This window comes from Nuphar pumila, chromosome 13 (assembly GCF_984573655.1).
Source record: "Nuphar pumila chromosome 13, dmNupPumi1.hap1.1, whole genome shotgun sequence".
In the NCBI taxonomy this organism is placed as follows: domain Eukaryota; kingdom Viridiplantae; phylum Streptophyta; class Magnoliopsida; order Nymphaeales; family Nymphaeaceae; genus Nuphar; species Nuphar pumila.
The window spans coordinates 84,708,468-84,991,901 of NC_143261.1; the positions used below are offsets into that span (position 1 = coordinate 84,708,468).

Consider the following 283,434-nt stretch of genomic DNA (forward strand, 5'->3'; position numbering starts at 1 on the left):
CACATCATTTTTGTCGTATAGTATGATCATTTTTCAAAAAAAAAAAGAACTATCTTTTGTAGTAGATAATCCAAGATTAGAAAAAACAATCTTTTCGTCATAAAAAAAGAAAAGGAGTGAGATTAATGACAAGAATTAAAATAAGATAAAAACAGTGGTTGGTTGGAGTTGAGATCAATTTAGATCCATCCCAAGTACACTTTTAGAATTATGGCACATCATCAATAGTCGCTAAGGGTATGCTTGATCAACTGTCCTCCACCCGATTTCAGACGGTGGGAATGCCTGTTGAAACAAGCATTGGACATGGTAAACACATGGAGCGCGTATCTGCCGCATATCTGAAACACACTTTCATCGGTTCATCCCCTATTATGAAAAAAAGTGCATGAGAGAAATAGTGAAGTTAAAAAAAAACATGAGGGGAGGGTCTACCCCGACACTCTCTCTCTCATCCTTTTGCAACGAGGCGACCAACAGAGAGGACACTGGTGGGTAGCAAGACCACCGTCGACAGGCGATGGGCGAAGACGACACAAGTTACGGGAAAGGTCTTCTTTCTTATCCTTTTTCTTCATTATTCTCTCTCTCTCCCCTTCTTTTTCTTCATTCTTCGTTTTTCATTCTTATTTGTTTTACATTCTTCGTTCTTTATTCTTCATATTTGTTCTTTATTCTTCGTTTTTTCATTCTTATTCTTCTTCTTAGGTTTTTGATTATTTTTATTAATTAGTGTTTTTCTTAGATTTTCATTGATTAGGGTTTTTTCTTTGTTTTTCATTGATTAGAGTTTTGAATCAAATTTCTTAAATTAGAACTTTTTATTTGATTTTTTATGATTAGAGTTTTGAATCATTTTTTTAAGTAAGGCTTTTTATAATTAATTTGATTAAAGCTTTTCTTGTATTTGATTATGGCTGTTTTTTTTCTTTGATTACGGTTTTAATTAGGGTTTTTTATTTGATTTTATGGTTTATAATAAACTTTCATATTTGGGTGCAATATGACATTGATTAAATCATTTATATATAAAAAAATATCAATTTTTAATTTTCTCAAATTACTCAAATTTTAAACTTTTTTAATTTTTAGATCCAATCTGAGATCCATATCAGGGTCTAAAATTCATAATGACCATGTTAAAACACTCATATGGTTAGACGGATCGAGTCGATCCAAAACAAAGTTATCCGACCCATTATCTATTTGTGTTCATGCTGTCCTCACACAGTGTAAAACAAATGTTGAACACAATGAGACCAGTAAAAAACGTTGGCTTTAATACAATTGTTATAGAACTGACAAAACATAATTTCTGCCTGTTATGTCGATTCGTTCTGTCCAATCTTGGTTGAGGCATCAAACAAGCTCTAAAGTTACATCCAGAATGGATCTAATATTAATGGTCACCTAAAATTACTGATACCCAAACTGATCTAATTGAAGATAGTCCCCAACTGGTCTCATTGTCAGTTGTCAATGTTCAGCATTATATGCAGAGGGATGCGGATGCATGCCACTCAAAAGTCGTGTCTAAAGTCATTGGATCTAGAACTTTGGTTTAACCAAACAGGATGGATCCAATGACTCGGGTCCTAGCCTACCAACCACATAAGCCTCTTGGATGAACCTTGGCTGGTCCAGTACTCCAGCTCTAGGTCTAATAAATTCAAGTTCGGGTCAGGCTCAATTCACGGTAGGTAGGTAGGTCAGTATTCAAGCCGTCCAAGCCTGAGCTGCTTTGAGCAATGCTGTCATTATCGGACTGAATCAGCTGCATCGTATCATATCCACAAAAAATCAATACGAAATCAAGCTAGAACCCACATACCATAGGGGGTTGGGTCAAGCTGACCCGTGCCTTCCAGGTAGGGATGTAAACGGTTTGGATCCAGAACAGCTAAATACATGCGAATCTTTTTTTAGATAGTCCAAGGTGAAACCTCCTCGTCACCGATCGCACGTTGATTGGACTCTTGTTGGTAAAACCCTTGCCTACCGAAGAGTACACTCAGCTTCCACCTTGCGACGAGGGACGCTACCCATGAGTTTTGAACTTGTGATTCCCGTGAACTTGGTGACATTCACAAGTCTTCTCTACCAGATGAGTGGAGCCCCAAACAGCCAAAAATTCAAAAACTCTCCTCCTAGATCCAACCCATTTGCATCCCTACTTCGAGGCCGCCTAATTGATGATTTACCCCCATTTCCATCCACCTTTCTCAGGTGAAACCTAATGGCATTTTTCTTATATTGAAGAAAGGCCTTTCACACATGACAGGCCTTTCCCATGATCCAAGTGCCTTTTCACATGAAAGGCTTTTCCCTCCCCCACGTGTGAAACAAAAAAGCCTCACTTATCATGAAAAAACGTGGGCTCTCGCTCTCACCCGAAATTAGATTCTCTCATCGCCCCTCTCCGCGTGCCTCGCGCCACTTCGTTTATCCTGTCTTGGAGATCTCGACGATTTCACACCAAGGCAAATCTCTCTCTCTCTCTCTCATAAACTTAGTTATCTGGTGTTTTTTCTTTTTTCAAGCCATGTTTGCCATTGTTTTCACCAGGAAAACCTCAATACAGATGTTTTCCTTCTAATTTTAGGGCTTTACAACGAAAGTTAGTGTTTTTGAGATTTTGCCCACATCTAACCCCTTCAAGGATTTACAGTAATCCTAGAGTTGTAGGATTTTTTTGAGGGAACTGCATAGAGTTCTATTTGTGTTTTAAAGCAATCAGTTCAAAAGACCCGAATTGGAATGCTTGTGTCTCTGTTTACGAGAACAATCAGTTGGTTGCGGATGCGGTTACTGTAAGGAGTTGCATGGGGAGGACGTTTTTTTGCTTAAAACATCATTTGGTTAGTTGTAGAGAATATGTAGATCCGCGATTTCAAAGATCTGATAGAAGCTGTAGAACATAAGGCGAATAATTCTCTTATGAAAATCAGGGGCAAAACCAAGAACACAAAAAAAAGTTATAAAAATAAGAGGTTGAAATATGCATGAACCGTGGGAAGAGGCACACCCTATTGTATTTGAGATGAAGGATTTGGGAGTCATAAAATATTTCTTGGGTCTTGAGGTGGCATAAGGCCGGGAATCTATTTGGCCCAACATAAGTATGCTACTGAATTGGTGTCAAAAGCAAGACTTACAGAGGATACCAAGAAGGTGAATTCCCCTATGGAGGCAAATGCCGAACTAAGAGCATTAGACAGATAAAAATTATGATCCTATTGTATATAAGCAATTGGTTGGTAGTCTGATATACCTAACCATAACCAGGCCAAATATTTCCTATCTTGTTTATGTAGTCTGCCAGTTTATGAGTACACGATGGTCAGTGCACTTTGTTGCTGTATTAAGGATAATCAGGTATGTCAAAGATACTATGAGCTATTGGATGTTATTTGCCTGTTCTGCTACTTGTGAGCTTAGGGTATGTTTGGTTGTATTTTTCAAAAGTGAAAATAGATCTCATGTGATTCCAATTCTCGTGTTTGTTTAGCGTGAGGAATGTAATCTCAAAAAAACATAAAACAAGATAAAAAATAAAAAAACTGAAACATGTGGCATGAGGCCCTCTTTGGGGCACGGAAGATTCATGGTGGCTCGCCGGAGGTGGTACTCCAGTGAGCTCCACTCATGCTGCCATTCGGCCGGTTGGCTGCAAAACAACAAAAAATATAAAAAATAAAACAGAAAAAAAACTAAATCAGGGGCACCCTGGTATGAGCCCCTCTTCCGTCACAGGGAGGGCACAGAGGTGTGGTGGAACTCGTAGGTCGTACTCTGGCGAGCCCCACCCGTGCTACCATTCAACCAAATGGAAAACTCTCAGAGTTGTGGCTGAACCCCCACCCCAAGGGAGGGCTTCCACTCTATGCGGCAAAATCCAACCATCCGCTGCAGGGCTGGAACCTTCAGGTGGACATGATCGGCGGGGGCCCTACTGGTGGGTCTGTAGCTGAAACCCTAGCACAGAACGGTGTTGAGGCATTTCTGATCAAGGGGAAGCTCGATAACCGCAAAGCCTTGTAGGGGAGCTATTCCTCTTTGCAAGATTGGCGAGTTTGACCCACCTCTGGACATCATCAACTGGTGGATAACGAAGAAGATCTCGCCCTCGAATGTCACCATTAATGTAACAGCAAAAAAAAAAATGTTTTGATTCGGGCCGGATCCGGACCCGACCCGGACCACCGCCTCTCGCTGTCTTTTAAGACAACGAGGCAGGCGGGAGGAGGGTTTCGTAACCCTCCTCCCGCCCTTCCACCTCGACTCTCTCATCTCTCTCCCCGACACCCACCGCCTCTCGTCACCCTCGATTCGCCGGAGACCAGCGTCAGCCGATCGCCGCCGGAAACTCTCTCCGACGCCGCCGCCGACCACCAAGTACGCTCTTCCTCCCCCTTCTTCTCCCTCGCTCGTCTGTCTCTCTCTCTTTCCCCCCTTGTTTCTTCGTTGCGCAGGGGGGGGGGGGCTCTCTGCCCCATTGAATCACAGGGGAGGGGCAAAGCCCCCCTCCCTGCGATTCTTTTTAGCGAGGGAGGGGCGGATCCCTCCCTGTGCTGTGGTGGGTAAGGGAGGGGCTGAGCCCTCCTGATACCCTCACGTTGCAGGGGCGGGACCCAGCTCCTCCCTGCACCCTTGTAAGTAGGGGAGGGGCTGAGTCCCCTCCCTGCTACTTATTACGACAGGGGAGGGGGTCGGCCCCCTCCCTGCTACTTATTACGGCAGGGGAGGGGGTCGGCCCCCTCCCTGCTTCTTATTATGGCAGGGCAGGGGAGGGGCCGAGCCCCCTCCCTGTGCCTCTTCACTCTTTAGGCGGGGGCATCGCCCCTGCCTCCGTTAGTTTTCGACGGGAAGGGGCAAACCCCCTTGCCTTGTTCTTCCTTGGCATCAGGCAGGGGCTTCGCCCCCTGCCTGTTCGCATTTCATTAGGCAGGGGCCGAGCCCCTACCTCTGTGCATGTTCGTCAGGCAGGGGTGAAGCCCCCTTCCTCTCTTTTTTTTTTGTCAGGCAGGGGCGCAGCCCTGCCTGTCCTCGCTCTTTGAGGGCAGGGGTACAACCCCCTGTTTCCTCGTACTTTGCCGAAAGCAGGTCAACAGGGGCCCGCTGCCCCTGCTTCTGCTTCCTTCGCGTTAGGTCAGTGGCAATGACTCCGACCTTCTGGTTTGCTGTTAGCGTGCTAAGATTGTCGCATATTTGCAGCTACAACAGATCCCACTCGTGCTCCGCGACCCGAGCCGTCAGTCGTGTACATTCGCAGACGCCAGCAAGCTCGTAACCTTCCAAGGTAGGGGAAGATTGCACGGAAGACTTGAATAATTGAATTAAGTTCAATTAAACTAAAAACGATCATTATATATATATATATATATATATATATATATATTTATACGAGTATGCACTTAACTCAAGGACGCGGTTTCGCGATCCTTGCCCTTTACCTTATGTCAGTCTATACTTGCCATCGTGTATCGCGTCGAGATCTCGTGTTGCATTCCTGCTTATGGTTTTTATCTGCCGTCACGCATCGTGGCGAGGTTCAGCGTTGCACTTCTACTTACCGCCTTTACCTTGCCGTCGCGCTTTGCGCCTAGGCTCTTGTTTTGTATGTATTATTACTGCTTTGCTATTGTAGATGCCACATAGGTTTTTGCTCTTTGCATATGCCTTAAAGGCATCCTCAGGCATTCACCTCTCTCTCTTGCGACGAGAGTTGAGATAGGAGCTAGCGTTACATCCTCGTCTAAGGAGGGGGATACCTTGCAAGGATCCTGACTCCTTGAGTATGCAGTCCTGCAGACGAGTTGGAGGTTCTGTTGAGAAACCTATATCCCGTCTATCGAGGCCGGTGTCGAGTCATGCGAGGCATGTAGATACCCCAATAGCGGATGAGGTTCTAGAAAATCGCATGCATAATGTTGGCACAAGGTACTGCTGTTTCAAAGGATATAGTAAAGTTGATAAACTTTACATCTTTGTGAAACACTCTTGTTGAGGCTTCTATTGAGGAGCTATACCCCCTTCATCCTAGAGTACTTGTAGTCGTGCACGACACGTCTAGTATTGCGATGATCGGATGAGACGGTCGTGCGACCTCGAACAGTGCGAAATGCACAATGCTGTAATCACATAAATGGCCTCACATTCGCCTTCACAGGCAAGATGCTCGAGTGGTTTAAAGACCACAACATAGAATGGGTCGTTAGTTAAGCAACCCCTAACGTACCTATTCGTTTCTAGTGGTCTTTCAAGGGAGAGGATAGAGCGGTACAAACTCCAATGGACAGGTTGTTAACAACCACCCTACGGGCAATGATCCAGCGTCCCCAGTCATTGGAGTTAGGGGAAAGGGGTTACAATAGTTAGCTCAACACTTCTGCAGAAGTTGGATGCATCCGTGGCACTGCCTCCTTTGGGGAATCCTCTCTCGGCTAAAGCCGTCCCTTTGGAGCGGACTCAACTAGCTATTCGGGTTATTCAAAATACATAGAATAACAGACGCCCGAACTAGTCTCAGTTGTTTCTACGTTTTGCCTGCGCGTACCCGCAGGATAGTAATATCGAAACATAAAGTCTGTTCACACTGGTTGTTGAGTAGTGAGACTCCCTTGCACTCGCTTGCACTACTGACTCCCTTGCACTCGCTTGCACCACTGACTCGCTTGCATTCGTTTGCACTATTGATTCACTTGCACTGCTTATGCGTTTGCACTATTTACCTGCTTGCATTGCTTACCTATTTAACTGCATATCTGCTTTAAACTGCGTAACCTACTGAATTAAATGTACATAATTCAGTTTTCGTGTAGTCTCTCTTGTGCACCTACTAGTTTTTCGCGAAACTAACCCATTCTATGGGTACAGGTGATGAATAGGTACTCCACGGGCGATGGCGCGATGGCAAGATGGCTTCAAGACTTTCTTCTTCCTGCTCTTAGCTCGCGTCCTGATGTTTTTGGGTCTTGTAACGGATTTTCCTTGGGACATCCGAATTTTGTACTTTTGGAACCTTCTTTTAATGGAAGTGCCTTTTTCAAGTAGCATGGTTTGTTTGTTTTGGTTCTTCAGCTAACACGCTCAAAGTGGTCAGCTTGCCTTTCTAAAATTAACAAAAGGATGGTCTTCCGCTGATTTCATAAACCAACTCTGTAATAAAGAGATTTCTTTTAGTCTCTTGCCTGTTTTCTGAAAGGTTCGAAAGTTTGAAATTTTGGGGCGTTACAATTAACATCTCCAGCGACCTGGTTGGATTGAAAACTTCAACCCTCTGCAACCTTTTATACCGAAAAAATAAAAGAAGAAAGACATTGAGTCCTTGAGAGAGAGATTGGGGTTCACATTTTAACCCCAACGTTCACAATTTTGCTGTGATGGTGTGATTTGATTCGAAATCACACATTGAATGTGAGATTTTAAATCTCACGATTGGAGAAAAATCCAATCATATTGATTTGGTTTCTCGCACCATCCACATTTTTTTGTTTGGTTGAGCATGAAACTTGGGGTCATGTGAAAATCACTCTCTCATTAAAATGAGAGAGTGATTCTCATGTGATCCAACCAAACATGCCCTTAGAGCTTATTATAATGTTTATTTTTGGGGCTCTACCAAAGACAAACTATCTACATTTGGTTTCTGTGTGTTTCTTGGAAGTTTGTTAATTTCATAGAAGAGTAAGTAACAACAAAGAGTGACTCTGTCTACAATTGAGGCAGAGTATAGAACTGTCTCAAGTTACAACAGAACTTATTTGGATTAGATGGTTATTGAGAGATCTTGGAGTTCTTATTCATGAGAAGACCCCTCTATATTGTCATAATGAGTGCAATTCATATTGCCAAGAATCCTGAGTTTCATGAGAAAACAAAACATATTCATTGGTAGGTGGTGGTTGGATCATACTCCAGTAAAACTGAGCCTGCCACCAACTTTAGCAAGATTCATTTCTCCAATGAAGTTGCTTTTAATATGGATCAAATCCAGTCATATTCATATTTACAATTATGGGTCGCATGGACTTGGTGGGAACCTCAAGTCTGCAGAAATGAACATACCAAAGTTGGCTCACACCAATTTGGCAAAAAACCTGACAAAACAATTGCAAATTTACTGCTGCAACGATCCAAGGAAAATGAAAATAAACATAAAGAATTACTTTACAGTTTACACCTCTTGTTTTATCAACTTGTGTAGCGTTAAATTTATTGTTCAAAGCTTCAAAGAATGCCTTGAAAAGGGGCTCTTCTTAAAAGCAGACCATCCATAAAGGACCCATTTTGTATCCGTTTTCCGCAGCCTATATTTTTTCTTAATATTTGTCATACCAAACCTAATCTTTAATCCAATAATGATTGTAGACTTGTAGCACTCTTCTATATTGTGATAATGAGTACAATTCATATTGCTAAGAATCCTGAGTTTCATGAGAAAACAAAACATATTGGGATTGACTGTCACTTCACAAGGCAGGCTTATAAAGATTAAACTATTTCTCTTATGCATGTGGATCCAAGGAACAAATTGCTGATGTGTTCACAACAAGTCGTTCGCCGAGTCACTTTAGAACACTTCTCTCCAAATTTTGAATGATTCCATTAGCATCATCTCAAGTTTGAAGGGGAGTGTTGAGAAGTAATATGTATTTAGTATATATATTATTATTTATAAGGGTATTTTTGTACTTTTACTGTAATAAGATGCAAAGTCAACAGTTTGTCTTTTAGTGAGATAGGGAGGTTGCCCAATATATTTTTGTAACATCTCATTGTTTGAGCTAATGAAGCTCATTTGCTTTTCTTCTATTGTTTTCTTGTTTTGTGCCCTATTCTTGTCCTAATTCTTGAATCTCAATAGAACATACCGTTTCTGGACAGCATCAAATTGACTTCTGGTTGATTCTAGGTCAGGCTCAAGTTGCTAGATATAATTTAAACCTATGTGGCTCCTCAACATGTTTGAGTTGGGGGTGGCTAACTAGGATGGTTTAAAACTTTAGAGTTAGACAAGCTGGTTGGATCTGAATTAGATTCATATTGAGTAGGTGTGAGTGGGAACAAGTTTGTGTTATATATATATATATATATATATATATATATATATATATATATATATAGAGAGAGAGAGAGAGAGAGAGAGAGAGAGAGAGTAATGTGTAAGTTCCAGACCACTTATCTCCCAGACCGTACTAGACCCTTTTAAAAAATGCACTTGCATGTGTTTAAAAACTTCAATGCTTAATCCAAACCTGTAAATGTGTTTATCATTGCTTATTCACTAAGAACCATGCTTTGAATCAAATCAATTTAACAAAAATTCTTGTTTTTTAGTTAATCAAGTTTTTGGTGTAATATGACCTGTTGATTTTTTTTTTGTTCGGCTAAAAACATATCTGAACATGAAAAATGTTTAAACCAATACATGTTTTCTACTAAATAAAGCATAAAGATCACATCTACATATTTAGATTAAAGAAAAAACACATAAATGAGGAAGGTTTTGCAAAACCCCCTCCCCCCCCTCCACACTTTTCTCTCTCTGAAAGAAGAGGTAAACAAAGAAGGAGACAAAGAAAGTAAAGGAGGCAGGTATGCCCCTCTCTCTCTCTCTTCACACTACCCTTTCTTTTCCTTCATCCTCCTCCTCCTCTTCTTTCTTCTTCTTCCTCCTCCTCCTTGTCCTTCCCCTCTTCCTCCTATTCTCTTCCTCTTTCCTGTTCTTGTTGTTCTTCATGAGTATGCCCTCAATTAGCGAGGGTGAAAAATTTCTTGCTTATGGACTTAGTTGAAATGGCAGTGGTTGGGTGACCATAAAATGAATGCACATTGAGGAATTGATTAATTGGTTTACCTGTAATTCTATTTGTGCATCATTATAGTTAACATGTTTAATGTTTGATGTACTGTAAAATCGGCACTAAGAAAATCTATAGGGAAGACATAGAATCAGTGTTGTGTTATCTAAACTAACAAATTAGTTCTTCCTAGAATTTCCTAGATCTTTATTGCTTTAGTTTTCATCTATTGCTATCCAGCATCCTAATTATGGGAACCTTTTTGTATATTAATTTCTTCTCCTTTATTTTGGTCATGCTCATTGTGTTGGGTTTCTCGATGCTTCAAATAGATAAAGAGATAAATTCTGTGTCCATGACAAATGTAAACCTTAACCATGAGCCCTAATACCACTTTGTAAGTGTTAAATTCTACATATATAGGTGTATAATATGATTGTATATGCATATATAATCCCCATTAGGGGTATTGTTGTCATTTCACTTTGTGTAATAGGTTGTGCCCATTAGGGGCACTTTAGTATTTTTACTTTTTTCCTTTTTATTTTTCTGTTTCTTCCTTTTTATTTCTAGCTAAGGACATAATGGTCCTTAGTCATTAGAGCTGTTGGGACCTCCCCAACAACTATATTTATAGCCCTTTGGGGTGGTTCCCAAGGGCTCTATATGGCCTCTCTTCTTTATATATAGGGGAATAATACCCTTTGTATTGTATGCTTGTTTCAAGCTCTTTTTGGAATACAAATACATATTTTTTATGCTCTTGTGTTGCTCATTAGTGGCATTGTGTTTGTGTTTGTGTTTGTGTTTGTGTTTGTGTTTGTATCTTGACCCATAAGTGGTCCTTGGTGGTGTTCCTACTTGTGTATTTTGCAAGCCCCTAAGAGGCATTTCCTTGTATTTCCTGTATTTCATTACAGTAAACATTGATCAGCTGAATATATTTTATGCTGGAAGGAACCAGAGAACCCAAAGTTTATATTCAAATCACCAGTCATTGAGGATAGAAATAAACCCATTTTTGCCCCCAAATTACACTTTCTTGAGAAAACATGTGCGATCAATTTTATATCATGTCTCCTCAGTCCTCACCGATGATAGTTATTTACTTAGGTGTTTATATGTACCAATCAACACTTTTTTTTCTATTTCTATTTCTTCTAATGTTCATAAGCATAGAGACTATGGTGAGCAGTGAGCTTAAAACATACAATTTTCTGTGGTTATCTTTCTTTCTGAAATTTTTACAAGCACCCAGTTTTCAGCATGTTGTGTAGTATAAAAGATAAAGAGATTCAAGTGTATTTTTGATCATTTCTTGGTGACAACATTTCTAGCATAAGGTTTTGACCAATGGATTTGTCATTCATGTACCCCACATCATCTGCCTTTGATTATAAGGCTTTTACATATGTTGGCTCTTTAACCATTGCTTTGTGTGGTCTCTTGTTGCTATTGCACAATTATATGACTAGTTTTCATGTCATTACTATGCTTTGACTCCTAATTCATTGTTTATCTGTCCATTGCTTGTGAGTTGATTTATCAATAACACACGTGTTTAGAGCTCCTTCATTTTTTCTTCTTTATGGTATGATTCAGAGTTGCCAATCGAAGAAGCGGGAGTGGGAAGTGATTCGGGAAGCGGAAGTGGGAAGCGAGGCACTTCTAAAATTTTAGGAAGCAGAAAGCACGGGACGTCTTGGAAGCGAACCGAGAATCGTCTCAGAAGCGAGAAGGGAAGCGAACTGAAAGCGAATTAGGATTCAAATGGGGGGACAAAGAAGGAAGCGACCTAGGATTCAAGTGGGAAGCAAAAGGAAAGCGAATAGGAATCGAAAGGGAACAAAAAATGTAATTATATTTTTTCTAATTTATCAAAATATAAGATTTATGTTATCATTGACAAAATAAAACATGAGTATCTAAAAACTGAATCATATATACAAAGTGCAACCATTCAACAAATACACCTATTGCAAGCATTTAATAAATAATATATGAAGTAAAATTTAGAATTCATATTCATGTTGCAACCATTTAAAAAAGCATCATGTTGCAAGCATTTAATAAATAATACATCAAAATAAGCCATAACTCATATTCCGGTTGCAACTATTTAACAAATGCATCATGCTGCAACATACAAGCATTTAATAAATAATACATAAAAAAATAAATCATAATTCACATTCCTGTTGCAACTATTTAACAAATGCATACAAGCATTTAATAAATAATGCATTAAGAAAACTAATAAATTTGATTAAGATGTTAAAATATGTATATATAAATATATATATACACATATACATATATATATATATATACATATATATATATAAGTATATATATACATATATACATATATGTATATATATACATATATCTCTTATTTCACCCAAATACCTGATAGGGGTATTTTGGTAAATTGCAATGTAATTTTGTTTTTTAGGATTTTCCTTTTCTTTTTTTGTTTCCCTTTATTTTTCCTTTTTTTTGTTTTATTGTTTTTGGACCATTAAGGGGCCCCACCCATCTAGTTGTTGGGGCCCCAACAGTCACAAATGTGACTATTGGGGCTCCCAACGACTAGAAGGGAGCCCCTTTTTGGTCCCTCTAAATATGCTGGCTCCTTTATAAATAGAGGAGCTCTCTCACTTGTAAAATAGGCTTTTTCAGCCCCCTTTGTCTCTTTATTGAATAACATCTTTTTGCCTTTTAGGCACTTCACCCCTTAGTGGGTTATTTTGTGCATTCTTCGTGCTTGTGCTCTTGGCTGTTGGTTTGACTCTTTCTAAAGAGACCTTTGGATTATTGGCGCTTCCGTTGTTTTCACTATATGGTATCAGAGCCTTCTAGTTGGTGATCTTGTCTCTCTTCTTGTGGGTGCATTGGGAAGCGTGCCTTTCAATCTTTTAAAGATACCAAAGGTTATTCTTGGCATCTATGGAGCGCGAATCAAAAGTGGAGCTCTCTTTTAAGCTCAATGGATCCAATTATCTTATGTGGGCCTCCGCTATGGAAAACCACCTAAGAGGTAAGAAACTTTGGGGTTTTGTTATGGGAACTACTCTCGAACCTTCTCTTGTGCTTACTAAAATTGAAGGAGGGGTTGAAAAAGCTTTATATGGCGATGAGCACATCAAAGCTATCAATGACCACCAATCCAAAGTAGAGGATTGAGAAAATAACCATGGCATGGTTCATGAACAATGTTGACCTCAAGAATTGTGCCAACACTGCTAAGTTTAGAAGAGCCAATGCGACATGGTTCTTTCTTAAGGGTATGTATACCCAAAAAGATCTAGCTAGACAATTTTTTTGTCAAAAAAAAAAGGTCTACTAGACAAGCGAATATGAGTGTCCGCGATTATTTTAGTGCTTTAACCCCTCTTTGGGATGAACTTGCTCTTCTTGAGCCCAAGTGGGTGGCTCAGGAAGATATTGAGCTAAGAAGAGAACAAATTGAAAAAGAGCATTTCTTTTAATTTCTTCATGGGCTTAGGCCCAATTTTGAACAAGTTAGGGCATCTCTTCTTTATAGAAGTAAAGCCTTACCTATTGAAGATGCTCTTGCCGAAGTATGCCAAGAGGAGACTCGTCTTGGCATAAGTTTTAAAAATGATAAGATTTTGGCAGTCACTAGACCGGGAACCAATGTAAAAGCTTATAGACCACCTCATTTTTCCAAAAAACAATGGGTATAGAAAGTGAGTGATTTGTCACTATTGTAATGAGCCGGGACATATTAAGCCGGTTTGTCCTAAGCTTAAAGCAAAGGTGGCCGCCATTGGAGAAAACACTCCAAAGAAGGAAGAAGAAAATATTAATGGAGGGGATATCAAAGAAACTCTTTGCCAAATTTTCGAAGCCCTCCAACATCTCCTCAAGACTTCTTCAACATCAACTTCTGCAGCCGCCATAGCTTATTCATCATCACCTCCAGGTATGTGGATACTAGACTCCGGTGCTTCTTTTCACATGACATCTCACAAAAATTCTCTTTCAAATATTTTTTCCGACCCTATATCTTCGTATGTTTCAATGGCCGATGGGACTTTAAAAATTGAAAGTATTGGAACATTTGACTTGAAATCCTCTCAAAATTTCTTTGTTCCTAAAGTAAGAGTTGTGCCAAAAGTCAACTTAAACCTTTTTTCGGTCTTCCAAATTACCGATCATGGTTGCCAAGTCTCTTTCTCACCTAAAGATTGCACCGTGCAGGATCTCCAGTCAGGAAGCTGATTGGGCAAGGCCATAGGAGGGGCGATCTTTATTTTATGGATTTTTTGACTCTTCCATCCAAGTCATTTTGTAATTTTGTAAATGTCAAAAGTATTGAGGTTTCACACAAGAGACTTGTCATCCTATGTCACATGGGTGCGGGTGCGGGGATGCGGCACTTTCAAAAACCTTGGGTGTCGTGCCGTTGCGGCAAAAAAATAAATAATATATATATATATATATATATATATATATATATATATATATAAAAGGGGGGTCCGAGGGTTCTTCTCATTAAATTTTTTGTGATAAAATAAACATGATTTATGTGATAAGCAAAAATGGGTCTTTTCATGGTTTTTCCTTAACCAACCATTTCTTTTTTATGCCTAAGAGTGTTAAGTTTGTGAAATTTCATATGGCTCGGCCCGAGTTCCAATTAAGTTAGTATTTTTCAATGTAAAAATGATAAAAAATATTATTTTAGCAGGTATGGTTTGGATCTGATTTATCATTTATGTAACCTTATAAGGTTCAGGTATGGTTTCTCTTATGATGAGTTCAATTAGACTCTAGTTCAGGATCCTGGTATGGTTTCTTATGATGGATTCCATTAGACTCAAGTCCATAACCCGGTACCATTATCTCATATAGGGTTTGAGTTTGATTTCACTTAAATCCGAACCAAACCCAACTCAACCCAACCCAACCCAACCCGTTGACACCATGAAATTGAAAGTGGGCCTTGTTAAAATATTATGTCTCTTTTAACTGTAAACTGAAATACCCATCAGGGGTATTTCAGTCCTTTTACTCAATAGGCGTCAGCCACCCTAATGGGCTAACATTTTTACTTTTTCCTTTTTTATTTACTTTTGCCTTTTACACCTTTTTCTTTTTACACTTTTTTTCTTTTTGACTGTTGTGAAAGGGACAACTCCATATAGCTGTTGGAGCTGCCCCAACAGTCACAAATGTGACCGTTGGGTGCAGCTCCAACAGTCATATTGAGCTGCACCCTGTGGCTTCTTTTTGCATTATAAATAGGCTTTAGTGGCCCTTGTAAACACATCCTTTTTTGTGAGTGCATATGCAATAACAATGCTTTTGTAAAGCCCCTCTTGGGAACTTATGAATTGAAGTTCATTTTGTTTCATGCTTTTGTGCATGTGTATCCGTGCCTTCGTGCACTTATGAGTGTTCTCCTTTGTGCCTTTGTGCACTCTTTGTATTTCTTGTATTGTGGTGTTACACAAAATCTCTTTTTATAGAGATTTTCACATGCCTAACCACGAGCGATAATGTGGTGGGGCCAGCGCTTCGCACTCATAAGAGTAGTGATAATAATCTCTCTCTCTCTCTCTGACGCGATGATCGAGCTGGAGAGCTGGAGAGGTGAATGTGAAGTTTGTACAACTCATTTAATTTATGCCTAACAAAGCGCAACATTGAACCAATAGTCATTTAATTCATGCCTGACAGAGCGTAGTATTGAACTAGTCTGGGTCACCTGGGTCACCTTTAATTCATTGCTCTCTCTATGTCGCCATTGTTTTCGTGCTGCTTGTGGTCTTTTTGCCTCCTGAAGAAGAAAGAACAACAATTGGGGTTTTCGAATCCTACAGAATACTTTTGAGTATTTTATAGCTAAAGGAGTCGATCACACAACACTCTTTTGGCTCTCCTTTGTCCGAGAGAGAGAGAGAGAGAGAGAGAGAGAGAGAGAGAGAGAGAGAGAGAGAGAGAGAGAGAGAGAGAGAGAGAGAGAGAGAGCTCCATGTTGTGAAAAGCAAGGGTTGAAAAAGGGTTTGTGGACGGTTGAAGAAGACGAGATCTTGGTCGATTACATCAATAAGAATGGCCATGGCAGCTGGCGCTCCCTTTTTAAACTTGCTGGTACTCTTTAATTTCCTACTTGTTCATTCTTTCTTCTTCTCCATCTTTGTTTTCTCTATTATTTTTTTCTCTTTTGCTTCTCCTTGGTTTTAGTTCGTTTCATGGGTTTCTTTTTTTTTAAAGGATCTCTTGTCAATGAAAATGTTGTACTTTGTTTAGTGTCACCCATGGTATTTCTTGAGTAAAAAGAAGAAATATATGAAGGGGGCTTTAAAACCCCAAACAAGCAGTACACAGTGAATTATGTACGAGTTGTAAAACATCACTTTTACAAACACCGAACACTATAGAGTGGGATTTCTATATCGGTTTTCATTGTAGAGATTTGCAAGCATCCAAAAGGGAGTTTTTTAAATTCCGCAGCCCATTTCATAGGGCAATTTAAAAAAAAATTCCAAAAATGAACCAAAATGACCCTGGGTGCGTTGACCACACCCAGGGTCGGGTTGACCGCACCGGGTGTCGCACCTGCACCAGCACCCGCATCGCGTCTCGTCGACGCGGGTGCGGCACCTGTCTGGCCGAATCCCTGTGACATAGGATCCAAACTTTTTGAAGATGTCTCTTTTTCCTTTTTTGGGCAATACTTGTAAAGACAAACACATGACTTGTAAAGATTGCATTTTTGGGAAATCTAAAGCTATTCCATTTCCTCAAAAAAATTATGTTCCCACACGGCCGTTCAAACTTTTTCATTCCGATGTATGAGATCCCTCTCCTGTTGTATCTGTAAAACTTTTAATTTTTAAGGATTATTAATAAATAAAGAACTCATTTTTTTAATCTCCAAATTAGAAATATGTTTCTATCTTTTGAATTTTATTTATTTATTTATTACATATTCATTTGTTCATTCAAGCCAATTCGGGTATAATTTGTATTTATATAACTATTTTGGGCTATAAATCACTATTTATATATATATTATATTTAAATATATTTTTGATGGAGTTTGTAAATTATTGGAGTGTATTTATGTGTTATTTGGCTCTTGGTAATGATTTATAGGATAATTTGCTATTTTTGGCTAATCTTGTTATAATTGACATTTTTTGAGTTTTTGGCATTTGCGATCGCACACGAAGGGTTCGTTGTATTGCTTGGGTAGCGATCTTTGCGGACTTTGAAACTCCTCGGTCTTTTAAGTTTCGATTCATTGTTCTTTACATTATTAAGGTAAGATACCCTAACTGAACTTGTAGAGAGCATGTTAAGCACTAATTATGTAAGCATGATGTCGTTGAACTGAATATTTAAATGAATTGCAAATATAATTTATGCTCACACACTTCACTTAGCTATGAATATCTAGGACTCTTGTGATTGTAATTTGATTGTAATTCGGAGATCATGCTTGTCATGATTGTAGTTAGCGGAATATGTAGTATGTTTGCATCAGGTACACCTGTGTGTGAGTTTGAATGCCCATGCACTTATGAATGTATAATATATACGCAATGTGTGCCATCATACTTTGGTTTGCGCATACTATCTTGCTTTGTGTGTTTGTATGAATTTGATACATGATGCACATATAATTACTATAGATATGTATAAGTCGTGTTTGATGCATAATGTGAATGTTATATATATTGTCTTGTCATATGATGGACTCATTTATTCTTGTATGGAAGAATGTATGCGAATGTTATAAATTGTTTTGAATTTGTATGTCTTGTTTGCTTGAGAAATATATGCGTATGATGTACGGTATGATGATCAATGAGATTTTAACCAACCCTTACACAATTATATCTAAGGTGATATATCGATTCATGTGGTGAAAAATGCATGACCTTTATCGTGTGTGCAAATCTTGAACTACGTAGGAGTTATGTATGTTGAGGTTTAATTGTTTCGTATTATGAAATGTGCATGTTCACGTATGTATGCATAAAACTCATGTTTTGTTTACGCATCCTTCGAGGTTCAATTTACGAAGTGCAATGTTCTTTGTGGCGATGATATGATGCATGGGATAATATGCTTCTGTATGATATGATTTAAATGCCACGTGAAATGAAATTATGAATACATGCGATAAATGTTTAAGTTCAATAGTGAACTTTGGTTCATGAAGCCTTATTGGTTAAATGTGTGATTTTATAATCTTAATGTCATATAAAGTGATCTATGATGTGATGTTTTGATTGTATACATGCTTATGCTCGTATTGATGGCTATCGACCCTGAGAGTGGTCAATTGTATTGATGTATGTATCACAATAGTTTTTACTGGATAAGGTACCCGTTGATGAACTATTCCCAAAGGATTCTCTGTGAGGGTGTGCATGACCAGATTAGGTAATCCAACTAGAGCGGTAAGTCTTTGTGAGGAAGTGCATTGTCCAAGAGCGGGTAGCTCGCGAAGACGGTATATTCCTGTGAGAAAGTGCATTATCCAAGACCAGACAGACCATCCGTCTAGGGCGGTAACTCCTTGTGAGGTTGTACATTTCCCAGACCAGGTGATCCGGTGTGTATTTTATAAAACTTTATTATGAATAAATGAAATGTTATGATGAATTGTGATGATCTTCTGAGTTGATTGAGATAGGCAGTTATGAATCTATAAATTTGGCTTTTCTATTATAACATGATTATATATTAAACTCAGATATGATAATTAGATCCTTATTGATTTTAGATCTTGATATGAGGTTATGATTGTGACGCTTATATTAGCGTATAGGTGAATGACACATCACGCCTACAAATGACTAGTTTTGACTTATTAGGTGAATGATACATCAAACATAGTTTTATTGCAAATGATTGCATTATGATTGTCTGAGTAAATATATCACCCCTATGTATCATGATTGATGTGTATCATGAATATCTAACTAAATTACTTATAAGGTATGTGCGTGTGTTTTACGTTAGAATGGTCAAATGTGATTTGACTTATTGTTTATAAGAATTATGAATGCATATGAAAATGATGCAATGATCTGAATGTCTTAGATGCATATATATGTATATTTATATTTATGCGATGACTTGTATGACTTGAATGCATATAAATATTGCTTTATTACTTGAGTTAAGGTTGAATAGAATATTAAGTGATGAAATGCTTTTAAATGCTTTATGTTCGAATGTTTGAAATGAATGACTCATAGGACGTTCTCTTGTCTAACACTTGACGATGGATGAATAATATATCTTTACCTTTAAATGCTTGATATGTTTTCTTTAAGTTTGAGTTTAGGTTGCTTTACCAAACTGTAACGAGTCTGACCCCGTTTTATGGGGGACAAATAATGCAGGTAAAGTATGATGAGTAGTTGGAGCGAAGGGTTGGTCGAGCTGCATCCTCGAGGGTCCACTCTTACCTTGCGATCTTGGTATTCATGATCTTTTCGTTTTAAGTACTCGATCATGTAGAGACTGAAGTATTGTTTTCATACTCTGATTTGAAATAAAATTAAAACTCTTCATATTTCATCCTTATATTGTACGTGGTTTGAAATGTGTATATCTCGTACAGTTTGATTTGATTGTTACCTTTATTGTAACCGTGTCCAAAGTCTTAACTGTTTATAAAAATCGTTTCCGCATTATAAGATTTGATTTACTTATACTTATAAAAAAAATGGTCTCGAAATTTCAATATTTGAACTATAATTAAGGTTAAAATTTTTGAGGCGTTACAGTATTTAAAAGAGGTTTCTCATATTATGTGGTCTTTATTGACGATTTTACTCGATTTACTTTCTAAACCGTAAATCTAAGGTTTTCTCATTTTTTAAAGAATTTTATGCCATGGTTAAAAACCATTTTTTAGGAAATCTGTCTATTCTTAGATCCGACTCGGGAGGAGAATACATGTCTAATGATTTTTAAAAATATTTCAGAGAAAATGAAAATTTTCATCAACGTTCTTGTCCTAACAGTCCGCAACAAAATGGTCTTGCGGAAAGAAAGCATAGACACATAATAGAGACAACAAGAACTCTATTAGTTTCAAAAAATATTTCAAAATCCTTTTGGGCCGAAGCTATTCTGACTTCAACATATTTAATTAATAGAACACCCTCGTCCTCTTTGAAAAATCTGTCTCCGTTTGAAAAATTTTAAAATATATCTCCCGACTATAAAATACTAAGAGTTTTTGGATGTAAGTGTTTTGTTTTAACCTACAAAAACGATAAACTTTCTTCAACGGAATTGAATGTATTTTCTTAGGATATGGCGAAAAACAAAAAGGTTACCACTCTTTTGACCTATTAAATAACAAACTTTATATTTCGAAAGACGTCACTTTTATAGAAGAAGAAAATGGATTTTCGCATAGCCTAAATGAAAATGTTGATTATTCTTTTTTGTTTGACTTGTTGCCTCAAGAAAAATGCATGGACAATCGTGTTGAATCTATTGAATCTCCTGAAATTACCATTGAGGATCATATTGAACCTCAAAATGATGAGCAACATGATCTACATGAAAACCTAAATGAAAATATAACAAGTCATACATAAGCTTATACTAGAAGAAATGAAAATAATCTTTCCTGTGCCCTTGAAAAATTCTCTCAAAACGAATCGTTAGAAGAATCCTTTCAAAGGAGATCAAATCGTATTTCTAAAAAACCTAATAGATTTGTATCTTACGATTCTTTTTCTCCAAATTTCGGAGCTTGTTTATTAGCTCTTCATTCCTTTCATGAACCATTCCATTATAATGATGCCAAACAATATGCCCATTGGAATGAAGCAATGGAACTTGAACTTAAGGCACTCAATAAAGCACAAACTTGGGAAATCATTCATCCCCCTAATGGCAAGAAACCCATTTGATGTAGATGGGTTTTCAAAGTAAAAACTAAAAGTGATTATTCTTTAGAAAGATTTAAGGCTCGACTAGCAGTCAAAGGATATACCCAAGAATATGGGGTGGATTATGATGAGACTTTTGCCCCTGTTGCTCGAATGACTAATGTTCGAGCCCTTATTGCAATAGCTTCTATTAAAAAATGACTCATTTTTCAACTTGATGTCAAGAATGCCTTTTAAATGGAGAGTTAGGTGAAGAAGTTTATATGGAACCACCTCCTGACATGAATCTAAATGGTAAAATTTTGAAATTAAAAAAGACATTATATGGTCTTAAGCAAGCTCCCAAAGCTTGGTATGACAAGTTTAGTAATATATTAATTGATTTGAGTTTTATTTCTTGTTATACTGACACTGCTCTTTTTGTTAAGAAAACAGGTAACTCCATTGTTATTCTGCTTCTGTATGCTGATGATATGATCATCACTGAAAGTGACAAAAAAGGAGTAAATGCTGTTAAGTCTATGTTAAAGAAAACTTTTGATATGTCTGACTTGAGTTTTTTGAGATATTTTTTAGGTATTGAAGTGACATATTCTCCTCGAGGATACATTTTATCTCAAATGAAATTAGCCGCAGACATCTGTACCAAATCAGGAGTTTCAGATGAAAAGAAAGTGGAAACTCCTGAAGTCATAAATGCAAAGTTGAGACTTGAAGATTGTGTTCTTCTTGAAGTTCCTACCCCTTATCGGCAATTGATTGGATCTCTTACTTATCTATCACCCGTCCGGATATTGCTCATGCGGTTCATGCTGCAAGTCAATTTCAGCATCCTCCTACTACAGTTTACATGACGGCCGTAATGCGAATTGTGCGCTATATCAAGAACGCCATCTCCAAGGGGCTTTTCTTATCCTCTTCTTCATCTCTTGAATTAACTGCATATACTGATGCTGATTGGAGGAGAAATCCTAATGATCGAATCTCAACTACTGGTTTTTGCATTTTTTTAGGAGATTCCCTCATTTCGTGGAGATATAAGAAGCTGCAAAAAGTTTCTCTTGTAAAAGTATCTTCAACAAGATACTTTAGTCGATAACACAACAACCTTAAGAATAAATGTGTGAACATACACACCCAAGAACACTTGTGCACAACAAACACAACACACCGAATCACAAATGTGCACTTGCACCCATAAGTTTCATAAACACTAAAGAGGTTGGGCTACAATCCCAAATCCCTTAGAGAAATACAAGAGCTGCCCATATAAATAGGGCTTGGAGAAGGCCTTGGGAGGGGCTCCACATAGTCGTTGGAGCCCCTCCAACGGTCACAAATGTGACCGTTGGAGGGGTCCAACGACTAGTGGGTTGGGCCCCTCCCAATGCATGTACAATGCATTAAATGCAAAAAACAAAAATACAAAAAGAAAAAGAAAAAGGAAAATACAAAAAACATATTCTTGAAAAAGAATGTGTAAAATTCCTAAACTACCCTTACTATGACTATATATATTTTATATATATAATTGGTAAATAAATATACATATATTATATATATGTATATGTATTACCTTATATATATATAAAATATATATACGAAATTACAAGTTTGATTACATAATTTAACACCCCCCCTCAAACTTAGGGCAAGATGACCGATAGTTTGCCAAGAAGGAAGTTGAACCGCGGAGCGCACAGGGCTTTAGTAAAGAAATCGGCCAACTGATATTCGGACGTGACATAAGGAAGGTCGATAACTCCTCGGAGATATGCTTCACGAACATAGTGACAGTTCATTTCGATGTGTTTTGTCCGCTCATGAAAGGTGTGGTTCTTTGCAATGTAGATTGCACTTTTGTTGTCGCAGCATAGCTTGGTGGGTCCTTCAATTTTGATCCCCATGTCTTCTAGCAGTTGGTGAATCCAAACAATCTCCATGGTAGTAGTGGCCATGGCACGATATTCAGCTTCAGTTGAGGAGAGCGACACCTTTTGTTGCTTCTTGCATCTCCACGAAATTAGTGAGTCTCCTAAGAACACACAAAAACCAGTGGTGGAGTGACGGTTATTTGGGTCACCTCCCCAATCTAAGTCAGTATAAGCAATCAATTTTAAATCAGAGGAAGAGGACAGAAAAACTCCCTTATTTAGAGTACCCTTTATGTATCTTACAACCCGTAAGATGGCACTCATGTGAACGGATGTAGGCGCATGCTGAAATTGACTTGCAGTATGGACTGCATGGGATATATCTGGTCTGGTAATACTCAGATACATCAGAGACCCTACAAGCTGTCTGTAAGGTGTAGGATCCAATAGGGGAACTCCATCATCAATTTTCATCTTTGCTCCTACTACCGCAGGAGTTTCACACAGCTTCTCATCTGTAATACCTGACTTGTCAATGATCTCAGAAGCAAGCTTAGTTTGAGATAAGAAATATCCTCGAAGAGAGTATGCCACTTCAATTCCCAAAAAATAAGTTAAAAAACCCAAGTCAGACATTTCAAATTTATCTTTTAAGATAGATTTTATACTTTTAACCCCGTTAGAATCACTCCCAGTGATGAGCATGTCATCAACATACAGAAGTAAAATAACAATCCCTGCATTGGATTTTCTAACAAATAGAGCAGTGTCAGTAAAACAAGAGGAAAAACCATTCTCAATCATAACATAGTTAAATCTATCATACCAAGTCTTGGGAGCTTGTTTTAGGCCATAGAGTGCTTTCTGAAGACGAAGCACCTTTCCCTTAGGAGTCTCCATTCCAGGAGGTGCATCCATGTAGACTTCTTCGCTTAAATCGCCATTTAAAAAGGCATTTTTCACATCCATTTGATAGATGTTCCATTTGTTGATAGAGGCAACGGTTATAAGACATCGAACAGTGACCATACGAGCTACAGGAGCAAAAGTTTCTTCATAGTCAATACCATATTCTTGACTATATCCTTTTGCAACTAAGCGAGCTTTATACCTTTCAAGGGATCCATCGCTTTTAGTTTTTACTTTGAAAACCCATCTGCACCCTATTGTTTTCTTGCCTTTAGGAAGATTTTGGAATTCCCAGGTTTTGGCTCTTCTCAGAGCCTCAAGTTCATTGTCCATGGCATTAATCCATTCAGGGCATTTACGTGCTTCTTCAAAATTTCTAGGTTCTATATAAGAGTGGATGGCACTAAGGCAGGCTCTATATCTTGGTGAGAAAGAGTCATAGGAAATGAACCTAGAAGGAGGCCTTCTACTTCTCTCAGTTCTACGAGGGATCACTTCATTCTGAGAGGCACTGGAACTGGCATCATTATATCTGTCAAGAGCACTCCTAAAGTTGTTTTGATCTCTATGAGAGTAGGTGATAGGGTCTCTAGGTAATTCAATAGGTTGATGTGACGAATGAGACAAGGAGATGTTTTCCTCGGTTTCAAGTTCATTTGGGTTACCTTGATCTGACTCATTATCACTAGTATCATCGTCCTTATTCAGTAAATCAAATAAAAAAGAGTAATCCATATTCTCATTATGGGGGTCACAACTTTCAAATCCACTAACATTTTCCAAAAAACTCACGTTCCTGGAAACATACAACTTATCACTTTTGATATCATAACAACGAAACCCCTTTTGGGTTTCAGAATAACCAAGAAAGGCACAAGGAATGGCCTTTGGAGAAAGTTTGTCATTCTTATCAGTAAGAACAAAACACTTACACCCAAAGACCCTTAACTTGCTATAATCAGGTTCCTTATCATACAGTTTTTCAAAGGGAGAAATTTTGTTTAAATTTTTCGATGGAAGTCGGTTTATGAGATAGACAGAGGTAAGAGCTGCCTCAGCCCAAAGATTTTTTGGAATGTTTTGAGAAATGAGCAAAGTCCTAGTTGTTTCAATGATGTGCCTGTGTTTTCGTTCGGCTAACCCATTTTGTTGAGGGGTTTTTGGACATGATTTTTGGTGAAGAATTCCAAAATTTTCAAGATAACCCTTAAATTCATTTGAGAGGTATTCTCCTCCAGAGTCAGACCTAAAAATTTTTAAACATCCATTGAGTTGATTTGAAATCATCATGTGAAAATTTTTAAAGGTTGAAAAAACTTCATGTTTATGTTTAAGGAAATAGATCCAACAAAACCTAGTATAGTCATCCACAAAGATTACATAATATGAAAAACCTCCTTTAGACATTACCGGAGCCGGTCCCCATACATCGGAATGGACAATTTCAAATGGTTTTGTCGTAAACATGGATCTTTGAGGAAAGGGCAAACATTTCATTTTCCCAAGAATGCATTCATTACACAAAAAGTCACTTTTACAAAGATGTTTAACAAAAGGCAAGTACGAGATTTTAACAATATTGGGATGACCCAATCTCTTATGCCATACATGAATGTCTTTGTTTTGGACGATGTTGCAAAATTGACTCTTGGGAACTTGAAGAAAATCTACGTAGTAGAGGTCTCCTCTTCTAGAGCCTTCCCCAATCAATCTCCCGGACTGGCGATCCTGTATCCAACATTTATTAGAAGAAAATTTTATATCGCAACCATGGTCCGAGAGTTGGGAAACGGAAAGAAGATTTAGGTTAAGGTTTGGGATAAAACGAATTTTTGGAACAAAGAAGTCTTGTTTTTCAAAATTACCTATTCCTTTAATCTCAAGAGATGTACCGTCCGCGGTTGATACAAAGGATGGAAAAGCACTTTTAGAAAAATTTGAAAGAGTGCAATAACTAGGGGTCATGTGAAAGGATGCCCCAGAATCTAAAAGCCAAGATGTCTTACCGGGGGAAGAGAATCTAAAAGCCAAAATTTGAAAGAGTGTAATAACTAGGGGTCATGTGAAAGGATGCTCCGGAAGTACCTCCCTTGAGAAGAGGTTGTAGGGCTTCCACGATTTGTTGAAGAGAAAGAGACTCACTTGATAAAGGGGATCGTTCTTCAACTTGAGATGCCATAGCCGTTGCAATCAATTTCTTCCATTTAGGACACAAGGGTTTGATATGTCCGGGTTCTTTACAATGATAGCAAGTTACTTTGCTATAGTCTCTTTTGCCATACCGATCATTTCCTCCTTGACCTTGATTCTTGAAATGAGGAGGTCTATAGGTCCTCATGTTATTTCTCGGTCTTGACACGGCATTAGCCATTTCACCATCTTCTTGAGTAGAAGAAGTAACAAGAATGCTAGGGTTATTTTTGCCAATCCCCATACGGGTTTCTTCACCACTTAGCTTGGTGATAACATCTTCGAGTGAGGGGGATGTGAAGGCGGAGAGAAGAGAGGACCGAACTTGTTCAAATTCTGGTCTAAGGCCATTTAAAAAATTGAAGAACCGGTCTTCTTCAAGTTGTTTGTGCCTTAATTCGATAGCCTCACCACTCCATTTAGGTTCAAGGATTGCGAGCTCGTCCCAAATAGAGGATAATTCGGCAAAGTACTCTCGAATGGTCATGTCATTTTGTTGGAGAGTCAAAGCCCTCTTTTGAAGAAAGTACTTGTGGGATAGATCTCTTGAGGTGTACATTTTCTCAAGATATACCCAAGCTTCGGAAGCCCTTTTAAATTTGATGATGTTGGCATTTATCTTGGTCTCAACGGATGAGAAAATCCAAGATAATATATTGAAGTTCTTCATTTCCCAATCATCATGTTTCTTAGAATACTCTTCAAGAGCCTTTTGTCTTTCATCCCCTTCAAGAATCTTAATATCACCTCCTTCAACAATGGTAATTTTGGGTTCCGGTTCCGGTATGGATCCATAAACGTAACCCCAAAGCCCATTTCCTTTAATATGTGCTTCCATATTACCGGCCCAAACATGATAGTTTGAGCCATTAAGCTTAAACCCAAGAGAGAAATGAGAGTCTTTTTCGCCCATTAGAGAGGAAAGAATTCAAGAGATAGTATGTACCTTAATTACTTTTTGCGTCTTTCTTGACAAAAGAAGCTCCTAAAATATTGCTCGAAGAAGATGATCCTCTTTGATTTCAAAAAACTTGAAGGCACGCTTCCCGAGGAATGCAAAAGAAGGCGAGTCGCAATTCTTCTTCTTCAACGAGGCTCTGATACCATGTAAAAGTATCTTCAACAAGATACTTTAGTCGATAACACAACAACCTTAAGAATAAATGTGTGAACATACACACCCAAGAACACTTGTGCACAACAAACACAACACACCGAATCACAAATGTGCACTTGCACCCATAAGTTTCATAAACACTAAAGAGGTTGGGCTACAATCCCAAATCCCTTAGAGAAATACAAGAGGAGCTGCCCATATAAATAGGGCTTGGAGGAGGCCTTGGGAGGGGCTCCACATAGTCGTTGGAGCCCCTCCAACGGTCACAAATGTGACCGTTGGAGGGGTCCAACGACTAGTGGGTTGGGCCCCTCCCAATGCATGTACAATGCATTAAATGTAAAAAACAAAAATACAAAAAGAAAAAGAAAAAGGAAAATACAAAAAACATATTCTTGAAAAAGAATATGTGTAAAATTCCTAAACTACCCTTACTATGACTATATATATTTTATATATATAATTGGTAAATACATATACATATATTATATATATGTATATGTATTACCTTATATATATAAAATATATATACGAAATTACAAGTTTGATTACATAATTTAACATCTCTATCATCCACTGAAGCTGAATATCGGGTTATGACAATGACAACTATGAAAATTGTGTAGCTTAGAAGTCTCCTCTGTGACATGGGCATTCTCATTTCTTCTTCCACCAAGATGTGTTGTGACAACAAGAGCGCGTTCTACATCGCAAACAATCATACGTTCCACGAGCGTACCAAGCATTTTGAAATAGATTGCCATTATGTTCGAGACAAATTTCTCAGAGGAACCATCACACTAGCATATGTTACATCAGAATTTCAGTTGGCTGACTTCTTCACCAAAGCGCTTCCGACTCCACGTTTTATGTTTCTTCTTGGCAAACCTTCGGTCTTTTTCCCGTAAAGTTTGAGGCGTGTTAAAATATGTATATATAAATATATATATATATACTTATATATATACATACATATATAAGTATATATATATACATATATCTCTTATTTCACCCAAATACCCAATAGGGGTATTTTGATAAATTATAATATAATTTTGTTTTTTAGGATTTTCCTTTTCTTTTTTGTTTTATTGTTTTTAGACCATTAAGGGGCCCCACCCATCACGGTCACAAATGTGACTGTTGGGGCTCCCAACGACTAGAAGGGAGCCCCTTTTTTGTCCCTCTTAATATGTTATAGAGGAGCTCTCTCTCTTGTAAAATAGGCTTTTTCAGCCCCCTTTGTCTCTCTATTGAATAACATCTTTTTGCCTTTTAGGCACTTCACCCCTTAGTGGGTTATTTTGTGCATTCTTCGTGCTTGTGCTCTTGGCTCTTGGTTTGACTCTTTCTGAAGAGACCTTTGGATTATTGGCGCTTCCGTTGTTTTCATTACATAAGAAGCATACATTTTCCAAGAAAAGAATCAAATGACTTGTTATTTGATGTTGTGATCTCTGCAACATAAAAAATGAGAAATCAATAAACTAAAAGATTGCATAGAGATATGGTTAAATTTTTAAGTGCACAAAACAAATTACATATTTAAGCACTAAAAAGTAAAAATATAATTTAATTTTAAACATTTCAAAGTTTATTTAAAGTATAAATTTATAAACTTTAAACTTTAAAATTAACATAATCCACTACTTTACTTCATCAAACTTCAAAATAAAAGTACATATCACCAAAATCAAACAAACAAAATATTACAAGTCCATGACAACAAAAAGCCACTACCAAATGACTAAAGCAACATAAGAGTTTCTAAGTTGGACTACTCCAACTACATAATCAAAAGAATAATCAAGAATTTAAGAGTTCATTGAGTCAACAGTCAATAATCTGTCATCTTTCTTTTCCCCTTCAGGCCCGTTTTGAAATCGTCCACCCTGCACCCAATAGATCAAGAAGAACTTCCTGCATCATCATGTCCTTCACATCCTCCACGACCACACCCTTTGTTCCTTCCTTCATTTCTTATAATGAATATGTTAGAAACTTAAAATGTTTAAAAACCTTAATTGAAAATATAAAAAATACATACATAGAAGAAAGTGAAAATAAAAAACACAAGATGCATAACACATACCTTGCCTAGATCTCCTGCTAAAGAAACGATCAATCCAGCCTTGGGGAACTGATGGTCGCTCTTGTATATCTGGATTAGTTCTACTAGCTCTGTTGTATTGATTTGTATCCTCTTCAACCTTATTTGTACGCATGATTATCGGTGGCAATGGAGCTCTTGGGTATGCATTTTTGGTTTTGGATTTGAAAATAATGCTTGATTGTTGTGCACTATCATCCAAATTTCTCTAACGCATGTCTTCTAATCTCAACGTATTTTCTTCTATAATTGAAAGTTTCATATTGATATCCCATTTTCGACTAGGTCCTTCTTTGTAGCGATTGTTGCACATTTTTATGACAAGAATACAAAATATAAATGCTAAATAGATAAATATTTTACAAGATATCAAAACAAAAGTACAAATCACTTTAATTATACTTGTCAATCAATCGAAGATTCGAATGAATATACACCAAGGTACCAACACGATCTTCATTGAGCCTATTTCTTTTAACATTATGAATGTAGCTATATGTACTTCATGTCAGAAATATCGGAAATACCAACCTCCAAGGGTTAGAGATGAGGTAAAGAAAGAGAAGAGAGAGAAGAGTAGTCGGCGGCAATAGGGTTTTCCCTTTTTACTTATTATTTATAAGTGATACAATACAGGGCATAACTTTACACAGGTAATATAAACTAATTACAATCATGCCACCACTCACGCATCACGAGGTGGATCGGGTCGGATCCATGATCCAAACTAACAACCTCCCTCAAGTTGAGTATGGTCTTTGATCATGCTCAACTTGTCTTTGAGTGCCCAAAACTGATGAGTGGATAATCCCTTGGTAAAAATGTCAGCAACTTGCATATCTGACCTAACATATGCAGGTTCAATTTCTTTTTCTTCCACCTTTTGTCTAACAAAGTGTTGATCGATTTCGATATGCTTCGTGCGACAATGAAGTATGGGATTGAAGGCAATATTAATAGCACTATGATTATCACAAAGAAGCATAGAGGACGAGATCAGTTCTTGTAATTCTTGCAGTAGGTGTCTCACCCACGTAACATCGGCTGTTCCTGCTGCCATTGCACAATACTCGGCTTCAGTACTAGATCGCGCCACTGCCTTTTGCTTTTTGCTACTCCATGTTACAACATTATTGCCGATAAGGATGCAATACCCTGAAACTGATCTGCGCTCATCAGGATCACCAGCCCAGTCCGCGTCTGTGTTGGCGAATAGTCGATGTCCTGACGTATAAGCTGTGTCTTTGTTATACATCAAACCATCTCCAATCGTACCCTTTAAATACCGAAGGATTCTTTTTACTGCTTCCATATGTGCATCTGTAGGAGCATGCATAAACTGAGAGGCCTGATTGACAGAGTATGCTATGTCAGGCCTAGTGAATGTTAAGTATTGTAACATCCCTACAACTCGACGATACAAAGTAGGATCATGATAAGTAGTGCCTTCTTTAGCACTTAACTTATGATTTAGAAGGCAAGGTGTGCTAATTGGTTTACAATTCTCCATCCCTGTAGCGAGTAAAATATCAATAGTGTACTTATGTTGGCTCAATGTAATAGTCTCATGTCGACTGTCAATTTCCACACCCAAAAAATATCGCAAGGGACCCAAGTCTTTCATCTTGAATTTAGCCATCAGCATAGACTTAACCCAAGATATGTGATCCTCATCACTCCCGGTAATAATGATATCATCAACATATATAAGCACCCAAACAATAGTTGAACCACTTTTGAAGATGAACAATGAATGGTCTAGAACACTTTTATTGAACCCATGATGCTGGATCTCTGTGGAAAAACTTTCAAACCAAGATCGAGAAGCTTGTTTCAATCCATAAAGAGAGCATCGAAGTTTACATACCCAATTTGATGAATCATGCATGCTATATCCAGGTGGCTGCTCCATGTAAACTTCTTCCTTTAGTTCACCATGCAGAAAAGCATTTTTAACATCAAGTTGACTGAGTGACCATCCATGTTGTAACGCCAATGCAATGACAATCCTGACTGTGCCCAGTTTTATTACTGGGCTGAACGTTTCATCGTAGTCCTGCCCATATTGCTGTGTGAAGCCTCGTGCAACCAGACGAGCCTTATAACGCTCAACACTGCCATCTGGTTTGTGCTTGATCTTGTACACCCATTTGGATCCTACAACATTCTTGTTATCTGGCCTTGGCACAATTTCCCATGTATTGCATTCATGTAATGCTTCCATTTCCTCATTCATCGCCTCTACCCAGGCACGGGAATGGACAACCTCATGAAAAGAGAAAGGTTCTGTTTCTTTGGAAACTCTGGTTAGAAATGTTTGAAAATCCAAAGAGAAATTGTTATAACTTACCCAGCGATCTATAGGATGTCTAACCCGAGTGGAACGTCGTAGAGGAGTCTCATCATTGACTGGGTGAGTTCTACGAGAATAAACAAGACCAGAAAAACGTGAGGATGTTGTTGTAGGAGGAATGTCTTCCATATGTGGTTCCATATCGAAAGTATAGGGTTCATTGTCTGTCAATGAAGATGAATCCTCATACGGCAACGAGTCATATAAAAGTGAGTCACTGAGCCAAGGATCATAACTGTCATGTGTATCTGTGGAAGATGAACCCAGAGTGTCAAAATTTTCATCATCAAAAACAACATTTCCAGATACCCGAATTTTGCTCGTATGATGATCATAACACCTGTACCCCTTATAGTCATCTGCATACCCAAGAAACTTGCATTGTACAGCTCTGTCTTGAAACTTATTTCTCAATGAATGATCAATATGAACATAACATACACAACCAAAAGGATGTGGTTCTTCATATGATGGATGACAATTATAAAGAACAAAATACGGAGAATTGTCTTCAAGGATGGTCATGGGCAACCTGTTGATAACGTAAACAGCTGTATGGAAAGCCTCGGTCCAAAGGGAAAAAGGAATGCCCACAGTATGCATCATGCTCAAGGCTGTTTCAACAATATGCCTGTGCTTTCTCTCAGCAACTCCATTTTGTTGAGGGGTATGAGGGCAAGAAATGTTACGTGTAATGCCATGCTCCTTCAAATATTCACTAAAATCATGAGATATGTATTCTCCCCCCATCACACTGGAAATATACAACATTGGTATTGAATTGGTTTTGGACTAGTGCATGAAACTGTTTGAACAACTTGAAAACCTCATGTTTGTTTTTCATGAAGTAAATCCAACTAAAACGAGTGTAGGAGTCAAGAAAGAGTACATAGTATCGAGATCCAGAAAGAGAGGCAGTGGGTGCAGGACCCCAAACATCTGAGCATATAATCTCGAAAGGCTTTGTTGCTCTTTTATTGATACTATGAAAAGGAAGTACATGACTTTTGCATAAGTGACAACTTGGACATTTTGACTCTAAACTGACTGCGGGTATTAAACCTTTAGCAGACAACTTATCAAGAAAAACTTGACTACAATGACCCAAACGAAGATGCCATAGGTCTGGCTTATTAAGTTTCAAGACTCTAGATGAATAATTATGATCTGTAGATCGACTCAAAAATGTTGGAAAGGAAGAAACTGAAGAAGCCACGGCTACGGAAGACGACGTCTTCAAAGGCACATGAGATTCTTCAAAGACGTACATGTTCCAGCGCCGTTCACCTTTAGCGAGCGTCTTCTTGGTGTGAAGGTCCTTAAGATAAACAAAAGAAGGAGTAAATTCAACGGAAGAATTTGTTTCATCAACTAATTTTGACACAGATAGGATATTCTTTTGAATAGCAGGTGTGAGTAAGACATTTGACAAGGGTAATTGAGATTCAGGCAAAGAAAGGGAGATATTTCCAGTGTGAGAGATGGGGTGGTGAGATCCATCTCCTATGACTATAGTGCCATTTTCAGTGTAAGGAGTCAAGTGAGAAAATTTACCTGCATCAGAAGTAACGTGTGCTGCTTCCCCTGAATTAATATGCCATATACCTTCCTCATTTTGGCGCAAGTTCATCTGATTGAAAGTAGTCATAAGGATATTTTGTACGCCCTGTGGAAGAACCTGTCCCTGCAGGAGTACGGGCAAACTGATGAGTTGCCTTCTGCCCTAGCCTACTATCTGGCCTCCCTGATTTGTTCCGGTTTTGAGGATTGTACCAGCAGTTTGCTTTAACATGTCCCCGCTTGTTGCATAGAAAACAAGTAGGAACACGTCCTCCTCGTGGTACACTGCTTGAACCAATACCTCCTCCACCTGGTGTAGGCAGTAATCCTCCTTTGTTCATAAGTGTTCCATTGGGACGAGGGGGAGTAAATAAAACTCCTGTTTGAATAGGGGTATGTGTCATCATCACAGGATGAGCATCATCTGACGCGTGTTCCTGATTTAAACTGACCTCATATTGCAAAAGCTTAGATTGAAGATCATCAAAACATGGAAGGACTGAGACAACCTGGAGTGCCGTGCAAGACATGCGATATTCAGGTCCAAGACTACCTAATACCTGTTGTACCATATCCTTATCTGATACAGGACTTCCAATGGCAGCTAACTGATCTGTAATCACTCTGACATCCCCCATGAACTCTGTAATGGATTTGTTTTCTTTTCGCATGGATTGGAATTTCCACTTGAGTTGCAAAGCCCGAGATTCGGAAACCTGAGAAAAAGAATGAGCTAGTCCATTCCAAAACTCAGCAGCAGATTGGTCATCAGAAATAGTTTGTAAAACACGATCAGAAAGTGTGGAGGTTATGTAAGCAACTAATGTCTGATCCCGTTGTACCCATATGTCATAAGCCGGATTGGTGGTTCGGAGTTGACTCACCTTCCCATCTTCACCTGTTATTTCTTGCATGATATGTGTAGGTGGGGCGGGCGATCGCCCATCTAGATGCCCATAAAGACCATGACTGCGAATAAAAGGCACAATTTGACGTTTCCAAAGCAAATAGTTATCATGGGATAACTTGTGGGTCATGAGGTGAGTAAGAAAACTAGGGTTCAATTTGGAATCCATGGATTATATGAAGAATGAGAGGTCAAACTGTACTTAACAGTGTATTAAGGGGAAGAAAAACAATAATACTATGTGCTGAAAATGATATCAGCACACACGTTGCACAGAAAAATAGTGACGTGCAAACCAGAAAATATTAAATGCTGACTGTACTTAACAGTGTATTGAGGAAAAAGAACAATGCTGTGTGCTGAAAAATAATCTCCACACACACGTTACTCAGAAAAAAAATAGCAATGCTGTGTGCACAGAGAAATAGCAATGCTGTGTAACGTGTGAACCAGGAAAATATTGGAAAAGAAAAGGAATCGAAAGAGAAATAAGAATGCGCGAAACTGGAATGCGTGAAATCAGATTAAGAAAAGGAGAGCACGAAACTGGGATGCGTGAAATCAGATTAAGAAAAAGAGAAACTGGAGAAATCTGATTAAGGAAAAGAGACAAAAAAAAACAGAAATAGAGCCTACGTCCTTTCACGTGCTGGTCCTTATAGGCCTTCCAGATGATCGATTTCCGCGCCTGTGCTCTGATACCATGTCAGAAATATCGGAAATACCAACTTGCAAGGGTTAGAGATGAGGTAAAGAAAGAGAAGAGTAGTCGGCGGCAATAAGGTTTTCCCTTTTTACTTATTATTTATAAGTGATACAATACAGGGCATAACTTTACACAGGTAATACAAACTACTTACAATCATGCCACCGCTCACGCATCACGAGGTGGATCGAGTCGGATCCATGATCCAAACTAACACTTCACACTCTTTTTGCAGAAGATGTGCTAATAGGTTGAGATAGAACCTTAATGACTAATGCTCTCAACTCAGGCATGTCACTACCATAAAAATGCCACCAATTAAGGATCGTGATTGTAGGATTCAATGCATCTATTTATGTTGCATTCTGGCTAAATCTTTCACTTCTCGATGCAAAAACTATAAGTTGTGACATATAAAGTGTAGAGAGTTCTTCATTTACAGCAGATATAACTTTAAGTGCGAGCATTGCACCATTTAAGATATCATTATCTTTTTCTGCAGAAAAGAAAAAGATTTTTTAACTATAACAAGAAAATGCAACAACAACAACAACAACTACGCCTTCATCCCAAAACAATTGGGGTCAGCGATATGAACCAAAAAAGAAATTCATTTTGGGTCTTCCACATGAATCCTTTTCCTCCAATCATTTCTATCCAACGCCATGTCCTCGGTGAGGTTCAAAGCATTCATATCCTTTCCTATCATCTCCATCCAAGTCTTCCTAGGCCTACCCCGACCTCTTTTAACTAATATATTTTCCCATTTCTCCAACCTTCTAACTGGAGCATCATTAGGCCTTCGCCGAATATGTCCAAACCACCGTAAACGATTCTCTCGCATCTTATTTTCAATGGGTGCAACACCTACCTTCTTACGTATCTCTTCGTTCCGAATCTTATCTTTTATTGTATTTCCACACATCCATCTAAGCATCCGCATCTCAGCTACACTCATTTTTTGAATATGATGTCTCTTGGCAGCCCAACATTCCGTACCATATAGTAAAGCGGGTCTAATAGTCGTCCTATAAAACTTTCCCTTCAACCGCAATGGCATTCTACGATCGCACAGCACTCCAGTAGCACTTTTCCATTTCATCCACCCAACCTTTATCCTATGATTTACATCTCCATCAATTTCTCCATACTTTTGAATGATGGATCCCAAATATTTGAAATAATCATTCACCGGTATATCTTGCTCACCAAGCTTCACTACACTCCCATCACTACTTCGTTGCTTACTAAACCGACATTCCATATATTCAGTCTTACTCTTACTCAACTTAAAACCTCTAGCTTCCAATGTCTGTCTCCATAATTCTAACTTAGCATTAACCCCAGCTCTAGACTCATCAATCAAAACAATATCATCAGCAAACAACATACACCACGGTACATTTTCTTGAATTGATCTCGTAAGCTCATCCATCACTATCGCAAATAGGAAAGGGCTTAAAGCAGATCCTTGATGTAACCCAACCGTTATCGGAAAATTGGTTGTCACCCCTCCACAAGTGCGGACATTGGTTACTACTCCTTCATACATATCTTTAATTATACTAATGTACTTGAGAGAAACACCTTTCTTCATCATTGTCCACCAGAGAACGTCCCTAGGTACTCTATCGTATGCCTTCTCTAAATCAATAAAAACCATATGCAAATCTTTGTTCCTCTCTCTATATCTTTCAATAAGTTGTCTAAGAAGATGTATAGCTTCCATAGTTGATCTTCCAGGCATAAAACCAAATTGATTCTCCGATATCATGACAACCTTCCTCAACCTAGACTCAATCACCCTCTCCCAAAGTTTCATAGTATGACTCATGAGTTTTATACCACGATAGTTTGTGCAATCTTGTATATCACCCTTATTCTTATATAAAGGCACCAAAGTACTCTTCCTCCACTCATTAGGCATCTTATTTGTTCGCCAAATCAAGTTAAAAAGATTTGTCAACCATTCTAAACCTTTCTCTCCCAAGCATTTCCAAGCCTCGCTAGGTATACCATCTGGGCCAACTGCCCTTCTTGATTTCATTTTCTTCAAAGCCTCTGCAATTTCTTTCTTTTGAATCTTGCGCATGAAGTCACGATTTATCTCATGAAAAGGAATGGAGAAGTCTCCAAGATCTTGAGCATGACTATCATTAAATAGCTTATCAAAATAATCTTTCCATCTCTCCTTAATCTCCTCATCTTTGACTAAAACCCTTTGCGTTTCATCTTTGATACATCTAACCATACCCAAATCCTTCGATTTCCTATCTCTCATCTTTGCAAGCCTATAAATATCCTTCTCGCCTTCTTTGGTATCCAACTTGTCATAAACCTCCTTATATACCTTAGCCCTCGCGTTTCGAACAACTTTTTTAGCTTCCTTCTTTGCTATCATATACTTCTCCAAATTCTCATTATCACGACTCTTACTTAGATTTCTATAACACTCTCTTTTAACCTTAATAGCTAATTTGACATCCTCGTTCCACCATGATGTATCCTTACCTAGTGGTGCACCGCCTTTAGACTCACCCAATACCTCCTTAGCTACTTTTCTCATACCACCCGCTATCTTATTCCACATTGATTCTGAATCCTCCTCGAGACACCAATCAACTTCCTTAACTACCTGCTCTACAAACATTCCTTGTTTAGCTCCTTTCAGTGCCCACCACTTAACTCTAGGATCTATCCTATGTCTATCCCTTTTGCGGCATTGTCTAATTCTAAGATCTAAAATTAAGACTCTATGTTGTGTAGCTACACTTTCTCCTGGTATAACCTTACAATCGATGCAACAACCCCTATCTCTCTTTCTAAGTAGTAAAAAATCTATCTGACTCGTATTAACCCCACTTTTAAATGTTACTAGGTGAGACTCCCTCTTCCTAAACCAAGTGTTTGCTAAGATCATATCATAGGACAAACAAAAATCTAAAATCCTTTCTCCACTTTCATTTCTTTCTCCTATACCATAGCCTCCATGGATATTCTCAAATCCATCCCTACTAATGCCTACATGTCCATTAAGGTCACCGCCGATGAAAAGCTTTTCTCCATAAGATGTCTCTTGTACTACTCCATCTAAATCTTCCCAAAATTGATGCTTAATGGAATCATCTAAACCTACTTGAGGTGCATAAACACTAATAATATTAATAATATCCGTACCTAATACTAATTTAATAAGTAAAATTCTATCACCCTTCCTACGGACCTCAACTACATTATCTATAAACTGACGACTCATAACAATCCCTACTCCATTCCTATTCCTATTTATTCCTGTATACCAAATCTTATATCCCCAAGGTTCTATCACTTTAGCTTTCTCACCTACCCATTTGGTCTCTTGAAGACATAAAATATCAATCTTTCTCCTACACATAACATCTACTAACTCTACCAACTTACCAGTTAAAGACCCTATGTTCCAAGTGGCTAACCTAATTTTATGGTCTTGGACTAACTTCTTTACCCCCACCCGTCCAACAAAGTGAGGGAACCCTTGCCTATTTGACACCACACCCGGGCGCCGGTGTGACGCGTCGCTTCTGGGCGACGACCTAGCAACCCTTGCACATTTATCACTGCCTCCGGGCCTAGAGAGTACAGCGCGTCGCTCAGTAGGGAACGCCCCAACGAAATTCTCATATTGGTTCATTTTCATAGGATATGACAGTTTTTATGCTGGCTGTCACAGGCCTACCGCAACCCTTCTCCTTTATCCGGGCTTGGGACCGGCAGTGTATAACTACACAGGCGGAGTTATAACAAGAAAATGCAAATGAAAGAATAAAATAATTAAATTATTAAAGTTTAAATTTTATTCAATAGATAGAATACAATTTTTACCAGGAGGAACTCGTTTGACCCCTCCTAGTGCTAAGATCTTGAGATACTCTAAATCATAATATTTTAGAGTAAGCATGTGGGCTAGACTATAGAGGGGTGCATTCATTCTATCCTATCTATTTGAGATAATCATATGAATCTTTTCATACATATTTAGTTGTCCTTTTAGATTGTCTTTGATCTTCCTCAACTTGTTGTCCATACCTTCGTACACTTCACCAATTATAGGGCCTTCTTAATCACAAAATTTGATTATCTTGTAGATGGGTTTTGTGATCATTAATGCTAAACAAACAAAATCTCAATATTCTTCATCAAGAACAATTGTTTTTGTCGTAATAGCCCTCATTTTTATAGTCTCATCATTAAATGATTGCTTCTACTCACTCCATCTACCTGTAAGCTTCAAGCTCTCTCTCACATCAAGCAAGCCCTTCAGAGTAGTATAACGTGAAGCAAACATTGTTTTTGCAATACTTATTAGCTTCAATTTTTCACTATTTCTAAAGATTGCTAATGTTTTCGAATGATTAGTGATATATTTCACAAATTTTTTACTTTGCAGATGTCTTTCTCAACCAATGAAACTCATGTGCGAAATCTTTGAAGATTAAATTAAGGGTGTGCACAATACAAGGTGAACAAAAAGTGTACTTATATGTTTGTCTCAATTCTTCACCAACTAATTTGCAATTGTTGTATTGTCTGTAATTACTTGCACTACATTCGAAGGCTTCACAAATTTAAATATAGTCTTAAAAAACTCCGCAATATTTTTAGTCGACTATTGTACATCAGAAAAGTCGCTCGCATATAAGAACATCGACCCAAAACAATTTGATGCAAGTATATTTATCAGGTGTTTGTTTTTTATATTTGTCCAACAATCTGAGACAATGGAAACTCTAAACTCATTTTTTTTTTTCAAAATTCACTGAACTCTCTGTGAACACACTCCTTCTCACTGTCAACCAACGTTGTTCAGGCTTTTTCATATGATGGAGACTTAAATCCAGTCACTTTACTAACTGCTTATATCATCTCATTCTAATATGGTGATCGAAGCACATTGAAAGGTATGATATTTGCATATAAAAACCTAATAATTTTATAATCTACATCGTTTCTTTTTTACCTTTTTAAAGGTATCACGAATATCAATTGTGCTTCAGCTTCTACTGTAGGCAAAAAAAGATGTAGTTATAGTACTAGACTTCGATTTAGTCAATTCTTAATCTTTTCAACTCAAATGTACTTGCTGAAACTTTTACTCATTGAACTTGCATCTTAATTTTTCTTGTCAACTCTTTATTTTTTGCAACTTTAGGACAAAAGGCAATCCCAACACTTTGTCCTTTTGGAGCTCCTATTAGATGTGCAAAAACTCGAGTATATAACCCATGATAAATATTTTTGCAGTGCCTGCACATAAAAACATGAGTTTCATCTTGCTTTCCTTGCCTACTCATCTTTTGTTTCAATACATGGTGCCAAAGCATTGTTGTTTTATGCATGCTAGGTGCTTTTGAGTCATCGTCATCATAGTACTCATCTAAGTCATATTCTTCATCTTTCTCGTCAAAACAATTTTCTTTTCCTTCCTCAAATTGAGATAAACAATCAAACATCTTATCCTTTTTGGCATTGTCATCGCAACACCACTAGAAGATGCATGCTCTAAATTGCAAAAAGAATCATCCTCGTCACCATAATCGTCGAGATCGTGGTTTGTGATAGTCATTAGTGAAGCAAAGAACAAACAAATATGCCTGCATCATAAAAGTACATGCATCAGTCTAAAGACTATATAATAGTTGTACATAGAATCACACTGAAATAAATGTAGGTAAACAAGCCAAGATTTGAAAATTAATATGGTAGCAATGAAAATTACTATGACAAACCAAGATTTGAAAACCCCTTGATAAGAAAATAGTAAAATACCTATGGTAGATATTAACCGATAAAAGAACTGTCAGACAGGACATTGTCTATTCCTACTCAGATTTAACATGCAAACAGGCTAACTGTCATTGAGGAAGACATGCCATTCTTCTCAATAGCACTTAACAGAAATACTTGAGTGAAAGTGAAATAAGTCAAATAATACGACCAATGAGCTGTAATATCACTAAGGTGTCAATGTCATTAGTCTAATTGTTCTTGATATAGACAAACAAGATGGCATATTAGATACGAAAAATAAATATCATTCAAGCCCAAGCAACCAAATAACCCAATGCAATCATAAATAGTGCAAGCCACTAGCAGAACTGAGCAATACAAGTACAAGCCTAGTACATAACCTTTGATAATAACAACAATAGCAAAAGCAACAAGAGGGATTTAAATGGTAGCTCACAAGACCAACATGCTCAACAATCAATAGGGTACCAACAATATTTCAAAATGTGTGGGGGGATGCAAAAGGGGGAGAATTCTAACAAACAGGGACTCAACCAAATTCATGCAATGCATTGCAACTCTTATCCAAGTAAAATTAACTAACTGACAATAGAAACTATCTGTTAACCAAGATCTATTAAGTTCACCACATAATGCATTGAAACTCTTATCCAACAAGTAAATAACACCAGAAATTCTGAATTTTAATAAATGTGTTCATTACATTTAAAAAAATCAATCTAATCAAAACAAGACCATAAAAAATCTCAAATCTGAACAAGAAACTATGAAAGCCCTATCTCAATCAGACCAAAGCTGCTAGATTGTGAAGTGAGAGAGAGAGAGAGAGAGAGAGAGAGAGAGAGAGAGAGAGAGAGAGAGAGAGAGAGAGAGAGAGAGAGAGAGAGAGAGAGAGATGGAAGGATGGAGAGTGTGAGAGTGAGTGAGTGAGTGAGAGAGAGCGAGATAAGAGAGAGAGCATGGGAGAGACAGAGTGACGAGGGTGAGTGAGAGGAGAGACAGAGAGCGAGAGAAGAGAGAGGTAGTTGGTGAGAGTTAGAGAGATAGAAAAAGCGAGAGAAGAGAGACGGAGCAGAGAGAGCGATAGTTAGAGACAGATCGAGCGAGAGAGGAACAAGGAGAGTCAGATATAGAGAAACTGGGAGATGGAACGAGTACGTACCTGAATATACCCATCGCTCAAGGTCGGAGGTTGCCTGAGTTCAGTGGAGGATACCGGAGGTCGGTGGAGGTCGTCGGAGATCGGTGGAGCACTGGCGATCACGGAAAACTTGAGAGGAAGAGGGAGAGAGTTGCGAAAATGTGAAACAAAAACCCTATCGATTTTGGTTTTTGTTTCTTTACGAAATTTTCAAAAATGCCCATTTTGCCCTCATTAACAAAATATTTTCTTTTAGTTTTTTTGGTAAAAACAGTTTAAGAAAAAAGTAAAAGAGTTCAGCAACATTAAAACATTTTTTAACGACGTAACCGAGCTCCTTTAATGGGAAGTGCGTTTCCCAAACAAAATAGGCACTTCCCCGCGCATTTCTGAAGTGCCACGTTTCGCACTTCCGAAGTGCGTTTCGGGGAAGCGCACTTCCCCGATCTTATTGGCGCTTCCGGTAACCCTGGTATGATTACATGTAGGAGGTTTCTTTTCTTAATAATTGAAGTTCCTAATAATCTCAGTTTATTCTTTCTTTACTATGTGAGGGTTTAGGTTGTTAACATTGTGAAACTCTTGATTAATAAATTTGAACCATAGCTTGACTGGGTTAAATTTTATGATCTGTTCAAGCCTATGATTCTACATGTTGAGTATCAGATTTGAATCAGTTTGATTAGTGGAGATGGGCCAGGTCGGGACCCAACCTGGGCCTCCCTGCACCTGCTGCGTACTGCATCCGCACTGGAGAGCCCACATGGGTGTGTTAGCCCATCTGACACACCCGTGTGACATAAATTCCCTATTGAAGACTTTTTTGTTTCTGCATTGATAAGGACAAACCACCAGATTGGGTATATTACATGGAGAGGCCATGATGCCTTCGACTGTATATCAAAATGTGTGTGTTAGTTTGGTTCTTTGGCGCAGATCCCTAATCTATGAGAGATTGTAGGTAGCAATCTAGCAGGGATCTCATCTTAGACTACAGAGGATTTTGCTGGCAAAATCTATTGTTGTTTTGTATATTTTTACTTGGAGTATTTTGGCAAGAACATGTATGTTGAAGGTGGTTATTTTATTCTTTGTCCTCTCATTTTAGTTGTCAATTTAATCTGTTCTCTGTTTCTGGTGGCTAGGTTGAGTTATCGACTAAGATAGTTGGAGAAAATACTGTTTATAATGGCTAATCAGGGAGCAAAAAAGAGGAAGGAAGGAAACCAACGTCATATGAAGAACCTCCTTCATCTAATTGTTGTTTGCAATGTAAGATGCTGGTTATCTTATTTGTTTATGTTTTGTTTTCCATATTCAAATGTGCTTCATGAATTGTATGTTGGTTTTCAATAAGGTGATTTTATTTTTATATACTTATTTTTTAATTTATTTATCCTCTAATATCCATGGTTTGAAAATCTAAACACTCATGACTTCACTTGTTTGATCTTGAGTTGGGTCTAGGTCAAATGTGTGAGATTTTATATATACAATAGTAAAGGTACATTAAATAAAAATTGTATGCAACTGCAGAAATATCTATAGCATCTAGAATGGACTTTTAATGACTATCTAGTGGCATTTAGTTATGTAATAAAAATCTATTATTAAAAGAATACAGATTACTAAATGTAGATTCATCATGTTGATCAATAAATAGACTGCTAATATCTCATATTTGAAATATTTAGCAAAAGTAATTGGAAAAGCTGCAACACTTAATGAAAATTGATTCATACATGAATAAAACAAATGCAGCTCTATCTCTGTTGCAGTAATTCCTATAGATGATGTCAATCGTGTGTAAGCATAATGTAAAAATGCAAATATGGAGGAAGACATGTAGACTGGCAAAACCAACCCGGTTGACGTAGTAGGAGGCGGTTCAGATGACTCTGATGGGTCATTGGGTTAACCCACTGGATTTTTGACTTTTTAAATATGATAGTTTCAAAGCTATGTCATATTAGGTACGAATACGGCTGCTGGTACGGAGAGTACGTCACCACAATTTCAAAAACTGTAGGGGTATGACTATATATATTTTATATTTGTTAAATACATATATGCACTGATATTTATTATTAACATTCAATAAAGATAATTTGCATAAATACATAATTCAAAATCTAATAACAACGAGTATGTCACATCCACAATACACTGGCATCTATCAGTTTCATGGCAGATGTTAGAATGGTGTCAGTGAGTCATCATTACTGAGTGGTTAGAATCTGAGGGAACAACAAAAGGGGAAGTTCAAAAAAGGAAAGACAGCCATAAAGTACAATTGGTCCTTGCAAATCAATATATGGTTATGTGAATGACAGACAAAAACAACCCCCTTCAGATCTGTCACATAGTTAGGGGTTCAGGTATTAATATGGACGGTGCAACATGACGATTTCTAAAAAGGAGGGTGTGGGTCTATGAATTTGCGACCGGGTGGTCTTCTTAATAGAAGAGACATTTGGTGATAAGCTTGTGCCTGTTTATATATATATATATATATTGTAATGAAATATAGCAAATACAAACAAATGCCTCTTATAGGCAAGTACAACACAAATGGAGACCACTTATCGGTCAAGATACAATCACATACACAATGCCACTTATTGGCAAGAGAGACAACATAAAAAATATAAAGAATCTATTGAGAGAGTGCTTGAGAACAAGCATAAAAGAACAAGAGGAGTTTCATCCCTATTTATACACAAGAGGCAGTCTCATTTGAATCTCTTCCCCAATCTTAGTCATAATAAGCAGTTAGCTCAAGAGAAGAAGAGGAAGACAATAAAAGACCTCTAGAGGTCTATGTAGTCAAAAGCCCTCATTAGGTACCAACTAGTCCTCCTAGTCGGTCAGACGTAACTAAAACGCTTAGGCTTTGCAATTCCTAGGTGGGTACCTTAAAAGGTACCAATTTTGCCGACTAGCCACTGACTAAGGCGCCTAGTCAGCGACTAAGCTGCCTCCTCCTAGGCATGAGGGCTTATATATATTGTTATTTTTTGTATATATATCATTATATAAACTTGTGTGTTTGTGTGATTTGTTTTGTGAAATCATGCTTAGTTATTATTATATATATATATATATATATATATATATATATATATATATATATATATATGTGTGTGTGTGTGTGTGTGTGTGTGTGTGTGTGTGTGTGTGCTACTTTTCTTTGGGGATTTTTTCTGTGAAACATTGAAAGCATGCACAGTTAATTTGAACTGATTATGTTTTCTATGTGTGTTTGTTCATGATGATTGTTTCTATAAAATCCTAAAAGCATGTTTAGTATTATGAATTTTGTAATATGTTATTTTTATATGTATGTGTTATTGTGCTTCTTTGCAAGGTTGAAAGCATATTTTGTTGATTATACTGAATATGTTATGAATAATTAAAAAAAATATATATATATATATATATATATATATATTTGTGTGTGTACAATTTTATACATGTATATTCTAGTTATGTATATTAATATATTTTGTGAACCACATGCTTAATATCTGCCCTAGTAATAGTTAAATAAGTCCCCAATCATTTAACGATACATAGTAGGAATATCCAGAGATGTCCCATCATCAATCTTCAATTTTGGCATTAATAACTTCACGGGTATCCACCCTTTTTTCGTTAGTAATTGTTGACATGTCAATAATATCGTTAGCAAACTTGGTTTGAGAAAGTAATTATCTCTTAGGAGCAACCTCAATTCCTAGGAAAAATCTAAGAAATCCAAGATCAGTCATTTCAAAATATTTTTTAAAAATACACTTAATATACTTCACTCCTTGTTTGTCTTCACATGTGATGAGCATGCCATCAACACAAAGAAGGAGAACAACAATCCATGCATCAGATTTCTTAGTAAACATGACAATATCAGTATAAACTTTTATTGAAAAAAATAGACATTCTTTGAAATATAAAGTTTGTTATTTTCTAAATCAAAACATCTAAACCCTTTTTGGGTTTTTTCATATCCAAAGAATGCACATGGTATAGCTTTAGGAGAGAGTTTATCATTTTTGTTAGTGAGAACAAAGCACTTGCATCCAAAAGGTCTTAATCTAAGATAATCGAGAGTGATTTTAAAGAGTTTAATAAGGAGAAATATTTTGAAGTTTAGATTATGAAAGTTTGTTAATAAGATACACAACATGCAAGCAAGCTTCAGCCCAAAAATGTTTTGGAACATTTTTTGAAATTAAAAGGGTTCTATTGGTCTCAATTATGTGCCTGTGTTTTCTTTCAGCTAATCCATTTTGTTGAGGTGTATCAGAACATGATCTTTGGTGTAAAATTTCATTGTTTTCCAAATAAGTTGTGAAATCACTTGACATAAACTCTCCAAAGTCGGAGCGAAAGATAAAAATTTCAGTTTTAAATTATTTTTTGACAAGATTATGATACTTTTAAAATTTTCAAAAACTTCACTCTTATGCTTAAGAAAGTATATCCAAGAAAATATAGTATAATCATCAACAAAAATCACAACGATTAACCGCCTTTAGATAAGATAAGAGAAGGACCCCATACGTCTGATTGCATTAATTCAAACGGTTTAGAAGAAAAGGTCTGTTTGTTACAAAATTTGTTCAAATATGGTACATGGGATAACTTTGATAAAATAAAATATCCTAGTCCTTGATGCTACAAAACTATGCTTACATTTTGAATATTATAACAAAAATTGGCTTTTGGAAGCAAAAAGACAATCCTTGTAGTAGAGGTCTTCTTCTCTATGTCCTTCCCCAATATGCTTCTTGGATTGGAGATCCTATACCAAACATTGCTTAGACGAGATGACACTACATTCATGGTCGGTAATTTGAGAAATAGAGAGAATGTTTAAATTTAATTTTGGGATAAATCTAATTTTTGAAACAAAATTTTGAAATATTTTTGAAATTCCCAATGCCTTTTATATTAATAGAGGACCCCATAGTGCAACATTTGAAAAGCAAAGACATGTGGAGTCATATCCGGAATCTAAAAGCCAAGAAACCATACCGGAAGGTGAAGATATAGAGGTCACAACTCTCGAAAGAGAGGAAGAGGAGTTCTTGATTAGTGGACGAAGGACCTCCGTGATTTAAGATAACATGGTTCTAATTTATTTTGAATCCTCGTTGGTTCCACTTTTTTCTTCATGAGACGTTTCCATGGATGTCACCTTTTTGTCTTCTTTTCCTTTGAAATTGGGACAATAAAGCTTGATGTGCCCCGACTCTTAACAATTATGACATGTTATTATATTTCTTTTCTTGTTGTCATCATATCTAGGTCTCCTATAGTAAGGTTTTGAAAAATGTGATTTATAGACATTTGTATTTTTACCTGGTCTTGATAAGACCAGAACATTATCCTTAATGTTCCTCGAATCAGACATGGATTTTAACCTTGTCTCCTCCATATACACTTGAGCCAAGACCTCATGCAAGAGAAGAAGTTATTTTCTATGAATGATATTGACTCGAACTTGTTCAAATTCGGGTCTAAGACCTATAAAAAATTGGAACAATTGTTCCTCATGCTTGTATTTCTTCCATTCTTGAGCATCATTAGGTGTCTCCCATATATGCTTAAACTTAGCTAATTGATCCCAAAGTCTTTTGAGAGTACTATAAGATTCTCTCACCGTTTTATCACCTTGTTTGCAACTATGTATTTTGTCTTTAAGATCCCACTTGTGAGCAACATCTTTTGGGTATATGTTTGTCTAACATATTTCCAAGCTTCATCTGCTATTTCAAATTCAAGAATATCATAGCATGGCTCCTCATGCATACTACACATAAAGAAAGAAAGAACTTTGGCATGACCCACTTTCCACTCTTTATATGCTTTTTTTATAATCAACCATATCTTTTTCCCTTTCAACTCCCTTAAGGCTCTCTTCCTTAGGTTTACCAACGGCTCCAACAACCATTCTTGTGAAAATTGGTTGTGGTTCCAATGCAAAACCATCAACAAATTGCCATGTATCTTTACCCATGAGGATTCTTTTCACCTCCGCGGCCCACATATTGTAGGTTTTCCCATCAAATTTGATGGAAACAATTGTTATAATTTCTTTATCAGCTATAACGAAGAAAAAAAAGAGATAGAGAGACAAAGAGAGGAAAAAAGAGGAGAAAATTGCAAGAAAGGTGTTGAAGGAATTCAATGGCGTGCTTCTCGAGGCAACAAACCAACAAACCAAATCTCACGATCCTCTTGATCTTCACATACAAGTTACAACATGAGCACCAAAGCTCTGATACCATATAATGAAATATGACAAATACAAACAAATGCCTCTTGTGGGCAAGTACAACATACACAATGGAGACCACTTATGAGTCAAGATACAATCACATAAACAATGCCACTTATGGGCAAGAAAAAGAACATAAAAAAATATAAAGAATCTATTAAGAGAGTGCCTGAGAACAAGTATAAAAGAACAAGAGGGGTTTCATTCTTATTTATACACAAGACACCGTCTCAATAGAGCTGTTGAATTGTTCCAACAACTATAAATATATTTGTTGGACTGTTTCTACATCTCTATTGACTAGTCAACTCTATGTTGATTAGTCAAAAAAAGAACCCAACAACTCTATTTGGTATTTGACCAAATAGTTCCTATAAAAACAAAAAATGAGAAAAAAAGGAATAAAGTAAAAGTATTAATGTTCTCCTAATGGGTGCAGCCTATTACAAGGACTGAAATGACCAAAATATTCCTAATGGGTATATATATATATATATATATATATATATATATATATATATATATATATATATATATAAGGGGACTGTCCAACTAAAGGAAGGTCCAAAATCTACAACCGATGGCGTTCCTTCTCTAATGATTGAGTTTTTCATAGATCAAACTTTACATATTGGATTTTTATCATTCATTTAGTGAGCAACATGTTTTGGATTATGAATTCTCGATGTTTAGATGTATTTTTGAAGGCGCTAAAAATCAATGGCCCACAACACTTTGTATTGTAAAGTTTTAAATGCATTGTTGATTTTTTACATTTAGAAAAACATGTTTATATGTCGTAAAGTCTTCGTGTAAAGCATATTTCTTACTAAATAAATTATAAAGAACAAATATATGAGGTTTGCTTTGATCGATGAGATGTTGGAGAAGGGGAGCCAGCCGATCATCGTTGGTTGTAGATTTTAGACCTTTCTTTGGTTGGACGGTCCCCCTTCCCTATATATATATATATATAAAGTTTAATATTTGGTGCTATTGGAGGCACAAAAAAATTTAGTATAAATCACCTTTTCATATTTTTTGGATTTTTTTTGTAGATCGGACCTTATGGATGTGATCTACAAGGTTTGTTTAGTAGAAAATGAGTTTCAAATCATGTGATTGTGACAGGTAAGCAAGTTTTTTAAGGGCATCAAAAAATGAACTGCCTACAATGCACTTCTCAGAAAATTATATTTCTAGATGGAAATAACATGATCCAAGGTTTGATCCTTAACAACAAAAACGGCGTTGAACACATTTATGTGGTCCGATTGAGTTGATAAAGCTTGAACCTATGATTTCCGGCTCAATAGTTGTGTGCTTTCAGTAGAACCGAATATTAACCCATATATATATATATATATATATATATATATATATATATATATAGAGAGAGAGAGAGAGAGAGAGAGAGAGAGAGAGAGAGAGAGAGAGAGATCTGTGTTTGGTCTTGATCGGTTCAGGATCCAAACCTAATAAATTTAATATAAAAGAAAAATAGGGGGTATAGGGACCATCTCTCTCTTAATAGAAAAGAAAACCGGGGAGAATGGGGGGTACAAACCCCCCCAAACGTCTCACATGCACGCATGTGCATGAAGAGAAGAATAAAGGTTCATCCCTCTCTCTCTCTCTCTTAAAAAACACTAAAAATTGTGTTTGGGCTCTGGCCTGTGTCCATAGCCATACTCGTGTGTAGTTTACATTGTCAATTCCTCCATCTTGTTTTCACATTCAGACAGAATGACATGGGTATGATGGCTTTTGTGACCATGCCTTAGTTCAGGAAAGAGAGCAACGTTAGTAACAAATCTCACTATTTTGCATAGATGGGAAGGCCATAATCTCCATTATGACCAATGTGAGCCTACATGACTAGCTGCCATAGGTAAAATGGTTTTACGGGTGTTGAAGCAAATTGCATAGTTTGTTCTATACATGGCTTTTATGTGATAATAATGTGCTCAATCTGGTCATAATATTGGGGCTAGAATATTCTGGATGATGACTTTTGACCAATGTGGTAAAATGCAATTATATGCACATAATTTTGTATCATTATATGGTATTTTTCTGTGGGGAATTGTTTGTTAGAGGCAGATTGTCAATTCTAATCTTCTATATCAATTTGCATGACTGACTTTGTTTTTCCTAGAAATTTAAGAATTATGTTACTTTTGAAGGATCTTATTTATATGCTGTGGAATGCCCAGATCTCTATGCGTTGGCATTCAGTTAGCTTTTGGCTTGCACTTGCCAGTTTATTATCGTCCACATTGTATGCAGGTGATATATATCCTTGTTCGGCTGCTTATCTTTCATTCCACATTTACATGGAAGCATTGGCTTGGTCTCCTTGTTACTTCATTGGCCTATGGGTTGTCATATCAACAACTTGATGTGATGGCAAGGCCATCCTACAGTGATGATGGGGAGTTGCTGGATGGTGGTTTCGATATGAACACAGGTGGAGTCTGTGGGTATGTCTTTCTGGGCCAAACGGTTCATAACTTGCACAGTTATGTCTGAGACTCTGAATAGGAAAATTCAAAAAGCAGTACTTTTAAAAGTATGTTTTTACAGGCTTTGCTGTGCAGAATTCGTCATCATATTTGACCAAAAATATGCAAATCCCATGTCACTTGAATGCTGTTTTGTTACCTAGTGTTCATATTGGTGGCAGACATGGATATAGTCTTAGACATGTCAAGGCTTAAAAAAAGTTATGCCTGAGAGAGTGAGAAAGACTTGATTCCATAACTCTTTGACGACTCAAATAAAACCATGAAAATATGAGCAATACAAAGTTATCGAGATGCTTGTAATTTCAGACATGATTAGAAAGAGTGACCATAGAAGGTATGTTTAGATCCAAGAAGACTTAGCACTAAACAAACTAAAAACTGGAGTTTCTAGACATGGTGGTGTCACACACACACACATAAAATATATATGGTGGTTCTGTACCATAATACCATATGGTGTTTTACACTCTTGTTTACATAGATCTAGCCACCAAATGGTAAATCTAACCTTATAGATGTATGTAACATGATTTATTTAGCATCTTAGAAGGTTTTAACATGTTTAATACACCATAAGATTCCATTTTCGACACGGTAAAAATCAGCAGCTCACAATTCATGGAAATAAGAGCGGTTTAAAAATGGTATAAACATCATATTTGAGTCAATTTTAACACATGAAAATAATTAATAGAATATGTTGAGCATGATCCAATGGTTAGATTTTGGTTTTGGAGCTTCGATCTGCATAGATTAAGTGTGTACCACCGTAAGTTATGAACATAGAAGCACCCTATATATATATATATATATATATATATATATATATATATATATATATAGAGAGAGAGAGAGAGAGAGAGAGAGAGAGAGAGAGAGAGAGAGAGGGCTTGCAATGCGAAGTCATCGAGATGCTTGCAATTTTGGACAAAATTAATGAAGGTAACCATAAAAACTGTGCAGATCCAAGAGAAGAATGTCTAAATTTTATTAAGACTTTATCTCTAAACAAATTAAAAAGTGGAGTATATAGACATATTGGTGTCAGTATTGTTGCCAATGATAAAGTGTGTTTTGGGTCTGGATATCATACCAGACTCGAGTCCACCTGAATAATTACAGAGTTGTACATAAGAGCTTATTCAGGTGGACTCGGGTCTGGTATGATATCCAGACCCAAAACACACTTTATCAGCCAAGTCCTAAACACAGATGCAGCTGTCTGTAGAAATGCCTGTGTAACCTAGGAAGAATGTATATGTCCCTAATCCTATTAAGCTAAACAGCCTAAACCTTTTTTCTTTTTATAATCTCATGCCGGTGATGAATGGTTTTTTGTAGTCATTTTCCTTCAATACGAGCATATTTCTCTTTACAAATGCCTTTTCAAATATGTCCTCTGCTACACATTAACTTTTTCTCATTTTCGATAGTTTAAATTGTGTATGTTTGCATCTTCAAATCTCTTGCTTGATCATTGATGTAATAACTTTGGTGCATGATTTTTTCTTTTTGAGTGGGTTTGAATCCTAAGTATAAGAACATGTGTTTTGAAAAGATGCCTCCTTTTCGTGAGGCCCCAAATCAAGCAGTCATATGATTGAAACTACTTGTCTTTCTCTTCTGAGGCATCTTCATCTATGGGGGATGACTCCTTGGTGTAAACAGCTCCTTATGCTTCTGTTTCCTTCAGTCTTATTCACTGTAATTTTTGCATCCATCCCCAGTACATTCCCATTCTGAAAGTTGCTATTATGTCATATTTGTTAATGATTATTCAAATTCTACATGGATTGATGGTCTCAAGCATAAATCTAAAGTCTTTACAAAGTTTAAAGAACCCAGAACATGTGTAAAAAATTATTTAAGTATATTTGCATCCTCATATGTGATGCAAGGGGGTGTTCACATCTAATGATTTCAGATCTTAAGGTTGATAGGATTGAGCGGCAGTTTTCTTGTTCGGACACCCGTGAACAAAATGGGCTGCAGAAAGAAAATATAGACATATTGTAGAAGTTGGTTTATCTTGTATGTTTACTAGTGGTGTTCCCAAATGTTTGTAGAGTGAAGTCTTGCACACTGCCACCTATTTAATTTAATAGGCTCCCTCCAAACATATTGGATGATTTCTCTCCTTTTGGGGTGCCGTTTGGAAAATTCCTAAAGTATTCAATTTTAAAAACTTTGGTTGCCTCAGTTATGCGCATATTGATGATCCACAATTAACCAAACTTGATATTAAATCACAATTATGTATTTTTGTTGTATATTGTGACAATTATAAAGGTTATAGGTGTTTCTTGATTGCATAGGAAAATACTGATCTCTAGACATGTGACCTCTGATGAGTTTTATTTTTTGACAAGGGATAATCTTGCAAAGGACATGCCAAAGAAATAAAGGAAGATGCAAACCACTCTTCATTCTTTGGAATAATTAATAAAGCAAGTGGAAGAAATTGGATCCTTAACCTACAGATCCAAGTGGAGAATTTGTTTAACTTTATGTCATGAATTAACAACTGTCTATTGATTAGCAACAATCAAATGTGCTCCCTCTACAAGACAAGCAAGTCACTTGCAGAACCAAAGACATAGATGTCATATTGGAGCATATGACTATGCTAACGACCACTGAAACACCAATTGATTGTGTTTTTAGAGACGAACCAAATTGAGTTCTCATGATGAGGAATGATAAAAGTCAAACCTTAGAAGGTTCAGCTTGTAGAATTAAGGTCCACAAGGACAAGACATCATATAGAAAGGATCCCATCATTATCAAGGATTCACCACCGAATTTCAAGCTGTCTTGAGTGAACAAGGAAAAACCTGCAAATTATTATGAAGCTATTTACTAAAAAAGATGGATAGAGGCAATGGCTGAAAAATTGAGGCATGCATCAAAACAATGCCTAGAAAATTGTACAAGGTGTTAAAATATGTACCTAATCATTTAATGTAATATATATTATATATATATATAAGGTAATACATATACATATATTAATATATATGTATATGTATCTACTTATTATATATATAAAATATATATTTCTATTTGTTTAGCCGTAGGGGTAGTTTAGTCTTTTCCTCTATTTTGCGCACATTCATATTTTGAATGTGATTGTAAATTTATTTTCTTTTATTTTTTCATTTTTATTTTTTTCTTTTTTAAATGTACCAAAAGGTACCTTGGGGGGCCCACTCACATAGACGTTGGGCCCCTCCAACGGTCACGTTTGTGACCGTTGGAGGGGCTCCAACGTCTATGAGTGGAGCCCCTCCAAGGCTCCCTTTGGTGTTGTTATAAATAGGGGTTCTCCCCTTTGTATTCTCTTATGGCTTTGAGTCAAAGCTCAAGTATTCAATAAAGTGATTCCATTATTTTTATGCCTTTGCGCATTTGTGAGTTATTTGTGAGTTGTGCTTTTGTGCACAAGTGTTCTTATTGTGTATCCGTGCCGGGTTCATTATCAAGAATATTAAGGTCTTGATCTTAGTATCTTGTTGGAGATACTTTTACATGGTATCAGAGCCTCGTTGAAGGAGGAGGATCGTGCATCTCGTCACTTGTGAAGTACCTCGAAAAACATGCCCTCAAGTTAGTGAAGTTTTGGAGTAAATCATTTACTTCGGGCAATATTTTAGAAGCAACTTTCGTCAAGAAAAGTTTGAAAATCCTTTAAGGTACGCATTATTTTCTATCTTCTTTCCTCTCTAATGGGTGAAAAAGACTCCCACTTCTCCCTTGGGTTTAAACTTAGTGGTTCGAACTACCATGTTTGGGCCGGCAATATGGAAGCCCATATCAAAGGGAAAGGTCTTTGGGGATACGTTCAAGGTTCCATATCGGAACCCGAACCCAAACTTTCTATCATAGAGAAAGGGGATATTAATATTCTTGAAGGAGAAGATAGACAAAAGGCCCTAGAAGAATATTCCAAAAAGCACGATGAGTGGGAAATGAAGAACTTCAAAATATTGTCTTGGATTTTTTCATCCGTTGAAACCAAGATCAATGCCAACATCATTAAGTTTAAAAGGGCCTCCGAAGCTTGGTTGTACCTTGAAAAAATGTATACTTCAAGGGACTTATCTCACAAATACTATCTCCAAAAGAAAGCTTTGACTCTTCAACAAAACGATTTATCTATTCGGGAATATTTTTTCGAACTATCATCTATTTGGGACGAGCTTGCTATGCTCGAACCGAAATGGAGCGGAGAAGCTATTGAATTAAGACACAAATAACTAGAGGAAGATCGATTCTTCAACTTTCTAAATGGTCTTAGACCCGAATTTGAGCAAATTCGGTCCTCGCTTCTATCCGCTTTCACATCTCCTTCTATTGAAGATGTCATCACCAAACTAAGTGGTGAGGAAACACGTATGGGGATTAGTAAAAATAACCCAAGCATTCTTGCTACGCCTTCTCAAAGTGATTATGAAGTGGTTAATGCTGTGTCAAGACCCGAAAATAATTTCAAGACCTACAAACCGCCCCATTTCAAAAATCAAGGGCAAAACGATCTATATGGCAAGAGAGATTATAGCAAATTAATGTTAAAATGTACCTATTATATATATATATATATATATATATATATAAATTCTGTATATTACATCAATACCCGATAGGGGTATTTTTGTAATTTCACAGTTGTTTTAGAAAACAACTATTTTTTCTTTTTTGAATAAATGTAATTTTTATTTTTTATTTTTTTCATTTCTTTTTTATTCTTTTTGAGGACCTAAAGGGGCTCCAACATAGAAGTCGTTGGAGCCCCCAACGGTCACAAATGTAACCGTTGGGGGCTCCCAACGACTCTATGGAGCCCCCTTTTGGCTCTCCTTTTGAGGCCCTTTGGCCCTCCTTTTTCCTCCTCTTCCTCTTGTATAAATAGGGGTGATCCCCTTGTGTATTCTCATCTTGGAGAGCTTCTCTCTCTTTTCAATAAGAGGCTTTGTATATTGTTGCCTTCTTAAAGGCTTGTGCTTGTATTGTCCCTTCGTGGACTTGTGATATTTTCTCTTTTATTCATTGTTGTATGTGCTTGTATGCACTCTTTATATTTCCGCAATATCTCATTACATGGTATCAGAGCCACTCGATTCTTGAAGAAAATGTGTGGTTCGTGTATCTCTTATTTTAGTGAACATCTTCTCACTTCTTGGCAACATCATGGAGACAAAGATTGATCTTTCTTTCAAGCTCAATGGAAAGAACTATATGATGTGGGCATCGGCAATGGAGAATAATCTCAAAGGAAAGAAGCTTTGGGGTTATGTCATGGGGACCGTTCCGGAACCTAAGCTTATGCTCACGAAGATGGAAGAAGATCAAGAAAAAGCTCTTGAGGGAGATGCTCGTCTCAAGGCCATTGAAAATCATCAAAAGGAAGTGGAAGATTGGGAAAGCAATCACGCAAAAATCCTTGCGTGGTTTATGAACAATGTGGAGCTTAAGGTATGTGCTAATATAGCTAAATTTCGTAGAGCCAATGAGGCTTGGTCCTTTATGAGGGGTATGTATACCCAAAAGGATCTTGCAAGAGCATACTTCTTGCAAGAAAAGGTTAGAACCACCAAGCAAGGTGATTCTAGCATTCAAGACTACTATAGTGCCCTTAACCCACTATGGGATGAATTGGCTCTTTTAGAGCCAAAGTGGGTTTCTATGGAAGATGTTGATTTAAGACAAAAACAAATGGAACAAGAGCGATTGTTTCAATTTCTTTTTGGGCTACGTCCCGAATTTGAGCAAGTGAGATCCTCACTTCTCCATAGATCTATTTTTCCTCCTATTGAGGATGCTATTGCCGAAATCACTCAAGAGGAGACAATGCTTGGCATGAGTAAGCATGTTGATGAAGTCCTTGCCGTGTCCAAACCGGGTAACAATGTTAGAACCTATAAGCCTCCTCATTTTGGGAAACAAAGGAACTACAATGGAGGAAGAAAAATGATTGTTTGTCATTATTGCAATGAGACGGGTCACATTAGACCCGCTTGTCCAAAGCTTATGGGAGTCTTCAAGCCTAAAGTAGCCTCTCTTGAAGAAACCACCTCCAAAGAAGATGAAGGCAAAAACAATGACATTAAAGAAACTCTTGGACAAATATCTATGGCTCTCCAACAAATGCTAAAAGTTTCTTCCTCCACATCGGGTGCGGCCATTGCTTCAACATCATCACCCGGTACGTATTCTTGGATCCTTGATTCCGGAGCTTCTTTTCATATGACCCCTCATGAGAATGCACTTAGTGATGTTTGCATCAATTCAAAGGACTCTTGTGTCTCAACGGCCGATGGAACTTTTTTGAAAATTTCAAGTATTGGCTCTTTTAAAGATTCTCAAAATTTTTGTGTTCCAAAAGTAAGAGTTGTTCCCAAATTAAATTTAAACCTTTTTTCGGTTTCTCAAATTGCCGACCATGGATGTGAAATATCTTTCTTATCTAATGGTTGCTTTGTGCAGGATCTCCGATCCGGGAAGCGGATTGGGCAAGGCCATAGAAAGGGAGACCTCTATTATATGGACCATCTTGATCTCCCTAAATTTTGTTTTTGTTCTTATGTCCAAGAAAAAAATATGGAAACTTGGCATAAAAGACTTGGTCATCCAAGTTATTCCAAAATGTATCTCTTTCCTTTTGGAAACAAATTTTGTAAGGAAAAAGAAATTAATTGCAAAGATTGCATTTTTGGAAAAATGAAGTCTATTCCTTTTCCAATTAGATTTTTTTTCTCATCAAGGCCTTTTGAATTGGTGCATTCGGATGTTTGGGGTCCTTCTCCGGTTATGTCTAAAGGGGGCTATTCATATTATGTTACGTTTATTGATGACTTTACTCGGTATGTTTGGATTTATTTCCTTAGTCATAAGTCGGAAGTATTTACTTTCTTTAAAGATTTTCATAAAAAGGTTCAAAATCAATTTCAAAGTTACATATCTATTTTAAGATCCGATTCCGGTGGTGAATACTTATCTCACGAATTCCAAAACTATTTAAACCAAAATGGCATTTGTCATCAAAAGTCATGTCCTAGGACTTCTCAACAAAATGACCTAGCGGAAAGAAAACATAGGCACATTATAGAAACCGCTAGAACATTACTTGTGTCTAGAAATATTCCAAAAAAATTTTGGGCGGAAGCCGTTCTTACCTCCACCTATCTAATCAATAGAATGCCCTCTTCTAAGTTAAAAAATGCTTCTCCCTATGAGAAACTCTTTAAGTTTTCACCCGATTTTAATCGACTTCGTATTTTTGGTTGCAAATGTTTTGTCCTACTATATAAAAGGGATAAGTTATCTCCAAAAGCAATTGAATGTGTATTTTTTGGATATGGTGAAAATCAAAAAGGGTATAGATGTTATGATTTTAAGAATGATAAACTATATGTTTCAAAAGATGTGACATTTCTCGAAGAAGAAAACGGTTTTGATAAAATAGAAGAGACAAATGAAATCGATTATATATTCTTATATGATCTTATTGATGACATACAAGAAGATTCTCTTGAAAACATAGATGACACTCACGAGGTATCCCCTCTTGACATAACACTCTCAAATGATAGTAATTCAAATACAAATGTTCATGATAGCGATGCCAATATAAATGTTTACTCAAGAAGAAATCAAGAAAAACCTATTAGTGCCCTCGAAAAATACTCTCAAATTTTCGAATCCATTGAGGAACCACAAGTTAGGCATTCTTCTAGAATATCAATACCCCCAAATAGGTTTGTCTCCTATGACTCTTTAACTCCCAACTATCGGGCATGTTTGATAACTCTACACTCTTATTTTGAACCAGCTCACTATAATCAAGCTAAATCTATACCTCATTGGGTTGAAGCAATGCAAGTTGAACTAAATGCTTTAAAAAAGGCCAATACCTGGGAAGTAGTTGATCTACCCTCACACAAAAAACCTATTGGTTGTCGTTGGGTCTTCAAAGTTAAAACTAAAAGCGATGGCTCTTTAGAACGATATAAAGCCAGATTGGTTGCTAATGGATACTCTCAAGAATATGGTATTGATTACGAAGAAACATTCGCCCTCGTAGCTCGTATGACAAGTGGCAGAACCTTAATAGCTGTCGCATCAACCAAAAAATGACCTATTTATCAACTTGACGTAAAAAATGCTTTTTTAAATGGAAGTTTAAGTGAAGAAGTTTATATGGATCCACCACCTGGAATAAATATTAAGCAAGGTCAAACACTTCGGCTTTTAAAGGCATTATATGGTCTTAAACAAGCCCCTAAGGCTTGGTATGATCGTTTTAGTGATATCATGATAAAATTAGGATTTCATTCTTGTTATACTGACACTGCCCTTTTGTTAAAAATGCAGGTTCTAGTATCGTAATTTTGTTGCTTTATGTTGATGATATGATTATCACTGGAAATGATCAAAGTAGTATTATTAATGTTAAAAATATGTTAAAAGATAATTTTGATATGTCTGATTTAGGTTTTCTCAGATATTTTCTTGGAATTGTGGTTGCATATTCTCCTAGAGGATATATTTTGTCACAGATGAAGCTTGCTGCAGATATATGTTCTAAGTCTGGGATTTCTGATGATAAGAAGGTAGAGACTCCCGAGGTTATTAATGCCAAATTGCGGTTAGAGGATGGGGTTCTTCTGGAAGATCCTACACCGTACATACAAGTCATTGGGTCTCTTACATATTTAACCATCACCAGACCAGATATCACTCATGCGGTTCACTCAGTCAGTCAATTTCAGCATGCTCCTACAACCGTGCATATGAGTGCGGTTCTCCGAATCATCCGCTACATTCGGAATACCATCAATAAAGGGCTATTTCTATCCTCCTCTTCCCCTTTGAATCTTCTTGCTTATACTGATGCAGATTGGGGAGGTAATCCCAATGATCGAGTCTCAACTACTGGTTTTTGTGTCTTTTTAGGGGACTCATTGATTGCTTGGCGATACAAGAAGCAGCAGAAAGTTTCACTATCATCCACTGAAGCTGAGTACCGGGCAATGGCAACCACAACAATGGAACTTGTATGGCTTCGCAGTTTGCTTAAAGATATGGGAGTTGATATTACTGAAGCCTCAAAGTTGTGTTGCGACAATAAGAGTGCCATCTATATTGCGAGCAATCATACTTTTCATGAACGTACGAAACATATCGAAATGGATTGCCACTATGTTCGTGACGAATTTTTACGAGGAACTATTGCTCTGCCATATGTCACTTCAGAATATCAGTTGGCAGACTTCTTCACTAAAGCTCTTCCGGCTCCTCGCTTCATGTTTCTTCTCGGCAAACTTTCCGTCATTCCCCCGTAAAGTTTGAGGGGGGGTGTTAAAATGTACCTATTATATATATATATATATATATATAAATTCTGTATATTACATCAATACCCGATAGGGGTATTTTTGTAATTTCACAGTTGTTTTAGAAAACAACTATTTTTTCTTTTTTGAATAAATGTAATTTTTATTTTTTATTTTTTTCATTTCTTTTTTATTCTTTTTGAGGACCTAAAGGGGCTCCAACATAGAAGTCGTTGGAGCCCCCAACGGTCACAAATGTGACCGTTGGGGGCTCCCAACGACTCTATGGGAGCCCCCTTTTGGCTCTCCTTTTGAGGCCCTTTGGCCCTCCTTTTTCCTCCTCTTCCTCTTGTATAAATAGGGGTGATCCCCTTGTGTATTCTCATCTTGGAGAGCTTCTCTCTCTTTTCAATAAGAGGCTTTGTATATTGTTGCCTTCTTAAAGGCTTGTGCTTGTATTGTCCCTTCGTGGACTTGTGATATTTTCTCTTTTATTCATTGTTGTATGTGCTTGTATGCACTCTTTATATTTTCGCAATATCTCATTACAATTAACTTGCCATTTTTGTAAAGAACCGGGGCATATCAAACCCATTTGTCCCAAATGGAAGAAATTTCTTGCCGCGGCTTTAGCATCCCAATCAGAGGAACGACCTTCGTCATCAAATGAGTCTCTTTCGCTTCATCAAATTATGAATGCTCTTCAACCTCTTCTCAAAGGAGGAATTTCTGGAGCCGCTATGTCATCCTCTTCCTCTCTCGGTAAGTCATCTTGGCTCCTTGATTCCGGTGCTTCATTTCATATGACTCCAAGTCCTTGTTTTCTTTCTGATTATTCTAAAAATTCTCTTCCATCTTTTGTCTCAACGGCGGATGGAACACCTCTTGAAATTAAAGGAATGGGCAATTTTGAAAAACAAGACTTCTTTTTCCCAAAAATTCGTCTTATACCAAAACTAAACTTAAATTTACTCTCCGTTTCTCAACTCTCGGACTATGGTTGCAATATAAAATTTTCTTCTGATAAATGTTGGATACAGGATCGCCAGTCCGGGAAGTTGATTGGGGAAGGCTCTAGGAGAGGAGACCTCTACTATGTTGATTTTCTTAAAATTCCCAAGAATCAATTTTGTAATGTTGCTCAAAACAAAGATATTCATGTATGGCATAAGAGATTGGGTCATCCCAACATTGTTAAAATCTCTTATTTGCCTTTTATTAAGCATCTTTGTAATGAAAATTTTGTTTGTAATGAATGCATTCTTGGAAAAATGAGAAGTCTTCCCTTTCCTCACAGATCCATGTTTATAACAAAACCTTTTGAAATCGTTCACTTCGATGTATGGGGTCCGGCTCCAGTGATATCTAAGGGAGGTTTCTCATACTATGTTATCTTTGTAGACGATTTCACTAGGTTTAGTTGGATATATTTTCTTAAACATAAACATGAAGTTTTCTCAACTTTTAAAACATTTCATATGATGGTTTTAAATCAATTCAATGGAAAGTTAAAAATTCTTAGAATCGATTCGGGTGGCGAATATCTTTCCAATGAATTCAAAAGTTATCTTGAAAATTATGGAATTCTCCATCAAAAGTCTTGTCCTAAAACCCCCCAACAAAACGGGTTGGCTGAACGAAAACATAGGTATATTATTGAAACAACATGAACTTTGCTCATTTCTCAAAATATTCCGAAAAAACTTTAGGCTGAGGCAGCCCTTACATCTGTCTATCTCATAAATAGACTCTCATCTAAAAACTTGAACAAGATTTATCCATTTGAAAAATTATACAAAAAAGAACCTGATTACAGCAGGTTAAGGGTTTTTGGATGTAAATGTTTTGTCCTTACTAATAAAAATGACAAACTCTCCCCTAAGGCCATTTCTTGTGCCTTTCTTGGTTATTCTGAAACTCATAAAGGCTTTCGCTGTTATGATATTAAAAGTGATAAACTATATGTTTCCAGAAATGTAAGCTTCTTGGAAAATATTAGTGGTTTCGAAAAACTTGAAGCTAATGACGAGAATATAGACTATTCCTTTCTGTTTGATTTATTGACTGAAGATGGTGATACTAGTGATGATGAATCAAATCAAAATGACTTAAGTAATAATGAAACCCATTCTGAGTCCTCAACACTTCATCAACACATCAATGAAGAACCACATAGAGATCCAATAACCTACTCTCATAGAGATGGGAATACTTTCAGAAGTGCCCTCGAAAGATATGATAGTGAGTCTACTCCTTCGAGTGAAGAAAATCTTCGTAGGACCGAAAGACCAAGAAGACCCCCTTCTAGGTTCATCTCATATGAGTCCTTCTCACCTAAATATAGAGCCTGTCTAAGCGCCATTCACTCTTACATAGAACCTAGGAACTTCGAGGAAGCACGAAAATGTCCGGAATGGATAGTCGCTATGAATAATGAACTTGAAGCCCTAAAGAAAGCAAAGACCTGGGAGTTTCAAGACCTCCCTAAAGATAAGAAAGCAATAGGGTGTAGATAGGTGTTTAAGGTCAAGACTAAGAGTGATGGGTCCCTTGAGAGATATAAAGCCCGTTTAGTTGCAAAAGGATATGGTCAAAAATATGGGATTGATTATGAGGAGACCTTTGCCCCGGTAGCTCGAATGGTCACCGTCCGATGTCTTATAATCGTTGCCTCAATAAATAAATGGAACATCTATCAGATGGATGTTAAGAATGCTTTTTTAAACGGAGATCTAAACGAAGAAGTATATATGGATGCTCCTCCTGGAATGGAGTCTCCTAAAGGAAAAGTGCTTCGCCTTCGGAAAGCACTTTATGGTTTAAAACAAGCTCCCAAGGCTTGGTATGATAGGTTTAACTCCGTAATGTTAGAAAATGATTTTTCATCTTGCTTTACTGATACTGCTTTATTTGTTAGAAAATCTAATGCAGGGATTGTTATTCTGCTACTATATGTGGATGACATGCTTATAACTGGGAGCGATTCTAAAGGGATTAAAAACATAAAATCCATTTTAAAGGATAAGTTTGAAATGTCTGACTTGGGTTTCTTAACTTATTTTTTGGGTATTGAGGTAGCATATTCTCATAGAGGATATTTTTTATCTCAAACTAAGCTTGCATCTGAGATTATTGACAGGTCAGGTATTACAGATGATAAAATTTGTGAAACTCCTGCTATAGTAGGAGCTAAAATGAAGATTGATGATGGTGTTCCTCTCTCCGATCCTACTCCCTACAGGCAACTAGTAGGATCGTTGATGTACCTAAGTATCACCAGACCAGATATCTCACATGCGGTGCATACGGCAAGTCAGTTTCAGCATGCACCAACTTCTGTTCACATGGGTGCTATCTTACGTGTCGTAAGATACCTAAAGCACACTATTAATAAGGGAGTTTTTCTGTCTTCCTCTTCTGAGTTAAAATTGATTGCTTATACTGACTCTGATTCGGGAGGTGACCCAAATAACCGTCACTCCACCACTGGTTTTTGTGTATTCTTAGGAGACTCATTGATCTCATGGAGATGCAAGAAGCAACAAAAGGTGTCTCTATCATCAACTGAAGCCGAATATCGTGCCATGACGACTACTACCATGGAAATTGTTTGGATTCATCAGTTGCTGGAAGACATGGAGATCACTATTGAAGGGCCTACCAAGCTTTGCTGTGACAACAAAAGTGCGATTTATATTGCTAAAAATCACACTTTTCATGAGCGTACCAAACACATAGAAATGGATTGTCACTATGTTCGGGAGGCGTACCTCAAAGGAATCATTGACCTTCCATATGTCACGTCCGAATATCAATTGGCGGATTTCTTCACTAAAGCCTTGTGTGCTCCGCGTTTCAACTTTCTTCTTAGCAAACTCTCAGTCATCCTGCCCTAAGTTTGAGGGGGGGTGTTAAAATATGTACCTAATCATATAATGTAATATATATATTTTATATATATAAGGTAATACATATACATATATTAATATATATGTATATGTATCTACTTATTGTATATATAAAATATATATTTCTATTTGTTTAGCCGTAGGGGTAGTTTAGTCTTTTCCTCTATTTTGTGCACATTCATATTTTGAATGTGATTGTAAATTTATTTTCTTTTATTTTTTCATTTTTATTTTTTTCTTTTTTAAATGTACCAAAAGGTACCTTGGGGGGCCCACTCACATAGACGTTGGGCCCCTCCAATGGTCACATTTGTGACCGTTGGAGGGGCTCCAACGTCTATGAGTGGAGCCCCTCCAAGGCTCCCTTTGGTGTTGTTATAAATAGGGGTTCTCCCCTTTGTATTCTCTTATGACTTTGAGTCAAAGCCCAAGTATTCAATAAAGTGATTCCATTATTTTTATGCCTTTGCGCATTTGTGAGTTATTTGTGAGTTGTGCTTTTGTGCACAAGTGTTCTAAAGTGTTCTTATTGTGCATCCGTGCCGGGTTCATTATCAAGAATATTAAGGTCTTGATCTTAGTATCTTGTTGGAGATAATTTTACACAAAGACCAAGCGATAAATTTTTTTTAGGTAATAAGTGGGTATATGATTCACGTTTCGATGTTGAGGAAGTATGTACCAGACCCCTCACATGTTATCTAATACGAAGCAATCGAAGTACAATCGAACTTGATGACGGAGGAGAGACCAGTGAAGATTATGAATCGCCAGCAGTGAATACTCCGAAGTAGGACGATTCCGTTCGTGAAAGTGCAGTGGTAACATCACGGACTGGACAAGTTTACCTGGGAGCCCGAGACCGATATGCGCGAACATTACCTACACTTTTTTAGTATTAATGGGTTAGGGATTTAATATCTCACAAATTTTTGCCAAGTTATAGATTAATAAACAAAATTTTTATTAAATAAATGTATTTCGTTGCTTAGATTAATGCAAATTATATATAAAATGGGTATATAGTGGTTGATGTGATGTGGATCTTGGACCCATTGCCAAGATCGATGATCCATTTGTGATATTAATCTTGGATCTAATGCCAAAATCCATAATCCAATTATAATATGGATCTTGGACCTGTTGCCAAGATCCATAACCCATTTAGGCTAAGATAAAATTTATCTTTATTTTTTGAAATATATATATATATATATGTATATAAGAAGTCTTAAATTAGAAAGCCTTTCTATTTCTTTTAGGTGGGACGTCCCTTCTAGGGAGTCTCATCTCACTAGCCTTATAGAAAGGCCCACATCAGCCTCTCTCTCAATTTTTATTGAGAGAGGGGAGAGAGCTGAACACACACAAAAAAAAAAAAATAGAGGGAGGGGTTGTACCGTGAAGAGAGCGAGCATCGAGTGAGGGCTGCAACGTGCTCTCCTCTTCAACGTCATCTTCTTTCTCTTCTTTCTTCGGTGTTCGAATCACAAACAAGGTACATGATTCTCTCTCTATTCGGATGACTGGAAAGATTTGCGTGGGCTGAATCAAGTATGAGTTTGAAAAAAGAATCAAATCTGTATGTATATGTACAGAATACCGATTTTATCAAACCTGGAACTGTTTTGGCTGATTTGAATATTGATTCTTGTTTAGTTTTTGATGGGCCTAAAAATCTAAATTTTCTGGTAATGATAATGCAAAAGAAACCTGCTGTGAATTTTGTTTGGATTGGATTTATTGGACTTAAATTTAATCTGCATTTTTTCCTGAATTGGGTTCAGTTTAATTGTTTCAACTGGTCTTTTGTTGGAGATTTAGTTTCTTGCTCATGTGGGTTAAAGTCATAAACAAGAACGGGTTGGGTATTGGGTTCACGTTGGATGTAGTTTGATTTAAAAGTCTGTTTCACCAGTTTTCAAATGATCCCGTGCCACTTGTTAATGCGTTGGTCACATATTGAGTGTTGTATTGGATCTGAATCTTGTTGGAAACACCAAAATAAACATGGATCCAGCAAGGTTTAGATCCTATTGACTGCAGCCAAGATGACAACATAAGCAAACATATTGGACTCAGTTAAGATGTACGCATTATTAAATCCAACATGATTGGATATGCTTTTGTCAGGTTCACTTACAGATGAAAAAGTTACTACCAATTAAATGGGGATCTAATTGGCTGAAATAGTTATTTAGATGCACTTTTACATATATTTGGTTTCTACATTAATTGGATACATATTCAGATGTAGATTCTCAAACTGAATTTCAGCAATATTAGTAAATTAGCCATAAAATCATCATGAAACTGACTAAATATCTGTCAGTTGGTCAGATACCCGAACCAAACCGGATCTTTTGACATTACTATATATAACCACCCAGACCTCTAAAGAGTCCAGATCTGCGTTTCATGTCTTGTAAGACTGATAATGAATTTGGGTCAGGATATGAACCTGGATTTCTGCCAGGGTTGTGTGTATGAGATGCAACCGAAAATTGGTATGTATATAAATCATAAACCTGATTTTGGCTGGTGCCGAGTAGTGCTTCCAGCTGATCAAACCTTAAGATATATATATATATATATATATATATATATATATATATATATATATATATATATATATATAATGACAACGAATTTTGGAAGTTTTGTCCCTGTTTGACTGAAAAAAAATTGAATTTTTTAGTCGTGAAAACTAGTTTTGTTTGATAAAAATCTGTTCTCTTGGAAGTCCTACAATCTGATACTGGTTATCCGATCAGATTTGATTTTTATTACCAATTAAATTTTTTTTTGTTTGTTTTGGATATTTAATTAAATTTGATTCTAGAAGTAAGTTTGACATGTTATAAAATTTGATTTCTGGTAATGTCAAAAATCTGATTTCTGGCTTGTAAAAGAAATCAGTTTGGAAATCAAATTGGAATCTGAATTTTTTTAGTTGCCTAAAACTCTGTTTCCCATTAGAAGGTGTTAAGACTGATCTGTCTTAGATAGTCGGTTAAATCTGATTATAATAGATGTTGAATTAGAATGGTTATAAAGGTTTTGGATTTCCAATTGGTATGGTAAAACTGATATGCTTGGTTCAATGCGCATTCATTTATTTGCTATGAATATGCATTGATGTTGTATCGTGAGCACAAATTTGAATATCTACTTGTGATTTTTGTTCACCAAAATTTGTAATGTCATTTAAATCTTGTTAAATTGTATAGTGGTTATGTCTGAACCACTGATGAGTGTTTGGAGGACAGGAGCTTGTGTTGCTCAAGAGGTAGTAAATTGTAAATGCATTGCAAAACGATTTTGCAATTGTTTTTGAATTAATTACATTGTTGAATTGACAACGCAAGGGCTCAAAATAGTGATTTCATGATGATTTGCATAATTGTTCTTCTATAAAAAAACCCTTAATTGATTAAGAATGATAAAAGAGACCAAACAATGTAATAAATTTCTTCCTTGGTGACCCTTTGAAAAGGTAGGAACCTTAGATAGCGGTCATGGGGTACCGTGAGGATACTAAACACTGGATGTATTTGTTTTCCTCAAGAACTCGATGTAAGACTGAGAATGAATTTGGGTTATGATTTGAACTTGGATTTCCGTCAGGGATGTGTGTATAAGATGCAGCCAAAATCGGTATGTATATAAATCAGAAACCTGATTTTGGCGGGTGCCGAGTAGTGTCTACCAGCTGATCAAACCTTAAGATATATATATATATATATATATATATATATGTGTGTGTGTGTGTGTGTGTGTGTGTGTGTGTGTGTGTGTGTCTAATGACAATGAATTTAGAAAGTTTTGTCCCTGTTCTACAATCTGATATTGGTTATCCGATCAGATTTGATTTTTATTACCAATTAATTTTTTTTTGTTTGTTTTGGATATTTAATTAAATTTGATTCTAGAAGTAAGTTTGACATGTTATAAAATTTGATTTCTGGTAATGTAAAAAATCTGATTTCTGGTAATGTAAAAAATCTGATTTCTGGCATGTAAAAGAAATCAGTTTGGAAATCAAGTTGGAATCTGAATTTTTTTAGTTGCCTAAAACTGTAATTCCCATTAGAAAGTGTTAAGACTAATATGTCTTGGATAGTCGGTTGAATCTGATTATAATAGATGTTGAATTGGAATGTTTATAAAAGTTTTGGATTTCCGATTGGTATGGTAAAATTGATATGCTTGGTTTAATGTGCATTCATTTATTCGCTATGAATATGCATTGATGTTGTATCGTGAACACAAATTTGAATATCTACGTGTGATTTATGTTCACCAAAATTTATAATGTCATTTAAATCTTATTTAATTGTATAGTGGTTATGTGTGAACCACTGATGGGCCTTTGGAGGATAGGAGCTTGTGTTGCTCATGAGGTAGTAAATTGTAAATGCATTGCAAAACGATTTTTGTATTGTTTTTGAATTAATTACATTGTTGAATTGACAAGGTAAGGGCCCAAAATGGTTATTGCAAGATGATTTGTATAATTGTTCTTCTTTAAAAAACCCTTAATTGATTAAGAATGGTAAAAAAGACCAAATAGTGTAATAAATTTCTTCTTTGGTGGCCATCTGAAAGGGTGACAACCTTACACAGCGGTCATGGGGGATCGTGAGGATACTAAACACCGTATGCATTTGTTTTGCTCAAGAACTCGATGTGTGGTTCGTGTTCCTGACCACGGTTGTAGGGAACTTCTGCCACATTGCTAGGGGGTGGTGATATTAAACTTAGGTACAATTATTTGTACACCAAAAAAGTGGCATCAATGAATGTTGATTTTCTTGTCATCCCGACGTTAGATGATGATTCCTAATGTTCTGATTGATGTTGATGATTTCTGACGTCGGTCAAGAAAAATGTGTAGAACTGAGTAAATAAAATACAAATTGCGTGTTAAGCTACCATTGAGAACTACCTTGAACCTCTAGATTTTTGCCCATTTTTTAGTATTCTCAGGATTTAAGTGATAATTAAATTGTGTGCATTAAGTAGGGACATGCATGCAAAAAAAATATTGACAATTGAACTTAAAAAAAAATTATTCATGCATCACTAAATGTTTAATTTGTCATGAAATTGTTGATTGTTTTGTTTGAACTGCTTATATTGCAAGCCTATTGGAAATGTGTGATGGTTTTAAAACCCTCTTAAACTTATATTTGATTTAATCTATGCTAATTTTACTTACTGTTGGATTTCGAGAGGGTCTTGTACGAGAACTTCGGTTCTTACCCTGTTTTTAAAAATCTTTTTCAGGTATTGAGGCACAGTGATAGAGGGACCAACTTGCTGGAGGGAGAGATGGTTATGATGTGGTGGCCCGGGTTCTGACAGTGTTAGGAAGTTTTGTTTTGAGGGAATTTGTGAACCCTAATTGGAGAATTATTTATTAAATTCAATTAAATACAAGTTCATGGTTTGATTTATTATGTCTGGAATGATTGTTGGGTTGTGTATATTAAATTTGTAATGTGCCTCGGGTCCCTGAGATATTTTTCGCAATGTTTTAAAATTATGTTTATAAGAAAAAACTCTGCAAAATTTTGAGAGTTAGTTTAGGGTCGTTGAATTTCTTTTTTATTTTTCTTTGCAGTGAAACTTTAAAAAGCTTTTAGCAGCGGAATCAGACGATAATGAGTCGTCGATTTTAGAAAACCCCAGGAGCCCTTATTGTAAATCTGGAAAAACTGTGGTGAAAGTGTCACTCGATATGCTGACTCACCAACCCGCTCGAGGATCTCAAAAGGGTCCACGTACCGAGGACTAAGCTTCTCCTTTTTTCTGAACCTGAAAACGCTCTTCGTTGGCGATATCTGAACAAACACATGCTCACCCATTGCAAAACTGAGCTCCTTATGCTGTTGATCGGCATAGCTCTTCTGTCGGTTCTGTGCAGCAATCAATCGTTGGTGAATCATCTGCACCTTATCTGAATAATGCTGGATCACCTCTGGAGACTCAATTACTCTAACGCCAACCTCATCCCAACACTGTACAAGGTCTACCATAAAGAGCTTCATATAAAGCCATACCAATACTAGCGTGATAACTATTGCTGTATGAAAACTCTGCAAGCTTCACATGCTTATCCCAATCTCCAGCCCAATCCAACGTCCATGCTCTCAACATGTCCTCAAGTGTCTGGATCGTATGCTCTGTATGTCCATCGGTTTGCAGATGGAAAACTGTATTGAATTTCAATTTGGTTCTCAAAGCTTTCTACAACTGGTGCCAGAAACATGACATAAAACGAGAATCTCAATCCGACATGATTTAAAATGATATCCCGTGTAGTTTGACAATCTCATAATGTACAAGTCTGCCAAGCTCTAACTCACATTGATCGGCAAAAAATGTGCGCTCTTTGTCAGCCGGTCCATTATCACCCATATAGCATCATGCTGATGACGAGTACTCGATAAACCTATTATGAAGTCCATCGATATATCGTTCCACTTTTACTCGGGGATATATCCAACAGATGTAACAATCTACTGGGCCTCTGGTGCCCGATCTTAACTTGCTGGCAAGTAAGACATGGAGACAAACTTTGCAACGTCCTGTTTCATCAATAAGTCCGTTGTAAGCCTTTGAACATCTTGGTTATACCAAGATGAACAGAATACTTTGACCTGTGGGCCTGACTCATCAACTCCTCTCGAAGGGCCTTCGGAACCCACCATCTATCCCCACACATAATGGTCCTATTCTCATCGCGATGGAACTGCGCATTTGACTTGCACTCTCGCACAACTTCTTGAAGTCCAGCTTAATTTACTGTAACGCCTTAATGCGATCTATGATCTCAGGTTGCACTCTCATTCCTGCACAATGGATGCATCCGACTTTATCAGCAAACGACTACCACTTGACAAACTCCTCAAGTAAGTCCCAACTTCGCCCAATCAAGTTGGTGGCTGAAACCGAAGTCTTCCTACTCAGTGCATCAACCACTACATTCGCTTTACCCACATGATAAGCGATGATAAACTCACAATCCTTGAGGAATTCTAGCCACCTGCGTTGTTTCAAGTTCAGATCCTTCTATGAGAAAATATACTTGAGACTCTTGTGGTCAGATAAAGCCTCAAACTGCTCTTCGTACAGGTAGTGGCACCAAATCTTCAATGCAAAGACTGGGTCGGCTAGGGCTTTGCCATATCGGTTCAGTCCATAATCTTTTTATTCCCATCTATACAGCAGAACATGAGATTGAAAAATAGAAAAAATATAAATATACATCCATTCATTTTCAGATATCAGACTACCTCTTCAGAATCTGTCCAGGTCAGTCCACCATTGCAGTGGACAGATCTGTCCAGATTGGACAACATGCATGATGGGACAGATCTGTCCATCGTAGATCTGACCGTACATCTTATGGGACAGATCTGTCCAGGTGTATATATATATATGCATAAATCAGAAATAAAACATGCTTTCATTATGAAATCAGATCCTAAATCTGCAATATACATAAACAACCATGAATAAATCGATTTTCCCTTTTTCTTTTCCAATAAAAGCCTTGCACAAACATGGCCTATGCTATTCTTACCTATTCAAAACAAGAGAGAAAACCCGTACCTTGTTTTAAGTTCGAAAAAGAGACCGAAAAAAGCTTCAAAAGACCGTAGAAGAGGATGAATCATCCTCCTTCTTTTCTCTCTTTTTTTTTTGAAGTTTTTATATTAAATGCCCGAGCGGGTTTCTTTTTCTTTTTTTTGAAGTTTTTATATTAAATGCCCTAGAGGGTGATGCCCCCCCCCCCCCTTCTAGGGCCTTCTAATAAGGGCTGGAGATAGGACTTCCATCTCTAACACCCCTTTCCTTTTTTCTAAAAGTTCTAATTTGACTTTCAAACTCTTTTTTTTTTCATATTTACTTCCTTAATTAATTTATTTTTTTTACTTTCTTTATCTCATGGTCATATTGGACTCTTCTAGAGACCCACCATTAGGTAACTTCTAAAATTTAAAATTAAATAATATTTAATATTAATTTAATTAATTATTGATAATTAAATGTCTCCTGAGGGTGCCTTATCCCTCTGAGAGTCTTTTTAGATTTAAAATTATTTAATTTAAACCTGTATATTGAATTTAAAGTTGTATTTTTGTTGGATCTAGATTTTGATCCAATATCCAAATCCATATCAAAAATTCATTTGGATGTTAAGCTGGATCACATCCTAATTAATATGGATCTTGGACTAAGTCCAGATCCATATTAATTTGGATCATATGGATCGGGTTCGGTCCGATCCAATCCAGACCTGGTTCCATTGAGACGGGCTTTTTTGAAAAAAGCAATTTTTGGGCCAACTGTAGCCCAAATCCAGAAAAGTAAAATACCGTTGAACTTAGAATTCTGAGGCGCATCTAACAATATATAATTCAAATTTCGCCTCCGAAATTTGCTTGAATTTAACCTGAATTTCACTTGATTTTAAAGGTTGAAAATAAAAATTTTTATCACATTTCAGTGGGCTCGTTTAGGTCTTGCCGATAAGACCTGGGCCAAGCCTAGACTCAATTGACGCCACTTAAAATCGAGCATCAATCAGTTTTTCTACAACACTTAGCCAAAATTTTAAAAGTATCTGAAATTAACTAAGTATAAAAATACACGATATTACAGCTTCGACCCAAAAGTTCTTTGGAACATTTTTAGAAACAAGAAGAGTCCCTGTTGTTTCAATGAGATGCCTATGTTTTCTCTCGACAAGACCATTTTGTTGGGGAGTTTTTGGACAAGATCTTTGGTGTATAATGCCATTTAGTTTAAGATAGTTTTGAAATTCTTTTGACATGTATTCTCCTATGTAATTGGATCTAAAAATGGCTATGTTTTGAAATTGATTTTGAACGAGAACATGAAATTCTTTAAAATTGGAAAAGACATCAGATTTATTTTTGATAAAATAAACCCATGTGTATCTAGTAAAATCATCAATAAAGACAACATAATAGGAATAACCTCTTTTGGACATAACGGGTTCCAGTCCTCGTACATCCAAATGCACTAGTTCAAATAGTCTTTTGGAAATAAAATTGCTATGTGGATAGGGAAGCAAATGCATTTTCTCAAGGATACAATCATTGCAAGTAAATGTCTTCTCATTACAAATTTTTTTCAAAAATGAAAAGATACAACTTCAAAATACTATGGTGACCAAGCCTTTTGTGCCAAGTCTCAAGATCTTTAAATTGAACATGATTACAAAAAGATTTGGATGGCAAAGACAACAAATTCATATAATAAAGGTCTCCTCTTCTATGGCCTTACCCAATCCGCTTCTCGGACTGGAGATCCTGCACGTAGCAATTGGTTGGTGAAAAAGAGACACTACATCCAAAATCGGTATTTGAGAGACCGAAAAAAAATTTAAATTAAGTTTTAGAATGATTCTAATTTTTGAAACATAAATTCTTTGTTTTGGCCACAAACTTTTTCAAGGTTTTCATTTCCTTCAACATCTAATGATGTTCCATCGGTCGTGAAAATGAAGGATTTAAAAGAATTGAGACTTGGTTTTGATAAAAGAGATGCATTCAGAGTCATGTGGAAAAAGGCGGCTAAATCAAGAATCCAAGAGGACATACCTGGAGTTGATGAGATCGTGGCATCAAAAGTAGAAGGTGTGGCGAAATTGATCCTCATGAATTGTTGGAGAGTTTCGGTAAAATGCGCAATGGAGTCCTTTATATCTCCATCTCTCTTTGATTCTTCACTTGAATTGCTTGGACATTCTCCAACGGAAGCCACCTTTCTTTAAAGCGTAGGACAATTCGATCGAAGATGACCCGGTTCATTACAATGGTGACAAACAATTTTTCTTCCTCCATCATTGTTATTTTTTAAAAAATGAGGAGGTTTATATGTTCTCATTATCTTGGTTTAGATATTGCATGGACCTTATCGATATCTTTCTTAAAGAGCCAAGCGAGTTTCTTCTTGTCACAAATCGGCTAAAATTTCACTAAGAGGGGTAGAAGCCCTATGAAGAAGGGATCCTCTTAGTTTTTCAAATTCGGGACGAAGCTCATGAATAAATTGAAAAAACCTTTCTTTCTACTTGCTTCATAGCAATAACACTTCCTTCTCATTGTAATTCAAGAAACACAAGTTCATCCCATAACGGGGATAGAGTACTATAATAGTCTCTAATGCTTATGTCTCCTTGGTTTCTCTTATTTTCTCTTGTAAAAAGAAATGCCTAGCAAGGTCTTTTTAAGTGTACATACCTTTTATAAAGAACCAAGCTTCATTTGCTTTATTGAATTTGGCAAAATTGACACATATTTTGAGCTCCACATTATTCATGAATCATGCTAATATTTTGACATACTCACTTTCCCAATTTTCAACTTTAGATTGGTACTCTTGAATAGCTTTAGCCTTCTCTTCTTCATTCAAGGCCTTTTCTTCATTCCCCTTCTTTTTTAGTAAGCTTCAATTGTGGTTCCAAAATGGTTCCACATACATATCCCCAAAGTCTTTTACCTTTGAGATTGTTTTCCATGGCAGCCACCCACGTTCTATAATTTATTCCATTCAATTTGAATAAAAGATCAATCTTTGTGTCTTTGTCAACCATCTTGGAGGAATTTGATAAAGAACAAATGAATGACTCTTAAAAGCTTACTCAAACTTAAGTAAGGGTACTCTAATGATACTTTCACATCCTTGCTCTAATACCATGTAATGAAATACTAATGAGAAAAGATAATGTCACTAAGTTACTAAGAGATGCACAAGCACACAAGCAATAGGCTACTAATGGGCAAGAATACAATAAGCCACAAAGTGGCAATTGACAAACACAAAATGAGAGAAAGAGAGCTAAAAAATATGAGAACCTTTATTGAGAAAAGCTTAAACAAGCTTAAGAATACATGGGGAAAGCCCCTTATTTATACACAAAAGCGAACCAAGGAGGGTCTCCCATAGAGTCGTTAGAACCCCTCCAACGGGCATATTTATGACCGTTGGAGGGGTCCAACGACTCTATGGTGGACCTCTCCTTTCACAATGAAAAGAAATAAAAAAGAAAAAAAGAAATAAAAAATAAAGAAAAAAAGGAAGAAAGCATGTCCCTAATGGATATGCGTGTATACATGTGAAAAGACTATTTTACCCTTAGTGAGTATTACAATATATATATATATATATATATATATATATATATATATATATATATATATATAGAGAGAGAGAGAGAGAGAGAGAGAGAGAGAGAGAGAGAGATATACTCTATATATACTCTCTATATATAGATATATATATCTGTAATAACAATATATTTTAACAGAGTTGAGTAAAAATTTGAGACTCAAGCTCCTTATATATTGGGTTGAGTGATTTTTCTAATTCTAACAAAAATCAGGATTTGTCAAAATTTTGGTTTTGGGCAGATTTGGGTTCGGTAGTTCCTAAACTAGGTTTGGGGGTTAAGAGTTAGGTTGGACGACTTACTGAGGCTTAGCAGACTTAGGTGAGGTTTGCTACAGGGCTGGTTCACCTGGGAGAAGGTCATGGCTTCATGGTTTTGGCTTGGATGGTCGAGACTGCCGGAAGTTGTTGTAGACCGAACCAGATCAAGGTAGGCTTTGGTTAGAGCCTTGGTTCACTTGGAAGAATAGATCCACTAAGGATCAACTCGCCTAAGATAGAAGAGACTAGCCTTGAGAGAGAGAGAGAGAGAGAGAGAGAGAGAGAGAGAGAGAGAGAGAGAGAGAGAGAGAGAGAGAGAGAGGAGTCTAGGGGTAGGGACTTGCTAGAGGAAAGCAAGAGGCAATTCCAAATTTTCATTCATTCATAATCCCCTAGGCTCTAAACAAGGGCCTATATATAGGCCTAGGGAGGGCTCTTAAAGTGTACACAAGTTGCAATATCCAATTAATAGAAAAACCCTAATTTTAGATAAAGCCTTTAGAGCCTAGGCTATCTTTGGATTAGCCTACTTGGACCAACCTTAAAATAGGGTCTTCCACTCCAAAATTAACTTCTCCTTTAAACTTCCTTTTTCCTTCTTTAGAGAGAGCCTTCAAGAGGGCTACACGACTTTCCTGGGGTCCAAAAACAGGTTAGGTCGCCCAAGGGGTGGGTCCCCTAGGTCTTGATCTCCAAAAATAGGAGGGGGTGTCTCACAGGTGGGTCCCACTTGATCTTCGATGCTGGGCTGATGAGGGGGCACCCCAGGGATGGGTGCCACAACTTTAATGACTTGGATCTGGATTTGTCACACTAGGGTCTATATCTAGTACTTGGACCATTAGATTTGTTTCCGGATCTTTTTCATCTAGGTCCACATCAGTATACAAGGTCAAATAATAATATGATGGGAACATTGAAGGGTTTAAATCAAGATTTGTGGTTAAGGTCTACAATCAACCAATATATTATAGACTTGATTATAGAAAGACCCTTTAGTCCAATCATTGAGATTGTCACGTGCTTAGAAGCGACGACCCCCACGACGTAGCTTTGGGTAATCACAAACACCGAAAGCAAGCCTTTCAAGCGCATAAGCAACTCACAACACACGCACAGGAGTGGAAGCAAGAGTATGCACATGCACAAATACAAAGAAGCAAGGAGGCGAGGATGTATAAAACTTCTTTTATAACAACTTGTAAGTAGAGTACATAAAGAGGGGGTGAGAGGGGCTCGATACACGGGTTCTAAAGCCAAAAAGGTCATATCTGGCACTGAAGAGTACCAAAGAGGTATATACATCAGAAACAAAAGTTGAAAACATAGCGGTCCGGAACACGCTCCCCTACCTAAGTTGGCGCCTTCATCGACACCAATTGTTCATGGTAATCCTCCACGATTGGACGATGCTAAAACATGTGTGTGGCTTCATATTCTGGTAGACCTTTTTATTGCACTAGGTATTTTTTGACTTCACCGAGATAATTGCTGGAGTGGTTGAGGATGACTTTTGGTTTTCTGCCTGAGATGCTGAGCGTTGATGGTGTGCACTGCGGAGTGGGAGCACGTTGAGGCATGCTCTATTAAGGGTCTCCATCTTTATGGAATGGCTTCAGGTTGCATATATAGAAGACCAGATGCACTTGAAAGTTTGATGATAAGTCTAGCCAGTATGCCAAGTTTCCATCACGCTTGGTGACAGTGAAGGGGCCGTCATACTTGTAAATGAGGCCTTGGTGGTGGCCCCGAAATATAGTTGTGCGATTGGGAAAGAGCTTTGTCAATACCGTGTCTCTAAGACGAAATTCTGCTGGGCTATGTTTCTCGTCCGCCCATTTCTTCATGCGCTTGGTCGCCTTGTTCAAATATGCCTTTGCTAATTCTGTCTGATACTGCCAATTCTTGACAAACTGGTATGCATAAGGCGTTTTGCCACATCCTCGTGCAGCAAGTGAGTTCGTAGTCTGCGACTGTTGTCCGGTTGCAACTTCGAATGGACTATGGCCGAATGACTTACTCTTTTGGAGTTTGTAGCAGAATTGAGCAACATAAAGTAAATCAACTTAATTTGTTTGATTGGCACTGACAAAATTTGTCCCAATCATGCCATTGATTTTCTCTGTTTGCCCATCGATTTGGGGGTAAAAACTTGTGCTGAAATGCAAGTTTGTCCCAATCAAGCGAAATACTTCTTGCCAAAATTTGTCAGTAAAGCAGGTATCACGATCATCGACGATGCTTTCAGGGATTTCCCAATATTTGATCGCATTCCGCAAAAACAACTTTGCAGTATTGGCGGCTGAGCGGGTGGCAAGGGCAGGCACAAAGATAACATACTTCGAAAACCTGTCCATAACCATGTAGATAGAATTGCAGCCCTGAGCTTTTGGCAAGCTCACGATAAAGTCCATGATTATGCACTCCCACTGACGGTTTGACACTGGTAAGGGCTCCAATAGTCCACCAGGTCTTTGATTTGCAGCTCTGAGCTTTTGGCAAGCTCACGATAAAGTCCATGGTTATGCACTTCCACTGACGGCTTGACACTGGTACGAGCTCCAATAGTCCACCAGGTCTTTGATTTATGAGCTTATCTTGCTGGCAGATCAAGAAAGTTTGCAGATAAGCGTCCACATCGTCGCGCATCTACGGCTAATAAAATGCACATTCTAACAACGCCAAAGTTCTCTATTGTCCTGGGTGACCCGACCGGGTGGTATCATGGCACTCGCGCATCAAGCACCTTCGTAGAGTATCTTGTCGTGGAATATATAGATGATTACCCGTGGAGCAAAGCAAATCGTCCTCCAACCAAAATCTCTGCGTCCATTCTTTTACCAGCGCGATCAACTGTTGGGCCGTTGAATCATTTTTTAAAGCTTCTCGAACCTGCTCGAGAAGATCGCTTGTTGGTTTGCTAACATTGCCTTCCTAAGGGAGCAACGCTGCAAGTTTTACCTTCCGACTCAAGGCGTCTGCAACAACATTGATCCTGCCAGGCTTGTACTCAAGGACCATCTCAAATTCCGCCAGAAAATCTTGCCAATGGTTTTGTCTTGGACTCAGCTTCTTCTGAGTCTGAAAGTAGCTCGTTGCAACATTGTAAGTGCATATAACAAATTGCGACCCCAAAAGATAGTGTTTTCATATGCATAGACAATGCACGACCGCCAACATCTCTCACTCGTGCACAGTGTATCAACACTTGGCATCATTTAGCTTTCGGCTCTCAAATGCAATAGCATGTCCTTCCTGGAGCAACACCCCTCCAATTGCGAAGTGAGACGCATCAGCCTGCACTTTAAATGCCTACTGACAATCTGGCAACCTTAACACTAGTTCTTCCATCAGGACTCACTTTAACTCCTTAAAAGCTTTCTGACATGCTTCAGACCATAGCCATGACCTGTCTTTCTTCAGCAAATCAGTAAGCGACACTTCAACCTTCTTCTGGTCCATTTTCAATGTGTCTCCTCCTACAATATCGCTAAGGAAGTGACCTTCCCCCTGACCAAATAGGAACTTCTCCCACTTGACGTACAACTCATGATCCTTCAGAGTCTGAAACACAATTTGAAGGTGTTGAATATGCTGCTCGATAGAGTCGATGTATACTACTATGTCATCCAAGTACACGAAAAACTTATTAAGGTGTGGGTAGAAAATTTTGTTCATCAGGGTTAAGAAGGTTGCGGGCACGCTCGTGAGGCCGAATGACATAACAAGAAATTCGAACTTTCTATATCGCATTACACGGGTGGTTTTTGGTTCGTCCCTTTCAGCAACTCTTACTTGCCAATAGCCTGATCTTAGGTCCAACTTAGAGAAGACTTTTGCCTTTCCAAGTTGATTAAACAAATCTGCGATCAAAGGAATCAGATACTTGTTTTTCACAGTCATTTTATTCAGTGCCCTGTAGTCGATGCACAATGCGTCGACCCATCATGCTTTGCCTAAAACAACACAGACGTTCCAAGGGGAGCTTTGGATGATTAGATGATCCCTGCTTTGAGCATGTTATCCAATTGCTTGCGTAATTCCTGCAGCTCAAGAATTGACATATCATAGGGAGCCATTGCGGGTGGCCGTGCACCTGACATTAACTCAATTTGGTGGTCTACCTTACACCTTGGAGGTAGCTTTTTTGGCATTTCGGCAGGCATGACATCACCAAACTCTTTCAATACGGGCACTAGGGCCCCTGGGACATCAGCGGCTTCTCCCGCTTCATTTGTTGCACGAATTGTGACGAAAAAAGTCTCATCACCAATTTTCATGCCTCTCTTTAACTGGAGCGCAGACACCAATCGCTTGCAAGGCTTCATCGGTATCGCGGTAACCATGCATGGATGATTCTCACCCTCAAAGCTGACATCGTTAAGGTGAGGCATCAACACTGTCTTGTTACTTCTCAAAAATTCCATCTCGAGGATAACTTTGAAATTATTCATAGGTGCGATTGATAATGTGGTCCTTCCTGACTAGTTATGGATCCACAATGGTGCATCACACAAAACACTGTAGATGGCCCTTGCTTAAGAGCTAACCACTTTCATGCGACTCTCCTTTTCCCACTGCAATCCCAACCGTTCTGCCTCTTCACGCGAAATGAAATTATGCTTGGTACCTGTATCCACTAATGCCTTGGTGAGTCTTTTGTTGAATAAAAGTTTCAATTACATCACTTATTTGCATATCATTGGTTTCACAGTAGCTGTCAACTTTACTGCATTCATCATCTGCATTGACCCAACAAATGTCACTTCTATAGGTTGATGAACTTTCTCACCCTGAACGACATTCGCAGCTCAGGGTGTGTAGTTATTTCTATTCTTGTTGGGACATGTATTGACCCAATGATCACCATGGAAGATATGACAATCACATCGATGATAGTTGTCGCCTTGAAAGTTATTCTTATTCTGATGGTTATTATTTTGGCCATCCTGTCGGCCCTGATTCTGCTAGTTCTCATGGCCAGCATTATGCACATTATTATTTCTTCGATTGTCCCTTCGATTATTATTGTTACGGTCATTTTCATGTTGTCTATCTTGAAATACTGTGTTGTTCCTATGAAGTTCGACAAGTTTCTCTGCAACAACAAACGTTGCAACGAGAGTTGGGGGATCATGCCAAATGAGTTTTGTGGCTGTCCACCACTGTAATCTGTGATTGAAGTAGAGCAACTAATTTGCATCACCAATGTCCTCGATATCCAACATTATTGAGGAGAATGCCTTGGTATAGTCATGAACTGACCTTGTTTGCTTCAATGCCAGCAACCTATTGCGGGATAATTTTTCTTAATTCTTAGGCAAAAAGTAGTTGCGTAACTCTTTCTTGAGGTCCTCCCATGAGACTACCGTGACTAGCCCACGTCGAACATCACTTAAGTGACATCTCCACCAAAGAGTCACTTCATCCGCAAAGTACATTGTGGCGGTGCACAGCCTATATGCGTCTTCCTCTATCCTAACAACTTCAAGAAATTGCTTTATCTCATAAATAATGTTCTCGAGATCTCTCGAGTTTCGAGTGTCCTTATACTTTATGGGCTCAGGTAGCTTGAAACGTGGCCTATCTACATGCGCCATAGCTCCACCACTTTCACTCCAACTGATCATTTTTTCGTCGGATAACTTCCATTTCTACCACCATGATGTTGAACCGACCCATCAGATCATCTAATTTGATGGCAAGGTCATCCACCGAATCCCCAAATTTAGTGGCAAGGCATTCCACAGAGTCTTCCACACCCTCTACTATCATCTTGATCTCTCTGTTGAGATCCGTAAAAGCAGCATAAGTCTCATTGATCAACTTCTCCACATTAGTCAGTGTCCCAGTCAGCTCGACAACATCACGCACAATAGTTGACACACGATCATCGGCCATAAAGTCTTTTCTTCGGCGCCATTGTCAATCCCAATGTCAACAAGGCTCTGATACCAACTTGTCACAGGCTTAGAAGTGAAGGCCCCCGCAACGTAGCTTCGGGTAATCATAAACACCGAAGGCAAGCCTTTTAAGTGCAGAAGCAACTTACAAAACACGCACAGGAGTGGAAGCAAGAGTACGTGCATGCACAAACACAGAGAGTGCAAGGAGGCGAGGATGCATAAAACTTCTTTTATAACAACTTGTAAGTAGAGTACATAAAGAGGGGGAGAGAGGGGCCCGATACACATGGTTCTTAACCCAAAAAGGCAGGCACTGGAGAGTGCCAAAGAGCTATATACATACATAGCGGTCCGTTACAGAGATGGTGTTTGCAAATATTTTGTTCCTTGCTTTGTCTTTTGATTAGCCACTCTTTCAACTAGGCATAAAAAAACATATTTTTGCATAGAGGGCCGAAGGAAGAAGTTTATATTGAAGAGCCTGCAAGATCTTATTAGGCAGATCTTAGGAAGTACATTTGTAAATTAAACAGTTTTGTTTATGGATTAAAGTATACATCAAGAAGGTATGAAAGTGTTTATAATGCTGTCAAAGCTTGTGGCTTCATAAAACTACTATCGATGATTCTATGTTTGCTCACTTAGGAAAGAAACACATTACATTATTCTACTATATGTACATGGCATAATAATACTGGTAGTTCTGATAAACGAACTAAGGACTTGGGCAGATTGCAGAAATTTTTGGGATTTGAAGTAGTTTTTCATGAATAAAACAATTTGAGATGGAAAAGTATATGAGTGCTTTTGGGGGATTGAAGTAGATAGAGAAAAGAAACTTATCAAATTATCTCAGCAAACATATGCCTTTGATATGCTTAAGAGGTTTAACATACATAATTCTAAACCTGTAGGCATTCCAATTGATGATGATCAAGAGGCTTTGATGAAATAAGGGGCGTCATATGATCTGAAAATAGAAGCATGGTAGGTGTTTTGCAGTACCTAACTATTACTACAGGATTTGTCTTATGCAGTCCATCTTTTATGTCAATTATGCACTCTTTTGCAGTGGCCTACATGGAAACTTTAAAGAAGAAGGAACAATGCATAATGGACTGCATAAAAGGAACTTATCAAATTATCTTAGCAAACATATGCCTTTGATATGCTTAAGAGGTTTAACATACATAATTCTAAACCTGTAGGCATTCCAATTGATGATGAGCAAGAGGCTTTGATGAAATAAGGGGCGTCATATGATCTAAAAATAGAAGCATGGTAGGTGTTTTGCAGTACATAACTATTACTAGACAGGATTTGTCTTATGCAGTCCATCTTTTATGTCAATTATGCACTCTTTTGCAGTGGTCTACATGGAAACTTTAAAGAAGATCATGCATTACGTAAAAGGAACAATGCATAATGGTGGAACACATCATTTGTTCAACCATTCATCTATTGATCTTCCATTGCAAGGAGTCTCAAACAAAGATAGCTGATAAGCACCGTTTGCATCCTTCACTTCTGAAAGATGCACATTTTCCATCTTTTCTTTCCTGATCTCTGAGTGTAATGGGTCCTCTTAAAATTTCTGAGTGATGTTCTCTTATAGATGGATGAACATTAGGAAGTTTTCCTTATCATGTAGTTATCTATCAATTTGTTCTTTCCATGTTCTGGTATGCTGCCTTCATTAGCAAAATGTTGAACTTTTTTGTTGCAGGTATTTGCATGACGTGATCTACATTACAAGCTTTGTACAAGTGATGTCGATTTTTTCTGGAAAATTTTGGTACACATATCTAGTGGTGAGATCCTGTAGTATGTATGCACACTCTGAATTTGCACATTGACGGTTATGCTGCACTTTTTGCTTTGTTTTCCCTGATACCTTTTCTCTGTTTTTATGAGATGCAGACAAAATTCGTATGTGATGCTTATATAAATATGCAAACTTGCACATTTGCATGTCTTTAGGTTGCTTTCACATTGAAAAGTGTTGTATTTACGTAGTTTCATTCATGGATATTTTGCATGGTTTTCCTCTTTATGTTGTTCACTAGCCGTTTTATGCCTGCAGAGTCATATCTAATACATTATGCATAATGGATATCTAAAATTGGTTGTTGAGAGGACACATGCAAATGCCAATGTTGTATTTTTCCTGAATATATAGCTATTACTACTTTCCTGTCTATTGGGATATTTCCCATGTAAATTGCCATAAGCTAGCATTTTGAAATTGTCTAGACAATTGGCACTCTTGGAAATAACATGCAGCTGTTTCCTAGCTGTTTTTCTTGTTCAAGGCTTTAATGGTTTCTGCCAGTTCATATGTTCTCCACAGTTCCTACTTTAATGAAATAACAGAAAATGCAAAAACAATGCCACTAAGGGCTTACAAGATTACAATCACAATCTGCACACACACACGTCCACTATGAGACAATACAATAACCAACAAAGGGCAACAACAAAAGCACTAAGTGCGTACAAAACATTAAAGAACTAAATAAAAAAACACAAAACATAAAAATATTTATCTTTATTGAGCATAAATGCTTAAGAGGAGCATTGAAAAATGATAAAAGCCCCTATTTATAGACATACAAGAGAGAGGGAGATCTCAATAAAGCCTTCCACCAGCTCTATTGACTAGTCAACTCTATGTTGTCTAATTAAAAAAGAACTTTGGTATTTGATCAAACAGTCCTTATAAAAACAGAAAAAGACAAAAAGAAAAGAATAAAATAAAATTCTAGTTTGCCCCTAATTGTCACAGTGTATTAAAATAATTGAAATAACCAAAGTACCCCTAATGGGTATTTACCTATTATATCATTTATAAATAAAATATATATACATATATATGAATATATATATATATATATGTACAATATGAACAATATATATATATATGTACAATATGAACAATATATATATATATGCACAACTTAACACTCCCCCTAAACTTACGGTGTGATATACTGAAAGTTTGAAAATACAAAAATAATCAACAGGAAGGATCAAAGGCTTTAAGTGTCTTCATTGGAAGTCTCCATCTTTATGTCGCATTAGAGAATTTTGCAAATACAAGCCTCTAAATGTCTTCATTGGTGATCGTCTACAAAGGCCTTATCGACTATCTCCATCTTCATGATATGATGTATCAAATATATTCATTTCTCAATCCATCACATCTTTAAGATCGTGCGGAGAAAACAAAACAAAGGTTTCAACTACACAAAAAATATCATAATCCAATAGTTATAAAATTTTAAAAAACAATATACTTTCAAAACAAGAATAACACATGGGTAAAATTTTCAAAAAAAGGGTAATAATTTTTAGAAACATGAGGTAATCATTAAGAAATATAAGAGTATTCCTCTAGGATCAATTTTTATGAAATCAAATCATAAACTCAAAATCATAATATTTTTTAAGACATAAATGTTGATCGATAAGAAGATGTGATCACTAAAGTATACATAAATCATCAAGAAAAGATAAACAATTATGCATAAATAATATCCCAAGCATTTCAAATAACATGCATATAAAATATAACAATTCAAAAAGAGACCTCATGAAGAGGAGCTAATTAAATTCATGCATACAATAATGTGAACAAGCTAATTAATATGAAACACACACATGTATGCAATTAAAGCATATTTAATGCACATGAAACAACAATAAAACTAACTGTTTTTATCAATAAAATACACATAGAATGCATGAATTTAATGTAAAGAAACAAGTATCCGTCAATTACAAACCAAAGTGTCCAATATCTAGTGGACAACACACAAGTGTTTACTTAAGAAACACTCTCAAAACCCACAAAGGGGCACACACAAGAAAGCTCACAATATAAAGAATAAGATTTTTATTAAACATCACAAGTATGCAAAAATGCTTGAAATTTTTATCCATAAACATCTTCCATACAAAAAAAAACTAGTAAATGTTTAGAAATTTCAAGGAGAGTTTTTAAAAATCCTACATAACAAAGAGAATAATATTTGCAAATCAATACCAATTTCTGAAAAATATAAAGAGATTTAAATTCTCACAAATATCAAAAAGTGATATTTTGCAAACTTTAACAATAGTTTGACCACTACAAACAATCACCTCACTAGGCCTCTAAACCTCAAAATTCAAGTGTATCAGCGACTAGAACAAGAGCATAATCACCATGCCACTAAAGGGCTAAAAATCACACAAAAGTGTGAATAAATATTCCTTGTCTACACATAATGACACTCAAAACAAGCGTATCAGTGACTAGAGCAAGAGTATAACAAGAATGCCACTAATGGCCAAAAACACATACAAAGGTATTAATAGACATCTCTTGTCTACATATAATAACACTCAAAACAAGTGTATCAACGACTAGATTAAGAGTATAATCACTGGGTGCACATAACACACCATATTGAAACACCTATTGTCTACATATAATAACAATTAAAATAAGTGTATCAACGACTAGAACATAAGTATAACAAGAACACCATTAATGAGCTAAAAACACACACGAAGGTTTGAATAAACATCTTTTGTCTATGTATAATGACACTTAGATAAGAAACATAATAGGAGGAAACACTCGAGATAAAAGAGTTTGTAATGAAAATAAGCTAATATCACTAATAAGAATATCAATCCTTAACAATCTTTCGAAACACGATGATTTCAAAAATAGATAGCCATCACAGATATACATAATTATAAACATCCATAATAAAGACAAAAAAACAAATGAGTGATTCAACACACTCACACAATTAGAGATCACATAACTGCCAGTTAGAGTCAAATTACAAGTTGACAATCTAAACTGACATAAAACAAGGTGCACACAACTCACCCTAACAAACATCTCTGATTCAATAATAACAAGTCTGTGATGGACAACACAAATGCCATAAGAAGACAATAAATACTCACAAAAATCAATTTTCAAATAAGTGAGTTCATATGTAAAAATCGATTTGAACAAATAAAGGTTCAGATCAAAATCTAATAACGGTAGATGAAAACTTTGAATGAATATAGTGCAATTATATGCACAAGTGTCAATTTATGCAATCAAATGAAATGAATCATATCAATATAAGCAAGCTATATAGAGAGATATCTCAATTTAGATTACAAGTCTACTATGAGATAATCAATGCCATATGACATTAAAGAGAGCCAAAACATATATAGAGATTCTCAAAGTACCATATAAAAAACCAAGTATATACACAAGTACAATTAATCATGGATACTCATGTATATGCAAATGATAGATTAAGGCACTAAGGGCACAATATAAAAATTTATTATTTTATAAATAACAAGTATGCAATGAATCAAGAGTCTTTTAATCAAGAATACACATATCTACCAAAGATTTAGGTGGACAAGCATGTCCATCAATAATGGCAAGTACTGAAGTGCACCATGAAAGAAACACTTATAACACCCATAAAGAACCAACACAAAGATTTTTTTCATGATTCTCTACTTAATATTTTGTTAAAAACTAAGTATGCAACATAATCTCATGCAAAACATGTAAAATAATGGCATGAGACTAAGAAAATAACATAATCATAAGTACCACAAAAATGATCAATAGGAGAAACACTTAATATCATAACTATTGTCCCACAAAAGGACCATAAAAGGCATTTATTAAAGTGAATGACTTCCCATAAGAAATTATGCTCAATGCCTTATGCACAAATAAACAATCTTATTCATCATGTAAGGTAATCATAAGTGCATAAGGATCAAATATTAATATAAAAATTATTTTATTCATAAGTTATATCATAATTTTTAACACTTCATATGCTATTTTTAATACACTAAGAGTAAAGAGAAAAATTAAACACAAGTTTAAGCAAAATTTCATAAGATCATACTTGTGAAATACACGTAACATCATTATTTTAAAATATCTCAAATTATTTTAAAATATGTGATAATTTTTCAAAAGAAAACAAAACAAAGTTCAATAATAAATACGTACATGATTTGACATTTATAATCATGACTTGTTCAAATAAAGCATCTAAATGCCAACAGTACATGCTCAAGAATACAAGATTATATACATATATATCAAATAAAGCAAGTTCTGAAAAAAAAAATTACGATTCAAACATGATTTTAAAAACATACATATATATAATTTCACAAGATTAAACAAATAAGCCTTATAATATATTTAGTAAAAACAAGTCCAACGATAATTAAAAAAATATTTAAAGTTTTTTTAATAAAAATAACAAATATATATATATATATATATATATATATATATATATATATATATATATATATATATATAAGATACATACCGGGTCAAGATTTCTATTGAATCCAAGCCACACAACGATCATGAATCCTTTATGAAGCACAAAGTCGAACCAAAGAATCCCAAGACCCAAAAGAGGCAAAATACTAAGAAGAATTTATTGGCTCTGATACCATGTAATGAAACAACAAAAAATGCAAAAACAATGCCACTAAGGGCTTACAAGATCACAATCATAAAAGTGCACAAGCACAAACCAATGCCACTAAGGGCTTATAAGATCACAATCACAATGTGCACACACACAAGTCCACTATGGGACAATACAATAACCAACAAAGGAAAACAACAAAAGCACTAAGTGCATACAAAATATTAAAGAACTAAATAGAAAAACACAAAACATAAAAATATTTATCTTTATTGATCATAAATGCTTAAGAGAAACATTGGAAAATGAAAAGGGATAAAAGCCTCTATTTATAGACATACGAGAGAGAGGGAGACCTCAATAGAGCTGTTGGACTGTTCCAACAACTCTATTGACTAGTCAACTCTATGTTGTCTAGTAAAAAAAGAACCTAACAGTTATATTTGGTATTTGACAAAATAGTCTCTATAAAAGCAGAAAAGGACAAAAAGAAAAGAATAAAATAAAGTACTAGCTTGCCCCTAATGGGCATAGCTGAAATAACCAAAATACCCCTAATGGGTATTTACCTATTACATCATTTATAAATAAAATATATATACATATATATGAATATATATTATCTATCTATATATGTATATATAATAAGAACTCAATATATATATATATATATATATATATATATATAACTTAACACCTACTAGGTAAGAATATCATTGGTGACAATTCTATCAGCAAAATAATAGATGAAGGAAAATTGCATAAAACCTTTCTCAGATCCTCTGTTCATGAATGAAAATTAGTAACCGAGTATGAAACTAGATGCTTTTTACACTATTTATGTCATGATCTGAAACTATCCCATCCATTGGCTGCATAGGCTGTGAATAACTGCCGGTTCAAATAACCACATGTTCGGACATATGGTTGTGAATGGGATATTAGCATGCATAAGAGGAAGGAGAGAACACACACGAAGGGTTGAAGAAGAAGCTTCACTAAGTAACAATTATAGGTTACAACAAGATGAAAAGAGGATATTAATCCCCATATAGCCCACTACAAGACAAAACAGAGTGGAGTAGTGAGTATAGGCTAGTTTACAGTAATACCCCTATACTGGAATTTATGTAAAAAAAAGATACAATTAAAGTGTATTACACACAATAGAACTATGGCATTTCCTCAACACTCCCCCTCAAGCTTGAGGTGATGAGAATATAATCAACCCAAGCTTGAACACGAATGATTGGAAAGCCTTCAACGGTAATTTTTTTGTAAAACAATCCGCTATCTGTTTCTTAGTTTCAATGTATGCCATGGATATAACTCCATCCAGATATGCTTGACGAGTAAAGTGACAATCTTTCTCAATGTGAGAAGTCCTCGGTCCTCATGAAATTCTAGATTTTTGGCGATATGGATAGCACTTTGATTGTCAAAATGCAAAGTAGTTGCCGTGTCTATGTTTACTCTCATGTCCTACAATAACAACCTCAACCAAATGATTTTTGCAGTCACTTGAGCCATTGAACGGTATTCTGCCTTAGTAGTGGATAAAGTAATCCTTTGTTGCTTCTTGCTCTTCCATGATATTAATGATTCTCCTAGAAACACACAGAAGCCTGAGGTAGAATGTCTATATTGAGAAACTGTCCCAAAATCTGCATCACAATATGCTTTCAACTCCAATGACGATGTAGCAGAAAAGAACAATCCATAATGCATGGTACCCCTAACATATTTGATAATCCTCATAATTGCTGCCAAATGAGATGTTCTAGGGGCACTCATGAACTGACTCACCACATGAACTGCAAACGTAATATCTAGCTGCTTATAAACCATAGAGTCACTAAGTAGTTCACCATCCATATGCTTTAATTTAGAGTTAGCTTCCATAGGAGTATTCACTTGCTTTGTATCATTTGCAAGTCTTGCCTTCCCAATTAATTCTGCTGCATATTTGTGCTGAGTCAACAAAAATCTTGGTCTAGAGTATGCAATTTCAAGCCCCAAAAAATATTTGAATTTCTCTAAATCTTTTATTTCAAAGTTTTTGGCTAATTGCATCGGCAATCATTGCCCTATCATCATCAACAATAATCATATCATGTACATAAAGCAAAAGAAAACACTGGCTTTTATCAGAAGATGTCACAAACAAGGTTGGTTCATGGTAACTTTATCTGAATTTCAACTTCACCATTGCAACACTGAATTTCTCAAACCAAGCCCTTGGGGCTTGTTTCAACCCATACAATGCTCTTTTCAGTCTACACACCCCGCCTTATCAACGATTACTTGAGGTAGCTCTATGTACACTTCTTCGTCTAAGTCTCCATTTAGAAAGACATTCTTCACATCCATTTGCCATAGTTCCCATCCTCTTGATGCAACCACTGCTAGCAGGGTCCTAATAGTAGTTACATGGGCCATTGGTACAAAGGCTTCAACAAAGTCTATACCATATTGCTGACTATATCCCTTTGCTACAAGACGAGCCTTATATATTTCAACAGACCCATTTGCCTTAGTTTTGATCTTATACACCCACCTACAATCAATTACATTTTTCCCTTCTGGCAATTCAACCGATTCCCATGCTTTCATTCTCTCCAAAATCTCCAACTCCTCTGCCATTGTCTTTTGTCACTCTGGATTTGACACAACCTCTATATAGGATTTCAATTTACTAAAAGATTGAATCATAGCTAGAAATGCTTGATGAGTAGCAAAAAATGAATCATAGGAAACAAATCTAGAGGGAAAAAAAAAAAGTCTAGAGCTCCTACGCACCTGAGGAACAAGAGGAGACAAAGGTGTGCACTCATGAGGATCGGCTTGGAGGATATCAGGCCTTGGCTTGGGCAAGGGCTCTTCCCCATAATCATGTTGCTCCAGAAAGAACTGGACAAGACACTCTAATGGTTTTCTGCTCTATATCACCCATTCCTTGTCATTCCTTCTATTTGAAGTCTTTGTCAAAGGCACCGAAAAGGATAAATTAGACTCCATAATCTTCTTTGACCCATTTTGATTGTAGAATGGCACATGTTCCTAGAATTCTACATGCCTTGATGTCCACACTTTCCTACTTCCAAGATAAAAGCATTTTGCGAGTAGGTGAGATCCTCACGAAAACCCGATCTCCCACTTCAAAAGCCAGATCTTTGCGCCTCTTGTCAACATATCTCTTCTGCCTGCTCTGCATTATCAACAATTTCTGATGAATCATCTGCACCTGATCCTTGTAATGCTGAAAAATCTCTGGTATATGTAAGGCTTTCTCACCAATTTGGCTCCAACAACTGCGGGAAAGACAAGGCCTCTCGTACAAAGCCTTATATGAGGCCATCTGAATGCTCACATGTTAGCTGTTATTATATGCAAACTCTGCTCGCGTAATATGTTTGTCCCACTCTCCTGGCACTCCAAAACGTAAGCATGTAGCATATCCTTTAAGGTCTGAATAGTCCTCTCTGACTGACCATCTGCTTAAGGATGAAAAGTCGTGCTAAACTTCATCTTCGTGCCAAGCACACTCTGCAACTACCAAAATCGTTAAGTAAAATGAGGATCGCGATTTGAAACAATCGATCACAGCACACCATGTAGGCGAACGATCTCATCAATATACAACTTTGCTGACTTCTCTAAAGGTTTGCTCCTGCTTATTGACAAGAAATGAGCTGATTTCATCAACCTGTCCACAATGACTCATATCACGTCATTGCCTCTCTGGGTTCTCGTTTGGCCAACGATAAAATCCATCGTGATGTTGCCCACTTTCACTTGAGAATATCCAAAGGCTGAAGAAGACCTCCAGGTCTCTGATGCTCTATCTTAACCTGTTGGCAGGTGAAACTTTCACCACAAAATCTGCTATATCTCTCCTCATGCTGTTCTACCAAAAATGCCTATGAAGATCCTTAAACATGTTGGTACTCCCAAGATGAATGAAGTACCTCGATCTGTGAGCCTCTGTCAAGATCTCATCTCTCAAGGTAGGATCATCAGGAACCCACAATCTCTGCATAAAATGAATCACTCTATCACTGCTGCACGAATATCGAGACTTGGCCTTACTGGCCTCTGCCACAAACTTCTCATAATCAGGACTCGCTTTTTGAGCAAGAGCGATCCTATCCAAAACCTCAGGTCTGGTGACCAGATTCGCACACACCAAGTGGCCGAAACTCTCTACAAACGACTGTCAATCTATAAAACTCTACAGAAGATCCCAATCTCGACTGATCAAACATGAAATCGAAGCCTTTCTGCTCAATGCATCCGCAACAGCATTGGCCTTACCTGGATGGTACAATATAGATAAATCGTAATCCTTCAGGAACTCTAGCTATCTTCTTTGCTTCAAATTCAGTTATTTTTGCAAAAAGATGTACTTAAGACTCTTATGGCCAACTCTTCTGGGTATGATTCAATGGGAACTTTGCCAAAGATGTAAGCTAAAATGGCCTGGGAATGATCTCAATTGGATCAGTTCCCAGCAAATTAGATGAAAAACCAATTGTAGCTTGTGCATTCTACTTGCTTTTTTATATTGGCTTTAGGACGACATTTCGTCCCCTATTTGAAATTGTAAGGTCAAATCTTTCTGAGGTTGAAGATTGAACTGTCGGCTTGATCTGTGGTCCGCCAAACTCTTTTTGCTTACTGGTAGAGTTACCCTGATAAAGCACGTGCTAGCAACAATTGTGCAACATATTATGATTGCGTTCATGATGCCAAGGAAAACAACAAAAACATTGCTAAATGTGTTTCATAAAATTTCTTTGGCCTGGAAGGAAAGTAATACTCGAAGTGTAACACCTCAAAATTTTAACCCAAAATTTTTTGAGATTTTTTTTTTTATTTTAAAACAGCGGAAACAACCTTTTTCTTTAAGTTAAACATTCTGGGCGGGTTACAGTACGATCCATCATCTTAACCGAATTAAAATGCGAATAACATTCACTATTAAAATTTAGTTCAGTTCCATTAATTTAAAATTTACATATTTTCAATCTAAAATAGCAATAATTGTTTTTCCAAAACTATCTTCGAAAAAGGAAAAGACAGCTCTCGACACCACCTAAGCATTCTGTATTTGCTCCGCAGTTGTACATTATACTTCATCTGAAACCCCATAAAACGGGTCAGACTCGTGAAAGCTTGTTAGGAAGTGCTATTCAGTACTTGCAAATCAAAACAAATATGCAGGATAATATTCTTACCACTCACACAAGCAAACAAATAGTCATCAATTTAAACATACAAATCATTACAATGCATCAACATATTTTCAATTATAGACAGTTGAAATATTATGCATGAATAGATAAATATGCATGAATAGATAAATATGCATGCACTTACCATTGCAGAACAGAAGGTCGTTTGAGTGATTTAATTAACTTTAATTAAGTTTTCTTTTTAAGTGATGCATGTTATGTCTATCTAAATGCACAAAAAAATTTAGGTTCTAACTTCTTATCCTCGTGGGTACTACACAGGCAATAACCTGTACCAGGGTCGTGGCGCAAGAGTGAATTCATACAATTTATGGCTTTATTCCTAGCTGGACATCTCTCACCAGTCTCGGGTGAGGGATGATCGTTATCGAGAAAGAGCTCCCAACACCACCAACATAATGCATCAGACTTCCACTCATGAGTTTCTAACCATCCACCCCGCGACTAATGTGGAGGCTTCTACTATCTTTATGGTTGGGGAGGAGCAACTTTCCGTGTTAAAACAATATCCACGAAATCGCTTACCCTCTCCTTGTAAGCAGAATAGTTTAGTGTCACATAGTTAACTTTTTTTTTTTAAATTCGTTAATTCCATTCAATCAATCCATGCACAATACAAATCTAATTAAAGATTTAGGCCTCCTTCTGGGCTCATGGATACACAGTTGCAATTGCAATAATCGGTCTTGCACAAATGCATATTTTTTTTTAACATTTCAAATTTAGACATACATTCATCAATAGACATTGACCATATACAATTAGATGCATCCATACACATTCTCATTCAATGTGTGTTTTATTTATTTCGATCACAATTTACAATAAGGCATATACGTGCAGTGAATGCCTTGTTCAGTTCATGCTCCCATTTGGGCACTCAACACCTGCATAATATCAGTGTTGAAATTGTATTTACAATTTCAATAAATCCTTAAAAACAAAATTTGAAAACCATTCACGCATTGCATACATCATTATCTCGGTCCTTGGCCGATTCGGGATTTGTTGGCCCCCAAACCGACCTGTTGTTCCGACTATCACAATGCTGTGTACAATATGAGTATAGAGCTCATTTTTTTACAGAATATAGAGAATTTCGTCAACTTTTTGATGCCACAAATTGTTTGTAAAAATTCCTCCGAACGAGGGAGATATGACTGATTTAGTGCTAGTCAATACTTTTCTATTTCGACTGTCACTGTTTTGTGCAAAGTATGAGAACATAACCCAAAATTTCACAGATTATATGAAGTTTTGTTAGCTTTTCAACGCAGCAAACCGTTCGTAAAAACTCCTCCAGACGAGGGAGATACGAACGATTTACCGGACATATGTCAAGTTGGTTAAGCATTTTAGCGGGTAAAATGTATTCGGGTGGCCACAAACATGCAAACCGAATTCATTTTTTTTTGTTTTTCATGCACAACAAAACCACTCATGACTGAATCAAATTCATGTGTTGACAACATAGAAATACATACACATCGGCCACAAAATCACAACCATTTGATCGATAAATGACTCGTTATCCTAAAAACAGTTTTCTAAAAAATGTTTCCAATATTTTTCATACATGTACATTTTATTTGGACAAAAATTCCTTTCTAATTTTGTTTTCGAAATAGCTGATAATGTAGTTCACAAATTTTAAGAGTACGTCAAATAAATATCAGTCATTTCATGAAAATTTAATAGACAACCTGTACTTAGTCCAAAAATCCCCGATCGAACGTACATTTTGGTCGGTGCACGGGCATGGATATCCTCAGCTTCGGATCAGTCCAGTTGTGGAAACTGGTTAGGGGTAAATACCTGGACGGATCTGGGCTTGATAGACATCAACCTTACGACTGCTCCATAATTGAATCAGCCCCCCTTTCGGCTTTCGAATCGTTTTTCCCAAATTACTGATTTTCCTTTCTTTTTTTTCAAACAGTCTAGCATATAAACCACTACACATTATATATATATATATATATATATTCGTTTTCAATCATGCTAACACACATACGATTATTTATTTATTTTTTCTCTAGGGACTAAACCGACCCAGCCTATGGGATATTCCTTCATCGACAAAACTGATCCACGAAGGGTTTTCGTTCGAAACCCCTCGCGCATCCAGTTTCGGGCCAATCAGCTATGCTTGATTTTGCCAAATAAGGCTATATTATATCAAAATCCATTTTTTTTCTATTTTATAGTCCCTGTCCTAAAACCCAATATATTCATACGTATATATATCAAATATGATATGCAAATACAATATATATACACAACAAAAAAAATTACATTATCACCGAGATCGATTCGGGTTTGAATCGAGTCCTAGAAGCGGTTTTCGATTCCGAAAGTTGTTTCTATGCTAAATATGATAGAACCAACATCAAATCCTCATATGAAAGGGTCGATGCATGATTTTACCTATTCAGCCTCGGAATATACTCGTGCATACGAGTTTCGATCTACGGGTAAAGAATAGAACCCCCTACCTTGTTTTGTCAGTATCGGTAGGTACGAACATCGAAATGACCAGTTCAATGGCTTGATGTGTGGTTGCAACTCCTTGACCAACCCACCTTCAATGGAGGTTCAGACCTCCTACACTCAATGGAGGAAGGAGAGAAGCAAGAGGGAAAAGAGAGAGAAAGAGAAAGAGAAAGAGAAAGAGAGAGAGAAGCGAGGAGAGAGAAAATAGGCAAAACTTTAGAAAATCCCAATAAGGGGGCATGAGCTCCTCTTGGCCACTTTTTATAAGTGTTCTCATCTCTTTCAAACCTTTCCTAATTCCTAAATTTCTAACCCAAACTTTCTAAATTCTAAAACCACTAAGCTTGACACTACTACACCACTTATATGATAAGTTTTGAATTTATTTTTCTTTATTTTTCTATTTTTTTCTTTTTAGGAAACTTTAAAAAAAATATTTTAGCTAAGATTTTTAACTTAGACTTTTAAATTAAATTCCAGCATGAGGTGCCACATAGGATGCCCCACCCTATGGACCTCTACAATTTTATTAAATTCAATTAAATCAAGTTTTCTATTCCATATAATCTATATTTAATAATTTGTATTATTTTAGAATTTAGATTTCAAATCTATGTAAACCCAATTCTAATTTAATGAAATTATATTACATACATATCAAATTAAACCTAAATTCATCTGAAATCACATTTGACTTTATTTCGACAAAATTTGTCAATTATTTCATTAAAATTTTAATATTTCATAAATTCTATTTTGAATGCGAATTTCACCAAAATCAACTTTAATTCTTCTTAAAATGTCTTTTAACATTCAACTTAGGCAAATTTGTATTATTATAATTCTTTCTCATAAAAATTATTATTACTATTATTTTATTCATTAAAATATGCTCTAAATCCAAATTCAATTTCACAAGGATTTAAATTATTGTATAATTCAAATTCTGAATTGACATTCAATTTAATTATATTTTAGATGAAAATTTGAATGAAATCCAAATCCAATTAGAATATCTGAGATCTATTTATTAAATTCGAATTTAAAGTTTAGAAATTGAAATAAAATTCAATGACTTCAAATTCAAATGCACACTCAATTTGAATCCCTACTAAATTGAAACTCAAATTAAATTTCAATTAAGTCTAACTTAACTCTTGATTAAAACTCAAAACCTAATTCAAAATAAATTCTTAGTTTGAGATTCATTCCAAATCCAAATTAAAGCTGGGATTACAATCAACTATCATCTTAAGTTCAAATAATATTTTAGCTTTAAATTCATCTTTATTCTTCATAAAATATCGAAAATTCATGGGGTTTACATCCTTCCTTCAAAGAAATTTTGTCTGTGAAATTTAACTAGGATTACTCACTGAAAAAATTCTTGGTATATATTGCTTTTGTTTTTATCATTCATTTGCTTAATAACTGTAGAAAATTTACGGGTATTACATGCAGTTTGGTAAATTGACATTTAGTAGCACTCCCAATGAAAATTGGGGGGGCGGGGTATTCCAGATTTACAACGGGTTAGCCAGGCCTTATAAAATGGTGGTATCTACACGAAAGTCAGCATGGTAGCAAATTGCCTAAGAGAGAAATTCGGTCTTAGAGGATGGCCATGGCAATGGGTGCAAGATTCACATTGGAAAAATGGATCCGGTTTTTGGAAGGGCCTAATTTCGGTCCTCCCAATCTTTATGAGATCAATACGAGTGGAGATTGACGATGGGGGCTCAACTAGATTTTGGTGGGACATGTGGATGGGGGAACAAACACTTAGGGACAGATTTGTTGGAACGTGATGATTCTGGACCAGATCTGGTCCTATATTTGTAATTTCTCTTTTATGTATGCTGGACCATATTACCCTTTTCTCTTGGTTGTATATTTTATTTGTTTAACGGTATTATTGTCCTAATGTACAATTGACTGTATTATAAATATTTGTGATTAATGAAACCCACGTTAAGAAGGGATTCAACGCGGGAACACTGCAACCCTAATTCCTCTTCTCTTCTCCTCTTCTTTTCTTGGGTAACATGATTGAGGTTTGTTCACGATCTGATATTTCTGTTAAGATTCCCTAATCTTTTTCGAGTAGTGATGAGAATAGGTAGATCGGTGGCTATGTCTTTGATAGGAAATGAAGGTTGGAACATAGCATTTAGAAGGCGACCTTCGACCATAGAAATGGAAGAGAGTCAGTTGCTGGTTTTGTTTCTCTCGCAGGTTAACTTTAGGGATCTTAAGGACCGGTTATCATGAAACTTTTCAAAGGACGAGGTATTTACTGTTAAATCATGCTATACCCTATGCCCAGATGCTTAGTCCTATCTCCCTAAGGCTGTGCTTTGAGGTGAGGGACTTCCCCCAAGGGGTTCCACTTTCGCATGGCTGGTTTTGCAAGGCAAGGCAAGGTCAAGTCAGATTTATTCTTGAAATCGAGAGGTTTTCATATGGCAAATAGATGCAAAATGTGTGCAAAAAATGAGGAAACAACAAAACATCTATTTCGTGATTGTTCGCTTTGTCAGAGATCTCAGGAGGATTTCATGTTGGGACTTTGGTTTGTTGGATGTTAACATTCACTCCTTCTGGGAGATGCTTATTGCTCAGGAATTTCAGGTTAAAAGGCTCAAAATAGGCCTTTATAAGAAGGTGTTGGCTCATGATTGCTTGGAGAATAACATGGTTGGAGAGGAACGAAAGAACCTTTGAAGATCGGCATACACAGAGAGCGACTCTTCTGGGTATGATTCAATGGGAACTTCACCAAAGATGTAAGCTAAAATAGCCTGGGGCTGATCTCAATTGGATCGGTTCCCAACGAATTGAATGACACACCAATTGTAGCCTGCGCGTTCTACTTGCTTTTTTATATTGGCTTTAGGGTGACATCTCATCCCCTATTTGAAATTGTAAGGTCAAGTCTTTTGCCAATTCAATGAAATGTGTTCTTTTAAAAAAAAAAAGCCTCTTATGGTCATAGAAGACGTCAAAAATCTCACCATACAAGTAGTGTCTCCATAACTTCAATGCAAAAACCACTACAACTAGCTCTAGGTCATGAGTCGAGTAATTTCGCTCATGATGAGGACTGTCTTGAAGCATAAACGATCACCTTATCATGCTGCATCAAGACACAACCCAAACCAATACTCGAAGCATCACTATAGACAACGAAGCTTCCTGAATCACTGGGTAAGGCTAAAAATGGCACTGAAATCAGCTTCTCCTTAAAGGTTATGAAGCTCTCATCGTATTGCGGCATCCACAATTACTTCGCTCCCTTAAGCAACAACTTCGTCATAAGGGCAACACCTTTGGTGAAGTCCTGAATAAATCATCGGTAATAGCCTGCTAAGCTCAAAAAGTTTTCAGACTTTTGTGACACTCTTCGATGGTTCTCATGCTATCACTGCTTCCACTTTCGCTGGATCTACCTCGACACCATTGCTAGAAATCACGTAGCCTCAAAACATCACTATGTCTAACCATAACTCGCTCTGCGAGAGCTTAGAATAAAAAAAAATTAGACACAACAAAATAAGGAAAAAAAAATCAGAAATAGAAAAATGAAGAAGAGGAGGGAGGAGAACGACCTACCCAAGGTCGACCTCCCTTCCAAACACCTTGGACGAGTGTCTCCTTAACGCAATAACGAAGGAGAAGGACAATGTGGCTTCCACAAGCTGTCCACACCGCAACACACGGAGGGAGGCTGAGGACGGTGGTGGAGGTGGGGCGCACCTCCAATGGCGTCAAATGGACAGAAGGGAGAGTGAAGAACTGTAGAGGAAGAGGGAGAGCATGAGAGAGGGGCTAGGGCATCTAGGGCGTGAGCAAGGGAGAAGGGGAGAGAAAGAATCTTACATTCTGTCTCAAGGGAGAATATGAGTAATGAGTTACAAGAATTTATAATTGAGGAAGGAATTGTGCATCACAGCTTGTCCTTATACTCCGGAATAGAATGGAGTGGCAGAGAGGAAAAACAAACATATATTAGAGACCAAGGCCTGTGCATCAGGAGTAACAGTGGAGGTGGAAGCTGCAGTAGGAACATGACTTTCTTCTTTCATCACATTCTTTTCTCTCCCTGCAGCTCCAAACACTGCAACACTCCCTTCAATCTTTATTCCTTTCCTCTTCAATATAGGACATGCCTTTTTCATATGTCCCATCTCCTTACAGTAATGCCAACGCACATTACTCATATCATACTTCAAGGATCTCATTTTTGCCCCATCAAAATTGCTAGGCTATCTTGCTACCACCATAACAAAATCACCATAGGAATAGGACTGAAGAGATTTCATCTTAGTCTCCTCATCAATGATTTCATAAAGAGCCTGGGTGACTTGGGGAAGGCGTGTTTTATGAACAACAACACTTCTGACATTATCAAACTCAGAGCGCAATCCCATAAGAAACTCAATTACCCTTGTTGTTTCCCGTGATTGCATTTCTGTCTCATACAAGTCTTGCAATCCTAGCACGTGTCACACTTCTTTCTGTTGTCCCATAGCGCATCTCAGAATCATACTCCTCAACTTACTTTCCTCCCTGTCTTAATGCTCTCAATTCCTGCATTAACTAGTATGCCTTGCCCAGTTTTCCTTCTTGTACACTTGCTTGAGATAGCCCCAAGTATCCTTAGCTTCAACAAACTTAGATATTTATGACAATTCTTGGTTCTATAGAGCTAAAAATTCATAATTTGACCTTCACATCGTTCATCTTACGTTCTTTAACTGCATTATCATAATTTACATTTTCAAGTTTGGGCTTCATTGAAGTCCCATCGAGAAAGCCTCCTAATCCTTTCAACAATGTCTATCATAAAATCAAACCAAAGGGAATAATTGGTTTCATCTAACTTAACTGAAGTCAAGTAGATGGTGTCTCATTTCTCCATTTCAACCCAACCCCCAAACTACAATACTTTATGCCCCTGCATAAAAAAAACAAGTGCCACACACTCAAAATAGCACACCAGCAAGGTGATGTGCTATGCTTAGCAATAAGCAGTAGCACCCCCAACTACTATACTGCCACACGATTACCTCTTCACAAGACTACACCGATATGATAATCAACCAATATAGAAGATGAAAACAGCAAGTATTCAGCCAAATATGATCGAACACACCCAACAATCTCAAATCAAGCAACTACAGGTGCAGTAACACAAAATCTGCAGTCGATAGCCATATAGTACGCAAAAACTCAGTTACCGCTCCTATAGAGACTCTTAAAAACCACAATATAAGTCAACAAAAACATCAAATCTTCTACCCAACAGACCTCCAACACAATCTCCAGTTAAAAACGACCCACAAGCATGAAAACCATGCCATCTAAATCGACCAATCTGATCAAAACAAGCCAAAAAGTCAAAACAGGTCACTGTTCATGCCATTTTCAGAAATTCAAAGAAAATGCATATAAAATCAAATACTACTATGATCACGAATCTTGATTTAGAGGCTTTCTAAAATCAACATCTACCAAATGGTTGCTTCAGATGGTCCAAATCTTGTTGTCTGTACGATCGGAGATGACATCAACACTTTCCTGTGAGACCTCCAAAACTGACAAAACTGAACCTCACGAGCGATGAATGAATTTTGCTTCTCACCTAAAACTCAGCTCTCACTCCCTCATTTGATCTTGGCACGACTCTGATACCGTATTAGCATGCATAAGAGGAAGAAGAGAACACACAAGAAGAGGTGAAGAAGAATCTTTACTAAGTAACAATAATAGGTTACAACAAGATAAAAAGGGGGTATCGACCTCCATAGAGCCCACTACAAGACAAAACAGAGTGGAGTAGTGGGATATAGGCTAGTTTACATTAATACCCCTATACTGGAATTGATGTACAAAAAGATACTATTAAAGGCACAATAGAACTGTGGCATTTCCTGAACACTGGATACACCTACAAGCTATGTCACACGGACTCTTCTAAAAGGGCACCGCACCCGTGTCACACCCGTACCCAGGCGGGTGCGACACTTGGACACAGCTTCCTTTATGTTAGGTGAAGTCAACCACACTGAGGTCCATTTCTATCCAAAAGTAGATTCAGTTAATCCTAATCAGGTCCATTTTTATCTATATTATATATATAAATACACATAAATGTACACAAATACACATAGTGTTAACTTAAAACTGTTAAAAATTATATATATATATATATAAAATCCTCCCCGCACCCAAGATTTTTTAAAGTGCCGCATTGCCGCATCTGCACCCGTACCTTCACCCGCACCCGCACCTATGTGACATAGTTCCCCAAGTTGTCAAAGCCACTATCAAGTTTCACTTTGCTCATTAGATCCACACATCAAATCTTATTAATGTACTTTGTGAAAACATCAGCCGATTTTAAGTCCAAACATGAAGACTTGAAGAGTTCTTAAAAACTCCCTTGTCTACCTTCTCATGAACAAAGCCACCATCAATATCGACATGCTATATATGCTTGTCAAACGGGATCAGAGGAAATGTTTATAATTGTGATATTATCACAATAAAGACTATGAACAGTTTTACTTCAGTGCCCATTTCACTCAATATTGATTAGCACCATGGCAAATCACAAGCTCTAGATGCCATTTAGGGATGTCAATATCCAACCGAATCCAACTCCATTTAGTCAGGTTTGGTAAGGCAAAATGATATCTGATTATAATTGAATGCGGATATGGTTTTGATTTTTTGCTACTGAATCCGACAAATTTTCAGATTTGATGGATATCCGAATCTGATTACATGTCAAAATCCAGATCTGGTATGAGCTTTTCACCATCCAAAACTGAATTTGAATCCGTTTAGCCAACATCCAATTAGTTGGATCTGGTATTGTCCACATCCTATCCGAATCCCAACCACTTACATCCCTAGTGCGATTGCAATATAATCAACTTGTGAACTCAATCTAGGCTGCTTTGCGACAAAACTAAATTTCTCTTAATAAATGCACCTATCATGATGTAAATCTTATATCTTTCAAAGAACCAGTCCAACCTGCATCTGCACACACTTTTTTATTACAATGAGGACTTATTTTTCAATATTTCTTTTTAAGTGGCTTAACACTCTAAGTGTGGCTTGCATGTGAGGATTGCTCAGCGTACATATATTGGTTCAACACATTTAGGTTTGTCCAGCAAAGTTGTGGTGAAGCAAAAAAGTTTTCCAAGTAATCTTTCTTACTTTTGCCTTTGAGTCCATTAATCCCAGAAAGTCTGTGATTTTGCTCCAGAGAACCATCTAGGGGCATCCGTCTTAATATTCTAGTCTCTTCAGAAAAGTACTTTTCTGTTTTAACATCATAATTCCTGAATACTATGCAATTGCTCTAATGATCTACAAACACTCTCCAGGTTGTCAAAGAAGTCAATCCATATATTTAGTCTTATTGACATACTTTATAAAAACTGAAAACATCTTCTTTGAAAGTAGTTATCTTGCACAGAACAGAAAGCAAAGAGAACCTCAAAAGCTCCTACAAGGAAGATATTTAGGGTTTCAAATATTCAAGAATGCTTGACCAAATGTAAATCAAGATAGTTGCATGGTTGATCAGGCTTATAATGACACATTTGTAAATAAAAACCTCCTTGTCGTTTCCTGCTGGTTTCCTCTGTACAGGTAAAGCAGGCATACTAGAAAATTTATCATCACTCATTAATCTAAACTACATCAGGATTAATTATAAATGGCACTTCTCATACTCCACAAGAACCAACAGTATGATTTCATAGTTTTTCATTACGAGAAAATCTTACATAAAAAACATGCATACAAAACATGGCATCTTGTAATTGATGCATTGCTACTATCATTAGCACAAAGATGCTATATCCTAGGTTAGTCTGATAGGCAGAAAAAAGGTTGAAGAGATAAATTACCTATAGAAAGACACAAGTAGGAAAAAAAGTTAGATCCTGTTAAATTAAATAGGAATTTGAAATAGAAATAAGCAGCCAGCAACGTTGTAAGGTCAAAGCAGTTAGGTTCAACTGTATGGAAAAGAAACAACTAATACAATATCACTTCCATACCTCAACTCCTGCAGGAAAGCAGAAAGAGAGTAGATTAATGAGTTTAGGGTTTAGGGTCAGAGGAAGCTGTTTCTCTGGAGGATATACAAATAGAACCTGAAATAAGAAATGAACATAATAATCAATTTTCTCATATACATTAAACTTTCAATCGCAACATGTTCGTAATTGAGAAATGCACACACAGCATTAGCTGATTTCCTTTACAAATAAGGACAACACTTGCGACTTAACCCCTAACAGGTTATGATATAATAGGGATCACACTGCATCAAAATTACAGCTTATACCATTAAGGTTTTTTTGACATTAAAAAATAAACAAATACAAAACTTATTAAGATCTGCCATAATGACATCCAGATGCAAAATTACCAACACCTCTGGTGTTAATACAAATGAAGATGACCAAACGCCCTTCCAGTCTAACAGTAAAACACAGTAAATACAGGGAGGGGTGTAACCTATGTCACACGGACTCTTCTAAAAGGGCACCACACCCGCGTCGCATCCGCACCCAGGCGGGTGTGACACTTGAACACAGCTTCCTTTATGTTAGGTGAAGTCAACCACACTGAGGTCCTTTTCTATCCAAAAGTAGATTCAGTTAACCCTAATCAAGTCCATTTTTATCTATATTATATATATAAATACATAAATGTACACAAATACACATAGTGTTAACTTAAAACTGTTAAAAATTATATATATATATATATCCCGCACCCAAGCTTTTTTAAAGTGCTGCATCGCCGCATCTGCACCTGTACCCGCATCCACACCCACACCTATGTGACAGCCTACAAGTTGACATCTATTCGATGATGTGGTGTTTCCTAGTTCCTCGTTTTTGTAAGAAATTCAAATTTGTGACTGGTTTGTTCAATATCTGTGTTACTTGTACCTTTGTCATTGCCATCAGCCAAAAATATCCAGAACAGTGATATACTAAGGACCGCTCTTGTATTTGGATATAAATTCTTTGTAATTAGTCTAAATTTCAATGTCTTCCATGTTTCAGATTCCGGCATTTGGCATGTACAAACTTTATGATGTTTCCAAAGGATTCTTGTTCCAGGGTTCAGAGGTACATTGCCAGTCTTCTCTTCTCTTATTTTCGTAAGGCAAACCTGATTAGGAATGGCTGCAAGGGCTCCATTCACCTGGCTAGGTGGATTGGCTTAAGACGTTCAAGTTGAAGGACGTCGCGAGTTCAATACCTGGTGCGTCCCTTGCCACAAGACCAAAGCAGCAGGCTCCCTTAGTGAATGAGGGGGTGGCCTTGGGATCTTACGTCATCAGGCGTGGCGACCATAGCTCGGCAGGACTTTCTAGCATGGCAGGTCTCCCTACCTAATGCCAGTTTCCCTCTGTAAAAGAAAAACTGACTAGAATTGCTGAGGTGTGACTATTCTGGGCCTACCAAACCAAGGCAACCATTAAGCTTTTGTACTCGTGGAAAAGAATGATTCACTTTTCATGTGCAGGGAATGGTGGAAGATGAGAAAAGCCGGAAAAAAAGGGAAAAGATGGAGAAGAGGGCTTCCAGGCCAAAACTCGTGAGAACGAGAACTAAATGATGTCTTGAGCGTAGAGCAAAAATTGTTCATTGTTGGCTTTCTGAACTTTACTAGAGCGCTGCAGTTGATTTTTTTGATCAGGGAACTGCATGTCAAGATGGGCTAAAAGTGAACACCTTGCATTTTGCTGTCTTTTGTGCGAACTAAAATGTTGTGAAAATGTTGAATAGAAGTGATTAAATTGGGTAAAGATTTATCGATCATGAATTTCTTGTGCATTAGCAGTGAGCTGCTTGATAATGTCTTGTATGCTAAAGCAAGTTATTCTCTTTCATTTCTATTCTATTAGGTCTGACTATTTGTTTTCTTGGATGGGATTTTTTGTTGGGTAATCTCAAACATGGTGGGAAATATTGGCTGACTAAACATTGAAGCAGGATCAATGGGGGCTCTGCTTGTTTGGTAGGAGCTGTTAGTGCACGTCACTATGTGTTGGGACGTTGTAAGTTTAAAACCCAATGGTATGTTGCGTAACTGTGGTGGGGTCTGCCTAACCCCAGCTTGCCTTTCAAAAAAACAAAACAAAACATTGAAGCCGGGCCAACCACGAAACAAGCACATGAAGCAACTTCAAGAGCCATAAATAACCCTTATATTTGATTGAATCACTCGAGTCAAGGTCAATCGATCTCATCTCCTCTGAGATTTTTCCTTCTTAATCCATTGATTTCATTTTATTTTTATTTTACTGAACTGTGATGTCACCTTATGGTGTTTGCACAATCATCCCGTTCCTTATTACTGAACTAATGGCTGATTGATTAAAGATTTTCATTCCATAACCTTGTTCTTGAAGAGGGTTAATTTGTGACAGATGAGAAATTTTTCTTGATATTTGTCATAATATTTACTGCTTTTGCTTAATTATTTGCTTCTGGCTAATTGAAATTAATTAAGATGATACGGTGGAGCATTTTTACACATTTTATTCTTGTCTACAGGTCAATTGCTTTTAATGTATATATATGTTAAAATATCACAAATCACTTTTTATTTAATATATTTTTCTTATTTACTGGAAAGTAAAAAGAAAAACAACTCATCCGATTGACTGATGATCTATCTCATATTTTGTTAGAGAGAGAGAGAGAGAGGGAGAGAGATGAATTATGATCCCTTATCCCTCTATGCCAAACCAAGCTTCCAATCTCCCTTAGCAAAGTTAGAGAACATTAGGTTCAATGATTATATTCATCGCATCATCCACAACATGGTTAGCTCATGATAGACTTGGACAATCACACGTCTATATACACAATTGGTTCGTAGAAGTTCCATTCAGTGTTATCAGAATCGAATCGAACCATCCTGAATTGGCTGATTCGAATTGAATCAGCCCCAAATCGATTCGATTCAGGGTTGAATCACGCCCCAGTAAAAAAATGGCTGATTTAACCCCGAATTGGCAAAAAGGCAAAAAAATCAGTCTGAACCAGCCGGATTCAAGCTGATTCTGGGTTTGAATAGACACCTTTTTTTTTTTTTTAACATTTTTTCCTTTTTGCTGATTTTTGAATTTAAAAAATAAAACTGCTGATTTAGCTAGATTCTGCTGAATCACCCAATTCATTGAATCTTTTTGAAAATAGGTTTGGTTTGAAACGATTTTGACAACATTGGTTCCATCATCTCTTAATTAGACCGCCACCTTGTTAAAGAGCCAATATAGATTCATCAATCTGATAAATGGTTTGGTATCGTTTTGTGATTAGTTCAACTTGCCAATCAAATGTGGGTCCTCTGCTGGTACGTTATCACTGGCTGCCACATCTAGACAGCTGCTGGCCCCACTAGAGCATTTTCAGTTTTGAATTTTGCACACCCCCTTTCAAAAGCAAAAAAACCCTTGAAAAGGAACCTAACATAAGAGGAAGCTTCTTGCTATGTGGGAAAACTTGCTTTGTCGGAAGCTCACTTTAGAAACTTCTTTGAAAGGATGGAAAGCTTTGCTAAACCTGCTTCCATACGAGAAACATGATTCCCTTTAGTGGGAAATTTGCTTCCTCTTTGTTTATCAAATTGATTCTCATTTACTTCTTTAACTTTTTCCTCTCGCTTCTTGTCACTTCTCACTCGCTTCTCCCTCACTTCTTCCGTTTTTTGACATTAGAAAATTATAATTTTTTATAACAAGCTTACATGTTTGTTTTATATGGCTTTATATTTGTATTTACGTCATTTCTTGGTTGCTTTCACTTGTTTTATATTGCTTTTTATGTGTTTTCTTTTCATTTTTCATGCACTTTTTTTTTTTTATTTATAACCTGAAGAAACCACACCCAGCACAAAGACCTAGCCTGCCATACCTACGGTCGTTGTGCCGGCAGCGTAAAACTCAGAGGCTAGGACCCCTGCCCCCGAGGACTATGCTATGTGTTGGCTTGTGCAGAGGGACGACGCCCATGGGAATTGAATCTTGACTACACTTTATAATCTCTTAATAATTGTATCCCATTTCATAGTACTTTTTAACACTCGCTTTCTTGCTTCTGTTTCTTGCATCACTTATTGTATCCATTTTGTTTCCAGGCAACTATGAAGCCAAACCTTCTTGGAAAACAACCGCGCTTCAAGGAGCACAACAGAATACTTGGATGCTTTGTCACAAAGACACGGGTGTTGTTGGGTTTCTGGGACCTCGGTGTGCGCATAGTGAGGAAGGAGCATCTGAGATATGAAGGAGATGAAAATGGGGATTGTGATTAACAACCTGCTTGAGGAAGGATTTCCTTAATATAGATATCAATATTTTCCTGTAGAGGCAGGAGCTGGGTATATATATCAGCCTCTTCTGGGTAGCCATTTCCCAACATAACAGTATCTTTGGATTCCCAAATGTGTTGAGAATCCAATGAGATGCGGAGCCCACTACTAAGATTGTGGCTCTTAGATTCCCAACTGTGTTGGGTAGCTAAGGATGTAAATTGGGTCTGATTTGGTTTGGATCTACATGGATTCGAATCTGAATATAAAAAAGGTAGTATTGAATCCGGATCCAAGTAACGAATTGGATCTGATTATCCAGCAGATTCAGATCCATGTGCAGGTTTAAATGCAAAACTGCATACTCGACTCTGATCAATAATTGAGTTCCACTTGCTTTTACCTAATATCCAACTGATCGGATCTAGATTTGGTTGGATATCCAACTTGAACCCAATCCATTGTCATTAGAGATGGTAAACTAGCCGAATAGAAGGTGTTCAAACTCGTGCTCGTGTTCATGGGTAAATGAGCCGGGTCGAACCGAGCTTGAGCTAGACAAGCCGAACATAAGGTTGCTCATGTAAAAAGGGTGCATGCATTTTATAGTGAAATCAATGACATTTCAAACCTGGACCTCCTTTTGAGAGGTATTTACTCTATCCAGCAGTACCGTGTTACATTTCATGGCATACATTACACTTAAAAGGGAGGGGGGATCAGGTGCAATGTGATTGCACAGTTTCAGTGTGCTGCTGAACCTGATCGCCCACTATCTTTGGGGTACAGCCTATCACCTGATCACCGACTATATATGTTTTTTTATGATAGCTCACTTGAGCTGAGCCGAGCCAATCCAAGCCGAGCCAAGCCGAACACCCTCTATCGGCGCTCTACTCATTTAAACAAAAAGACTGGGCTCACTAGCTAAGCAAACTGAGCACCAATGAATTCATGATGAGCCGAACCGAGTTGAACCATGAGCTGCTCGGTTCATTTCTCAGCCCTAATTGACATCCCTATCAACAGCTGGTGCTACTTTCATTTGCAAAGCATTCAGACAACCCAACTTGATTTAAACATTTAGGTTAGACTGGGTAGGGGTTTGACAATGATCTCATTTCGGTTTTTGTTATGATGAAGTTTCCTACCGAAGCAGGTAATCTCAAGGTAACTAGCTGATGTAAACAATACTCAGCTTGGTTAAGCTAGAATAGGCTAGTGAAGTGTGTATGTACGCGCGTGCATTCGTGCACAATTTAGCTGGTCGACAAGATTGGACGGTCCTGCACCCTTTCCCTACTTGATATATATATATATATATATATACATTGGTTACATTCGTGGGTATGAACCCTTAGATCATATTTTTCGGTATAATGCATGACTTTAATGTTCAAAAAACATGATTCCAGGGTCAGTATCTACTAAATCAATCACGAAGATCACATCTGCAGAGTCAAACGTGAGGCCAAACCAAACATATATATAGCTCCTCTTGGCCCTCTTAGAGCCTCTCTTATGGGTTGACTCATTCCCAATGACGTGGTTAATTCGAAGGTTAAGCTAAAGAGTCGAGGCTGCCATCTAGCTAGTCGGTGCTCTCTTTGTGGGGGGGTGGGGAAAAGTGTTTTGGATCTAATAACTTTGTTTTGGATAATGGGTCTAATAACTTCATTTTGGATCATAAGACTCAATTCGCCTGACCATGAGTGTTTTAACATGTTTATTATGTATTTTATCTCTGGATATGGATCTCATATTGGATCTAAAAACTAAAAAATTATTTATAATTTGAGTAATTTGAGAAAAATAAGAAATGATATTTTTTATATATGAATGATTTAATCAATGTCATATCACATTTAATTATGAAAGTTTATCATAAAAATATCAAACCTTAAAATCAAATTAACTATAAAAATCAAATTATCAAACCTTATTAAATCATAATACCTTAAAATACAATAAAATAAATCATAAATAAACCAATAAACCCTAAACAAAAAGAAAAATAAGCCAAAAAATTAAATAAAAAAATCTTAATTCAAACCCTAACCAAAGAAAATTAAAAAATCCCTAATCAAATACAAGAAAATCTCTAATCAAATTAACTATAAAAAACCTTAATTAAAAAACATCGATTCAAAGCTCTAATCATAAACAATCAATAAAAAAAACTAATAAAAAGACTTAGTCAAATTAACTATAAAAGGCCCTAATTGAAATTTTTTGATTCAAAGCTTTAATAAAAAAAATCAAATAAAAAATACTAATCAAATTAACTACAATAAAAATATAAATATATCATAAAACCTTAAAATGAAAGAAAATAATTCATAAATAAACCAAAAAAATTTAACTACAAGCAAAAAACCCTAAACTACAAGAAAAATAAACAAAAAATTAAACATAAAAAACCTTAATTTCAACCTTAATGAAAGAAATTCAAAGAAAAAAAGCCTTAATCAAATACAAGAAAACTCCTAATGGAAAATGAACTATAAGAAAGATGGGAGGGGGCGAAATGATAGGGCATCAACAGTACCCTCGACGCCCGCTAATTTTTTTATTACATTGTTCGCCTTGTCCCAGTTCTTTTCGCAACAAGGTGTTGAACAAAAATAATAGTTAAAAAATGGATGCGGCAGACACGTTCCTCGGGTCTGCCACATCCAATGTTTGATGAGTCCTGAGTCCCGCGCGTTGCACCATCAAAAATATTCTAAGGAGTCGATCTTGGGATGATTTCTCTATGGATTGGGACAACATTGATTTTCATAAAGGAGTTTTGATTGCTTCTCATTTTGACTTTAAGTATGGCTGTTGAAAATTTCTGTGAAGGGTATGGTGTTTGACAGCATGGAGGCTCCTATGGCTGAAAAGAAACCCACACATTTTTAAAGACAATGCCAATGATATTGAAGGGATCTATAACCAGCTTCATTGGGATCTAACCTTGAGGTCACACCTAAAATGGCCTCATATTCAGGTCGACTGGATTGGAGACTGCAGATCAGTAGCCTAAGGATTTGTAATTTTGGTTTTATTCCCAATTTACTATATTTTTTTTGTACTTGTTGGCAGCAGGTTTTGTGGGATAGGGTGCATGATACCTTATCACTCCCAAGACCCAACATGAAACTTTATTTTTTCTCTGTTGTACTAATATCAATGTACTTCTCTTTCTCTCTCTCTAAAAAAAACATAGCCCAAATGAAATCAAATTCCACACATTTTGTTATTTTTAACTTTCTTGCTGAAAAATATTATATGTAATTGGACTTAGCTCGAGACAATATGGATCAAATCAGACTCGATAAATTTGGATCAGGTGAAATGACATTGCACAAAGTGCATGTGCTGCCGCATCTGACTACCACCCATCAGTTGGGACCCACGGCTCACTGGCTGTGTTAGAAAATAGGTGGCGGTCAGGTGCAACAACACATTGTCATGAGCAAAATGTGTAACACTCAATAATTTTTTGATAAAGTTTTATGAGAAATAAAATAAAATTCATATTTTAATTCTTGTGTGGGGTTCAAACAGTGTAGTTATAATCTTAATATCTGGATTTAATAATTGCATCTCAAATAATCTAATTAATAGATCTTGGATAATCTAATAAATGTATCCAATTTGAGAATTTATTGGGTTTGGAGTTTGAAATTTCAAGGTGAATTTAGTTTAATCTAGATTGGATTTAAATTTCAATTAAGATTTAATTAGAATTTAATTTGGGTTCAGTTTAAGATTGAATTTGGATTTAAATAAAGTATTATTTACAATTTGGACCCAATGGGGACCCAAGTGTGGGATGCCCCAAAGATCATCATTATTGTTATATCAAACATTTTGGCCAATCAGTGGCTCACCGATTAAATCAAAGTTGACCTTGATGTTTCTCATCTTGAGGGCATCAAGATCGCCTATCTATATTTTCAAATTGGTGGTGATTTGAATGTTTTATTATCGACCGAAATTAGCATTTTTTGGCATCAACTATTTTTTTGGTTGATCCATGCACATACGATTAAATCTAAGACCATCACAATGGTTTACATTTTGAGGGCTATCAAATCAACTATTTAAATGATGAATTTGGTTGAGTCTTCATGTTTTTAGGCCTATGCAAAAGTCATCCTATCACCAAACCCCATATAGGAATATATGACATCATGTTGGGAATGACAAGTGGCACATCTCTTTTATTTAATTAATTAAATACTTAATTATGAGGTATCCTACATATTTAATTAGAAAACCTATGAGGTTGGAAGGATAAAGTTTGGGTGATGAAGGAGACCTGTATGAAAATAGATTCTTTTAGAAATATTATAAACTGAAGGGCAGAAACCCCTCTTATCACACAAGTTTAGTAATTTCTCCCTTTTCAATATTTGACCCTCCCTCTCCCTCTACATCTACCTTCTTCCTCACATCTCTCAGGTCCAGACCTCCATTAAAGTTGGTGTGGTTGAACCTTTGGTGGTGGTGAACCTAGAGAAGAAGAAGATTCACTTGATGATACCAGTTTTCGGTCTTCATTTTCAATTTTTTGGCTTTTGAGGTAGGGGCATGGTAACTGTGTATGTGCATAGTGCCAACATACATAGACATATTATGGAAGATCCTCATATACATGATGATATGACTATATCAGTCATAAACACCATGTAAGACTGATATGACATCAATTATGGTGGATCAATGCTCTAAAATGATTTTTAATGAAAATCAGTTTTGGAAAAACAAAATAGTTTTTCATAAAAGCATTTTTGATAGTGTGGATTTAAATTTGTGCAAGAACTGTATGTAATATATTAAATCCATGTTAAATCTGATATTGAATGTGTGAATATAAATTAATATAAAATTCCTACATGTAAAAATTGATTTTCTTTCGGGTTCTTGAATGTTTTTGACAAATAGGGTTTTCTTATAAGAATACATCAAATCCTGTATGTTGTTCATATTGTGATATTGATCTCTGTGATTTCAACATGTGATGAGTACGTGCATGCGTATGACATGTTTATATTAAATAAAAAACATGAAATACTTGTTTATAATATTTTCTTTATAAAAACATGCATTTAATTAGGTTCTTGTTATTTAATCATGTATTTTTGTTTTGACCAGTTATCAAGAACTTTATCATTCCCTCAAACAGTTTATCCAAAAATTCTAAAATTTTGTTTCAAACACAGTGAAAGTCCCAAAAAGAAAATTGGGTTCTTTTGAGGTCCAAATTGAGAAATACGACCTCTGTAAGTCAGAAAAAAATTAAAGTCCTGACAAAAATTTTGTAATGACTGCACAATTTTGTTGATTTTATTTCTCCTAATCTTTTCAATGTTTATAGCCAATATTTTATCAATATTAATTTATATATTATTGAAGATGCTCAAAATTTGGTGGCCGGATCCATTACAGTTTGTGAATTAAAAATCACATAAGTTAGTTTCAAAATCTGAAATTTCTGAAACACAGTATGTCCAAGAATATAAATAGGTTGTAATGCATAAATTTTAATTCACATATAGAATGAAATTTAGACCTGATTTTAGTGGGAGATTGTAACAAACACATTCATCTAACTAAAATAAAATTTCCAGTATTTATCTCATTTTGTGAACTTAGGGTTATTCAGTAAAGCTAAACCAGACAAGTCTATCCAGGAAACCGAAAAACAATTTCAGTGAAACATTTATTTCTCCTTGATTTGACATTCGATTGGTGTAAGGTTCACAACTATAGTTATCTATCACATTTATGCAATGAGCATGACATAATTTACAACAACTGATAATTTTTGCCTATGCAGTTTCAAATTTGAATTCTGACTTGATTTTATGTCATCGTTCAGAAAGTGAACCAATGGACATGTATGGTTCTAGAGCTTGACCAAATTAATACACACCCTATTAGAATGTAGTTTGTGGGCCCAGTGTGCGTATAAGATTATGCATGTATCTGAGATCATGCACTAATTCATAACCTATAATTTTTTGTTTCAATGATTGACATGATTTTCATGACCATGACTTACGCATGTGATGTTGTGCATGTGTTGACATGTTATGAATATTATGCAAATGAGGATATGCAGTATGTTGTGATGTACATGATGATTCACATGTTGATAGAATGGTTTGATATGTTAATATGTCATTACAATTCTATGTGATTTTGCTATAATCATGATGTGTGAATGTGTATGGCATTATGATATGCATATACTAATGAAAAAGTGCAACATAATGAGAAGATGCACATGACATGTGAATGCAATGCCAATAAAGGGTAAATAATGTGATGTATTTGTGCATGAGACTGTGAAAATTGTATATATGCATATGTATGCTCATAGATATATGATAATATTGTGACATGTGATGTGATTGTGCAGTAAGACATGTAAAACATGTAGGCACTTGGTTGCGCTCATAAGTGAGCATGTGGTTGAAAATAACCAATGGGTGCTAAAAGAGCATTGTGATATAAAAAAAATACATGCACACATAACTTGATGATTGCTCGACTGGTTTAAAGACATGAGAGCATATTGAATGAATTATTAAAATAAATGAGCTAAGATGAAATTATGTAACTATCATAAGTGGGTAGTGTGTTGCTCATGCCAATTGGGCTAACCTAGAAAGGTACTTGGGTTATTGAGCCCTATGTGCCAATTGATAACTGACACATATCTAATTAAGAAACCTATGAGGTTGGAAAAATAGAGTTTGGGTTGAGAAAGAAGACCCATATAGAAAGAGATTACTTTAGAAATATTATAAATAGAAGAGAGGAGACCCCCTCCCATCACACAAGTTTGGTAATCTTTTCCTTCTTAAATTTTGACCCTCCCTCTTCATCTATCTTATTCTTCATCACATCCCCTAGGTCCAAACATCCATTAAAACTAGTATAATTGAACCTCTGATGGTGGTGCAACCTAGAGAAGGAGGAGATTCACTTGACTTTATCGATTTTTGATCTTTATCTTTAGTTTTTCGGCTTTTGAGGTAAATGCACACTAACCTTGTATATGCATAGTGCCAACATGCATAAACATGTTGAAAAATATCTTCATATGCATGATGATATGCCTATATCAGTCATAAATACTATATAAGACTTATATGACATTGATTATGGTGGATCAAAGCTCTAAAATGATTTTTGGTGAAAATCGATTTTAGAAAAGTGAAATAGTTTTTTGTAAAAATGTTTTTGATGGTGTGGATTTATATTTGTACTTGAACTATATATAATATATTAAATTTATGTTAAATCTTATATTGGATGTGTGAATATGAATTAATATGAAATTTCTACATGTGAAAATTGATTTTCTTTCAAATTCTTGAATGTCTTTTTAAGAAAATAAGGTTTTCTTATGAGAATACATCGAATCTTACATGTTGTTCATATTGTGATATTGATCTTTGTGATTTTTGCATGTTAAGATGAGTAGATGCATGCATATGATATGTTTATATTAAATAAAAAGCATGAGATATTTTTTTATAGTGTTTTTTGTGTGAAAACATGCATTTAATTAGGTTCTTGTCAAAGATGCATATTTAGTCATGTGTTTTCGTTTCGATCAGTTTTTTAATTTTTTATCATTCTCCCAAACAGTTAATTTTAAAATTTTAAAATTTTAGACGAATGTTTCAGATACAAAGAGAAAGTCTTAGAAATAAAATTGGATTTGTTTGAGGTTCAGGGGAAATACGACCTTTACAAGTCATAATAGAATTTCTATCCTGACAAAAATTCTGTAATAATTGCTTTTATTGATTTTATTTCTCATAATCTACTCATGTTTATGGCCAAATATTTTATTAATGTTAGTTTATATATTTATTAAGATACGATAAAAATTTGGTGGCCAAATTCATTACGGTTTGTAAATTAAAAATCATGCAAGTTGGTTTCAGAATATTAAAATTTTGAAACAGAGTCTGTCCAATAATAAAAAAAAGTTGTAGTACATAAATTTTAATTAACAGACGGGATGGGGTTTAGACATAATTTTTTTGAGAGATTGTGCTATACACATTCAACTAACTAAGGTAAAATTTACAGAATTTATCTCATTTTGTAAATTCATGAAATGAGGATTGTTCGGTAAAGCTGAACCAAACAAGTCTATTCAAAGAATAGAAAAATAGTTTCAATAAAATATTTATTTCTCCATGATACAGAATCTGATTGGACCAAAGTTTATGGTTATAATTAGGTAACACATCTATGCATTTACTGTAAATTTTTTAGATTTTTAGTCATGGCAGAATTTAGACTGATTGATATATTCTACCTATACAGTTTCAAATTAGAACTCCGTCTTGTTTTTTGTTATAGTTTATAAAGTGAACCAGTGAACATATGTAAGTCCCATAGATGGACAAAATTGGTACACACCCTATTAGAATGTAGTGTGTGGGCCCAGTGTGGGTATACGATTATGCTTGTATCTGAGATCATGTATTGATTCATAACCTGTAATTTTTTGTTTCAGTGATTGAAATGATTTGCATTACTATGACTTATGCATGTGATGGTGTGTATGTGTTCACATGTATGAATGTTATGCAAATGAGATTATGCAGTATGTTGTGATGCACATGATGATTTACATGTTGACAGAATGGTTTGATGTGCTAATATGTAGTTACAATTTTGTGTGTTTTTGCTATAAGCATGATGTCTGAATGTGTATGGCATTATGATATGGATATACTAATGAAAAAGTGCAGCTTGATAAGAATATGCACATGACATGTGAATGCAATGATAATAAAGGATAAATAATATGATGTGTTTGTGTATGACACTTAAACAATCATGTATATGCATATGTATGCTTATAGATGCATGATGATATTGTGTGACATGTGATGTGATTATGCTATAAGGCATGTAAAGCATGTATGTACTTGGTTGAACTTATAAGTGAGTATGTGGTTGAAAACAACCAGAAGGTGCTAAAAGAACATTATGATATAAAAAAAATGCATGCATATAACTTAATGATTACTCGACTGTTTTAAAGGCACCAGAGCATATTGAATGAGTTATTAAAATAAATGAGCTAAGATAAAATTGTTTAACTACCATGAATGGGTAGTGTATTGCTCATGCCATGAAGGCATTATAAAAGTACCATATAGATATACTTGGGATATTGAGCCCTGCATGCCAATTGATAACCAACACATGTGATAAATAATAGTGAACTAATAAATAATCAATAACGCATTTAGACTTGTGGCCTATCTTGGAGAGTGTAGGTGGTACAAAACTCCGTGGGATAATTGTGTTTTTGTGAGTGAGGGCGTCTCACTTGGTTCCCCGTCTTTAGAGTTAGGAGGTTGGACTACCAATGTGTCTTAAGTGATATCTTCTTGACTCTGCAAAGTTGTAGTATTGATCCTGTTTGTGTTGAGCGTCTAGGAGTATTCTCTCCGTTGTGAATCACCCCATTTAGATTATTGATTTCAATTAGTCATTCGGCTTATTAAAATACAAAGTATAATAAAAATATGAGTGGTCTCAGCTGAAGTGATGATGTGAGCCTGCGAGTGTCCGTAGGAGTGTAAGCCAGAGAAACAATAAAATAGTTGAATAGGTTCACTTTACGATTATGCAATTATATTTACAATTATCTTTATGTTATGAGCCTGCATTTAATGATATTCATATTTAATATGCGATATGTTCTGATACTTTTTTTTCATGCATTTAACTGTTGTAGTTATGTGTGTGATTGCATGATGAATGCTATATTGTGTTGTATATGTTCTGATAGAATGATTGATTACATGTACATGTATGCTTAGTACAGTATATACATGCATTGTTATTATGTTTTCTACTAAGACTTGTTGAAGTTTGACCCTTATATTTTATAACATACAAATAATGAGTGAACATACTAGAGCGATTACAGGATGGTGTGGTGGTGTCATGTGAACCGATTATTGAATCCCGAAAAACTTTTGCTTGAATTCTTGTTTATTTAATTCAGACTAGACTCATAAATGGTTTATTTATTGATTGAATAATTTAAATTGGTTTATTGTTTAATAAAGATGTTTTTACATACCTGTGACTTGCCCAAAGTTTTTAACTCAATTCAAAATAATGTTTTTGCTATTTATTAAAGAATTTTCTTTATGTAATGAAATCAATTGGTTTGTTTTTTGTGGTTCTGTAATGAATCTAGTACTATGAGGCTAAGACACTCGTGCTTGTACTCAAGTGGACCTTCTAGTACCTGGTACAATTAGAGCGTAACTAATAGTAAGTCCATGACATCATTACATATTGGAATTAATGCTTTAAAAAAATGTATCTTTAGGTTAAAATTTTAGGGTGTTACAGATTTGGTATCGAACCTAGGTTTAGATCGAGTATCAAATGTCTCTTGTAGAGAAAGATTTGCTACCAGAGTTTAGGAGTTAGACTTGGATTCATAGCAATGATGAAAATTTTGGTTTATGGCTCGTCTAGCAACACATTATTGCTCTATAAGTATATTACAATATAATTGTTTAATCTATCTGTTGTGATATTGATTGATTTTTGTGTGTAATGGTTAACCTAGAGAAAAATGATAGGAGCATCACATATTTTTTATCATAGGCCTCAGGGGTAGGGGTCCTAGCCTCAGAGTTTTATGTAGCCAGCATGACAACTGTAGGTATGGCAGGCTGAGCTAGTGCAACCAGGTCTTTGTGTTAGGTGTGGTTTCTTCAGGATATATATATATATATATATATATATATATATATATATATATATATATATATATATATATATAAAAGCAACTTATATCACACCGCAATTTGTCATCCTTGCATTGGCCATGCATGGTTTTTGTTTTTGTGTCAAACACTGAAAACCTTTTCTACATGAAAATTGCTACAATGGAAACCTTATGATGTCTAGGACTAGGAGACGAGACAAAAAGCTTACCATTACGCTCAACTTGGCTTGACTTGAAAATTGAGTTCGATGAGCCGAGCTACAAGCCAACTCATTTAGGTAAACGAGTCTAGCACAAACATGGAAAGCTCGGGTAAGCTCTTGTAGGCTTGTTTTACATATTATATATGTATATATTATTATATTTTATATACATATTATATATTATGTGTAATATGCATATTATATATTTTATATATAAATTATACATATATTATATATTTTTTATAAATTATCAAGTTTAAAAAAATAAAAAAAATCTTTAAAAAACATTTAAAACATAACTTTTTAGTATCTCACTCTGGATTTACGTCAAAGGTCCAGATTTTGTGAGCCCAAAGCTCAACCTCTTGCATGTAAATGGCATGGATCTAAACCATTCTAAATTCAACCTCTCGAGTCACTGGATCTAACCAAACCACACTACAACAGAGCAGTAGATTAGCGACGACCACCTTTCGTCGCTAATCCGTCGCTAATCCGTCGCTAACCATGTTAGCGACGGATTAGCGACAACGCGGCGACAGTATGCTTACGTCGCGAATATTTCGACGCTAACTGGCGACGGAATTATTCCGTCGCCAAGTCCGTCGCTAATTGCGACGGAATAACGAGCGCTATATTCCGTCGCCAATCCGCCGGTACTAAACGGCGACCACGGCGTGGCGACGGATTTAATTCCGTCGCTAAGCCGTCGCTAGATTAATATGAATAGCGACGGAATCATCCGTCGCTAATCCGTCGCAAAAACGAAAAAAAATCAAAAAAAATTTATTTAAAAATTAATTACGGAGAACTGTACAATTTATATTTCCTGTACAATTTATATTTCCTGTAAATAAAAAACAAACCACACAAAAAAATTCATATAACAAGTATCTATAATAATTAATCGTTCCACCTTAAAACTAAAAAGTTTAATTATTTACAATTCAACAATTACAATTAGGAAAAATAAAAAAAATAGAACTTCTTCAACACAGTCCTCTAATCATCGCCAAGATTTTGTGCGTCTTCTTGTTCATTGTCTTTATCTGTCCCTTCAGCTCCACTACCCTGATTATCGCTAGCAGCCTACACAAGAAAAGAACAGTCAGTATTGATAAACAAAATATAATGAAATAAATTACACACTATATGTGATTCTATCATGTGCTCATGTGTGATCTAAGGCAATAAAAAAACTCTATATGTGATTCTATCATGCTCATATGTGTGCTAAGGCAGTCAAAAAATTGAATATGTGATTATAGCATGTTCATATGTGTTCTAAGGCATATAAAAAAACTCTATATGTGATTCTACCATGCTCAGATGTGCTTTAAGGCAAGCAAAAAACTATATATGTGATTCGATCATGCTCGTATGTGTGCTAAGGCAGTAAAAAAATTGAATATGTGAATATAGCATGCTCATATGTGCTCTAAGGCAGGCAAAGCCAAAAATTTTATATGTGATTCTATCATAAATGATATATAACATGTTCATATGTGTTCTAAGGCAGTTAAAAAACTCCATATGTTATTATAGCATGTTCATATGTGTGCTAAGGCAGTCAAAAAACAGAATATGTGATTATAATATGCTCATATGTGTTCTTAGGCAGTAAAAAAACTGAATATGTGATTATAGCATGCTTATGTGTTCTAATGCAATCAAAAAAACTTTATATGTGATTCTATCATGCTCATATGTGCTCTAAGACAGACAAAAAGTTAAATATATATATATGTGATTCTATCATGCTCATATGTGTGCTAAGGCAGTAAAAAAATTGAATATGTGATTATAGCATGTTCATATGTGTTCTAAGGCATCTAGAAAAACTCTATATGTGATTCTACCATGCTCAGATGTGCTTTAAGATAGTCAAAAAAACTATATATGTGATTATACCTGAGAGGGACCTGGAATCGAAGATCCCCTATCCTGAACAGCGGCCTTGATCTCATTTCGGAGAAAGGGGGCGACGGTGTATTGGAAGTAGTTATTCAGTGATTCATTAATGATCTCGCGTACATCATCACCGGAAAGAATAGTCGGCTGCTTGGAGCTTATGTCGGCGCAAGAAGTTGGTGAGCCGTAACTGGAAGAACCAATAACTGGTGAAGTGTTCATATTACTCCCAAACCCGAACACGCGACCTTTTTTGGGTTCACCTACTGCAGTCACCCATGCTGTAGGATCAAATGATGGATGCTGAGTAGCGTCTTCACCATATCGCTCTACCATTTGTTGCTCATATGCCTCCTACAAAATAATGTTTAAAGTATTCATTAATAATTAATGATAACATTATGATGACTTGCATATATATTGCAATGATTATTAATAGAATTAATACATACCGTTGTCGTTCTCGCCTTCTCTGATACGAAGACTCCCGTGGTCTTCCGTTTATGTGTTTCTACAAACACATCCTTATATGGTACACTGCCTCCTTTTTCTGCTTCCTGCGAAGTTAAATGACAAAAGATTTAGTACACAAATTTGCAACTATACTTATAAAATTAATATTATATATTGATGAGTTACCATTTTCTTTAGGTGGCTCCCAAATGTCTTAGATCCACCTGTGTGTAGATGGGCTTCGGGCATCTTCGATCGATTTTGTGAAGCCTTCGCAGAGCGATTTTTAAATGCATCTCCCGCCCACATATCGCACATTTCATCCCAGTAATCTCTCCTGATAGTAATAGGACCATGGCCCTTCCACAGTAATGGATCATCTACTACGCCAGATGCTTTTTTTGCTGCAGTCTTCATAGTGTGCAGCATGTCTGCAAATCGATTGGCAGCCACCTTCTGCCACACCTTCCTTGCATCATTTTCTTCCACCGTAGTTGCAAAGCGATTCGAAGCCTACAAATATTTTCAGAAAGTTAGTAGACATTGCTTAAATAAATTAAATATGAAACACATTAACTATGAGGAACAACTGTATACCATGAATGAGGACCACAATCTGTCTAATACCTCCTTTGGGTACTCTTTCCATTGAGCAACTGGTCCTGGTAGATGTTGAAGAAGTGAATTCCTAATCTCCCGTACTACTTCTTGTGGCTCAAACCTCGTGCTGCACATGAATTGTTACACAGTAAATATCAATATAAAATATTTAAAAGATATGCAATAATTGAAAACAAAATACTTACGGTCGATTATCGATATACACTATTCGAATGAGTCTTCTTGTGCCAGCCTGTGAAGACCCTGTTTCCTGTGTTGGCTGTTGACTTGTGCGATCAACTGGTGTAGGTGGGTCGTATACAGGCGCAACATCATCTGTAAAAAAATACACACCAAGTTCTCAGAATGTGCATTTGAACTAATCAAGCATCTAATTAGTTATATGATATACCTATCACAGGAGCCCGTGAAGATGAAGGTTGAGCCTGGCTACTACTGGATGAGCGACCACTATAACCTCCACGAACCATATTCTAACAAATAACATATGTCATACAATACATTCAAATAATTCACATCAAGTATTACAATGCATTCAAGTCATTCACATCAAGCATTGCAATGCATTCAAATAATTCAAATCATTGACATCAAGTATTGCACTAATTCAAATCATTCGTTAATTGCATAAATTATAATACATTCAGATAAATTACAATGCATTCGAATCATTCGTATCAAGTATTACAATACATTGAAATAAAATTTTTAATCATTCACACCAAGTATTGCAATACAACTCACATCAAGTATTACAATGCATTTAAATAGAGGTTTGTAGTATAAGATTTTTTTCACTAGCTTGAGAATTCTTCCTCGTCACTAGTTTGACTTTCTTCTTCTTCTTCTTCTTCTTCTTCTTCTTCTTCTTCTTCTTCTTCTTCTTCTTCTTCTTCATTGTTTGCCCATCCACTTGGTACATCATTTGGATCACATTCCTCTATGAATGTTTCATCAGCCAATGGAGATATGACATGCATATCATGCGCAACATCGTGACCATAAGCGAAGTCACAGACATCATCTGATTGATAGTAATCACTGTCTTCAGCTAACTCATCTTCTTGTAACTGATCATACTCGGGGTATAGTTTGGATTTCACCTTGCAAACTGCCCACCATTCATTTCTATCTGACTTTTTTATACTCGGATATGAAGTATAATAAACTTGTTGAGCTTGCGAGGCTAATATGAATGGTTCATATGTTCCAAACCTGGATTTATGATTCACCTCCACAATGCCTGAAGCTTTGTCGAGTCTTGTTGCAGTTGGATCAAACCAATGACACTTGAATACCGTAACCCTGTTATTCATGCCTAAGTAAGTCAACTCCATTATTTCCTCTATAACACCGTAGTAATCATGTTCATTTTCACCGTAGCTGCTACCCTTGACACACACGCCACTATTTATCGTTGATTTGTTTATACCGTAGTCTTTTGTATGGAATCGATAACCATTTACGATATACCCGTTGTAGCATTGCACAACTTTGGTCGGACCATTTTCTAAATCACATATTCCTTGATCTTTAACATCACCATGGCGAACCTACGCACAGACATAAACAATTATTGTGATCACGATCAATTAAGTAACTTAGTGTTGTTTATAAGTACAAAATTTATGTTAGCTTCTTTACCAACTGTTTCAACCACTCCACAAACTTAGTTTCACGTTCTTTTTGTACTTCTGCATTAGTGAGATGTGAAACTTTGCTTTGCAACTCCAGATCAAATCGTCTGCAAACCACAAATACTTATATTACCGAGCCATGTATCCACATATAGAACATAAAAGGATTTATAATTGAGTTGCATATACATATACTTACTCGATGTATGGGTCGATCGCTGAACAATTAAAAAGAATATAGATGTGTGCTGCATCTTGCTCTCGATCTGTCAATAGCCTTGATCGGCAACTACCAAATGCATGCCCAAGTCGTTGAAATATCGACAGCTTGTCAGCTACAGTTACTTGTTCTCCATCATCGTTACGGGGCGGGCATGTGTAACGTGTTGAAATATGAGGTTCGAAGTACATAGATGAGAAATTTGAAATCTCTTCTAAAGTGTACGCCTCACAAATAGAGCCTTCTACTCTTGCTTTATTACGAACCTTTTTTTTTAGGTCGAACATGCATCTGACAAGAATATACATTTCAAATTTTAAATATCTGTCATTAAAGAGACAAATATAAAAAAACATATACCTTTCAAATGGGTACATCCATCGATATTGCACAGGGCCACCAACCCTTAGTTCATATGGCAGATGTATGATCAAATGTTCCATAACATCGAAAAATGCTGGCGTAAATATCTTTTCTAACAGACAAACAGTGGTGATGACAGAGTCCTCGAGATTCTTTACATCTGATACAATGACCTCCGATGCGCACAATGTTCTGAAAAATCCGCTCAACTCAGACAATACCCCCCATATAGGTTTGTCTAACATATCATGGAATGCTAGGGGTATCAATCGTTGCATAAAGATATGACAATCATGGCTCTTCAACCCATATAACTGTCCATCGTCAATCTTCACAGCCCGAGCAATGTTAGAGACATATCCATCTGGAAATCTCAGTTGTCTCAACCATTGACATACATGTTTTATTTGATCAGGTCCGAGCACGTACTTCGCCTTTGGTTTCAGTACTTTGCCATTATACTCTTTGAGTTCCAATTCTGGTCTTTTACATATTAATTTTAAATCCATACGGGCCTTCGGATTATCCTTCGTTTTTCCTTTAATATTCATTACTGTATTGAACACATTATCAAACACATTTTTCTCTACATGCATCACATCCAAATTATGTCGTATCAATAGGGTCGGCCAATACGGTAGTTCCCAAAAAATAGATTTTTTCGTCCAATTGTGTTCCTTCCCAAATCCACGGAAGGGTGTAGGACTGCGGGCATCTGTTAATACATCTGGAAAGTATCGCAATCTTCTTAAAATCTCTATGCCAGACAATCTTGAGGATGGACCTTCCATTTCAGTTGTGCCTGCTGTAAATGCATTCTTTTGACGTCGGAACGGATGATCGCTGGGTAGAAATCGACGATGGCAATCAAAGCAGCAAGGCTTCCTTCCATGCCTCAATCTAAAAGCTTTGGAATCCTCCATGCAGTACGGACAAGCCAACCTCCCATGTGTGCTCCAACCAGATAACATACCATATGCAGGGAAGTCACTGATTGTCCATAGAACAGCGGCCTTCATGTTGAAATTTTGTTTTTTGTGGGCATCATACGTGGTAACACCGTCATCCCACAGTACTTTTAATTCATCAATCAATGGCTTTAGATATACATCAAGATTTTGGCTAGGTGAGGTCGGACCAGGGATCAACAGAGACAAGAAAAGATTTGGACGTTGCATACACAAGCTTGGTGGAAGGTTGTATGGAGTTACAAATACTGGCCAGCATGAGTATGGAGTTGATCTACCCCCAAATGGATTAAATCCATCTGTACATAGACCGAGTCTAACATTTCGCACTTCCATTGCGAAGTTCTGATGAGTACGATCAAAGTGCTTCCAAGCTTCAGCGTCAACAGGATGCGTGATCTTGTTTTCATCGTGTCGAACTTTATTTGCATGCCATCTCATGTGTTTAGCTGTCTTTGAAGACATATACAATCGCTGCAATCTAGGAGTGATAGGAAAGTAGCGGAGCGACTTGTATGAAACTTCCTTTGATCTCGTGCTACCATTGCCTCTTGTCTTTGGCTTGAACCGAGGATGCCCACATGACGGGCATAATATGTCGTTTTCCTGCTCCTTGAAATACAACATGCAGTGATTTGGACAAGCATCAATCTTTTTGTAACCCATACCTAGAGCGTTGACCATAACTTTCGCACGATAGAAATTTTGTGGCAATTTCTCATCTTTAGGCAACATACTCTTCACAATCATGCACAAACGGTCAAAACATGATTGACTCAAATTATACTCGGACTTCAAATTCATTAGTTGAAGAACTGCAGACAAGATAGTGTGACTCTCACAACCGTTCCAAAGTGGCTCATCAGCATCTCTAAGTAAATCATAAAATCTACTAGCTGCATCGTTTGGTGATTCTTCATCTACGACAGTTCTTACATCACTAGAACTCATAGCAGAACCCAGTTCTGTTCCTGCAGCATCAAATATCAAATTCGTATATGGATTATCGTGCACCACATTCACCCGTGCATCAAAATCGTTTCTAAATTCTTCTCCATGAAACGTCCAGTTCTGATAATCACTCACAAAACCCTTCCTGTATAGGTGATGTCTAACGCCATGAGGTTCTACAAATCGATTATTCTTACAAATCTTGCAGGGACACCTAATCCGACCTGTGGGATCTACCGTACTGACACTTGCCGTTGCAAATTCAATAAAACTGTCGACACCATCCATATATTCATGCGATAACTCATTGTCTACTATCCTACGGTACATCCATTCACGGTTTGCAGTCATTCTGTCGTATGATGTTACGAATAGTATCCTAACCAGTTAAAAGAGAACCATCAGAATACTATGATGAAGAAAATATCAAATTTATCATGCAATATATGATGTCATACAATCACAAGAATTATGATGCATGCATTGATAACTTAATATTTTCATGTGCAAACTATTCATGACACGATACATTCATTTGAAGCATGCTTTCAGTATACAATTTCACATGGAAGACATAATCAAATTGAAAGTAACTACATGTAAGCATGGATACAATCACATCAAACATTGCAATACATCGAAATAATTCATATCAAACAAATATCAAACATGTACCTGCAGCAAACACACTTCAATATCCCACTAACTACTACCATGCATAGCATGGACTCCGTACTCCAAAAATAAGAACACTTCCATATTCATACATTAAAATCATGCTCAGCATGATCTCCGAACTCCAACAAAGTAGTCATAGATATCAACAACTAAGTGAGTGTGTGAACAATAAAGTGTTATATTCAATAAATTAAATAACATGTGATGCGCTTGCATCACTTACTCACCACGGGTATTTACCCGATTTGCATTGTTTTTGTCACTTACTTACCACGGGTGGTGGGGCACAAGCAAGTTCTGTTGAGAAATCTGCAAAAAAAAATGATGTTTTAAAATGAAGTCACCATGAAATTATTCGACCATATTAAATCATAAAACCTTAAAATACAAGAAAATAAATTATAAATAAACCAAAACATCATAAACTATAAGAAAAATAAACCATAAAATTAAATAAAAAAGCCACAATTTAAACCTTAATCAAACAAGGAAAAAACCTGCCAAAATCAAATACAAAAAAATCCTTCATCAAATTAACTAAAAAGTATTAATTAAAAAAATGTGATTTAAATCCCTAATTATAGAAAATAAAAATAAAAACTCTAAATAAATAAAAAAAACCTAATCAAATTAACTATAAAAGCCTTAATTAAAAAATTTTGATTTAAAATCCTAACCAAATTAACTAAAAATCCTTAATTAAAAAAATTATGATTCAAATCCCTAATCATAGAAAATAAAAATAAAAGCTCTAATCAAATCCAAGAAAACCCTAATCAAATTAACTATAAAATGCCCTAATTTTTAAATTTTGATTCAAAGCCCTAATAAAACAAAATCAAATAAAAAACCCTAATTAAATTAACTACAAATAGCCTTAATTTAAGAAATTTGATTCAATTGCTTAATAAATGAAAATCAAAATAAAAAATCCTAATCAATGAAAATCAAAGAAAACTAAACAATAAAAATAAAATAAAAACCCTAATTTCTGAAAAAAGAAAAAAAAGAGCAAGAAACCAGGGGGTCGACCCCCGGCCGAACACGGCAGGGGGTCGACCTTCGGCCGGACATCAAAAGGGGTTGACCCCCTGCCGGACAAGGCAGGGGGTTGACCCCTGGCCGGAGACGGCAAGGGGGTCGACCCCGGCCGGAGAAGGCAGGGGGTTGACCCCCTGCCGGACATCAAAAGGGGTTGACCCCCTGCCGGGGTTGACCCCCTGCCGGACACGGCGGGGGGTCGACCCCCGGTCGGACATGGCGGGGGGTCGACCCCCCCCCCCCCCCCCCCCCCCGGCCGGACACGGCAGGGGGTCGACCCCCTACCAGGGTTGACCCCCGGCCGGACACGGCAGAGGGTCGACCACCTACCGGGGTCGACCGCCTGGCAGAGTCGACCCCCTGCCGGAAAACGCAGGGGGTCGACCGCCTGGCAGAGTCGACCCCCTGCCGGAAAACGCAGGGGGTCGACCGCCTGGCAGAGTCGACCCCCTGCCGGAAAAAGCAGGGGGTCGACCTCCAATCCATTTACGTACCTGCGGTTGCTCCGGGCAGCGACGGCGGCAGCGGAAGGTTGACGGAAGGAAGAGGGCGGCAGGAGGGAGAGGGCGGCGGGCGGGAGCAGCGAAAGGAGAAAGGAAAAAGAGGGCTGGGATTAGGGGTAATGCGACATATAGCGACGGCTTAGCGACGGATTAATTCCGTCGCTAAGCCATCGTAATTCAAAAAACAAAAAAGGCGACAGAAAATATTTCGTCGCCTAGGCCGTCGCTATGTTGCGACGGAATCTTAGCCGTCGCAATTCCGTCGCTAACTGTCGTATTTATTGCGACAAAACATTCTCTCGCAAAATCCGTCGCTACTTAGCGACGGATTTTGCGAGGGAATGTTTTCTGTCGCTAGTTTCGTAAAATTCTACAAATATAGCGATGGATTCATTTCTCTCGTTAATCTGTCGCTAAGTAGCGACGATATAACTCCGTCGCTAAATTCCGTCGCTAATCAACTATTTTTTTTGTAGTGCCACTCAACATCCAACAATGGTAAGGGTGCACCTTGGCAGGTTCAGAACCCCAAGTCTGTATCTCATCAATTTGGTTTCGGGTTATTGATCCTAATCCATTGACATAGGTGGGCCCAAGTGAACCAAGTAAGACATCGACATTCAATGAACAAACAACTGCCCCAGTCGACACAACAGAAGAATGTCTTTGTTTTATTTTTCATGAAGTAGTCTCAAATTTTTCTTGAGTAGTCATCTATAAAGGTAATAAAATATGCAATCCTACCATTAGATTTAACCAATGTAGGCCTCCATACATCTGGATGCACATAGTCTAAGATGTCATGGTTTGTATGCTTTGCAATTTTGAAAGTCACCCTGCATTGCTTTCTCAATAGGTAATATTTGCAGAAATTTAGTTTGCATGACTTAATATTATTTAATAAGTTTCTTTTATGAAGTTTTATCATACCTCTTTCACTCATATACCTATATGCCAAATATTGGTCTGATTTGCATTGGCCTCTTCATTGATGATCACAACTGCTCCACCTGAAACTGTGTTCCTTATCAACCTGTATAAGTTCTTTGTCAACTGACCTTTTATGACCATCAAAGTTCCTTTAATTACATTAATAATCTTATTTGTTGTTACAAACCTACAACCACTTACATCTAAAGCACCCAAAGAGATTAAGGGCTTGTTTGGAATCTAGGAACTAGGATAAGAGTTAATGCATTTGGCAAAAAAGTTGGTCAAATTACCACCTGGTGGCTATTTGTAGCTGGGATGGGAGTTAATGCATTTGAGATGGGAAGTGGCATTTTATTTACACTAAAGCATGGAATTGATAGGCAAAATCTAGGATTTTGTAGCTTCTTGAAATGCCACTTTTCATCCCAACTACTAGTCTCCAAATAGGGCCTAAACTTTTCTTAAGTTTAGACACATATCTCACATCAAGCAAGGTTCTTATTACCCTATCAAACATCATTTTTATTATTCTTATTCTTGTGATCTTACCCACAATATCATTACTCATAAAAACAAAACCACCATTATAATCTTGATAGATATTGAACCAATCTCTATGCCGGCATATATGGTATGAGCATCCATAATCCAAAATCTAGTGTTATGAGAATTGATTCATACCTACAAAAACCGAAAGAAGCTCTATACCATCACCTTCAATTATGTTGGCTGTCGGGTTTGTAATAAGATGCAGTAAGCATGTAGCAATTAGAGTATCACTATTCATCTTTTTCATACCTACACTGACCTTGGTTTTACCATGATTGATTTTGGGAATTAGCATGCTACGATGTTTTTATCAAAGCATCAAGGGATCCTAAGATATCAGTGGTGAATAATTGCATCTAGTGATTTATCTTGGTATCTTTTTTTTTTTTTAGACTAAATATGCTTAAATCTGAACATGTTTCAATATTAACCTATATAAACTCTAACTTTAATTTCTTGATCACTGATTAGTCTAGCTGGAACTATTTTTAGATTGTAACTTGTTTTACGTGTTAATCTATCTAAAGCTTAACAAGAACCTGCTCCCACCTTTAATCCATTTAAACAAGCTTTGCCTTGCTACCCAGGCCATGTTGCCTTACTAGGAAGGCTGCATTAAGTAGATTAACTTAACTCATTAGGTTATCTTTCTAATGTTTGAGCCCAAACGAGGTTAAAGGGTCCATAGATACTAGTATTGATTGATATGTTTTCAACATTTGGAATAATATCAACATCAAACATACTTTATAACTTGACATCTAAAAACTCTAGTTTGTGCCTAAGGGTTAGGAGATGGTTTTATTGAGGGATAGCTTTTTGTGCACAACTATTCCTAGCTATTTTCAATGAAAATAAGCATTAATTCCATAATTTAGTTGCATGTTTTAGTAATGACTAAGTTGTTAAATAATTAATAGAATCCTTTTTCAAACTCAAATTATTTATTAAGATAGTATTATCTTTTATAAAGCATAGTGTATGGGTTGATTATAAAGTGTTCATGTAAGTCCTAGCATGAGACTTTGTGGACTTTTTTTAGCAGTCGTAGGAGAAGCAACCACGCGATGGAGATGCAAATTTGATAAAAGTTTTGATAAGTTGATAAGAGAAACAAAAATGTTTGAATGGTGTAACATAGATGAAGGTTAGTCTAATGAAAAGTTAAAAGATGATGATGATGACAATATGCTCTATAAAGGTCAAAGGTGTGTTATGTGAAATAAAATGTCATGCGAACTCAAAGAGGAAAGATCGAGTCCGAGCAAAGTTGTATAGGCAAGAGGAGGAAAAGGAGTTCTAGCAGGAGCTAGATCCCCAAATGGAGGAAGCCTGAATCCAGGGGTGGATCCAGGAGTAATTTAATATTTGGTTCTATAAAAGCAGGCAAACTAATGCATGCAACTTTGACAGAGCATAACTTTGTCATCCGATATCAGAATTTGACTGGCTCCGCTTGTTGGTTGGAGCGGTTAGTGCACGTTACCTTGTGTTGGGACGTTGCAAGTTCAAAACCCAATGGTATGAGTTGTATAACTGGTGGGGTCTGCCTAACCCCGGCTTTATTCAGAAAGGAAAAAAAGGACTATTGTTTGCCACTGTTTAATGGGGCCCACTCAAACTCATTTAATTGGTTGGTCGTGTCCCAAACCCGGAGTTTTACCATGCTGGGAGGTGGGCCTGCTAGTGACCCGGTTCTCGGTGAGGGTTCCTTTGTTATAAAAAAACTTGTGAATCATGAAGGCTTTTTAGAAGGCATGAGAGGGCCAATTCTCAGCTGCTATCTTTAATATGGAACTAGACCCATAACTTGGTTAACCCTTTTCACCTTTGTGTAAATGTATACAAGTACCACTCAAAATAATCTCATTCTCTCTCACAACCAAAAGTACACACTCTTAATATATATCTATGTTTTTATGTTTTGATTTATTGAGATTTTCTCAATTTTTTTTAAAATTCCAGTTTTTTTAAAATACCTCAAGATATTCCTTTGCCTAGAATGTCCCGATAACAAGATTTGTGACTATGATTTAGTAAAATAAAACATAACTTAATTAGGAAACGGGGTACCTAGTAGTACAGATATGGGCTCGATGTATCAAAAATGGATATGAAGCTTTATTGGGGTTAATGAAAGCAAAAGAGGGTTCAATTTTCTACAAAAATTTGTATGAGTCTTCATTTTAAACTTTTGAGGCTTTAAGAGTGGTAAATGTGGAATCCTTACTTCCAAAACTCTTTGAAAGCCATGAAAAAAGGGGAAAAGTTGGATCTGACATGACCTTAGTCAATTTCAATTCCTCATTTCTGCTACCACCAGGGGGCAAGGTGGTAATTACCAAATGCAACAACAGTGACACATTTGATGGTATGATGACTTTCTTAGTTCATTTATAAGGGTAAAAACTGCATTCTATACATCATAACCATGGAAGTGGGGAATCCATAATGGATTCTAAAGAGTGTTCACAACCGACGCAAAGGATTTGCTAAATCAATGACCATGATGGAATCCACTTTTACATTCTTAAGGGGCAGTTTCCAAACAGAGCCTTAAATTTTTGTCTAAGTCCTTTTAAAAATTTCCAGTTTTTAAGTCATGTAATCACTACGATGAGGTTGGTTTGGTAGCTTGGAGGTTTACAACTATGACTATTGCTTTCCAATTGACTGTTTTTTGCATTAATTGCTACTTCATCAATTTTATTATTTAGTGTACTCATTATATTTGTTAGAAAGTTGCACAGCCAGAGAGAGATTCAAGAAGAAAACAAGCATAAACAATGACATGATTTACATGGTTCGGCCAATGGCCTACGTCCACGGGCGGCAGAAGAGCAGAGATTTTCACTGTAAAAAAAGAGATTACAAAGGTAGGAAAACCTAAAGCCGCACAAAACACCCAAACTCACAAAAAATTACCTAAGCAAGAAAACCTTAAAAAAGTATTTATAGGACCTTGTTATGGTCCCAGGCCTATTGGCCCGGTCCCTCTGCTACCATCTAAGACTTCCAAAAAGTTTCATTTTTCTTCAAGTGACATGTGTTGGGGTTGTAGCATGGAATTAAAGGCACATCTCAATAATATTTGTTTCTCCTAATGCTTGATCATGTAAATATGTGAAATTGAGTCCAACACTGACAACCTGAACACCTTAATTAGTGTTGTACCAAAGTAATAGCCTTCACTTTGTCCTTTTAATTCTTATTCTTAAATTTAATTTTCTTTTCATAGAGAAATGTTAACATTCATGGCTTCTGTGTACTTGTGATTAGGGTTATCACCATGAACCTCTATGCAACCCCTCATCCCCCTCCCCCTTCGCTTTTCTCATGTGGCCTGGGTCTTACAATTTGAAGCCCACTTGCATTTCTCACTGGCAAATAAAACAACAAAACCATGCCTCCTAACCTGTTATTTATTAAAGTCCAGATAATCTTGATAAATCTCTTAGCTTTATCCCACTAGTTTAGTGAGTTAGTGGAAACTCTAGCAAAGGTGCACTATTAGCACCAGCATTGTGGATCAAAATCAAAATGAAATTATAACCAAGGAAGGATAAGCAATAGTTGCACTTGTTAAAGTAAAACTTTAGGACTGATGTTCGAGTTTATGGTATGAATGGCTCAATGTTGGTCTATGAATTGTTTGAACATGTATTCATGTACATCACATCTGTTTTTGGACCTACAGTTCTAATTTTGCATTATTCATGCTTTCTACAGTTTAAAATGAACAGTGCCAGTTGTATGTAGTCTTAAGAGTTACCATCCTATCACTTGTAGAAGCATCATACTAACTTGGGCACCATTTATCAAGCAGAAAAACCAACAAGATAGGATTCTTTATAAGTGGCAGCTAAAACAGTGCCACCTTTCACTTCCGATGCAACTGCATGGTTCAGCAACCTTTTCCAAGAAAATATTGTTACTGTGGCATTTATTTAGGTTGCTGGTTGCTTACCTGAGAGTTGCAGTCACAATGGGCATTTAGAAGGTTTCTGGTTGTTTAACTGGGAGTTGTAGAGTCAGAGTGGGAGCATAAAAAGAATCAGTTTTTAAGAAAATATGAATCCACCTTACTCTTTCCCTTGACACCAAAATAATACATGAGAATGAAATTAGGCAAAATTGAATTGAAACTGTTTCATAAGAAGAAAACCAAGTCTCAAGGTTTGACAAGGAAAAGATGAGTGTTTGCCAGACAATTCAAATGCTTTAGAAGGATGATGGATATTAGCCACAAGTAATGGATGTAACTATAAGGAATATCTTGATTCACTGTGCATAATTTGCTCGCTTTTTCTTGTATCTCAGAGATGCTGCAAGTGGATTTACTAGATCTTATGCAATTCATTGCAATATCAACATAAAGAGATGAACTGTAGACAGAAAATAGAATACAAGTGTTTCTATGTGACACAATGCAAACAAGCATCCAATGTGATAGGGAGGGATAGTTGGTGTTGCACTATCTTAATGTGTTTAAGAAACCAACATCTAGTCTGCACTACATGTAGGATTGCAACACCTTCCATATATCTGACTCCAAGTCTGGCCGATTCTTCCTCTCCATCTCACAACACTGCAATCCCAAATGGGCTAGTTGTGTTGCCTCTTTGGATGGCCACTTTCCTGCTGCCGGATCTAGAACCTCATGTAGTTTCTTGGCAGAAAATACCTTTCGGACCTCATTGACCAATCCTGAACCTGGTTTTGCAGTCAGTAACTGCAAAATGATGACACCAAATGCATAAACATCAGATTTGGCTGTCAATTCACCAGTGGACATGAACTGGGGGTCTACATATGCATAGGTGCCTTTTGGATCGGTGTGCCTAAAGATTGTGGCTGCAGATTCTTGCTGAGGGAGGAGGCGACAGATGCCAAAGTCACCAATCTTGGCATTGAGGTTAGCATCGAGGAGGATGTTGGCAGGTTTGAGATCACCATGGACAATGGTGTAGGGCCTTGCAGAATGAAGGAAGAAGAGAGCTGAGTATATTTGTGCAGCTATTCGGAATCGATCTTGCCATGACAGCGGAGGTGGTGGAGGAGACGTTCTGCTCCTGCGAAGCAGACCATCCTCCAAGCTACCATTGGAGAGGTATTCATAGACAAGGCAACCAGCTTGGGAGCAAGCACCAATTAGTGTTATCAGGTTTGGATGTCTCACTCTTGTTAGAATGTCAACCTGCAAACAGTTGGAAATTTTTAGCAGTTTAATCTTAAAATGTTCCTTAAATACATGAAAATAAAAAAATCATGAAAGGACAAAAAAAAATCTAGTAGGATAGGCCTGGATCTCTCTCAAAATTCTGACTTCTTGAATTTTCAAGGCTTCATGCTACTAGTGTGAAAGCTGAAATTTTGAATTTCTACATTTGTGCATCTTGGGTGTGTAATTTTGTATTGGTGTGGAAAAACCACCGCTATGGTTTGAACATCTCATTACAGGCCGAGAGGTGTCACGCTGACCATACAGCGGAGTCAGTGTCCACAGTACCCCCCCCACCCCACCCCACCCCCCGCCCCCCCAAAAGGCCTTGTAGCAAAGGATGTGCACCCCGGGTATAGATCTCTCGACCTCCTTCAACTTGAAGCCCTTAAGCGAACCCACCTAGCCAATTGTGTGGAGCGCTTATGGGCAATCTAGGTGTGTAGTTCCTGCATAAAATGGCAGTATTAATTTTGCTTCACACTTAACCAGCGTTCAATACAGTCCTCATTTTCATGCGTGGTTCAAGCATTTGACTGTAAGCAATAAGCATTATTGTGCACATTTTCACGATATCCAGAATTTTGCTTCCCTACATATTATGGGAAATCGCGCGGGGCTCATTTATAGGGCGGGGGGGATTCTAGATTTGGAGCATGTATGGTTACAGGAGCTCTGCTTCCACCTGTAACAGGAAGCCTGGTGACACATCTAATTGAACATCAGAAATTCTAAGTCTGAGCATGTTTGAATATATGAGCTTTTTCCTGCCAATAGGAAACCTGATGACAATCTAGATGGGCACCAGAAATCCTAGATGTGGGTCATGTTTGGATGCTGAAACCGAATAACATGAGCAATTGAAAATAAAATGCCTACTGATAGATAAAACGGTTACCTCTTGTTGGAACTCATTTGCACCCTGTATGCTGTCAGGGTTCAATTTCTTGATGGCAACTGTAGTATGCCGGATCTTCCCCCTGTACACAGCACCAAATCCTCCTTTCCCAATTCGCAAACTTGGATGGAAATCGCGAGTGGCCTCTGCCAACTCCTCCAATGAGAACTCGGCGAAACTTGGGACTCCAGAACTTCCTTTCAGGGAAGACTGTGTTGCTTGTAGCTGCTCGTTTGTTTGCTTAAGTATGCGATCCGATTCAGCTAGTGCATTCTCGATTGCAGCCTTCTCTCTTGCTAGTTGTGCAATTCTGTCATCCTTCTCCTTCAACAGTTCCAACAACCTTTGGTTTTCTTCTGCTTCCTTTGTTTGGCTTTGCTCCACTGCTAATGAGGTCGCAGCCAGGTTTGCCTTCTCAACAGAAAACAATCACAAAAAGATAACAATGTTATTATTTCTTCATTTTCTTCATCTAGTAGAAACTATTCAATTAATAGATGTCAGCTTGGATAATCCAATGTCGATATGCATACCTCTGCCAGTTGTCGAAATGAGATAGATCCTCTACCAGTTTTTGAATCATCTTCCTCCACTTCTGGTCCACATATTATCGCGGATAGTGTCCTTACAGGAGCACCTTCTGCCACACTGCCCTGTGCTAACTGCGGAGATTTGGATGGTTCTGCCTCAATCTGGAAGGGAAGTATCCGTCGGTTATCTTCCTCATGCTGGGGTGGGTTGGTTTGTGGTGCCATAAGAATGCTTGGCATCTTTTGGAGAGGGGAGGCTTCCCTGGTGCAAATGTGGTTTCCATTGCACACAAACCATATCTGGCACTGAGGGGGTGCATAAGCCTTTACATAGCGTGCTTTAGCTGAAGTGGGTGATACCATCTTCCTGTGGCAATAGTCGATGGATCAAAGGTTACAAGATCCTTGAAAATGCTTGGTACTAATGGTTTTTATAAGGGCCATTTCATGCTTGGTGGCCTTATAAAACTTGGCACCAAGGAGTCCTCCAACAGGGTTGCAGTTCATTTTGTGGCATGCAGTCAGGATATCAAAAAGAATCCTCCCAAGTCCATATCATTGACTTGAATAGAATAGATATCCTTATGACAACATTTCGTTTTCCTGCTAGCAGGCATGCCCTCAAATTGGGGGATAATCTCCCACAAGCAGAGAATATGTTTTCTTTTATGGTTGTTTTATTGTTAAGTATCTTTTTTTCTGTCTGTCAACAAACTACTAGCTTTCACACCATTCTGTAGAGATTAACAATGTTCAACACACCAAGGTTGTGGTTACCCATGTGGTCAGCTGGGTTTTGCGTCAAATCCCACTGGCGCATGGGAGCTGCCGTTGCTTTATCATGGTTGGGGCATGTAAGACTGCGTGGTCGTGTCCTCAACCCAGAGTTTTACCTCACAGGAAGACAAGGTCATTAAGTGACCCGGTACTCGATGAAGATTTTCCTTCGTTATCAAAAACAATGTTCAGCACAAATGTATAGCTTTATTCACTCTCAGAAATTCAAATTTGACATGGTGAGTCGGTGCATTAGCCGTTATCAACCATTGGCATTTCAATAATTCTTTAATCATACTAAAAGCTATTGTGCATTTCAAAGTATAATTAGCAATTGTATCAATTGTGCAATATCTTTTAGTATGTATTTTTATAAAATTACTAAAATGCGCATAGTGATGCGTCAAACCACAATGTGAAATTTGAATTTACAAGGGCATATGAGGGTCTAATTTTGTGGTTAATGTTGTTAACATCCACGTATGGTTGTACATTCAACAATCTCTCTCTCTCTCTCTCTCTCTCTCTCTCTCTCTCTCTCTCTCTCTCTCTCTCTCTCTCTCTCTCCGGGCTCAGCCTAACTCCTAGCAGACAGTAAAAGGAATGTGCAATTTAGGCCCAGCCTGTGAACAGGGTAAGAGTATCACCCATATATAGGTAAAAAATACTCTGTGTAGTGACTCAAGTACCTAGCTAATATAAAAAGCATAGGATTATTTTGAAATATGTCGATAGTTAGAGCAGAACCTCTACAAATTTACACAGTTTACATAATAGGTCCCATAATAGGTCTTGATCTAATGACAAACGTATTTTTTTTTTAGTTTTTATATAGTGGGTTTAAACAGAAATAGTGGTTTTGTTTGGACCTTGGTTTAAGTTTATACACTTGAGTTCGACTTCAGTTCACAACATAATGGGCTTTTTTAATAATAATTGTTACCAATAAATTCGCAACATATAGGCAATATCCCATATTGATAGCGAAGGGAAAGTTGCCTGGCTTCTGATAATGGCTGTGAATGAGAGGGATCCTTACCTAATTTTTCCACTGAAACAAAATATAACCTGGTCCATTAAAATTAGAAGTTCACCCAGGTTTAGATCTGATATTTCAGAAAAAATAATATGAGATTTATCAATTGGCATGGGCTCATGTGATGGTTGTCAGATTTCTTACCTGAATTTGGATATGAATGCCTAGGTCCCACAGGATCCTGACTCTATCCAGCTCAAGTGACCACAATCAGTTCTACCTGAATCCAGATACACCACCCACATCCCTACTCACTAAAGCTACACTGCATGATGCAGCTCCACCGCCGCTGCTGACAGCCACCCATCTCAACATTCCTCGAGATGGAGACCATGCCCATCTCGAGAAATGCTAAGATGGGTGGCTGGCAGCATAACCACTCCAAGATCATAGACGTATGTGCACTGGCTCTACCTGCCGTGCTTACTGTCACTGTCCTGGCAGCGTAAAACTCTGAGAGCTTACCCCTGGGCCCGTGGGATTGAACAAATGACACTTACCTATCGTATTTGGAATCTGCAGCTGCTCCCATGACAAGCTTCTGGATATCATGTCGCCCAATCAACTCCAAGATGCCTTTCTCCATATTGTCCGATTCCATGACTAATTTATCAGATTTTATCTGTAGAAACAACACAATCATCCCCTACCTGGTTAAACCGTCGAAAGGAGGGAAAGAAGCAGCCAAGATAAACGTTCTTATATTGCAACTCCAGTCACAAATATTGGCGACGCTTTGAAAAATTCAGGATTTTTTCATGAGATTTTCAAAAGCCAAAATTTTAATTTTTCAGAATAACATCAACTTTAGAAACATAGTAATTTTAATGTCATATTAACACTTTCTTATTTTAAACTCAACTTTTTTCTCTATGTTCTTATGTAGTTTCCTACATTTTTATGTCCAATTTTGTAATTTATCGTGAGATTTTTCTATTGCAAAGAAAATCCCAGTAATGGTGGGCTTGTGACATTGGACTAGACCAACAGATACCGCTTGCTACATCCATCCATTGTTAAGGAAAGTGTTGCCTTAAAAAGTTACAATCAATAACATGATACAAAATGCACCTTACATGTCGACACGTTGGGTCTTCCGCACAGGAATGTGGCAAACCTTTTGGATACCATCAAATGCCCTAAAAAAAGGTGGGCTAAAGGGTTTCACCTTCCTAGCTAAGGGCAATCATGGTTTGTCATCTGGCATGAAATATTGTGATTCTAAACCCCCATGGAGACTGTCCCTTGCCGCAAGGCTGTACTTCTCAGTTGGCAAGGATTGATGCGATCCCTGTATTGGGACGTTACAAGTTCGAATCCCAATGATATATAGTTGTATAACTGGTAGGGGTCTGCCTAACCCCAGCTTTCTCTGTCAAAAAAAAAAAAAAAAAGGATTGATACGACCCTAAGAGGCCCGGTCCAAGCCTAGAATGTGCTCGGTCAACTCTTGACCTTGAGCCCCTAGCCGGCTAGCTTATTTTGTATTGTAACATTTGATGTAATTTACTTTCTTAGCATGTGCATTTTAGTAATAAGGGTATAATTGGGTCAAATGGGAGCATAAGAGCTAGGTGGATCCAATCCATGATCCAACCTTGGTCTATAAATAGACCCATTGGCGCCAACTTGAGGATATCTGGAAAAATTGGAATTTGAATCTTAGAGCTCTCTCTAGCTCTTCTTCTTCTTCTTACTCTTTTCTTCTATTTCAGATCAGACCTCCAGTGGAGTTGAGCTCTTAAGGTGCTCCACACTAGATCTAAGCAACTAAGGTGCTCCTCTATCGAGTGAGCTCATAGCTTGGTACTAATGGACGATCCTTCACCTCTGATGACTACTCCAGTGAGTTGAAGGCATCAACTGAAGGATCTACTCCATATCCATTTTTCAGCACTCAAATCAACTCTCTAAAGGCTGATCTAGATTGTGTGAAGATCTTGGACAATTCAAGCAAACCGAGCAAGATCCGGCGAGTTAAGGTGAGATCCCATCATTTCAAGCTCATTTTTGGCATATCCCTGCTGTAAATTGCTTCAGATCTACCTTATAACACTACATCTACTTTAGATTTAGTCATTTGAGCATAATTCCCTAATAAATCATGCGAATTTTGTAGTAGATCAAGTTCCTATGGAATTCTCTACTTGGTTCACACGTCCGATGTGGAATTCTTATAGGTTTGAACATTCTGGCCAATGGAGCCCAGATCCGGCCAAGCGTTTGTCATACTGTACACTAAAAATGGTGTGCTTTCCGAAATTCCCTACAATTATTGAAATCCATCTGATGTCCAAATTCAGAAATTTTTTGTTGTAAAAGAACATTTTACCCTTCACACATGAATTTCTTCTAGATATGCAAACTTCCTCCCAAATATCCAAATATGTGAATTTTCTCCCAAATATGTGAACTTTTTCCTAAACATGTGATTTTCTTCTCAAATATGCGAATGTCGTACTGTATTTGTAAATGTCCTCCCGTGTGTGCTTTTTTTTTTATGAGGTCCGCACATGTGTTAAGACATTTGCAAAGGAGGTTTGCACATTTTGGGGACATTCGCTTTTTAAGTGTCGTTAAAGGCTTTAGTAACACTTTTGCAAATACCAAGCATGAGGCCCTTACGACATTCACAACCATTAGTTGCAAAGACCCCCAAAGTGTGTGAACTCCTTTTACTAAAATAGCATAAGGGGCACAAGCATGAGGACATTCACAAATGTATAAGGACATTCGCGTGTGAAGGTCAAGACATTCACAAATGTGGGAGTATTTAGTTAAAAAAAGGTGTGCCCATTTTAGGGACATTCGCAACTCTTGGTTGTAAATGTCCTCAAAATGTGTGAGCCTCCTTTTAATAAGATTAGATAAAGGGCACAAACATGAGGGCATTGACAATTGTGTGAGAAAAAATTCACATATTTAGGAGGAAATTTGCTTCATTGAAAAGGAATTCATGTATTTGGATGTTTATAAGGAAGTTTGCATATTTGAAGAAAAATTTTTTATTTGAAGGGTAAAAAGGTCTTTTATAGCAAAAAATTTATGAATTTGGACATTGAGCAGATTTTGAAAATTATAGAGCATTTCAGAAAACACATCATTTTTGTCATATAGTATGATCATTTTTCATTGGTCATTCTTGTGTTCTACACTATGTGGAGAGGTTTCACGGTCAACCGTGGTCGGAGTAGCCTGACACAACCATCGGACTCCGATGTCTCCCACAATTTTACTACTATGATGTGCTCTGCTATGAGTAGGGGTCAATAGGTTTGGTTTGGACTCATGGAACTAAAAACCATACCTGATTTGAGATGCCGGTATCGGGTTCAGATTCGGGTCCAATCAGACCCACCATAAGAGAAATTGTACCTGAATCTTATAAAGATTACATGAACCAGACATGGTGAAATAATATATTTTATCATTTTTATATAGAGAAATTACAGATCTTAGTTAGAACTCGAGTTGGGCTCGGGTCTGGTATGAAATTTCACATACCATACCCAACTCCTTATATTAATCGAACCCTTCAGGTCCAACCCACATTCTAATTGAACATTCTTATTTATCACCAAACCATGACTCTATAGGGTTTGTTACAGGATCGGTTCGGGTCAAACCTGACTCATTAACACCCCTAGTTGTGAACTGAAGTTTCTGTGACTTCTAATTACAATTTTCAAGCCATTAGATCATGTTTTTTGTTAGTAATTTTGCTTTAACTTAGTGGGTCAGGCAACTAAGCTTGAACTAGGTCCAGTCAAAGGCATGTGTGTACATGTGCCATTTTTTAAGCGTTAGTTTCCCCACTTAAGATCAAGTCCTAGGTGCAATGGGTTCTCGTGCAACTATGCTCCCAGGATACAATCGAGCTTTTGCCTTCTCGCAAAAAAATGATTCATGCCCTGCATTGAGTGAGATCGATAACCTCAACACGAACCACCTTGAGCAGCCTCTTGATTAAGATAATATGATCAAGGCTTGAATTGGATATGGATCCTGGGTTTAGATATGAGTATGGATTCAAACTATAAGTGAGTATAGATCTGGATCTTAGGTATAAATTTGAATTACAATTGGATCTGAATCTTAGGTATGAATCTCAACTAGAATCAGATCTGGATCTTCACTATGTATTAAATCTAGTAGTTTGGAAGTTCTTTCAATACTTGGCAACGGAATACAAACATCACATTTTCTAACATGCTCAGCTTTGCATTTAAGAATAAATCCTAAGTTACCCATGTTTCTCAAAGACTTACAATTAACATGTTCTAATCTAGCATGTCATAAATCATACGAGTCAAGCATCTAAAAAGAAACATAATCAACTTTATTGATCAAATTAAGATTAAATAGTTCATTGGTGGAGTAGCCTTTACCTACAAACTTGTGGTTTTTCAACAGTATAATACTGTCGAATTCCATTACAACTTCAAAACCATGAGTTGTAAACAAATAGACAAATACAAGATTTTTTGTGACGGTAAGTACGTGATACATATTTTGGAGGGTTAAGCATTTTTCAAGGGTGAAGTAAAGTTGCACACTCTTTTTTTCATAAACATTAGCTTCATGTTTATCATACATATAGATCTTATGGTATTCCTCCATGGTTTGAACATACTTCTATCATTGCATAAATGAATCGTTGATCCAAAATTTACGTATCACTCTTTATCTGAATTAATTATGAATATCTCACTAACTACAACCACTAGGTCGTCATCAGGTTTACTAGCTTTATTGCCTTAAAATTTCTTCATGTGTAGGCATTCTCTTGTATAGTGACCAGATTTACTACAAGTATAGCAAAAAACAAAATATCTTTTCTTAGCAATGAACTTAGATTTTTTGTTCTTACTATTGTTCTTAAGTCCAGGTTTGAGCATTGGTTTGCGTTTAACCATATTCACCTTAGCACAAACTTTTTTTGCTTCATCTTTCTTATCTCAAGATCGAACTTCTTCCATGATTCTAAGATGTTAAAAAAGTTGTTCTAAGGTAAATTCTTCATTTTTATGTTTTAACTCATTTCTATAATTTTTTCAAGATAGAGGCAATATGCCAATGATTGCAGCTACTTAGAATGATTCATCAAAGTTCACACCCTTAGATAATCTGATTAGCCAAGATCTACATCTCATGGACTTGATAGTGGCTTATCATCGAAGAATTTAAAATTCATATACTTATTACCTAAAAACTTACAATTTCCTACATCCTTCATTTTGTACTTGCTATAATTTCTTTGTCATGCTGACTTTCGAGTAGAGGTCGAACAGGCTATCTAAGAGAATATTCAGTATATGTCTGTGATATACAAATTCATCATGCTTCCACTTTCATCTCTTTCGATTTTCAGCAATGGTCTCGTTCTCCCGTTGTTTGGGACATTCATCTGTGAACACTTTCACCACATTTTTAATTGTGAAGAACCTTGTGTTGCCACATTTTAAAATTGGTGTCTTCGAACTGAGTCAACTTAGGCAGTTTCTGGTTTTCAACCTTCATAGTCGCCATATGTAGGACTATCATTTGAAAATTGTTGAAAATTATGATTTAACATAGTGAGTTTGGCAACTAGGCTTGGACCAAGTCCGTTAGGAGGTATTCGTGTATAAACACTGTCTTTGAAACGATAGTTGCTCCTACTTAGGATCAAGTCCTTGGTGCAATGGGTACTCATGCAACTATGCACCCAATATGCAATCGAGCTTTCATCTTCTCGCAAAAAATCGATCAACGACCTGCACTGAGTGAGATTGATAATCTCGATACGAACCTCCTTGAACAACCTCTTGACTATGACAGGATGATCTAGGCTCAAATTAGATATGGATCCTTGGTTTAAATATAAGTATGAATCCATACTACAAGTGGGTATAGATCTGAATCTTAGGTATGGATCCGAACTACAACCGGATTTTAACCTTAGGTATAGATCTGAATAGTAACCAAATCTGAATATTAGGTATGTATTCAAACTACAATCGGATCAGAATCTTTAAAAGAACTTCGAAAGAGGAGAGAGTAGAGTAGAGCTCGTAAAAGAGGAGGAGAGAGGAGAGCTCAAGAGAGAAGAGAGGAGAGAGTTGAAGGATAAGAAAAATAGGAGAGGACTAAGGTTTATATAGGCCCTAGCATAACAACTATGATAAAGGCCATAAAGGGCCTTGAATAGGCCCAAATGACCAGCAATAATGGGTCATGGTTGGCCAAATGACCACCTATAAATGCAAAAATAATTGGCCAAAGAGGGTCACCAAAAAAAGATTAAAAAGGCCAAACGGGTTTCAAAATGACCTTTTCAAAGACAAAATCATCCAAGAAGAGTCAAACAATCAACGACCAAAGTAAAGGATGACTTTAAGGTCTATTAATTGATCAATTAAAGATCGGTTTTAGACTTGAGGATTAAATATGTCTCAAGTACTAAAAAGATAGGTACAAGACCAAACCCAAGTCCAAAGGTCAAAGGTCTAGAGTTGAGGGTCATGGGTCAAGATCCAAGGTCCAACATCCAAGGATAAAGAGATGCATAAGCCCAAGATCTAATGCCTTTGAGGGCCTAAACCTTTAAGGAAACACCTCTCTGTATAAGGACAATTGAAATTCCTACAACTTTCAATATGAGACTAAACTTGTAGGAAAGACTAGAAACCCACAAACTTTGAGAAATGAAAAAAATACATAGAGAACTTAAGAATAATTTTGAGCCAAAATTCAACAATCCTCCATGTGGATCAAAACTATAGAAGAGAACTCAAGAGGCTATTCACGAAATTTCAATGTATAAATGAATGAACCTTTCGGGTTTGAACCCCCATATTAGTGTTATTTAGTCTTACTTAGTTTGGGACCCCAATAGCGTTAGCTTTGAATTGAGAATCTTAATTGACTTTTCAGATACTGTAACACACACTTGTTGGCGTCTTCGCAAAATCAAAGTTGAAATGCAAATGCATACCTATAGACACCATAAAGTGACATGCGGGTGCTTGGCGTTCTCCTCAGCCTATCGACACCCACGATGAGCTCAGGCCTTAGGTCAATGATGTGCAGGACCTTGAACCCAATGCTGCAATTTCCAGGATGTGGGCAATAGACTGTGTTGCACCCATCATACAACCCAATCCCTCCTTATATAATGGAAGATAGGGGGTGGTTACGTGAATGTGGTCTCTCCACATTCACGTAACCTCCACCCCACTAACTGTCCACTAAAAACCCACTAATATAATGTCAAACCGGGTCACCTGATGGGTTGGACCCAAACAAAAAATGTTCAACATTCTCTCACTTGACCCAATGATACTAAAAGTATACTAAATCGAGGTTTATATCATTATCTCGATTTAATTCTTCACGTGGGTTCACAAGCTATCCAGTATCACAAGAATGAATCATATAAGTCATGGAGATGAACACCTCTTTATGAAATGCATATTTTCATGTACTACAATATAATTCATTTTCAGTGCTTTAGCATGTTAAGATTACCTTTATAAATAGGTTGGTCTCTAACCCATTATATTGGTCTTTTTATATTGTTATTCTGTTATTCTCTCTAGCCAAATAAGAGATCCTTTATGCAAAATCAACAATACATAAAACCATAAAGAATCAATTGATTTTCATAAATGTGATCACATAATGTATTGTTATACATTAGAAGAAATAAAAAAGACTCATCCCCTTTACATGTTGGGAATACAATCTCGGTGCTAGCCCATTAGTAAGGAGATCCGCAGTTATTTTCTTCGTACCAATTATATCAATACATATCAGATGATTCTCAGTCCTTTCTTTAACAACAAAATACTTTAACTCCATGTGTCGACACGAGGTTGAGCTCTTGTTGTTATTTGAAAATAACACAACTGTTTCATTGTCACAAAAGATCTTTAGTGGTCTCTCAATAGAGTCCACAATACCAAGACCTATAATGAAGTTTCTTATCCAAATAGCCCGAGACGAAGTCTCATATAGAGCAATAAATTCTGCCTCCATGGTATGAGCAACAATTGTAGACTGCTTTCCACTTCTTCATGATACAACACCACCTGCAAATTGGAAGATATATCTAGTAGTAAATTTTCTATTGTCGAGACATCCTCCTAAGTTTGCATCAGAGTATCCAATGACCTCTAGGTGGTCAGCTTTTTTGTAGGTCAACATGTAGTCCTTCGTTCCTTGTGAATAACGCATGACCTTCTTCGCTACCTTCTAGTGCACAATGCCTGAATTTGACTGATATCTACCAAGCATTTCCACAGCAAATGCTATATTAGGTCGTGTGCAGGTCTGCATGTACTGAAAACTTCCAACCGCTGAAGCATATAGGACAATTGTCATCTAAGCATTTTCATTATCATCCTGAGGACAATTCTTTAAGCTCAATTTATCCCCTTTCACTATGGGTGCCGAACCAAGAGAATAATTCTTCATCCCATATCTTTTAAGAACCTTGAGGATATAGGATTTCTAAGAGAAGCCAAAGACACCCTTAGTTCTGTCATGACAGATTTCGATTTCAAGGACATATGTGGCTTCACCTATGTCCTTCATATCGAAATAAGAGAAAAAAATCTTTTATCTTATATAATAGACTCAAATCATTAGTTGCAAGAAGAATATCGTCAACATATAAAACCAAAATTATTAACTTACTTCCACTAGTCATAATGTAAATGCACTGATCAACAATATTTTCAGTGAATCCAAAGTTCATAATTATCTGATTGAACTTTTTATACCACTGGTGGGAGGCTTGTTTAAGTCCATAAATTGACTTCTTCAATTTGCAAACTAAATGATTTGAGTCATCTACATTGAAACTAGGAGGTTGTTGCATGTATACCTCCTCTTCTAGATCTCCATTCAGGAAGATAGTTTTCACATCCATTTGATGTAACTCTAAATCAAAATGAATTACGAGGGCCATAATTATCCTTAATGATTCCTTAGTTTAGACAAAAGAAAAAGGCTCATTATAATCAATGCCCTCTATCTGTGTAAAACCTTTTACAATAAGCCTAGCCTTGTACCTCACAACTTGACCTTTAGAGTTTGTTTTGGTCTTATAGACCCACTTACAACCAACAGGTCTAATTCCATCAGGTCGAGGTACAAGATCTCATACTTGGTTCTTTGTCATATAGTCAAGCTCTTCTTTCATGACATTGATCCAATGTGTTGATCTTTCACTTTTAATGGTTTCTACAAAGGTGAAGGGGTCATCATCAATATCTATGAAATTATTGGACTCTTGTAAATACACCATGTAGTTCCGATGGATAGCAATTTTTTTTGTCCTTGTAGACCTCCATACAGGTGCTATAGATGGTTCAAAATGAACTTTTATATCCTGTTATTGTATATTCTCATCAATAATTGACTCTATTTGAGATTGATGTTCATTGACCAAATTTTTCCTGACATTATCCAAAGGGACAATGATAAGAAAAACTGAGTCTTTCTCCTTTGCAGTTATGGAACCTGAATCCTGCATCTTCTTAAAATCAATATTTTAAGATACATCTATTCCAATAGAAATATTTTTCAGAAATCTCGCTTTATCTGTTTTCACTATCTGTGGTGTATGAGATGAACAATAAAATCTAAAGCCCTTTGACCATTCTGGATAACCAATGAAAAATCTACTAGTCATCCTAGAATCAAAGACTTTTATATATGAGTTATACAATTTAGCTTCAGCTGGACATCCCCATATGCGCATATATGACAAAGAAGGTTTCCTACATGTTCATAACTCGTAAGGAGTCTTCTGAACAACCTTCATAGGAACCATATTCAAAATATACACTGGTGTCCTAAGAGCTTCACCTTACAATGTCAAGAAAATGTTTGAGTGATTGAACATCGCTCGAACCATTTCTTTAAGTATACGATTTCTTCTTTCAGCTACACCATTCTGGTAAGCACTACCAGGCATGGTATACTGAGGTACAATGTCTTTCTCTTTTAGAAATCGCACTAATAGCCCTTTCTTTTGTCCCATCTCAGTGAAATGACCATAATATTCACCACCTCTATCAGACCTGATAACCTTAATAACTTCACCAGTTTGTTTCTCTACTTCTTTTTTGAAGTCCTTAAAAACCTGAAAGACTTCTGATTTTTTCAAATATTAAGTAGAGATGCATATACCGTGAGTAATCGTCTATAAAGGTGACAAAATACTTTTCACCAGTATAACACGATGAAAAAGGGCTGCAAACATCCGTATACACTATCTCCAACTTTTCATTGTTGTGTTTGGCATCTTTCTTATATGTATTAAACTGCTTAGCCTTTATGCATTCAATACATGACTCTATATCTGTGAAATCAAGGGATCCAAAGATTTCTTCTTTCATAAGTTTTTGGACTCGCTCTTTCGATATATGTCCTAACCTTCGATGCCAAAGCAAGTAGGATTGATCTTCCTTTAAACTATGTTTATTGTCAATCAATGTCTTCTCAACAAAATAGGATTCCTGAATTTGAAATTCAGTTTTTAACCGATACAAACCATCACACACATACGCAGAACCCACATTAATAAATTTTTTGATAATAACAAGCTTGGAGTTTTCAAATTTAAAACTAAAACCAAACTTATCAAGTTTCAAAATTGAAATCATGTTCCGACTATAGGATGAAACATAAAATGTATCAACCAAATCCAAAATGAATCCCGATTCCAACACTACTCTACAGGTCCCAACGTTAATGACATGTAAACACATCTTATTTCCTGAGAAGATGTTTCTTTCATGCTCTGTTGGTTCCCTTTTATTCAAAAATGCCTACAAAGAGTTGGCAATGTGCACTGTAGCACTAGAATCAATCCATCAACTATGCAATGAAACATGAATCAAACTGCACTCATGAGAAATGAATGACTTATTAGCTTTATTTTTGAGTCATTTCTTATGCTTCAAACAATCCACCTTCTTATGCCCCTTCTTCTTGCAGAAGAAACACATTATAGAAAAACCTCCTACCTGAGATTTGACTTTCACTTGAGAGTTAGAACTCTCCCAAAGACCTTCTTGTTCTTCCTTTTCAAAAAACTTTTCTTTGACCCTGACCTCTGTTTTTCCTTATAAGAGGCCATATGTGCACTCGGTAGCCTCTCACCCTTCAGTCACTCATCTTCTTCAACACACTTGGACAAGAGGTCATTAAAAGACCACTCATCATTATGTATGTTATACGAGATTTTGAAGGGTCTATATTTAGTAGGCAATGCAGTCAAAATCAGATGGACCAAGAAAGAATCGGAAATGGTGAACTTCATGTCATTCAGCTGAGATGAAATAATCTTCATTTCCAAAATGTGTTGTCGGATATGACTGTCACCAATATATTTCATAGATACTAATTTGGACATTAATGTACTGGCACTTGCCTTATTAGAATTGATAAACTAAGCCTCAATGGCTCCCAAAAATTTCTTCATTGTCCTGCAGTGAGGGATGACGTCTCAAATATTCTTAGCCACTCGAGATTGCAAAAGCACTAGGCTAAGTCTGTTCGAGCACACCCACTTCTCAGAGGCAACCTTCTGTTCGATTGTACTCTATTCTATAAGAGTGAGAGGTTCGTCAGTTCTAAGGGACAAATCAAGGTCCATGTAACCCAAAGTGAACAACACTATTTCTTTCCAGTATGAAAAATTAGATCTGTGTAAAAGGAGAATGTTACTAGAACCGTTGATAAGGAAAGAACCTGATACAACAAGGAACGAAAGATAAAACTTTATTATTGCTCAGACGAGACTTGTGATGAAAAGGTAAAAAGTAAGACCCTTTATTATTCACTTTTTCTGAGACAAGCATAGTTGAGCCATTATCATTCCACTTTGGTGGAAATGACAATACTCATAGTTACTCTGTCTGTTCAATTCACAAAGAATTGACTTCAGTTGTTGAAACTAGCAGATCATGTAACCAGAGGTAATTCAGCATTATACCTTTGGGTACTAACATGCTTCATGGGCTAAAATACACATCTACTATTACACCCTGTATGAATTTGAAACACAACCTACCTTTGGGTAGAATCGTTGTTTCATAAAGTCACACACAATCGTAATAACGAATCTTAATACGGTCCAAAGAATCTCCAATCAACACAACTCAGATCACTTTGGTGATTGCATGAATCGGTTAATCAAGATCTTTTAGCGAAAATATATTTTTATTATGGAGCATGCCCATGCACACATATTAATGCATGCATATTCATGATAAAATATACATTATATCGTCAAAATATAAGTTCATGCTTCAACTTATATGAATAAACTACTTTTGATGATAAAATGCCATGAATTTAGTCATAATTCGTGCTTAAAAACATTATGCATAACTTAACCAATATAAAACACATGAATTAACATGCATAAGTCATGCTTTCTTAACAATGAATACTTATAAGACATGAAAAATGACAAAAACAAGCTCATATGAGTAAAACTGAGGATCTTCAAATTGAAACTGGTCTGAAAACACCCTGAACTAATCTGAAACGGCTCTGAACCGGTCATCTAAGGGTCTAAACCGGTTCTAGACCTAATGAACCAATATAATACATGAACAAAAGCTCATAAAACCCTATAACCGAATAAGAAAATCCTTGTCTTTTAGTGGATTCATGAAAACAGGGTCTCTACATCTCAGAACTAGTGAAAAACCAAAATGAATCGGTCAAAAATGACTTCAAACCGATCTCGAAAAGGGTCGTATCGGTCACTAATCCGGTTCAGGTTTAAACAGTGTTTGGACCCTGTTATGGATCCTATCCTGTCCAAATAGGATCCGGGTCTGACCTGGTCCAAACAAAAACTGGGTCTGACCCGATCCAAACAGGATCCAGGTCTCACCAAGTCCAAACGATATCCGGGTTGGACCTGGTCCATACATGACTTGGGTCAAACCCGGTCCAAACAGATCAGATCAGATTCAGACTTTACCCGGTTTGATTGGTTCTGGATCTTGACCCGGTTCAGACCAAACACAGAAACCAAATGGGCCCGATTCTGATCCAACTAGGTCGGATCCGATCATAGACCCAGATCTTAAGTGGGTCTGAGTCCAACTGGAGGATCGGGTCCCAAGGCCGATCTGGATCTCTGGTTCAGTCCCAAACCCAGACTCGCAATTAAAATGAGTCCGGGTCCAAGCAGTGAGGCAGACCTGATCCACCCAACACGGGTCTGGATCGGTCCCTCCACCGGGTCGGTATACCTAGTCTGACCCGGGTTACCTAAAAAAATAAAAGGTGGTATTACAAAAGAGAAAGGCACATTCGGTTTCTGAGAAACCGAAAGGGAAAAAACCCTTCACCTTTCTCATAAACTGTCTCTCTCTCGCCGGTGAAAAATGGTGACACCCGACGTCGTCCAGCGACAGAGGCGATCGCTGGCTCCCCAACAATGATCGATGGAGCCAAGCCACCACCGTGCTACAGACGACACCGGTGAGTCGGCGACCCTTGCAGAAGTCGTCCCTTCAAGCGACGACCCACGACGAAAAACACCGGCAAATACCCCTACCAACGAAGGGATTCCTGCCAACCGATCTAGAGGTCGACCGAAACAGCACCGGTGAGGGAAGTGTTCCGGCGACCATCCATTTGCTAGCAGCACCGACGAGGCCGCCCAACGACTGTCGATCGCCCTCACCTCCATGTCACCCCACGATGACCCATGTCGTCGTACAGTGACCTACACTGCCCCTCTTCGACCGGCCAAAAGGCTTGCCGGCGACGACGACCACCAACGCGCTCGACGATCTCCGATGACAACCCTGGCGAAAACCCCCTTCCAACGAAAGGGTTCCACCACCAGCCACCCAATCCAGATGTTGGTGCTTCAGCGACGGTGGAAAACTAGCGAGGGCACACTGTGGCCAGCGGCGCTGCCAGCTATTTTTGGTCCCTCACCTCCCCGGCAGAATGCCACCCGTAGGTAAAGGGTTTTTGTTTCCTATTTTTTTTATTACAAATGCAACCCCTTTGGTTTCCCAGAGAAACTGAAAAGATGACCTGCTGTTTCGACCAACGTCGCTGCCGGTCATCTGTAGCAGAACGAGTATACAACATGTCAGCCCCGTTCTGTTACCATTGGCGGCACGGGAAGAGGACAGCAGGCCTGAGTCTGCATCAGCAGCTAAAATCAGATACACTGACATTGGCGAGCATAAACCAAATGCTCACGACGCACCCATATGCACAACAAAATGTGCGATGTGTGGGCCCATAACCCAATGTTGGCATATTCGCAAAATCAAAGCTGAAATACAAATGCGTACCTATAGATGCCATGAAGTGATGTGCGGGTGCACAACGTTCTCCTCAGCCTATCGATGCCAACGATGAGCCCAAGCCTTAGGTCGATGGTGAGCAGGATCCTAAACCCAATGTTGCAATTTCTATGATGTGGGCAATAGACTGTGTTGCAACCATCATACAACCTAATCCTTCCTTATATAATTAGAGATAGGGGGTGATTACATGAATGTGGTCTCTCCACATTCACGTAACCTCCACCCCACTAACTGTCCACTAACAACCCACTAATATAGTATTGAACTGGGTCACCTGATGGGTTTGACCTAGACCCAAAATGTCGAACACCACTTTCACCTTCAGTAGTCAAAGTGTGTCTATCAATATATAGAAGACATACATTAAGGGTCTAGTGTTGTATTTCAGTTTTATGAGTGCTCTAGAGACAAAGTTCAAGTCACATAGAAGGTGACTCCCACCTTAACACTCATATAAGTAAGTTCATCAAGGGTGTAAACATGTTTGAAACACCCCAACCATAAGGCCTATGAATCTTATTAAAGGCCTATGAATCTTATTAAGAGTTAAATTTGAACTTAACCTCAGTACACAAGTTTCAAGCACTTGACATTACGAATAAAAAAATATTAATTGCATAATCCAATCACTCGTAGACTTGTTCTTTCTATTGAACGACTCTTATAATGTTGGATTTCTATCAACGGTGATTGATTTTATAAGCTTTGACATCATTTTCTTCAAGACCTTAAAGACAATTTCTTAATAAAGTTCTTTTGTCAACCGATGTATTAAGTTTTGACAAAATTTCACATATTCAATTGAAAGTATTCATTTCTTAAGTAAAATATTCAGATAATTGTGCTTTGGCAATAAAAAGAAAAAAGCTGCCATAAAGGCTAAAGTAAATTGTCATACCAAGAAATAAGTTAAACTCAACAAGAAAAATGAATTATTCAGTTATTACGTGAAGGAATAATGTGAGAAGGCGTTTTCTACTGCTACCAATATGGCTATACCTAAGCACGTATTGTTTTATGTTATGCTCTTTTATGGTCTTATTAGTCTAATATGATGTTAAAAGACTAAAAATACAGACTAGATTAACCATACGCTCTTAATCATAACCAATCAATTTGGTGGCAGCATTTTGTTACCTTTTCAGTGGCGCAAATGCTCAAGCACTGCTGAATGACTTTCCCCGTCTCCTCATGATTCTTCTGTTTATGTGCATCTCCTTGGGATTTAAATATTGAACGGTATAACTTCCCTCCGACTGGAAAAGCAGGAAAAAAATGACCATCAAAATCCCACCACAACCACCAAAACTTAAGCCAAAATCCAGATATTTTATTAACCAAAGAAAAACTCTCTCTCTCTCTCTCTCTCTCTCTCTCTCTCTCTCTCTCTCTCTCTCTCTCTCTCTCTCTCTTTTACTTTAGTGTTAGCAACGTTCAAACTGACTAAATTAACGTTTTTCACCACTGCAGTGGTTACCCTTGTGGTCAGTGGGGTTCAGTGTCAAGCTGAAGACCCAGGATCCAATTCCACTGGCACATGGGGGTTGCCGTTGCTTCAACACTGTTGGGGGCACGTATGGCTGGGTGGCCGTTGCCTCAAAACTAAGTTTTACCTCGTAAGTAGGCTCATCAAGTGACCCGGTTCTCGGTGAAGGTTCCTTCGTCATAAAAAAAAAAAGGCTAACTCTACGATTTTCTAGTGCTAATGAGGAGGCTGCATAGAACATCCTCCAAATTTCAACAAGAATCGATATTTGAAAAGTGGTAGAAATTTTATTGAGCTTCAGGTCAAAGGGACATGGTTTTGATTAGGATGTTTATTAAGCATTAGATATCTGGCAAATTGCAGCCTCTTTCATATAATTTGGAAAATTAAATAATAAAAACCATTAAATTAGTCGAACTAACACTAAGCACCCCGGCCCCCTAATAGTAAGAGCTAGGGTATCGGTGACCCCACTCGGGGTCTACCATGCAGGGAGTAGGGCCCATTAAGTAACCTGGTTCTCGGCCAGGGTTCCTCATAATCTAAAAAGAAAAAAAAAATTCCAACAATCTATCCCTGAAATTGTACTATTGCAGCATCGGATTCATGGTGATTGGATTGGCCTGACCATTTTGAGCCAATCCAACGGTGGGAGGTTACTAGAAAATGCATCATGATAAATTTTGAAAATAACATGGTAGTTTCTTCCACTTATCAACATTATCTGAACTGTTTTCAGATCAAGATCCAACTTTAATGTAAACTAGTGTTTCAAAACATTTTTCCTTTTGCCGGATCCAATATTACCGTATAACGTTCAGGTTTGGACTTAAATATACCAAATCAGACCTAATTTGGATCCAACTTCCTACTTGACAACATTGTCCAGAACTGTTTCTGAAAGTTTAGACTATAGCCTATCATGATCGAGCCGATCCACAACTCTGCACTCCTGAATCCAGACCTACCCACCCACGAAGACTCGAGGTTGAAAGGCTTACCTCTTAAGTGGTTTGTAAGACATCTGCCAAAATGATTATCGGGTTGGGCCAGCATCCAGAAGGACCCGACCCAAATTTTCACATTTCTATAATGGATCCGGGTAAAACCCAGTTTGTTCAACATACTATATATGTTCCTCAATAAGGCCAAATGCCAAATTGGGAATCTAGATATCACCGGATTCCTTGCCGGAAAGGAGATAGAAGAGAGATGAATCTAGATCCAACAATTTATATACATGGTAAACTGAATCCGGTAAGAAAAGGTTGGGGACGACTCTTATATGTTAAAGCTGCAAACAGATTGGATTAAATCCTGACCCGATCAAAAATCCAACAGAAAGTTTGATTCGGTTCCAAATCTAAATCCTGAAAAATCCCAAGTATCTTCTCAAGTGTTCAAATTTGTTTTTTATATCACTGAATCCAAAGTGTGTTTAGTCAGATTCGGTAAATATAACATCCGACGAATAATGGGATTTGAAATTCGTTATGACATTTGAATTTCAATTGCACCAACATTCGAATCCAATTACTTTTTTTTATGGCGAGGAACCCTCGCCAAAGTGAAGAAAACCCTTGATGGGGCGGGGGGGCATGACCACTCTGACTTACTTGACCCACCTCTGAAAGCTACATTTACACTATGCACCAGAGGGGTTTGATCTGGTTCCTTCAACTCAGCACCCTCACAACCACCCTACTGACCCACGGTGGTGAATCCAATTACATTTAAAGGGCAGATATGATTTGATAGGTAGTCTTTTCCATCTAAATCCAATTCGACTCCAAATCCAATTAGGCCTATCCGATTATGTAGGATGAGCGCGTATCAGGTCAGAGCAACCTTTACCAGTGTGATGAACAGCATCAAAAACACCATGGTTGGACTCAATGTTTTCGGTTGTTCATTGTGCAAACTGTAGATGTCGTTCATCTAAGGCATCAACAGCTCTAGACAAAAAAAATGGCAGCACCCATCTATAAGATAATGAGTTCCAAACACGGTGTTTTGGATGTCATTCATTGCATGGATCATGGTGGCCTCTGACGGCGATGCAGAAGCAAAGCTAAGCAACTCGAGATCCATTGGATCATTTTGGATCTATCTTTGTTTTATTTGGATTTAGATAAATTGTAATTGGATATTGAATCATTGTGTTCGATTTCTACCATTAGGATAAGTTTGTTTTGATTGGAAAGTTATCAGAATAGTTACTTGAAAACTTATCTTATTTAGAGTTTTTAAAAATTGTAAATTTCTCATCTATATATAAATAAATGAGAAATCTAAGAGTTTGACGGTTCAGATTGATATGAGAGAATTTCTTACTATTTTCAAAATTTTCCTACTTTCTTAAATAAAACTAGATAACTGTAGCTTAGTTTTGCCATAGCTAATAGTTTGGTAGATAATTGTAGCTAATTAGGGTAGCCATAGCTAATAATTAAGCAACAGTAGGAGTGTTATTGGCATGCGGCCAGAACCACTCCCTGTTTGTAGTGGCCATTGGTGATATGTTGTAGGTGCCCCTAGAATGGAATCGAGGTGATAATCTTGCTCTAATACCAACTGGCATAAGTCTCGGATAAATTCTACCATATGGCTACGTTAAACTACAATTATCTGATTTTATCTAAGAAAGCCAAAAAAAAATGAAAATAAAAACTCTAGATAAGATAAGTTTTCTACTTACAATCCAGGTAAACTACCTATTATGATAGCTTTCCAATCAAAACAAACTTATCTTAACGATTCAATATCCAATTACAATTATTTAAATCCAAATAAAACATAGATCCAAAATAATTCAATGGATCTTGGGTTGCTCGGCTCCACTCCTACATCAGACGCAAATGTCGCTCTGACCTCATTGGCACCCATGTAGGATTCAGTAATGCCTGCATCCCAACTGAATTCTACGCAAGATCAAGTTTGAATTAGATCCCAATACCCATTCGGATCTCATTGTAAGATCAAGATCCGTGAATAATGTATGGGATTCGGATTTGATATCCAACCGAATTGATCTTTTGGAAGACCATTCCATAGTCCTAGACTTGGATTGGATTGGATCAGTAAACTTCGGTGCACGTAAGACAAACTTGAACAAGAAATCTCGGGGAAAACGGAGATGTCTACGGAAAAAGCAGGAAATTAAATCGGGAACTTCCAGGAACATCCGACCTAACCCAAACGGGGAAATTCCAAAAAGCAAGAAGCGATAAAAAAAAACGAGACTTCAGACGGGAGAGAAAGGGGGAATCTTACTGAGAGCGCCGGCCCTCTCACTGGGATCGTGAACGTGCAAAATCACGATCTTCGCATCCGGGAACTTGCGCAGGCTCCACCTCAAGTTCTTCACGTTCTTCTTGAACCTCTTCCCGACCGCGACGTACACCCGCTCCGGCGGATCGGACGGCGGCCCCACCACGATCTCTCCGTTCTCTCCCATCCGTTTCCTCTCCCGAACAGGATAACCCTAACGATTCCCCGTCCGATCACTCAAATTCCGCACAATGCCTCGACTTTCTTCGCCGTCGGCTTTCCTTTTCTCGGTTTTCCGGCTCCCGTGGACCACAGAATTGTACGCAAGGGAACTCGATGAGTGAGACCGCCGATTCCTCCGTTTGGCTCCTGGGAATTTCAAAGGCGAACCTCTCTCTTTGTTTCTCTCCCTCCTTTTTCGTTGCGAGAGATTAATATGATGGGAGACGAAAGGAAGCGCGTTGAGGGCATCCAAGTCAACCCACCGCACGAACAATTGAACAAAGTCTGGATTAGTTGTTTTTTTTTTCAAAATAGCACCTGTTAGTTTTCGCATAATTCCAAAATGCGGTCCATAAGGCAACAAAATTTTTGTTTACGTATTTTGAAAACAAGCTAGTTCGAAATTAATTGCACCTTTTTTGATAATCAATTTTTATCAGAATCGTTGGTAATTGTCACGGGATTGGGACAACATTGTTACATTTTTACCCTCCAATGACTAGGATATATACTCTTGGTCTTACATACCAAACTAAGTTTGGTGGTTGATGAATTAGGTGGATTTGATTTGACGTCGTGCTTTCTCACCAACTTGATAGATCAAACTTTGGAGACAAGAGAAAAAAAAACTACGAAAAAGGTTTTTTTTTTTTTGATATTCTAAGAAAAAAAATCCCGGCCTCCGGTTAAGGTTCCCCTGCGTATTGCAATGTTTAATTGTGCAAAGTTTTGATGCATTTTTTGAAAAAATTTAAAATATGGAACTTATATGCTGATTTAGTGTCAAAACTATCATTGGTTTTTTATTAACTGTGCAAGGTTTGGATGCATTTTTTCGAAAATTTTTAAAATATGGAACTTATATGCTGATTTGGAAACTTACCCTTCCCTTTAGCTACAAACTATTTTTACTGCCGTAATTTTTTGGTTTAAAACTTTAAAGTATCTAGACTTATGGTGTGTGTTTTGCAACAGAGGAATATGTAAAACCAGCTAAATATGTAAGCTGGTATGCATTGAGGTTTTTATAAGTTTTTAATATACTTGGTTTTATAGAAACAAACTCTCATATCATCCTATTATAATGTATAATAACGATTTCTTAAAGATTGAAAATCAAAGGCTCAGAATTTTCGTAAATATTCAAGCATACAAAATTACATTTCTCGCACTACAAGAATTATGTGGAATAGCGACGGACGCTATCCAACGATAATCCGTTGCAAATCCATTGCTAATCCGTTTAGCGATGGATTGACGATGACTTAGCGATGGATAGCATCCATCATAATTTTTTGGTGGCTAATTAGTGACAGAACTGATCTGTTGTTACTTCCATCGCTAATTCGTGACGGATTAGCGAATGTCATGATCCATCGCTAAATAAGGACTGATTTGATTTTACGACAGGTACATATCCGTCGATAATTCATCACTAAAATTTAAGGATGGATACATATCCATCGCTAAATTTCATCGTTAATTTATCAACGAATTCACGACAGATTACATTCCATCATAAAACATCAGTTGATTCAGTTTTTGAGACAGATAAATATATATCCCTAATCCATTGTTAAATTGATGACGGATAATATCCGTAGCAAATTTAAAAAAAAAAATATTTGAAATATAAATATCGAGAAAAAATTTATTGATATATAATTTATATAACCTGTGTATAAAAAACAAAGTACACATAAAAAATACATATACAAAGTAGGTGAAACAAATTTAACAACCCACTATAATCCTCGCCAAGTTCTAATTAGTTACAAGTGAACATATATAAAGAGTTTTGTTTGAAACAACAAGTACATAAAACAAATTCAACACATGAATCTAATCATCGCCAAGATTCAGAGCATCATCCTCTTTATTGTCTCGATCTGTCCCTTCATCCATGCCAATATCAGCTCCTCTACGTTGATCATCTCCAGCATCCTACAAGAGAACCAAAATGTTAGTATTGATAAACAAAATATAATGAAATAAATTATATGCAATGCACCTAATCTAAGGCAATCAAAGTAACATGGCTGAATGACACATAGACGAGCAATAAAGTGAAGGACATTATCAAAATTCAGATATGTGTTTCAAGGTTGACAAAATTTTTTTATAGTGATTCAATCATGCAGATATGTGTTCTAAGGTTGTCAAAAAAATGTCATAATGATTCAAGCATGCATATATGGTTTATAAGGCTGTCAAATAAATGTGTTATGTATCACAATCATGCATATATGTGTTATAAGGAAGTCAAAAAACTTTCATAGTGATGAAATCATGCTTATATGTGTTTTAAGGTTGTCAAAAAACTTTCATAGTAATTCAGTCATGCATATATGTGTTATAAGGCAGTCAAAAAAATTTCATAGTGATGAAATCATGCTTATATGTGTTCTAAGGTTGTCAAAAAACTTTCATAGTAATTTAATCATGCATATATGTGTTATAAGGTAGTAAAAAAACTTTCATAGTGATGAAATCATGCTTATATGTGTTCTAAGGTTGTCAAAAAACTTTTATAGTAATTCAATCATGCATATATGTGTTATAAGATAGTAAAAAAACTTTTATAGTGATGAAATCATGCTTATATGTGTTCTAAGGTTGTTAAAAAACTTTCATAGTAATTCAATCATGCATATATGTGTTATAAGGCAGTCAAAAAACTTTCATAGTGAAATCATGCTTATATGAGTTCTAAGGTTGTCAAAAAAAAATTATAGTGATTCAATCATGCATACATGTGTTCTAATGCTATCAATAAAAATTCATAGTGATTCAATCATGCATATATGTATTCAATCATGCATATACTAGCTTGAAATCTAACGCCATAAAACAAATGACATGAAACTTTATACCTGACGGGCACCAGAGCTCATGTTGAATGCAGACAAAGTTCTTCTGTCCCGAAAAAAGTTGCATAACTCATTATGGACAAGGTTGGGAATCACTTCATGTAAAAAGTCACACATTATGTCCTGAAGAAGCTGTCAGACACCATCCCAAGAAACAACAGGGTCAATCGGACGATGAGAGTTGATGCTAGCGGGAGAACTTTGAGAGCCCTAGCTGCAGGAGGCAACGACTGGTATGGTGTTCATGTTACTCCCAAACCCAAACACACGACCCTTTTTGGGTTCACCAGTTGCAGTCACCCATGCTAAAGGATCAAAAGGCGGATGCTGAGTGAAGTCATTGCCATATCGCTCTACCATCTGCTGCTCGTATAACTTCTATAAAGTAATTATTACAGTATGAATTAATAATTAATAATTATAATATTTATGATAATGTAATTCATGGTAACTTGTATATTACAATGTTTATTAATACAATAAATACATACCGTTGTCGCTCTTGCCTTTTCTGATACAAACTCTTCTGTGCTCTTACGTTTATGTGTTTCAACAAACACATCCTTGTAAGGCACACTGTCTCCTTTTTCGGCTTCTTGTAAGGTTAAATGATAAAAAATTTAATTAAAAAGTATGCATAAATACTTATAAATTTGATAATATATATTGATGAGTTACCATTTTCTTCTGGTGCCTCCCAAAAGTTCTAGATCCACCTGTGTGTAGATGGGCATCGGGTATCTTCGCTCGATTTTGTGTAGCCTTTGCTGAGCGATTTTGAAATTCATGGCTCGCCCACTTATCACACATTACATCTCAATAATCTGTCTTGATAGTAGAAGGGTCGTGACCCTTCCACTGCAGTGAATAATCTATCCCACCAGCTGCTTTTATTGCTACAGTCTTCATATTGTGTAACATGTCGACAAATTGACTGTCAGCCACCTTCTGTCACACTAGTCTCGCGTCCTGCTCCTCTTTCGCAGTTGGGAAGCGATTCGTAGCCTACAAATAATTTTAGAAAGTTAGTAGACATGACTATAACAAAAAATTAAATATAAAACACATTAGTTATGATAAACGATTGTATACCATGAATGAGGACCATAATCTTTCCAACACCTTCTTCGGGTACTCTTTTCATTGAGTGATCGGTTCTGAAAGATGCTGAACTAGTGACTTCTTAATTTCTCGTATTACTTCTTGTGGCTCGAACCTCGCGCTGCACATGAATTGGTACACATTAACAATCGACTATCGATATACACTATTTATAAGATAAGTATTGGACAAGTGACAATGTAATACTTATGGTCGACTATCGATATACACTATTTGAATAAGTCATCGTGTGTCAGACTGAGAAGACCCTGCATGCAGCGTTGTCTCGCGATGTGTATGAATAGCTGGTGTAAGTGGGTCATGTGCAGGCGAAACATCCTCTACAGAACAATGAGTTAGAAATTCACACAATGCACATATAAACTAATCAAGTATACAATTATTTAAATGATATACCTATCGAAACATTACGTGAAGACGAAAGCTAAGACTGGCTATCACTGAGCAGGGATCATATAAAGACGATTAACAAGTAATAATTTTTATATCAATATATAAGCAAAAATATAATAAATTCTTATATTTAAATATAACACAAAGACATCTATCTAATGATGTTCCATGACTTCCACTTGGTCCTCGACCACTGGATGCTCGACCACTATGACCTCCACGAACCATATTCTAACAAATAAAAATATTATTTGGATCAATTACATAACTCTTGATCTTAGCATGAACATGACATATGCATGAAATGTAAAGATTTAAAGGTCCTACATGAATCAGTTTTATAACTATGCATGAATTGTGCATGTACATGCTTAGTATGCATGGAATGCAACATGATATGCAATTTCTTGAACATGGATACATAATCAAATCGAAAATAACTTCATGCAAGCATGCATACAGTCACATCAAACATGTCAATACATTCAAATCATTCATATCACAATAATGTCAAACATGTACCTGCAACAAACACACTCCAATATCTCGCTAACTACTATCATGACTAGTATGGAATCCGAACTACAAACATAAGAGCATATGAGAAAGTGATGTGGTATGTATTACAAGATGTATTTCACTAGCTCGAGTATGCTTCATCATCACTTGTTTGACTTTCATATTCTTCTTATTTCTCCTCCTCCTCTTTGTCTTCTTCTTCATTGGGCGCCCATCCACTTGGTATATTATTTGGATCACATTCTTTCATACGTGTGTCATCGGACAATGGAGATGTGACATACAAATCATGTGTGACACCATGACCATAAGAGAAGTCATACATATCATCTGATTGATAGTAATTACTCCCTTCAACAATCTTGTCTTCCTGTAACTGATCATACTCGGGGTATAGTTTAGACTTCACCTTGCAAACCGCCCACCATTCATTTCTATCTGACTTCCTTGTATTCGGATATGAAGTATAGTAAACTTGTTGAGCTTGCGATGCTAATATGAATGGTTCATATGTTCCAAACCTTGATTTATGATTCACCTCCACAATGCCTGAGGCTTTGTCGACTCTTGTTGTTGTGAGATCAAACCAATAACACTTGAATAAAGTTACAGTGTTATTTATGCCTAAGTAAGTCAACTCCATTATTTCTTCAATAATACCATAGTAGTCAAGTTCATTTTCACCGTAACTGCTACCCTTGACACACATGCCACTATTCATCATTGACTTGTTTACACCGTAGTCTTTTGTATAAAATCGATAATCATTTACGATGTACCCGTTGTAACATTGCACAACTTTGGTCAGACGATTTTGTAAATGACATATTCTTTGATCATTAGCATCACCATGGCGGACCTACAAGCATAAACAATGACTGTAATCATGACCAATTAAGTAACATATTATTATTTACACGGAAAGAATGCATGTCATCGTCCTTACCAACTCTTTGAACCAATGCCTCAAACTTATTTTCACGTTCTTTCTATACTTTTGAATCTGTGAGATATAGAAGTTCTCTTCGCAACTCCAAATCAAATCATTTGCACTTAACAAATAATTATATTATCGAACCATATACGCACGTAGAGAACTTAGTGTAACATATTAAGTATACTTACTCGATGTAGGGGTCGATCGCTAAGCAATTAAAAAGGATATAGATTTATGTTGCGTCTTGCTCTCGATCTTCCAAGAGTCTTGACCGACAACTGTCAAAGGCATGCCCAAGTGGCTTAAACCGAGGATGCCCACATGATGAACATGATCTGTTATTTTCTTGATCTTTAAAATACAACATGCAGTGATTTGGACAAACATCTATCTTTTGATACCCCATACCTAGAGCATTGACCATAACCTTCGCACGATAGAAATTTTATGATAATTTCTTATCTTTGGGCAACATAGTCTTCATAATAGAACACAGACGGTCAAAACATGATTGACTCAAATTATACTCTAACTTCAAATTCAGTAGTTGAAGAACTACAGACAAGATAGTGTAACTCTCGCAACTATTCCACAGTGGCTCATCAGCATCTTTAAGTAAGTCATAATTCTTCCTCTACCCCAGTTGGTACATCACTAGGACCCATAGTAGAACTCAGTTCTGGTCCTGCGACATCAAATATCAAATTCACATATGGATTACCGTGCACCACATCCACTCGTGCATCAAAATTGTTCTAAAATTCTTCACCGTGAAAAGTCCAATTCTGATAACCACTCACAAAACCCTTCCTGTATAGGTGATGTCTAACGCCATGAGGTTCTACAAATCGATTGTCCTTACACATCGTGCAGGGGCATCTGATCCGACCGGTGGGATCCACTGTACTGACACTTGCCATTGCAAATTCAATAAAACTATCAACACCATCCACATATTCAAGTGACACTTCATTATCAACTATCCTACGATACATTCATTCACAATTTGCAGCCATTTTATCCTATAATGTTACAACTATTATCTTCCCCAGTTAAAAGAGAATCATAATAATGCGTCGATGAAGAAAATATCTAATTTATCATACATTGATGGTGGATGTAATGATTTGATATATATATATATATATATATATATATATATATATATATACATATCACAAGGATATTTAGAAAGATGAATTCACATTCACAAACACGATACATTCAATTTAAGCATGTTTTGATGATATAATTTTATGTGGAATGCATAATCAAATCGAAAATAACTCCATGCAAGCATGGATAGTCATGTCAAACATTGCAATACATTCAATCATTCATATCACAATAATGTCAAACATGTACCTGCAACAAACACACTCCACTATCCCACTAATTACTACCATGATTAGCATGGAATCCAAACTACAAAAATTAGAGTACTTCGATTCTCATACATTCAAATCAAGCTCAACATGATCTCTAAACTCCAGTAAAACATGCTTAGAGATCCACAACTAAGTGAGTGTGTGAGCAGGAAAGTGTTGCATCCAAGAAAGTAAATAACATGTGATGCGCTTGCATCACTTACTCACCACGAGTATTTACCTGATTTGCATGCTTTTGCATTTGCATTTTTCTTGTTTCTTTTCGTATGGCATTTTAAGCCGCATGCGATGCTTAGCATTAAACATCACGCATTTTGCTCTGCTACGCACCTGCAATGCACATTTATATACGAGTTAAAGGTGCATATTTTGCTTAGCATTCTTGTATTCACTTTCCCATACCTTGGGAGTTTCGGAGGTTGCACACGTCTCGAGTATACGAGCTAAAGGTCTCAGGCCGCGAGGCGTGTGCAGCTCCATCGTGCGAGTTGCGAAAGCACAATATATTAACATGCTAAATAATAGAAGGGGCAGAAGACACACTCTTGTCAGACAGGGGAATGAAAAGGGGCAAGGGGCAAAGCCCTCATGCCGGAAACCCAAAGGCAGCAGGGGGCCTCGCCTCTGCCGGTCGAAGGGATAACAGGGGCAGGGGCTAGGCCCCTGCCTGGCGAAAATTAGAGTAGGCAGGGGCCTTGCCCCTGCCAATTTGACCAAGCTGATGGCCCTTGCCTGACAGAATACAAAGAGGCAGGGGTGAAGCCCCTTCCTGTTGGAACTCTAAAATGGCAGGGGCTTCGCTTCTACCTGGCAAAAACTTATGATGAACGACTGGGGTCGGATGCTCGGCGAGGCTGCCAGGGAGGGTGGGTGGGGTTGCCGGTGAGCTGCAGACCAACACGAGAGAAAGGGGCGACATAGGGAGGGTGGGGTTGCACGACGAGGCTGCCGAAGAGGAAGGGTAGGGTTGCCGGCGAGCTGCACGCCAACACGAGGATGGAGAAGAGAGACTAGAGATGAGAAGAAAGAAGATAAAGAAGAGGACAATGGAGAAGGGGGAAGAGAACACCTGAGAGGGCCGGACGTGGAGTGGGGGTCGTCGGCGTTAGATGGCCAGAATACGACGAGCGGGAGAGAAGGCTCACCCTAGGAAAAGGGGCGACAGAGGAGGAACGACAGAGGAGGAACGACCAAGGGAGGAGAACAGGAGGTGGCCGGCGAGGTCTCTGAAAGGAGCTGTCGGTGGGTCACCGGAGAGCAGGGGCGGAGATGACGAGCAGCGTGGGGGCGATCAACGGAAGAGGTGAGAGAGAGAGCAAAGTTAATTTCGTGCCTTAGATGGACCGTTTTACATAAAAAATTACCGACAAAAAAATTGTGTCGTTCATCCATCACGAAGTTACGATGGAGTTTGAGATGAAACATTTTCATCGCTAATTTGTCGCTAATTAGCGACGGATTCTGAGACAGATTTTTTTCAACGCAAATTAAGCAACTAATTTCATTTTTAAGGACAACTAATTTTCTTTCGCTAATCTGTCGCAAAATTGCAACAGATTATTTCCGTCGTAAATTTCCGTCACTAATTAATGTTTTTCTTGTAATGTTGATACTATTACTATGATCCAATAGTCGATTCTAAGTAAATAAAAATTTGCAAAAAAACTATAAAAATCTCAGTTCATTCTAGTTTATATATTTTGTTGGTTTACATATTTCAGTTTATGGTGTTTTGTATTCATGGAATTGAGTGAACTTGGGACTCAACCAGAATTTTGATGGGATCGAATTTCAATTCTTTCTTGTTCCACAAATCCAAACACATCATATGGGAGGGCTCGGATATCGTTGGTGAAACTTTCGGATATCGTTGCCTTGGAAATTTTAAAGGCACTTCCACACTATTCTCATGACTCTGATCAATGTGTTCGCCAGATGGTTACATGTTTAAATCCCAAAATGGGTTATCCCTCAGTTTGCTTATCAAAAGTTTTTTTTTGTATGATGACCGACTCACGTCAAGAACCGGGTCAGTTAGTGAGCCCCCCTGTGAAGTAAATCCTCGAGTAGGTCGGTCTAGTTTTCCTCCCACCCAACTGCACTCTAAATTCAAATTTAGATGGGTTCCAAACTTTATTATTATTGTTTTTTAGACAGAGATTGGTTCCTAACATGAACCAACATTGTTAGACTTGAAGTAAGATTACAGTTCTGCTCTACTCTATCGCATTGATAGCGATCAAAATTTCAAAGGGTCATCTTCTGTCTCAAAGATTCAATGAAAAGATTGATTAAGACTCAAACCAAACTTTTTGATAGATATTTGTAGTGATTTGCCATTATTTAAGCCAGTAATTAATTTCATTTTAGTGTAAATCTCACCATTGATCCTAGCAAATTAAAGTAGGAATCTCAAATCACATTGTTTTTTTCATAAGAAAACAGAGCAAGATACAAAGGTTCCAATCTCACCAACCATGGTTTATTTGAAGGATCAAACCTTGGACCGTGTTATTTTGATCCTAAAATATTAGTGCATTGTGTGCCGTTAATTTTTAAAATCTTTAATAAAATTTGCTTACATGCCACAATCACATTATTCAAAACTCATTTTTTATTAAAAAAACCTTATAGATCTCATCCATAAGGTCAGATCTAAAAAAAAAAAATCTGAAAAATATAAAAAGAATTGATTTATACTCAATAGTTTGGTGCCTTCAGCAGCACCAATATTAACCAGAGGGTGTCAACAGGTCCGGTTTGGTTTAGACCCAGGTGGAACCATACCTGAACCAGATTTTTGGGTATAGTATCGGGTCCGAACCTGAGTTTACTCGGGTCTACTATAAGAGAAATCATACCTGGACCCGATAATTAAGAACTACATAAACCAGACCCGGACCATACTAGGTAAAATAATATTTTTTATTATTTTTATATTAAAAATTTATAATTCTTAATCGAAACTCGGGTTGGGCCTGGGTCTGGTATAAAATTTCACAAACTATACCCGGATCCATGTATTAATCGGACCTTCAGGTCTTGACCGGGTCTTCTTATTTGTCACCATACCCGGACCCTATAGGGTTTGGTCAGGGTAAACCCAACCAGTTGACACCCTTATATAAATATATATATATATATATTTATATATATATATATATATATATATATATATATATAGAGAGAGAGAGAGAGAGAGCATTTATCATTCAACATTACCAAAATACATCCAACCGAATATTGGATGAGAGAGGAACATAAGAGTAAGACAGCCACCATCTAGATGGTGACTGTGCACAGTTCAGAGTACAAGTAGATGCAAACCCCCGTCTCTACTATGTAATTTAAGAGTCAGATACACATCAAACATAACCCGCTGACGTAGCCCTCCAAAATTGAATTTGATGCCCCTGAAAAAGATATCGTTTCTTTCAGTCCATATCACCCACCATGCTGAAAACAACCATACCCGCCACAATAATCTCCCTTTTTTTTTTGTTTCGTAAACTCATGGGACCAAACAAGAGGTCCCGAATAACAGAACTCGAACGCGTTTGAATCGGCGTTGCACCCCAAGTTTGAAAGAATAGGTCTAAAACTACCGCGCAAAACCAAAATAGGTGAGTCGTGTCCTCTACCGCCTTCTCGCAAAGAACACACATGCTTGGAAACTGAAGCCCCTGTTTCCTGACATTAATCTGGGTTTGAACACGATCCAGAGCCACTAACCACGCCAACGCCTTTGCTCTTGGAGCGGGCCCCTTACCCCATATACAATCAATGGAAAACCAATCCATCCCGGATGGCAACAAGGAATAGTAAACTTGCTTAATGAAGAACCTATCTCCGCTCGCCATGGCCCACTAAAGCCACGGGCGGCCATGGCTAGGCCTAAGATCCCTGTCACTGAAGGAGCGAAGTGTTTTCCGCCACTCCAACCAGAGGGACGAATGGCACACTGAACTGGGCGTCGAAAGAAGGGAGTCAGGTAAACTACCATATTTTTCCCTAACAAATGTAGCCCAAGAAGATGGAGATGTGGAAGCGACCCAAGCCCACTTCAAAACTAAAACGATGCTCCTCTTTCTCAGAGTCAGAATCTCCAAGCCGCCTCGCTGTTTTGGGAGAACGATCTGCTGCCAAGAAACAAGCGGGTACTTTTTGTGAGACGCATTCCCAGACCAAAGAAAGTGCGAAAGCAAACGATTAATCGTTTGTTCTACTGTCGTCGGTATAATGGATATGCTCATACGAAAATCTGGTAATATGGCCAAAACATGGCGAATGAGCGTCAATCGTCCCACAAAAGATAAATATCAGGCATTCCAAGACTGCAATCTTCCTTGCACCCGCTCTATAGTAGACGTCCAAGACGAAGTTCTCGACGGCTGCAGTGAGTGCAATGATAGACCTAAGAAATTAACAGGAAGGTCGGATATCGGGCAGTTGAAGATCCTTGCAACAGCCGATTGGAGGAGAGGGTCAGCATTGAGTAAGACCAGAGCGCACTTACTCTCGTTCAGGCGAAGGCCAGACATTGCAGCGAATATTTTAATAATGAAGCACAACCTAGACATTTGATTAACATTCACATGACCAAATATTAAAGTATCATCTCCATATTGAATTGTGTGATCAACAAAACCAGGAATGCCCAACGAATTCAAGAAGCCTGTTTGTTATGCCCTTTTCATGCGAATAGGTAAACCCTCTGCCGCGATATTAAAGAGGATGGGGGCTAGGGGACAACCCTGTCGCACGCCTCTAGCCAACTTGAATTTTTCTCCTCTCATTCCGTTGATGCACACCGACGACACTGATTTCGTGACCAGCTCCTTAACCCATGCAATAAACCGGTTGCCGAACCCCATATTTGTTAGAGATTCAAACAAAAAATCCCATGCCAGACTATCATAAGTCTTGTGAAAATCCAATTTTAACAAGAAGTACGGTGCTTCAGTCGACTGCAAAGAGTGAAGAAGCTCAGTTGCATAAATAAATGATCCTTGCACACTTCGACCTGGAATAAAAGCCCCCTGATTTGGAGAGACAAGTTGATCAATGACAGCGCGCAACCGGTTAGCCAACACCTTAGATATAATGCGATACAGAGCGCCCATCACCGAAATCGGCCTGAAGTTGGATATGTCTGACACCCTTTGCCTTTTAGGAATCAAAGAAATGACTGCCACATGGTATGGTTTAGGCAGCCTGGCATTACGATAAAATTCATCGAACAACTGGAGCAGGTTAGCTTTAACAATTGGCCAAAAAGCTTTGAAGAAGTCTACGTGAAAACCATCAAGGCCTGGGGCCTTCCATCCTGAGAGGCTGCTAATAGCGTCTGAAATCTCAGCTTCGGTGAATCTAGCCTGCAGAGGAACAACTTGGTTTGCTGCCAACCGCTTATAACCCATATCGTCGATGACCCCCCCAACGCCTACGTCAGTCGAATACAACCTGGAGAAATAAGAAGTAATAGCTGGCAGACAATTATGCTGATCAAACTGGCATCCATCGATCTCGATTGAGAGGAACCGGTTCTTTCTGTACTTATTTGATGCGTTCATATGAAAAATTTGTGTATTATCATCGCCATTTGCCAACCATGTAACTCTGGCCCTCAATTTCCATCTAAGCTCATCTCGCGCTCTCCATTCTGCAACGAGGGCAGAGAGGGCAACGATACGCTCCTGCAATTGAAACACTTGACCCTTCGGCACACCAACAAGATCGACCTGACGTTGGGCCAAGGAGGAGAGCTCAACTTCCCACTGACCGATGAACCTAAACTTGTTCAGGTTGTTAACGCTGAGTCATTCCTTAATACGATGCCGAAGACGAAAAAGTTTTGCATGGATGCAGATGGCCACCCAAGATCCTGAAACCGGTTGAACCCACGATTGACCAACCAGCTGCTGAAAGTCTGGCACACGAACCCACCATTCCTCAAAGGAGAACCTGCGACACGCTTTAAAGCCTGTGCCCCAAGAAACAATTAGTTGTCCATGATCGGACATGGTCCGCGACATCAGGCAAGCAGTGACATCCGGGACTGCGTGAAATAGATCTGGCGAGAGAAATACACGATCTAGTATCCGTAAGCAAGGGCGAGACCTCATATTTGACCACGAGAATCGCTCCCCCACATGAGGTACCGAGTACATATGTATTGAAACAAAATTAATTTATGCAACAATTAGATAACAAAGATAAAATTGGCAACTGAAGAAGTACAAAAATCAAATAAGCAACCAAGAAATAACAAGTCATTTTCATAAATCAAATTAAACATGATTAATGTATGACTAAACTAAATTAAGTTAAATAAATAAAACTAAAAAACTAAAAAAGAAGCGGCCAACTACCGCAAAGCCTTGTATCACCGTGGGCCAGTCAATCAAACCAACTGGTTTGTTCCCTCATCCTTGGCATACCGTCACTGAAGGAATAAAGTAAGAACCGATTTTTAGCAACCACGCGACTGCCACTGTTCCACCTTACGCTTTCTGTGGAACTCGCTACTTATAAAAAACAGAATAAAAAAACAAACACTAAACCTAAGTTTGAAGGACGGTCATGTAACCCATTTTAGTAGAGAAAATCAGAGATCCTCAACAAACCTAACAAAAACCATAAAACCAGTCGTCCTTCCCCTCCTTGCATACCTACCAATCACATAGGAGGCCATATCAGGTGCAATCGCATTGCACAAAAGCAGTGTGCCGCTGCACCTACGTAGGGCTGGGAGAGCAGCTCGTGGTTTGGCTTGGTTCAGCGCCCTATGAACTCGTTCTTGTTAGGTTTGTGTAGCAGAAGAGCCGAGCCTTGAGCAGCTCGTTAACCAAAACAAAATGAGTCGAGCACGTACAAAGATGCTGAGCTTGACTCGAATCATGAAACATATAAAAATTAAGTGCAAATTTAATTATGAAAGGTAGTTTTGTACAGCTGGTTAGAGCATATGGCTTGTGAGAAAGAGGTTCAATTCATATTGTTGGCAATATTAATATTCACATAACTTTTATTTTTTACATGAGCTGGCTAGATATCGAGCTCGACTCAATCTAGTTATGAACACAAGCCGAGCCTGAGCTAACTTAAATGATAAACAAGCCGAGCTTGAACAGACTAGGCTCTGTTCAGCTCGTTTACCAGACCTATGCCTAGGTGACCATCTTTTTCACATAGCCGTGAGACGCGGGGCTCAACAGCAGAGAGAGGTACTGAGGTGCAGCTTTTGTGCAATGTGATTCCGTGTGACTTTCACCTCTACCATTCGTTACACACACAGTGGGTCCCACCATGACATTCTCATGATATCATCAATGGTAGCAGTTATTTGATTACCGAGATGAATGGTAATTATGCTCGTAGGAAGAAAACATGTTTTTTGCACATTCTTTGATGAAGGCAAGAGTGCTAGCAAATATATACACTTTCGGAAGCAGTGACAACAAGGTTGAAGGGCGTGAGCTGTTTGAGTTGTAAATCACCCATGACACTGGCTTTGAATCAGCCTCTAGCCTATGCCTATTAGATTTTTTTTTTTTGTTTCTAACAGTTTATCTGTGTTTGTATTGTAATGGCCATATATTATATGTATACATCAAAGAGAGTTGGATTGAGGTGGTCATCCCAACGGGTGTCTTATGGACACATCATCCTACATCTCCCCACTAGTTTTTTCAAACTTATTCACTATTAGGGCTTAACATTGAAACATATTCTTAAGTTGTATATTAGTCTATTGTGGACTTATATACTAACAAAGTAGACACATCTATGACTCACATGTCTAATGATTTTTTTTTATTGAGTGCCTTGTTGGTGGATCTATAACCATATAACCAGAAGTAACATAATTTATTACTATTTCATTTTTCATAAGCATATTGATATTTAACCTCAATATGTTTACTTTTAGAGTTATCCTAACAAATGAATATCAGTTTTTTTTTCAATATAAATTTAAACTGATTTTTTAAAATATTCAATTTCAAGTTATTTAGGAAACGACTTATCTAGACACCAAAAGTGAATGCGATGTTATATGCTATATATTCAGCTTCATGGGTATGTTGTGTCACGTACCCTTGTTTCTTGTATGACCATGCAACTACCCCACCTCCTAAAATAAAAACATAATCATATATGAATTTTGCTTCATCTCTATCACCAACAAAATCTGTATCAGAATAACTCACAAGCTTTAGCCTATATGCTTGATATCATAGCTTGAGTTTCTTAGTTCCCTTTAAATATTAAAATATTCTCTTCATTGTTTTCCAATGAAGGAGCCTAAGATTACTCTACTATCTACTTATTATACTCACATTAAAACTCAAATCAAGTCTAGTGCATAATATAGCATACGTCATACTTTCAAATGTGTGTGTATAAAACATTTAACTTTTCTTGTTCATCTTTTGGACAATCATTCATGCTTCTTAGGCCTTTAACCGCAGGAGTTGTCTTTGTCTTGATACATTTTATTTTAAATCTCTTTAGAATGTGATCAAGATATTTTTCTTGACTTAAGCATAATAATCATAATTTTCTCTCTTTGAATTTTAATTATAAGAATATATGAGGCTTCACCCATATCATTTTTCTCAATTTGAGAACTTAACCAAGACTTAGTCTTATTTATCATTTCTAAGTCTTTTCATGTGATTAGTATGTCATCAACTTATAGGGACAAAATAGTAATTTTACTATTGCTTTTCTTGGTATAGACACAGTGGTCAAAGTTATTTGCCTCATAACCCAACTTGGTTATAGCCTTATAAAATGTTAAATATCATTGTTTAGGTGACTGCTTAAGCTCATACAAAGATTTATCCAACTTGTATATTTTATCCTCTTGACCTTTAAAATCAAAGTCTTGTGGTTATTGTATAAATATAGCTTCTTTCAATTCATCATTCAAGAATGTTGTTTTTACATCAATTTGATATAGGTCAAGATAAAAATAACCACACATGCCAAAATAATATGAATAAAAGTTAATTTTGGTACAAGAGAATGAGTTTTTTCATAATTTATACCCTTATGTTAAGAATAATTTTTCACAACTAATCTTGTTTTGAACTTATCAATAGTTTCATCTACCTTTAGTTTCTTTTTTAGAACCCACTTACTACCAATTATCTTGAGACCCTGAGGCAAAGTAGTTAGTTCTCAAACTACATTTCTTTCTATAAAATTCAACTTATCTTTTATTGTTTTTATCCAATGTTCAGATTCATTAGAGGCAATTGCATCATTAAAACTTAAGTCATCAAAATTTTTATCTAAATATATGAAATAACATAACTCTTCACTCAAAAAATTATAATAATCATTTAAATAAGAGGGAGGAGCGCTCGACCATTTTTGCCTAATTACAGGTTGTAAGGATTTTTGGTCATTCACAATTGGATCAACATGCTCAAACTCTTGACTAGGTTCCCTTGTATCATTTATGATACCAAGAGGGGCTCCATCATCCTCAAGATCAAAACCACCATTTTTACTTTCTCAGAATTTCACTTTCCTGCTTTCTATAAACCTTTTCTTAGGATTATATAATCTATAACCCTTTGATTTCTTTGGGTGCTACCCTACAAAGATATATTTGATAGTCTTACTGTTTAATTTGTTCATTAATTGAATATATAAATCAATACATATGCAGGTGGCACCTTAAACTTGACTTCTTGTCGGTCCACAACTCATACGGTGTAAGTTTTATTATCCTAGAATGAACTCTGCTAAGAATATACATGATAGTGTTTAAGGATTCTCCCCAAAACTTTTTCAAAAGATGTGCATGTATCAACATTGACATAGTCATATCCATTAGGGTTGTATTTTTTCTTTCTACTACACCTTTTTTTTGTAGTATACAAAGCAAAATTGTATGAGGGTTATATTATTATTATTATACTAGTAAGATTTAAACTTATCGAAGTTATATTCACCACCTCTATCAGATCTAATTATTTAAATTTTTCTCTCTAATAACCCTTCAACCTCTTGTTTATATGTCTTAAATCTTTCTAGAGCTTCAAATTTTTTAGAAATTTGGTAGATAAAATCATTCATCAAATAGTTATCTATGAATGTGATAAAATATAATTTTATTTAATGTGTGTCTACTGTTAAGGACCCACATATATCAGTATGTCTCATAACAAGCCGTTTGGATGTTGTGCAACCCTTAGCAAAAAGTTTTTTAGTCATTTTTTTTATATATGCGTAGTTCACATTTTTCAAAATCCATATTTTAAAGCGAAAGTAATAACTTCATGCTAACTATTTTTTATTTTATTTATATTCACATGCCCTAACCTTAAATGTCATAAATATGCATTCATAGTCATTGCATAGTCAGTATAACTAGAAATAATCATTGCATTAATCTTTGAAGGAGTTGTATAAAGGAGAAAGAGACCATGATTCATATCATAGTGGCCCTGGAGCTTCACTACCCCATATTTCCCAAATGTGACATTATTACCACAAAAATAGACTTTAAAGCCCTTTTTGACAAAGTCTACTACCACTAAAAGATTTCTTCTCATAAAAGGTACATACAATATATTTATTAATAGTAAACTGATCTTATCTAGTTGAAGCCTATAAGTTTATATCATGACCACATCATTGTAGATATTATTTTTCATATATACCCTATGGTTACCAGGCTTCAACTCCATCAGTTCCACAAGTCCCTCCTTAGTCTTTAAGATATGTTGTGTCGCCTCTGAGTCTATCCACCAACTTGGAAGGTCGTCATTTGTGATTAGAGACTCAAACATCATGCAACTAACTTTATATTTTTCTATCACTTGCTTTCTCATATTTTCCTTCTTCAATCTATTTGGGCAGTTCTTCTTGAAATGTCCAGGTTTTACACAGGAAAAACAAGAAGCTTTTGTAGTTACTTACATGTTCATATTCTGCACATGACGCCCTTTAAAGTTCTCAAATTTCTTAAAAATGAGTCCTTAGGCTTGATCCATCTTGAAGGTTTAGGGAAGGAGGCTTGTGTATTCATGACTTTTTTTCTCTTATCTTTCTTCATATACTTTTGCTCAAGAGCCAACTGTATGGGGAGTTCAGTTAGGGTGAGGCTTTTTTTATTCAACCTCGTGGCAACTACTACCATCTTTCCTTAATGGCGGGAGGTTATGATGGGGACCGAGCCATGTCTTTCTCACTCTTTCAATTGTTTTGAATTACGAGCATTTTATGATGCTCAAGACTCTGATTAATATTTAAATTTAAAGCATTGTTATTATTGAGTTCCAAATGTAATGAACATTGATTTAATTATGAATGTTAAATTTTTAAATTCAATGCATGCGTGAAAAAAATGTATTTGTTAAGCAACACACCAAGTTTTTATCCTTTTTCACTCTTTCAATTGTTATGAATTGCGAGCATTTTATGATGCTCAAGACTCTGATTAATATTTAAATTTAAAGGATTGTTATTATTGAGTTCCAAATGTAATGGGCATTGATTTAATTATGAATGTTAAAATTTTAAATTCAATGCATGCGTGAAAAAAATGTATTTTTAAGTAACACACCAAGTTTTTATCCTTTTTAAATTTTTTGTTACAATTTTAGAAAATCGTTTAAAAAACTTTTACATGATTTTTGGGATACAAAATTTGGGGTGTTACATTCTTTATGGAGGAAGGCTATTTAGGATGGCAGAGATCTACATCTTTTCTGGGATTTCATTCACAGCTACGGCCAAATTCTTGGTTATTATCAGCATATGATTTATATGGTCGACTACATTGTCAGACCCCTTCATCCTATATGAGTTGTATTGTTCAATAGAAGTTGAATATGAGTTTCTGAAGTCATATTGTACTTCTCCCTAATCGCTTTTATCATCTTTTTGGTTGAGTCAAAGTTCTCGAATACTCAAATAAGATCGTCTTGCATGAATGTAAGGAGTTGTTTGAGTGAGTTGGTTATCCTCAATGAAATTATTATAGACTTTTTTTTTCTTCAGTAGATATATCACTTACTTACTGAAGGTTTTATCATGTTCGGTACATACAAGGTTTTGTCATGAGTTAACAAATATTTTATTTTTCTCCTCCACATTCCAAAATTTGTGTCATTTAATTTCTCAATTTTGGATAACTCAGTGCTAATTATTTTGTTTGACATTTTCCTAAACAGAAAAATATTAGGATTAATAAGATCATTTTGTTGACTAGTAATTCTCATAAAATATTCATAAAAATAATTAAATAATAATTTTGTGAAGAAAATCTAGTTTAGGCATGCAACAAAATTTTCAAGATATGCCAATATACACATAAAGTGCTTAATTATCATGCAATTTTATCAAGTTAAAGAATTATGAGGTTTTCAGCAAGATACAACCACTTTTTTGTAATATAAAAAAGTCAAAAAGATATTATGTGAAAAAATAATAAATTAAAACTTTGAACAACAATTTAAATAATTTTCTTAGTTAAATAAAAAAGTCACATTTTTCTGTAATATCAGAAAAGTCTAAAACCTCTTTGAACATAATATCAAGAATAAAACCTCTAATCTATAATATCTAAAACTTTCTAAGTTAAAAAAAAATTATAGGTACCTTTTTATAATTTTTGAAAAACATAAAATTCGGTTGCTGAAAACAAGCAGGAACCAGCTATTGCAAAAATTCAGTATACAGGTCTTTAGAAAAATAGCAAAAATAGGACCCTGAATTTTTTAGAGGGCTCATATAGAAAATAATATCAATATCAAGTGCTAAAATTGAAAGAACAATAAAAATATAAAATAGGTTTAAGGAACTCGACCCTTCTTCCTTCTCAAGTCGAACCCTAAGTGAAGTTTCTTCTGGCGATGTACCGCCACTGCCCCTCACCTGATGATAGCACCTGAAAGGGTTTTGAGAAGAGGAGAAACTATTTTTCCGGCAACTTGAAGGTCGGACCTGATAGAGAAAAATGTCGTCAAGGGTTTTGGCGCCCACCGATTTTAAGTGACAGAAAAATCCAGGATATTCCCTGGCAGCAGGGCTGTCAATCGGGTTGGGTATTACCTGACTTGACCTCATATGGACCCAACAGTACTAGGGTCTGGACTTTTTTTTTTGCATTTATGACTAAAAAAAAACCGCACCCGGCACAAAGACCTGGTCACGCTGGCTCAGCCTATCATACTTATAGTCGCGCCAGCAATGTAAAACTCCAAGGTTAGGATCCCTGCTAATGTAGGATTCATTAGTTAATTGGGTTTGATAAACAAAGTCCAAGTAATATATAGACCTGAGTTTGGTTTGAAAGTTTATAAAACAGACCCAAGTCTCCCCCAAAGATTTGATTAAGATATGAAACTTTTACTTACAGAAAAAAAAATTAAAAGAGAAACAGCAACCTAGAGTGATTCTTGCCATTTAAATTCAGACCGGAACTGGTCCTGGTCCGCCTTAAGCCAGATCTGCTTGGACCCAGGCCCAGGCCTAGCATCAACACCTCAAAATCAGATCTGAATCTGGACCTGCTTATCAGATCCAAATCAAGACCGACTAACTGACAGCCTACTTGGTAATGACTTTCATAGAAGATTATTTTGAACTTTTGATGAGTGATCCAAACCAAAGTGCAGCAAAGTGCTTAAGCAGTTCAACCTCTAAAATCATTAACTGGCTGAGCCAGACTTAAGTTGCGTCGACCAAGGTCCAGTATTGTTTTTTTTTTGACAAATTCTTTCTCACTTGAGTTGAATTGGTTCAATCAATCTGGTCCACTTGGGCATTTGAAAGAACAAGCCAACAGCTAATGTGAATCCAGTGGTAAACGTGTTGCTTTAAACTAATGAAATCACGGTTGTGGCACGTAAGGCTGGGTGGTCGTTAGGGATGGCAGTGGACCGGGGAAAGCGGGGCCCCGCCTCGCCTCGTTTGGACCGGGGATGAAGGGTATGAAATGGGGATGGAGGCGGGGACGAAGGTTAAAATCCATCTCCGTCCGAAGGTGGAGACGGGGATGGACGTGCATTTTTCCCCGCCCCGCCCCGTCCCCGCCACGATCCCCGCCCCGACCACTTTTCCCCGCAATATCCCCGCCCCAACCCCGCCCCGACCACTTTTCCCCGCAATATCCCCGCCCCGCCCCGCCCCGCCCCGCCTCATCCCCGTTTGAACCGGGGATGGAGGACATGAAACGGGGATGAAGGCGGGGGTGGAGGATAAAATCTTGAGGCAGGGCAGGGGGTGGAGGATAAAAACCTTGTCCCCCGCCCCGCCCCACTGCCATCCCTAGTGGTCGTGTCATCAACTCCGAGTTTTATCTCGCAGGAAGGTGGGTCCATTAAGTGACCTGGTTCTGTGAGAGGGTTTTTCTTATTCATAAAAAAAAAAAAATCAAGTTGGGAGCCTGCCAAGCACCAGCTCCATGTTGACTTGGACAAAATAATTCTTTATGACTCCATCTCCATCCACTTCATCTCCATTCATCTTTTTTTTCTCTCTCTTATTCAATTATCTTGTTAGCATTTCTACCTTGAAGTTTCCATTATGGTGCATGACAAATATATATTTAAACAATGTGCTTTTTTTACTTCCACACTAGGGGTGTCAACCCCTCAGGTTTGGTTTAGACCTAATTTGAGATGCTGGTACAGGGTCTAATCGGAAAAAAACCATGCCCAGATCTTATAAGGATTACATGAACCTGACCCGGCCCATACCTAGTCAAATAATATTTTTTAAACTTTTTTTACATAAAAAATTTGTGAATCTTAGTTGGAACTCTGGTCGGGAATGGGTTTGGTGTGAAGTTTTATAAACCACGCCTGGCTCTATATATTAATCGGACCCTTTGAGTCTGACTTGGATTCTAAACAGGCCTCCTTGTTTATCACTAAACCCTGACCCTATTCCACACATTTTCTCAGAACGACTTAAAAGGCTTGTATCGTGATGATCCAACAGTTTGACCCGATCAGCTAGAGCTTGAAGAATCTCCAAGAAACCAACATGCTTCCTAACGTCGCTTGGTTGGTAGGAGCTGTCACGTCACCTTGTGGTAAGACGTTGCAGGTTCAAAACTCAATGGTATGTTGAATAACTGGTGGGGTGACCAATTCGTCAATCTAATCATGTGCATTCACCTTGTGGTAGGACGTTGCAGGTTCAAAACTCAATGGTGGGGTGACCAATTCGTCAATCTAATCATGTTCAATGCACCTTTCTTTCAATCTATATATAGCTTAAGTTTTGATAAAAAATTCGTGGACATCGAATTTTGTAATGGTAGATCAGGAACACACTGTTCATTCTTGGTTCGAACTCCTATAAAAATAATTACTTATAACTAAGAAGAGAAATTTTATTTAAAGACATACCTTTTGCCTGTAATTTTGAAAAAAAAAAAACTTTCTTTTCTATGCTTTTTTTTTATAAAGACCCAGATTTTTTTCTGGCATTTGTCAAATAAGGACCTGTCGTGAATTGCCCTTATCCACAGCGACTTGACTAGTGCTAAATGTTTTAATTACACAAATACTCCTCGTCCCTTCTCTTTCCTCATTGTCTTCATCTCTCATCTTGACCAAAGTGTTTAGAAGGCTCACATATTTCTTTATCAAGGGTAAAATAGGTACTTTACAAATTTTGAGGAGTTGAGGCATGCAGGTAGAATTACTCCGATGTATTTGCACTAGAAACTTGAATGTAGGTTGCATTTCCCAAAATCCCAAATTCCTCTTTCTCTCTCTCTCACCGGATTTACATACAAAATCTATGTTACCTCTACTCTTACATAAGTTATACTACCAAAAGCAGAAAAGCAAGAACAATGAAAATTAAGCAATAAAAGAATTCATAAAATTGAAAGACAATATTAAGAGTCTCATTCAATCATCATCTTCTAATAATCCTTATAATAAGTATTTATAAGGAACAAAGAAACCCTAATTATAATTTAGATCTAAGAACAATTACATCAAAAAGATCTAATTTTTAAATAAAACCCAAATAAAAGAACCTAAATTAAAAATAAGATCCAAATAAATCGTTTGGACCTTAATTGATTCGCTTCACTCCTGCATGAGAGAGAGAGAGTGTGTGTGTGTATTATGCAAACATGCTAAATGGTTTTTTTGGCTTTTTGAGTGTTTTTTTCATGATTTTGAATCCATGGATGTGATTGGCATGATTGATTTACTAAGAATCAATACTTAGATCATGTGTTTTTTATTATATATATATATATATATATACATATATATTAGAGAAAGAGGATTATATGTAAAGTCATAAGTAACAAACTTAATAATCATGGATTATAGCCTTCGCCTGTTCACCCTATCCCCTCATTAAGGCATGGTAGCCAATATGTGAGATAGCACTGTTTACCGCCCATGCCCTGTGACTTATTGTAAGATACTTTTCACAGTTTAGCTATAGTTTTATATTATTTTAAATTAACGTTAGCCTGTTTAACATATTGAATAATCAAAATACCCTCAAAAGTGATAGCATTTTTTATAATCTCTAATTACTTTTAGATGTAGATTAGGTTTTTTTATGTTGACGGAACAACAAAAAATATAAAAAACAATTTCATAAAAAAACAAAAGCTATTTTAGTAATTTTAGTTTGTAAAGTGAAGGTAACGTATTTTGCCTCAAATAATTTCATATTTTCAATGTTGCCATTTCTTTTGAGGGAATTTGGGTCATTTCAATCAGCTGAATGCTGCTCTCTCTCTCTCTCTCTCTCTCTCTATATATATATATATATATATATATATATATATATATATATATATATGAAAAGAACTGAGTGGAAATCACCTTTTTTTATATTTTCCGTTTTTTCTATACATTAAGCCTTACATAGTGTGTTTAGAAAGGAATGAGTTTTAAATCATCTGCATATAACATATAAGCAGAATTTTGAAGGGCTTAAAAAATCAATGGCCCACAATATACCAAAACTTTTACGACTCAAAAAATCATGTACTTGTGTTTGAAAAGATTATTCAAGTTTTAATCCCTAACAAACAAACATTGTTGAGCACATTTGTTTGGTTAGATCAAGTCACTAATAGCACCTATAATTTCTAGCTCAATAGTTCATTACCTTTATTATTATCAAATATTTTTCATCAATATATATATATATATATGAATTTTCACCAAAAATATTGTAAGAATATGAACAAAGCTTTAAAGGAGGATTTTGAAAAAATAAGTTTATACTTGCATGTTGATCGCCTTTCCTCTTCATATGGCAAAAGATCCAACCAAGCTTCAACTCTTTTGAGCGTCTTTCACGTATCCACACTCTCATGCATCTTTTGCACCCTATTGCCTTGATTGTACAGGACACCACCAAAGCTCAAGATGAATAAGAAAATACACAAATATGTAATATGTTAATTAGTTAAATCCATGCTAATGCAAAATGGAATGGATAAAATAAAATAAATGAAACTCAAGAAAGACGTGCTCACCTCGGGTTTAGGTAACCCTCCTAATTTTCTTTAGATTGTAATTGCTTATTCAAAAAAATGCTCTTTATTTATTAAAGAAAATATGCTAACTTATTAAAAGAAACTAGAAAGCTTGGTGTTAAACTTGCCCATACTCCAATTGAATTGAATAATAAGCTTTATGATATTAACGTAGAACCTCTTCAAAATGTGATCGTTGGTCAGTTTCAAAGGACTTAAAAAATTAATTTATTTGACAACGACCTGGCCAGATATAACATAAGTTGTTAGCCTTGAAAGTGAATTTATGCATGACCAAGACATGCCATATAGAGGCTATCATAGAATTCTCAAGTACATCAAGTCATCATTTGGAAGAGGTATCTACATGAAACAAAATGATCACTAGTTGAAAGAAAATTTACATGGAAAAGCAAAAAATCAAATGTTACCAAAGCTAAATGCAAGTTTATGCAAGAACTATTAGTGAACTCGTGTGATTAAAATATCCTCTTAGAGACATGAGCTTTCAAATAACATCTATCTTATGAACATGTTTTGTGATAATCAGTCAGCAATTTATATAGCTTCAAACTTTGTGTTTCATGAAAGAGCTAAATATATAAAAAGTCGACTGTTATTTTGTTTAAGAAAATATTCCTTCCAAAAACATTAGAGCACATGTTTAAAGTTTAATTGGCAGATATGTTCACCAAAGCTTCCTCAAATCGTGGACAAGCTAGGCACCATGGATATCTATGATCCAGCATGAGGGGGAGTGTCAAAGAGAAGATTAAGTTTCTTGAAGAGGTTGTGTTCAAATAAGTAGTTTCCATACATGAACATGACAAATGGTGAATAAGGTTAAGAATGCTTAAATTAACAAGGTACAGTTGCTTTGCATGATAGACCTGGTGAGAACGGTTTCCACGAGTAATAAATGTGACAAACGGGCAAATTTTACTTTGTATCGAGTTACCTATTAGAGTGATTTTCCATTTTCACTCCAGAAAAGGATGGGGTGTCATATATTCCTTGGAGCCTTCCAGTTGAAGTTCCCTACTGTACATTCTTCCCATGCAAGTCTTGTATCAGCTGACATATATCTCTCAATTTGGTGAGGCTGTGATCTTTCTGGAGTGGCCACTGAAGTTCCAGTGCTGACTAATCATGGAACGAAGACTAATTATAGATACTGCGAACTTGTGGTCTTACAGTACATGGAAGATGTAAGACTTGATCGAGTCTCACCTTTCAGTTAATGACGATAGAGTAAAGCTGATAGCTAGCTAGGTCGGTAAGGGTTGAGGGAAGAAGAAAGAGGAGTTTGCTAAGGTTCGTGGAGATGTGCAATGCAAGGATTAGCAAAGGGTGGTTTCTGCTGATCAATATCAGAGTAATCTCCGTCGAAAGGTGTCCCTTGTGCAGGCAAGGATTGTTGTTAATCTTGTAGGGGATGCATCTGCGAAATCTTGCTCACTCACGTGAACCTTTCAAAGATAAGTGCTTTGTGGAAGCGGTCACGGAGGGCTTAGAGGCTCGCAGGGGTGGTGGTTAATGAGGTAACCATAGCTGAAGGATCACGTATGATTAAGTGGAATCATTCAAAAGGGAATTTTATTCAGCTGTGAATCTTCGGATGACATTGAAGCTTCATCTGATGGCGTTCACTGGCGTCAATCACGGGATGTTAACGTGTCCTTCCTCGCTTCGCATAAAGAATCAATCTCGAAGCTGGACCGTGATTCATTAAAAAAATATTGGCTGCTGTCCCTGGTACGATGTGTTCAACCATTTTTTAAACAGATGGAGCTCGTCAAGGGCTCTATCCAATGCTCGATCAAGCACACACATGTTCCCCCACAAAGTATCTAATCTTCAACTTATGCAGTTAACCAGTCTGGCTTTGTCCAGAGGAGCGGGGGTGGTGGTGCCCTGGTTGTGCTACTTTGAATGACTTAGCTACGTTGTGCTCCAGCCTCCATGAGATGTCATTTTCACCGCGAGCTTTGTCCACCTCACCTCTTCACGGTTGTGACGGTGGTGGATGAGGGTGGTAAGGGTGAAACTGGCTATGCTGAGCAGGAAGGGTGAACAATCGTCAGATCTAGAAGAAAGAAAAGACTGGAAATGAGAAAGAGTTGCGCCATTGCATCGAAACCTTTCAATTAAAGGTGACTGGATTTGTTCATCCTGCGCGTATCGTAACTTCAGGCGTCGGAAGTTGTGCCGTTGCTGCAACAGGGTTCAGACCTTCCTGCTCCTCTGGATCGTCGGTCCAGCCTGCTTCTTCTACAGGTGGTTCTGCGAGGCAGCTATGATCAGAAAGCCTGCAAGTCCAGAGTCTTCCCCGGGAAAACCATATGTACATGCTTGTAAAGGCTCTTCCCCAAAGAAAACATGTGCGCCTGACCTTGTTTCAGATCAGGCTTGTCCTGGGGATGGGAGCCATGACCTACGTGTCGGAGGACTGGAGTAATCTTTTTTGGACAAGTGTGCAGGAGATGCGTTACTTGCAGGTGAAGAACAAGATGTGCAATGAGGTTGTCCGCGTAAAACCGAACCCTTAGCAGCCTACAGAAGGTGCAACGCACCACACCAAACTCTCAAGGCCAGCAGCTCAGAAACCGGCTATTGGATTCAGTTGCAAATAGTAACAACAACTGGGTTCGTCACTACTCTTTGATCCTCAGATAGAGGTGTTGGTTGTGGTATGGGTTTTGACTCGGGTTGTGCACCCGAGAGGTAATTTTGTATCACTCTCTTCCTGCGATTCCTTTATTGTTATTCAATTTAGCTTTGGGCAAGCTATTGGATGTTGTACTCTATACATTATACTCTCTAATTTTATATAATGGATTATTTCTCTCCATGCCCCATGGATGTAGGCCGTGTTGACCGAATCACGTAAAACCTTGTGTTGTGATTTGATTGTTCCTTTATTAGATCCTATATTGCTTTCGCTCAAATATTTTTGTTATCTTCATTACTCTACAAGTGGTATCAGAGCTGGTTCGTGGAAAGTCATGTCTTCCAAGTCAGTTAGCTTCAAGTTTGAGGTGGAGAGGTTTGATGGCAAAAAAAACTTTTCCTTATGGCAAAAAAGGGTGAAGGCTCTATATACTTGCACGACAAGGGTTGCACAAGGCCCTTATTGGGAAGGCAAATAAGACAGAGACCATGACTGATGATGAATGAGATGTTCTTGACTTAACGGCCGATGGTGTGAATGAGTTGTGTCTATCAGATGAAGTCATGTGTAACGTGATGGAAGAGAGGACAACAACGGGATTGTGGTTGCAGCTAGAGAGCCTCTATATGACCAAGAACTTGTCCAAAAAGTTACACCTTAAGAAACAACTTTACAGTCTTTGTATAAAGAAAGATACTCCCATTCTTGACCATCTTAGTGTGTTTAATAAGATTATTGCTGGTCTATTTAGTCTAGATGTTAAACTTAAAGATGAAGATAAAACTTTGTTGTTACTAACCTCATTGTCATCATCTTATGAGCATCTTATGACAACCATAATTTATAGAAAAGAAACATTGGATATGGAAGAGGTCACAGATATACTCATTTTAAATGAAATTAGGAGAAGACCATCACCGAATGAGGATTCTGGTGAAGGATTGATGATGAGTTCATCCAAAGGCAGGGGTCAGTCAAAGGACAGAAAAAATGACCGCTGATATAGGAGCAAGTCCAGGTCAATGAAGAACATCACTTGCTACAATTGTGGAAAAAAGGGCACTTCCAGAATCAGTACAAAGAGCCAAAGAAAAATCAGAAAAAGGAGAAAGTGACAGAATCATCAAAAACCAAAGAAGATACCACAGCCACAGTTGAAGGTGAGCTTGTGATTTTGTCTACTACTAATTATACACGTATCTGTATATACCAGGATATAGATTGGGTCATAGACACAGAGGCCTCATACCATGCCACACCACGAAGAGAGTATTTCAGTACATACAAGATCGATAATTTTGGTGTTGTCCGAATGGAAAACACAGGAACGTCAAAAATTGTAAGGATTGGAGATATTCATCTCCAGACCAGTCTTGGGTACATGTTGGTGCTCAAGGATGTCAGACATGTTTCAGACTGTAGGTTGAATTTGGTTTCAGTAAGAAAGCTTGATGAAGAGGGCAGAAGCAATGTTTTTAGCCAAGGACAGTGGAAACTCAGCAACGGGTCATTGGTTCAGGCTAAAAGAAAGAGATGTTGTACTCTTTACAAGATGCAAGATAAGATATGCAAGGAACAGTTGAATACAGCTGATGACTCTTCTATTGATTTGTGGCACAGTCGATTAGGCCACATGAGTGAGAAGGGCTTGCAGATTCTTGCTAAGGGAGAGCAACTTCTAGAGATAAAAGGTACACATCTAAACCTGTGTGTTTATTGCTTAACTGGTAAGAAACATAGAGTATCTTTTGTTAGAAATGTCTTTCATAGAAAATCTCACATTCTGGAATGAGTTTATACTGATGTTTGTGGTCCTCTGAGAACAAAAATTGTTAATGGTTTTACTTATGTGAAAACTTTCAGTGGTGCAATTTATTTTGTTACTTTTATATATGACTTCTCCAGGAAGGTTTGGGCATACCCTCTAAAAACCAAGGATCAGGTTCTTGATGTATTCAAGCAATTTCATGCTATGGTTGAAAGGAAAACAGGAAAACAATTGAAATGCATCAGGTCAGATAATGGTGGAAAGTACACAGATCTATTCCATGAATATTATAAAATTCATGAAATTCGCCATGAGTTGACAGTTTCAGGTACCCCACAACATAATGCAGTTGCAGAAAGGATGAATCATACAATTGCAGAGAGAATCGGGTATATGCTTGCACAGTCCAAGCTGCCAAAGAAATTTTGGGGCGAGGCTTTAAGGACAACAGTTGATGTGATCAACTTGTCTCCTGCTCATGCCTTAGCAAATGATGTTGCAGATAGGGTGTGGTCAAGAAATGACGTGTCCTACAAGCACCTGAGGGTATTTGGATGCAGGGCATTTACACATATCCCCAAGGAGGAGAGGTCCAAGCTTGATGATAAAACAAGGCAATGCATTTTTCTGGGATATGGTGATGCTGAATTCAACTACAGGCTATGGGATCCAGAGAAGCAGAAGGTATTCAGATCCAAAGACGTGTTATTCTTTGAAGACCAGACACTTGAAGATATCAAGAAAGATGTGTCAATTCAGACTTCTGCAGGTGGATCTATCCACTTGGATCCAGTTACTCCTCCAGTGACACAAGTTGAAGGAAGAGCAGTGCAAGAAGATGATACAGAGGTTGATGTTGATTTACTTGCAGGCCATATTTAGTAGGAAGAAGTTGAAGAGCAATCTTCTCCAGAACCCCAGCTGAGAAGATCTTCTAGAGGGTCACAACCTTCCAGAGGTATTCTCCACATGAGTATGTAATGCTTACTAATGCAGGTGAACCGAAGAGTTACCAGGAAGCACAAGAGTGTGAGCTGAAAGAGCAGTGGCTAATAGCTATGCACGATGAGACAGATGCATTGCAGAAGAACCACACTTATGACTTGGTGAAACTACCAAAAGGCAGAAAGGCCTTGAAGAACAAGTGGGTTTTCAGGTTGAATACTCAAGAATAATGTTCTTAACCAAAGTACAAAGCTAGATTGGTTGTGAAAGGCTTTGGTCAAAAGCAAGGTATTGACTTTGAAGATATTTTTTCTCCTATTGTTAAAATGTCTTCTATTCATGTTGATCTAGGTATTGCTACTAGCCTGGATTTGGAGATTAAGCAGCTAGATGTGAAGATTGCTTTCCTTCATGGTGATTTGGAGGAGGATATATACATGGAGCAACCAGAAGGCTTTAAAGTCAAAGGTAAAAAAATCTTGCATGCAGGTTGAAAAAGAGCTTGTATGGGATGAAGCAAGTTTCAAGACAGTGGTACAAGAAATTTGATTCATTTATACCTGAAAATGGATACAAAAGATCGGCTTCAGATCATTGTGTCTACATACAATGGTTTGGTGAGAATTTTGTTATTCTCTTGTTATATGTTGATGATATGCTTATCCTTGAAAAAGATATGTCTATAATTGACAGGCTCAAGAAGAAACTGAGTAAGACCTTTGCAATGAAGGACATGGTGCCAGCAAAGGAAATATTGGGCATGCAGATCTCTCATGATAGAAAAACCAAGAAGATATGGTTATCACAGGAGAAGTACATCAAGAAGGTGTTGGACAGGTTCAGTATGAACAATGCAAAGCCAGTTGGTTCTCCTTTTGCAGGTCACTTTAAGTTCAACTCAAAGCAGAGTACATCAAGTGATGAGGAGAAGGAAGAATGATGAAAGTTTCTTATGCTTCAGCAATCGAAAGTTTGATGTACGCGATGGTATGTACGAGACCAGACATCGCATATGCAGTAAGTGTTGCTAGCAAATTTCTTACAAATCCAGGAAAAGAGCATTGGGCAGCAATAAAGTAGATCTTTAGATATCTCAGAGGGAGCTCTAAAGTTTGTTTAAGCTTTGGGAGTAGATCACCTGTCTTGACAGTTTACATAGATGCAGATATGACTGAAGATATTGATACGAGGAAGTCCACATCGGGTTTTGTACTCACTTTTGGAGGGGGAGTTGCGTCATAACAGTCAAAATTACAAAGGTGTATTGCTTTGTCTATTACTGAGGCAGAGTACATTGCTCTTACAGAAGCTTGCAAAGAGATGCTATAGATGAAATGGTTCTTGAAGGAGTTGGGTTTAGAGCAAGACAAGTACTTGGTGTACTGCGACAGTCAGAGTATCATTCATCTCGCCAAGAATTCAAGTTTTCACTCAAAGTCAAAGCATATAGATATTAGGTACCATTGGATCTGAGATGTGTTTGAAAAAAAATTTGTTTCATCTTGCAAAGATCTCCACAAATGATAATGGTGCAAATATGCTGACAAAGGACTTATCGATGGAGAAACAAAAAACATGTTAGCAGCTGAATGACCTGGACTCCAATTGATTAGATGTATTGAAGTACCCCTTGAGCTGGAGAGGGAGATTGTTGGGTCCAGCCCTATCTCTCATTAATGATATGGGGAAGTTGAATAGTCACTCACTGCTTCTCATTAATGCAAGAGAAGTTGAAGGGCCAAAACCCCTTCGGTTTCTACAATGAGTCTAGAAAGCTCACATCTAGAAGGCGCTATGCCATCTATAAGTAGGAGGGCAGAGTGCTGTGAGCAGAGTGGTAGAGTGAAGACAGAAAAGAAATGAGATAGAGAGAGTAGAGATAAGAAGATGAAGGAAGAAGGTTCGTCACCACGCATTGATCCTCAGAGAAAGGTGCTGGTTGTGGTGTGGGTTTTGACTCAGGTTGTGCATTCGAGAGGTAATCTTGTATCCCTCTCTTCCTGTGATTTCTTTGTTGTTATTCTCTTTAGCTTTGGGCAAGCTATTGGACGTTGTACTCTCTACTTTTATATAGTGGATTATTTCTCTTTGTGCCCCGTGGATGTAGGTCGTGTTGACCGAACCACGTAAACCCTTGTGTTGTAATTTGATTGTGCCTTTATTAAATCCTATATTGCTTCCGCTTGAATATTTTTGTTATCTTCATTACTCTACACATTTTTCCTTATTTGGTCTTTTCTTACAACGGGAATGGGATGCCGGTTCAAGGTGTAAGATCAACATCTAGCTTGAGTATTTCAGGTACTCCTGAATGGTGGTATATTTTAGAAGCTCTTTTTTTACATAAAAAACTTCCAAAATAGAGAAACTTCAACAAAAAACTCATAGGGCCATGTTTTTTTCCGAGACCAAGCAAACATGGAGAACCTTTCTATGGAAAAATGTCTTAAGAATGACTTTTTTTTTTTAGAAATTAATCATGTCGCTTGGGGTGTGTCAAATTTCTCTAGAGAAAAATACCAGGATCAATCAAACAAATGGCCCGCTAATTACAAAACTCAATTAGATAGTATGCCTTGTCAAAATATTACAGATTCACACAAAATTCACTGGCTGAAGTTGATGTTTTGATAGGAATGTTTGAATCTAATGTGTTCAGGTTCTTTCTTATCTTTGTTTTCAAGTTTTCATCAATTTGGTAGTTCGGAACCAATTGATGTAGATCAACTTTAGTTCAGCTGGTGGTGTTAATCCATGCAACGGTTTATTTATATAACTTTCCAACCAAGTAAAGCTGAAAAATACGTTACATCGGTTTTAAAGAAAGCCATGACCTGTTGGCCAGAACTATCCAGTCCACAGAATAATCAGACCCTTGAGAGGGAGAGAGAAAGAGAGACATTTAACTTTTGCTTTTCAACATTACAAAGATAAAATAATCCTGCTGAGACTATTCACATCCATCTCCAGAATTGATTACCATTTCCATAATAAGTCTTTTAAGTAACCCCAGGCTCTTCTTTCTGTTGTAGTTCAATGCTGCTACATCGTAACGAAGATGAATTCTACTCCCTCTTTCCCATAATACAAACTGCAACAAAGCCAGCAGTAGAAACAAAAAGAGTGTAGACCTCAGTCACACTACAGGTATCGTTCAAGTGCCTTCCATACCTCGGACCCCATCCGATTCATCTCATAACACTGCAGCCCCAAACTAGCCAGTTTAGTAGCCTCATTGATGTTCCATTTTCCAGCACCATGGTCTAATACTTGATACACTCTTCTATCATTCAATGCAGTTTGAACCACCTTCACCAACCCGATCGAACCCAGACACCAAGGTGCATAAACATCAGACTTGACGGCTAGCTCGCTAGTGGTCATGACTTCAGGGTCCATGGACTCCAAGGTGCCCTTCGAATCTGTGTGCTTACAAACAGTAGCAGCAAACTCCCGTTGCGGTTCGGGCAGGAACCGACATATCCTGAAATCTGCTATCTTGGCTCTGTTGTTGGCATCAACAAGTATGTTAGCAGGTTTCAAGTCAACATGGACGATTGCATGGGCGGCCTGGCAGAGTGAAGAAACAGCAAATCTCTGCAGCAATTTGAATATTGTTAAGACTTGGTAGAAATGCTGTCAAGAATCGACTCCAATGCTCTGAATCAGTCATTCCAAATCAACTCGGTCCTTCACTGATTTTCTTGAAAATCAACTAAATCATTTTTTTTTAATTTACACTTTTGTGTATTTACTGCCATGGTGTTGGTGATTGGATATGTTACCAACTTGGTGTTGGTGATAGAAAATCTTGCCATGGTGTTGGTGATTGGATATGTTACCAACATAATCTTGATTGTTGATAGCTTCATGCGTATATGAACCCCTCTTAAAGGGCAGAGTTGTAAACACCTTCAGGTAAGACATATACCATATGTTGATGTTAAAGAAGCAGTGGTGCCTTTATTTACTGAATGCAAGGTGAAGTAATTTTTGTTTGGCTTTGTGTATTTGTCTTGTAGTGCTTTTGACTATGAAAACTTTATGGAAATAAACTCAAGAAAACCATCGTGGCGTTGTCCTCAATTGCACTGACCTGCATATTGATCAAAATATGTTGAATGCAAGTAATCCTTTTTCTTGGATGCTAGCTTCTATTTTGCATAAATGTTGCATACTTGATGTTGCTATTTCGTGTAGGTGTTGAGAGAGTTAGGGAATGATGTATTTTTTATGTGTACTTTGTCTTTTATACACAACTTATATAAATTGTATAACGAAACTTTTTTTCTTGATATTTATATTTCAAACAATTTTTTTTAAGTTTTTTTTTTTAAGTTTTTTTTTTTAAATTTTTGCAATTGATTAGCGACATATAATATCCGTCGCTAATAATCAGTTTTGCAATGAAATATAATCCATCGCTGAAATAGTGACGGACTAGCGACGGATATGTATCTGTCGCAAAATTAATTTGTGCTTATTTAGCGATGAATCATCGTCGTCGCTAATTTACTGCAAATTAACGACGAAAGTAGTGACAGATCAGTTTTGTCGTTAATTAGCGACCAAGTATATGCAACGAACGCTACCCAACACTAATCCATCGTCAATCCGTCGCTAACACATTTAGCGATAGATTAGCGACGAATAGTGTTCGTCGCTAATACACATTTTTCTTGTAGTGGTTGCATATATGTAAACATTATATGTAGCTTTTATGTAATTTATGTAATAATTAACATACTCATGTTTAGCTCATTTCATTCAGAGCCGGAGTTCGCACTCATGTCGGTTAAACACGAGCATGATCCAAGCCATGAGCTCAGTCCACTAGTAAACAAGCCAAGCCCGAACAATTCTACAGTAGAATTGATGGAGAATTAAACCCAAAGTACAATTCTAATAAAACAATTGAGTAATACTTTTTGAAAAATTAAATCTTTCAAAACCATAGATATCAAAAGCTTATTGCTACATGCGGAAGCTAGCTTGGGAAGTAGGAAACTCCTCACTTACCTAAAAGGAAAGGAAGCTTTTGGAAATCCACTTCCGAAATATGAGAAACTTGATTTATTTTTTTTTGTGAGAAGCTCTTCCTCCTTGTTTCCCAAATCGATTCTCTTTTACTTCCTTAATATTTCTCTCACTTATTGTGATTTTCCACTTGCTTCTCCCTCACTTTTTGCATTTTTTATATTAAAATATCAAAATTTTGTTATAACATGCTTGCACGTTGGTTTTATATCGTTTTATATTTGTGTTCACATCATTTTTTATTTACCTCTGCCAATGTTTTATATTGCTTTCTATGTGTTTCCTTTTCATTTTTCATACACTTGCATAATCGCTTTAATACTGCTTTCCACATCATACTACTTTTTAACACACTTCCTTGCTTCCACTTCATGCATGGGTTTTAGTATTAATTTTGTTCCCTGATGACTATGATCAAACCATTTTTTCAAAAATGTCAATATCAACAAGGCCGTAGTTTTTTTCTTAATGTATATGCAATTTCTATGATATTAATATAGATGTAGATTCGATCTTAATATAATCTGATAATGACATTAGAGTCATGGGTCCTCACTTGTGGTATGGATCAAGGACTAAAATGGATGTGGACATGTCATGCTGAGAGCTTATATGAATTTGACTTGGCTTCACACAATAGGTTCTTAATCAAGTTATAGTCTGAACTTATACATTACCAAATTCACTGAAAATCGAATTCTGCGCCATCTTTTCTATAAAATGATAAACAGCTTGGATTAGACTGAATTCTTATCCAAAATTGGAAATATGAGAACTACTGTGTGAACTGAAATTTCATAGTTTTTTTTTTCTTTTCTCTTAAATCTAAACATAAGGTTGTGATTCTACGTTTTTTCTTTTCTATAAGATGTATTTTGTCAAGCAGATCGCTGCATGCCGACCCACCATGCAGTAACGCTGCATATAATGTGAAGTCTTTGGAAAATGGGAAAAAGTTGTAACAGATGGGCCACTCGGACTTGGTAAGAGAAATCTAAACCCAAATCCTTGGGCACTTATGTTTGAATTGGATCATGGGTATTGGGTCACACTAATGACCCATACTCGAACCTTTTTAGTTATAAGTCATTTTGGATCTTGGATCTCAATCCAGACCTTGATGATCCATATCTGATACAGGGCAGTCCAAGAGACTTCTCCATAGGAGTAACGGTGTCAACAGATCGAATCTGGTTCAGACCCTGCAGGTAAGTCCAAACCCAGATTTGACTTTGAGATGCAGGTACCAGGTCGAAACCTAGGTCTGATTGGGTCTGCCATAAGAAAAAACATACTTGAGTCCTATAAATATAACATGAACCAGACCCAGTTCATACTCGGTAAAATAATATTTTTTATTTTTTTATATTGACAAATCACGAGACTTAATCGGACTTAGGTCGGACCTGGGTCTGGTATGAAATTTCATAAACCATGTCATGCTCCATATACTAATCGGACTCTTTGGATTCGACTCGGTTTCTGGTTGGACCTTCTTTATCACCAAACCCTGACCCTATAGCATTTGGCATGGGTTGGCTCCGGGTCAAAGCCGATCCATTGACACCCAACATAGGAGACGCCTCCTCTAGGAGCCATGGAAGGATGGGCCCTTGGTGATTTTATGGAGATTGACTATGAACTGCATGACATGCACGGGTATAAGGGGGAAGTGAATTGGATAGGCAACTTCTGAGAAGTCAGCTTTTTCGATTTATATATCCTGAAGAAACCACACACAACACGAAGACCTGGTCACGCTGGTGCAGCTTGCCATATCAACGGTCGTCATGTCAGTGGTGTAAAATTCCAAGGCTAGGAAACCCCCACCCCCGGAGCCTATGCTGGGCATTGGCTTGAGCAAATGGGTGATGCCGATCGGAATTGAACCTCGACTACCTGTCAAGCGGCCAAAGCCTTAACCCACTACACCAACTCCCTTTGGGGTTACTCCTAAAAGGTCAGTTGGCTTGGGTTTCCTAAAGCCCACCTAGGGTGGGTGGCTTGTGGCTCATGAGTGGGCCAAGGGGTTTAATGAAGGGTCCAAATTTAGTAAAGGCTAAAACTATATAAAGCCTACTAAGGCCATTAAATCCGTCCTTGAATCTAAGTTGGGTTTAGTACCAATTTTGACTTACAGGTTCTCCCCCTCCCGGAGTCCATTGTGTGTGATTTTGTGTGTGTGCGGCGTGAAAACTATGTGCAATCCAGCCAGTCTGGGCTGCAGCCTAAGCTGGTTCGACATGAGTCCAGTGTGATCTCTCTCTCTCTCTCTCTTACCCGGATTGCGTACACCCCACCCCATCAAACCAACCCACCGAGTAGAAGAAACCACGGACCTCTTGACCCAACTTTACAAATATGGAACCCAACTTGTCGTCTAACCCTACCTAAATTGATCAGACCCAAGCCACTGAGTGACCATAACCTATTTACCTCAATCCCCAACTTAACATCCCTTCATTACCCTGCCTCAACTGAAACATACCAAACCCACTTCCCTCTCTACTAAACCCATCCTAACCATTCTCCCTAGTCGAGCCCTATTAGATCCCATGTAAGCTCCCTCTAAGACTAAGCCAACAGAGAGCCCTATACTGGACCCAGTTTTCCTATCCCAAACTGTGCCAAACTACAACGCAGTTTCCCTTTTGGCCTACCCAATCAGATCTAATTGGAAACCAACTAGCTTGTACGAGCCAAACCAAGCTGAATGCATACTGTTTGTGTTCTGCTTGTCAAGCTTACTTTACGAATTTGAATGTTTCAAAGACACGTAGGTGCTCCATATGGGGCATTTGATTTACAGGACAATCCAGAAGGGATGCCACGGTTACCAAGCAGTTCTTGTCCTGCTTTTCAAACGCATCCCTTGTGCATCCAGCTCAGTTAAAAAGGAGTGTTCTGTCTCTTGTGTCCAGAACGTTTGCTGCTCGGACGCCAGTCAAATGCACCCAATCAGTAGTTAATGAACCTAAATCCAACAACAGTAGAACTGAGCTGAAAGAACACCTTACTCCACAAGCACATGAAAAACGATTCCCTAATCAGCCCATGGATTTGACAAATAAAAGTCCCTTTATGAGCTGTGTGCCATGTTATTGAAATTTTCTCCTAAAAATCTCATTTACAGCCTCTGATCATGGCCAAGAGACATGGTGCATCATCTCCAACTGAACCAAGCGTCAAAGATCAACCAAGCCGTAAACAGCATTACACGCTCGGTACATCTTTTATACACACATTTAGACACTATTTGGAAGCATTCTAAAACTTGCCAGACAATCTGTCCATGATGTGGAGTTTGAAGGATACATCTTACCAACTATCTGCTGCAACTATAAAGTTATGGCAGTTTCAGCTTCATCTTTCTTGCTAGCTCCAAAACACCAGTGATTGTCTTGACAGACATGAAATTACAGTACTTTAGGTTCTTTTACACTGAATCACTACTACATCTAATATCACCATCACTGGCAAACTGCAGCCAAGAAATTGTACTTCATGGTTCAAGACAAGAAGCACCTCGGTTGCGTGAGCAAGACAACTGGCTTTTTTGAGGTCAGTGCTTAATGTCAGTGTTTCCAGTGAAGTATCAACCTAGTGTATCCTGTCATATTATATGTACCGTTGCAACACCCTCCAAACCATCTCCAATTCGGGGCGACTTTTCCGATTCATCTCACAACACTGCAGCCCCAACTTTGCCAGCTGTGAGAACTCGTTTTCATGCCATTTTCCGGCATGATCATCTATTATTGCTTGTAAACTCCTGGATGAGACAGCAGTCCTAACTTCATTGATCAGACCGTTTGCAGGTTTGCCAGTGAGCAACTGTAAAATAATGATCCCAAATGCATACACATCCGACTTGTATGTCAACTTCCCAGTGGCAGCAAACTCAGGGTCTATGTAGAACTTGGTACCTTTAGGATCAGTTTTCTTATATATGGTCTCAGGAAGAGCAAAATCTTGACGAGGAAGAAGGCGGCAGATCCCAAAGTCACTGATTTTAGCAGTGAGGTTGGAATTGAGAAGGATATTTTCAGGCTTCAAATCCCCATGAACTACGTCGTGTGAATGAAGGAAGAGGAGTGCACAGCATATTTCTGCAGCAATTTGTGATCGGGTCTGCCACGACAATGGCTGTGTCCCGTACTTGCACAGCAGGCGATCTTCCAGGCTCCCATTAGGAAGGAACTCATAGACAAGACACCGGGATTCAGAGCATGCACCAATTAATGTGACTAGGTTTGGATGTCTCACTCGGGTTAAGATATTAACCTGAAATAGTTTATTGGAAAAAGAAACTGCATGTTAGAAATTCTGAAAGGAAACTCCAGCCTGACCTTACAGATCACCAATTATTGGAAAAGGAAACTGCATGTTAGAAATTCTGAAAGAAAATTCCAGTCTGACCTTACAACTCTTACGAGAAACCCACAAGTTTAAGGAACCCACATTGCTATTGGCACAAGGCTACTAAAGGGACACATCACAAACAAGAAAAGCCTTTTTCATGTTGCAAAAAAATCATCTGGCCATTTGCTACATTTGTGGCATCTGGCACCTTGCTTTTTCAACAGAAAGCTATCAGTTCGGCAGTTTAAGAGACTAAGCAAGTTCCTTCCCAATGCACAAACAAATATTGAACAACGAAAAGCTGGCCAAGCAGAAGGAAGAAAGCTTCTTTAGCAGTTCTTTTTCGTTCTGTATGCTGCCTTTGGCAGTCCATCTGATGGACTGGCCTGGGCACAGTCATGCAATTCTCAAATCCTTCCACTCTTTGTAAACAAGAACAGTTGCTCTGGCATGAGCAAATTCTTTGAATAGATAACTCTCTTAAGCAAATAGACAGTAGCAAAGCCTCAAATAACTACAGATTGTGTGTGCCAGGCTTTCGACAGTCCATCAGCTAGGAATATGACAATCTTTGGTGGAAAGGAAAATGCAGAATGGGGTCATTTTTCTAAAATTCAGGGGTTACTAACCACACTACCACTAACATAATATTATTCTTCCCATAAATAAGAAAAATTCAAAAAAGAGATGTGAAACAAAATGAGTACCTCTTGCAGGAACTCTACTGCTTTTTGAGTGTTCTCAGGGTTCAGCCTTTTGATCGCTACAGTTGTATGGCGGAGTTTACCCTTATACACCGAACCAAAACCCCCTTCCCCAATTTTCCAATTTGAGTCAAAATTGTGTGTGGCCTCAACTAACTCGGTATGTAGGTACTCAGCAAAACATGGGGATTCTGATCTCTCCAACTCCATGTTGACAACAGAAAACTGTGATTCAAGTCTTGGTGCAATTTTTTCTCTCATACTGCAATTTGAACATGCAGTTTGATTATTGTCAGCATCCCTTTCCCTAGATAGCTTTTCCATTTGTCTAAGAAGTTCATCTTTCAATGAAGTTAGTTCCACAATTTGTGACACAAATATGGCTTTTTCTTTTGATAATTCTGTGATCATATCATCTCGCTCCTTCAAAAGCTTTTCTAGCTTCAAGTTCTGTAGAAAAAGCCAAACATAAAATCCAGACTGCAAAACCAACTCAATTTCCAAATGTAAAAGAACTGAAGTCAGCTAAAGGAAAGATCCAAGAGGAAGACCTTCAATATTCTTTTGATTGTTATACAAGCATAACGTGCATGTGTGCATAGGAGAGAGAGAGAGAGAGAAATTATATCCAATAAAATCCAAAGATAGAGACCTTACCTGGTAAACCAAGCCCCATGAATCTGCTTATCATGGTTCATTACAGAAGTGCTTTGGACCAAGTACTTCAATATGAAAACCTTTTTCTCTATCATCCAATATGGAAATTTCTTATTGTTAAAAGAGCCTACTTATTATGGACTCACCAAATCAGAAGCATATATTTACACCTATACACACTGTTCTGGTTAACCTCCTTGGGAGTAGCTGCACTATTTTCAAGGCACTTCTCTCGTTCAATGATCTCACCTGATGGGTCTCATTGACAATGGATGGGCAACTAATGAGAAGTCATTTTGGCCATACTGGAGCTCAGTCAAAATTCTGGGCTAAGAATAATTTTCATGTGCTTCACTTGGGCCTACAGTCAAAGATTTTGGTGGATTATGATCTAGAGAACAGGAAAAGATTAGAAAGAAAGTAGATTACAATCTAGAGAAAGTAAAGGGAAAGAATATACAGTGTTGATTAGGATGTTGACAGTAAGTTATTCAATCTGATACTTCACCTGACTACTGTTCTATATCCCCTTATATACAAGTCCTATTGGAAACTTCATAAAAATGGCCATGTCCCTATATCTGCAGCCACATCTGTAATGAAATACAAAAAACACAAGTATATGCCTCAGATGGGCTTAAAAGGTGTGCACACCTATGTCACATGGGTACGGGTACGGAGGGTACGACACAGCAATTTCAAAAAAATGCGGGTATGGGGACACAGCCATATATATATAGTGTGTGTGTGTGTGTGTGTGGATCCAATCTAAGATCCATATAATGGTTTATAGATCCAATGCAGTTTTTAGTAAAAAAAAAAGACAGTTTGTAGTAAAAATGAGTTTTATTGATGCTTTTAATAAATGAGAGGAGCGGACTCGTATTTTTGATAAAAAGGGTTGAACTGATATTTCAATAAAAAAGGTATAGTTATAATATTTAAAAAAGAAAAAGAAAACATGGGGTATAAAATATTTGTCTCACCGCCTCTCTCTCTCTCTCTCTCTCTCTCTCTCTCTCTCTCTCTCTCTCTCTCTCTCTCTCACCGAAGAAGGAAGAGAGGAGTCTAAAGGAGGAGGAGAAGAAAAAGGCAGAAAAGGTTCTCTCACCTTCTTCTTTCTTCTTTATTTCTCTTTCCTCCTCCTCCGCCTCTTCTTCTTCTTCTCTCTCTAGCTTCTCTCACTCCGGCCTCGGGCGGTTGCATGGAGAGGGAGGGGATATTCTCGATGGAGCGGCTTCTTGCTCCCTTTCTTTCAGAAAGGGTTGTCGTCGATGTTGTCGAAAGGGCACCATGATCGCAAGTGAACCTCGATGCTCGTTGGAAACCCTTCATTCCCGCCAGAACCCAAGACTCGCCTGAGATGCGTTCGTTAGAGAGGGAGAGAGACCATATCTCTCTCACCTTCTTCTTCTTCTTCTTCTTCTCTCTCTCTATTGCATAAATGGGGGAAGAACGACAGCAGAGAAAGCCAAAGAGGAGGGAAGAGTGAAAGTCCAGAGAGAGAAAGAGAGTTGAGAGAGCTAGACAAGGGGGAAGAGCAAGAGAGGGGGGGGGGGGTGTTCTTAAGTAAGAGGGGTCAGGTCTGCGTTGCACCCGACTAGAAGCAGTGTGGGAACCGACCCATGGTGTACCCGCATTGCGCCCGGTACTCGCCTCCTTGTCGACACGGTTACGGCGGGTACGACGTCGTGTCTGTGTTACATAGGTGCACACAATCAAGGACCACTTATGGATGTTAAGATTATGTACTGAATATATATGTATTTATATATATATACATATTTATATGTATATATGTATATATGTATTAATGTATATATATGTGTATTTAAATGTATGTAAACCGAAATACCCAACAAGGGTATTTTGGTCTTTTCATATTATAATAGTAGTCATCCCATTAGGGGCTGACTTTGTCCTTTTATTTTTGTTCCTTTGTATTTTATTTTTGTCTTGAAATTAGGTGTCGAAGGGATAGCTCCAACTAGCTGTTGGAGCTGCCCCCAACAATCACAAATGTGATCGTTGAGGGGCTAGCCCAAGAGCTAGTTGGGCTGCCCCTACTCTCCCTCACTTGTTATAAATAGGGGTTCTCCCCTTGTATCCTCTAATGCTTTCTTAAGCATTTGTGTAATCCAAAAGCATTTATTTTTACTCCCTTGACCCTTGTGTGGGTGGTGTGGATTGATCCATAAGCTATTATTTGTGGGTTGGTTGTGTTCTTGTAAGCCCATAAGAGGCTCTTATTTGCTTTTGTTCTTATTTCATTACATGGTATCAGAGCATTGACGCTCTTGGGTTATCATGAACACCCCAAATATTTCAAAATGTTGTAAATATTCCCTTTTTGCCCCTGACCTTGTTTTCTGAGAAAATTTAGTCGATTTCAATATAAATTTCAGTTATTCTTCGGACTTTCTAGAATAAGCTCCATCTTTATCCATCTGATTCAATTTTGGATCCAGATCCATTGCCAAATTCCAAAACTGAGCCTCGTTATCTAATTTTTAAACCAATTTTACAAAAATATCAAAAATAATTTCTGAAAGGCTCAGACAGTCCATCTGGTGACCGTTTGGATCCACTGCTCTGTATTTCTCAATTCGAGGTTCAAAACTCGAATATTCCCTCACAACCTGGATCCAAACCTGTTTTCTCAAAAAAATCGAACCCGAATTCTCAGAAAACCCCTTTTTTTTTATATTTCTTAAAAATAAAAAAATATATAGTTTTAAATCCCTTATTTTCCCTTAGATTTTAGAGTTTTTATTTCAAAAAAAACAAAAAATAGAAAATTACAAAGAAAAAGAACAAAAAAAAGGAGGAAATGCGAAAAAGTGGTTGAGTAAGCCTCTTTTTATAAAAGTTGTTTTAGTAAAAACCTTTTTTTGAAAATTTCTTATAAAGCAGCCATTTTCTGATTTTTGTTAAAACTTCTTGGATTGTTTTTTAAAAATCCCCCTTCTCGATGTTTCTTCCCCTTTTATAAAAATGGGTACATGGGAAGGGGTCGCGCATCCGCTCTCACCCCTACACCCTCTCTTCTTTATGAACCGCCTCTCACCCCCTCACCCGTCTTCTGCTTCACCACTCGCACGTCTCTTCTCCCTCTGATATTCACCACGCTTCACCCAGCGCCCTTCCTTCCTCTTTCACGATCCGTTCTCACCCGAGCCCCCTTCTTGCATCTCTTTCAAATCCCCCCTCCTCTCTCTCCTTCGGCATACTGCATCTCTGCCCCAACACCCCTCTTCCACTCCACATCACCAGGAACGACGCAGTGGCTCGCAATTTCCTCTTATTCCTTCTGCGCATCGCATTTCACCCCCGCCTAGCCTCTTCTCCTTCACGATCTGCTCTCACTATCTCTCTGGCGCCTTTCCCTTTGAAGAGCGGAAGTCGGCGATCTCTCAGCAGGATCGCAGGATTTCGGCAGACAAGGAGCTTCACGTAACCCAGTGAGATTCACTTACATTTTTCCTTCTGTGTTTTCTTTTGATTCCCTTATTTCCTTTTGGTTCCTATGGTTAATCTTCCCCCCATTAAAGCACCACCGGTGGCGTTGAGTTGCTTGTGCAACGTCAACCCACCTTTGTGCAAAAGCAAAAGGGAATCCCCGATTCCTACATTTGATTTCCCCCTTTTTTTTATCACGATGTATATACGATGAGATATCAGAGACCCTGTAGCAGTGAAGCCTAGTTATCCGGCTAGATCTGAATTAGAATCCAATAAGCATTTTCCATTTATTTCAGCATAACATAGTTTCAGATCTATTTTCTTTCTTTTCTTAGCGTAATATAGTTTTTGGCATTCACCGGATCTTAATATTTTGCAGAAAATTAATCGACCATCTGGATCGATTCTCATTTTTTTTCTTCTTTCTTCTTCGGTGATAAAGAAAAAAAAGAAGGGGTAAATGCTTGTTGTTAAGCCCGATCGATTGTCGGAAGCTCCAAGCAATCAGTAAAATATAGTTACAGAAATTCGAGTCTGATTGATGATCTGATTGTTACCATGGGAAATTCTGGGTGAGCTCCGGCCTGTTACTGCATTCTAGTGAATATTTTCCACTATTTCCGACTGTTGTTCGAAGCCCTGGTGGATACCCGTAATTTGAGAAACTGGAACACATGGTAAGTTGGTAACAATGTTGGATGTTATTTAGTTTTCAGTTGATTTCTGTGTTGCAGTGCGAACATCCATAGTTGGTTTCTATATTCTCATCGGGTCCGATGCCTCTTATCTGTGTTTCACTTAAATTTGCATAGCACCAGACCACCGCCATACACAGCCACGTTGTGCTTTAGCTGCCCCAGGCGTGACGAAGGGTCAGGCTGGATGGTGACGCAAGTGCATCCTCTTTCCCAAAATCTCATTACAGGCGTGGACTTTTATCCTGCTATGATATATGTTCATGCTTTGGTTTGATGTTTCCTCTTTACCATGCCTTCAGTATTTATATACATCTGTCATGCTAGTATTTAAACTCTTGTTACGGTATCAATAAGCTCTGACCTTCAATCATGGTTCCCTCCTGAACTCACATAAGAGGCGTTTTCAATATTTGTGTTTTCTCAAAGTCTTTTATTCTTGATAACTGTAATACTGAGATCTGATGATTGTTGATTTTCAAGTGGACTCAGTGTGCGTAAGTCTAAATGGCTTGTTGAATTCCAATCTGCATGAGTCGGATTGCTGACTCGGGTGCTATCACTAAAGCTCGAGGAGTGATCGGTGATCCCCACTTATATTGGAGTTAAATGAACTGAAGGCCCTTTATTAAAAAAAAAAATTACTGGAAGTAATTTGCAGAATCCAAGTAGCAGAGATCTGTCTGCTATGGATCGGCTTACTGCTAAAGAAAAAAAAAATGACTTCCTGAGTTGGTGTTCTGTGGTAAAATCGAAGGAAGAAGCTAATCTGATGGGTAAGTCCGACCTGTTAAAGCTAACCTGTTACAAGAAATCATGTGTTCAAAACACTTTGAAGAAGATTCAGACGTGCCCCTTGGGCTCATCCATCGGGCTCATCTCCTGTGCATATTTTTCCTGTGGAGGTATCCCGTGATTTCACTCACTGAACTCACTTATCGTCTGGCGTATCCCTGGTGTACATCCTCTACTATCATCCACATTACTGGTCCACTATCACTTCCTCGTTGATGTACGCCCAAGCACTTGTATCAGCCACGACACCTGCTGTCAAAGTTACTCCAGTAGCCATATCAGCAGGATATGAGGCATTGCTGGATCTAACCCTTCAAGAATTCTAATGCTGAAATGAAGGAGACTCAGAGTCATCCACCATCCTGTTTATCCTCCTATACATCTTTCTTTCTTTATTCTTATGATTTGGGGAGTGATAGTTTCTGGGTGCACGCAGGTTTGTTTCAGAATGGGGATTATGTGACTGGGATCGACATCGCATAGTGGGAAAGGAATCACAACGTCCACCACATTGCTATCCAGGTTACGATATTTCCATGAGAGTTGCAGTCCACACAACATTGTGATTGGAGCAAGACGACCGATTATTACCTTTTGCTTTCACGATATCTGGCCATAGGTATTTTCCAATAGCTCGGTAGGCTGCTACAAGCACTTTGCTTCATTTCTAATCCTCAATCAATGCATTTATTCTGAGTCTCTGTACCATGATTTGGAATTTGCCTTACCGTATGTTATTCACATTTCATTTTTTTTCATTACCTTGATTTGTATTTTTTGAATCAGAGGCCCTTAGGATCTACATTTTTTTTTCTTGCAATGTGCAGAAATCACTTAGTATACAGTATGTAATAATGCATCTTCAGCAATCTACACAGTAGCACCCTCTTACCTTTTATATTCACCCTGCTGTATGTACATTACTGCATCCCCTGTCACAGCTGCTATGCCTTCATTCCCTTAACCACCTGCAATACACCATGTGTGCTGCACCCACACCTTCACCTACCCTGTGCACCTATGTACACTCCACCACTCACTAGGTATAAATTTCTCCACTTGCTCAGGTACATCATTTTAGCATTATACTTCCATTTAGAGGGTACATGTATATTATAACTATCTTAGGATATCATTCACATCTTTCAAACAAGCCTACTTTAGGGTCATTATTACTTTAGGACATTATATTTAGGATGCTACATGTATATTCTAATACTCATTCAATATATGATTCCAGTATAGAATTTGTCATTTACATTGCATTTTCATTAGCATAAGATACATGATTGAGCATTTCATTAGTTACATCTTAGGTTCAAGGTGATATATGTGAATTACTTTCTATATATATATATATATATATATATATATATATATATATATATATATATATCTTGTGCTAACTTGAATTTCGCAGGAATTAGATAGAAATTTTTTTCTTCTTCTTTTGGAAGTTGAATTTTAATCTGAGTAAAAGCTCACGATAGCTCGATATTAATGAGAATCCTACATTTCTAACTTAGATTAGAATGTATGAGCATTGTAGATGTCATAAATTGTTTGTTCTTGTTATTTTCCTCTTTTATTTCAAAAAAAAAATCACGAATGGGAACACGAATGGCACGTGCACTATTCTAATAAAGGGTGATTAAACCCTAAGTTGACGATTTGCATCAATGGCCATAGTCAGGATGTGAACAAGACTTAGGATTTTCATCTTTTATGGAATAACATCGGATCCACATTGGATCTCCTTCAAAAATCATCATATTTTAAAATATTTTCTTCCTTTATTAAAGTTTAATTTAAAATTTACTCAAAATATATATCAATGGTCATAGTCAGGATATATTGAGAGTTAATTTCATTTTAAACTCTATAAAGGCACCGAAATGTATTTTATTCTTCACTTGAATTTAAATATGATTATTATATAATATATTCAATGACCATAGTTAGGGATATATTATATCTTCAATCTTATTTCAATTCATTTGAAGAATCAAATATGCTTTTCAAATCCAGTTTCAAATTCTTTAAATTCATTCATCATTTTGGATAGAATTGCATCATATTTTCAAAATTCTTTTAAAATCCAAGTGATTTTGAGATTAGCCCCAAATATCTTTTTCAGTTCTCAAATTAATTTTCTAAATTCTATTCTCAGATTCCAAACTTCAATTTCAAAGTCTAATTTGACTTTGAGATTTCAAATTCATTCTTATATTCAAAATGTAATTTCCAATTCAAATCAAATTTCAAAGTTCAATTCAACTTTGAAATTCCAAATTAATTTTCAAGATTCAATTTCAAAATTCAATTCAACATATCAAAAATTCAATTTCAAGGTTCAATTTAACTTTGAAATTTCTAATTCATCTTCTATTCAAATTCCAAATTGACTTTTAAATTCATTTATATATTCAAAACTCAATTTCTAATTCAAATCAAAATTCAACATTCAACCCAACTTTGAAATTCAAAATTCATTTCCAAGATTCAAATTCAACTCAATATCTCAAATTCAATTTTAAAGTTCAATTTAACTTTGAAATTTCTGATTCATTTTCTAATTTCAAAACTCAAGCTTTAAATCAAGTTCATCCTTTATTTTTCATTGAGCCTTGATTCTCAAATTCAAAAATCAAAGTTTTGAGATTGATTTTGAATCTCAAAAATCGATTTTTTTTCTAAGTTTTAAATTCAATCTGGGTTTTCAAAACCTAGATCCATCTTCAAAAGTCCCATTTGGACTTTCAAAATCCAATTCTAAAATTAGAACCCAATTCCACTTAAGATCCATATTTCCAAATCCAATCTCCATTTTGGATCCCAGACTTCGGATCCAATTTCATTTAAGATTCTAGAATTCAATTTCATTTTAGGATTCCAGGCTTCGGATCCAACTTCATTTAGGATTCCAGATTCCGGATTCAACTCCATTTTGGATTCCAAGCTTCGGATCCAAACCCATTTAGGATGCCAGATTTCAAATCCAAGTCTATCTCGATTTCCAGATTCCAAAAGCCAATTCCATTTTTCATATCTCATCTAGATCTCTTAAACCCAATTTTATTTTTAAACTCCATCTGGATTTCTCAAATCCAAATTCCATCCTGATTTCAAACTTCGAATCTGGAATTCAATTCCATTTCAAATTTCATCTCCTCTCCTAAATCCAGGTTCAAAAATTCAAATTCAAAGTCCATTTCTGACTCTTAAACTTCGTTTCTTTTAGCTTCAAATCATTTTTTTCAATTCAAGATTTATTTTCCCAACTCTGATTATTTCAAAGACTTAGAACTTCAAACATCTTTTCAGGTCTATCTCAAGTTCTAAGTTAAATTCCATTATTCAAAAATCATTTCTTCATTCCCTTATCACATTTACTTCAGAATCACTTGGAAAATCTCAGATTTCCAAAAGTGTTTTTCTCAAAAGCATGCATTTCTGCATTTACATTACACAAACATGATTCTCTGTGCATTTTTTTGACTTAGAATAAATTCTTAGATAATATTTAGGCAAAGCAAAAATGCATAAATTCGATCATTGGTTCGATTACCCCTGGTAAAGGCGCTAGGAACGGTCGAACCTCGTACCGACGAGCGAATCCCGTCTCCTAATTTTCCCGCGAATATTTCAAAACGGAGGCGAATAATTTTTCTAAATATTTTCAAAATTAAGGTCAGGTGAAACCTTCGCAAAAGAGTTAATCTCTCTCTTCTTTCTTTTCTTTTCTCTTCTCTCTTCTTTTTCTGTCTTTTATTTCCCCTTCAAAAAGGGAAATAGAGGTTAGAAAGGAAAAAGAGGAAGAAAAAAAAAACAAGAGGAAAAATTTTGCGATGATCACAGATTTGGCGACCGTGATAGGACACGTCTCCGTCCGGTCGAATTTTTGCCTTTTGTTTTGCCTCAATATTATCTAAGTTTTTATTCTACAAATGTCAGCTTAATTTTCATGCAAACCTTAGGAGCCTAGACTCTGTCCTAGCTGACATCATCGCATATAGGATCTAAGTATGGTTTGGTAGGACCATATTGAGGAGATTATTCCATGTTCATAATAGACTTAGGTCTGAAATACAACTCTCCTCAATTCTAGGGATTGAATGCAAACAATGTATGCAAGTGTATGCTTCTATTCATTTAAATTTTATCTCTTTTAGGACTTGCATTAGAGCTTTCTGGTTTTATTGTGTTGAGCATGTTTTCAAAAACATCCCTACCTATATTGTCCCGGTCTTCACGTTGTTGGGTTGTGTCACTGAACCATAGTTCGGGAGAGAACCTCACAACTGGACCACTTATTTGGGTTCGCGCCCCCTACCACGTACCTAAGGGCCATAGTCTGAGGTATATCGGTAGGTGCTCAAGGATGTTGGGAAGCTTTTACCTTAGAACCGGAAAAATATTTCTATGTCACGTACTTCGAGCTTCGACTTGAGTATATCGGTATACCTTGATTGGAATCAGATGATCTGAACCATAGAGTTAGGATTAAGGTCCTTGTTGAGATTAAGAGGTTTTAAAGTTTAAGTTTATTTGATATTGTTGAGAATAGGTGGTTTTAAGTTAAGTCTTTTTATATTAGAGGCTTTTTGAAATTATGTTTTCATGATGGGCTTAGATGTAATTATTCTTTTTAGCCTCTCTCTATTTAACATAGAGAGAAGCCCTAATAATAAGGTGAACGAGTTTTATCTGTGCAGCGGTCTCTCCCTCTCTCTCTCTCTTCTCTCTTCTCTCTATCTCTCTCTCTCTACCTAGGGTTTGGTGATTCTTTCTACATGGTATCAAAGCCATCGATCGTGGGAGCGTGATTGATCGTGATCAAACTATCGTGGGAGCGTGATCGAAAAGCTTTTGTTAATAAGGTCAGCTGGTTAGGTTTCTGTGTAAGATCTGATGACAGATCTGGAGATCTGTCATCAGATCTAAGGAAGCAGGATGAGTGACCCCCTGCAGTTCTGGTAGCCCCTCCTTTTTTTTGTGATTCCCTGTTGCCGAGTTTTTATCCCTGCTGTGATTTCCTGCCCTATTTTTCTGCTGTGATGTCGTGATTCCTTGTTGTGATTCCCTGCCATGATTCTTGTTGAGTTTTATCTCTGCCGTGATGTCGTGATTTCCAGCTCTATTTTGTTGTCGAGTTCTTTTATTGTCGTGGTTTCTGTGATTATATGGCTGGGAGTAGCTGTCGTGAAGTTCTATTTTTCTGCGTGCTCAAGTTATCGCTGGTTGTGAATCTGGATGGTGAGTTCATCTCATATTCTATTTGGTGAGCAGCTGTCGTGATTTCTAGTTTCTGTGTGCTCATACTATGGTTGGTTGTGAATCTGAGTGTTAAGTTCGTCTCAGATCCTATTTGGTTGTTCGATTTCAGAAGATGAATATCATCAGTCATGATTCCCTGTTGTGTCGTGATCTTTTTGGTTGGAATGTGTGCTGTGAAAGCAGCATGTTAATATATTTTTTTGTGGAAGCAGTTGTGATTCCCTGTTGTGTCGTAATCTTTTTGGCTGGAATGTGTGTGCTGTGAAAGCAGCATGTTAATATATTTTTTGTGGAAGCAGCAGGCGTGATCCCCTGCAGTGTGGGAAAATATTTTGTTTAATATTCTGTTTGTGGGAATTTTTTTTGTCGAGGGATTCTGTGTTGAGTACTGCTACTGGTTGTCTTAGTGGCTGATGCGTGATGGTAACACACGCTATTCCCTGTGTCGCTTGAAGCATCTCCAGATTTTATCTCTGGTGTGGAAAACTGTGTAGTCGTGGAAAACTGACGTGTGATAGTCTGAAAACCAGACACATCTTTATTGTGTTGGATGTGTGATCTTGATTTGCAACCTATAGCCATCCTTGGTTGAGGTGGAAGGTGTTGGTCAAGTTTCTTTAAAAACTTTTTTTTTGAAGTTTGGATCTGAATAGTCGAAGGTCGTGTTTCTCAGATTTCATTGGTGAAGTCAAAACTTGATATAGTCGGGTTCGTAGTTGATTGTGGGTGTGCGCGTGTGGTTGCTCCTGCAGTTTGTGAATCAAGCCAATTAGTTTATATTATGGCTCAAGTGGTTAAATCAGATGTAGACAATGATTATGTAACTCTTAGCAGGGCTGAATATGACGAGCTCCTTGCTTTACGATCATCCACTTCGAAGTCTTCTGTTGCGGAGGTTGTGTGCTCGGCAGGTGATGGCCTATTTGGTCAAGGTGATAGGTGGATCATTGATTCTGGAGCCTCTGGTCACTTGTGCGGAAATTCGAGTAATTTTTTGAGTTTAAAACCTGTGACTGGTCAAAAAGGGGTACGTCTTGCTGATGGTAGTTCTTCTCCAATTGTAGGGCAGGAAAACATGTCTATTACCCCTACTCTTCAATTGTCGCATGTTCTTCATGCTCCTTCGTTTCCACAGAATTTACTATCCGTCATTCGAATGACAAAAGATTTGAATTGCAGAGTGATTTTTGATCCTATGGGGTGCACCTTTCAGAACTTGCTGACGGGGAGAAGTATTGGTGGCGGCTATGAGGAAGGTGGTCTGTATTACCTACACCAACCAGAAGTTTCGGCCTATTCTGCTGTTACATCATCCTCAAGTCCTCTATTGTGGCATCATCGTTTGGGTCACCTTCCAGTGACAAAACTTCGTCGTGTCATTCCTCATATACCTCCCTCAGTTTCTTTTCAGTGTGAAACATGTCAATTGGGAAAACATTGTCGAAGCTCTTTCCCTTCTAGTCAGAGTCCGTCAAGTCAAGGATTGTTTGATCTTCTTCATGTCGATGTGTGGGGTCCGAGTAGGATTCCGAATAGGTCTCAGTGTCGTTATTATCTAGTTATTGTTGATGACTTCTCAAGGTTATCGTGGGTGTTCCTGTTAAAAGATCGGTCTCAAGGTCCTGTCATTCTTAAATCTTTAATTGCAGAGATAAAAACTCAATTTGATGTATGTGTTAAAATTGTTCGCTCTGATAATGCTCTTGAGTTCAAATCCAAAGACTTACTTCAATTCTATTTTGGTAATGGGATTCAACCTCAATTTACATGCCCCCCTACCTCCCAGCAAAATGGGGTGGCTGAGAGGAAACATAGACAAATCCTTAATGTTGCTCGGTGCCTTATGATTCAATCCAATATGCCTGCTTCATACTGGGGCGATGCGGTTTTGACAGTCGGCTTTCTTATAAATCGCATGCCGTCAAGCTCTGTAGAAGACCAGATCCCTATTCAAATTCTCCATTCAGAGGCTCCTCTCTTCCCTATCCCCCCTAAAGTTTTTGGATGTGTGTTTTGTGCATAGGCTGGGTCCGGATCGAGATAAACTTGATGCGCAGTCTATTAAATGTGTTTTCCTTGGGTATCCTAAGAACCAAAAAGGATATCGTTGCTATGACCCTATATCTCATAAAGAGTATGTTACTGCGGACGTTACCTTCTTTGAGTCTATTCCTTATTTTTCAAGTACTACTCCCATACTACAAGAGAGCCTTGGTGATATCCTTCCTCTGTTGATTCCTCCCTTTCCGTTAGAGTCGCTTCCTCCTCAGTCCTTGGTTCCAGCGCCGGGTGTGTCTCGCTTCCGAAACCCTCCCATAGTATACACGCACAGAGTGCCTCCTACCTCCATGCCGCCATCACCTCCTTCTCCTCAGGTAAGTATTTCTGAGCAAATTGTTGTCCCTACATCTGATGTTGATCTTTCCATTGCTCTGTGCAAGGGAAAGAGACAGTGCACTCTTTACCCCATCACGCAATTTGTATCAGAAGCTAATCTTGGGGCATCTATGAAGAATTTTATTTTTGCTCTGTCTGCCTCCTCTGTTCCGCTTCATCACAGTCAAGCTCTAGTCGACTCCAACTGAATGCAGGCTATGCGTGATGAGATGGATGCCCTATGGTCTCGAGGCACTTGGGACTTGGTTGATCCTCCCACAGATGTAGATATTGTAGGCTGCAAATGGGTATATAGCATTAAATATAACTCTGATGGGTCGATTGAACGGTACAAAGTCTGGTTGGTTGCAAAAGGCTACACTTAGACTTATGGTGTTGACTTTTTTGAAACTTTCTCCCCAGTTGCTCGTCTTGGCACTATTTGTCTCGTTCTTTCTGTTGTTGTGCACCATGAATGGCCCATGTTTCAGTTGGATGTCAAGAATGCCTTTTTATATGGGGATTTACATGAAACTGTCTACATGCAACAACCCCCAGGCTTCGAGGTTCAGGGGGAGTGTCAGAAGGTGTGCAAGTTGAAGAAGGCTATTTATGGCCTGAAGCAGAGTCCGCGAGCATGGTTTCACAAATTATTTGAGGTAATGTCGAGCTTTGGATTTGTCAGGTCAGCTTCAGATCATTCATTGTTTATCAAGAAAACCAGTACTGGAATTGTTGTTATGGTGGTATATGTTGATGACATCATATTAACAGGAGGCAGTGCCCAAGATATTTTTGCAACAAAAGATCATCTTCAGAAGCACTTTGTTACTAAAGATCTTGGTCACCTTCGATATTTTCTGGGTATCGAGGTTGCAAGAAACAGAGAGGGCTTAGTGTTGTCTCAAATAAAGTATGTGTTGGACTTATTAAAAGAGACTGGAATGCTAGGAGCTAAGTCCGCTAATATTCTAATGGATCCCAAAACTCACATATTCGATGAGAAGTTTGACTATGTGGATAGTGCCAGCTTTAGATCCTTGGTGGGTAAGTTGCTATATGTGACTGTTACTAGACCTGACATTTCATTAACCGTGAGTAAAATCAGTCAGTTCATGGACAAACCTACAAAAGTTCACTCGGATGCAGCTATGATGGTTCTTCGGTATTTAAAGTCATCTCCTGGTAAAGGTCTGTTGTTTAAACGAAATCCATCTTTGGACGTAGTTGCTTACACTGACGCAGATTACGCAGGATCTGTTGAAGATAGGAAGTCAACATCTGGATTTTGTGTGTTTGTGGGAGGAAATCTTGTTACTTGGAGGAGTAAGAAACAAACCGTTGTAGCCAGATCGAGTGTTGAATCTGAATACCGAGCAATGGCTCAGACTGCAGCTGAGATTATGTGGGTAAAATCAGTCTTGACCGAGCTTCAGGAGAAAGTATCCTTACCTATGTTGATGATGTGTGACAATAGGGCTGCTACATATATTGCCAACCCAGTGTTTCATGAAAGGACTAAACATATTGAAGTTGACTGTCACTATGTTCGTGACCTGGTTCAAGCTGCACCAATCATGTATCTTCCGAAGATCAAGTAGCAGATGTTTTTACCAAAGCCATGACGAGACCAAATTTCTCAAAATGTTGTGACAAGTTGAGCATGATTGATAGAGCTTGAGGGGGAGTGTTGAGATTAAGAGGTTCTAAAGTTTAAGTTTATTTGATATTGTTGAGAATAGGTGGTTTTAAGTTAAGTCTTTTTATATTAGGGGCTTTTTGAAATTATGTTTTCATAATGGGCATAGATGTAATTATTCTTTTTAGCCTCTCTCTATTTAACATAAAGAGAAGCCCTAATAATAAGGTGAACGAGTTTTATCTGTGCAGTCGTCTCTCCCTCTCTCTCTCTCTTCTCGCTATCTCTCTCTCTCTACCTAGGGTTTGGTGATTCTTTCTACAGTCCTATCAGCCATTTCAAATATTACATTAAGAGTCAGCTTTAGGGAGTGTTGTTTGTGCATCCTTGTTTGTACAGTTGTGATTCTGTGAATATTTGTTATATTTCCTTATATTTTTCAAAGACCCTGGGTATATATTATTCAAAATTTTCTCTTTTCAAAACCCAGGTGTATTTTTCTTTTTCTTCTTCTAATTTCTTCAATTCTTTTGATCCTGCCTGCAATTTTTCAAAATTTAAAAATCTTTGTCATATATTTTTAAATTCTTTTTCCTCCTATCTTTCCAATGTATCTCCTGATTCTATTTACCTTTTCATAAATCTCTTTTTATCAAGAGACATCATTTTCAAAATAGCATTTTCTTCATATTTCGGTTGTTTTCCTCTCCCATAGAGAAATAATGCGATTGTCGCAATTTTCTGTGACGACCCAATCCCTAGTAATGGGATATCTTTTGTCAATTTGATTTCTTCTTTTATCAAAATTCCCTCCAAAGTTTTTCTAAATATCCCATTACTAGGGATATTCCATCATGGTTTAGACAAAGACTGGAAAAGAAACAGTTCCACAGCAAAGTGACAGTGAAGCAGAGGAAATGAATTCCCCCAAGTCATCCAGGCAGCGGGGCCAAGAAACGGAAAGTGATATTAATCCGGCCACATACAAGTTGTTTCAGAGGGTGATAGCCAAAATGATGTCTGAACAGGCTGAGGAAGACCCGGAGAAAATATCTTCCAAAAGCAAAACCAAGGGAAAAGTCAGTAAAAAGCAAGTTCAGTATGACAGCACTTCAGAGTCAGCAGAAGAGGACTCAGAGGAAGAGCCGTCAGCATATTTTCACAACCCCTTGTATCGGCCCAAGAAAATCAATGAGAGGCACGAGTCAGCAAGTAAAACCAAATTTCAGATCCCAGTAGAAGATCCACTGCATGAACAGCTGAGAGAAGTAGCCCATGCAGTCAAAGACTTACAAGCCCAGGACAAAGGCAAAAAGACCTACACCGATGCAGACTTTTATGATGGCTTAGAAGGGGATGACAATTTGGAGGATCTTCCTCCCAAATTTATAAAATTTGATGGGACCGGCAACCCCAAGGCTCATCTGGCCACATTTTTTGCAGAATGCAACCGATTCAGAAGGAACAACATGACTTTGTTCATATGCTTTCCACGCAGTCTGGAGGGAATTGCAGCAAGATGGTATGCTGACCATATCAACCCGATTGAACTGCGAGACTTTGACAAAGTCATCAACCTGTTCATCGAAATGTTCCTTTTCAATACCGAGGCTCCGCCTACTCTCAACCATCTATTCAATCTGAGGCAAAATGACAATGAGAAGGCAAAAGATTTCATTCATAGGTAGAGATCCACCTACAACAGGATGAAGGACCCAATATCAGAAGGGCATGCACTGTCAATAATCTTGAATAATTTCTCTCAACCTCTGAAGGGTCTGATCTCCACTTCTCCATCTAAATCCTTCGTCAAACTAATAGAGCGAGTCGAATGGCTTGAAATGGGATTAGAGAACGGAACCTATGACGGCATCACCTTGGCAGGAGGTGTTAAAATGTAAAACTGTACATATATGTATATATAATAATATTATATTATTATATATATAAATACATTTTTCATTTCTTTCTTTTCTGTAATTTTTTTCCTTTATTTTTATTTTTTGTCTTTATGTCATCTAGTTCAGTTTGAACTAGAATGACTGTTGCTAGTCAAGTCCTGTCCAGACTTGACTAGCAATAGAGCTGTTGGACTGACACATTTGGACTCTGCCTAAAGGGGTGCAGCCCCTCTTGTATTTTACTCCAATGCTTCTTAAGCAATTGGTTTTTCATATCAATAAAGAATATATTTTTATTTTTATTTTGTTTCCAGTTATACCCTTTTTAAGGGTTATGCTTTAGTGTCATTCTTGACACTTGCCCTTGTTAATCTAAGCTCGTGTTTCGAAGATCCCCATTTCATTTCATGGTATCAGAGCCGCGGAAGTACTAAATCTTGAGGAAAAGCTGCCTCGGTTTCCGTGCCCGTTTGCAAAAGTGTTCGCCACTTGAAGAGAAGTGTTTTATCACTTCATTGGAGAAGATTTCACATCTTGTTGTATTGTTTTTTTTTTCTTTTTCATTTTCCTTCTTGATTCTCTTCTATCCCTATTCTTTCTCTCCTTGTAATCGATGGATGACAATGATAAAGTCACCATCATGCCTATGAAACTAAGCGATACGAACTATGTAACATGGGCTTCAATCATGAAGCACCATATATGGGGAAAAGGCTTATGGGAGATTGTGGATGGTTCCGATTCGGAACCTAAGCTATCTCTTACTAAAAAGGAGGGAGATAAAGAGGTCCCTCTATCGGAAGAAGAGAAAATCAAGGCTATTGCCTCATACGAGAAGAAATGGAAAGAATGGAGAATATCTCATGCGAAGATAATGTCATGGCTTATCAATAGCGTTGACATTAAAAAATGCTCAAGTCTTGCCAAATTTGATCATGCCGATAAGGCATGGGAATACCTTAAGAATATGTATTCCCTTAAAGATATTGCACACGTGTGCAACCTCTAAGAAAAAGTTCGAATGATGACACAAGGAGACAAAACTATTCGTGAATATTACAATGGGTTGTCCGAACTTTGGGAAGAACTTTCCCTTTTAGAAGCAAAGTGGCATTGTGCCGAAGACATCGAGCTTCGTCAGAAACAACTCGATGCTGAACATTTTTACCAGTTTATCACTGGATTAAGGCCGGAATTTGAAACCACTAAATCGGCCCTACTTCACCGGGGAAAAATTCATTCTATTGTTGAAACTATTGAAGAGTTAACAATGGAAGAAAATCGTCTCCGGAAAGGTTCTTTAAAAATTGAAGATGATTCCGTTTTAGCCGTGTCTAGACCAGGGAATCATGTTCGAACATATAGGCCTCCTCACTTTAACCGACAAAATGGTGACTATGATAAGAAGAAAGTTATTTGTCATCACTGTCATGAACCGGGACACTACAGGCCACAATGTCCCAAACTTAAGGAGCTGAGAGAAAAAAGAGCTGTAATTGCTGGATCGGAGCCTAAAGATCAGGATGCACCAGTTTCCCTGGTCCAACTAATGGAGATTCTTCAGCCTCTCATCAAAGGTGCCTCTTCCTTATCTGAAGCTTCAACCGGCGCAGCAGCCTCATCTTTTTCTGATCTAGGTAAAATTTCTTGGCTTCTTGACTCTGGTGCATCTTTTCATATGACCCCAAATAATCAAAGTCTATCCAAATGTGTTGAAAATAAAACAAGTGTGTCAAAGGTCTTTACTGCTGATGGGACTTCTCTTGAAATAGAAGGAATAAGAAATTTTGAAAAAATTTATAAAACAAAATTTTTTTTATTCCAGAAATTAGACATGTTCCCAAATTAAATTTAAATCTTTTATCTGTATCTCAAATTTCTGATTATGGGTGTAATATTTCCTTTTCTTCTCATGGTTGTTGGGTACAGGATCGCCAGTCAGGCAAGCTGATTGGGGAAGGCCATAGAGAAGGAGGACTCTATTACATGGATTTTTTGGAAATGCCGAAGAAAGCTTTTTGTTATAATATTCAAAAAATAGAGTTGGAACTGTGACATAAGAGACTTGGTCACCCACATATAGCCAAAATCCAACATTTTCCAAATCTAGGGAAATTTTGTAACTCTGAATCATTTGATTGTAAAGATTGTATTCTCGACAAAATGAAAAGATTACCATTTCAGAACAGAACCTTTTTCTCTTCAAGACCACTTGAATTAATACACTCGGATGTTTGGGGTCCTGCACCAGTAATTTCTAAAGGAGGATTTGTTTACTATGTTATTTTTGTCGATGATTTCTCCCTACATACGTGGATGTACTTTCTCAAACATAAGTCTGAAGTATTTTCATACTTTCAAACTTTTCATAATATGGTTAAAAACAAGTTTCAAAATGATATTATTATTTTTCGCACAGATTCAGGGAGAGAGTTTTTATCCACAGATTTTCAAAATTATCTTAAATTGCATGGCATCACACATCAAAGATCTTGTCCTTATACACCTCAACAAAATGGACTGGCAGAACGAAAACATCGCCATATTATAGAAACCACTAGGACTTTATTAATAGCAAATCAAGTCCCGAAAGACTTTTGAGCAGAAGCTGCCTTAACTGCCACCTATCTCATTAATAGGATGCCATCTTCTTCGTTACAAAATATCACTCCCACTGAAAAACTTATGAACATTTCTCCAGACTACTCTAGACTAAAAATATTTGGGTGCAAATGTTTCATATTTACTGACAAAAATGATAAACTTTCCCCTCGTGCGATTCCCTGTGCCTTTTTAGGATATGCTGAAAACCAGAAAGGTCATAGATGTTTTGACTTCAAAAATAATAAACTATATGTGTCTAGAAATGTTTCCTTTCTTGAAAAGGAGAGCTTCTTTGATTTTAGAAAATTAAAAGACGTCACTGAGTACTCCTTTTTGCTAGATCTAACATCAACATCTGATGAATATGACCTTGACTGTAACTTTGATGATGATCAAAGAATTATTGATCTTAATGTTGAAAATGAAGAAGTTCATAGAGATACTAGTATTCAATATTCCAGGCGACAAGAGTCTAATCCTCCATGTGCACTTGAGAAATATTCTAACATTCCAACTAGACAATCATCCCGAATCTCGAGGCCTCCAGGAAAGTTTGTATCATACGAGTCTTTCTCACCCACATATAGGGCAGTTATTGCATTAATTCACTCATATGAAGAACCATCCACATATTTTCAAGCAAAAAATGATATCAAATGGATAGAAGCCATGAAAGCTGAATTAGATGCACTTGAAAAGGCTTCTACATGGAATATTCAAGATCTTCCTCTAGGAAAGAAAACTATAGGATGTCGATGGGTTTATAAAATTAAAACCAAGAGTGATGGTACTCTTGAAAGATATAAAGCCCGTTTAGTAGCCAAAGGTTATGCCCAAGAATATGGGATTGATTATGAAGAAACCTTTGCTCCGGTGGCTCTTATGACTACTGTCCGAACCTTAATTGCCTTAGCTTCTATCAAAAAATGGTCTATTTTTCAAATGGATGTCAAAAATGTTTTTTTAAATGGAAAGCTAGTTGAAGAAGTATATGGAACCCCCTCCTGGTCTAAGTATTCCTAAGGGTAAAGTCCTTCGCTTAGAAAAAGCTCTTTATGGACTTAAACAAGCACCAAAAGCTTGGTATGATAGGTTTAGTCGTGTTATTATTGATATTGGTTTTCAATTCTGTTTAACTGACACTGCTTTGTTTATTAAGAATTCTGATGCAGGGATCATTGTGCTTCTTCTCTATGTGGATGATATGATCATCACCGAAAGCGATAAACAGGGAGTTGAAACAATCAAAACACTTCTTAAATCTCATTTTGAAATGACTGATTTGGGCTTGTTGAGATATTTTTTAGGCATTCAAGTTGCTTATTCTCATAGAGGATATTTATTATCTCAGACTAAATTTGCTTTTGATGTTGTTTTCAGGTCCGGTATTACTGATGATAAGAAAGTTGACACTCCAGAAGTTGTTAATGTTAAAATGAAGATTGATGATGGAGAACTTCTTGCAGACCCTACTCCTTACAGACAGCTTGTCGAGGCACTTTCCTATCTATCCATTACCAGACCAGATATAACACATGTTGTTCATACAGCAAGTCAATTTCAACATGCTCCTACTTCTGTTCATATGGGAGCAGTCATGCGTATTATCAGATACATCAAGTCCTCTCTTTCACGAGGACTTGTCTTATCTTCCTCATCTTCTCTTGATTTAATTGCATATACTGATGCTGATTGGGGAGGTGATCCCAATAACAGACACTCAACCACTGGCTTTTGTGTCTTTTTAGGGGAATCATTAATCTCGTGGAGGTGTAAAAAGCAGCAGAAGGTATCTCTCTCATCCACCGAAGCTGAATACAGAGTCATGGCAACCACGACCATGGAAGTAGTTTGGCTCCGACGACTGCTTGCTGACATGGGAGCTGAAGCAACAAAGGCTTCACAAATGTGTTGTGACAACAAAAGTGCGATCTACATTGCCAGTAACAGAACATTCCACGAACGCACCAAACACATCGAAATGGATTGTCACTACGTCAGAGAGGAATATCTACACGGGATAATTGATCTGCCATATGTCACTTCAGAATATCAGTTAGCAGACTTCTTTACAAAGCCTCTCGCTGCTCCCCGATTTCACTTTCTCTTAGACAAACTTTTGCTCATTGTACCGTAAGTTTGAGGGGGAGTGTTAAAATGTAAAACTGTACATATATGTATATATAATAATATTATATTATTATATATATAAATACATTTTTCATTTCTTTCTTTTCTGTAATTTTTTTCCTTTATTTTTATTTTTTGTCTTTATGTCATCTAGTTCAGTTTGAACTAGAATGACTGTTGCTAGTCAAGTCCTGTCCAGACTTGACTAGCAATAGAGCTGTTGGACTGACACATTCCAACAACTCTAAATACTGTGCCCAACAGCTCTATTGAGTCCTCTTCCAGCTGTGTATATAAAGGGGTGTAGCCCCTCTTGTATTTTACTCCAATGCTTCTTAAGCAATTGGTTTTTCATATCAATAAAGAATATATTTTTATTTTTATTTTGTTTCCAGTTATACCCTTTTTAAGGGTTATGCTTTAGTGTCATTCTTGACACTTGCCCTTGTTAATCTAAGCTCGTGTTTCGAAGATCCCCATTTCATTTCAGGAGGCAGTCAGGATATAAAAAAGAAAACCAACTTCGCCTTCTCTACCAGTTCCTCCTCCAACAACAATGGCAAAAGCAAAAGGGGTGGTAGAAAGAACCATACTGGCGGATCAGGCAAAGATGATTGTTCCAGTCAAAAGAATGGGTTCAGCAAGTAGAATGACAGCCCTCCCTCGAGCATCCAATTAGAATCAAAGCCCCAAGTGAGACCAAAGCAGGACGGTTGGGGATATGACCGTGAATTTACCTCCTTAGAGCAACCACTTGAGCAAGTTCTTGAGTACATGATAACCAAGAAGATGGTTAAACTCTTCAAGGTAGCAGATCCTCCTATGACTACGGAAAGGTTCAAAGATCAATTCTGTAAATTCCATCGGGCAATAGGTCATGACACCGAGCACTGCTTTGTCTTTTAAAACATCGTCCAAGACTGTATTGATAAAAAGCTTCTGGTGGAAGATCAAGAAGAAGAGTGGCTACCCGTCCTGGCCTAGCTTCCCGAACCATACCAAAGTTTTTCTGCTTTCTCTCTTTTCAATCACCTTATAAGGACAAGTCAGTCCCAGTCTTTTGTGACCTTTGGTCAACAACTTGTAAATATTTCAGTCGTTATCAACATTGCCTATCAATGAAATGTTAGTTTTCTTTATATCTTTGATATCAAACATTTCTCTCTTTTGCCACACTGGGGCATTTATTTTTTGAAATTTTGTATTTTCATTTTCAGAAAATTTGCTTCGTCATTGGCTTCTATCAAGCCGCATTAAATTCCTATTCTTTTCAAAATGAGGGACAATCCTGACATCATTCATGAGAGAAATGATATTACCTATGAGGGTTTTTCAAAATCATAAAATCATGAAAATTTCTGCAAAATCTTCGTCATGATCACCAAAAGTTCAATATTTTGGTCCAATCTTTTCCAAAATCAACCATCACGTTGATTTTCCCTTTTCAAAATGGGTTTTAAACCATCGTCTTCAAAGACAACCCTCGTGTTGGTTTTCTTTTCCAAAATTGGTTTTGAACCATTATCTTCAAAATCAACCCTCATGATGATCTCTCGTGTTGATTTCCTTTCAAAAATCAGCTCTCGTGTTGATTATTCTTCTTACAGTGGATCCTCTTCCCAAAAATGATTTTTCACTCGTATTTCAAAATGAATTTTTTTTTCTTTCACATTGAAGATCCCATATGAAGGCAGGATCAGACAAACTCGTTTTATCTCAAATCTTATAAATTTTTAGTTAAACTTGTTGTTTTTATTAGTTTCATTCATTTTATTCATATTTTTATCAAAGTTTACATCAAGTTTTATCAATTTTATCAAGTTTTATCAATTTTTCCTCAATTCTATTAAATTTTATCAACTCTTTACCCTTTCAGGTTAAGGGATAAACCTGATGCCTCCTTCCCATGAGGTATTCCTTTATTCTTTTCCCGCTCAGGTTAAGGGATAAACCTGACCCTCGTTTTTCGAGGTGTTCCCATTCAGGATAAGGGATAATCCTGAGACCCCTCATAGGAGCGATATTGCTACCTATGAGAATTCTTTTTTTGCAAAATAATTTGTATCAATCTCTCTTTATTTTTTTGCAAATTTCTATCAATTTCTCGTTATTAATTCTCCCCAATAATTCTATTTCTTCTTTTACCCTTTCAGGTTAAGGGATAAACCTGATGCCTCCTTCTCATGAGGTATTCCTTTATTCTTTTCCCGCTCAGGTTAAGGGATAAACCTGACCCTCGTTCTTCGAGGTGTTCCCATTTAGGATAAGGGATAATCCTGAGACCCCTCATAGGAGCGATATTGCTACCTATGAGAATCCTTTTGCAAAACAATTTTTTATCAATCTCTCTTTATTTTTATATATTTCTATCAATTTCTCTTGATTAAGTTTCGCCAAATTTTATTCTTATTCCCGCTCAGGTTAAGGGATAAACCTGACCCTCGTTCTCCGAGGTGTTCCCATTCAGGATAAGGGATAATCCTGAGACCCCTTACAGAAGCGACAAGGCTACCTGTGAGAATTCTTTTTCAAAAGAAAATTTTATAGATTTATTCAATTTTTCTCCACTTTTGTAAAATTTATTCTTCTTCCCCCCTTTAGGTTAAGGGTTAAACCTGAACCTCGACATTCGAGGTATTCTTTCTTCCCCTTCAGGATAAGGGATAATCCTGAAACATCGGCAATCATTCTCACTCAATTCTCAAGTATCTTAGAATGTCGGTCTCCTTTTCAACTCTCCGTTGGAAAACTCAGTGCTCGTACTGGTGCATGTTTCAAAATCCAGTGCTAGTACTGGTACATTTTCAAAATCCAGTGCTCGTACTGGTGTTTTTTTTTCAAAATCCAGTGCTCGTATATGTTTTTTAAAAACTCAATGCTCGTACTGGTGTATTTTTCAAAACTCAGTGCTCGTACTGGTATGCATTTTCTAAATCCAGTGCTCGTACTGGTGCATTTTCAAAATCCAGTGCTCGTGCTGGTGCATTTTTCAAAAATCCAGTGCTCGTACTGGTACATCTTTCTAAACCCAGTGCTCGTGCTGGTACCTTTTTAAAAACCCAGCGTTCGTACTGGCATATCTTTCAAAATCCAATACTCGTACTAGTGCATTTTCAAAATCTAGTGCTCGTACGGGAACATTTTAAAAATCCAGTTCTTGTACTGGTACACCTTTCTAAATCTAGTGCTCGTACTGGTGCATTTTCAAAATCCAGTGCTCGTGCCAGTGCATTTTTCAAAAATTCAGTACTCGTACTGGTACATCTTTCTAAACCCAGTGCTCGTGTAGGTACCTTTTCAAAAACCCAGCGTTCGTACTGGCATATCTTTCAAAATCCAGTGCTCATGCTGGTACATTTCAAAACCCAGCGCTCGTACTGGTCCAATTTCAAAATCCAGTGCTCGTACTGGTGCAATTTCAAAATCCAGTGCTCATACTGGGCATTTTTTTGAAAAATCCAGTGCTCGTATTGGTATGCCTAGCGCTTGTGCTAATGTTTGGCTGATTGATCAATTGGCCCCCCCTGGTTCAGTCTTTGCACTAACCATTCATCAAAATTCCAAAGTGTTAATTCCAATTTCGACCTTTGGGTCATCAAATTATCATTGTCAAGCCTTCGGGTTACAATTTCATCAATATCTCTCATTCTCAAGCCTTCGGGTTACAATTTCATCAAAGTCTACCATTTTCAAGCCTTCGGGTTACAATTTCATTAAATGTCTATCATTGTCAAGCCTTCGAGTTACAAACTTCATCAAAGTATATCATTTTCAAGCCTTCGGGTCACAATTCCATCAATGACTACCATTTTTAGCCTTCGAGTTACAACTTCATCAATATCTGTCATTTTCAGCCTTTGGGTCACAACTCTATCAATGCCAATCATTTTACTATTCAAAATCCTGCTTTCGAGCGGGTCGAACAATCAAAATCCTGCTTTCGAGCTGGTTGGTCAAAAAAATCTTGTTTTCGAGCGGGTCGAACAATCAAAATCCTGCTTTCGAGCTGGTCGAACAATCAAAATCCTGCTTTCGAGCTGGTACTTCCAAAAAATCCTGCTTTTGAGCTGGTCGAACAATCAAAATCCTGCTTTCGAGTTGGTCGATAAAAAAAAAATCCTACTTTCGAGCTGGTCGAACAATCAAAATCCTGCTTTCGAGCTGGTACTTCCAAAAAATCCTGCTTTCGAGCTGGTCGAACAAAAAATCATGATTTCGAGCTGGTCGAACAATCAAAATCCTGCTTTCGAACTGGTACTTCCATCAAATCCTGCTTTCGAGCTGGTCGAACAACCAAATCCTGCTTTCGAGCTGGTCGAACAATCAAAATCCTGCTTTCGAGTTGGTACTTCAATCAAAATCCTGCTTTCGAGCTGGTACTTCCAAAAAATCCTGCTTTCGAGCTGATACTTTCATCAAATCCTGCTTTCGAGCTGGTCGAACAATCAAAATCCTGCTTTCGAGCCGGTACTTTCATCAAATCCTGCTTTCAAGCTGATCGAACAATCAAAATTCTGCTTTCGAGATGGTACTTCTAACAAATCCTGCTTTCGAGCTGGTCGAACAATCAAAATCCTGATTTCGAGTTGGTCGAACAATCAAAATCCTGCTTTCGAGCTGGTACTTTCATCAAATCCTGCTTTCGAGCTGGTCGAACAATCAAAATCCTGCTTTCGAGCTGGTACTTCCATCAAATCCTGCTTTCAAGCTGGTCGAACAACAAAATCCTGTTTTCGAGCTGGTCGAACAATCAAAAATCTGCTTTCGAGCTGTTACTTCCATCAAAATCCTGCATTCGAGCTGGTCGGTCAAATAAAATCCTGCTTTCGAGCTGGTATTCCAAAAACAAAATCCAGTTTTGCTGGTAAAAAATTTGCCAAAAACCTCGTTTTCATTTCATTTTCTCAAAATTTTAGCTCAAGGTCTCGTCAAAATCTATATTGAGTGATTATTTCACAAAGAATTCTCGAAAACTTTGCCAATTTGCTAAAAATATTTATTGATTCCAATATTCTTACTGCACAAAAGAATCACCTCAGATTACCTTTAGTATTCTTTCCAAAAGGGTAAAACTTTTTGCGAAAAAGGGATAAAATTCAAATCTTTTTCCTGTTGATCAACCCAAAGGATGTAAGAAATATCCTCGGTATGACTAGCGAAAGAAATATTCAATAATGTTGAAAAGCCAGAAGCGAATTGATATTAATCATGGCTATGGCGCATGTTTTAAAGACGATTTTCTGGCAACCAGGCAGTGAAAATATCCTAAGCTATAAGAAGAAATACACTCAATCCATATCTCCTCATCCATTTAAGCTGCAATCAAATATCCGCAAAAGGGATCTCTCAATTGTCGTCAAGATGAAGACGAATATGCGAGCTAGACCCCTAGGGCCAAAGAAGGTTTGGAGCATCTCCGAGATGAAGGAGTTTGTGACGGGTCCCTCTAGGAAAAGTTCAGATCACCGTTAAGATGAAGACGGATGCGATGAACCTACTGACAAACCCTAAAAGATATTTGATTTCTGCTATCATCTAAAGACCTTTTGAGCCAATATCATCAGTATAATCTCTGAGACAAAAGAAGGATCGGAACATCTCCAAGATGAAGGAGTTTGTGATGTATCCTTCTCCGAAAAAGATAGAAAAGTCAGGACATCTCCAAAATGAAGGATGATGTAAAAAACCTAAGAGAACTCCATGATTCAAAAGAGTGCAAAAGATCACCATGGAAAAACACCCAGATATCAAACTGCCAAAATGACCAGAAGTCATCTTTTCTCATGCAAAATTCTTTTGTCAATATCTTTTCACTACTTACTTTTATGAAATTGAGAATATTTCTTCTCTCCTCATGTCAAGAAAATGGATAGCTTCCTTGAAGAAAGTCATCAGCGCTAAAATTTTGAATTTGACTCTTAAGACCAAGGAGTTCACCTCGTTGGAGGAAATACTCTAGGTAAAAGAGGGAATGTCTTTTGCACATACGTGCACATTTTCAAGCGTTTGAGTCAACTACAATTTTATCTTATTGGCAAAATTTTCTAGCTATTCAAAAATGAAATAAAAATTCAATATCTATTTTGATGCAACCTAAAGTTGTTTACATTTTTTCAAAAAGAGTCGCCTCATTCAGAAGAGGTATCTCTTTCTGTCCCATCACGGTTTCTTCATTCGAGAATTCTGTATGGTCGTACCCACTCAAGTTAAGGGTCAAACCTGAATTTTCAACGATAGGTCATGAATTTCAAAAGTTGATTTAGTCTCAGCAATGAGGCGCCCAAGATCATCCAATTTTCCAAGCTTTAGGGAACTCCATTTTCCTCCTTTTGCGAACTCGTTTCAGATTTGTTCGTCCAAACTCCGAAAGGTCCCATCATGGTTTCTTCGTTCGAGGATTCCATTTGGTCGTCCCCTTTCAGGTTAAGGGTTAAGCCTGAACCTCGCCCCTCGAGGTATCTTCTTTTCTCAGGTTTTGGTTAAACCTGAGCCTCGTCCCTGAAATGAAATGGGGATCTTCGAAACACGAGCTTAGATTAACAAGAGCAAGTGTCAAGAATGACACTAAAGAATAACCCTTAAAAAGGGTATAACTGGAAACAAAATAAAAATAAAAATGTATTATTTATTGATATGAAAAACCAATTGCTTAAGAAGCATTGGAGTAAAATACAAGAGGGGCTGCACCCCTTTATATACACAGCTGAAAGAGGACTCAATAGAGCTGTTGGGCACAATCCAACAGCTCTATTTAGAGCAGTTGGAATGTGTCAGTCCAACAGCTCTATTAAGAGTTGTTGGACTGTGTCAGTCCAACAGCTCTATTGCTAGTCAAGTCTGGACAGGACTTGACTAGCAACAGTCATTCTAGTTCAAACTGAACTAGATGACATAAAGACAAAAAATAAAAATAAAGGAAAAAAATTACAAAAATGAAAGAAATGAAAAATGTATTTATATATATAATAATAATATAATATTATTATATATACATATATGTACAGTTTTACATTTTAACACTCCCCCTCAAACTTACGGTACAATGAGCGAAAGTTTGTCTAAGAGAGTGAAATCGGGGAGCAGCGAGAGGCTTTGTAAAGAAGTCTGCTAACTGATATTCTGAAGTGACATATGGCAGATCAATTATCCCGTGTAGATATTCCTCTCTGACGTAGTGACAATCCATTTCGATGTGTTTGGTGCGTTCGTGGAATGTTCTGTTACTGGCAATGTAGATCGCACTTTTGTTGTCACAACACATTTGTGAAGCCTTTGTTGCTTCAACTCCCATGTCAGCAAGCAATCGTCGGAGCCAAACTACTTCCATGGTCGTGGTTACCATGGCTCTGTATTCAGCTTTGGTGGATGAGAGAGATACCTTCTGTTGCTTTTTACACCTCCACGAGATTAATGATTCCCCTAAAAAGACATAAAAGCCAGTGGTTGAGTGTCTGTTATTGGGATCACCTCCCCAATCAGCATCAGTATATGCAATTAAATCAAGAGAAGAGGAGGAAGATAAGAAAAGTCCTCGTGAAAGACAGGACTTGATGTATCTGATAATACGCATGACTGCTCCCATATGAACAGAAGTAGGAGCATGTTGAAATTGACTTGCTGTATGAACAGCATGTGCTATATCTGGTCTGGTAATGGATAGATAGGAAAGTGCCCCGACAAGCTGTCTGTAAGGAGTAGGGTCTGCAAGAAGTTCTCCATCATCAATCTTCATTTCAACATTAACAACTTCTGGAGTGTCGACTTTCTTATCATCAGTAATACCAGACCTGAAAACAATATCAAAAGCAAATTTAGTCTGAGATAATAAATATCCTCTAGGAGAATAAGCAACTTCAATGCCTAAAAAATATCTCAACAATCCCAAATCAGTCATTTCAAAATGAGATTTAAGAAGTGTTTTGATTGTTTCAACTCCCTGTTTATCGCTTTCGGTGATGATCATATCATCCACATAGAGAAGAAGCACAACGATCCCTGCATCAGAATTCTTAATAAACAAAGCAGTGTCAGTTAAACAGAATTAAAAACCAATATCAATCATAACACGACTAAACCTATCATACCAAGCTTTTGGTGCTTGTTTAAGTCCATAAAGAGCTTTTTCTAAGCGAAGGACTTTACCCTTAGGAATACTTAGACCAGGAGGAGGTTCCATATATACTTTTTCAACTAGCTTTCCATTTAAAAAAACATTTTTGACATCCATTTGAAAAATAGACCATTTTTTGATAGAAGCTAAGGCAATTAAGGTTCGGACAGTAGTCATACGAGCCACCGGAGCAAAGGTTTCTTCATAATCAATCCCATATTCTTGGGCATAACCTTTGGCTACTAAACGGGCTTTATATCTTTCAAGAGTACCATCACTCTTGGTTTTAATTTTATAAACCCATCGACATCCTATAGTTTTCTTTCCTAGAGGAAGATCTTGAATATTCCATGTAGAAGCCTTTTCAAGTGCATCTAATTCAGCTTTCATGGCTTCTATCCATTTGATATCATTTTTTGCTTGAAAATATGTGGATGGTTCTTTATATGAGTAAATTAATGCAATAACTGCCCTATATGTGGGTGAGAAAGACTCGTATGATACAAACTTTCCTGGAGGCCTCGAGATTCGGGATGATTGTCTAGTTGGAATGTTAGAATATTTCTCAAGTGCACATGGAGGATTAGACTCTTGTCGCCTGGAATATTGAATACTAGTATCTCTATGAACTTCTTCATTTTCAACATTAAGATCAATAATTCTTTGATCATCATCAAAGTTACAGTCAAGGTCATATTCATCAGATGTTGATGTTAGATCTAGCAAAAAGGAGTACTCAGTGACGTCTTTTAATTTTCTAAAATCAAAGAAGCTCTCCTTTTCAAGAAAGGAAACATTTCTAGACACATATAGTTTATTATTTTTGAAGTCAAAACATCTATAACCTTTCTGGTTTTCAGCATATCCTAAAAAGGCACAGGGAATCGCACGAGGGGAAAGTTTATCATTTTTGTCAGTAAATATGAAACATTTGCACCCAAATATTCTTAGTCTAGAGTAGTCTGGAGAAATGTTCATAAGTTTTTCAATGGGAGTGATATTTTGTAACGAAGAAGATGGCATCCTATTAATGAGATAGGTGGCAGTTAAGGCAGCTTCTGCCCAAAAGTCTTTCGGGACTTGATTTGCTATTAATAAAGTCCTAGTGGTTTCTATAATATGGCGATGTTTTCGTTCTGCCAGTCCATTTTGTTGAGGTGTATAAGGACAAGATCTTTGATGTGTGATGCCATGCAATTTAAGATAATTTTGAAAATCTGTGGATAAAAACTCTCTCCCTGAATCTGTGCGAAAAATAATAATATCATTTTGAAACTTGTTTTTAACCATATTATGAAAAGTTTGAAAGTATGAAAATACTTCAGACTTATGTTTGAGAAAGTACATCCACGTATGTAGGGAGAAATCATCGACAAAAATAACATAGTAAACAAATCCTCCTTTAGAAATTACTGGTGCAGGACCCCAAACATCCGAGTGTATTAATTCAAGTGGTCTTGAAGAGAAAAAGGTTCTGTTCTGAAATGGTAATCTTTTCATTTTGTCGAGAATACAATCTTTACAATCAAATGATTCAGAGTTACAAAATTTCCCTAGATTTGGAAAATGTTGGATTTTGGCTATATGTGGGTGACCAAGTCTCTTATGTCACAGTTCCAACTCTATTTTTTGAATATTATAACAAAAAGCTTTCTTCGGCATTTCCAAAAAATCCATGTAATAGAGTCCTCCTTCTCTATGGCCTTCCCCAATCAGCTTGCCTGACTGGCGATCCTGTACCCAACAACCATGAGAAGAAAAGGAAATATTACACCCATAATCAGAAATTTGAGATACAGATAAAAGATTTAAATTTAATTTGGGAACATGTCTAATTTCTGGAATAAAAAAAAATTTGTTTTATAAATTTTTTCAAAATTTCTTATTCCTTCTATTTCAAGAGAAGTCCCATCAGCAGTAAAGACCTTTGACACACTTGTTTTATTTTCAACACATTTGGATAGACTTTGATTATTTGGGGTCATATGAAAAGATGCACCAGAGTCAAGAAGCCAAGAAATTTTACCTAGATCAGAAAAAGATGAGGCTGCTGCGCCGGTTGAAGCTTCAGATAAGGAAGAGGCACCTTTGATGAGAGGCTGAAGAATCTCCATTAGTTGGACCAGGGAAACTGGTGCATCCTGATCTTTAGGCTCCGATCCAGCAATTACAGCTCTTTTTTCTCTCAGCTCCTTAAGTTTGGGACATTGTGGCCTGTAGTGTCCCGGTTCATGACAGTGATGACAAATAACTTTCTTCTTATCATAGTCACCATTTTGTCGGTTAAAGTGAGGAGGCCTATATGATCGAACATGATTCCCTGGTCTAGACACGGCTAAAACGGAATCATCTTCAATTTTTAAAGAACCTTTCCGGAGACGATTTTCTTCCATTGTTAACTCTTCAATAGTTTCAACAATAGAATGAATTTTTCCCCGGTGAAGTAGGGCCGATTTAGTGGTTTCAAATTCCGACCTTAATCCAGTGATAAACTGGTAAAAATGTTCAGCATCGAGTTGTTTCTGACGAAGCTCGATGTCTTCGGCACAATGCCACTTTGGTTCTAAAAGGGAAAGTTCTTCCCAAAGTTCGGACAACCCATTGTAATATTCACGAATAGTTTTGTCTCCTTGTGTCATCATTCGAACTTTTTCTTGGAGGTTGCACACGTGTGCAATATCTTTAAGGGAATACATATTCTTAAGGTATTCCCATGCCTTATCAGCATGATCAAATTTGGCAAGACTTGAGCATTTTTTAATGTCAACGCTATTGATAAGCCATGACATTATCTTCGCATGAGATATTCTCCATTCTTTCCATTTCTTCTCGTATGAGGCAATAGCTTTGATTTTCACTTCTTCCGATAGAGGGACCTCTTTATCTCCCTCCTTTTTAGTAAGAGATAGCTTAGGTTCCGAATCGGAACCATCCACAATCCCCCATAAGCCTTTTCCCCATATATGGTGCTTCATGATTGAAGCCCATGTTACATAGTTCGTATCGCTTAGTTTCATAGGCATGATGGTGACTTTATCATTGTCATCCATCGATTACAAGGAGAGAAAGAATAGGGATAGAAGAGAAACAAGAAGGAAAATGAAAAAGAAAAAAAAAAAAACAATACAACAAGATGTGAAATCTTCTCTAATGAAGTGATAAAACACTTCTCTTCAAGTGGCGAACACTTTTGCAAACGGGCACGGAAACCGAGGCAGCTTTTCCTCAAGATTTAGTACTTCCGCGGCTCTGATACCATGAAATGAAATGGGGATCTTCGAAACACGAGCTTAGATTAACAAGAGCAAGTGTCAAGAATGACACTAAAGCATAACCCTTAAAAAGGGTATAACTGGAAACAAAATAAAAATAAAAATGTATTCTTTATTGATATGAAAAACCAATTGCTTAAGAAGCATTGGAGTAAAATACAAGAGGGGCTGCACCCCTTTATATACACAGCTGAAAGAGGACTCAATAGAGCTGTTGGGCACAATCCAACAGCTCTATTTAGAGCTGTTGGAATGTGTCAATCCAACAGCTCTATTAAGAGCTGTTGGACTGTGTCAGTCCAACAGCTCTATTGCTAGTCAAGTCTGGACAGGACTTGACTAGCAACAGTCATTCTAGTTCAAACTGAACTAGATGACATAAAGACAAAAAATAAAAATAAAGGAAAAAAATTACAGAAATGAAAAATGTATTTATATATATAATAATATAATATTATTATATATACATATATGTACAGTTTTACATTTTAACAGTCCCGACGAGGTTCCTCGTTTCGCCGAGGTGTTTTCTTCCAGTCCCATCATGGTTTTTCCCATAGAGGAATCCATGCTTTGTATATCCATCCAGGATAAGATTCTGCTTGAGCTTCATCTCACGAGGCATTTTTCAAAAATGTCCCATCAAGATCCTCATGTATTTCTTTCCCTATTCAATTCATCTTGATATATCTTCGTCCCATCCAAGTTAAGGGATAAACCTGAGTCGTTCCAAAAGTTGATCTTGTCTCACCCATAAGATTTGATCAAAATTCTTATTTTTCACCATTTTGAGACCTTCACCCAAAGTCTCATCACGATTTCCTCATTTCTATCATATCATTTTCAAGGATTTCGTCCCCCAGAACCATTCAGGATAAGGTGTTAAGCTAGAGAAAATCATATATTTCGAAACAAATTTGGAGTGTTTTCTTTGCCACTAAGCTCTGCTTTCAACAGGCTTAGTAGAAAAGAGGGGCTTCTGTGAACACCCCAAATATTTCAAAATGTTGTAAATATTCCCTTTTTGCCCCTGACCCCGTTTTCTAAGAAAATTGAGTCGATTTCAATATAAATTTCAGTTATTCTTCGGACTTTCTAGAATAAGCTCCATCTTTATCCATCTGATTCAATTTTGGATCCAGATCCATTGCCAAATTCCAAAACTGAGCCTCGTTATCTAATTTTTAAACCAATTTTACAAAAATATCAAAAATAATTTCTGAAAGGCTCAGACAGTCCATCTGGTGAACGTTTGGATCCACTGCTCTGTATTTCTCAATTCGAGGTTCAAAACTCGAATATTCCCACACAACCTAGATCCAAACTTGTTTTCTCAAAAAAATTGAACCCGAATTCTCAGAAAACCACTTTTTTTAGATATTTCTTAAAAATAAAAAATATATAGTTTTAAATCCCTTATTTTCCCTTAGATTTTAGAGTTTTTATTTCAAAAAAAACAAAAAATAGAAAATTACAAAGAAAAAGAACAAAAAAAAGGGGAAAATGCGAAAAAGTGGTTAAGTAAGCCCCTTTTTATAAAAGTTGTTTTAGAAAAAACCTTTTTTTGAAAATTTCTTATAAAGCAGCCATTTTCTGATTTTTGTTAAAACTTCTTGGATTGTTTTTTAAAAATCCCCCTTCTCGATGTTTCTTCCCCTTTTTTAAAAATGGGTACATGGGAAGGGGTCGCGCATCCGCTCTCACCCCTACACCCTCTCTTCTTTATGAACCGCCTCTCACCCCCTCACCCGTCTTCTGCTTCACCACTCGCACGTCTCTTCTCCCTCTGATATTCACCACGCTTCACCCAGCGCCCTTCCTTCCTCTTTCACGATCCGTTCTCACCCCAGCCCCCTTCTTGCATCTCTTTCAAATCCCCCCTCCTCTCTCTCCTTCGGCATACTGCATCTCTGCCCCAACACCCCTCTTCCACTCCACATCACCAGGAACGACGCAGTGGCTCGCAATTTCCTCTTATTCCTTCTGCGCATCGCGTTTCACCCCCGCCTAGCCTCTTCTCTTTCACGATCTGCTCTCACTATCTCTCTGGCGCCTTTCCCTTTGAAGAGCGGAAGTCGGCGATCTCTCAGCAGGATCGCAGGATTTCGGCAGACAAGGAGCTTCACGTAACCCAGTGAGATTCACTTACATTTTTCCTTCTGTGTTTTCTTTTGATTCCCTTATTTCCTTTTGGTTCCTATGGTTAATCTTCCCCCCCATTAAAGCACCACCGGTGGCGTTGAGTTGCTTGTGCAACGTCAACCCACCTTTGTGTAAAAGCAAAAGGGAATCCCCGATTCCTACATTTGATTTCCCCTTTTTTTTATTTATCACGATGTATATACGATGAGATATCAGAGACCCTGTAGCAGTGAAGCCTGGTTATCCGGCTAGATCTGAAATAGAATCCAATAAGCATTTTCCATCTATTTCAGCATAACATAGTTTCAGATCTATTTTCTTTCTTTTCTTAGCGTAATACAGTTTTTGGCATTCACCGGATCTTAATATTTTGCAGAAAATTAATCGATCATCTGGATCGATTCTCTTTTTTTTCTTCTTTCTTCTTCGGTGATAAAGAAAAAAAAAGGGGTAAATGCTTGTTGTTGAGCCCGATCGATTGTCGGAAGCTCCAAGCAATCAGTAAAATATAGTTAAAGAAATTTGAGTCTGATTGATGATCCGATTGTTACCATGGGAAATTCTGGGTGAGCTCCGGCCTGTTACAGCATTCTAGTGAATATTTTCCACTATTTCCGACTGTTGTTCGAAGCCCTGGTGGATACCCGTAATTTGAGAAACTGGAACACATGGTAAGTTGGTAACAATGTCGGATGTTATTTAGTTTTCAGTTGATTTCTGCGTTACAGTGCGAACATCCATAGTTGGTTTCTATATTCTCATCGGGTCCGATGCCTCTTATCTGTGTTTCACTTAAATTTGCATAGCACCAGACCACCGTCGTACACAGCCACGCTGTGCTTTAGCTGCCCCAGGCGTGACGAAGGGTCAGGCTGGATGGTGACGCAAGTGCATCCTCTTTCCCAAAATCTCATTACAGGCGTGGATTTTTATCCTGCTATGATATATGTTCATGCTTTGGTTTGATGTTTCCTCTTTACCATGCCTTCAGTATTTATATACATCTGTCATGCTAGTATTTAAACTCTTGTTACGGTATCAATAAGCTCTGACCTTCAATCATGGTTCCCTCCTGAACTCACATAAGAGGCATTTTCAATATTTGTGTTTTCTCAAAGTCTTTTATTCTTGATAACTGTTATACTGAGATCTGATGATTGTTGATTTTCAAGTGGACTCAGTGTGCGTAAGTCTAAATGGCTTGTTGAATTCCAATCTGCATGAGTCGGATTGCTGACTCGGGTGCTATCACTAAAGCTCGGGGAGTGATCGGTGATCCCCACTTATATTGGAGTTAAATGAACTGAAGGCCCTTTATTAAAAAAAAAAATTACGGAAGTAATTTGCAGAATCCAAGTAGCAGAGATCTGTCTGCTATGGATCGGCTTACTGCTAAAGAAAAAAAAATGACTTCCTGAGTTGGTGTTCTGTGGTAAAATCGAGGGAAGAAGCTAATCTGATGGGTAAGTCCGACCTGTTAAAGCTAACATGTTACAAGAAATCACGTGTTCAAAACACTTTGAAGAAGATTCAGACGTGCCCCTTGGGCTCATCCATCGGGCTCATCTCCTGTGCATATTTTTCCTATGGAGGTATCCCGTGATTTCACTCACTGAACTCACTTACCGTCTGGCGTATCCCTGGTGTACATCCTCTACTATCATCCACATTACTGGTCCACTATCACTTCCTCGTTGATGCACGCCCAAGCACTTGTATCAGCCACGACACCTGCTGTCAAAGTTACTCCAGTAGCCATATCAGCAGGATATGAGGCATTGCTGGATCCAACCCTTCAGAAATTCTACTGCTGAAATGAAGGAGTCTCAGAGTCATCCATCATCCTGTTTATCCTCCTGTACATCTTTCTTTCTTTATTCTTATGATTTGGGGAGTGATAGTTTCTAGGTGCACGCAGGTTTGGTTCAGAATGGGGATTATGTGACTGGGATCGACATAGCATGGTGGGAAAGGAATCACAACGTCCACCACATTGCTATCCAGGTTACGATATTTCCATGAGAGTTGCAGTCCACACAGCATTGTGATTGGAGCAAGACAACCGATTATTACCTTTTGCTTTCACGATATCTGGCCACAAGTATTTTACAATAGCTCGGTAGGCTGCTGTAAGCACTTTGCTTCATTTCTATTCCTCAATCAATGCATTTATTCTGAGTCTCTGTACCATGATTTGGAATTTGCCTTACCGTATGTCATTCACATTTCATTTTTTTTCATTACCTTGATTTGTATTTCTTGAATCAAAGGCCCTTAGGATCTACGGGTTTTTTTTCTTGCAATGTGCAGAAATCAATTAGTATACAGTATGTAATAATACATCTTCACCAATCTAGACAGTAGCACCCTCTTACCTTTTATATTCACCCTGTTGTATGTACATTACTGCATCCCCTGTCACAGCTACTATGCCTTCATTCCCTTAACCACCTGCAATACTGTAACGAAAAGAGGCGGAAGCACCAATGGAGTAAAAAACACTCTTTAAGAGTGACCTCAAGAGCCAAGAACACAAACACTAAAAGTGCACACACAAAACTCTCAAAAGTAGAAAATGACTTAAAGTCATAAGTTGGATTTATTGAAGAAAGGAAGAAAAGGGTGAAAACCCCATGCTTACAAGAGGAGAACACGTCCTCTATTTATAGAGAAGGGAGACTAAAGGAAGGGACCACAAGGGGCTCCCATGTAGTCGTTGGGAGCCCCAACGGTCATAAATATGACCGTTGGGGCCCCAACGACTACAAGTGTGCGGCCCTTGTGGTCTTACAAAAAGGGGAAAATAAAAAAGTAAAAAAGGAAAAAAAAAAAGAAAAAAAAAAAAGTAAAAAAGAAAAAGTTACATTGTGGTTTTACAAGAATACCCCTATCGGGTATTTCAATAAAAGGGAAACTGTATATATATACTTATATATATACGAATGCATATATATATATAAGTATATGTATATATATACATATTTTAACACACCCCTCAAACTTTACGGGAAGAAGACAGAAAGTTTGCTAAGAAGAAACATAAATCGTGGAGTTGGGAGCGCATTGGTGAAGAAGTCAGCTAGTTGATACTCTGAAGTAACATATGGTAATGAGATAGTCCCTCTGAGATATTTGTCTCGAACATAATGGCAATCCATTTCGATATGCTTGGTCCGCTCATGAAAAGTGTGATTGCTGACAATGTATATCGCCCTTTTGTTATCACAGCAGAGCTTGGTGGGAGTGGAAATGGGGACGCCCACGTCACCAAGGAGACTCCTGAGCCATACGATTTCCATAGTTGTCATTGCCATGGCCCGATATTCAGCTTCAGTGGATGACAGTGAAACCTTCTGCTGCTTCTTGCATGTCCACGAAATGAGGGATTCACCTAAAAAAATACAAAGACCCGTTATTGAGATACGATCATTGGGATTTCCTCCCCAGTCAGCATCAGTAAAAGCAGTTAAGTCAAGAGATGAGGAAGAGGATAAGAAGAGTCCCTTGGATATAGTATTTTTGATGTATCGCACAATTCTCATTACGACCGCCATATGAACCGAAGTGGGTGCATGCTGAAACTGGCTTGCTGCATGAACTGCATGAGCTATATCTGGATGTGTGATGGATAGATAGGTGAGAGATCCGATTAATTGACGGTAGGGGGTTGGATCCTCAAGAAGAACACCATCTTCAAGTCTCAATTTCGCATTAATAACTTCGGGAGTCTCAACTTTCTTTTCATCAGATATTCCTGATTTGGTACAAATTTTTGCAGCTAATTTCATTTGAGATAGGATGTATCCTCGCGCTGAATATGCCACTTCAATTCCTAAAAAATATCTCAAATATCCAAGATCAGACATATCAAAAGTTTCTTTTAACATAGACTTTACATCATTTACTCCCTTTTTGTCATTCCCAGTGATGATCATATCATCAACATACAGCAGAAGCATAATAATGGAATCACCTGTCCTTTTAACAAAAAGAGCAGTGTCCGTATAGCAAGAAGAAAATCCTAAATTGATTAATACATTACTAAACCTATCATACCAAGCCTTAGGAGCTTGCTTAAGTCCATATAAAGCTTTTTTTAATTTCAAAATTTTTCCATTTAAATTCATACCTGGAGGTGGTTCAATATAAACTTCTTCATTTAAATTACCATTCAAAAAGGCATTTTTGACATCAAGTTGAAAGATTGGTCATTTTTTAACAGAGGCAATAGCAATAAGCGCTCGAACACTAATCATTCGAGCAACTGGGGCAAAAGTTTCATCATAATCTACCCCATACTCTTGGGCATATCCTTTGGCTACCAACCTAGCCTTATATCTTTCCAATGAACCATCACTCTTAGTTTTTACTTTAAAAACCCATCTACATCCAATGGGTTTCTTGTCATTGGGAGGATCAATGATTTCTCAAGTTTGCGCCCTTTTAAGTGCATTAAGTTCTAGTTCCATAGCTTCATTTCAATGAGCATATTGTTTAGCATCATTGTAATGAGATGGTTCATGAAAGGAGTGGAGCAAGTAGGCATGCTCGAAAGTTAGGAAAAAAGAAATCATAAGAAACAAATCTATTGGGTATTTTGGAAATCCAATTTGATTTTCTTTGAGAGGTCTCTTCGATTGACTCACTTTGAGAGAATTTTTCAAGAGCACAAGGAGGATTTCTTTCATTCCTTCTAGAGTAGACTTGTATTTGTCTTGAAACATTTTCTTCTAAGTTTTGATCATCATTTGGATGTTCAAAATGATCTTCAACAAGGGGTTCACTAGGATCAATATGATCATCTATGATGTTTTCTTGAGGCAATAAGTCAAATAAAAAAGAATAATCAATATTTTCATTTGGTTGGTGCGAAAAACCATTTTCTTCTTCTAGGAATGTGACATCTTTTGAGATATAAAGTTTGTTTTTGAGTATGTCAAAACATCTATAACCTTTTTGTTTTTCGTCATATCCCAAGAAAATACATTCAATAGTCCTAGGAGAAAGTTTATCATTTTTGTGAGTTAGAACAAAGCATTTACATTAAAAAATCCTTAATCTTTTATAATCGAGAGACATATTGTAAAGTTTTTCAAATAGAGAAAGATTTTTCAAAGAGGATGAAGGGGTCCTATTGATAAGATACGTTGAGGTTAGAACCGCTTCGGCCCAAAAGGATTTTGGGATATTTTTTGAAATTAATAACGTTCTTGTAGTTTCTATTATGTGTCTATGTTTTCTTTCCGCTAGACCATTTTGTTGCGGAGTGTTGGGACAAGAACGTTGATGACAAATTCCATTTTCTTTTAAATAGCTTTGAAAATCATTGGACATATATTCGCCTCCCGAATCGGACCTAAGAATAGATAGATTTCCCAAAAATTGATTTTTAACCATTGCATGGAATTCCTTAAAGAAGGAGAAAACTTCGGATTTGCGACTTAGGAAGTAAATCCACGTGAATCGAGTGAAGTCATCAATAAAGACCACATAATACGAAAATCCTCCTTTAGACAAAATAGGGGAAGGTCCCCATACATCGGAATGAACAAGTTCAAATGGCCGAGCGGTAAAGTAACTTCTTTGAGGAAATGGAGTAGCTTTAGATTTCCCAAAAATACAATCTTTACAAGTCATGTGATTGTCCTTACAAGTATTGTTCAAAAACGGAAAAAGAGACATTTTTACAAAATTTGGATGACCAAGTCTCTCATGCCAAATTCCAATACTTTTGTCTTTTACAAGATTGCAAGAAGACTTAGATGGAAGAGTCAAAAAGACCATAAAATAGATATCACCCCTTCTATGGCCTTGCCCAATCAGCTTCCCTGATGGAGATCCTGCACAGTGCAATCTTTAGGTGAGAAAGAGACTTGACATCCATGATCGGTGATTTGAGAAACGGAAAAAAGATTTAAATTAATTTTTGGAACGATTTTTACTTTAGGAACGAAAAAATTTTGAGAATTTTTAAAATCAAGTGTTCCAATACTTTCAATTTTCAATGATGTTCCATCGGCTGTTGAAACATAAGAGGATATGGGTTCGGAAAAAACATTTGAAAGAGAGTTTTTATGAGATGTCATATGAAAAGAAGCACCGGAGTCTAGTATCCACATACCTGGAGGTGATGAAGAATAGGCGATGGCAGCTCCGGATGTTGAGGAAGAAGTCTTGAGAAGATGCTGGAGAACTTCGGAGATATGATTAAGAGTCTCTTTGATATCTCCCTCTTTGGCACTTTCTTCTTCCTTCTTTGGAGAATTTTCTCCAACCACGGCTACTTTTCCTTTAAGTTTGGGACAAACCGGTCTAATGTGTCCCGGTTCATTACAATAATGGCATATTATTCCCTTTCTAGGCCCATTACTATTTTTGTTAAAGTGAGGAGGTCTATAGGCTTTAACATTTGATCTGAGCCTAGTAACGGCCAAAACTTCATCATTCTTAATGCTTAAGCCAAGTCGAGTTTCCTCTTGGCATATTTCGGCGAGGGCGTCTTCAATAGGTAGGGTTTTGCTTCTATGGAGAAGGGATGCCCTAACTTGTTCAAACTCCGGGCGAAGACCATGAAGAAATTGAAAGAAGTGCTCCTTTTCAATTTGTTCCCTTCTTAATTCAATATCTTCCGGAGCCACCCATTTAGGCTCAAGAAGAGCAAGTTCATCCCAAAGAGGGGTTAGAGAGCTAAAATAGTCCCGGACACTCATATCCATTTGTTTGGTGGAACGGATTTTTTCTTGACAAAAAAATTGTCGAGCAAGATCCTTTTGGGTATACATACCCTTAAGGAAAAAACATGTCTCATTGGCCCTTTTAAATTTGGCAATATTAGCACAATTTTTAAGGTCAACATTGCTCATAAACCATGCCAAAATTTTGGCATGGTTACTTTCCCAATCCTCATCTTTGGATTGATGGTCATTAATAGCTTTGATGCGCTCATCGCCATCTAAAGCTTTTTCAACCTCATTTTCTATTTTAGTGAGAACAAGAGAGGGTTCGGGAGTAGTTCCCATAACAAAACCCCAAAGTTTCTTACCTCTTAGATGATTTTCCATCGTGGAGGCCCACATGAGATAGTTGGACTCATTTAGCTTAAAAGAAAGCTCCACTTTAGAATCACGTTCCATCGGCACCAAATCCTTCCTTTCTTCTTAAAATTTGAGAGGCACACATTCCAAGATAATAAAGAGAAGCCCAATCACCAACCGAGCTCTGATACCATGTAATGAAAAGAGGCGAAAGCACCAATGGAGTAAAAAGCACTCTTTAAGAGTGACCTCAAGAGCTAAGAACACAAACACTAAAAGTGCACACACAAAACTCTCAAAAGTAGAAAATGACTTAAAGTCATAAGTTGGATTTATTGAAGAAAGGAAGAGAAGGGTGAAAACCCCATGCTTACAAGAGGAGAATACCTCCTCTATTTATAGAGGAGGGAGACTAAAGGAAGGGACCACAAGGGGCTCCCATGTAGTCGTTGGGAGCCCCAACGGTCATAAATCTGACCGTTGAGGCCCCAACGACTACAAGTGTGGGGCCCTTGTGCTCTTACAAAAAGGGGAAAATAAAAAGGAAAAAAAGGAAAAAGAAAAAAAGAAAAAAAGTAAAAAAGAAAAAGTTACATTGTGGTTTTACAAGAATACCGCTATCGGGTATTTCAATAAAAGGGAAACTGTATATATATACATATATGTATATATATACTTATATATATACGAATGTATATATATATAAGTATATGTATATATATATATACATATTTTAACAAATACACCCTGTGTGCTGCACCCACACCTTCACCTACCCTATGCACCTATGTACACTCCACCACTCACTAGGTATAAATTTCTCCACTAGCTCAGGTACATCATTTTAGCATTATGCTTCCATTTAGACGGTACATGTATATTCTAACTATCTTAGGATATCATTCACATGCTACATGTATATTTTAATACTCAGTCATTTACATTGCATTTTCATTAGTATTGAGCATTTCATTAGTTACATCTTAGGTCCAAGGTGATATATGTGAATTACTTTCTATATATATATATATATATATATATCTTGTGCTAACTTGAATTTCGCAAGAATTAGATAGAAATCTTTTTCTTCTTCTTTTGGAACTTGAATTTTAATCTGAGTAAAAGCTCACGATAGCTCGATATTAATGAGAATCCTACATTTCTAGCTTAGATTAGAATGTATGAGCATTGTAGATGTCATAAATTGTTTGTTCATGTTATTTTCTTCTTTTATTTCAAAAAAAAAATCACGACTGGGAACAAGAATGGCACGTGCATTATTCTAATAAAAGGTGATTAAACCCTAAGTTGACAATTTACATCAATGGCCATAGTCAGGATGTGAACAAGACTTAGGATTTTCATCTTTTATGGAATAACAACGGATCCACACTGGATCTCCTTCAAAAATCATCATATTTTCAAATATTTTCTTTCTTTATTAAAGTTTAATTTAAAATTTACTCAAAATATATATCAATGGTCATAGTCAGCATATATTGAGAGTTACTTTCATTTTAAACTCTATAAAGGCACCGAAATCTATTTTATTCTTCACTTGAATTTAAATATGATTATTATATAATATATTAAATGACCATAGTCAGGGAAGTATTATATCTTCAATCTTATTTCAATTCATTTGAAGAATCAAATATGCTTTTCAAATCAAGTTTCAAATTCTTTAAATTCATTCATCATTTTGGATAGAATTGCATCATATTTACTAAATTCTTTTAAAATCCAAGTGATTTTGAGATTTACCTCCAAATATCTTCTTCACTTCTCAAATTAATTTTCTAAATTCTATTCTCAGATTCCAAACCTCAATTTCAAAGTCTAATTTGACTTTGAGATTTCAAATTCATTCTTATATTCAAAATGTAATTTCCAATTCAAATCAAATTTCAAAGTTCAATTCAACTTTGAAACTTCAAATTCATTTTCAAGATTCAATTTCAAAATTCAATTCAACATCTCAAAAATTCAATTTCAATGTTCAATTTAACTTTGAAATTTTTAATTCATCTTCTATTCAAATTCCAAATTGACTTTTAAATTCATTTATATATTCAAAACTCAATTTCTAATTCAAATCAAAATTCAAAGTTCAACCCAACTTTGAAATTCAAAATTCATTTCCAAGATTCAAACTTAAATTCAAATTCAAATTCAACTCAATATCTGAAATTCAATTTCAAAGTTCAATTTAACTTTGAAATTTCTGATTCATCTTCTGATTTCAAAACTCAAGCTTTAAATCAAGTTCATCCTTTATTTTTCATTGAGCCTTGATTCTCAAATTCAAAAATCAAAGTTTTGAGATTGATTTTGAATCTCAAAAATCGATTTTTTTCTAAGTTTTAAATTCAATCTGGGTTTTCAAAACCTAGATCCATCTTCAAAAGTCCCATTTGGACTTTCAAAATCCAATTCTAAAATTAGAACCCAATTCCACTTTGGATCCAGATTTCCAAATCCAATCTCCATTTTGGATCCCAGACTTCGGATCCAATTTCATTTAAGATTCTAGAATTCAATTTCATTTTAGGATTCCAGGCTTCGGATCCAACTTCATTTAGGATTCCAGATTCTGGATTCAACTCCATTTTGGATTCCAGACTTCGGATCCAAGCCCATTTAGGATGCCAGATTTCAAATCCAAGTCTATCTCGATTTCCAGATTCCAAAAACCAATTCCATTTTTCATATCCGATCTAGATCTCTTAAACCCAATTCTATTTTCAAACTCCATCTGGATTTCTCAAATCCAAATTTCATCCTGATTTCAAACTTCGAATTTGGAATTCAATTCCATTTCAAATTTCATCTCCTCTCCTAAATCCAGGTTCAAAAATTCAAATTCAAAATCCATTTCTGACTCTGAAACTTCGTTTCTTTTAGCTTCAAATCATTTTTTTCAATTCAAGATTTATTTTCCCAACTCTGATTATTTCAAAGACTTAGAACTTCAAACATCTTTTCAGATCTATCTCAAGTTCTAAGTTAAATTCAATTTTTAAAAAATCATTTCTTCATTCCCTTATCACATTTACTTCAAAATCACTTGGAAAATCTCAGATTTCCAAAAGTGTTTTTCTCAAAAGCATACATTTCTGCATTTACATTGCACAAGCATGTTTCTCTGTGCATTTTTTTGACTTAGAATAAATTCTTAGATAATATTTAGGCAAAGCAAAAAGGCATAAATTTGATCCTTGGTTCGATTACCCCTGGTAAAGGCGCTAGGAATGGTCGAACCTCGTACCGACGAGCGAATCCCGTCTCTCAATTTTCCTGCGAATATTTCAAAATTGAGGGGAATAATTTTTCTAAATATTTTCAAAATTAAGGTCAGGTGAGACATTCGCAAAAGAGTTCCTCTCTCTCTTCTTTCTTTTCTTTTCTCTTTTCTCTTCTCTCTTCTTTTTCTGTCTTTTATTTCCTCTTCAAAAAGGAAAATAGCGGTTAGAAAGGAAAAAGAGGAAGAAAAAAAAATAAGAGGAAAAATTTTGTGATGATCACAGTTATGATTATTCGGAAAGGCCACGAGGATTGCGAGATTGGTGGAGCATCGGTTCATGAGATCATTGAATCGGGAAATGCACCATCAAAGTTCTCTCCAACAAATTTTTTGCTATTTTTTTTCTCTTCTCTCTCTCTCTCTCATTATTATAAAAATGGAGGATAAAGAAAAGTGATTGTCTCCATTCCCGTGAGACTTAGTGATACTAACTATGTGATGTGGGCATCCATAGTAAAACATAAAATATGGGAAAAAGGTCTATGGGGTTTGGTTGATTGCACCGAAAGAAAGCCTAAACTTATACTTATCAAGATGCAAAAGAAGTGGAAATTCAAGGAGAAGAGATGTCTAAGGCCAACGCCGAATACGAGAAAAAATGGCAAGAATGGAGGACATGTCATTCCAAGATAATTGGATGGCTCATCAATAGTGTTACATTAAAAAATGCAAATTTTGATTTTGCTAGTGATGCATGGAAGTATCTTAAAGACAAGTCTCAAGGATATAGCTCACATATGTAATGTACAAAATAAAGTAAGAACTATGTCCTAAGGAGAGATAAGCATTAGGGAATATTACAATGCCCTCTCTCTTCTTTGAGATGAATTAGCTCTTCTAGAGCCAAAGTAGCATTGCCCCCAAGACGTAGAACTCCGTGAAAAACAAATTAAAACGGAGCATTTCTATCAATTTGTTAATGGGCTTAGACCCAAATTTAAAGGGACCAAATCGGCTCTTCGTCATAGAGGTTTACTTACCATAGTTGAAATACCATTTGAGTCGTCGGGTCCCCAACGATCATAAATATGACGGTTGGGAGCTCCCTAATGACTCCAAGAGTGGGGAGCTCCCAATGGCTCCCTCACCTTTTTCTTGTATATATATAGGGGTGGTCCCACTTCATTTGTATGAAGTTCTCTCTCTCTCTCATTATGAATAATATTTATCTTTTTGCCTTTTGGCATTATCCCTTTGTGGATTTATGTGTGTGCACTTAAAGTGCTTGTATACTCTCTTTGTTTCTTGTCTATTGTTGGACTTGTAAGTGTTCTACATTCAATATTTGTATTTTCGCTTACTTCATTACACCCACCGCAGTACATATGAGTGTTGTAACGAGAATTATTAGATATATCAGAAATTCTATTAATTATAGGTTATTTCTTTCATCATCTTTCTAGTTAAAAGTTATTGCATATTTCGATTCTGATTGGGGAGGGGATGTGAATGATAGACGTTCAACCACTAGTTCTTGTGTTTTTGTAGGTGATTCTCTAATTTCATGGAGATGCAAGAAGTAGTAGAAGGAAGGTGTCCCTTTTTTCCACTGAAGCAAAGTATCGTGTTATAGAGACAACTACTTCTGAATTAGTGTAGTTGAGACAATTGTTAGAAGACTTGGGAGTTCACATTGCAGAACCTTCGAGATTATGTTGTGACAACAAAAGCGTAGTATACATTACAAACAATCATACATTTTATGAAAGGACCAAACACATTGAAATGTGTTGCCACTACATTCGTAAAGAATTTCTGAAGAAGACCATCACATTACCATATGTTCCATCTGAGTATCAATTGACAGACTTCTTCACTAAAGCGTTCTCATCACATAGATTTCACTTCTTACTTGGCAAACTCTCGATTGTTACACTTAGTAAGAAACACACTCTCAACACCCACAAAGGAGCACACGCAAGAAAGCCTACAATATAAAGAATAAGATTTTTATCAAACATCACAAGTATGCAAAATTCATGAAATTTTTATCAATATACATTTTTCCCTACAAGGAAATGCAAGTAGAAAACATTTTGAAATTTCATGGAGAGATTCTAAAACATCTCACATAACAAAGGAAATGATACTTGCAAATTTCAACAATAGTTCGACTACTACAAGCAATCACCTCAATAGACCTCCAAACCTCAAAATTCAAGTGTATCAACGACTACAACAAGAACATAACCAATGGGTGCACATAACTCACCATATTGAAAATAATTTCTCTTGTCTACATATAATGACACTCAAAACAAGTGTATCAGTGACTAGAATAAGAACATAATCACAATGCCAATGATGGGCTAAAATCACACATAAAGGTGCGAATGAACATCTCTTGTCTACATATAATGACACTCAAAAATCAAGTGTATCAGCTACTAGATCAAAAATATAATTATAATGCCACTAATGGGCTAAATAAATACACAAAAGTGTAAATAAACATGTCTTGTCTACATAAAATAACACTTAAATAAGAGGCATAATAGGAGGAATCATAAAAGATAAGAGAGTTTGTAATGAAAACAAACTAAGGATATTAATTTGTATAATCTTTTGAAACACCATAGTTTCAAAAATAGATAGTCATCACAGATAAACATAATTATGAGAATCCAACATAATAATGGTCAAATAAACATATGATTGATACAACGCACTCATAAAACCAGAGATCAAACAACCGCCAGTTAGAGCCAAACTATAAGTGGCAATCTAAACTGACATAACTGAGGTGCATACAACTCACCCCAACAAACAAACTCTGGTTCAACAATAACAAGGACAAGAGAAATGATGCATCATATAAAATTTTGTGATGGACACAACAAATGTCATAAGAAAGCAATAAATACTCACAGAAATCATTTTTCAAATAAGTGAGTTCAAATATAATAACTGATTTGAAAAAACAAAGTTTCAAATCAAATCCAATAACCATAGATGGAAAACTTAGACTGAATATAGTGCAATCATATACACAACAAAATGCCAATTGATACAATCATATGCAATGCAATCATAAGAACCGTTAATATAAGCAAGCTATATAAATAGATAGCTCAATCTAGATTACAAGTCTACTATAAGACAATCAATTGCATATAACATTAAAAAAGACCAAAAACATATATAGAGATTCTCAAAGAACCATGTAGAAAACCAAGTGCATAAACAAGTATAACTAATCATAGATACTCACAAAGAGATTAAAAGAACTCATGTATATGCAATAATCTAAATAACTTAAAGTCGTATATCTTATACAAAGGACATGCATAGAAACAAATTTAAGCATAAATGCAAGTGATAGATTTAAGGCACTAAGGGTATGATATACAAAATTATACTTTATAAATAACAAGTATGCAATGAATCAAGAGTCTTTAATAAAAAACATACATGTCCACCAAAGATCTAAGTGGACAAACAAGTCCATCAATAATTGACAAATACTAAAGTGAACCATTAGAGAAACACTCATAATACCCACAAAGAGAAGACACAAAAAAGTTTCTCATCATTCTCAACCTAATATTTCATTAAAAACTAAATGTGCAATATAAACATAATATTTAAATCTCATGCAAAACATGTAAGATAATGTTCATTAAAGAGCCATAAGACTAAGAAAATAACATAATAATAAGGACCACAAAAAAAACCAACAAGAGAAACACCCAATATCATAACTATTTTTTCGGTGTTATGATATTGAGAAAGGCAAGCTTTATGTTTTGAGAAATGAAACTTTTCTTGAAAAAGAAAATGGTTTTGAAAAAATTGAGTCTAAGAAACCATGTGAGTCCTCATTTTTGTTTGATCTAATGAATGAGCATAATAATGATAATATTGATTAAAGTAATGATATTGATGTGAACGAAAGTAGTGATATTCATGATATACATGCTATGCAGTCAAAAGCACTAGGCGATGCCTAGTCAGTAGGCCTATAACAAGACTAGTCGAGGACTAGGCGGGATTAGTCGGTACCCCAATTAAAATATCAAAAAGTATATAAAATATACATAACAATATATTTAATTCTTTTACTAATAAAAAGTTTTCATTACACAAGTACAAAATTACACATGCTTTCACAAAATATATTAATATACATAACCAGAATATACATATATATAATTGTACACACACAAATATATATATATATATATATTAATTATTCATAACATATTCAATATGATAAAAAAAATATGCTTTTAACCTTTCACAGAAGCACAATAACACATACATATAAAAAAACATATTACATAATTCATAATACTAAACATACTTTCAGGATTTTATATAAAAAATCATTAGAAAAAAACACATATATAGAAAACATAATCAATTCAAATTAATTGTGTATGCTTTCAATGTTTCACAAAAAAAATTCCAAAAGCAAAGTAGCACACACACATATATATTTATAAATAATAATAACTAAGTATGTTTTCATGATTTCTCAAAATAAATCGCACAAACACACACAAGTATATGTAATTATATATATACAAAAAATAACAATATATATATAAGAATAATAAATGGCTAAACTGTCCTCGTGCCTAGGCGGAGGCAGCTTAGTCGCCGACTAGGCACCTTAGTCACCGACTAGTTGGAAAAATTGGTAAGGTGCCCAGTCAGAAAAATTTGTACCTTTTAAGGTATCCACCTAGGAATTGCAAAGCCTAGGCGTTTTACTTACGTCTGACCGACTAAGCGGACTAGTCGGTGCCTAGTCGAGGCTTTTGACTACATAGTATGCATGAGAGTGTCAATGGTAACATTCATGATGATCATGTAGGTGACATACCTATTGTTGAACCTTACAATGAACTTTAAACATATTCCTGTCGTACAAAAGGTCAACCACCATGTGCATTAGAAAGGTATACCAAAAATCAAGACATAGATCAATCTAGTCTTATAAGATCTACAAGGATATCTCAAGCACCTAGTAGGTTTGTATCCTATGAGTTTTTTGAACTCCACTATAGAGCTTGTCTTATGGCCATACATTCTTACGTCGATCACTCTTCCTATAATGAGGCCAAAAATCACCATGAATAATGAATTAGAAGCTTTAGAAAAAAAATAAAACTGGGGAGATTCAATCATTACCTATGGGAAATAAAATCATAGGATGCAGATGGGTCTATAAAGTTAAAACCAAAAGTGATGGATCACTAGAAAGATACAAAGTTAAGCTACTTGCTAAAGGGTATAATCAAGAATATATAATAGATTATGAGAAAACCTTTACCCTAATAGCTAGGATGATCCCAGTTTTAACTCCCATCACTATAGCATCTATTAAAAAATGGTGTATCTTTCAAATGGATGTTAAAAATATCTTTTTAAATTTAATCTTTAATAAAGAAGTCTATATAGCTACTCGGGTTAGGTTTGGTACATGAAAAAGTTCTTCGAATATGAAAGGCTTTGTATAGTCTAAAACAAGCTCCTAAGGCTTGGTATGATCGTTTTAGTGATGTGATGGTTCAACTAGGATTTAGACCTTGTTATACTGATATTGCCTTGTTTGTTAAGTCCTCTGATGCATGTATAGTTATCTTACTCATCTATGTGGACGATATGATTATCACAAGAGGTGACAAACAAGGAGTTAGTCATATCAAGAATGTTGTCAAAACAAATTATGATATGACAGATCTTGGTTTTCTTTGATATTTTCTTGGGATAGAAGTTGCTTACTCATCCTGAGGGTGTTTTCTGTCTCAGACTGAGTATGCAGCAGAGATAGTTGAACGGTCAGGCCTTATGGATGAAAAGAGAGTGAACACGCAGAGGTCATCAATGCAAAAATGGGGACACGATGGAGAGCCTCTGAAAGATCCAACTTCATATCGCCAAATGATTGGCGTTTTATCTTACCTTTCCATTACTCGTCCTAATATTGCTCATGCTATTAATGTTAAGTTGTTTGTGTGTGTGTATATATATATATATGTGTGTGTGTGTATTTATAATAATGTAATAGGTAAATACCTATGAGCGGTATTTTGGCCATTTTAGTCCTTGTAATAGGTTGTGCCTATTAGAGGTATATTAGTACTTTTACTTTATTTTGTTCTTTTTGTCCTTTTCTATTTATTAGGACTATTTGGTCAAAAACCAAATAGAGTTGTTGGGCTCCTTTTGGACTAGTCAATAGAGTTGTTAGCAGAGATAAACCTACATTAGGACTTTGGGGGGGGGGGGCTCCAAGAACTTAAAACTTATATTGGAGCCTTTATTTGGTTGTTCCCAACATAGGTAAAAAAAATGGCCCCTCTCCTAAAAAAAATTTTGGGGCCTCACTAAGAAAAAAAATTGGTTTATGTTCCCCCCCCCCAATAAAAGTTTCTTGGTCCGTCCCTAGGTATTGGAACAGTCTAACAACTCTATTTGAGACTACCTCTTGTGTATAAATAGGGGTAAACCCTCCTCTTTTTCTTCAATGCTTTTCTTAAGCATTCATGCTTAATAATATCTATTTTTTATGTTCTTGCGTTTCTCTTTTAAATTCTTTGTTGTCTTGAATGCACTTAGTGCTTGACTTTGTGCTCTTATATTGTCCCTTAGTTGGACTTGTGTTATGCATGTGCACTTTGTGTTTATGATCTTATAAGCCCTTAGGCACTTGTTTTGTATTTTTGCACATTTCATTACATGGTATCAGAGCCAAGAAATCTTTCTTGGCATTTTGCCTTTTTGGTCTTGGGATTCTTTGATTCAAGTTTGTGCTTCATGAAATTTTGTGATCATTGTTTAGCTTGGATTCAACAAAAATCTTGACCTGGTATGTGTTGAATATAGGTGGTTTTTAAGTTAAGTCCTTTTATATTAGAGGTTTTTTGAAATTCTATTTTTATATTGGGCCTAGATGTAATTTTTCCTTTTTGCCTCTCTCTATTTAACAATAGAGAGAAGCCCTAAGAAGAGTTAACGAGTTCTTTTTTCTGCAGCCGTCCCTCTCTCTCTCTCTCTCTCTCTCTCTCTCTCTCTCTCTCTCTCTCTCTCTCTCTCTCTCTCTCTCTCCTCCTAGGGTTCGGTGCATCTCTGCTATTCTTGAACATGGTATCAGAGCCAACGATCTCAGGAACGTGATAGATCGTGATCTCCTCTGCAATCGATCTACACCAACAAAAATTATATTGGAACCAGGTGTGTATTAACTGTTTTTTTTTCGTGAGATCTGGTCCAGATCTGTTATCAGATCTAAGGAGCATCATGGGAGTGTGTGTTCGGCAGCCGTACCCCCTTTCTCTTGAGTTCCATCTGCTGTGATTTCTGGGTGTGGCAACTGATAACAGATGTCTTTCCGTGTGGCTATTTGTGATCGAGATGTGCTGCGGCTGGGATTTGTTTACGCTATTTGGGATAGAGATGTGATGCTGTTGTGATTTGTTTATCGTGTCCCTGTCGTGATTTTTCTTTGAGCATCCTGTTTTTAGCTGTCGTGATTTCCAGCATAAGCCAATATGGTTTCAGCAACTGCTGTCGTGATTTCAGCATCTCGTGATACCGTGATTCCTGCTGGGTATATTTTCATGCTGTCGTGATGTTTGTCTGCTGTCGTGATGTTTTTCTTTGCTGTGAAAGACGCATATTAGTTTTGGTATCAGACATGCTGTCTTGAAATTTTTTTCTCAGAAGTTCTGTCGTGGAAACAACAAGATTGTTTCTTTGCTGTGTTGAAAAATATCTACTATGTTGGAAAATATCATGCTTATGTGAAACTTTTTTATTATTGTCGAGGGATTCTGTGTTGAGTATAGATGCTGGTCGTCGGTTCTGGCTGATGCGTGATCGTCACATCTGCTATCGTATGTGCTGCTTGAAGCCTGTCAAGATTGTATATCTGTTGTGGCTACTGGGTTTATAAAACCTGCTATTCAAGTGGATAAATTTGATTTGTTTTTGCTGAAATAGAATTAAATATTCAGTATGGGTGAAACTTCGAAATGTGATTCCAAAATTGAGCATATTGGAGAGTATAAGGCTTTTGCCAATCCCTTCTCGTACGGCTCTTCTGTAAGGTTGAATGAAACTAACTATGTCAGGTGGTCCAGAACGTTTATGATGTCGGTGTCTAGACATCGTAGAAAACATATTTTGTTGGAAGATGAACCCAATGAAAAGGTGGGAAAATACGCTACTTGGGATGAAGATAATGACATTGTTACGTCATGGATCATGAATAGTGTCGAAACCCATATTGCAGATGGTTTAATTTACTATAATACAGCCAAACAGATGTGGGACAATCTTCGTGATACGTATTCACAAGAGACTAATGTGAGTCGTATCCTGCAAGTCGAACAGGAGATATATAATTTAAAGCAAGGGGATCAGACCTTGGCCCAGTACTATGCATCAGTAAAAGCTGCGTTTGAAAGGCTCAATGCTCACAGGCCTCTCTGTTGTTCGAAGCAGAAGGATCATCAAGAACAAACTATGGTTGCTCGGTTTCTTACAGGCTTATCTTCAGAATTCTCTATTGCAAAAGTCCAAATGTTGACTGGATCAGATGTTCCTACTCTTGCTGATGCATACAATCGTCTGAGTAGACTTGCGGTTTCTCTTCCACAATCTCAGCCTGTGACTCAGTCATCTGCTCTAGTTGTCTCATCTGGTTATGGGCGTGGAAATCTTCAGAATATCAGAGGACGAGGTCGTGGACGAGGTATTGGAGGCAGAGGAAAGCTTCAATGTACATTCTGTGGAAAATTTGGACATTTAGAAGATCGTTGCTGGGATAAGCATGGCCGACCAACCTACTCTTCATCAAAGTCATATGCTCCTAAAGCAAATGTTACTAGTCACGAGGCAGCAAAGGTACAGGAAAATATCTCCGCAAGTGACAGTAGTATCACTCTCAGTCGTGCTGAATATGATGAACTGATAGCTCTTCGTCCTTTGAGTTCCACCCCTCCTGTAGCTGGTGTTGCCTATTCAACCGAAAATCATCTTCATCCGACTGACAGTAAGTGGATTATTGACTCTGGTGCATCCAGACATTTATGTGGGAATTCAAGTGTTTTTTCAGATATAAAGGATATTAATGCTCATCGAGGAGTCTCATTAGCCGATGGGAGTTCCTCCCCGGTTGTTGGTCAGGGAAATATTTCTATATCCTCCTCATTACAGTTGAAAAATGTTCTTCATGCTCCAAACTTTCCTCAAAGTTTACTCTCTGTTAGTTTCCTTATAAGAGAACAAAACTGTAGAGTAATATTTGATCTGATGGGTTGTCATTTTCAGGATTTGCTGACGGGGAAGAAGATTGGTGGAGGCTATGAAGAAAATGGAGTTTACTACCTACATCATCCAATGAGTAATGTTCATGCTGTAGTGGAACACTCATTCAGTCTGGTTCAGTGGCATCGTCGTCTTGGTCATCCTTCATTGTCAAAGCTTCGTTCGGTCTTTCCTCAAATTCCTTCCACCACATCATTTCAGTGTGAAGCATGTCAGTTGGGAAAGCATCATCGAAGTTCGTTCCCTTCAAGTCAGAGTCAGTCTAGTAATAAAGTTTTTCACATCTAATTGGCACAAGCTCCAACCATGCTGAACAGCTACTGAGAGAACAAGACGAATGATACACATCCGTGCAACAGGAGAAAAGGTTTCAAAGAAATCAATACCATATGTCTGAGTATACCATTTTGCTACTAATCTGGCCTTGTACCTTTCAATAGAACCATCGGATTTGTACTTTATTGTATATACCCATTTACATCCAACAATGTCAGCATCTGCGGGGGAATCAACTAGATCTCATGTATGCTGAGATACTAAAGCATCCATTTCTTCTTGCATAGCCAGCTTCCAGCGGTTATCAAGCTCTGCCTGTTGATAGTTCAAAGGAATAGTTTCAGCAGATAAGGCTGAAATAAACGTTTTCATCTGATTTCCAATTCTGGCATCGGAGACAAAATGAGATATGGGATATAAGGTACATTGTCGTGTCCCCTTGTGTAGAGCAATAGGCCTGTTATCATCATCATGAAGATCACTATTGTCAGTAGAACTTACCTCAGGGAAAGAAGAAGATGAAGGCACTAGCGGAGGTGGAGCTCTATGCACATATACCAATGGAGGATCATTAAATCTTGAAGAGGATGAAGTTTGGTTCGGTAATGAGGGCACAGACTCCAAAGGAAAAGGAGGTATAGGTAATGAAAAAGACTCAGCTGGATCAACCTGCAGCGAAGAACCGGTACTAGAGTAATATGGAGTGGATTCCAAGTAAGATACATCCGCACTGACATACTCTCGGCGAGAAATAGGATCATAACATCGATATCCTTTTGATTTTTGGGATAACCTATAAATATGCATTTTTTAGCTTGAGAAGCTAATTTATCACGGTCAGGTCCAAGTTTGTGTACAAAACAAACACATCCAAATATTTTTGGCAAGAAAGAGAAGAGTGGGGCATTAGGTTTTAGGATATGTAATGGAATTTGATCACCCACAGAAGATGAAGGCATGCGGTTGATCAGATAACAAGCAGTGGTAATCGCATCACCCCAATATAACGCAGGAACATTGGATTGAATCATAATGGTCCGGGCAACATCAAGCAGGTGCTGATGTTTTCGCTCAGCCACCCCATTTTGTTGAGATGAATAAGCACAGGAAGTTTGGGGTTGGATGTCATGATCTTGGTAAAATTGTAACAGAACTTTTGATTTAAACTCAAGAGCATTATCAGTGCGAACAAACTTGACAATAGATTCAAACTGAGTTTTTATTTCAAGAATTAAGGATTTGATAATACTTGGAACTTCAGATCGTTCTTTTATTAAAAACACCTATGACAACTTAGAGAAATCATCAACAATAACAAGATAATATCGACACTAAGTCCTAATAGGAATCTTACTAGGACCCCATACATCTGCATGAAGAAGTTTAAAAACTTTATTACTAGACTAACTCTGACTCGAAGGAAACGAATTTCGATGACGCTTGCCCAGCTGACATGCTTCACACTGAAAGGATGTAGTGGAAGGAATTTGAGGAAAGACAGAACGAAGCTTTGACAATGAAGAATGACCAAGACGAGGATGCCACTGAACAGGACTGAATGAGTGTTCCACTTTATGTCACATGGGTGCGGGTGCGGGTGCGAGTGCGACACGGGTGCGGCACAATTTTAAAATTTTTGGACACGAGGACTCGGCAAAATATATATATATATATATATATATATATATATATATATATATATATATATATATATATATATATATATATATATATATAATTTTATTTTATTTTATTTTTAAAATGCCACAGCACAGTCTGTGTGACTGTGCACAGTCACAGACTGTGACTGTGCACTGTCACAGGCACAATCCACAGCACTGTGACTGTGCACAGTCACAGTCTGTGACTGCAACACTGTCATAGCACTGTGCCTCTTTTTATATATATATATATATTTTTTTAAATAAAAAATATAAAAAATTGGTTTTTTAGGGACATTTTTGGACTCGATCAAAGTTGACCGAGTCCAAAATGTGGATGGACTCGGCCTGGACTCGTTGACCGAGTCCGACTCGGCGTTGACCGAGTCCGAAGCCGCACCCGTGTCGGGGCGTGTCGACTCGGGTGCGACACCTCCTTAGCCGAGTCCGTGTGACATAGGTTCCACTGCAGCATGAACATTACCCACTGGATGATGTAGGTAGTAGACTCCATTTTCTTCATAGCCTCCACCAATCTTCTTCTCCGTCAGCAAATCTTGAAAATGACAACCCATCAGATCAAATATTACTCTACAGTTTTGTTCTTTTGTAAGGCAACTAACAGAGAGTAGACTTTGAGGAAAGTTTGGAGCATGAAGAACATTTTCAACTGTAAGGAGGATATAGAAATATTTCCCTGACCAACAACAGGGGAGGAACTCCCATCAGCTAATGAGACTCTTCGATGAACAGTAATATCCTTTAGATCTGAAAAAACAAGTGAATTTCCACACAAGTGTTTGAATGCACCAGAGTCAATAATTCACTTACTGTCAGTCGGATGAAGATGATTTCCTGTTGAGTAGGCAACACCAGCGACAGGAGGGGTTGAACTCAAGGGGCGAAGAGCTATCAGCTCATCATAGTCAGCACGACTGAGGGTGATACTATTGTCACTTGCAGAGATATTATCATGTACATTTGTTGCCTCGAGAGTAGTAACATTTGCCTTAGGAGCATATGACTTTGATGAAGAAGAGGTTGGCCGACCATGCTTATCCCAGCAACGATCTTCTAAATGTCCAGATTTTCCACAGAATGTACATTGAAGTTTTCTTCTGCCTCCCATACCTCGTCCTCTGATATTCTGAATATTTTCACGCCCATAACCAGACGAGACAACAAGAGCAGATGACTGAGTTACAGGCTGAGATTGTGGAAGAGAGATCGCAAGTCTACTCAGACGATTGTATGCATCAGCAAGAGTAGGTACATCTGATCCAGTCAACATTTGGACTTTTGCAACAGAAAATTCTGAAGAGAGACCTGTAAGAAACCGAGCAACCATAGTTTGTTCTTGATGATCCTTTTGCTTCGAGCAACAAAGAGGCCTGTGAGCATTGAGTCTTTCAAACGCAGCTTTGACAGAGGCATAGTAATAAGCCAAGGTCTGATCTCCCTGCTGCAAATTATATATCTCTTGTTCGACTTGCAGGATACGACTCACAATAGTCTCTTGTGAGTACGTATCTCGAAGATTATCCCACATCTGTTTGGCTGCATGATAGTAAAGTAAACCATCTACAATATAGGGTTCGACACTATTCATGATCCATGACATGACTATGTCATTATCTTCATCCCAAGTAACGTATTTTCCAACCTTTTCATTAGGTTCATCTTCCAACAAAATATGTTTTCTACGATGTCCAGATACCAACATCATAAAAGTTCTGGACCACCTGGCATAGTTAGTTTCATTCAACCTTACAGAGGAACCATAGGAGAAGGGATTTGCAAAAGCCTTATATTCCCCAATATGTTCAATTTTGGAATCACATTTCGAAGATTCACCCATACTGAATATTGAATCCTATTTCAGCTTAAAAAAAATCAGACTTACTCACGTGAACAGCGTGTGTTATAACCCTGCGTCAGGCAAGTCCACGACTACACAAGTTGTCACACCAGAAATGAAGTCTTGACAGGTGACAAGAGACCCAGACAATAGTGTGTGGTACACTCACACATCAGCCAGTACTACGACCAGCAGCAGTACTAATTAAAAAAAAATTCCCACAAGCAACATATGTTTCCACACAGCAGGGAATCACGCATGCTGCTTCCACGAACAAAAATTGCTATTACCATTCTGTTTTCACAACACTCATGCTATGACCAAAAAAAAAATCACGACACAGCCTGCTGCTCACGCCTGCTGCTTCCACGAACAGAAACTTGCTATTAACATTCTGTTTGCACAGCACTCATGCTACGACTGGAAAAAAAAATCACGACACAGCAGGAATCACGATTGCTGATATTCATGTTCTGAAAATGAACAACCAAATAAGATCCGAGAAGAACTCGGCACCCAGATTCACGACCAATGACAGCATGTTACAGCTGGAAGAAAATTTTCACGACTCAACAGAGAATCACGTCTGAAATCAAATACCCAAATATATTTTAAGGAGAACTCGGCACCCAGATTCACGACCCACGATAACATGTGCACGCAGAAGCGTAGAAATCACGACAGCTGCTCCCATATAAATCACGACAGCCAAAAACTTTCGTTTGTTTTTTTTTTTCAAGCAACCAAAAAAAAATATTTTCATATCCAGATCTTAATGACACACAATCATCGTGTCAAAGATCTATCATCAGAGAGAAAAAAAAAACAACACACCTGTTTCCACCTCTTTCAGTTTTATTTGGTTTTTTTTTCGTTGGTGTAGATCGATCAAGCTCCAGAGATCTAATGCTCTGATACCATGTTGATGACCTGAAAACAAATACAGAAACTGAGGCTGAGAGAGAGAGACGACTGTATTGAAAAGAGAACTCGTTACCTTTGGATTAGGGCTAATCTCTATATTAAATAGAGATAGTCCAAAGAACTAAATTACACCCAAGTCCCTCATTAAATATTAAAATTCAAATAACCTCTAGTTTAGAAAAACTTTTAACTAAAAACCTCTTAGTCTCAACAATATGTTTATCACGGTTTATTCTAGTATAGTTTCTCGCCCACCTTTTGATAGATTGCACGCTATGTTGTTAAAACATGAAGTGATGTTTAACATATCATCTGGGTTCCCAAAGAATGAAGTGAGTCATGATGTAATGGTTGCAACACATACTTTCAACACCTCTCGAGGATGAGGACGTGGCCGTGGACGCAAATCTGTTGGTCGTGATATACTATACCCGCTTCTTTTATTAATAAATTTGGAATGTCAAATGTGTGGAAGAAAGGGTCATACGTGTTCCAACTGTTATTGGTGATATGTTCCTACTTATCGGCCGCCCATGATACCGATTCTCGCTCACTTTAGGGCTCTTGCAGTTGCTGCCCCAGCATTTGCACCATCCGGATCAGGTTCATGTGCTCTAACGAATTTTGTTCAAGCTCCTCCCAGTACGGATCCTCCTTCAGTCGTAAGTTCTCATGATTTAGATGCACTTACTGCTGGTTTTGATCAGTTGAACTTTCAACATAACTATAATCCTGTTGGGAATCCATAAGCTATCAACATGCACTTTCCACCTTCAACTGGACCTTCTTCAGGCACTCCCTCACAAGGCTGGATTATGGACTCAGGGGTTGCACACTAGGTAACGGGAGATTTAGGTAAACTCATTCATGCTGAGCTTTATCATGGTAATGTGTAATTACGGGAGATGGAAAACACCACCACATTACTCACATAGGTATCGCTATCGTTCATACTAGTAAAGGGCCTATTCCTTTGTCCAATACTTTTCTTGTGCCTAATATTCAAAAAAATCTTGTATCTGTTTCAACTTTGTCATGATACTAATTCTTATATTTTCTTTAATCTGTCTTTTGTTTCTATGAAGGGCATTCGCACGAGACAGATACTCGCTGAGGGAAGAAGGTGCAAAAACTTATATTTCCTGAATAAAACTCCACAGTCTTTTTCATCGTTAGTCAGTCATTCGTTTTATGCATCGTCGTCGTCAAGTCCAGGATTTCATCTGTAAGTTAATGTTAGGCATCATAGATTAGGTCATTGCATTTCAAGTTTTCTTGATATTTTATGTAATAAAGCTTTGATTGATATTCGAGAAAGAAATTCATTTTCTTGTTTTAGTTGTCGTATTTGTAAAACTCTTCCTGTGTATAACTGTTTAGTTATACACTGTCGGTCCCAAGCCCGGATAAAGGAGGAGGGTTGCGGTAGGCCAGTCACAGCCAGCATAAAAACTTAGTCACACTCTGAATATGAACCAATATGAGAATTTCGTTGGGGCGTCATCTACTGAGCGACGTATTGTACTCTATAAGCCCGGAGGCAGTGATAAATGGACAAGGGTTGCTAGGTCGTCGCCCAGAAGCGACGCATCACACCGGCGCCCGGGTGTGGTGTCAAATAGGCAAGGGTTCCCTCACTTTGTTGGACGGGTGGGGGTAAAGAAGATAGTTCAATACCATAAAATTAGGTTAGCCACTTGGAACATAGGGTCGTTAACCGATAAGTTGGTAGAGTTAGCAGATGTTATGTGTAGGAGAAAGATTGATATTTTATGTCTACAAGAGACCAAATGGGTAGGTGAGAAAGCAAAAGTGATAGAACCTTGGGGATATAAGATTTGGTATACAGGAATAAATAGGAATAGGAATGGAGTAGGGATTGTTATTAGTCGTGAGTTTATAGATAATGTAGTTGAGGTCCGTAGGAAGGGTGATAGGATTTTATTAAATTAGTATTAGGTATGGATATTATTAATATTATTAGTGTTTATGCACCTCAAGTAGGTTTAGATGATTCCATTAAGCGTCAATTTTGGGAAGATTTAGATAGAGTAGTACAAGGGATATCTTATAGATAAAAGCTTTTCATCAGCGGTGACCTTAATGGACATGTAGGCATTGGTAGGGATGGATTTGAGAGTATCCATGGAGGCTATGGTATAGGAGAAATAAACGAAAGTGGAGAAAGGATTTTAGATTTTGGTTTGTCCTATAATATGATCTTAGTAAACACTTGGTTTAAGAAGAGGGAGTCTCACCTAGTAACATTTAAAAGTGGGGTTAATACGAGTCAGATAGATTTTTTCCTACTTAGAAAGAGAGATATGGGTTGTTGCATCGATTGTAAGGTTATACCGGGACAAAGTGTAGCTACACAATATAGAATCTTAATTTTAGATCTTAGAATTAGAAAATATCGCAAAAGGGATAGACACATGATAGATCCTAGAATTAAGTGGTGAGCACTGAAAGGAGCTAAACAAGGAATATTTGTAGAGCAGGTAGTTAAGGAAGTTGATCGGTGTCTCGAGGAGGATTCAAAATCAATGTGGAATAAGATAGCGGGTGGCATGAGAAAGGTGGCTAAGGAGGTATTGGGTGAGTCTAAAGGTGGTGCACCGCTAGGTAAGGATACATCATGGTGGAACGAGGATGTCAAATTAGCTATTAAGGTTAAAAGAGAGTGTTATAGAAATCTAAGAGTCGTGATAATGAGAATTTGGAGAAGTATATGATAGCAAAGAAGGAAGCTAAAAAAGTAGTTCAAAACGCGAGGGATAAGGTATATAAGAAGGTTTATGACAAGTTGGATACCAAAGAAGCCGAGAAGGATATTTATAGGCTTGCAAAGATGAGAGCTAGGAAATCAAGGGATCTGAGTATGGTTAGATATATCAAAGATGAAACGCAAAGGGTTTTAGTCAAAGATGAGGAGATTAAGGAGAAATGGAAAGATTATTTTGATAAGCTATTAATGAAAGTCATGCTCAGGATCTTGGAGACTTCTCCATTCCTTTTCATGAGATGAATCATGACTTCATGCGCAAGATTCAAAAAAAAGAAATTGCAGAGGCTTTGAAGAAAATGAAATCAAGAAAGGCAATTGGCCCAAATGGTATACCTATCGAGGCTTGAAAATGCTTGGGTGAGAAAGATTTAGAATGGTTGACAAATCTTTTTAACAAGATTTGACGGACAAATAAGATGCCTAATGAGTGGAGGAAGAGTACTTAAGTGCCTCTATATAAGAATAAGGGTGATATACAAGATTGCACAAACTATCGTGGTATAAAACTCATGAGTCATACTATGAAGCTTTGGGAGAGGGTGATTGAGTATAGGTTGAGGAAGGTTGTCATGATATCGGAGAATCAATTTGTTTTTATGCCTGGAACATCAACTATGGAAGCTATACATCTTCTTAGACAACTTATTGAGGGATATAGAGAGATGAACAAAGATTTGCATATGGTTTTTATTGATTTGGAGAAGGCATACGATAGAGTACCTAGGGATGTTCGCTGGTGGACGATGATGAAGAAAGGTGTTTCTCTCAAGTACATTAGTATAATTAAAGATATGTACGAAGGAGTAGTAACCAATGTCCGCACTTGTGGAGGGGTGACAACCAATTTTCCTATAACGGTTGAGTTACATCAAGGATCTGCATTAAGCCCTTTCTTATTTGCTATAGTGATGGATGAGCTTACGAGATCAATTCAAGAAAATGTGTCATGGTGTATGTTGTTTGCTGATGATATTGTTTTGATTGATGAGTCTAAAGCTGGGGTTGATGCCAAGTTAGAATTATGGAGACAAACATTGAAAGCAAGAAGTTTTAAGTTAAGTAAGAGTAAGACAGAATATATGGAATGTCGGTTTAGTAAGCAACGAAGTAGTGATGGGAGTGTAGTGAAGCTTGGTGAGCAAGAAATACCGGTGGATGATTGTTTCAAATATTTGGGATCTATCATTCAAAAGTATTTAGAAATTGATGGAGATGTAAATCATAAGATAAAGGTTAGGTGGATGAAATGGAAAAGTGCAACTGGAGTGTTGTGCGATCGTAGAATGTCATTGAGGTTGAAGGGAAAGTTTTATAGGATGACAATTAGGCCCGCTTTAGTATATGGTACGGAATGTTGGGCTGCCAAGAGACATCATATTCAAAAAATGAGTGTAGTTGAGATGTGTATGCTTAGATAGATGTGTGGAAATACAATAAAAGATAAGATTCGGAACGAGGAGATACGTAAGAAGGCAAGCATTGCATCCATTGAAAATAAGATGAGAGAAAATCGTTTACGGTGGTTTAGACATATTCGGCGAAGGCCTAATGCTGCTCCAGTTAGAAGGATGGAGAAATGGGAAAATATATTAGTTAAAAGAGGTCGGGGTAGGCCTAAGAAGACTTGGATGAAGATGATAGGAAAGGATATGAATGCTTTGAACCTCACTGAGGACATGGCATTGGATAGAAATGATTGGAGGAGAAAGATTCATGTGAAAGACCCACAATGATTTTCTTTTTTGGTTCATATCGCCGACCCCAATTGTTTTGAGATGAAGGCGTAGTTGTTGTTATCGTATTTGTAAAAGTCATGAACTTTCATTCTCAAGATCTAATAAAGAAGCTTCTTTTCCTTTTGAGTTGATTCACTCTGATGTTTTAGGACCTTTCTCGATTATGTCCTTATCCAAATCCAAGTATTATGTGATTTTCGTAGATGATTTTACTCATTTTACTTGGATATATTTCCTAAAATCCAAGTACCAAGTTCTATATGTCTTTCGTAGATTCAAATTATATGTTGAAACTCAAAAATCTTAACCTTGAAGAGTGATGGTGGTGGTGAGTTCATGTCCACTCAGTTTACACAATTTTTACTTGATAACGGCATTCAATGTGAGTTGAGTTGTCCAAAGACCTCCCAACAAAATGGTGTGGCTGAACAGAAACACCGCCATATTATGGAGACCGCCTTGACCATGATGTATGATGCTAATCTCAAGTCTTACCTATGGTTGGAGGCCTATTACACAGCAGTTTATTTGATAAACAGAATGCCTCTATCCAACCTTGGATGTGAGTCATCCTATTTTTTGTTGTACAATCACACCCTAATTATTCTTGGTTACGCGCGTATGGATGTTGGTACCTTGTCCATATTGATGGCACGATGCGAAACAAATTATCTTCCAGAGCCACCATGTGTTAATTTATTGGGTATGATGAAGAATACATGGGATATAGATGCTTTGTTTTTATCTCTCCTCATGTTTTCAATGAAGATGTGTGGGGCTGCCTCATCTGAAATCATCAATAGTTTGTTGTATTCATTTTGGCAAGCATCCATGCAACAAACTCAACATACTTTTACTGACAAAGTTGTTGCTGATAATACTCCGCCAGCACATGAATAGCAGCGTCGTTTTCAATTTTTTAAATAGGTTTACAGCAAACAAGGTGGACAGCAGCCTGAAAAATATAGCAAATCAACTGTCAAACCAGTTCAGCTTCAGCCCACTACTTCCACTGCTGATCAAATTGTAGATCCTCCCTCATTGGTTGACAATAGCACCTCCAATCAGTTTACTAGCAGTTTCCCATTTCAACCATCCAATAATGCAGCGGAAGTTGGTTCCGCTCAACAACAACCTCACCCTACTTGCATGTCCAGCAGGGTTTGGTATCCTCCTGATAAATAGGTGAGTTATGAGTCCTCTCTAGACTTTCAGGTATATGTTGCATCACTTTATGATTTTCAAGAGCCCCGGTCTTTTGTTGAAGCTAGTCATCATTCACGATGGACTGATGCTATGAATGAAGAAATTATAGCCCTTCATGAGTGCAATACATGGGAAATAGTTCCTCGACCAGCAAATAAAAACGTGGTAGGTTGTTGTTGGGTGTACAAAATTAAACGCAAATCTGATGGTAGCATCGAAAGCTTTAAAGTCAGGTTAGTAGCTAAAGGTTATACTCAGGAACATGGACTCGATTTTGATGAAACCTTTAGTCTAGTTGTTCGTATGGGAATGATTCATATTGTTTTGTCTCTCGTCGTCTAATGGATGGGATTTATTCTAGTTAGATGTTAAAAATGCATTCCGATATGGTGATTTGTGTGAAAAAGTATATATGGAGCATCCCCCTAGCTATCCCGAAGGAGATGCGCACAACATTGTTCTCAGACTAAAAAGTCTATATATGGTCTAAAACAAGCTTCACAGGCAGGGTTTGATACATTCAACAATGTTGTTCGTTCTCTTGGTTTTGAGCGCAGTCATTGTGATTCCTCCCTATATGTGCATTATGACAAATCTGCAATCACAATAATCTTGGTTTATGTGGATGATATAGTCATCACAGGCAGCAGTCATGCCAAGATTAGTTAGTTGAAATCCATTCTTCATAGTCAATTTCACATGAAGGATCTGGGCCCTCTTCGATTCTTCTTGGGTGTGCAGGTGGATCAATAATCAGATCATCTCATTCTTTCGCAGCAAAAGTATGCTAGAGACATACTACATCGCAGTGGAATGCTGACATGCAAACTTGTACTCACTCCCGTGGCTATTCTAACTCAGTTGGGTCATAGTTTTTCGGATGATGTTGATTTTCCTGAACCTGAAAAACATTGAAGCATTGTTAGTGCCTTATAGTACCTTACCTTCACGCATCCAGATCTATCTTTTTCGATAAATCAAGTTTCTCAATTTATGTGTAAACCTCATATGTATCATATAGAAGCAATAAAGAGGATTATTAGATATATTAAAGGCAGTCTTTCAAATGGTCTCATATATCTCTGACCTTCTTCGGTGAGTCCTCATGTCTACATCAAGGTTGTAGCCTATTCTGATGCAGATTGGGCCCATGATCATCTTACAAGGCGTTCGGTGACTGGTTATGGTGTTTATTTGGGAACACACCTGGTCTCTTGGGCTAGTCAAAATCAGAAAATTGTTGCCCAATCAAGTACAGAGGCGGAATATCAAGCTATGGCAGTTGTTACTGCGAAAGTTGCATAGGTTAAACAAGTATTATTCAGCTTGCATCAGCATATATCCAGCTCTTTGCTTTATTGTGATAATAGGAGCATGGTTGCTATCTCTACTGATCTAGTTCAGTATGGTAAGATGAAACAGGTAGAGATTGATCAACATTTTGTTCGGGAAAAGGTTGAAGACAAAGAAATTCAGTCAGTCTTTATTCGAGGAGAGAACTAGGTGGCAGATCTTTTCACCAAGGCCCTTACAATTCGTCATCATTGGAATCTGAAATCCAAACTGTCCATGGTCGTCGACTACGCTCAGTTTGAGGGGGGGTGTTAGAATAGTATTATATTCATGGGTTTTGGATCCATAACCAGACCCGATATGCATTATGGCATTATTGTAATTATTGTAATTGTAACAGAGCAATATATATCTAAAGATGTTACCCAGTTAGGGTGAGACGTCCTGCTATTCTTCACCGCTCTCTCTTGTGCTTTTCTTCTTCTTGTCTATGTTGTGCAGGGACAGATCTCCAAGAAATCTCTCACACAAGTTCCAGATGCAATCATTTCCATAAAATAAGTAAAGACAGGAAGCATTATCATTTTAAGTTTTAACAGCTTTCACAGCTAGATAGGATAATGATGATACATGCCCAAGAACCAACACCCAGATCGCTGTTGCTGATCACTGAAGGTTTTGTTGTACCAACCACAAAATTTGAGATTCATCAATTTTAATAAAGAAACTCTGTAGCATTTTTAAAGTCCTTATGAAGGAGAGGAAGCATGATGGTTTCAGCTGTTGTCACATCTAGAATAGGACAATGATGCTATATATCTTAGAAGATAACTCGCTCCAAGAGTGCTAAAAAACCACCAAAAAATCAGATGAGAAGACTTGTGTCTCAGCCAAGTAGCACGGATTCTTGATCATTCACTGGGTTGACAATGTGGCTGATCCAGGTTAACTCCGTTGAGACCATGAGTCAACCCAATGAGTTTTAAACTATAGTTTCAATATCCCAATTTTGGCTTCTGTCACAAGTTTAGAAGCTTCCTAATCACAAACTTAACACAAGATCGACTTAAAATTTTGGATAAAGAGAGAAAATTGCTTATTAGAAAACTTTCACTTGATTCTTGAGACATGAACAGCAAAAAGTAAAAGGCACACTCACTAAAAAATATTAAAGTGCATAGAAAATTTAGTATATCCCTTTACCGTTTGGTGATCACGAATATAGGCGTGCATTTGAAAATTCAATTAACTGTTTCCATAAGGGAATAACAGGAAAAAGTAGTTAGTATTTTGAATATTAAGTTGCTTGGCTACTGTGCCTCTATAAGATGATGCTTAGCTTGCTGACACTTCAACCCATTTTGATTCATTTCAAGTTTACAAACCTGTATCGTCAATCTTTGCAGCTCACCACCACACAAGTCTTCTATTTCCGTCAAAGTTTCCTGTACAATTCAACATCAAGTCTTAAAACATCATTAAGCATCATCTTTTTTAAAATCAATATATTTATTTGCACCATATGAAAGTCCAAACCATATGTGCATATGCACATACATGTATGTGTGTGTGTGCATGTACATATGTTAGTTAATCTAACTTTAAACCCTTTATATGAACGTTAGCATCATTCAACTGCTTGAAATAACAAAAACACCCTAAAAATAGAATTTTTAAGAACATGTCACTTTAGGGGTAGAACTTCAAACAGAAAAGAAAAAGTGAATCACATTCTTCAAAAACAAAGGGTACTATTATAGCTTTATTTTGAAAAGTGAAAGCGACTTTTTTTACCTTAAAAAGTGACTTTACATTTTCACATGTGCAATCGCTTTTGAGAGAGTTCTAGTCATTTCAAGGTTATATATATATATATATATATATATATATATATAGATAGATAGATAGATAGATAGATAGAGAGAGAGAGAGAGAGAGACTAGAATATGTTTATTAGAAATATGTTTACCGGAGTATGAACCAAGATTTTTGTGGGTTATGCGATTTACATATTCGGTTTCATGGGGATTGTCTCTCGGATCGGCCGATTACTATGCATAAGGAGGATCTTTTAGGGATGAAAATTGATGGTTCAGAATTCTCGTAAATTTTTGAGCAACCAAAAATTGCATTTTTCATTGAAAATACACAATCAGACAGTCAATTACTAGCAAACGGACCATGCCAAATGCATCTGCAGGGTCAGTTTCGTGAAAAAAGAAAAAAAAAACATCGGAAATACCTAGTTCACAATCCAGTAAACATTATAGCGAGAGAGAATGGGGCCTTTTTGAAACACTTAAACCCCATTTCTGCAGAACTCAAAAGTGCCATAGTTAACTGGCCTGCCATCTGCTATCATGGCAGCACCAGCATAGCCTGATTCTTGCCCCAAATGTAATGGGAAAGCTTGTTGTGATGCAGGAAAGCCAGACATAATGGCCCTTAACAAAAATCCAGTTTGGGGCAGGCGTTGAAAAATTTTGGAATCTAAAGAAAACTTCAGTATGAGTCCTCCAAAGGAAAAAAATGTGAAAATACACTTTTCATGAAGAAAGGTACCATTTGTAAAAGCACACAAAGACCTAGATGATGTGCTTGGCTTAAAGAATTAGATGTTGGATGTGTTGCCTACTCACCAATGCTGCACCTTTTTAACAATTCCAACAGAAAACTTTAATAAAACAATAAGAGGGCCAGTAGCATGAAATTGAATAATGACATCTAAGAATTGTGTACAATCTAAACCAAGGTTGCCAAACTAGGAAGTGGAAGCGGAAAAAAATACGGGAAGTGGAAGGGAGACATTTTAAAATTTATAGGAAGCGGGCAGTGAAATATCAATTTGAAAGTGAAATAAGCAATATGGTAACTGAATAGGAATCAAACAATAAACAAATAAAAACTAAAATAAAATTGATCATTCTTATATTTCATGATTTTTCAGTAAAAAAGTTAAATTTTTGTTAAAATCTAACAATGATGGTTACCAATTTAGAGAAAATACATGGGAAGTGAGTGGAAGTGTGAGAGAAAATACATGAAAAACATGAAAACATGAAAAGAAACGTGAGAAAAGCATGTGGGAAGCATAGACCATGCATGTGGGAAGCATAGAAGAAGCGTGGGGGAATCGAGATTCCCATAAAGTTTTGGAAGCGAGGAGTATCGCGCTTCCGAAGCGAGTTTCCGGGAAGCGAGCTTCCCACCTACCTAAGAAGCTTCCGGTAACTCTGATACATTAGCCCTTTCATGGTTGCATATTTGATACCGGGATATAGGTACAGGGAATCAGTACACATGGATCTTTTGAAGAGTGAGACATGAGTCTGTGTGTGATTCAAGATCTCAATCTTCCAATGACCCGATAATTGTTCCCCTGTCCTATTCAAATAGGCTGCATAATCTGCTAAGATGGATTTCCTTAACCATTAAGCATTCTATGAAAGTTTTTGTAAGTGGGTGCCAAGTGGAAGCGCCTCACCTCCCCCTCCCCCCCCCCCCCCCCCCGTTTCCATTGGTAAGTCATGGAAGGACCTAACCACAAACCAGTTTGGCAAATTAAGAGGCAACAAAACTACCACATCAACAAATGTATTCCTTTATATGATGCTACTTGATATCCTAAAAAATGCAAGTGACTTACAGTAGGAACACTGCAAATCAACTGAAACAGGAAATATTTCACTACTATGCAGTTCTAATAGCTCCTATTGAACCCTTAAAGAAGAAGGATTGTACAAGCCATGCCCTCTACAGCTAATCTGATAGTCAAATAAAGTTTACTATTCCATTATTGGCTACGCCATTATTAAATGGGAAGAGAGTCCAAATGAAACGTAATCTACAAGGTTCAAGCAGATAGTTGAAATCTTGAATACCACCCTGTCGTGAGGATGCTCCTACAGAAATGTTTACAACATTTGGAGGATAACTGTTGCACTGAATCAACAATTAGATAACAGATTGGATAGTTTATTCAATAGAAATGTCATCATCCTAAATCCAATTCCATACTCGTAGAGAGATGCAATGAACCTGGTGAAAAACTACATCAAATGGTTAATTCGATATGTTAGGTTGAGGAACATCGATTTCGCCATTAGAGAGAGCCATTCACAAAGATTCCTCGTGAAGACTAGCAATATATAGTGGGTAGCAGAAATGGGGGATCCGTGTAAATGTCATCGAAGGCCGCATGCATGCAGAGAACATTGTCGGGATCCTAGATTGAGAACCGACTCGATTCCTGTGCATCCTTGCTCTCCAGCCAAATGCGGAAATCTGTAAAAAGGGTTCGGCTCTCAACCAAGGCATTGTTTCAACAATTTGCAGAAGGAATTTACTAAAGTACCAGTTTGACTAGCAAATTGGATGATGGTGTGAGGCGAAACACCAAAATTCAAGACCAAACTACATATGACAAAAACTGATAAGATCTGAGTAAGACACGAGAGAGAGAGAGAGATGAAACATACCTCAGGGTGCCCTCTTTTCCTTGAGTGCCACCGATCGCCTCGCATCCCAGATGACAACCCGGCCTAGTTTCAGAAATCAAGATTTCCATTAATTCTCGAAAATTTGAGGGGAAAAATTAAAATCTTAAGAGAATTTCGCATCACATCTCAGTAGGTCATCCAATTGCCGGACCGATTTCCAGCCACCGGTGCAGGCGACTGCGTAAAACAGTTGTTCCGTACAAATCCGGCTGGTCTTCCAACCAGGCACCCCATGAGCGCTCGGTCGGAGAAGAACCTAACCATGCTCCGGCGAGGAAGACGCCGGAGAGGTGTAAGGCTGGAAGAAACCACAGAGTTGGTGGAAGAAGCGTACGATTGTATCAGAGGCGCGGTCCTCCATTTCTACCTCCATGGTTTTCCAAGCTTCTTCTCTTTCGAGCAATTCCTTCGAGGAGAGTCTCCGAGATCCCTATGTGGAAGAGTTTCGGAGGGCGCCTCTCTCTCTCTCTCTCTCTCTCTCTCTCTCTCTGTTGTATGGCAAACCATTAACAAAGTATACACTAAATCTAAGAAGTTGCACTTAATGACTTAGACATGGATCTGTTATTGGGTTTGAGTATCATGGATCCAGATTCAATGAGACATGGTTCTGAGTGTTTGTATTAGATTGAATTCAAATATGGATTTGGATATAGATTTTGGACTTGACAGGGTTTGCATGGCCGTTTGACTGGATTCAGTGTCCAGACAAATACACTATACCCAAGAAATTGCATTATTGACTCACATGGATCTTTAGTAGGATCAGTTACTTATAAACCAAAGGTAACCAGGTTCATTGGGTTTGGTTGTGTTTCAATCCCTTTACTTAGTCAAAGTTCATGAACACAGCCTCTTTCAGTAGTTGACTTGTTAATTTATGGTGATCCAATAAGTCTATTCAGTTGTTTAGATAATGTCAAGTTTCTATTCATACCCAAACTTGGTTGCTTGCTTCAAAGGCAGATTCAATTTTCTCACGGTGCAAATAAAAGATGGATTATGGTTTATTTGCAAGTAAAAGAAGGATTCCACTAAGAATACATCAGTTGCTAAAAAAAAAAATGGATTACTGATGTGAGATTAGGCAAGCAACACGCACCGGGATTGTCCGAGTGGCAGCGGGCCTAAGAAGAGGTGTTGACACCTTCATCTCAGGTTCGACTCTCATCGGGTGTACAGTTGCCCTTAACTGGTGGGCTCTGTAATGGCTTGGGTTTCAGTAGGGGTGTCAACCAGCCTGGTTTACCGTACCCGGAACCAAACCCTATAGGGTCCGGGTAGGGTAATAAATAAGAAGACCCAATTAAGACCCAGGTCTGAACCTGAAGGTCCGATTAATACATGAACCTGGGTATAGTTTGTGAAATTTTATACCAGACCTGGACCTGACCCGAGTTCCAATTAAGACCCACAATGTTTTAATGTAAAAATGATAAAAAATATATATATATATATGATTTTACTGGGTATGGTTCATGTAGTTCTTTATCAGGTCCGGGTATGATTTTCCTTATAGTGGACCCGATTAGACTCGGGTCCAGACCCTATATCTTACCCAAAAACCAGGTCCAAGTCTAGTACCACCTGGGTCCAAGCCAAACCCGACCAGTTGACACCCCTAGAGGTGTCAGTGACCTCACCCAGGGTTGATTTGAGGATTAACAAGGCGTCTAGGAACACATTTTGAAAAGCAAATAAACCACATAAATAAGCTAATGTTAATTATCATCTAAACCAAAATTTCATTATTTTCACAAGCTTTGGATCCACATAAATAAGAAAATTTAATCATTAAGCTTTGGATCTCAGATACTAGATATTGGATGAGGGCACATCAGAGATAAAATCTTCTCCTGGACAAGTAATCCTTGGGTCCATCCAACCAATCAAGGCATGTATAGAAGGTGGTAGGGTTCTGTAGCTTTTCACTAAGAAAATAACGCCAATAATAATAACCACATATGATTCATAAACACTTTAACTCAAATATCTTTTCAAGTTGAGCCAGTGTTAGAACTGGAGCATCTTAATTTTCTTTGATGGTTCTTTTTAAAAACCTTTCAACTCTCATTGTCTATTGCAATGTGGAACCTCCTCGTGATTGGGTAAAGATGCAGCGATAAAAACGATACTTTTTCTAAATATTATTAAAGCAGACGCAAGGACATCAAGTACGAAAAATTGGATGCTTTGTAACTTTTTGTCAATTGACATTTGGATTGTGAGTTTAGAATATAATTAAAGTTTTGTAGTATACAGTTTTGATAAAAAAACAAAAAGAAGGGTTACTTTTTTTTTTTATTTACACGGAGAAACTGTCCCAAAAGATCAGAAAGTTGACATTTGGATTGTGAGTTTAGAATATAATTAAAGCTTTGTAGTATACAGTTTTGACAAAAAAGAAAAAGGAAGTGTTACTTTTTTTATATTTACACGGAGAAACTGTCCCAAAGATAAAGAAAGTTAGTTGTGCTAGTTTTGCCTGTCGTACGTTCTGGTAGCGTTGCCACCAGAGAGTCGCCATACTTAAGCTTGTCAAAGGGATGACGCCTATGGAATTTGAACCTAGATAGGTGTACTTTCATGGCATATTATAATTTTTTTATAAATTAATTACTATTTATAATTGCTCTCTCTCCAAAATATTGTTTTTCCTCTTTTTAATGGTTATAAAATGAAAAATATTTCATAATGTTAAAAATTTATCAATATATTGTTTTTTCTTTCAATCTTGATAAATATATTGTTGTAAAAATAGCTAAAACAAATACTCAATCAAAAAATAAATAAATAAATTGTTTGAAGGCAAGTATACGAGCAGTCTTTTTAAAGCAACAGTATAAAAAGGAATCTTTAGTACAGTAGGGTTGACTGCAACTTTTCTTACATGATACAACTAAGCCGCGCCTTCTTGCATGATCACCCTTCAGTAACTTTAGATAGGAAAAAATTGATATATAAGAGAATAAAAAAATACAAATCGCAAAGTATTGCGGGTTTATTTCTTCAACAAGCCAGTGCAACGCGATGGTCCTTCCTTATTGGCGCAAACCTATCTAGTCACTCGCTTACCAATGCGGAAGCTTTGAGTATAGAAAGTGCAAGAGAGTGAAAGAAAAGAGAGGAAGAGAAATTGCAATCACTTGAAGGTAATCACAGTGAGGATGAACAAAGAAAGCTCAACGCATTTGCATTCATTCACTATTTTGCCTGCATGCTCATTACAATTCAAATATACGGGCTAACCCTTCAAGGTATTGATCAACCTGAACCAAAGTGCAAGAGTGGCTCAGAAAAAGTTACAAGTGACTCAGCACTTACATCATGACTCAACAAAAGCAAAACAGACTTTAGACACAACTGTACAAAGTAGGTCACAAGAGAACATGCTTTCCCCTTCAAATCATGCACCGCCATCGATATCATTTGTTTCATGGTAAGCTCTGACTTCATCTGGATAGCGACTCTTCATCAGAAATGTTGGTTCCCATGTCGATTTCGTTGTCTTCTCACATTGCATAAAATACTTCTTTGCTTCACCCAAGCAGTTGACCTTGTAACGAAAGATCTTGTTGAGACATTTCTTGGGCCGTTGTGTTGCTGAGGCCCTCTGCAAGATGGGAGCGCATTGTGGCATGCTACGTTTTGGATCCTCCTCATTCGCATAGAATGGTTTTATATTGCACACGTGAAACATCAGGTACACCTTGAAGCCCGGGGGCAGGTCCAGCTTGTCGACTCTCTTGGTGATGGTGAATGGTCTCTCATACTTCCTGATCAGTCTGCGGTGCCGTCCACGGAAGATGCCTGTGTGATTAAGATAAAGCTTCACCAACACTTGGTCTCCAACATGAAACTCAGCAGGCCAACGATGTTTGTCCGTCTACTTCGTCATTCTTTTAGCCGCCTTATGCAGAAACGCCTTTGTCAGCTCGGTCTGCTCATGCCAGTCTCGAACAAACTGATAGGCAAAAGATGGCCTTCCCTTCTCCTATGCAGCTAGAGTATGCAGAGTCAATGGTTGCTGCCTCGTGGCTATTTTGAACGGGTTGTAGCCTGAAGACTCACTCTTCTGAAGACTGTAGCAGAATTGAGCCACGTCCAGGAGCTTCGCCCAGTCTTTTCGATTGGCACTAACAAAGTGCCAGAGATATTACTCCAACAGTCTGTTGATATGCTCTGTCTGCCCATCCGTCTGTGGGTGAAAACTTGTTGAAAACAGTAGATCAGAGCCGAGTAGTTGAAACACTTCACACCAAAATTTTCCCATGAAGCGAGCATTGCGATCACTCACAATGCTTCTTGGTACACCTTAGTGCTTCACAACATGTTTGACGAACAACTCTCAGTGTTCTCTACAGGGCACTCTTTGGAAGCTGGGATGAAGGTGACATATTTAGAGAAATGATCCACCACCAGCAGGATGAAGCTGAAGCCATCTACCTTCGGCAGACTAATAATGAAGTCCATAAAAATGCTCTCCCAAGAACGTTCTGAAATAGGCAGTGGCTCAAGGAAGCCAGCAATGTTCTGGTTGGTTATCTTGTCTTACTGGCAGATGAGGCACGTTCATGCATACCCCCTCTGCTTCGTCTCTCATCTGCAGCCAATAGTAGTCATGCTCAAGGAGTGCTAAGTTTCGCTCCTGACCTGGATGACTGATCCGTAGTGCATCATGACACTCTTTAAGTAGTTTACGGTGGAAGCTTCTCCACCGCGACACGAAGACGCACCCCCCTTTTGTAATAAGGAAGTAATCCCGTAGCCAAAATTGTCGAGTCTTTCTCGCTTGCGCTAGAGAGACAAGGTGTTGCGTTGTTGTGTTCTGCTGCATACCTTCACGGATGCAGTCCAGCAACGCACCCTCCAAGTGAACTTTGGAAGGTTTTGCACACGCAACTGTCAGTTTCACCTTGCGACTCAAGGCATCAGCAACAACATTGGTCTTCCCCACCTTATACTCTAAAGCGAAGTCGAACTCAGCCAAGAACATTTGACATCAAGTTTGCTTGGGCGTCAGCTTCTTCTGCATCTGAAAATAGCTTGTGACGACATTGTCCATCTTGACGATGAACTGGGCACCTAAAAGGCAGTGCTGCCAAGTCTTGAGGCAGTGCACGATGGCCGTCATCTCACGTTCGTGCACAGTGTAGCACCTCTCAGCATCATTTAACTTTCGACTCTCGTAAGCAATCGGATGTCCTTTCTGCATGATAATTCTTCCAATGACGAAGTCTGAAGCATTTGTATGAACTTAAAAGGATCTTGTGTAGTCTGACAATCGTAGCAGAGGTTCTCTCACCAAGGCTTTTTTCAAGCCATCAAAGGCACTTTGGCAAGCTCTTGTCTAAAGCCATACATGATTCTTCTTCAGCAAATCTATAAGGGGCGCAACAATGAGGGAGTAGCCTTAAATGAACTGTCGATAGTAGTTTGTCAAGCCAAAGAATGACTTTGTTGTTCATTGTATGTGACATTAAAGAAGACAATGATGGTTTATCTTAGTTATGTAAATTTTTGCAGCTGAAGTGTGGTTGACAGAGTACAAAAGCAAGATGTTGGCAGGATAGTATGGGACATCTTGTCGATGATAAGAAGAAGTGTAAGGTTGTTGTTCAGTTGGCTAAGAGAAACGTAGATAAGCCAAAGATTCATACCAGTTGTACGTTAGGCTCACAAGTGGAGTGTGATGTTTTCCTTGTGCATCCAGAGCATGCACATTGGATTCAGCTAGATAGATTTGCACCTTTGGGTATGAGAGATTCAACTAAACTTCTAGATTCTCTCTCAAGATTGTGGGTTAGCGGAGTGCCCACGTTGAGCAACAATGCTCATTGTTTTGGTTCCTTGAGTTGGCAGATCCTCAATGGATGGTGTGTGCAAAAAAAGTTGTTGTTCGTGACTTATTGGTTCCTCCGAGAACAATTTGCTGACTCTGAGAGAGAGTTGCAGTGGGTTGGCTCCGGGAGGGGAGTTGCAACGTTGGGTCAAAGGTGCCCATGTGAGGACGAGTGCCCAAGAAGACTCTTTGAAGGACCACTTTGAGGTGATACGCAAGAAGGCATCTCCCATTTGAGGACTAGTTTGGACAGTTGAAAACCCCCAAATTGGTGCTTAAGGGGGTTGATATCCCTGCGGCACACATTAGTGGTCATCTTTCTCTGTGAGGACCATAAAGGGCTTAGAATTGCCCTTGCTGGGGGTTGGAAGGCACCCTAGCCATGAGCATAAAGATGACAAGTTTGTCGTGCGTGCGAGGATAACCTCCTTGTATATGAGACTGCACTGGGATCTCACGAGCAGAGAATGTTCGATGTTGATAAAGCAGAAGACCGTTGTCTAAGTGATCAGAGATGCATTAAAGGTATGAGACTTGGCGTGTTAAAGGTTGTGGTGATGGTAGATGTAAACCAAAACAAGTTGAGTAGTGATGCAGAGCATCCAGAGGTTCAGAGTTTAGACACGAAGTTGGATTCCAATCCAACTCTCTAGACCCTATCCGGGCATCACTACCCGAGGCGATCCACCCACTTGCAAGACGTCTCTTGTATTAGTGGATCCGCAATTTAGTCGATGCTCGCCTTGATCCTTCGCTTGATTCCATTACGCTCTTCATGAAATCATACTTTGGACATTTTGTCATCAGTCTTTATTTTATGTATTTTTTAGTTTTTTATTTTTAAGTGTTGGATTCTACGGATCCAGATAGTTTTAGTGCTCTGTAGGATTAATTTGCGGCACTAGAGGGTGAAAGAGAAAGTCAGGTAGATTTTTCTTTTTCTTGGATTTTAATTTTAATGTATTTTTGGAGTTGGATCCAGATTATTAGATGTTAGTATCTTACACAAGATCCAAACCACTTGAGATCCAATCATAGTTGGTGCCACTTCATGTGGACAACCAAAGGCTCCAGTCAAACTCCAAGTTTGACTTGAAAAGGGGCACATGGCTGTTGGGAGGCAATAATAGCCATTTTCAAAAGGAGTCCATGCATTGGGCAAGTGGGCGGCGGCTTGGAGAAGCCCACCTCCCTTTGAGAGTGATTGGAGCAAGTGGGTGACACCATCATTGTACCCTCTTGAAGGCTTAAGACCCTCATGGGGGTTGACCATGAGGGCTGGTTGTTTTTTTTTAAAGAAAAGAAAGAAGGAAGAAAAATGGTGATGGGTTGTGAGGGACCCTAGTGAGTGTTTTAGTGAAGGAGGAAGAATCACAAGTTAGAGTGGGAAACTTCGTTGGAGGTCACAGTAGCTGCAGTCTGGAGTAGTCTATATCATCAAATCATCCATCACTTGACGTTGGGGTCAACTGCTGCCCAGCTGCATCTTCCCCATTGTCACCCTCCAGAACTTTGTTTGGCTTTTCAATCTCTCTTGTTACTATGGTACTTCGATCTTGATGTTTATTAATTATAACTGCCAACTAACTGATTATTGCTAATATATTGATTGCTTAAGAGCATTTTATGGTATTGTATGTGATTTTCAGTTTCAGGTTGTCTCTGAGCATTGTGGTCTTACCTAACTCAGTTTTTTGTCAAGAAATGAGTCACTCGAGCCCAAGGTTGTGAGAGATAACCCCAAAGAATCGACCATATCTGCCTCGATACTGGTCTGATTCTGATGTTCTTGGGATTCCTAGAAAGCCAAAATACAGACCTTCAACTTTATTATTGAGATCGAGGTATGATTCATCCGTCAGGGTCCAAAAAATTTCCTATCAAGCCATCAGTCATACAGAGCCTGTCAGCTCCTATCCCATCGAGAACACTCCAGACAATGTTCTATATTTTTGAGATTTCTCACAATTTTCTCTATAAAAATTGGATTTGTTTGATTCTGTGGAGAGCTAAGATACAGGTCTACAACTTTTATGTTTACATATTTTGCTGAATCATCCTGTAAGTTACTCGAAAAGGTCATTCTTTCAATATCTATTTTAGAACTGAGCATGTGAATCTCCTGTTGTAGTATCATGCATAGGTTTACATAAGTTTTAAATATCTGAGTATCTATAGCGTGTTTTCTAAAACTAAAAAAGTAGTATGGTTAGATAACACTCTGATAAACCTTAGTGAAGTTCAAAGTTTCTTCTGAATTCCGCGTTTGAGTGCCTGAATCCATGGTGGTTTGAGTGCATGAATAGAGCCCCCTGTCGCAGGTTGTGACAGTTACCAACTAGTTTGTCAGAAAGTTTAAAAATTCATAGATGCCCATAGGGTAGGCCAAAAATTGCGAATCATAGCTTGTTGAAAAGGTCTGGATCTAACCTACATTTCCTATGTTGAGAGTTTTCGCAAACTTTACCATTTGAAGGGTCAAAAACCTCTTTGAACAGAATGTCTACTAAGCCCAGGAGTCGGTCATCGACTTGTTTACTAGTCCCAATTTCGAGTCCATGGAGAAGACACTTCTCCTCTGAATCCGATGATTGCAGATTCGTTGGAAAGGCACGCACGTCATGCACAAATTTCCTTTGGACCGCCTTTATCGAAACAAAGTGCACGTGTCCCTAAAACTCTATTTTTTGAGTCCTATTCAGACTCACTCTCGTGAAACGCTTCTGCACATATCGAGATCCATTTGGATCATGGATCGATGCTTACCGAGTCCATATCATTTGGTATCAGAGCGAGGGTTGCCGGATTTCTCAATCGGACACAATTTTTGGTGTAGTGGGAAGTCTAATTTTTTTTAGGTACCATTCACCATGGCAGGTCGAATGGGCGGTCGAGGTCAAAATAACTTTAATCGAGGAAATGATGATCGTGATCATCGATATGAAGTTTGAGATTTACAAAGATAACTTATCGAGGTTAATCGTCGAGTTGATGAATTAACTTGCTAGATGGCTAAAAATACTAGAGTTCAAGATCGAAGAACTGAGCGAAGTCCACATAGTTCTCAAGGAACACGTGAGACTCAATCGTATGATTTTGATGATGATTTCGAGTCAAACTGACAAAGTCCGAAGACAAGAGATAACCTACAGCCGAGGAGATCCCATTGAGATTTTGGCTTACGATTTGATATCCCAGAATTCAAGGAGACTGGAACTCCTGAAGAATTCTTAGATTGGATTAGCGAAGTTCACAAAATCCTTGAATTTAAAGAAGTCTCGGAGGGTCATTGTGTGGGATTAATATCTCTCAAAAGGAAGGGTCGAGCTGCAGCCTGGTGGCGACAACTCAAGCAAATGCACAGACATTAGGGTCATGCTCTGATTGTGCGTTGTGAGCATATGAAGCAGAAACTCTGTGCTCAACTCCTGCCATTGAACTATCACCGAGAACTATATCAAAAATTCCAAAGTCTGAAACAAGGAACCCATTTGGTGGACCAATACACCAAAGATTTTCACGATCTTCTTGTACGGAATGACATCCGTGAGAGTGAAAAATAGCTCGTATCAAAATATACTGTAGGCTAAACTTTAAATTATAAGATATGTTGAATTTTGTAGAATGTTAAACTGTGTCTGAGGCACATCAGAAGGCACGTCAATGAGAAAGGTCTACCCAGAAGAAGACCTTAGCTAGGCTTGGTCCTGTGACTAGACTGGTAGTGCAGGCCCCTGCGGTCCCCAATGCGAAAGTTGCCCCACCCTACCATCACCCCAATGTGTCAAATCCACCTAGGGTTACGAGCCAGAATGGCCCGGTAGGAAACCAGGCTAGGACCTCTAGTTCGAATACCCCCATTAAGTACTATACTTGTAGAAAACCCGATCATAAGTCCATAGAATGTCATAGCAAAGCCTTATTCATGGATGGATCTCATGAAGAAGAGGATACTCAATTCGAACCTGAGTTCGATCCCATTTATGATCCTGAGATTGAATCCTTTAAAGAAGAACATGAAGATGAGTGCGTGGATGAGTAGGTGTTGCTACCTGATAGAGGTGAAAACCTCATTTCTAGATGAATTTGTTTAGCGTCGCGTCAGGAAATGAATGACTATTGGCTTCAAACTCACATCTTTGAGTTTGCTTGTACCATCAATGAAAAAGTGTGTTGATTCATCATTGACTTCTATTGTTGTGAAAATGTGATATCAGTCAAAGCCATGACCAAAATTAAACTTGAGTTGCTAGACTCACTCCGTCCATATCAGATGTCATGGCTCCAAAAGAGCATTGATGTTCATGTCGACCGACAATGCTTGGTCAAATTTTTCATTGGAAACATTTATTTTGATCAAGTCTGGTGCGATGTGCTCCCTATAGATGCGAGTCATATTATTCTCGGAAGGCCTTGGCAATATGATCGATTTGTTATCCATAATGGCCGGTCTAATTCACACTCATTCACATTCATATTTAAGGAACAGAAGATTCATTTGAAGCCGTCCAAGGATTTACCGCCTTTGTCTTCTTCATCTACGCCATCTGCATCATCATCTCGTACTTCAACTACCATCTAAATCTTCCACCCCACGTCATCCAAACCTGCTACTTCGAAAGTTAAGCTCTTGAGTGCTTTCATTGTCAGACATGAGCTCTAAGAGGCTCTCAGTCAATCAAGCATGTGTTACTTCCTATTCTCTGTTGATTCTGGTTCATCACGTGGTGAGCCTAGTTCTACTGCTGTGGATTCTAGAGTCACACCCCTATTAGAAGAATTACGTGAAGTTTTTCCCGATAAATTACCTAATGAATTACCCCCTCTACGGGAAGTCTAACATTATATAGACTTCTATCTAGGATCGGTGTTACCACATACCCTGCATTATCGCATGAGTCATACGGAGTATAAAGAACTTCGTAGACAAGTTGAGGAATTATTGACTAAGGGTCATATTCGTGAGAGTCTATAAACACCCCAAATTTTCATCCTCATTCACAAACACCTACTTCCTGCCACTGGGACCCACTCTCTACAGCCATCAGGGAACCAACTGGTCGATAGTTGAGCCAGGGCTATTCGTAACCTAATTTTACAAAAAAAATCAATACTCCATCCTATAATCAAGTGTCAATCCTCATTTTGGCTCAATTTCAATTATTAGTTCTCATCCTCAGATGAGAATCTCCAAATTCTTTGTCTCTATCAAGGGTCTGAGATTCTAAGTCCCTCATCCAGGGTTTACATTTCATGTGGCATTGCATATCACTGCATGCATTTGGCACATCATTTCATTGCATTACCTAGCATTGCATGTCATTGCATCTCATTATCGAGATCCAGCACTCCTGTTTTCAAAATATTGAATCCAGATGCGAGTTTCAAAACTTTTTTTTCAAAATTAATTTCAAATACTTGAGTTTTAAATTGACATTTTGCCATTTGCCAACCCCCGGGGCTTTGCATTTCTTATTTCAAAAGTATTTTCTTCAGAAAAATAATCTGGATTCATTTTAAACTCAATTTCAATTGATTTCAATTCTCAGATGAGACCCATCTAGGTGGTGTCGCTTCTGGATTCCTTCATTTATCAAATTTCTCAAAAATACCAGATTTCTAGTTGGATCAGGACTTTGTCTTTTTATCTTTTTGAAACCCTTTCAAAACTCTATTTTGATTTTAAACTAGATATAGTCTTATTCCTTAACCATTTCTTTCATTTTGACCAAAATCTCAGAGTCCCAGTCGGATTAGGACTCTTTTCCAAGAGTTTCAGTAGGGTCAGGACTCTACTTTTCACATCTATTTTTATCTCTTTATGAGAAAACCTTTCAAAATCTTTCATTTTGGCCAAAATGCTAGAGTTCCGGTTGAACTAGTACTCTATCACGGAGTTTCAGTCAGACTAGAACTCTACTTTTTATCTCTATTTTCACTTGTTTCAACAAAATTTTGTCAAAATCCTTCATTCTGGTAAAAAAATTAGAGTTTTTGTTAGATTGAGACTCTACTTCAGAGTTTCAGTCGAGTTAGGACTCTATCTTTCGCTGCTATTTTTACTTGTTTTTAATCAAATATTTCAAAATCTTTCGAAAGGAGTCAAAAACTAAGAGTTTTAGTTGAACCAGGACTCTGTTCAAAGTGTCCCATTTGGATCAGGACTCTGACCCTGATTTCAATTTTGAGAGAATCTTTCAAAAATCTCTCCGTTTATCTCTACAGAAACTAAAATTGTTACACTTTTATCACATATTTTTAAATTCTGGGACTCTATCCCAGAGTCCTAATTGAATCTGAACTCTATTCTGAGTTCATTTTCTTACTTCATTTTCCCTTGTTTTCAAAAGTTCTTTTTAAAATCTCATCATTTGTTTTCTAGAAACCGAAAATTTCCAGAGGTCTAGTCGAATTAAAACTCTTCCTCAGAGTTCTAGTCACATCAGGACTCTGAACCGGACTTCAATTTCTACCTTATTTTCACCTATTTTCCAAAATTCACTCATTTGTTTTCTTAGAAAATCTGAAATTTTAAGAGTCCTAGTCAAATTAGGACTCTGTCCCCACAGTCCCAGTTGGATCAGAGCTTTGTTCTGATTTCGCTGCTTGTTGCTATCTTTACTGGTTTTTGAAAAATTCTTTCATATATTTTCAGAAAATGCCAAAAATCTAGAGTTTCAGTCCAATCAGGACTCTGTCTTAGAGTCCTAATCCAGTTAGGACTCCATTCTCTCTTTTGTCTCTACTTCCATTTTCATTCTCTTCACTTGTTTTTCAAAAATTAGTCCATTTTGGAGATTTTCAGATGATTCAGGACTCTATTTCAGAGTTTCGGTTGAATTAGGACTCCAACCCTGACTGTATTTTTTGATTTATTTTCGTCAATTTTAATAAAATCCTTCAAAAACTTATTTGATTGGCTTTCAAAAACCTAAATTTAAATTTTAGAGTTTCAGTTGATTTAGGACTCTACTGTAGAGTTTTAATTCGCTTAGGACTCTATTTTCAAAACTTCTGATTTTCATCTGGTGATTTTAACCCCATTTTAAAACCATTTTCAGTCTTTATTTCAACTTTTTCAAAACCCTGATGTGGAGCCCACTCAGTAGGTGCCACATATAGAAGAGTTCTGATACAGTCAGGACTCTATGTTGGTTCAAAAACTTTCAATCTCAAATCTCATTCTAAACCTCTTTTGAAAACCTATACTTTCAAGTTTTAAAATCGTTTTTGAAAAATCAAGTGGGGCCCATTGTGGGTGGTGCCACATTTGAAGAAGTTGGGGTTAGCTTAGGGTTAGTTAGTGTCCTAGTTAGGTTAGGAGTATAGAATAGTTAAAACTTGATTTTAAAAAGTTATATTTTTACTTTAGTCTTTAACTTTGATTTTAAAGTTTTAAAAATTAGGGTTTTCTGAAAAACCAAGTGGCGCCACATTTGGGGTCTCCTAAGTCATCTAGAACTTCATTAGGTCAATTTAGATAGTTAGCTAGAGTTAGTTTAGGTTAGGAGTCTTCACCAAAACCGTCCCCCCCCCCCCCCCCCTTTTGATTAACTTGAAAAATTTCAAAGCAATTAGGACTCCCCCTAATTAAATCTTGAAAACCTATAAATAGGGACTCTAGGGGGAGGGTCAAAGGGACTTTTTCCTCTCTCTTTTTCTCTCTCAATTTTTGTGGCCTCTCTCTCCTCTCAACATCCTCTCTTCCCTCCATTGAATCTGCAATACTCCATGGTAAACTTTCTTTTAGTTTTTATTATTTTTCATTAACTTTTAATGTTTATTTGATGTTTAAGCCATTACCGCCCCTCATGTGTTGGATTCAAGCTCGGATTTCGTTCAAGAACCATGGAATCGATTCAAAAAGATGATCTAAGATTGTGTATGGATGTTTTCCATGATTTCAAACCATTAAAATCATTTATATTAATATTTTTGTATTTAAGCTAATAAAAAAATGAGATTCGCCCGTTTAATGGGTCAAATCCATCTTTTAATGGCTAAATCAAGTGTTCTATCATGCTTCTCTGATTATTTTTTTATTATTTTATCATGTTAATGCACATTTCATATTTTTAAATGTCAAATCATGATTCATTGTGTTATTTACATTTTTTTTTTATTTTTCATGTTTTAATTAGGGTTTTTAGTGTTTTATTGAATATCCATGTGTTTCAATCCTATAGCTATAAAAATCATATTATTTCATGGGAAAATATTTATTGAAAAAATCTGATTTTTTTAGGGTTGGTTTATGAATTTGTCAGTGACTCCTTGTAAAAAAATTAGATAGTTTTGGGTTCGGTAACCCTATCAAAAAAATAAAAAACCGAATCTTATTTTTCAAACCGTGAAATCACTATTGAGATTTGAGAACAACTTGCAGGTGAGATATTTCTGTCATCCAAGATTCAATATATGATCAGTAAATCATAGTAGTTTCATATTGATGTCTAGTATTTAATGTATTTTTTTCATATTTTTCTGCATTCGTCTGCTATTTTTTCTCTATCATAAAGTAGAATCGGTTTCTTAAAGCTCGTTATACTTTGTTAAAACTCTAGATCGATTTGTGTCAATCGTATCTCCCTAATCGAAGATCCGATCAACAATCTATTAAAAAGAAAATCTTACTATGTGTGTCTGATATTCACTTTTAAAATTTTATAATTTTTAAATATGATTTGCTATATTTCTTTGCCCCCGAAACAGAATCTACATATTTCAACTCATTTTATATTAGTTATAATTGTTTGTATATTGCCGGAATGATATCTCCCTAACCGGAGATGATTTTTCTGATCTATAAAAATAAAAATCTTTTTTTTTTTCTGTCTAGTATCTCTCTGTAAAATTTTATAAATTTCTATAGTGATTTAATCTCTGATTTGGGTCTGACCTTGTGACAGGTACGTGCCCACGGGCAAAATCGCATATTTTAGGGTTTTATACAAATTTCATATTGAGATAATATCAAAAATAGACTTTTTTTTATTTTAATTTAATTTTAGGGTTATCATAAGTGCATGTATCAATTTTTATTAATTTTGGAATTCGTTTGAGGCTTGGTTTGATCAAATTACAAGAACAGGGTGCCCGTAGAGTCCTAATTCAAGCAAAACACTGACAAAATCATGATTTTTATGTTATTTCTGATTTTTTTCCATAAAAGTTGATGTTTTTAGGGTTTGTTCATGTCTTTAATCATACTAGGGTGCTTCACACCCGATTTTGTAGTTATTTGATTTTATTTAAGCCCTAAATCCAAGATTTTACCAAAATATTTTCTGAAAACCCTAATTTCAAGGCTATAGTCTTGTTTTCAGAGGTATTTTTGTCAGTTTTTCCTAAATTCTAAATTTTAAAGTTATTTATTTTATTATTTGTTTAATTTTATATTGCCTTTTATTATGTTTATCTCAGGAAAATATTAGAAAAAGGCTTATATCTGGATAAATCCAGTAATTTCCAGATATTACTAGATA

General features: G+C 37.3%; 4 protein-coding genes across 7 annotated transcripts; 1 reads left to right on the forward strand and 3 right to left on the reverse strand.

The window, feature by feature from the left end:
* Positions 1-2,398: 2,398 nt before the first annotated feature.
* LOC149818954 (uncharacterized) lies at positions 2,399-104,954 on the forward strand. 2 transcript variants are annotated; one of them, XM_089985906.1, is made up of 6 exons: positions 2,399-2,480; positions 42,507-42,633; positions 49,931-50,124; positions 82,511-82,595; positions 104,116-104,181; positions 104,582-104,954. In XM_089985906.1, the coding sequence occupies exons 2-6, from the start codon at positions 42,550-42,552 to the stop codon at positions 104,672-104,674; spliced, it is 522 nt and encodes a 173-aa protein (XP_089842032.1). In that variant the 5' UTR covers positions 2,399-2,480; positions 42,507-42,549; the 3' UTR covers positions 104,675-104,954. The 2 variants fall into 2 exon arrangements, with proteins under 2 accessions (XP_089842032.1, XP_089842031.1); XM_089985905.1 differs by lacking the exon at positions 2,399-2,480 and adding an exon at positions 38,858-38,931.
* A 14,249-nt stretch (positions 104,955-119,203) lies between these two features.
* Positions 119,204-120,502, reverse strand: LOC149818955 (uncharacterized). The gene is made up of 2 exons (XM_089983947.1): positions 120,278-120,502; positions 119,204-119,455 (listed from the first exon to the last, which is right to left on the reverse strand). The coding sequence occupies exons 1-2, from the start codon at positions 120,497-120,499 to the stop codon at positions 119,369-119,371; spliced, it is 309 nt and encodes a 102-aa protein (XP_089840073.1). The 5' UTR covers positions 120,500-120,502; the 3' UTR covers positions 119,204-119,368.
* A 12,995-nt stretch (positions 120,503-133,497) lies between these two features.
* Positions 133,498-157,161, reverse strand: LOC149818956 (U-box domain-containing protein 33-like). The gene is made up of 6 exons (XM_089984663.1): positions 156,761-157,161; positions 153,139-153,257; positions 138,157-138,278; positions 135,847-136,210; positions 135,314-135,724; positions 133,498-134,391 (listed from the first exon to the last, which is right to left on the reverse strand). The coding sequence occupies exons 1-6, from the start codon at positions 156,942-156,944 to the stop codon at positions 133,708-133,710; spliced, it is 1,884 nt and encodes a 627-aa protein (XP_089840789.1). The 5' UTR covers positions 156,945-157,161; the 3' UTR covers positions 133,498-133,707.
* Positions 157,162-195,182: 38,021 nt separating this feature from the next.
* On the reverse strand, positions 195,183-268,604 carry LOC149818957 (U-box domain-containing protein 33-like). 3 transcript variants are annotated; one of them, XM_089985910.1, is made up of 6 exons: positions 268,442-268,574; positions 268,087-268,149; positions 267,647-267,892; positions 264,994-265,053; positions 197,193-197,639; positions 195,183-196,407 (listed from the first exon to the last, which is right to left on the reverse strand). In XM_089985910.1, the coding sequence occupies exons 5-6, from the start codon at positions 197,598-197,600 to the stop codon at positions 195,742-195,744; spliced, it is 1,074 nt and encodes a 357-aa protein (XP_089842036.1). In that variant the 5' UTR covers positions 197,601-197,639; positions 264,994-265,053; positions 267,647-267,892; positions 268,087-268,149; positions 268,442-268,574; the 3' UTR covers positions 195,183-195,741. The 3 variants fall into 3 exon arrangements, with proteins under 3 accessions (XP_089842036.1, XP_089842034.1, XP_089842035.1); XM_089985908.1 differs by lacking the exon at positions 267,647-267,892 and having other exon boundaries at positions 268,442-268,604; XM_089985909.1 differs by lacking the exons at positions 267,647-267,892; positions 268,442-268,574 and adding an exon at positions 268,231-268,384.
* Between the last annotated feature and the right edge of the window lie 14,830 nt (positions 268,605-283,434).

What these genes read in the sequence shown, in the direction of transcription:
- LOC149818954 (XM_089985906.1), top strand. Translation starts at nt 42,550, where the DNA reads ATGGCTAATCAGGGAGCAAAAAAGAGGAAGGAAGGAAACCAACGTCAT. An exon ending in ATCTAATTGTTGTTTGCAAT is followed by an intron (nt 42,634 to 49,930) that starts GTAAGATGCTGG and finishes CATTGTATGCAG; the next exon opens with GTGATATATATCCTTGTTCG. An exon ending in TCTTGTTCCAGGGTTCAGAG is followed by an intron (nt 104,182 to 104,581) that starts GTACATTGCCAG and finishes TTTCATGTGCAG; the next exon opens with GGAATGGTGGAAGATGAGAA.
- LOC149818955 (XM_089983947.1), bottom strand. Translation starts at nt 120,499, where the DNA reads ATGAACACTTCACCAGTTATTGGTTCTTCCAGTTACGGCTCACCAACT. An exon ending in CGATTCCAGGTCCCTCTCAG is followed by an intron (nt 119,456 to 120,277) that starts GTATAATCACAT and finishes TTTCTTGTGTAG; the next exon opens with GCTGCTAGCGATAATCAGGG.
- LOC149818956 (XM_089984663.1), bottom strand. Translation starts at nt 156,944, where the DNA reads ATGGGAGAGAACGGAGAGATCGTGGTGGGGCCGCCGTCCGATCCGCCG. An exon ending in GCAGATTCCAAATACGATAG is followed by an intron (nt 136,211 to 138,156) that starts GTAAGTGTCATT and finishes CTATTGCCACAG; the next exon opens with GAAGATGGTATCACCCACTT. An exon ending in CAAATGAGTTCCAACAAGAG is followed by an intron (nt 134,392 to 135,313) that starts GTAACCGTTTTA and finishes AACTGTTTGCAG; the next exon opens with GTTGACATTCTAACAAGAGT.
- LOC149818957 (XM_089985908.1), bottom strand. Translation starts at nt 268,480, where the DNA reads ATGGAGGTAGAAATGGAGGACCGCGCCTCTGATACAATC. An exon ending in GGAAAAGAGGGCACCCTGAG is followed by an intron (nt 265,054 to 268,086) that starts GTATGTTTCATC and finishes TGAATTGTACAG; the next exon opens with GAAACTTTGACGGAAATAGA. An exon ending in CAGTAGAGTTCCTGCAAGAG is followed by an intron (nt 196,408 to 197,192) that starts GTACTCATTTTG and finishes AAACTATTTCAG; the next exon opens with GTTAATATCTTAACCCGAGT.